The sequence below is a fragment of the Patella vulgata genome, chromosome 8, assembly GCF_932274485.2.
Source record: "Patella vulgata chromosome 8, xgPatVulg1.2, whole genome shotgun sequence".
NCBI classification, from domain to species: Eukaryota; Metazoa; Mollusca; class Gastropoda; family Patellidae; genus Patella; species Patella vulgata.
This window is the reverse complement of record NC_065886.2, coordinates 25710181-25946548: the sequence shown is the minus strand read 5'-3', so window position 1 is coordinate 25946548 and position 236368 is coordinate 25710181. Positions and strand designations below refer to the sequence as shown.

General features: G+C 33.3%; 2 long non-coding RNA genes across 4 annotated transcripts; one reads left to right on the top strand and one right to left on the bottom strand.

Annotated features, from left to right (window-relative positions):
* Nucleotides 1–28920: 28920 nt before the first annotated feature.
* On the bottom strand, nucleotides 28921–232893 carry LOC126830054 (uncharacterized). The gene is made up of 8 exons (XR_007683673.2): nucleotides 232837–232893; nucleotides 224427–224539; nucleotides 176163–176243; nucleotides 121640–121802; nucleotides 87969–88010; nucleotides 54635–54804; nucleotides 36148–36203; nucleotides 28921–35338 (listed from the first exon to the last, which is right to left on the bottom strand). It is a non-coding gene; the product is annotated as an uncharacterized LOC126830054 (long non-coding RNA).
* On the top strand, nucleotides 125363–216086 carry LOC126830055 (uncharacterized). 3 transcript variants are annotated; one of them, XR_008789089.1, is made up of 3 exons: nucleotides 125408–125806; nucleotides 157391–157506; nucleotides 169912–171179. It is a non-coding gene; the product is annotated as an uncharacterized LOC126830055 (long non-coding RNA). The 3 variants fall into 3 exon arrangements; XR_007683681.2 differs by lacking the exon at nucleotides 169912–171179 and adding an exon at nucleotides 214252–216086 and having other exon boundaries at nucleotides 125412–125806; XR_007683682.2 differs by lacking the exon at nucleotides 169912–171179 and having other exon boundaries at nucleotides 125363–125806; nucleotides 157391–157546.
* Nucleotides 232894–236368: the final 3475 nt, after the last annotated feature.

Here is a 236368-nt window from a genome sequence, read left to right as displayed (position 1 = left end):
TATCGCCAACCGTGAACTGGTTCTATTCCAGAGAAGAGGGGCTCTAATATGAATGAATGATTCCCAAATTAACACAAGTTTGCGTAATGTTCTACTAACAAGACCTGTGAGTGACATCTTGTCGGGACATAACTTTAAGGAGCTTGGGCAAATATGAAGGAAAGAGGTTATTTAAGCATTAATTATAAGGAGGAATATTTTGAACTTAACTCTAAAGGAAACCAGTAAACAATGTAGATATACAATGTGGGAGTAATATGAGATGAAAGTTTGGTTTTGGTTATTAACCTGGATGAGATATATGATATAAAATCTTTAATAGGACACTATGGTAACTAACAGTTGAAGTCATAAGTTGCCAGCCAATGAAATGCCTTTATTCTAAAATTTAAAAGATCTCAAAATAAATCTACAGTGAAGATATGATATATTTTGGGAAGTTAATCAAAGAAAATCCACGTTTTTCTTTTCCGATACTAATCTTGAAAAGATACACAAATTCCATGAATATCCAATCATTAGTGGCTTGCAGGTCAAGATTTTGTTCTTTTGAATCCCATATAATCCCAACAGGGAAAATCATTCTGTAAATAATTGACACAATGATTAATTTTTAGTAGGGTTTATATGCCTATGATGCACTGAAAAAGCAACGAGCGGCTGCCAGACAGGATATGCCCACATTTTGCACAAGGTGGATAGAGAACAAGTTAAAACAAAGATAGGTTGCCAGGCAACAAAACATATGCCCACAGCAGCTAAATCGCCTGAGTGGTCGACAAAGGTTGTCGCATATTTATTCCTTTGTAGGTACTTGGGGGCCTTTACAAGACAGTTCCATACAGATCAGATTATAAATTTTGTCGTTTGAGGGTTTACAAGGTTCTACAAACTGAAATAAGGGTCTCAACTCTGAAAGTAAACTACAGAAATTGTTGAAATTTGACAGGCTTTTTCGTTTTACTAATTTAAATAATGCATATAAATTTTATACAGATCACTTGATCACTTTTGTCATTCAAACGTTCACAATCGCCATAACTCTAGAAATTATTGACAGAAATTGCTGAAATTCAATAGACCCGTTTCACAAATTTAAATGATGCATAAAATTTTTTATACATATCGGGTGATAACTTTCATCAATCGAGCATTAACAAGGTTTAACAAAGTGAAACAAGGGCAATAACTCTAGAAGTAATTATTGTAAATTGCTGAAATTCAATAGGCTTTTTTGTTTTACTAATCTAAATCATGCGTATAAATTTCACAAAGATCGGGTCATAACTTTTAGTGTTGGGGCGTTCACAAGGATCAATAAAGTGAAACAAGGGCCATACCTCTAGATGTAATAAACGGAAATTGCTGAAATTCAATAGGCTTCTTCGTTTCACTAATCTAAATAATGCATATAAATTTCAGAAAGATCGGATAACTTTTGGAGTTAGAGTGTTCACACGGTTCAATAAAGTGAAACAAGGGCCATAACTCTAGACGTAATAAACAGAAATTGTTGAAATTCAATAGGCTTCTTCGTTTCACTAACTTAAATATTGCATATAAATTTCACAAAGAACGTATGTTAACTTTTGGCATTAGAGCGTTCACAAGGTTCAACAAAGTGAAACAAGGGCCATAACTCTAGACGTAATAAACGGAAATTATTGAAATTAAATAGGCTTCTTCATCTCACGAATGTAAACAACATATATCAATTTTAAAACAATTGGATGATAACTTTTGGCGTTGGTGCGTTCACAAGTAATTGTGGACGACGGACGGACCGACAGACGGGGGCGACGGCAATATACGTCCACTTTTCAATGTGGGCGTATAAAAAGCCATTTTTCGTGCAATAAAGGGCCATAATTCAGGAAGTTACAATCCGTTAGGCGTGAATATCGACAGGAACCAAGATCTTTGGGTTATAAAGATGTATTTCAAGTTTCATCAAAATCGGATCAAAATTTTAATTTATAGGGGGTCCATAGCTTGATATACCATATATTTACACTATTTGAGTACGAGAGACGGCCATTTTGTCCGGCAGTTTTGATCTGATTTTCACGAAATTCAAACTCAGCCATCATTAGGGTGTAACAGTGAAATATTCAAAAATTCTTTTCAATCGGATAAAAATTGTGACCTCTAAGGGGACCACAAGCTAAAAACGCAATTTTTCGTACAATCAAGGGCCATAATTCAGGAAGTTACAATCTGATATGTGCGAATATCAAAAGGTACCAAGATCTTTGGGTTATATACATGTATTTCAAGTTTCATCAAAATCAGATCAAAATGGTGGCCTCTAGAGGGTTCACAACCTTGTTATACCATATATTTGCATTCGATGCGTGGTCATTTTGTCTGGCAGTTTTGGTCCGATTTTTATGAAATTCGATCTCAACCATCATTAGGTGCAACAGTGATATATTCAAGATATATTCAAGGGACCACAAGCTAAAAATGCGATTTTTTTTATACTATCAAGGGCCATAATTCAAAAAGTTATGATCCGATATGTGCGAATATCGAAAGGAACCATGGCCTTTGGGTTATAAATATGTATTTCAAGTTTCATCAAAATCGGATCAAAATTGTGGCCTCTAGAGGATCCACAACCTTGATATATCATATATTTACACTATTTGTGTACGAGGGGTGGCCATTTTGTCCAGCAATTTTGGAATATTAATTGCGTGAATTTGAAGCAGGTACGAATAGGTACACTTTCATTCTATCATATTACGAAAACAGGTTATTTTGCAGAGATATTACTGGCAAAAATTTGAATACCATATGGGAATTAAATATGAAAAATAGCGTGGTGCACCTATTTTTATTACATACGTATTTGAATATTTTGTCGACATGTGATTTTTAATTGTGGTCTGAATCCGTCTGCTTAAATAACGATAAGAGTTATGCCCGTTTAATTCCGTAAAAATGTCTGACAAGAATTTTTTGAAATAGCAACACTGATCATAATACATTTTCCAGTCTACTTCCAGAAAAGACATTTTTTCAGTTGATACATTTAAATAAGATTATTTATGTTCTGAAAAGTGAATAGATACATCTGTATGTATATTTTGATAGCATTTAAAAATAATAGAGGTCATTATCAAATCTGTTATCCTTATAGTCAATGGGATCCTTTGAATTAACAAACAACACAATCCAAACCTTTCTCCCAAATCAAAATTATGTTACCATTAAACTGTTATTATTAGTACAACAAATGTCAGACTTTACTAATTTGAATAGCTTGTTTTATCAGTATCTAAGATTAAGAAAATGTTTGATGTTAGTTTTAGTGATCATATTTAGTAACTGTTATTTCTTAAAATGAAAATACTGGCTCAATATCACCATTTCAATGACTTCATTTAGAGTTTTAGCTGTCATCATGATCAAAGTCAAAATTGGTCATATTAAAGATCGTCTAATTTTCATGTCATGACTGGAGACTTAGTCATTTCTTTGATAACGTTTGATATGAAGTTGACATACGAACTACAATTTACCATTAAACTGAGCAGAAAATCTTATTTGACACCTACACAAGTTCTATTTCTAACCTAATTTGATGTGTGTTTCCTTTTTCTAAATTTGTATGTGCCAAATAAATTTGAATCTAATTACACATTATATAGGGTATCAAATATATAATAACTAGCTGATTCACACAATATACATCATGTTATATTAATCATATGATATTTCAACTTGAGCTGCTATATAAATACTATCACACATATCAGTTGTTTTAAATCCATGACATCAATAAAAACAATATTTTTATAATGTCCGCCCTGCCCAACACCTTACAAATTATGTAGCAAAATAAACACTATGTATGCACCTTTATTACCAAGTAAATTGATCAATATCACCCACAAAAACACTTCAAAGCATATATATATTCTATAGCTCAATACATTTGGGCTCGGAGAACTGTGGTATTTATAGTCGAATCTGGATTCAAGAAACTGGCAGACAAGGTACTTCTTCATTTCAATTCTTGTTTCTTGACAACTGCGATCACAATGAATAACTTATCACAATATATGATTACTGTTTGAACTCCTTATCCTATTAATGTTTTAACATTATCAGACTAGTCATTGATTATCTACCCTGTTCAGTTTTTTTATATGTCTGATTTATTAGTCTGGCGTGTCAGACAGTCTACCTGTCGAGATCAACTAACTTACCATACCTTTAACCAGTCGATCACTAAGTAGGCCACTAGACCAATACTTTGTGGTGGTCTGCTGAGTTTACAACACGCTTCATTCAACCATTTCATCTATTGATTCTGTGTTTTTATATACCACATTTTTATATTCCCAATTACAATCTATAGACATTAGGTACAAACCTAATACAATGAGTTAAATGAAATGCTAAAACATTATGTATGTTGACAATTGTATTTGGTATAAATTATATCTTGCAATCAAATACTGTCTAGTCTATAAAAGCTTAAAGAGACAAAACACCAGAAACAAAACTATATAGTGTATAATTTTATTGATGTTACATTTTTTAAAACTAATAATCTGGTAATGATTATCATTATCAGGCTATGAGAAATCTGTCAAGCACATCAATATGATCTCTTTCGCGGGAAAAGCAATGGTCAAATTTCTATGTGTTGGCCATTTCGTTAATCAAAGATAGTTGTATTTTCTGAACTTGCACCTTTGTATTAAGTATCATTTATCTGTCCAGATACAATTAGATGACAATCATTTTGTAAGCTGATATATCGAACATGACAATACATGGATGAATAACCATTCACTGTAAATCAAACATATGGTACAAGTTCTCAGTCAATATATTGTGATAAAGGGTTTGAGAAGTTTCAATCTCGCTGTTGTCAAACAACATTCTTTCATCAGGACTATTACAGTCTAACTTTTCTATCAAGACTTTTTTCCATTTATTTTACTTTTTGAAACTTTTCTATCAAGATTTCTTTCCATTTATTTTACTTTTAGGAACTTGTAGGTTTGAGACAACTTGCGGAATTAACTGAAAGTCTGCTGTCAAGTAAGAGACGTCAGACAAGACATCAAAGGGAGAAGATAGATTGATGCCCATTTCATCAAAAAAAGAAAACTAAATGGTCGCAAGTCATGAATCCTAATTTGGTTAATTTAGACAGTAAAGAAATTAAAGAAGGAAGTACGAGTGATAGATAAAAAGAATATGATAGGTATTAATAAAATAGTAATAATAAAGTTAATATAGTTAGCAAGGCAAGTAATTTTTAGTCTGGTGAATTATAATGAATTACCACCACCTGGTGGCTAGACAGGATTCATTAACTTGTGTGATAATGAGTTTATGGTAGAGTGTCGAGTATTAATATAAATTACGCTTCATCACAATTCATATATTCCCTTAGTTACATGCATATCTTTCCTAACACATCATATTAGATTCTACAATTCTATATCAATGCTGTAAAAAAAATTGCCACAGTCAAGGAGTAAAATAATTATTCACTATGTGGAACATCCCTGATAACGTCCTGTTCCATACTGACTAGCAAGCCAAAATTGGATTCCAGGGGTTGGTCCCTAGGATAATTTATAAACTAATGTGGGCATATAAAAATCATTCAAGGGTGATAACCCAAGTATCAAAAAATTCTCTCATGAATATAAACACTGTATATCAATTTCAAATCAATCGGATAACATTTGCCTCTAGTAATAGAAATTATTAAAAATTGAATAATAACTTGAGCCTCAAGAGCATCAACAAGTGTTATCAAATTGTTCAATGGCCATAACACTTGACAGTAATTATCGAAAATTGTTGAAAATTAACAGGTTTCTTCATCTCATGACCATAAATACTATGCATAAATTTAAAGTCAATTGGGTGATAACTTTTGCCTTTAGAGTGTCCATAAGATTTTTCAAATTGATCAATGGCCATAACTCCAGTAGTAATTATCAGAAATTTCTAAAAATCAATAGGCTTCGTCTCATGAACATAAACACTACCCGGTATGTATAAATTTAATCAGGTAATCATTTTAGCCCCTAGAGCATCCACAAGATTTTTTTTATAAAGTGATAAAGGGCCATAATTCAGGCAGTAATTATTGGAAATTGTTGAAAATCTATAGACTTTGTCTCATGACCATAAACACTATGCATAAATTTAAAATCAATCAGGTGATAACTTTAGCCCCTAGAGCGTCCACAAGCAACAGTGGACAGGGGTGACGACAATTAATTTGACTCCTAATGATTTTTATACACATTTCAAATAAGGCTGACCAAAGTGAAACAAGAGCCATAACTCTAGGTGTAACAAGCCAACAGTGAGGCTGATGTCCCCCGCCGAAATAAAAAACAAAACAAAATAAAGTTATCGTGTCCCAAAGCATCAACCAATCAAATTGCTTATCTCTGCTTACCCTAAGCGGAAAATGCTCATCTTCGAACTCCATCAAGGCATTGACCTAATAAACACATACACCAAGTTTGAACATTCTAGCTCAATTAGGAAGAGAGTTATTGTGTCCCAAAAAGTGTGACGGACAGACAGACGGACAGACAGACGGACGAACCCATTTTAATAGTCCCCTGCTTTCTTCGAAAGGCGGGGGGCAATTAAGGAAAATTGTTGAAATTCAATAGGCTTCTTTGGTTCACTAATCTAAATAATGCATATAAATTTCATACAGAAAGAATGATAACTTTTGCAGATGGACAGACAGACCCCATTTGAATATCCCTCCCTAACTTGGTACGCCGCAGGATAATAAATTGACAAAGGTCAATTTAATTAACCATAGTTCATTTATGTGACATGCAAACTATTAAATTTCATATCTTATACAATATTTATCTTAAATCGGCAGAAGAAGATTTCAAAAACATTAGTCTAGAAATTGAATGGTATATAATTATCACAAATGTGAACCTGACTCCACAACGGACACAATTCATTGTAGTAAATTTTAGGGACAATTGTATATTTGCATGACATCATCCATTGTGGAGTACTTTATAGCTATCACTGGCTCATACCTACCTCTCTCATGTAAAAAATCAATCCACATAATGCTTTTATCACATCCATTTGTCATTTCAGACATACTCTTTTATGGGGTATAGACACCTTAATTTCAATGAGTTGGCTAGCCTTTTTGTAGCATATAGCCTATAAAAAGAGATTGTCTGATACTTTTGAATACACCAATATATACAGGGCAGTTCTTTGATACCAATTTGTTTTGTCTTATATAGTTCTGATTTTCAGACATGTCTTTCCAACGCCAATAATTCCGACACCCCGAAATGAATAAATGTCATAGTTTTTTTTTTCCAAAAGTTTACAAAATCAAATTGATTATTTAATCAGTGAGAAATACCATAAGATTTTAACTGAAAACCCGACTTCTAATGAATCCCATTGAACTTGTATACAGAAGGAAACAGAAATAAAAATAAGGGCAAGTATCGTCCACTTAATATAATAAATTCATTTACTTTGTTTTGTTTTTTTTAAAATAATGTTTTCATATTGAACTATAATAAAAATTTTCATAACAGTGCCATTTTACATAAGATGAAACCCTAACATCTGTCCACAAATTCAACGATTTTAGAACTCTGAAAAGCTCTTCTACAAGATTTTGTTTATCACCCAACCCTTTCTTATGCGCACAGATAAGTAGATATAATTCTTTGGTATAATTTAATTTTACTGAACTGGATTACATTACAGCGTAGTGAAGGAATGTTACTAACTATTCAAGTAACAGGAAATTTTGCTAAAGTAAGGGGCAGCAAATAGTTGAGGGCCGCACGCCCGCAGGGCCTAAAATAACTTTAAATTCTCGTAGCACGGATTCCGTGTCAGTCTGAGAGCGCCGGCCCAGCCAGAGGTGCGCAGTTCAGGGCTGAAAAACAGTATCTGTCAACAATTTACCTAGGCTTTTACTTGGCTATGCATATCCTTTTTCGCATGAAAACTCAGCACTAAGAAGATAACAACAACACTTTTGTTACGACAATATTTGCATTATAATTCAAATTCTATCATCACATCAACATCAGAACTCAAATTCTGTAAGTAAAGATAAGTTGCCAGGCAACATTACATATGCCCACAGCAACTAAATCGTACGAGCCGTTGACAAGGGTTGATGAATATTTATTCTTTTGTAGCTAATTTTATACAGATCAGATTTTAATTGTTGTCGTTTGAGGGTTTACAAGGTTCTTCAAACTGAAACAATGGCCTTAATTCTGTAAGTAATTTACAGAAAATTTTGAAATTTGACAGGCTTTTTCGTTTTACTAATTTAAATAATGCATATAACTTTTGGCGTTAAAGCGTTCACAAGGTCCAACGAAGTGAAACAAGGGCCATAACTCTTAGATGTAATAAGTGGAAATCATTGATATTAAATAGGCTTTTTCATCTCACTAATGTCAACAACATCTATCAATTTTAAAACAATCGGATCATAACTATTAGCGTGGACGAGTGACGGATGGGGGCGACGGCAATATACGTGCACATATGTGGACTTATAAAAATGGTACAAAATTTTAAAAAATTGGATGATTGTGTTTTAAAGCCTCTTGTATCGTCTATAGGAGCGAGCCAGGGATTCGTCCCCTTTCTCTTCTTCACTTTCACTTTGGTCCATTACCCTTACTCGACTCTGGAGGGGAGGTTTTTTTTCAGCGACATTGCTTTTTAGGCGGCAGTGCATCAAGCTCCTGTTTCCCATCCATATTTCAATACTAAAAATCGCAGTTAATAATGAAAATTCATAAAAATTATGTCAAAAGAAAGCTTATTCAAAGTGAAATGACGGCCAAGGACACAGCGGATCGGATACCAAGCCTACTGAAAAACATGACTAGTGAGCTGAAGTGGCTGGCACTCCCTCGACTCATCCGAGGGAGTCGATCAAGCGCCAGCTGGTCTGATCTGTGGAAATGACCACAAGGGAGAAAACTCATTAGGGGTCAGGATGCATCGCTACCTTACACTTTTTCAGAGCACTGCACCATTTTTTTCATAGTCTGATAATATTAATCGGGTATATGGTTTACCGTTATAAGATTTGCCTAAGGTGTACCTGGCGTTTAGGAATTAAATTAGTTTAAATTAGAGTTGGGTAAAATATCGATGTAAATCGATTAGACGTACCAAGAAAGCACTATCGATAGCGGTATATTACTATCGATTATCGTTCTCTTCGTCTATTTTTCATGTGTAGGAATCGACTTGATACTTCAAAGTATCAATGTAGCATTTTAAAAAAAAAACTGTTAAAATAAATTCGCCTTCATTTAAACAATACTTTGAGTTTGAAACAATTTTTGTTGAATCGCCATATCGTGGAATTCGCCAAACAGGAGATACCTGAATGGGTTAAAATTCAGAGTTTTTCGCCTTTCAGAATTCGTCTACTCATTGTTATAATAAGGTACAAATGACATAGCACTTTTGGCACGCGGATCAACAACGAATTGTTTGCCATATTGGTATTTGTCATGCTGACCTCCACATACATATCAATGGTATTTCTTCATTCGGAAGAAATTGGTAATTGAGAACTTTTCTCCAACAACATTACTGGATCCAAAAAGTAGTTTCTTTTAAGTAAAAAAAAAAGTAGTTCCTTTTTAATAAAAAAAAAGTAGTTCCTTTTTAATAAAAAAAAGTAGTTCCTTTTTAATTAACCAATCAAATTCATGTAAAGCGATACAAGCAATATCTACGTAGAATGTGTTATTGGATGATAAATCTTCTCAATCCAAACTCACACTGTATGGAGTTTCATTCAATATATGAATCAGACTTAACCTGGGTAATATAACTATTACACTGCTCTATTCCCTCATTCCAGTTCAAATTTCGAACGTGAAGTCCATTTAACACTCCTCGTATTCATAGCCATTCACACCTATTGTGTCACACAAATATAGAGACATTTTATTTAATAGATGTCCTTAAACATTAAAAGTAGCCATTATCATAAATGTGTCTGCAACATTTTTTTTTAATATTTTCCTCTTTCTGCCCACACATACATGTTTAATTTTACCTGAGAAAACAGGTGAATAACTGCCGTCCTGACCCAGACATAGACACACAGACAGAGAATAAATAAATTAACCAATCAATACATATGAACTGGTTCAGTCCTACTGTATCGACTAGTTTTTCTCCAGAGTATATCAGTGACAGACGGCTTTGTCATTATGTAGATTTAATACATAGATTATTGTAACATCATTCAGCTGTTGTAACTAGAACCACTAGTTTTCAATCCTCATTTTAAACTTGGACCAAATTTTATTGTGTTTATTCATTTGGTCCTATTCCTATTGAACTTTAAAACCTGTTAGATGATCTTATGTTCCTTAGACCGTGGTTAATTAATTGTTTGTTTCTCATGACCCGCCCGCATGTCTGTTTTCATCCATAATAATTACAGACTTCCATAATTATTTGGTCAAATTTAGTGAGGTTAAAAATTTGTCCTGTAAAACTATATTTGTTTGCCTTTAAATATGAACAATGAATTGACACATTAAAATCTACTATTTATCGATGAACATGACACCTTAGGTGATAAGTAAAGTTGACTAGAATGTGAAAAAATACATGGAGTCCATCCGTAAAACAGGAAGTGATCAAGTCGTATCATATCTGTCATCCATACCAAGGAATGGTAGCTACAACATTCACCAAATACCACATATATAAGGAAATTGCCATTTGTAATAAAATTCACAGAAAGATATAAATGTCTTTTAATTCCTCCTATTATTTAATTTACCTGGTTCCAGAATTGCCGCCATGAGATAGCCTTGATCATGAGATACCGACTGGTTGATACTGCTTCACGGTATTTATTAACAACACTATATAAACAGTCTCAAAAGGACACAAAAATACAAATAAATGTAAACAGTTTGATTAAGATAGACAAAATAATAAAAGTATTTATATTATCATGATGCCATGTGCCGATGGGTTCAAAGTTGAAGGCAATTAACATACAGGGCTATTGCCATGGCATTGGTACTATCTTCCTTCATGGCTAGAGAAACGACCACGTGTGTAGTAAATTTTTTGGATTGACATGTTAAATAATCTACGGACAATTGAGCATCCTCTGTGGATCCCTTCACACGTTCCAGAGACACTCGAACGCCAATGCCGTACCCTCTCTACAGCCTCAACCTACCAGCATGGAAGAAGAAAATCCTAATAAAACACCTAGAACGATACTGAATCTGAAACGTTTTTTCAACTACTTTTATTAGCAGCTAGAAACTTTACGAAAACCAAGTAAAAAATGTCGAACTCTCCTTTACTAGATACCACCTATTCTTTTGACATAATACGAAAACTTATTATCGAATTCACCTTTTTAACTTTAAGCAGAATAGATTTAAAGTTTCCACTATACCAATAATAAAGAAATTAGAAGATAAATCTATACACACTTGAGTTTGTTTTAGAAAAACCTAACTTCACCCTTAAGAAGAACTAATACCACCAGTATGAGTACATACCAGATCGAGGAATACCTATTGAAACCAAATCGACAGTCTATTTTTACAGCATCCATTTTAGAGACACTGTTATTCTACTAACCACTTCGCCTTTAAGCTATACGTCGTACATTTTTCTCCCGTGGCCCTCTAAAGTACAGAATATATTTTTATTCATAGAGGTAACCAACAACCTTCCTATTTACTCGTAATATGATCTACCGCCAATCAGCATCACCGATTTCACGATCCAGAGTTGAACCACTAGCTACGAAACTACTCCTTTGAATTCATAACCGATCGCAGTAAAACTCCATATGTATAGGCCTATTCTACCTCTGCACGTTTGAAGACTAGGAGGTTCCGGATGACCGAGACTATACGTATTCATCTCTAAGGAAACTACCGCCATTGATGTTACCTGACTACAGTCCTTTGATGATAGTCGCCGTTTATATATATTTTATTTTTTTGTTTTTTAAGTAATTAAATTTTGTTTGTACATCAATTTTATTCATATTTATCATTTTTTATTAGATTTTTTATGTACATTAATGATCTTAAATTTATCTATATTATATCATTATTATAATCCCAGTAAAGGGATTAATTTTATTAATCCTCAACGTTATGCGCATGCGCAATAATTCTATTGTCTATATATACCCGGTAACGGGATCATTTTTATAACCAGTTGATAAAGGGCGAACACAGTCTTGTCAAGTTTGTTACCGGGGATTTTTCTACTATGATTAATCTAACTTATTTTGAATTTAAAAAATCCAAGGGTATGCTTTTAATTATTTATGTCAGAACAAATCATCAACCAGTTTGGAATAGGTCATTTTGTAACCTGTCAAAGTAGGGAAGGATAAAGAAATGACATGCCAAGAATGAATGAATTAACAAACCGTTAACTTAGAAGCATATCACCAATAATTTAAACTTATTTATTATGATCAAGTCTTCTGATGCCCAGTTATATTGTGCAACAGATATTTTAATCTATAAATATCTAATAAACCGTTGGGTTTTCAACGACCAAGTAACTGACATTAGTTATCGCTGAAATAGAAACAGCATTAAACTAAAAGATAGGTTGCCAGGCAACGAAACATACGCCCACAGCAGCTAAATCGTCCGGGCAGTCAACAAGTGTTGTCGCATATTTTTACTTCTTTCGGTAATGAAACATTTATAATACACTAAAATCTGATTAAGAGTAACAACTCATGAAGTAATTATCAGAAAACCATTAGAATTTGTTTGGTTTTTTATAAAGTTCTGCCCCATGCTAACGTTTAGTATACAAACTTTTAATATCATGGATTTAGCTGTTCAAGTCATAAAAATTCATTGAAAATCAATATAGTTGTTCGTCTCAAGCTCTTAAACTCTTGTGTATCAATCTGAAGTCAAATCTGGCAGTAATTATCAGAAATCGCTGAAAATCAATGGGCTTCTTCGTCGCATGACCTTAAACACTGTGTATAAATTTAAAGTCAATTAACTTTGGCCTTTAGAGCGTCCACAAGATTTTTTGAAGTGATCAAGGGCCATAACTCTTGCAGTAATTATCGAAAATCGCTGAAAATGAATAGACTTCTTTGTCTCAAGACCTTAAACACTGTGTATAAATTTAAAGTCAATCGGATATTAACTTTAGCCTCTAGAGCGTCCACAAGGTTTTTCAAAGTGATCAAGGGACATAACTCTGGCAGTAATTATCTGAAATCACTGAAAATCAATAGGCTTCATCGTCTTAAACACTGTGTATAAATTTAAAGTCAATTTGATATTAACTTTGACCTGTAGAGCGTCCACAAGATTTTTTGAAGTGATCAAGGGACATAACTCTGGCAGTAATTATCGGAAATCGCTGAAAATCAATAGGCTTCTTCGTCTCATGGCCTTAAACACTGTATATAAATTTAAAGTCAATCGGATATTAACTTTAGCCTCTAGAGCGTCCACAAGCAATTGTGGACGCGGGACCGCCGGACGGACGGACGGACGGGGGCGACGACAAAATACGACCACATTTCAATGTGGGCGTATAAAAAATTAAATTCCATCTCAATAATTAATAATTACCGCATGTAGCATGTATATTTCACAAACTCAGGTCATGAGAAACTGACAATTAATTAACTGCGGCCTTAAGTTTTGTTGACAAAAATCTGATATAATGGTATACATTCACTTGAAGTTATTTCGGATCCAATGTACCAGGATATATGTTATTTGCTTTGAATGACTAAAAAATTACCCAGTGTATTAGGGCATTTAATTCAACCTTATCATCAACTAGCAGGTCATTAATATACATGTTCAACAGGCTTATATTGTTCAAGAAGAGCGTCCATCTGTGTTGTTATATTCTCACCAAAAACAGATAATGGTTACAGTTACTCTGTTCAGCTTTTAAAGAAATTTAAGGTGCCCATCATCAAACTCTACCTTAATCATAGAAGACATTAGTGATGTAATCAATGTTACCAGATTTTCCCCAAGCTTAATTTTGTTCAGATTTTACCCTGCCTGTCCAATTGACAATTGCTAGTTCTGGTTCTGCTAGTGATTTATAATTTGAAAAGAGGCTTCTAGAAAAATGTGTGCACCATCTCCTTCAACAACATCATGAATGTATAAAGGTGACACATGAAATCATGTCTTTTGGTTTTTCTGTATAGTATTCCATGGAAACATACTCCAATGGCACATCTACGAGCTGTCAAGGAGACTTTCAGATTATATTAGCCTAGTCCTATTATATCATTCAATAGCATTCACTTTTGCTGAAACAACCCATCACAACATATCTATTCTTTTCATGAGACAAGCTAGTTTCCAGCAAAAAATGTATAACAAAAAAATGTCCTTGGGGTTGTGACTTGTTGTCCTAGAAAATTGTTATATAAGGGAAGAAATCTGTTTATTGATTAACTTTAAGGATTGAAATAAGGACAAAAGGTTCACTTGAGTGATGAGCACTATCTTTTAAAATAAATTTAAATGTAACCAAGTTCATTGTTGATCCGAGATACATATCCACAATGTAAAATCTTATCAAAGATAATTAAAAATTAATATCATTAGTTTTTTTTGGTTAATTAATTTCCTGCATTCATAACTGCTTAGTATATAGATATTTCTCTGAAATCAATTCAAATCTCCTCTTGAGATTAAAATCAATTTTCATGTCTAGTCTATCAAATATGCTAAGGTAAGCTAGGTGATCTTGGTTGAATAATAAACTGTGTTTATTCCTGTATAGGAGGATGCTTTACATTGTGTTCATTGTACAAAGGGCTTCAGTGTTGAAGTTGTGGAGGGAGTTATTCAGACAAGCCATATGATAATCGACTTGCCAACACGCCAGGCTAATATCCTGACAGAAGGTTGCCAATAGCAACCACCCAAACACAGACAGAACAACTGGCTGACTGAGATAAAATACTGTGCTGTCTGCTGTTATCGGGTCATGGGTTCTACCATTACAATAGTGGTGTAATTCTGCTTCCTCTTCTTATTAACTCCACCATAACACTTGTATCATGGCTGCAAGCATAATGCTGCTCTTTGCCATTTCACATTACATTTGCCATTCTGTACATTACAGAATGTTCAATTGAATTTGCTAAATCTTTTCTTGATGTAGATAACTATTGTTTTTGCTATCTATCATCTTAATTAACTATTAAATTTAAATAAAGAAAATTAATGTCATTACTCGAATATGGATTTCAAGTAGTTAGGACAAATCTTTTCATTGATCATCTGAAACTGTTCTGTTATGTTTTTTTTTGAGAAAGGAAACGAAATGGAGTTTAACGTCCTACTTTTCTAGTCCTACTTTTCTACATCGACTGGGCTAATGACGACAGGCCTATTCTTATTTTGAATTTCAACTGTCAAAGGGTTCTTTTACGTCCATACGTGTGTATACACAGGACCTCAGTTATTTGGTACCATCCAAATAACTAGACGCTGTTCCTTACCAGGCCCTGCACCATGTCTTCATTAGCCCACTTGGAGCACAAAAGTCCTGCACAACTGACAATAGAAAACCACACCGGACAAATCATGAGGAAAAACACTGTGAGCAAACTCAAGACCTCCAGGTTAGCAAGCCAGCGCCTTACTAAGCAACTGTGGGTGCAGGTTGTTTGAGAAGAGAGCCTTGAGATGTTAGTGTTAGGGGCTTCTAAAGTTTTACAAATAAATACCTTTTAATCTTCAATTCCAATCTTTTGTATGAAAGTTCTCAACAAAGACGATAAAACTCTATCTTCCTCAATCTGAAATATAAATGATTTTCTGAAATTATAAAATTTCAAGTAACAGGTACTCAGTCAAAACTCCACAAAAATGACACATCATATTCCAATAAAGATATAAAAATGTCAAAAAATTCTAATTTTGTATGTGATATTTCTCCACAGACTAACTTTATGGTCGTTATCTCATTCTCTGTTGAATCAAGAAGAGAATAGGAAATCATATTTATGCACATACAAATAGTGTTTAATACGATGAGTGATGCACTACCATGACACCTCATATATCATACAATTCAAATTCTATGTCTGCTAGCAATTAAAGAACCACAATCAATCCTGCTTAGTTTAATTCCATAAAAAAAACCACACGAATATTTCAATAAATTTGATCAATTTTCTCTATTTTTTTTTATCCTGTCTAATCCTTACAGACATATTTCTTTTTCTTCATTAAAGCCACAATAATTATCATACATGATTGAACTTGATATCTACTTCACATAATATTCAAATACCAATAATGATTGATTCAAAAGGTAGAAAAGAAGAACTTTTCCCCTTTCGTTGCTTGATCTATTTTCTTCTCTGTTCAGACTTTTTCTATCTATTCATAACTTTGAAATTCATAATCAGAAGTTTATGTATGTCAACATCCTTTTAAAATATTTCATTTATTTTTCTATTATTATTCAATCATGGCAACAAAAAAAACCCAACCCTAGACATCACTTATTTCTGTATGTGCTCTATTATCTATTTCTATTTTTTCAACAAAATAATCTAAAGCTCGCTCTTAATCTCGGCTGCTAAAAGAGAGATATATAATACTTCAAAGACAATTTAGTAAAATTCAGCCATGAATCTATGGTCTGAACTAATGCGAGTTAATCATTTTGTTCAACTACCAAAAAACATTTTGTCAATTAAGCCAGACAACATTAAGTTTTTCTTGATCTAACAGGGAAGGTTACTGTAATGATTACAGTAACTTGTTTTTTTATTGCTGTGACGCTCCATCAGTAAATCATGTTTTTGTTTTTTTTTCCTTTAATTTTAAGACTATTATATTGACTGCAGAATCAAATGATAGGAGCGACCATTACGTTCACCTAGATACGGCTAGCTTTTTTTTTTAAAAGTCAATCACTTCAAGTCAGCTACGATAAAGCTGAGAAAACTAGAAATCATCTTTCTTAACAAGAAGCCACTGGTGTCAAAAAAAATAACTAACTTCCAGAAAATGTGTAGCGACCCTAAGTAAAACGATGCGTTTCTCACTAATGAATACCATTGATCTATAGAAATTTAGTGTCTGATTGAAAAACAGTAGGGTTATTTATTCTTTTGATACAGTCTGTGACAATTCAATCGAGACCTGTCAGTCTCTCAACTCCATTAGGTGTGTTTAGCTTCAATCTTTACTCACAGCCAGTCAATGAAATCAGACTATACATGTCTGAAAGCTGGAGTCAAATTCTTTTTCTATGAAAGTAGAATACATGGCAATTATTTTCTATCCTTTTTCCAACATGGTGGCGTCTTTCTTTCTGCAAGTTATTCTTCTTCCAGCATTCATGTATTAGGTTTTTTCCTAAAAAGATGGTCAACCAGGAAATGAGGTGGACAGATTAATAAGTTTAACAGGAGATAATGTATACCAATTCTTACTGTTGAGACACATACTGGTGTAGTAATTACTATCTGTATTAATAAGTGTTAGATAAGGGAAACTTGTTACAGATTTATTAAAAGTCTAATATAAGTTTGATCAACGTTGCTCAATTATATAGTAACTTGAAGATCTAGTTCCACATTAATCACTTTTAACAATTCTTGTATTTTGTTAATTATGATTTGTCCTTAATAAAATATTTATATTTTTAGTGTAAATTGTAGTATATTTGCAACATTATCTTAAATAATAAATGACTTTAAGTACAATCGATTACAAGAAAAAAATCACAACTAGTACTGTAATGTCAATGTAACGTTCAGTTATCATTTGAAATAAATCTAATGCACTCTGTACATGATGAACTTAATTTAGAAATCCTTTGTGGAACTGGAATAGTTTTATGCCTGTTTTCAGCATTGAAGTGTGTGTTCTCACTTTACAATTTCTAATTACAATTAGACTATCATAACAACTGTCTATGTTTCTTTGATTCTAACTAAAATTACAACGCAGCTATTTAAAATATGACTATTTCTGTAAAAAGTTTATGAACTGTAAAGAAGCGTGGAATTGGTTAAAGGGCATGTAAGGATTTCCGCACTTTCAACAAGAAGTCGACAGGAAACAATGGAATCATTACTGCAACTTCAGCTTTGCCTGCAGGGAACTTCAAATACACATGTCTGCCTCATAATCATAATTCTGGATGTGGCTTGCTATGTGAAACTTAACACTATCAAATAATCTTTCAATATGCACTAGTAGACATCAACAAACTCTAACAAAAAAAAAAAAAAACAATCACAAAAATCCTGAACTTGGTTTGGTTTATGACTTAAGTAATCTAGTGTTATTGCCAACAGTTCATTTTATAAAATGGCAATTCTAAAACACAAATTTCATTACAAAATACCAAGATGGTACACTTTGTTTTATTAATGCTAGGTATCTCATAGTTTTTATTGATGTGGACGGGTTCAGAATTCAAATAAAATTTCCTACCTGTCACATACCTAATTTACCTGTATGCTTTTTTTCTATTTAAGTAATGGCAATGTGACAGTTGGCTAAAAATGTTCAAATGCTACACCAAAACAACTTAAGACAAACATGGATACAACCTTCAATTTTGAAATAAATGTAAATTTATGTATTCAACTCTTGACATTTTTTAAAATCTGAGTAGAAAAAAAAAGAGCCCGAAAAGTCATATGATATAGCTTCTCAATAGCACCAATACAATAACAATATCATTAACGATAATAAAAGTGAGATTACTATTACTTTAAAAAGTAAAATTTATATTGAAAAGATCATATATATATATATATAAGTTTATTTTTAAAGATTTCTAATGCTGAACTATTATTGGTGTTATTTGGTAGAGCCGTTCCACAGAATTTGGGCTGCTGAAGTGAAAGATCTATGAGCAATTGCTGATGACATTCTTCGTATTGCAAGCAAATTATTGGAAGGCGATCTAAAAGAACAACATGGTATGGGGTGGATAAGTTAAGCATAATAGTTTAAATACTATTCGTACAGTAACAGATAACCAATGCTTTAAGACACCAACAATGTGCTCATGGGACATGAAATGGTGTAGAACTAACAAACAATAAGGGTAGCATTCTTCTGGATTTTTTGCAATATTTAGAGAAATGTGTTAGGAAGACCTATATAGCCACTAGTTGCAGTTATCCCGTTTTAATGTCACAAAAACAAGAATTAACTAACATTTTGCAAGCTTCTACATAAGTATATGGTGGAATTTTTCCAGTGATACAGAGATGATAGTTACATTATTTACAATTATTAGCAATATGTTCAAGCATAGATACATTAGAATCCAAATGAACACCACCTCAATACCTTACAGTAGATATAACAGATTATACAGATCCAGATTAAACTAAAACTCTTGTTTCAAATACAGCAAGAATCTCCTTGAGCTACAGGGAACAAGTCAATAACACTCAAAGATAACAGTTTGATACAGAAGAAAGGTGTTTCACAATATTGCTATGGGCAGGGATCAACCATCAGGCTATGAAGGTAGTGACAAACCACCAAGAATTTCATGAAAGATCATCTGATAATGACTTCTTATAACAGTTCTCATTTTCTTCTGTCACAGTTGGAAAGCAGGTTTTGGGTATTTAGCCAAAGGTGAAGTCAATGAACGACTGCAGCTTGTGATTCATGTTCTTGGTGAACAATGTCAGGTGACACAGAAAAAGACTCCATCTAAACCATATTTTTAAAATAGTGCACACTTCTTCATACAATATTTGTGAAGTTATCACAGCATACATCTACTACCTTGTCTGTCTGAGCCAATTTTGTTTTCACATTAAAGTGGAAAATATCTGTTAAAGATTTAGTAATCAGCCATGTCATAAGCCTTTACATTGTGAAGATGATGCTTGCATGTGTTTAGACTCAAAGTTTGGAATTCAGAGATTCAGATAAATCCATTGCCATATTTTATTTTGACTAAATGAAAGGTCTGCTTTTTTTCAAATTTTGATCATATTCACATAAATATTTGTTAACCTTTGTGCTAAGACAGCAATGATTACATTAAATTACCTTATTTGTTATCAGAATTCAAAGAAACAATACTTAATGAAATTTCATGAGGATTTTATTAAATGGCATATGAACCTAATGACTACTGACATCCTCTCACTAGCTGCCATTTTTATTTCAATTTGCCTTACACATCAGAACTGCAGTCATTGTAAGATAACTATTGATGCCAGTCAATCTTCATGGGTTTTTTTATTAAAAAAAGCCAAGATAATTTAAAATTTTACGCTAGGATTAACATATTCATTACTTAGTACTTCAAACAGTCAGGACTTCAAGAGCATCGACATTTCCCCCCAGCGCTTAAAGTGATTTTTTTAATTGTAACATAAATATCTTTCCCAAGTTCTGATAATAAGTGCTAACGAAAGTGTTTAGAAACGTGATCATTTTGCTTATGGCACCAAGATAGTTAAAGCCAGTGGTTATAAAACACAAAGTTAAATACTTCATCTTTTTGTCTTCGTAACCATTTGACGTCCATTAAGATGATAGTATTTGATTAAGTAGTGAACTGACTGACCTATTAGTAACTAGTTAAGAGCTCCTAGTATAGAATAAAGTAATAACTCTATAATGATGTTTTGTTAGTAATTTAGGTTCATTATCAGTCTCTGTAGACCAAGCAACTGAAGACTTTATATCGTAGGTTGTTGCATCAATAGGATCTGGATAAACCTATGTATCTTTTATTTGTGAACCAGAAACTGGTTCCATATAATTGGTAACCTTCTTCTTGGAGAAGCTCTTCCCAAAAAACTTAAGGCCTTGCAAATTAAAGTATGATCAACATGAAACTTGGCATGCTTATTCTATGGACAATTGTGCATCAATCGACAGACTTCAATTTTTGATGTCACAATTCCAAGATAAATGTAGTCCCTCTGGTGTTCACAGACAGACGGACACAGGACAGTAGCAATACGACAATTTCCTAAATTTCATTCAGTTAACAGACGTATGTGTTTCTAATTTTCTAAATAAGATTAGCTTAAAAAGTTTGTCAGAGTCACAAGAGCCATCAAAATCTAATTTCGTCATATCAAAATTTGAAGGCTTTGTCACGAAAACACTGTTGAAGTCATTTAACCCATAAGTGCATGGCTACGGCCTACGCCGTAGAGTAAACAAAGGCTGAAATTGCATGGCTACGGAATTTCCCGTATCGTTTTTAACCGCTTGAATTTACCGCGCTACGGGTGGTTACACGGGATATCCGGTTGTGACGACATTGTTTAAAACCAGCATGGCCGTCCTGGCAATGTTTTGAGTAAAATTTCTGTAATTTTTCGCGAATTTTCTCCGATTTAAGACAAGACTTGTACAGGATCCCATTCAGTCATTCATAGTTGCCAAGGACTACTGTGTGAGTTGGATTACGCTACATTTGTGTGTTAATTTTACGCAAAATAGCGATATTTTGTCCAGTTTTCTGCTTCACGTAGAAATCGTAGATATTTAAAATTTGTGATTCAGTTTAGTTTGATGAGTGTTCAAAATGTATAACAGCAGCAGCAGTGACTCGGATGATGATATCCCCTTAGGCCTTTCCAAAAGGATTTATGACCAGAATAAGAGGGCTGCTACTTCTCTGAACCGGGGAGAACTTTCTGGGATATTCTCAGATTCAGGTTCTGATTTGCCATCAGATGACGATATTGATAATGATATAGGCCTAGACCACGATTTTGATAATGATGATATCGCCGTAGACCAAGTAGCTGACAATACTACTACTAGGCATAATACTGATAGTGCCAATCAAATGTCACCCACTGAGGCGTTGAGTACGGGACTTGTGGGTGGTCGATCATACCGCAAACACTCTGATGCCGCTCCACGTAATGATGACCAACGCCGAGATCACACTCTGCAACATGCCCCTCAAAAAATGACAACTTCTGTAAATTGTAGAATACACATGCAACGTTGTGAGACATCATATATTTGCAGGGTATGTCAGGTTAGAATGTGTCCTGATCCCTGTTTCTTTAGATACCATTACTTGGACACGTTCGAGTATGATGATCCAAATCGACGCAATAAACCAAAAGTCCGTAAGAAAATGAAAGTATAAGTAGTTCTGCTTTACTCATGATAATAACAAAGGAACCATTCATTCATACTTAGAATATAAATTAGTTAGTGCATTGTATTTTGTGTATTTTGTAAACGTTGCTTTTTGTGAATGGTGGAGGATTTTTGTTGTGCTTTGGCTAGCTGTGTCGTCTATTCTATTCGTTGTTCTATGTTCTTACATGTAGATTAGTGGATATTTTTGTAGCATCACAATTATCTTGGAAATTTGGATATCACACATTAACATTTATCAGTTTTGTAATTATTCACTTTGGATTTGAATATGTAGTACCAAAAGTCAAGATTGGGTGAGTTTTTTTTAGTTCATACCATTTATATTACATTATTTCAGATTTTGTTGATGCACAATTGGTCAGAATGCATTTTTTTATGTCATTTCATTGTTATTCATGTATTCAAATGATTTTGAAAGTGATATAGCCTTTTCCAGAATGGTTGCCATGCATTTTTATATCAGTAACTAACTACATGTAAATTTGACAATTTATCCAGAAAAATTTGGACCACCATATATTTTTCAAAAGTCTGCTGTTGTAAAGTTATTGTATATTTTCAAAAAAAAATTACTGTATTGTTGTCCAAAGAGATGCCTCTGACAGTAGCATACTTCATTTCTATCACTCTGCATCAATAAATATTTTTTATTGCACTCAGAATTGGGAACTTTTTTTTTTTTTTTTTTTCCTGATTTCAAGTTGTCAATTCTACCTCCACCTACATTCATGTAAAAAATATTTCCCTTATTTTCTTTAGAGATTCAGAAAGCCCTTTTTATACTCTTTCTAAATATATATACTTTGTAGGGTCTGTCATTGTCAGAAAATACTTTTTTCCTCAATTTTGTATTTGGCACCAATTTCCGCTGCAATGCCAGGAATAAGGCTTATGCCCGAAAGGGGTTTGGGAACCAAAAATGGTTATGCACTTATGGGTTAAATGTCATAATTATAATATAGTGCCCGTTTCTTAATGAAGAAAACTATTATAGCTTTAATGGTCTATAACAATTGAGAAAGATACCTTAGTTAGTAAAATCAATTGTCAGATAATATAATATTTTTTATGGAATAGTCAATTCATTCCTCTTACTAGTTTATTTCCGCACCCTTGTGGTGATCAGACAAATGTGTCTGTGACTCACGTCTTGTAATTTTATAATCAAAGTAAGTTAAACAGGATCTACCAGTCTCTATTAAATATGTCATCGATATAGATTAATATATCATATTCCATTTATAAAGAATTTGAATGTAGGCTCATTTTCCAGAAAATGTTTCTAATAAATAGACATTGGGAATGAAATTTAACATGGATTAATAATAAAAATCAAGAAACTATGCACATTACTGATATATTTGTAGTATAAATGGTGAATCTCTCTTACTTTTTGTAAATGAACAACATAATAATTTGAAAGATATTTCAAGCTTTCAATAAGAAAGGCACACAAGCTTTTCTGACTTCATTATGTCATTTTCAAGTATATCTTTTCGTAACAAATGCCGTAATTCTATTCTATCTACTTTTTGTTTATAAAACCTATTTCAAATTGTGGATACCGGTAGGTAACAAGTTAGTTACAAGTATAATATAGTGGTCTATTTGGTCCCTGAGGGCTATGTCCCTATCAATGTCATACTAACATCATATAAATAGCCATCTACATAATGCTGACATACTGTGTTCATGTAATCTTATTTATAGATAAACACTGGAAGGTTCAAGTAATCACAGCTGTGGTAACTTACCTTTAAAAATAAAACACTTGTCTCTTCCTAAATATAGACACTACGAATCAACTCTTATTATGGTAGATATACTTTTACAGGGGGCACACAAATCAATCTGAAACCAGAAACTAACCTTACCCAATCACTGTCAATGTCTTCAAGTCTCCATTATTACATAGTCACTATCTAACGATAACCATCCACTGTGCAATTAACTATAAACTAATTTCATTATTTCCTCCATACACATAACATAATATTTACTTAGCACTGTAACACACACAAAAAAAAATCCAAAATGGTATCTTGTGTCACTAAGCAAGTAAAATCGCTAAGCTGAGCACATCATGGCTAAGATTTTCCACAATTTAGGACCTGTCACCCCTGCAAAGTTCAAGTTGACTCTTCTAGACTGTATGAAGCATAACCAAGCTATTTATAACCACGGTTTGTGGTTTGACTAGACAGAACAGCAGTACAACTTTAACATACTGACACGCTGGCAAAGTAAGAAACACAAAATGGTCCACCAGTAAACATGTGAACCAAACTTACACTGTATTTATACAAGTCTATAAGTAGTCAGTAAGCCACTTTCTCTATCAAGTTCTACTAACCTTGCACTTACTTACTTTCTCAATAATATGAAAACTATACGGCCTACATATGTACATAATTTTCACAACTAAACAGCTTTACAAACCATCACCAAGCCAGACCGTTTTAACAGGTAAAATGACTAATTTTGCTTATTGGACGTTGTATAGTTGTCTATCTGCCATCTAGTGGTCTATGTCTGGTGCGTAGACGTAAAGTCTATTGATTACTGGCTGTTATACCAGTCTATCCTCCTACATACATAAATACCTATATTATACAAGTTTTATAAAACCAGATGATGTTAACACCATTAAACTATATATGCTTACTCCAACTGAAGCTACTATTACAAACAGATTTTTAAACTTTGCATTTTGTGACAAAATTTGTTTTCAGTAAAGTGTGAAATAACATTTTTTTTTTAGTATTGAAATTAAAGCATCACTAATCATTTCTGTAGAGAGCAAATTGTCCATCAAAGACATGAAACAGACAACTATTGTAAGTGCAGCCCCACAATCTTTTCTCTACTTTGTGTAGTGTTGACAGGTGCATTTTACACATTGGTGCATTGTGAAATTCTCCTTTTGGCAGAATTTCTCTCAGCAGATCTTAGCTATAAATTCTGTAAACTAAACTAGTAAGATCATCAGTATCCTATTTGAATTGTTCCATCATTTTAACTTGATATAACTGTAAGCAAAACAGACTGTTAAGTTTGTATAAATATTCGCATTCCTATCTAAAGAATTAAAATCAGGTTAGTAGACAAATTGCACTGCACTATTAAGAAAACTATATTGAAACAGGGTCTTCTAACAAGAATAAATAATGTATTACAACAACCGTGTTATGTACCCACCTACTCTTCATCATATGCAAACTGTCAAGGGTTCTTTTATGTGCACACCAACCAATACACCTCTTTGTCAATGACAACGAATGATGCATTAGAAATATTTGGGTAATGTGGAGATTTGGAAGAAAGATTTAATAATTTTGTAGATGGCCATAATATACCACTTTTTCACTCCATGCAAGGATGCTCTGGATATTATTATAAATTAATAACAATATTGCTACTTTAAGCTATTCCATCTACAGCATTCAATTGATATCATGGTAGTATAAAGGTGCTAATTTGGACTGTCTGTGAATACTGTGATTCATAAAGTCTCAACTGAAAATAAAATCCCCCAACTGGTTAGATGAGCAAATGACAATTAAAGTACATCAGATTTTTCAGAAAATCATTCATAGAATACACATCATGGTAGCCAAGATTTCGATTATTTGGAAGTGGAATCAACTACTAAGCAATGATCATGTCTTATCTAAATGGAAGTAGAGGAAGATTGTAAAGATGTCTCAAACTGTATAATGGCTTGAGATGTCCAATACTTTGTCTGATTGCAGACGGCACAACAAGATATATTTACCCTATTCAACCATAATTAGAACCATAGTAATTTAATGATTTCAGTTCAGTGGCTTCATCCACCTACATCATCAACGACATCCAACATCCTCACTACATTAAACCACACAAACTTTGTCCAAAATAATTTCTCAGACATTTAAAATTTCCCTTGCTGTACATAATTTCACACTATTATAGACCATAGAGTAACATTAAAGTTTCCTTAATCGACAAAAGGTTACGTTTGTTAGACTGATTTCCTTCAGGGAATTCACAATGTCTCAAATTTTTTGCAAACACTATCCTACTATAAAATATAGGTCTAGGTTTGTAATTACCAAACTCTTAAAATCTCATTTTGTTGTAATACCCCCAAAAAACCATCAGCAATTACCAATAGAACATACATGTAAGGTAAATTAGTGATATTCAATACATAAAAAAACAATGAAAAATATAAAAATTTATTTCTAATCTTTCATTTTTTCTGTTAAAGTTATTTATCAGTGATTATTTCTTATATGTCACTTTGTACTGTGACTATATAGATAAATAATACATTTCCTACATGGAAACTATCACACAAGGAGATCTTTAAATGTTTCTATTTTGACCCCAAACAAATATTTGAAGAATTATTGACTAAGGAATAGTGTCAAACTAAATCATTAAAAAATATAAAACCTTTTTATTTTAAATCAATGCCTCTGACATCCAGTATGTGAAAATTTCAATCCAGTAGTTGGCTGAAGCATATTCAGTGTCAGTCACAAAAATATCTGGATATCAGAAACAAAGAAACAGTTTCAAGATATATTGTAACTCAGTATATTTGATCGATACATTAATTTGCTCTTTAAACACTTAGAACCCACATAGCGAAATCATGTTTTGATGTGATGTAAGTTTATATTGCTTCAAGGTTTCCGTTGAGAAACCGGAGTTAATACTTCAAGAGTTGATCTGACCAACAAACTGACCGCCAATCTGACCTTATCAGCTCACTTTGACCACAACAGGTTTAATGAACTCAGTCTTATTTAGAAGAGAATGAGTGGCTTACATTTAATTCTGTCTAGAAGAGACAATGCCTTAAGCTATGTCTTGCGTCTGTCCAAGAGTAAAGTGTTGAATGGACTATTTAATCTAGATTTTAACACTAGAATTATTCAATTAATTTCCTACCTTGGTCATTGAAAGATATATTTTCAATTTCCAGTTTCAATCAATTTTTCATTACAAATTATTAAAATTTGTTATCAAAATAACAGCTCTGAGCCAGGAAAATTAAATAACTGGGAATTTGCGAAAGAATTTTTTAAGTTACTTGTCAGATTTTCTCTTTTTACTTGCACAACAAGAAACAAGGATTACCCATTACATTTAAATAAAACCAAGATATATAACTAGTGATTTGATTGTTACTTTACACATTGAATTATAGATAATATTTAAAACTTCATTTCAAAGCAAGACCTTAGACTTCAAAAAAGATGTTTGCTGACAAACAGTGAGCAACCCAAGAAATTGGTGAAAAATGTTTGAGAAGCCAAGACTGGTTAAGAAAAGATCATTCATCGTTGACGCTGATATAGTACCTATTGCTGCCAAGCTGCTGAATCTTCCAATGTGAATTTTCCATTATTACTTTTCACTGAGATCTGATTTTTATGGTAGTTAATTATAATTAGTAGCTTAAAATTTGCATTCAGTTAGAAGTTTGGACTTTGTGTTGGTACTTTTTGTCTTTGAACATTAATAGAAAACCTGGGTAGCTGTTTTTAGCTCTTCTTCAGTATCTACTCTGCTTGAACTCTGTTCATTTCTAAATGTGCATGCATAGCTTTTTAAAATTGATTCCACTTTATTAGAAATTCCCTTCTTCAATGGCTTATTTCTCCTTTTCATTTACTTGTTTGACAACTATGGGGATGTCTGGGCTTTGTAATGGTACCAAGTGTGGACATACAAAAAGGCAAGTATTTTAGGTTTTAATCAGATTCTGCAAGGATATGGGCTTTTTTTAGTTATAATTTAATGGTTTGTATGAGGTGGGCTACATACATCTCATTTAAACAATCATAGTAGCTGATTATGTCTTCCTGTATGATATATTGCTTAACTTTAACATATGTTTCTGAACTGTACAGTCATCAAGTCTTTTATTGATCTTACTGTTTCATAATCATCTTAAAGTATTTTCTAGCCTCAAGACAGTTTGTGCCAATAGTGAACTGATATGATAAGAGCTTATTACTTGACAATGTTAGAAGTCATGGATCAGTTTGCATCAATTTAGGTTTCAGTTTCCAAGAAAGACATGGACCTCTGATCAAAAGACAGCTATTTTCATTATTAGCCACCATCGACAACTGACAAGACTGTCTGCTCAGGGCGCAGGTCTCCAAAAAGCTAATGGTTTAAAGCACTCAAGATTTCACAAATTTCAGTTTTCTAATTTTTATAAGTTTTTAAAAGATAATTTACAAAGTTTGACAACCTCCAATGAAATGGATTTTAAGGACTGAGAACCATCTGAAATTCTTCGAGTTCACAGCAAATACTCAGTGAAACTTTTCATTCGGTTACAACTTATGCAAACATCACAAGATAGGTACTAGTTAGAACAAGGAAAATAAGTTTACCCAAGTTGAGCTCAAGTTTCATTGAAAACTTCCACAAATCAATAAAAGTGTTTACCTGCTAAATAAGAGACGCATCATAGCCCTTCAGAAAAGAATTAAACCTTACCATAATACAAACTGTCTCTGAATGTTGAAGGAACAGGAAAACACTGTCTGCATATCAACTATTTTTAAATAAGTTGACAGTGACAATAACATACATCCAGAGAATCAGTAAGCCATTTTGAATAAAATCATATCAAATCACAACATGTATACATAGTTAACTCAAACATAGATAATAAATATATATATTTAAGTCAAATCAACCCAGACATAGCAAGAAATGTCCTGTGGAATAATTAGCCATGTCCATGATTAAGATGAGAAGCAGACAAAACATGATACCCCATTGACATTTGATGTGATTCACTGTGACAGACAGATTACATGCAATCCCCCATAATGGCATAATGTTTATTGTCATAGAGTCTGGGAGTCAAGTTCTATGGCCTTCTATGAAAGCTGTATAAACTTAGGTATATCCAATAATCAGCTAACAAGATTTATTGCTGGTGTCCTTATAGGGAAACTTCTTGTTAATAACTATTAATCCAGTAACATTAATACAATTGGAATACTGCAATAGGCATCTTAACAGGAAGAACATATGACAAAGATCCAATCCTGACAGACAGTATAAAAATATTTTAATTGAGCTTAGTTACTACCGTTATCTCAACCATAATGATATAAATGTATTAACAAAGAATCATGTCTTTAATTCCCATCACTGACCAGCCACACAATTTATTAATAATGCTACTTAAATGGAAATTTTCTATCTAATTCTGTCCAAAAAGCATTGGATAAAAAGTCTGTATCAGATTAAATAAAAGATGTCTACAGCTGATTCTGGAATCATAGCAGGAGTACTTAAATAAGATGGCAATCAAACAAGGTTGTCCGACAGGCCATGGAGTCAAGAATACCAGGGGGTGGAAAAAGATAAGTTAATGACTAATTATACAGACAGCCAAAACTCTGAATACTAAGTAAAAGTTGTTTCTTCAATTAAATGTAAACCAGGAAAAGCTGATGACATGACTTAATTAGGAATAAGAACTAGCATAGTATTTTACGACTTTTCTGACCTTCATCCACAGATGAAACTGAGCAAGCGGGGAAAGGTGTTTGTTTTTTTCTCATACAATATTGGAAGAAAGGTTCTAATTTGATGACATTTTCTAAACTGTATGATTATAGTTTAAATTGAGATTATGTTTTTAAAATATATAATTTAAACTATTACATTTATGTTAAGTATTTGGAATAAAGTAAGATTTTTGGATGATTGGGCGGGGGAGGACTAAAAAATGTGGTTTGATTTTGTCTTATGAGGGCAATTTAGCAGACAATGTCACTTAATGGAAAATAGCAAACAATCATCTATGAGTTGCTCATCATTCTATGGATGAGTTAAACTGTCTTTTTCTTAATTAAATTCCTCTTGGTGCATTGTTACCATCTTCTTAAGTCTCTGTAAAGTTTTGGTCTGAAGACTATAGTTGGGTGTGCGACAGTGCATTATATTCTTTACAGAATACCTGGTATATATATAAAACTTGGGTCTGGATTCATCTTTCATACGGGGGTCATGCAGGCTAAGTGGGTAAGACGCTGGCTCACTAGCCTGGAGGGCGGGTGTTCGATCCTAGTATTGGCCGAGAAAGTACATTCAGTTTCTCCGGAGTGGTTCCTCCTTGTCAGTGATGCAGGACGGAGGGCCTGACAATGAAAATATTTTGACGAAATTTTCATGACATCTTACTAATATGTAATTGGGTTTTAAATCAAATTTTGATGTAGGAACAATGATTTTGTCAGCCATATTTATTCTATTTATAGAAAATATATATTTATATAGAATGATTAGTAAAAAAACAACAAAGCCTGTTTATGCTGAGGTCAGTAGAATTACTACAAATAAAACATTTCTTCGTTGGAATTTGTCGTCAATTGTTCACTTAGTTATCGGAGTCAAAATCTTTATATTCTGCTCTAGAATCTAAGAGAATAATCTTCAATAGATTTATCTGTTGAAATATGTTTATTTGATGCCATTCTGTTTTAATGCTTTTGCTCAAAATCACATATATCGATAAAAACTTTTTTCTCAAGCTAACAAAGAGAGAGAGAAATGGGGTTTAACATCCACTCGACACAAACTATGTCATTTCGAGACTAAGATATGGTTTAATTTTATTCTAACAAAGACCTTTCGTCATTTATAGTGTTGACACCCGTGTCTATTATTAGTAACATCTTTCACGCGCTGTAAAAAATTACACCTGTACTAAACTACTTTCCATCAAATTTGTTGACTATAGTCGCCTGCCGCAGCGACCCGTCTAGTCGACTATAGTCACCTGCCGCAGCGAAAGAGTTTAAGTGACCATGCTCAACCCTTGGCCTGGGTACAATAATTCTTCATAATAATGGACAAATCTAACACCCATTTCCTGTAGATAATGTGAAATTTGGTTGAAAACTCTTGGAGGTTAAAAATGAAATAGTTTGTGCTGGACAGAAATGACGACATTGGCCTATTCTGATTTCCTGCAGGTCCAATACACTGTCTTAAAAGATGGTATGATATCAAAGATTACCATATCAACATCATTAACAAAGAGAAAACATCAGAACTCTTCTATGAATGGTAGATATAGGAATTCTGAATGAGAAAATGAAAATTTATTGCACTAAAACTCGGCATCTGGCAGACGGTGTCAAACATAAAAGGTATTAGAAATACGACACATTATAATTAATTCCTTTAGACTCAATCTTGTGCTGTCTTAGCATTTATTTTTATTATTTTAATGTAATCATTGTATTACCATCTACAGACTAATAAAAACTAGTCAGTCTAGCTACTGATATTAATGATAGATAATTATGAAATTGAACACATAACCGAATAAATAATCGTCTGCCAGCACTTTCAGACATATATAGATCTGATGAATACCATTTCATTCTGTCTGGCTGCAGGCTTAATATTAGAAATTCAGTTTTGTCCAGACAGAAATCTACTCGAATTCAATATACAAATGTGAGCATCAAATTATCATTTAGCGGAGCATCATTATCGTTACGCAAGCTTGACACAGAGTACTTGGTATAATGGAATTAATTTCCTCATTACCCGTCCACTTAGACAAGAGATCGGCCAGGAAAATCTGCCACATTTGATTTGAACTTGATCCTATCCTAGTCTTTCAGACGCAATCAGTCGACACTAGGCTATATGCAGTTAATACAGTTGTGGTCGCAATTATTGCTTGGTCACACTAGAAAAGAAGGAAAGGCTTCGTTAAATGTTCTGTTGTTCCGACAGACTGGCTTATATCGGACGAATGGCACATACAGCTATTTGCTCAGTGACCTTAGACGATCATTGTTTACAAAGCTAGGAAATTAATCATTTGATTTTTCTCAATACTTTCCATTTCTACCAAAATGAGTTTGATTGATGAAATTGCATTGTCAATACTGTAATGTTTTTCTTGACTAAAGGAAAAAGTGATGAAGTACCAATTTCCATTAATTACATTGAATTTCTTTTCGATCAGTAGGTCTATTTATCAATCGTTCAGTGTCTATACGCTGGCTAAGAATAGATAGATTAAAAGTGGTCTATTAGTAGCGACGGAGACCGGGAGGTGGTGAGAAATGCTGAGATATATAGAGAAAAAAAAAGAAGTTGTTAGTTTGTTTCGTCTAATCAATGACACCTGTAGCTTCATCTTACAAATCACCTTTAAATGGTCCAGCGGGTAGGACGGATGAAAAAAACAATCGTCTACAGACTGTCTGGCCAATAATTCACATAAATGAGCTTTACCATCACTATCAGAACCATCAATAAATTTTACAGGCACAATCAAATTGAATTTCAACCAGAAATGGAATTACTGAAAACTTCTATACATGTTCAAACAACCTGGAATCAATCATGAATATAGAAATAGCTCTATTTTGAGATGAGAAAAGGGTATCTTATGATAAGAACTAATTCCATTTTCCATGAGAAACAGTTCTAATTTAGCATGAGAAAGATTTATAATTTAGCAACGGAAAGAGTTCTGTTTAATCTCAACAAAAGAGAGTGATCTGTTCTGATCTCAGTTGAACAGAGTGATCTGTGTCTTATCTTAATATGAGAGAGTGATCTGTATCTTATCTCAATATGGGAGAGTGATCTGTTGTAATCTCAATACGACAGTGATCTGTTCTAATCTCAATATGAAAGAGTGATCTGTGTCTAAGAGAGAGAGAGAGATGGGGTTTAAGTCCACTGGACACAAACTAGGTCATTTCGGGACTAACACATGGTTCGATTTTAATAGGACGGATGAAAAAAACAATCGTCTACAGACTGTCTGGCCAATAATTCACATAAATGAGCTTTACCATCACTATCAGAACCATCAATAAATTTTACAGGCACAATCAAATTGAATTTCAACCAGAAATGGAATTACTGAAAACTTCTATACATGTTCAAACAACCTGGAATCAATCATGAATATAGAAATAGCTCTATTTTGAGATGAGAAAAGGGTATCTTATGATAAGAACTAATTCCATTTTCCATGAGAAACAGTTCTAATTTAGCATGAGAAAGATTTATAATTTAGCAACGGAAAGAGTTCTGTTTAATCTCAACAAAAGAGAGTGATCTGTTCTGATCTCAGTTGAACAGAGTGATCTGTGTCTTATCTTAATATGAGAGAGTGATCTGTATCTTATCTCAATATGGGAGAGTGATCTGTTGTAATCTCAATACGACAGTGATCTGTTCTAATCTCAATATGAAAGAGTGATCTGTGTCTAAGAGAGAGAGAGAGATGGGGTTTAAGTCCACTGGACACAAACTAGGTCATTTCGGGACTAACACATGGTTCAATTTTATTTTAACAATTCGCTTGATCGTAGGGGGAAACCGGAGGACCCAAAGAACAACCAGGGAATCAAAACCACGCCAGTTGACTCAATGGCAGATCTTATGATACAGCGTGCACATGCTAACCATTCGGCCATCCAACCAAACCCCCCATTGTGTCTAAGAGTCTATCTAACCCCAACAATTTTTAAGAGGTATGTCATTGTCTGTGCATAAAAGGGTTCTTGTAGATCTTAACGGAGACAAAAAGTTCTATAAAATTTAAAGAAAATGTAAAATGTTGCATATATATCAAATTGAATAAAATCATGTATAACATATCTGACTGTAACCTGTTCAAAAGATACGAAATTTCCTACCTGTCTTCAATTGGTAATGCTAGGAAGTGAAATATTTATTAGGAGTATTTTGTTGAACAAAGAAGAACAATTTTGAGGCTAGACAATATTCAACTATTCATTAACAAGTAATTCAATATGTTCAACTGTACAATCAAATAGTGACCACACACCACTCAAGAGTTTTGTCCAGACACACAACTAGGTTGTCCAGTCTTCACCTTAGATGACCAAGGGATTAACTTATTTATTCGACATCAATTGCTTTATTCTCAGTGGGAAATATAAGCCAACTTTATATAGTCTCTGTCCAGTAAAGACTAATTTTTGTTGGGTGGATTATAGTCCTACTACAATATGTGGCCATCATTGTTGATTAGAACATTTCTAAGTCTAGTCAGTCAATTTGCTTCCATTCTGCTTACTTAGCAGATTTGATAGAGTCGTAGACTTTACATTGGCAGGATTGAGGTGAGGAGGCGGCGGGTTGGTAAATCAAACTAACTGTTGTAGCTGACTTATTCCCCCCAAACCAATCAACTAGTTAGTTATACCACTGCTATCAATATCAGCGTCAGTTTGTCAAACAAAGACACCAACTTGTCAAATAATCTTCTGCTTCACCAACTTGCTTTCCGTGTAGAAAAGATTTTAATCTTACAGACAATCAGTAGAATATTCACATGGTTTTACTCTTATTTTAAAGAATAACATCAATAAATCTTTTTTTTCTACTGTCAAATTTGGTCAATGGTCCCAAACTTCAATCAATATCATGAAGACCTCATTTTTTAAAGGTCAATATATTGGAAGTCTACATCTTTGTAGAAGCAATTTGAGCAAAAACATTCTTACATCTATAGAGGTGGAACGAAATTGTAAATTGTGAGGCGATGGCATCAATTAGAGCATTTCACTCAGCAAATTTATATTTTACAAATGGAAAAAACAACTTCATAGACAATATTTAGACGTTTAAAGAGGTATCAGAAATTTAAAAAAATTGAATATAAGAGTTACATTTGGGGTCTTTACATCAGATCACATGCAATTGCCGAGATATATACTAAACAGCAAACAAAATGTCAATATGATTTCAAAATCAGAGAGTATGTGAACAGTATGTTGACACATTAGTGATTAACTCATCACAATTCCAAGACATAACGAGAAGGTTTAGAGTCTGTACACAGTCTATACATCAGTATCTGGTGTGTCCACCCTGAGTGTCAATAACAGCAGCACAGCATCTGTACATGGAGTGGACTAGATGATTGATAAACTCCATTGGCACCTGGAACCACACTCTCAGAAAAGCCTGGCGCAATCCATCGGCTGTATTTGGTCTCTGTATGACGTTATTAAGTCTCCTCTGAATTTCATCCCAAAGATGTTCAATCGGGTTTAAGTCCGGACTAAGGGCTGGCCAGTGTATAACGTTGACACCTGAAATGTGGTATGACGTGGGGTCTGAGAGCTTGATCGATGTAGTGCACTGCTGTGATGCTGCCTCCTCTCCCCGGACCAAGATTTTAGAACACCACAGGACCCACTCTCTGGTTCAGGCTGATTCCACCCCAAACCATTATGCTTGGACCTGTCCATGAGTCTCATCCATGACACATTGGTCAGAATAAGAGCTGGCTACGTCGCCGCCATATTCTGGTCCTGCCATCTGCAGTTGATACGCAATACCGACTCTCATCTGTGAACAGAAAAGTTTTCCATTGCCTATGTCGCCAGTTCTGGTGTTGTTGGGCAAACTATAGAAATTCACGTCGATCGCGAGGGGTGATGATCGTTCCACGGTAAGGTCTACAGCAATGGATGTTCTCTCTGGTGAGACGTCGGAGCACTGTATCGGTACCGATGGGTCTTCCATGTGTTCCCACTGTCTGACGTACTGTCTCAGATGCCTGTGTGAAGGGATTCTGCACGTGCAGTCACACAATATGGCGGTCTTGTCGCTTTGTGGTAACCCTTGGTCTACCAGTTCGGGGGCGATCATCTGTAGTGTTGGTGGCCCAAAAGAGTTGTTTTTTAGAAGTTAGGGGGGCACCTGTGAAACCCATCATAGCTGCATTGCAGGTTTAGTTGAGTTACTATTCCGAATAATTATATGTAATAAATTACATTCATATTCTTGTTGAAAGTTCTAATTCAACATTAAGATCAACTTCTTGAAGGACCACCCTTTTCAAGTAAATTCAGTAAATACTAGTGTTGGGTTTGCTAACTGGTTTTGAAATACTTACAGTTAGAGGTGATAAGGAAATATCTCATGGAACTTCAACTTTTCTACTACTGCTATCTGAAATATATTTTAACATTTGATTAATATAAACTGAACTTTCACAAAATGCAATTAAAACTAGCATTGGGTATTGTGGCTACAAAACAGATGTCACAAATTTAACAAGAAAACCTAACTCAGAAACTAATTGTTGAGTATTCTAATATCAGTAGAACTTGAATATTCTATTGACATAATATATTGTGAACGTTTTTCAGTGCAATGTGCACCCACTTGAAACAAATAGATGGAAGTTCATCCGAGCATCAAATAATACCTTTTAACCATAAATAAATGAATAAACCCAGTCTTAAGTAACTGTTCATTATGTGCATGTTTTGGGAAAGACCCACCCTCCCCCCCAAAAAACAACAACAAAAAACATTGTTAACTTTCGTCTTTTATGAAATTACAGGTTTTATAGGCTGGGGCACTAACTCTGTAAACATTCACAGAAATGTTGGGGTTTTTTCAACTAGGTTCATCCAAGTTTTGTTCAAATGCTTCTATCAAAAGTCCATAAATTAAAAAATACATGTAATTGATTTATAATATGGTTGATCCTGATAATAAATTTTGTAAATTACTAAAATAGTTATTGCAAACTTTTCTCCCCAAAGTATTCAACAGATTTCAGAGACAAGGGTCATTAGCTCTGTTAATAATCACTGGTTTTCAAAATGCATTCAACAACTTTTTTCATAAAGATTTAATGGAATGACTAACATTAACGGTTGATAGGGTTTGTCCTTATGTAGGTGAAATAGCTTTATTTAACTTCCGCTTCCACTGAAGTGATATCGCCGACACAATGTTGACACAATATATTTAAGTTAATAGTAATACTCCCAACTTTGGAGAGTGCACAATTTTGATGAGTGTGTCAATACCTTTGGGAACCTTTAACAAGAGTTTTAATAATGAATTAGGCATGGATATAGGATTCAGATTCTATATTCTTTCAGATATTTCATTAATTAGTCAAAAGTCCCCTGCCCAAATCCCAACATAAATAGATGACACATTTTAATTTATTATACATTTATTTTTTTCAAGAGTATCAAGCAATCAAACTGATTATGAACTATACACAAGTTTCATCACTCTCTATCAGATAGAATCAAAGTTATCTTGTCCTCAAGCATTGACCTATGAAACTGATTAGCTCATTGAACTCAGTCAAGACATTCATCTAATGAACATCTACATCAAGTTTAAGGGGGGTTGGGTGGCTGAATGGTTAGCACGTGCGCGCTGTACCATAAAGTCTGTCATTGAGTCAATTGGCGTGGTTTCTAACTCAACTGTCAAAACGGTTATATATTTAAACAGATTTTAAAATCAGATTGACCTCTAGATGGTCCACGAAACTCGACAGTTCACAAGGTTAAACAAAGTGAAACAAGGGCCATAACTCTAGAAGTAATTAACGGAAATTGCTGAAATTCAATAGAATTCTTTGTTTTACTAATTTAAATAGCGCATAAAAATGTGATACAGATCAGGTAATAACTTTCATCCTTAGAGCGTTCATAAGGTTCAACAAAGTGAAACAAGGGCCATGACTATAGGCGTAATTAACGAAAATTGCTGCAATTCAATAGGCTTTTTCATCTCATTAATGAAAAGATAATACCGGTATACAAATCTTAAAACAATCAAATGATAAATGAAGTCTGCAGAGTGTTCACAAGAAATTGTGGACGACGGACGGACGGACGGACTGATTGTCATGTGGGCGTATAAAAACTATGGAAATCTGGTATTATGAGACTTTATATTATGAAATCTTTTTCTATGTGATAATTGACGGAATTGGAATTGTATATCTCTGCTGATTATGGCTTGGTACAAATGCATGCATAATTTTGGAAGCGAATTCTCACTAGTCTGAGGGTTCACTAGTCCACCAATATCTATTATTGTCATTTTTACAATTGATGATCACATGTAAATGCATACCCGTAGCGAAATCTTGACAATAATACTAATGCACCCACCCTAACAATGAAATGTAACGCACCCACACTGACCAGGAAATAATGCACCCACCCTGATAATGACATAACACACCCACTCCAACAATGAAATGTAACACACACACGACATCCTGACAATGACATGTAATGAAGCACCATCCTTACAATGACATAAAGACACCCACCCTGACAATGACATAACGTACCGACCCTGACAGTGAAATGTAACGCACCCACACTGACAACAAAATGTAAAGCATCAACCCTGACAATGAAATGTAAAACACCAACCCTGACAGTTGTTTCGTTTGATCCATATCTTCTAATATTTGAAATATCATTCTAATGGTTTGTTATATTACAGGATAACAAATGTTCTGAAACCTATAGGTCATAGGTTCTTTTGATACCCATGTAACAATATTTTGACTCTTGACTTCCCTGTCTGACCTTGACCTTCAGTAGGTCCAGCTGTTTTATTTATACCCATATTTATAGTAATTTTTATTGCTGCAGACTAGTGAACCCTTTTCAATTTTGGATGTGTCTACATTAAATAACACGAAATGAAATGGAATTCATATACTCCATTCTGATTTTAAAACTGACAGTGTAGAATCCAATATCAATGACATACATTTTTACCCATCACTTTTTTCCCAATTACTAATATCTCATTTTAATGACACATTTTCTGTCAACCAAGGTTATTGAAAAGCTTATTTATTTGACCAAATTATAGCCTGGTTAGATGATGGAATTCTCAAGAATTTTGTTTTATGTAACCAAATCAATAATTCTTTCTAACTTTTTATAAACAAATCCTCAAATGTGCAATCTATTTTACAGAAAAGGGGGAAAAGACTGTTTTCCATAAATATTTTCTGATTGATCTCCCGTGTATTCCTATCTGTATGCTTTGTGCCGTCCAAGTCATGTGAATAGCTTGGGGTGGTGTATGGAGCACTAAAGGGGTTGGATACAGTTAATGATGCTTTATGTAAGAGCTAAATCTGTCTATTAACAGAATCAGATTAAAACACTGGGTATAAGAGTATTACAAATATCTATTACCATAAAAAACTACAACCATACCCAGTTTTATCTAATAAGAAACCACACTAATCTGTTTCAAGGATTGGTGAAGTTTAGATGCTATTAGGTAAAATAAAACCATTATTTCTATGCCATTTTGCATGTGTCTGATATTTGGAAGATGTAAAACCCCATGGCAATCTTTTGCTGTCGACAACACTTACTGGCAGCAATTAGACTTGTAAGGCAAATTAATTGTTTATTTTTTATGTTTAAAAACATTTCACTACACTTTCCAAAAATTACCAAGATAACAGTTACTCATGCATTGAACTTATAATTGTCAAAGTGCATTAAAACAAATTTTACAACAAACTCATGAAAAGATAGGTTGCCAGGCAACGAAACATACGCCCACAGCAACTAAATCGTCCGAGTGGTCGACACGGGTCTTGCATATTTATTCTTTTGTAGGTAATTGGGGTCATTTCCAAGACAGTTTCATACAGATTAGATTATAATTTTTGTTGTTTGAGGGTACACAATGTTCTACAAACTGAAACAAGGATGTTAACTCTGGAGGTAATCTACAGAAAATTTTGAAATTTGACAGGCTTTTTTGTTTTACTAATTTAAATAATGCATATAAATTTCATATAGATCGGATGATAACTTTTGTCATTCAAACGTTTAATGCATTACACAGAACAACAAATCTCATAATCATAATCAGGGATCAATCAAATACAAATTCCAGTAACATTGACAATTTTCTTGAAATCTATGTAACTGTTTTAAAAAAAGATCATATGTAAAACAGGCCAAAACAATATATATCTTGAACTGTAAGAAAGTTTTAATACAAGTTTCAGTTTGATACATCAGTATGAATTTGTGACACACAGTTGGGTGTCTTACAGAACCATCAAGGTAGTTGGGGGCCTTACAGAACCAGTGGGGGACATGGGGTCAGCAATGCAAATCCATTGCAAATTATGCTTGTGGGTGTGTATGTGTGTGAAGTAGGGAGCACCCCCCCCCCCCCCCACAGTGTCTACCAGCCTGCTCCAGTAAAGCAACTTATAAACCTGTGTGTGTGTGAAGACCTTAAGTAATAAGGTAGGTTTATGTGCTGAAAATTCTATAATAGTTTATATGCAATGATAAAACCAAAATATTAAGCCTATTAGAGGGACAAGTACAATCGATAAATGTTGAAATCCACCAATGACAGGCATCATAACATGAGATATTTTCAAGTTATGTGTAACTGACAATTTCTCTTGGGAGATTAGGCTATCCTCCACTGGCTGGATGGACAAAGGACTTTGTTCCCACTTGCCAACAGGTTAACAATGCTGTAAGCCAGACTAGTCATGAAATACTTAATGACTGCCTGAAAGTCTGTCTCTAGATTCAAATAATTAAATAATTAGTGTCAAGATTATTGGAATTTTTCTATATAAATTCATGGGATTTTGTGACCAAATTAATGTTTATATCCTAGGTTAATCTGTTTTATTTTATATTGTCAATAATATATTTTTTTTGGTATTCCACTAGAAATTCTGATGCAAATAAATGCTACAGAAGTGTGAAATAAACATCCCATCAGAAAGAAAGAGCCCATCAGATTTAGATGTTAAGGATCAATAAAAAAAGTAGTTTGGTGCGATTTTATTGCAAAAAGAAAAAGTATTCCGTTGACCAAAAGTCAATCATCTTGAAAATGGTTGCCATCTTGATTTTCGAATGGCTAATGGGCTTTTTCAAGATAGTAATGCCCAAGGAGTATTTGTGCCAATTTTGATACTTATATCCACTATGCAGTTATCTGCCGAAAGGGCACTACTGGTTGGGCAAAATTTCCCTCATCATAGCACACTGCATGCCCGTCCTAATTAAATTGGTCGGCATATAACTGTGAGACGTTAAATCCCCATTTTATTAAACGCAATTTCATTTCATTTTGAAACTACCATCCAACAGTAAATGATAATATACTACATAATACTGTAATAATTAAATGTTTCAGACATATTAAATGAAGTCTGTGTCATACCCAAACCAGAACAGCAGGATATCTTACCTAATATGAAATGAAACTAAACTACAGGTAGCAATAATTAGATTTTCTAACAATTTTAAATCATCTGTGTCCAAATACTGGAAGAATCACATTTATTACATGAATACTTATTTTTAACACAATAATTACATGTGTTTGTAAATACTGAAGTACAACAAAAATCTGAGAGTGATATTAGAATTTGTTCCATATTTTTAAAACACTATACCTTAGCCAGGATGTTCACTGCAGACAGTGAAACTGGTGGACAGATTCTCAAATTTTTTTGAATATTACATGCAATGCATTAACAAATTTGAAATAATCTAACTTGAGCTGTTTTACTTAACTTTGGAACCTAAAGCATACATGGTTTTCTACTTTATGAAAACAAAAGAATGACCAGGATGTTGTTGGGGTAGATTTGAACATTATTGACACAAGAACAGAAAAGTCAACATTTAAGCCAATGGCAACAATAGACTAGACCTGAAGTCTACAGATGGGATCAAAAATACTGTAACTCATGCCAAACTAAAAATTTTCAGGGTCTTAAAATGGTCAATCATGATGTGTCAAAGATCTAAATGGACCAGAGACTGTCGACCTTTCTAAAGGTATGTTGCGCCTGTCAAACAACAGAAAAATAACCTTAAGTATTTGGTCAACCCAAGTCCAAAGGCTTGTCCTGACTGCCACAAGACCAACAAAACAAGAAACACAGCCTGCTTTAATCATTGTTCAAACAGTGTTAAAAAAAATTGTTTTTACCCAAGATTTCAGAGCTTTGATGGGACAAAAGGCATTTGATGTAAATCAGCTAAGCTTGAGTCTTTGAAGAAAATATTTATCAACAATAATTAGCGTGGAAATATAGTTATATAAAATAAGACATGTTGACAATCATGAATCTCCAAGGTCAGTATGTGTTATGTTGAAGAGTGTTTGTACCAAAAATATATTAATAAATATTCTATATTAAATATTCCATAATAAATGTTAAGTACAATAGTCTTATCCAACTTTAACAATAAAAGCCTAACCTAATAACAACATACTGACAGAAAGCCTGTTAAAGAAAAAAAAACCTTAAACCATACCACTGTACTCATGAATAGTACAAATACCTTGGCCATTCACTAAGGTCAAGAGGTCAATAGGTCAGTAAAGCTCAGGGTCAGTCTGTAATAGCAGGTCACATTGGGTCAGCTTGTACTGGTAACTCATCATAACAGCTGTTAACCCGACAGTGTGGTCAATGGTCATTGGGTCAGTTTAAGGTCATCAGTGAGAGCATGTGTTGAGAAGCTGTCATGGAGTTTGCTGATGAATCAGTGATGAATGGATAAAGAAATATAGAGGCATGGAACAAGAAGTTGAAGATTTTAGCAGAGAAACAGTGGTGACTGGGGTATTAACAAATTTGATAAATGTCTTAATTTTACTACTGTTTTAAGAAGAATGTCCTACCAGGGCCTGATTAAAGGGTGGGGGTGTGGTTGCATGAATGGACTGAAGCCAGGGTCCTAATATTAAAGGGGCCATCAAATTATTACTAAAAAATTTATATAAAGAATATTTATAATTTTATTGATTATGTTGCATATGTTTGTGCCAAAGAAATCTACCTACATGTATGTACCATACTGATATACAAATTTCATTTGTGTGAGTGTGACAACATGTCCTCTTTTCACTGTTGATGCAAGGACCCCAGTGACATTTTCATCCAGGGCCCCATGCAAGCTTAGCTTAACCGGGCCCTGTTTTCTACATCATAATTCACATTCCTAAATTTTAACAAAAATCTGATATTCTTTTTTAATTATTATTATTTTAAACAAATTCAGAACTATACAAAGTGAAATTTGAAAGATCCCTAGTTTGAATATATTTATAAAAATATTGTTCTTAAATTCATGTAACCCTACTCACAAATTACAGAACATGAAGCTTAGTGCTGATATCAGGTACAATTTGATGCATCAAAGGCAAACATCCAAACCCACATAAATAAATTTGTCAGTTTCAGTTTTAGTATCAATAAACAAACTAATATTTATACCTTAATTGTGTATAAATACGTATTTATACCTTTCAGTGAATAAAAGTCCTTCAATTAAACATACATTATGCAAGAGCTAAATCTGTCTATTGCAGGTCTTTCTTTAGGCCTGAAATGTTATCTAAATTATTAATTAGACTTTTTTATTAACTTATCCAGACCATAATCAACTCTAGATGGCAACGCTAGTCTGCGATCTTAAGTGGATTGTGAGCCGATTTACTGCATAACTTTCTTTCTCGATTAAACGATTAAATGGATAATCGAGACTATGCTGTTTATCGTAGGCCTACTGACTTAGGCCTACTGACTTTAGTAATGATAATCGAAGCTAGGCGGGAATTCCAACCGAAACAAATCCGTCAAAATCGCTGAAATTTCCAGAAACTTTCAGTAGATACAACTCTCACAAAACATTTATAGGGATCACTCGACATTATTAACATTTCATAATAGCAACCTAGAGGCAATAAAAAAGTGATACTAGATGACCGTAACAAAAAAATGGGACATCCTTGTGCTCAGAATACTCTGTTTGGATTACCTCAGAATGACTTTGCATTAAAGTTTTAGTAAAATGTCAATCTACAGCCAAACATATTTCAGGAAGTTCGAATGCCAGGACTAATGAAGGTAAGCAAGAACGGTCTAGTTTTATAATGGCAACATTTTAAATTACAAAGTTCCGATACGTAACTTTTGTCTGATTACAGGTTTTTTTTACCCACTGGCTACAAACCCCGAGTTTACAGAAATGCATTCAAAACAAGTACAATGGAAAGATAACTAGAAATGGAAATTACTTGGTACAATTTATATACCAGAAATGGACAGCATTTCTAAATCAAACACTATATTTCTCAACTGTATAATAGCTGAATACACTTTGGGTTGTTTTTTTTTATTTAAATCTGAAATTATAACCAATTGACAATATATAATATATTCTACATGATGTCACATTTCTGTCCACTGTGGAAGACTGATATCTCAACTCATTTATCTGGATATGGTCAAATAACAATGCACAAAAGTAGTATTATGCTATGTATACCCTCACCACCACACTATGAAAACTTCATTTAAAATTGATCTTATGAAAGAATATTCACCAAATATAATTTAAGGTTTGTCCAAGTTTAATCTGAGGAATCATTGTATATTACATTTTACCAACAGAGTTAAGAATGTATATATATATATTTCAATATTTAAAGAAAATTACTGTTATTTGCTCAGTGGAATCGAATAGAAAATATAGAAGAAGTATTAACTGGTAGACACAACAGACATGTTATTTAAAACTGTATACTCCTTCAAACATGTCAAATGAGGAAGGAAACCATAGTTTGCTAGACAATTTTAACTTTCTCCTATCAATTCTACATCTATATATGTACATATACATTTCACTAGAATTACCATTATGCACTTATTTAATCTCAAATGAAAGATATAACAACATATACTACAGTCAACTTAACAATAACATGTATCAATTATGTGCCTTTGAATAATGGAAAATTATGTGCAGTGAATAATGGAAAATTATCAACCAAATAAGCATATTATCTAATGGTAATAGTAGACTATACTTTTATGGAGGAAAATCAACAGATATTTATTTAAGTGAGGTAGTCGAACTAATAATATGCATCTTTGGCAGGTAACTAAATCAGTACAAACAACAGCACTTTTCCAATTGTAATAGTGTGCACTTACTCAAAGGTATGCCATAGTATGGCCATTTGTTTGATTTAACATAGTAGGCCTACACAAAATACCCTAACCTATCTAAAGGTATGTAAAACACCATCTATGATCATCATACACTAGAAATTATAAGCACCCACTTCTAGCACCTATAAAATAATATGCCCTAAAAATATGTAATGTCAACAGGTCTAAATTAAAGTAATTGCATTGAATTTATTTTTCAGTTAGCTACGAGAACGTAACTAAAACGCTGAGATATACTGATGTGCTTGTTTTTAGCTACGATTGGATGCCTTTAGTTCCAAGTTGCAAACTTAATTTCTTTATTGATGTATGTACCATCTTAAAAATAAGTTAATTTTATACTCTTAGTACTTATTACACATACGCAATCCAATCTACTGAAACAACATTCATTTATCAGCAAATATTGACAATAAAGTAAATCAAGCGTTTTTTTTAATCAAAATTGATTCGGACGTTCATAATTACGACGTATTACTACTGCGCAACTCTGATCAGATGGGTACTTTGATTGGCTATTGCACACGAGGCCCCGCCTTTATGTGTTACAGACGTAAATTTAAAATGTCGGAAAAAGCAATCTACTGTCGCTTTGATTTAAAAAGGGGGGATTTGTACCCATTTCAGGTAGGATTATATGCTTAATTGTAGTTGGGTGTGGCAGAAATATTATAAATAACAATAACCAATCATTGTTTTGATTAAAAATATTGTCAATTTTGTTTACAAATGCTGGGTGTGAATCGCTACGCATGTGCTACATTGAAGGTAATAGCATCATCTCTTATCTCGAAACTTGGAGGGTTGAGAGATAAGGTTTGTTATCAAATTTTTCAGTTTGCTATTTTATTAATAATAATAACTATGCTGTTCGAATCGGCATCATTTGGTTTAGTAGAATTTATATCTTCTAAAATTGTGCCACCTTCATCAAAGAATAGAATACAAAAAATACATTTCTTTTGCTTTTACAAGGTTTTTAAAACCTATGTTGACTTGCTACAATCATGCATCTTCTGACTTAAGATTTTTTTTTTTTTTTTTTTACTAGCTTTCTAGAATGTTTCATATGAAATAAGTCACAATAATCCAGGCCCATCAATCAGCCGGAAAACGGTCAGTAGACTGGACTGGTTATGGGACTAATTTCAAACTCAGGGCATCTAACCAGTTGGCACAGAAAAATGGCTGTGTGGAGGGTTGCAAGTACATGCAGGTTTGCAGTGTATTTTTACTGTATTTAAAAAGGATATAACTTATTCAATACATGACTTTTTCTTTAGTACTGGGAAAAACTAAGGTAAGGCACCCTTAGGGCCAACTTTTTGTACACTATTGTTGGTCTGAAAAAAGCTGATGTTCACAAAATTCTGTTACGTTACATCACAGACTATTTAAGCACAAATAGTATTTGAATGCCACTACATGACAGCTGAGAAAGAAAACAAAGTAACGAGTGTTGTGTATGACACAGAGTATTCTTACTTACAACAGCACTGGATACCACGTGAACCATTTACAACTTTATAGAAATTTAAATGTTATTTAACACTCTACAATCCAATCAGAAACTGTTTCGATTGACAGGAAAAGAGAAATTATGAGATAAGCAGAACATTTATACCAATGACACCATCCTCTTAAAATAACACACCACACAATAATTAAAGGACATGACACAAGAATTCTGTAGTCAGTAAGACCTGTGACATTTGTGTAATTATTGAACAGTATGTTTGATTTGTTCATTGAGCGGTACCTAAGGCTGGTTATTGCCATTACTACACACTATTACCACAGAACTGTAGTCAGATAAACAGGAAACACAAGAGACAGATCAAGTGTCATTTCCTACAATTTCTTGACTTTCTAATTCCCAAATACAACACTGATCACCTTTCATAAAAATAACACTTTACTACTTAGCGTCACTAATTGGCTAAAGTACCATACACATTAAACAATATATATTCTTACAAGATGCAATCAAAACAGTTTGGGCTATAAATGATAGAATGAAAACAGACTGTGTTTAATGGCCTTTAATCAATTTTTCATATTAAAATATAGTTATTTCCACCCACAACTAAGTATTATTATATAAATGGCAAAACGCCCACCTTTAGTTTTTTTTAATTCCACTATAAATCGCTTCATCATCCAAAAAGAGATAACATCATCTTAAAGAGTTAAATCATCATTTTTGGGTCAAACATTAAATTAAAAAAAAATCATATACATGACTTCTTCTGATGTTTGTAATAATATTCTATAGTCATAGTTACAAAATAACTATACCATCAAACCATAGAAGAAAGATTTACCGGTACATCAAAGGCGCTAAAATCATATGCATGTATGTACTGGATCAAACAGATTTTTTTTTCTAATCAAGATTGGCTTGAGGATATTTTCATTTTCACGCTTGAAGCTCAAACAGTATGAACACTAATCACTGGCATGAGTCAATATGCCGAGACATTACTGCAAGTCTCATTACCACAACGGCTCAAGTTCCTCCACAGACACCAATACTACTTGGTCTCCAGCCGATTTCCTCCGTGACAAATTTACTTGATTTCTTACCCAATCAATAAATTGTCCAGTTTGTTCAAGGATATCTTTTTATCAGATTTTCTTAAAAATCAACTTAGCGGATGAAAAAACACTTATCAAGGTTGACATGGTCAAACTGTCTGACGAGATAAGTATATAAATCTCATAGAAAGTAATGTTAAGATGGATACATCTACAGGAGGTATGTAAGTAACTGGAAATGCTAACAATGCTCTGAATGCTATGTACCGGTATGTCTGAAAATTTTAACTTTTAATAATTTTCTTGTTGATTAAAATGTGTCTTTAATATGGCGTCTAGCATTTTTGATGCACATAATAGACATAGATTTCAAAACGTGCTAATAAATAAGTGTCTTTAATAAGCTTTGTCTGATCTTGTAATTTTCATCCATGTGTCTGTGCATGAAACCCAATAAGATTGAACAACATTGTGTAGTGTAGCAAGTGTCGTTTAATGAAAAGTCTGCAGATTATTTGTTGAATAAAGACAGAGAACCCTCGTTGAAACATCACCAGAAATAAAAATCTAAGTAACTTGTATTCCATATAATTGTGTTATGTGTTACATTTAACCTCTTAACAAAACTCAACTCCAACATGGATGACTATATTTCCCATTCCTCAACCAGGATATTATATTGACACTGAGAAAATGGCCTTCATTGCCCTTTTCTCATTTTAGTGAACATCTACCTCAAAAAGGCATTTAAAACTCCTTTCCTTGTTTCAGAGTAATAAAGAAATTTGTTTTAGAGTAATAAAGAAATTATTATAGTGGAAGCTACATAACATACTATCCAGCTAAAGAGATACTCGACTTTATGTATCTTTATGTTACATTTTATTGGTTTATTATAATAAATGTATGGTAATTGATTTTTTTCGAAGATCAAGATAAAATAAACTATTAAAATCAGTAAGTGAATTATTGCACACTGTTAGTGACAAACTTGCATTATTTGTCATGTTGAGAGTTAGGTTAAGGACGCAAGGAGAGTAAAATTGTTTGTCAATTAACAACAATATTTTTGTTACAGAGACAAATTAATGACGAGTAAAGCCGATTTGATCTTAGCTTCCTGAAATTAATGCCAGTTTTAACTGCTAATGTTTTCATCAGTATTTCTTAATAAAAGGTGAGAAGAGTATATGTCTGGGATGTAGACTTAACTTATTCTGTTGTCGTCCAGCTAGGTTAGCTTCATTACCACTCTAACAGTCTACTGGACTAAAGACTTGTATTGTACAATAACTCATCTTCATTATTACCATTTGGTCTGCTCTCCTAAAGTCTAATGGGAGAGAAACAATTCCCTTAGTCTAGTTACTGTATCGTGCTAATAGAGAATTGTCGGCTAAGTGAGAAATTGTGAATACTAGAGTTATTTGCGATAAAATATCACCTGTGGTATTATCAGTCTCGGAGGATAGAATGTCTAGACAAATAATTTAACACAATGTCCTTTCTCTCCATTTAAATATTCCTACAATTGTTTTGGCCAACTCAGCTACCAGATGCAATTCACAATAACAGTAGCAAGTTCCACTAAATGTTAATTTTGTGATTATCAAGTCATTGGAGTCGGACAAGAATTCTGGCTACTACAGATACCGACTAAATAATGTTCTGAATGTAGAAGCAATGCAAGGTTCAAACTATCTGTTCTCAGTTCACTCTAATCTTAGCTGTCAACCCTAAATTTGTCCAATAAGATTTGCATCGAAACCTATAATACTATTGGTGCCACAAAACCAATGTTGTATATTTATTATTCAAGATAGGCTAGAATGGTTCGGGATCTTATATGTTAATGTCAAGTGAACTATACAGTGCTTAAGGAAATTGACTCCTTTTTCTTTAGTTAAAAAAACCCTTCTTCCCAGAAAAAATAAATCTGATGTACACAGCTGCTTCTCCGCTACTGGTTATAACTAGTATTACTAAGACCAGATGATTCAAATTTATGTATTGTTTAACCCTATAATTCCATCAATATATATATATATATATATACATATATAAAATACAACTGGTCTTCAATATTTCATGTAATAGTAATGTTAAATCATGTCAAACATATATGCCCTTAAGACCATGGCTTATGGGCCATATTCAATATATTTAGCCTTGCTCAGACAGAGTCAATTACCATAGAATAGCAGTAGTCCATCCATGCATGATGGCTCCTTCTCCCTCGCCCATTATAAATTTGATAAATCACTGTCTGGCTATTTGATGGATTGCCACAGGAGAGAACAGGCACAGTTTGATATCTTTGGGTTAGAAAAGTGTTAATAGTCAAAAAGAATTATATAAATATTCAGGCCAATAACAAGAATTTAAGATACTAATGTAAATAACAAACCAACAGTGAACTGAGGCTTATATGCCACCCTCCTCAATCCCAAAATAAATAGATGACATGACACTCATTAATTACTTGCTCATTTATCTTTTTCTTTTTATAAAGCATCAAGTAATCAAATTGCTTACCACTCTGCTTAACCAGAGTCAAAAATGCTCATTATTGAACTTTAGGTCATGGTAATGATGTAAGGATAACTATACACCAAGTTTCGGTACTTGCACACAATTAGAATCCAAGTTGTTGAGTTCCCAAAGCATTGACAAATCAAATGGCTTATCTCCTCAGTCTGAGCACAACATGCCCATCATCGAACACAGTCAAGGCCTTCACCTAATGAACATGTACACTCAATTTCAACAACCTACTTAAATTAGAACCAAAGTTATTATGTTCCAATAATGGTGATGGACAGACAAACGGACAACCCAATTTTAATAATCCCCCGTTTTCTTACAAAGTTGTGGAACAAAAATGCATTTAGGTAATGTTTTGAAAACTAATAAGGGAAGCACTATCACCATCTGCCGCTACTAAACAGATTCACTAAAATAACCGATATTGTTCTGTGCACCAGTCAATCGCAACAGACTGTAGTAAATAGAAGCGTTCATTCATCCATGATCATTCAATCAAATTACGCTACAAATCAACCATACTATCTGTTCTTGCTAGAATATCTACATTCCTCTACAGAAAACAGTTGCACTTTGCAGAACAGTGTTTTGATAAATTGATATAAAAGGTTTATGATTATAAGCGTTTTTAACCCTAGTTCACTTATCTGTGATTATTGTATAGTTGAAAATCTATATTAAGATACAACTGAAATAGAATTAAATGTTTCCAAAGAGCTTTTCACACAGTTTTATTCATTAAAATATATCTGAAATGGTTCTTTTAAAGGAGTTAATTGCTAATATTTGGGATCTTGAAATTGACTCGAATGGGTCGCAACCCATACAATTATGTATTATGAATGTATATAAACTGATTTACATTCAATCGTTTTTACTTTAGTTTCTAATCAGTTATGTTCGGCGAAATACACCAGAAGTCTCAATTAAATGGCAATCTCTAACATCTGGTTATTCCAGTCTACACCGATAGTATTTATTGGGCATGCTCTCCAGGTAAGAATGTGGGATCATCGTTTAACATGACTTGTGGAATATGTCTTGTTACAAATGGTGCTGAAGCGCATTATGGTACACGATTCATGTACCAATAGTAAAATGTTTATTTTGTTCATAAATATTGGATATCAGAAGCCCATCTTTTCCTGGTAAGATCACAACATCAATGTTGACAAATAATTTGTGTTTTCAATGTCGAAGACTTTGGATGATATGGAGTTAGAGACTTAGCCACTTTAACGTTATTTGTAAGTATGGGCATGTCATATTGACTGAACAAAATGAACTAGTAGAGTATCTTTGACAAAAGATGCACATAAAAAGGACAACTGAATGAAAAGTCCATAATGATACCAATCTAGTTTAAAAAAATTTCCTTGGCATTAACCCTTTATATGCATACAGGTCTGTATACAGTACTTGTAAACTTTAAAACATCCTTGATGAGATTGCTAGCAAATGGAATCAGAATCAACCATGTAAAACCTATTCAGGATTTCAAAGGATAATCAAAGAGCTTTAAAACAATTTCAGAACATCAAACTGGGACCTCAAATGATAATGAATGAAAGATTTTATAAGCTTCTATTAACACTGAAATTGCTCTTAAAGAACTTGGTGAAATAGAATGTATATTGGTAGTACTTTGATCTTACAGACATGTAGGTGAAGGAATGATATATCACCAGACACTAAATGTATAGCATGTTTTCAAACCATGGCATACCAGAAATTCTATGAACATCTTACAGACAGCCACTAATTCTATTACACAAGATTCATGCACTGGCCGAACTTATTTAAGTACTTATACCTCCCTTTTAATTGCCAGGAATTATTATTGGATCTAAGCAGAAAAACAGCCCTGTCTTGTATAAAATGCATGACTGAGCAGACAAAACATTATATCCTTCAACAAAACCAACATAATATGGCTACACTATTAATTATCATTAAAGGGGAAACATTCAGTTTTAGATTTTATTCATTTTTGTTTGGGGATAGGAGATTGTAGTAGGAGCAGGGTACAAAATCATTTTCAATTTTTAGGGAAATTTGTCAACTGCCACTGGCTACTGGACTAATGAAATCACTCAGAAATGCATAACAAATTACTGAACATTGTTAAACATACATTATGCCTATTGCAGGTCTTTCTTTAGGCCTGAAATGTTATATAAACTATTAATTAGACATTAATTAACTCTTGATGGCATCGGATACTCAAGATTTTAACTAGATTAGAACGGTTCGCTATTTAAAAATTTAGTTTAAAAATGGAAAAAGCAAGGCTAAGTCTAGAAAAATAGAATATAACTTGGCTCAGAATGGTCATTTTACATTATCTATTTTTGGGCTATTATAGCAAGAATGGTCAGCTCTTTATCTAAATCTTACATAATGTATCTTTAAGCAATGTTATGAATGAAGTTTAGTCGTTCGTTTAAGTAAAAAAACTGAAATCTTGGTATTTGGAATTCTAGGAAAAATTCCACTCCTCTCAAAATGACTAAAGTATTGTGTTAACAACAGCCCTTTAAATTGCATTCTATTGCATTATAGCCTACTATGCAGAAATCTTTACCATACAGACTAATTAACATGCAAGATATGCCCACGATGGACAGAAAACAAGCTTAAAAAAAGAAAAAAAAGAAGAAGCGATTCCATACAATCAGGGACTGTAATCAAGAAAGTTAGTCTGATATGTGCAAGTATTGAAAAGAACCCAGACCTTTGGGATATAAAGATATATTTTAAAGGAGATAAATCGCTAACATTTGGGACCTAGAATTGACAAAAGTGGGTCGCAACGAATATAATACTGTAATATGAATGTATATAAACTGATTTGCATTCAATAGTTTCCGTTTTTACTCCAATTTCAAATCAGTTATGTTCGGCGAAATAAGCCAGCAGTCTCAAGCGAGTGCAAATTTCTAGCGTCTGGTTATTCCAGTCTACATACACCGTTTGATTTGGTGCAATGTGTCTAGCCTCGAGTCTCTTGATACAACTGGGGCTGAAGCGCATTATGGTACACGATTCGTGTACCAATGGTAATATGTTTATTTTGTCTTAAATATTGGATATCAAAAGCCCATCTTTTTCCGGTAAGATCACAACATCAATGTTGATTTAATTTGACAAATAAATCGTGTTTTCAATGTTGAAGATTTTGGATGATATTGAGTTAGAGACTTAGCTACTTTAATCTTCATTACAATTGGGTAAAAATTGTGACCTCTGGATGGTCAACAACCTTGGTATGACATACTTTTACACTATTTGCGTAAAGGGAGCAGCCATTTTGTCAGGCAGTTTCTATCCGATTTTCACGAAAGTCAAAATCAACTGTCATTATGGTATAAATGGGGATATAATTCAACATTGTTTTTTTTTTTTTTTTTAAATCGGATAACAATGTGTCCTCGAGAGGTTTCCACAAGGTAAAAACCTGATTTTTTGTACAATCAGGGCCCATAATACAGGAAGTTAGGGTCTGATATCGAAAGGAACCAAGATTTTTGGGTTATAAACAAACATTTCAAGTTTCATCAAAATCAGATAAAATTGTGACCTCTAGAGTGCCCATAAGCTAAAAATGTGATTTTCCGCACTATCAGGAGCCATAATCCATGAAATTACGGTCCGATACATGCCAATATCGACGAAAACGAGATCTTTTAAATATAAACCTACAGACTATCCACAAACAAATTGTGGACGGACGGACAGGGGTGACGACAATATACATGTATGTCCACATGAAAATGTGGGCGTATAAAAAGTAATTTATTGATACTGTAGCATTAAATTTTTACTTATATCATCCTCTATACAATCCTATTCTTTTGGTGACCTTGATAACAAAATAATTGACTTTGTCTTGTTGTCCGGTCTGCACACGGCAGCTTTCTTTAAGATCTTAAATAGCTTATATTTACGAAATGAAATTGGGCTTAAAATCATACTTTTCTGTGTCAACAGGCATGGGCATGCAGTATCTCAAAATGTGAATTTGCTCTTACAGCGGCCTTCTCTTACGGCTATCTCTTTATTTCAATATTCTTAAATAGTCAAGGATACAAATCAAATTTTGAAGTGGAATATAAATGAATTGTTTTTGCCAAGATCCATGTCACAAAATGTTTAAGTTGTATTCCCTATTTGAATACTATTCTTGTCCAATTAGATTGTAGTCAATTTTAGATTTATACCACCATAATACCTGACATTAGAATGATATATATTTTTTTTTATTCAACATTAGAATTACATAGCTTGGTTTTTCTAGAAAAAGACAGACACACTTAAATTTGTTACTGGACAAATCCTCTAATATACGACTCAAGCTGGCTCAAATAATTGTGTCTTGAGATAATCGTAAAAAATGTCTTTTATTGAGAACTAAGACATCTGAAGCAGTAATATTTGGTTGTTGGGAGAAGAAAGTCAAATACGTATTAAAGAGTCTAACCTTGCCCAACGTTCAGCAATTAATTTCTACAATCCCGAGTCAGAAACGATAAAAAATAATCTGGCAAAAAACAGCAACCCTTGATAATTTCACCTTCGTGTTTTTTTAGCACTAGTAGTGATACATCAACACTCTTTTATTGGTAAGTTGACTGCTTTGAAAAGGATCAACTGAAAATGGAAAGCTTCAAATCAATCTCATGAATTGTACATACAATCTAGGTAAGGAAAAGAATTGTCTGCCCAACTAATTCCACAAATCCCCTTCCGGAGTTAGATGCGAGGATTTATTGTCGAGAAACGAGACAGAAGAGTGGTGAGATCGTGACCCAGTATATCCATATTGATGGGAGTTGACCAAGTCAAGACAATCGGCCATGTTTTCATGTCTGGAGTCAGACTGTTTCAATTATACATAAACATAAATGGATAATACTTGATTTTCTTTTTTGACATCAAATGATTTTCAATCATCATAGATCAGAATCTTGTACATAAAATATCTGGTGAAATAAAAGTCTCATTGAAAAAATTCATGTTTTCATTATGCAAATGATTTTTAATCATCATAAATCAGATGTAAAATTATTAGTTAAAAACAAGATAAAAGTTTTGATTAAAATCGTTTACAGAGTATTGCTAATGTCTCTTTTTTTCTTAACAAATGTATTTCATATAAATGTATTATAAGGTAAAGAATATGGGCTCTGTGTATATATATATATAAAAAGAATAAAAGAAAACCCCCAAAACAAGCAACTTCTTTTAGCAAGGCTTGTGTTATTACCATATTATAGACCATTTAACAAAACAAAAACAAATATTATTGTAACATACATATATGTACACTAAAACTAAAAACAAAATCCTCAACTCATTAAATCATACAAAACTATTTTGTACAACAATGGACATCAACAGATATACTATTCAAAAAAAGTAGGGGATATTTGATTTTTAAGTGTTATTAAAGTCACCTAATGAAACTGACGAAGAAACAAATGACAAAATGAAATGAAGTTCACATTCATCGATTTATTCCAAATGATCGTTAGACTAAGTAAGGCACAGACTGACCATTATAAGGGTAAATGATACCCGGGGTCAAACAGAAAAGTTACCACAGCATCACAACCAAGTCAGTAACGGGTAAATCCTCCTCTGTTTGCCAAACAAGCATTGATCCGACGTGGCATACTCCTAATGAGACGTCTAAGGTCATTTTGGTCCAGATTGTCCCATTCCTGTTGCAACGCAGCAGCAAGTTCTTGGACATTGGCAGGACGTTGTTGACGTTGACGTAACCTCTGTCCAAGCATGTCCCAGACATGCTCGATGGGGGAGAGGTCGGGACTCAGTGCTGGCCAAGGTAATGTGGTGATGTTCTGTTGTTGGAGGTAACCTGTAACGATCCTGGCCCTGTGACATCTTGCGTTGTCATCCTGGAAGATGAAACGGCGGCCATGACGTCGTGCGAACAGCACAACATGGACTGCCAAGATGTTGTCCCGGTAGTACTGGCCTGTAACACGCCCTGCAACAACATGTAAAGCCGTTCTTCCAGCAACAGTGATGCCTCCCCACACCATAACAGATCCACCCCCAAATCGATCATGTCTGATGACGTTAACGTCTTGGAAGCGCTCGTTTCGACGACGCCACACCCTCCTACGTCTGTCCAAAAAATCAACAGTGAACCTTGACTCATCTGAAAACATCACATTGCTCCAGCGTCGATTATCCCAGTGTTGACGATCCCTACACCAACGACGTCTTGCCTGAATGTGATGATCTCTCAAACAAGGGATCACGCGAGGACGTCGGGCGCGAAGGTGACCCCTATGCAGTCGATTCCGAATCGTCTGGCCACTCACTCTCACACCAGTGTCTGTTTGAAGACGAGCGCTGATCTGATTTGCTGTGATGACACGATTTCTCAAGGCCAAGGTACGGATAAATCGATCCTGGGCTTGAGTTGTCGCCCTTGGTCGACCTGAGCGTGGTCTGTCCTGTACAGATTGTGTATCACGGTATCTGGACCATAGCCTGCTTATGACAGACTGAGAAACATTCATCGTCCGCGCCACAACCGCCTGTGTTGTGCCGATCTGTAGCATGCCAAGGGCACGTAACCTTTCATTTTGGGTAAGCCGACGCATATCAAAATTTGTTTTCTGGTCACTAAAACAATTAAACTGATGTTTCCACCCTGGAATTCAATGCCACAATGACTGTAACATTCAAAGTCAGAGTCGTGCAAATCTTGGGTTGGACCCCCATGATGATCCCAAGCATCACATGCATTAGCTATTGGTGCGTTTGGGCGTCACATGTAACTGGAAATGTTTCTTCTGTTAGGTTCTATAGTGACTTTTTTCGTAGTCATTTGCATATTTTAGTATTATGCCCCCAAAATCAAATATCCCCTACTTTTTTTGAATAGTATATTTCCCAAATAGACTAACTTTTTCCAATTATAAAGGGACAACATAAAACATGGTAAATACAGAGGTTATCATATGTATAATCAAATACAGTACCCTTACTACAAAAATATTGATCTAAAAATTATTTAAAACCTCTGTATGATCTATTATTCTACTTCTGCATTAATGGGTTTTACTAAATCGACTCAAACATTTGACCATATTTAGAAATAATAATTTATTAGGATCTAGAAGTTTTATTCATTATTCACTTTGTGGCAAATAACTTTATGTCAGTTCAAAACTAAGGTCAATAGGAAAGCAGGCTTAAAACTTGGCTAATTCCTCAAGATTAAGATGGTTTGCTTGTATTCTTCTACCGACTTAACCTGAACTTAAAACTGTCTAGCCAACTTTCTAAATATTGTCAAAGCTTCATAATGATACAAAATGCCTAGCTCCTTGATAAAAATTGAACGGCTAGACATTTAGCTAATTGAATCAAAGAAGCAGTGAATATGTTGTGGAAATCACGCTGGTTGTTAACCTGTCATAATGGATTAATCGGTCTGAGGCAAAATATAGATATTGTCTAGTCGATTTCATTCCCAGTAATCTAATTACATAGCTGACATTTATGTGAATTAACCATTTATATATTCTCTTGTTTATTGCACCAGGGGGTAATCCTGTCTGCACTCAGACATTAATTTCAGGAACTTGTTGCGACTGCTAAATACTGAATTAAACATACACAAAGAAATAGGTAAATTGTTTACCTCTTACCGATTGCCATTTTGGGAGTTGAGTGAAAAATTAAATTAAGAATAAAAAAGATAAAAGTGTACTTGTATGGTCCAATAGTAAAAACATCAGAGAATATGTGTTTCTTACTCAGTTTTATATTTGGTCACATCAAGTAGTTTGGTCTGGGTGAAGAAATAAAATGTTTTGTTTGGGATATGATCATGTGTTTAGTAACTGAGTAAAGAAAATGTTAGAATAAGCAGGACAAAAAGAAATGCATTCCAGGTCATGGTTTGATTTCTTCTACCCTTGACTTGGTTTGTTATCATCCAAAATAAAAGTAATTTAAATATACCTGAATTTTCAGAGCTTATTTTTTTTTTGTCCAAAAGTATGGTATTTATAATGACCAGAATATTTAAACATTCTACCTTAATTAGAAGCGGAGTTCTTGATGTCCCAAAGTCTTTGCCAAGAAATTATCTCTCATTAGCCTAAGCAGAAAATACGTTATTGCATGCCTGGAAATAACTGGTCGGACACGGTCAAAGTCCGATCGACTTCCGCGACTTGTCAGGTGAAACTTACAGTCTGTCATTTTGTCCGAGGAAAAATTGATCGGCAGATTATCGCCATTTTCGAAAAATGAAATTATGTTAGACTGCTACCTTTCGTGAATTTCTAACTTTACTTTCTATCGTAGCTCCATATTCTATAACTTGTAGGCTATGTCACAACCCACAGTCGGAAAATGCACATAAAAGTCTATTAATCCATAATATTACTTTTTTATCTGAAACATGTCACAGTCCAGTCAATCAACCACGCGGGCTTGCTTCAATGGCCATGGCCGTAGTCTCGGACCATTCTCAGACATAAACATAATGTTGGCGAGTGAGAGTAGCTCTATAATTTAAAATCTAACTATTCCAACACCCAACGGATACAGAGTCATAATCAGGAAAAAACTACGGGAAGGCAAATATTGACAGGGTCATGCCCATTGGGCAATCAAATATTTTTTATATCAGGGTTCAACCCCATGACTGAAGGTTCAACAATGTATCAAAAACGGAAGTAGTAAATTTATCGTAGGTGCCGAATACTAAAATTTACAGATTTTTGTCACATATATTCTAACACCCAACGGATAAGGGGTCATAATCAGAAAAGAAACTACAGGAAAGCAAATATTGACAGGGTCATGCTCGTTGGGCATCAAATATTTTTGATATCATTGTTCTACCCCATAACTGAAGATTCAACAATGTATCGAAAACGGGCCCAATACTAAAATTTACCGATTTTTGTCATTATTCATGGGAATCTAACGAGATAAAACATACATTGTTGTGGAATTTATACAATGTCATGTTTCAGAAATTTGATATTTTCTCAATAAATCCAATGCCGATACGTACTGATGAAACGTATTCCTGCATATTTACAAAATAGGCTTCCCGTTTAAAATAAACTACAGTAAAATAATTATCCATACCCCAAAAGTTCCATATTGTATTATTATTCTGATGTAGTATTTACAGGGGTAGTAATCTCTGCATGTTTTCACGGTAGCGCGTACATACATATAGATTGCGTAGCCACTACAGTTTATAAAGGGATTTAATATTTTAAGATTTTCGAGGTCAAAATAAAATGGGAGATTGGTCAAGATTTGGATCGTTTTCGACATTTATTAACTGATAATTCAATTAATACTTTATCAATTAATAATACAGTAACCCTTGTATAAGTCGGATCTTCGCTCAACTCGGATAAAATCGTTTGGACCCTTTGATCCTGCACGTTTTTCTTGTTAAATTTCTGCGCGTAACTTGGATTTCCTATGTTGGATCTTCACTTAACTCGGATAAAATTGTTCAGTCCACTTAGATTCGACTTATGCGAAGTTTACTGTACAACAAACAAATAAGTTCCCAAAAGAAGATTGTATTTTCAACACTCTATAGAAAAGGCAGGAAATTGTCGCATGATTAGGCCAACACTGACAAAGATAGGAAGCTATATTATCGGATGATGGGTGCCAATGAAATTTGGGATTTATATTGTAATGAACAGTAACTCAAAGTCTTGATCATATTTTATTTAATCATACAACACATAGTTCAGTTCTCAATGGGTGGTGTGTATTTTAAATCTGCAGGAAGAGTGACCCAATTATTCATTCCTTAAACATTGTTCGTGTTTCATTTCCGAGATATAAAATAGCATCTTGCATTTCCCGACCGACATGTATCTACCCCAAGTATTATGACATTTGAGGCATTTTAATGGGTAACATTTATCGTGACAAATCAAAACCAATTTTGTCCAACAAACGAAAACTTAGTAAAACTGCCCTTGGCTCAAGTCACGTGGATCGCAAAAGATTTAGTCAACACTCAACAGAATAGATCGTGATAGAGTTTGTGCCAACCCAAATGTCAGAATATTATGTCCGACCGAAAATTTAAAATGTCAGGCAGAATGTTCATCCAGCCTGACATGGTGTCAGACACACATTTGAAGGTTATTTTCAGGCTTGCTTTATTGGCAACCAGATTCAGACAATTGTTTATTAAGATACGGTGCCAGGCAACAAAACATACGCCCACAGCAGCTAAATCGTCCGAGCGGTTGACAAGGGTTGTCGCATATTTATTCTTTTGTAGATAATTGGGGGCATTTATTTATATGACAATTTCATACAGATCAGAATATTATTTTCGTTATTTGAGTTTTCATAAGGTTCTACAAACTTAAACAAGGGCCGTAATTTACAGAAATTGTTGAAATTCAACAGGCTTTTTCGTTTGACTAATTCAAATAATGCATATAAATTTCATACAGACTGGATCGTAACATTTGTCATTCGAATGTTCACAAGTTCAAGAAAGTAAAAAAAGGGCCATAAATTTAGAAGTAATTGACGGAAATTGCTGAAATTCAATAGACTTTTTATTTCACACATAAATTTCATACAGATCAGATAACCTTCATCATTAGTGTTCACAAGGTCAACAAGGTGAAACAAGGGCCATGACTCTACAACTAATTATTTGAATTTGCTGAAATACAATAGGATTCTTCGTTTCACTAATTTAAATGATGCATATAAATTTTGTGCAGATCTGATGATAAATTTTGTCAATCGAATGTTCACAAGGTTTAACAAAGTTAAACAAGGGCGATAACTCTTAAGACGCAATTATTGGAAATTGCTGAAATTCAATAAGAGTCTTCATGTCACTAATTTAAATGATCTGTATAAATTTCATACAGATCGGATTATAACTTTTGTCGTTAGAGAATTCACAAAGTGCAACAAATTGAGCAAGGGCTATAACTCCTGAAGAAATTAACGGAAATTGGTGAAATTCAACATGATTCATGGTTTTATTAATTCAAATGATGCATATAAATGTCATACAGATCAAAGGATAACTTTCATCATTTGAGCGTTCATAAGGTTCAACTGACCTAAATGATACAGATAAATTTCATACAGATCGGATAATAACTTTTGTTGTTAGAGCGCTCACAAGGTTCAACAAAGTGAAACGAATGATAACTCTAGACATAATTAAGGGAAGTTGCTGAAATTCAACAGGCTTCTACATTTCACTAATTTAAATGATGCATATAAATTCCATACAGATCGGAGGATAACCTTTGTCGTTTGAGCGTTCACAAGGTTCAACAAAGTGAAACAAGTGCCATAACTCCAGAAGAAATTAACAGAAATTATTGAGATTAAATAGGATTCTTCATCTCACTGATGCAAACAACATATATCAATTTCAGAAACAATCAGATGATAAATGTAATCCGTAAAGTGTTCACAAGAAATTGTGGACAACAGACGGCAGCAACGCCAATATACAACCACATTTCCATGTGGGCGTATAAAACAAACTTGAAATTGGGTATTAAGTGTAGTGCACTAATTAACCAAATATGTTAATATTGCTCATTTTCTGTAATAAGTGAATAACAAATAAATCCATGAACTTTTGTGTGACAAACTAAGCACTGATTGGCTGCTTTCAAAGTTATACAATTTTTGTTAATGGACAAAATTAGTGTCTGTTCTCACTACAAACTACAATCAAACAAATGCACTATGTCCTATAAAAGTAGCATTTTTTTTATGATTATATTTGAACTTAAAACCATTCCCCTATTCCTGGTTGTGGGTTTGATATCAAGATCCTTAAAATATAGTGGATTTGAACTCCAGCCGCCTCGGTCACATCAGAACATAACAGCTTCGGAAATCAGGTCCATACCATCGCTCTATTGAGCTATCATCTATGATGGCAGGTATACTTACTCTTTCTGGCCAAAATGGCATTTGCCAAAAATGTGTCTATTTGATCAAGATTGAATGTTTCGTTAAAAATCAGAAATATATGTCCTAATTTTCAGGAACAAAATAAAATTATTCTATCTTCTTAATAAGCGACACAGTTTAGGCTTACAGGTCAGAGTAACTTAAAGTCTGTCGAAACTAGCCCAGATAATTGAAAAATAAATAAATCAGCAATTATTATTATTATTTTTATTGCGCGAGAGTACATATAATTTACTATGGTCTACCTCAAGAATAAATTTCAAATATTTTGACTTTGAAATAAAAAAAGTTGTCTAGTTGAGCCTAGTTGAGGGACATTGGTAAATGTGTACTCTCATGGAATAAAAATGTTGGTGAAAAATATTCCTGATTTTATTTCATATATATTTTTTTTTCTAGGAATAGCCTGTCCCTGGGATTGCTTAGGCTGACTTGACTATGCATATCTATTACTTGTTAGTATTACATTGGAAAGTTTCGCCTAATTTCACAAATTGTCACATAAAATTTGTTGCTTTCTGCTTGAAATGATCTTGGGTTGCATATTTTTTATGCAAATCTCCTACACTAAATATAAATAGGCTTGTACTCACCTATCTTACAGGAAATGGTGGGAATATAACAAGACTCGAATAGGAAGATAGAATAAATCTTATTTCGTTCTAGTAAATCAGCCTTCAATCTCGATCAAAAAGAAGTATTTCTGGCATTTGGCTGTTTGGCAATGGGGCAAAACGAACCCACAACTGTTTTAGCAAAGATGAAACTGTATTATAATACTAGCATCATTTATTTAAAGATGAAATTCATGTGTTAGTCAGGCATGGTTATACAGCTTATTTGATTTTTATGAAATTATACATCAACAATGATCAGACAGGAATAATGACTAGACTATTCTTAGTATTTTTTAGTTAAAAATATTCAAAGTGGCCATCAAACACCACAAGCAATTTCTAGTACCAATTACATTTACTTATTCAAAGACGAAACCATAACAGAAGTGTATTGCCGTCCATCATTGTCCCTCCTATAAAGCAGACATTTAATTAGATGATAACTTTCTTTTCATTTCAGTTTACCCATCAATTCATACTTTTCATATGACCCGCCACAAACTGTCTGGCCCATTTAACCTGCTTGATGACTAGAACCAGACAAAATCAATTTTTCCCGCTAAATCTATACACTAGGCAAATCCAATTTGTGGTTCAAATCGCTAGTTGTGTATGCTCAATAAATCAACTTCTGTTAATATGGACATCCAAATTCATACATCACAGCAAATTGACCATTACTGCAGTTTAATACTCATAAGATTTCATACTGTGACCCAAACCAATACACCTAGTCCTCAACAGTCACATAAAAATACAGCGCCAGATAGCAAGTCAGTTATCGTGACACCAGTTATACCTTTATTGACTAAACGAGGCAGACGCCTACTTGTACAACGCAAACTAGAATAGAATACCACACCCTTTCTATTTATTTTCTTGTTCAATTTGGAAATCGTACCCTTTTGAAATTGTACCCAATAAATCTTTCTTCAGTATACGAACAGTGAGCAGACAACTCTAAAAATATTCATGAAATCAAAACGGAATTTCAACAGCATACATGATCAATTGGATTGTCTCCCTTCCACTACAGAAACCAAAAACAATTCACGACTTTTTCACACCAGTCCATGTTAAACAATTTGTTAAATTAAATGATTAAAAGATATCAGAATACAAATTTGGTAATCAGAATACAAATTTGGTAAAGAAAACTGTTAAGGAAGAATCCTTTGGAAAAGAAAATAGTTAAATAATCAAATGCAAAATCATATCCTAACTCAACTGTAAATCATGATGGAAATATTTAGTGTCCCTTTCACGGACAACAAAACTTTATAATTCTGTAATCTTAATACATTCCTACCGAAAATTAATTGTTCAGAATTCTTACCTTTGAAATGCATTCAAAGCATCATTTATATCATTTCCTTTTCAAGAGATTAATGGCACAAGAAACAGGAATAAAATTAAAATCCCAAATATTGAATTATTAGATAGTTTTAAATTTAAACAGTGTACCCTAACCATATTGTACAAGTATAGCAACCCTACACAATTAGATAAAGTGAGAAGAAATACAACGTAGAATGCATAATATTCCATGGTCACTTGTCTGCGCATGTACTTATGCGCAACCCAACATTACGTCATGTCTGAATTTCAAATTTACCCAACAAAATCAAATTTTACACCCATGCACATTTTTACAGAGACATCTACATGTGTAAAGTTCATTAATAACCGTCACATGTGATTAAAATAAACAAACAAATCGAAGATAAGACTTCATAGCGATCTCTGTCTCCTTGAAAACTTACTACATTAAACATATAACCTAAAGATACATCATTAAGTACACCGTGACCTATGCGCACAATAAAATGCAATTCAACAGTAAGCAATACCTTTTGAAATATTACATCGGCGGATGCATTGATGCATCCGACTAATATTAAATATCTTTAGATGTAAAAATGGATGATGAAAACGGAGTTGTTTGCCCATACCTTATGAAATTTGATGAACAGCTATGTTAGAAAATTCAAACGATCGGTTGTCCAGTAACATAGCTACACACTTTCCATCAGCCGATCGTAGAAAGTGAACAATCAGATAACATAAACCTACTTAACTATTATGCATTTTAAATAATCTGCACAGTTTTGCGCCAAAATGTGCACCCAGTGCGCAGACGTCATGAACAAACTGTTCCCAGACAGAATTCACGTGTTAAGTAACCGCCATTTTGAATTTGACATGACATATAAAAGGACGCTGTCTGCTTTTAAACATAGTAAATTCAATTTCATTCTTGAAAGTTTTTTTTTTACTTTATCAAACAATGAAGCATTAAACTCGAACGGTATCGAGACATTTTTCTTAGCTCAACAGATCAAATATGCACCTCAATAGAACTGTGTGAAAAACGATTTCATCACAAATATTCCGCAACAAATATATTTACAGTGATACATATGCCTAATTATATTCCCAACCTTAAATCACTACAGATATTCAAAAATTGCAAATACATACTTGTATGTGAAAGAGCCTTTCTGTGAAGTGCCTGAACAGAACATTTAAAATACATCCTCATTCATGCATCCACATAATTACGAAATAAACTGGACATCAGAGTATATAATCATATACAAGTAGAGTTGAATATTCATCCAGTAAGCAATACTGAAAGGCAGACATGTTGACCTCCTGATAAAATCACACTTATAACTGTCATGACATAATTCTTTTCAACTAGGTCCTTAAACGCTTGCATTCCGACATATTTAAATCACTTCAATACTTTCCCAATGGTGCATTTTCATAATACATTTTTCTTCCAAGACCACAGTCTGAATTACCTACATCTTGTGAACATGAAGCCCTTTGCCCCATTTTTGGCGGCTTATACCACTGTAAACGATGCAACACTTATCTGCAGTCAATGCGCATGCGTTCAGCTTCAAGGTGCAATGCAAAAAACAAATATGTCTATGAAAACTGACGATTTGAACATACTTCAAACTCTTAACCTTACTATAAGCCAGAGCCATGAAAAAAGGCAAGTTATAAGGTAAAAGACTGGTTATTAAACAGCAAGTTTACCCCATTTTAATACACCTCGGCATGTCACGTATGAGCACATTCCGCCATCTTAACTAGATAAACGTCTTATTTAGATATGCTAAGAAACCTGAATACATGTAACAATGTCTTGTTAGGCATATACCAACTTCACAAATAATAGTTAATGCATCTCGTCAAATACCCAACAATAAAATTTGAATTACGCCTAAACATTTTTTATACATCACCATAAATTTATGTAGGAATTTAAAGACATCCGCCATTATTCTGAACTCCTGTGTGGCTTGTCTTCTTTCATATGTTTTTGTTTTTTGAATTCAAATGAAAATTATCTTTCGTAAACATCTAAATATCATTTCAAAGAAGGTCAATGAACAAACAGAAAAATTGTAATGACGGAACCGCATTATCATTTTTGGTCAACATATTTGAAATCCAAGGGGCACGATCCATGCGAGGAACAGCGAAAGCTCGACAACCATACAATTAAACTCTCCACCTTAATACAGGATTTTTCTATTGCTACTGACCTGCAAGTTCACATTTATAAAGGCATGTTAAATCAACATGCGTGTCTGTCTGGTTGAGACTGAAAAGACTTGGTAAAATAATCTACCCCCACTGCACAATTTGAATGTCTAACGCATGACTGTAACGCTTGGCCTTCATAGAAATGGTTATGGTATGTAGAAGGTACACACCACATGGATGTCTTGTTCCTTTCCCAGGTGACAAGGACATGTGACTAGTTTCAAATACAGCAACTTACCATCACAGGTTACCATCCGAGGTACCAGTTTTGAGAATGAAGTCAAATATCCTTCATTTCTCCGTACATGGAAAAAAATCTCACAACCAACATTTCACGAGGTAGCTGACATGGTATAAAGTGTGGCTACGGGGTCACTTTGAATACTGGCGCACCACAAGCTTTTCCCTCTATCAGCAACTAAAAAATCCTTACAAATCCCTTTACACAATTCAAATACACAACAATGTAGTCATTAGAACTCCTGTAGGAGTGTGATTTCAACTAATAAGATCATAATACTTCACCAAATATTGTACAATACTGTACATGGCGGAGCTCCATTAATCTAGACACATAGCATGGCCAACCAACCATCAGTCAAGAGGAAGTAACTGCGTACAGTTTGTCTGGCTTACCACGTGATCTACTTTTACCGCGAAGTGCAACCTGTGGGTAATGAGAACAACCTAGCATGAGTTATCTCACTATACAAAGAACATCAAGTTAGGAAGTTACACAACCATTTCAAATTCCAAACCACAATAATCCATAAAATTCACCCTTTCCATACATCACATTACACAAAACGTATTCAGTACTCTTTTAACAACATGAGATCAATGGTCAATCTATTTGAAAAGAGGGCAAGATTATGGTCCTATTAACCAGTGGTATAGTGGCCCGGTGACCTCACTTACCCTTTACAGCACACTTCACTGACAAGATGTTATGTACTATTATCTTCATGTTTGACTGACTTCACTGTTATCTTGCTCACACTACTGACCCTGACCTATAAGTTGGTCAGACCATTGACCAGCACTAGGTCAGTTTCAGGTCAGATTATACTGACCACTGACACATGGCTGTCTGGTATAATGGTCAGCAGACGGCTAGTAAACAGTGTGAAGTGTGTCCGGGAGATATATGATATTCTATATATATTGTAATTGTGCTTTATAAAAGTATACACTGCTATAGGACATATAAAATGAGTCTTCATATAAAACAGTGTGATAATTTCAAGTGAAAATGTAAGGACTATAAGACCAGTCATGTAAAGTGGTATATATTTTGTGCCTTTTGCTCTGACTGTTTTATGATACTGGAATTTATGTCTTTATACTTGTGTATATGACCTGAATAAAAAGAAAACTGCTTAAGGACAATATGAGTCAATCAATATTACATTAATACAGAACATTAAAAAAGAAAGGTTAATACGAAGTGAAACGATATTCGTCTGAATTTATATGGGTCCCTAATTCCTATATGGCTACAAAAGACATAATTTTCATGCGAAAAATGAGTAGAACTGTCATTTGCAATAGAATTAACTCATGATAAAATTTAATGCAAGTATAATGTAATAATAATTTGAAAAGGAAAAATCAACATAGCCTATATTTCAAACTTATCCTGTATCATGCACTTGAATAATTCTAATTAATAAAAGACTGCAATAATCAATATTAAAGAAAATTAAAGTATTTATAGGCTTAAATTAAAAAGTTGCTCATTAAAACTGTATCGAAATTATTCAAGAAAAATAAAGTTGACACTTTGCTGGTGTAGCTGTCGATGTCTCCGATTACTCAAGTTTTCAAGAGTCAAGCAGCCTCACAAGAGAGTTATGTATGTATGTTAGCTCAGGCGGGTCATACTATAGCGGTGTTTTGCGACTGCATGGACCCAGACATAAAAGCCTACACCACAAGCAAACAAACCCCAAATCTAGGCCATCTCAATTGAAAAATGATCTGGCTTCTGATTGGTAGTTACCATGGCAATGGGTGATCCCACTGTCTGACCTCTAACCTGGGACAGTTTACTAGCTGCTTGTCAGACTGACTTGAGATCACCTTAAGTGACCTTTTCTCTACATCCAGACCATTATGACCTTACTATTGGTGACTCAACTGGTCATTTTCATCATAAACAAATTTTCCTTTCTTTAAATTTCTTTATATGGCATATTGCAAATTTTAATGAAATTCTTTAATCATATATTGGGCACACTTTCTAACCTGATCACTTTTCTAACTTCATGGTCAGTTTTAAAAATCATAATTTCAGTTAAATTTACTGATAGATATTTCTCTAAGAGAAAAATAAATGAAACTTTTTAAAGAATATTAGTTAAAATAAATGTTCCACAATAATCAATTAAATAAACTTGAATTTAAATGTTGAATATCCATGTATTCAAACGAAAAATAAAGCCAAATAGATTTGCAGGTGCTTAAGACAGTAACACAGATGCTGACCAGAAAAAGGCCATATTTTGAAAATGAGACACAAGAATGTGTCAGTCTCAGTTGAACAGTGTGGCGTGAGTTTGGATCAGCCAATCAGAATGAAGAGACGGTAGTAATGTAAATGATTGGGATAAAACATTAGTAGGTATGTTTATGCATGTTTTGTCTATGGGTATAGATGAAGGAGGTAGATCACTATAAGTTGACACAGTGCATTGAAAGTAAAACTATCTGCTAGTAGTTGATCAAACCCAAGGAAGTGAGCAGACAGCTTGGAATTTTTTTTCTTCTTACAAAATCCAGGTCACAGATAAAATAACCCACAATGTGCAGACTAAAACATGAACATACTCCATTTTTTCCAGGCTACATGTACATGAAAAAAATAAATAAACTGCAAAGCTCTTGCGAGCAAACAAGTTTGTTGCCATATTAAACAATGTCTGAAAAGGAATTTAGTTGGCCATCATTTCTTTGAGTCAACATTTTCCAACACATGTATTAAATATTTTTATTTGGAAATCCTGTCAATGCTGTCCTATTTGAAACTACAAGCAGGAACAATGGACTTTCTTGTCTAGAGAGTGAAATACACAATCCAGTGCTCATTTTTACAAATAAAAAAAAAAAAAAATTTAAATCAAAAACAACACTTAAGATATGAATTTTTAAGGAACTTGATATTTGCTAGTGACTAGAAATAAATCAACACTAAAAATAATTAAGTTACTGTCAGATTCTCCATTTAAAGCTATTATCAAATCCATGTTCTTTCCTTTTCTCATTAATTACACATTAATATTTGCTACCATGATTATCACTTATGATGCAAATTAGTCAAGCATAAACATGTCCTAGACAGTTTGTGGTTTGGTAATTTCTTTTTTTAGATCTTTTGCTTGTTAATCCCTTACAAGACCCCAATATAATTAGATTTAAAGGCTTTTAGTGTGTGTAATTCTAGCGCGACATTATTTGTATTATTATTAATATAGAATACAGTCAATAATTACTGACCTAACACCAGTCATTGCTCATCTTAAGGCAAGTATTTAAAGTATTTTTTTTTTATGTTTGATTGTGTGTTGAGAATAAATATAAAATAAGGCGATATAAAGTTGATTTTGCCCAGACAGTAGCATTTCTGTCTGCTCTTCTTTGGATTGCAACTGTCATGGGTTCTTTTACGTGAACATTAGGATGTACATGCGAAGAATTTTGTTATTTTCCGTTCGTTCCAAATGACTAGTAACAATTTCCTTGTCAGCCCCACAGGAATTCAACGTTCCCCAAGACAATACTTGGGTCATTTTGAGACCAAAAAAAAAACCAACAAAAAAACCTTTGCTTTGATATTTTTGTAAGCTAAATGGATATAAGTGTTTGAGAGAGAGAGAGAGATGGTGTTTAACCTCCACTTGAACCAAAATAGGTCATTTCGGGACTAACATATAGTTCAACTTTATATAAATAATTCACTTGCACGTAGGGGTCTTTAACAGTAGGGAATCGCAACAACTGGACATCATATAGATGTGTAACTGATCCTTTTTCATGAGTCCCATGCAACAGGAATCAAGTCAAACCAGGTAACAAATTAAACGATAGATAAAAATATAGACAAAGGTAAAATGTGACTGGCTCAAGCTAAATCGGACACATGGGCAAAAAAAATCATAAATGGGACATATGGGTAAAAAAAATCAAAGCACAACTATCCATAAATTTAAATTCTGTATTCATAGACCTTGAAGTTTATGCAATACAGGCAATTTACTTTCAAAAATAGCAAAAATAAACATGTAACATTAATTTTGAAAATGTGATTGAAACTAACTAAAACAATCCGTGCATGATTCAATAGCAATCAAAATCAGCAAAATGTTTGCATTTCTTATAATTAAGTTTTAATCTTTTGGGACATAGGAGAAATAAAAATAAAGTCATTTTTAAAAAACATGCTGGAAACAGAAAATCAGTAAAAAAGTTTTAAGTATCTTAAAAGTTTCCAGATGTATATGAAATAATGAAGCTGCAACATTCATCTCATTTAATCATAACTAGTCACAAATATCATTTGCATACATAATGTTAACTAAACGGTGATGCAAATATATTTCAAATACAAGTAACAAAAGATTCTGTGATATATGCCCATTAATTGCACTGAAACAACCCAATTATTAAGAAATCTTCTGTTTATTTAGTCTCTAGTTTAATAACCAACAGAGCATGAAATATTCTGTCTGCCTTGCTATTTTCTCCATTTATGTATGTCAAACTCAATTTGAAATCATCAGCCCTTCTTTATCTCTACTGTGTGGTTAATTATACAGTTAACTCCTATTCTTTGTTAATAGTTGGCACTTATACAGTTTATTAACCCTTATCTTAAACACACCAAAACTTACTAAACAGGAATAAGTCAGCAGAATTATATAAATATGCACTCATTGTTAGGTGTTTTTATCAGAAGCCAAACAGTCAAGGGATAATATAGGTTTAAACTTTTTGAAGACTAAAAATAAGTTTCTGGCCAATATTAAAAATGTCTAAACATTTGTCTTAAGTAGGTCAACATTTTACAGTAATACATTTCATAAGGTCTCTTTTACACACACATATAGTTCTAAATAGGTTAAATAGGCACTGACAATCAATACAAAAATAATTCCACGTGATTTTGGTATTCATATCAAATTGTGGGCTGATTTTTAGGTCACTCCACTAATCCATGATAAAGATTTTTCCGTATATTTAAATGACAAACAAAATTTGCTTACTGCATTTAAGCAGGCCATTTCTTGGATTTTGAAATTTAAGTGCACGTGGGTAAATTAGAAATATTGTGTAAAGGTAACTGTACAAAAAACAGAAGACAGAACACATACACAATCTTATGAAAGCTTTTAAATTTGAAACCAGATCAATTATTAACAAGCCAGCAGTGAGGCTTGGTATTTCCTTTCTCAACCGCCCTCCCCCCCCCCCCCCTGCCAACACCCACTTACCAAAGCATAGAATGTTCATGACTGAACTTGAGTCAAGGTTTTGATGCAATGAAACTATACACCAAGTTTCATTACTCTCAAAGTTATCAACAAATCAAAGCATCAACAAATCAAATAGCTTAGTTCAGAAAATAATCATCATCGTACTTAATCATGACATTCATCTAATAACCACCTACACCAAGTTTGAATATTCTAGCTCAATTAGAAGCACAGTCAGATTGTTTTCATGGCATATGACAGACAAACCAATTTTAAAACTAGTAGTCCTCTGATTTCTTTGAAAGGCGAAGAGCCCAAAGTATCATAATTTGAGCCTTGTCATATTTTAAACACTACATCCCCTTAACACTGAATATGAGCTGAACCATTGTCTTATTAAACTTTGTTTATGCATAAATCAAACTAACATATTTGTAATGTATTAATGATGGCAAGATCAATTATCATCACTTAATTTAAAATACATCTACACTAGGTAAAAATGGAAGGAAAATCCATATCAAACCCTGAACCATAACAATGACTTCTTGCAAGTAAATGGTTCCCGGAAATTTCTCAAGAACTCATCATGTAAGCCTATATCCACCTGTAAATTAAGTCTGAGAAATAATATACATAAAACAGTCTGATTCCACCTGTGTAATTCATCCTTCTTATAAAATAGACTGGAAACTAGATCAACAACCTGGCTTATATCAACCCAGCCAAAACAATATATTATCTCACATCTACCTCTGTTGGCTAAAACATACATAAATTGTTTTTATTTTTTGTCTTTAATTTTGAAAGGAATTCTACATTTTGTAGACAGTTCTTGTTGAGATATTTAAGGCAGTAACAAAGATTTCTTGGTATGTATGCAGCATATTTATGAGGCATCTTCATTTAGATATAATTTTGATTGTCAAACAAATACTGCAGGCTCATGAAGTAACACAATATTAGAAATCTTGCATCCACTGGATTCACTACAATCTGAAAGTTATTTTAATTCGGACTAATGTTGACCATATAAAATGATGTTAACATCATTACATTGCTCACTGGGTAGCACCAGTCTTCAGGGACCTAAACACTACTAGTAGCAGACTTCATTACATGTGCTCCTTCCTGAATCAATATATAGATATAAATTAAACACATTACAATTGTGAATTCCTTAAACTCTCTAGAGATGTTTCCAAGTGTGTAAGTGTTGAGATTATGGAATATCATCAAATTACAGATAATGTCATTAACCTTTGAACTTATTGTCTGCATGTTGTGAGTAGCTTGATCAATCCACTTGGGCAACTTGTCCCAAATGTATTTTTAATGATCATGTAATTCCTTTCAGCAACGCAATTTTTCCTTTCTTCATTATATTTTGTATCCCAGCATATAACAATAACTCTGTCTCATGAATAGCAAAAACATCAGTTGATAAAAAAAAAACCCAGAAAACAAATCATTAATAAAAACGTCTAAATAAGCTAATACAAATACTCCAAATGATCATCATAAGCAAATCCAAACCTAGGAGTTACTATGTCCTTATACCCTTAAGTATTAAGTACATGTATTTATTTTTCACTGCACATGACATAGAATTGCCTTTGTTATTGTGTCCACATATAGGATTGAATGTAGGTAATAATCCACCCATTTCCAGAAGGGATCACAGTGACCATTAGCCATTGGCTGGACACACTGACCAATCAAATGACCCGAGGCAACACACCTATTAAGAAGAGGTGTGGCAAATCAAATGGTATGCAAGTTATTGACCAACTGGTGATAGGTTAACAACAAGACACAAAAAAGATATGAACTAATTTAAACATGCATTATGCAAGAGCTAAATCTGCCTATTGCAGGTCTTTCTTTAGGCCTGAAATGTTTATATAACTTATTAGACATTAATTAACATATCCAGACCATAATCAACTTTCAATGCCATCGCTAGCCTGCGATGTTTAGCAGATTGGAATACATTTTTTGAAAATGAATAATCAAGACTTTGTTTTTTTTATCTTACCAACTTTAGTAATGCTGATCGAAGCTAGCCTAAAATTCAAAAGCTAATATCTTGGTTCAGAGAGGAGCAATTTGACTGAAATTTTCAGCATATTCTATTTCCATTATCTATATGTTTAACTATTATGGCAAGAACTGTCAACTCTTTATTTAATCTCACATAATTCCCCTTTAAAGTAGCCAATAATGCCCCTTTAAAGTAGCCAATTAATATTAAAATGACAGAGGCTTTAATTATACAGAAAAAAAGGAAAAATGCTGTATTTGCAGATGTCATAATTCTTGAGCAGATACTGTTATGGTTTTCAAGGCAGATATAACATGAACTAACATCAATTAACTTGTCTAAATCAGCCAAACTCCTATTTCAAACACATACAAATGGTTGTATTGTAAAAGACATTAAGCCATTGCTCATCCTAAGAGATAGCATCTGTGTTACCATCAATAATTAAGTGACAAATTAACATGTCCTAGTTATTTCCTGATAGTCCAATAAAAAGAAAGCAAAGTGAACTTACTACAACTAATCACAGTAATTAATCATCTCTTAAAATAAAATCTCAGGTATTTTCTTGTGTTTTATTAATGTTAATCTCTCACTAAACCAAACTGAAAGTTAAACTATTTGACTTCTTAAATCACTGAATGTAGCATTCTTTTGCAGTTTGATGTGATAATCGTTTAGATTATAAAATCACATTAATAAGACGATCCTGTTATTGGCTCTTTTAAACTTGAAACTTTTACTTCAAAAATCGTTTACATTCCGTGACACCTACAACAGAATTTTAATTGGAACCCACTCTGCCAAAAACTAAATTCTACTATGTCTGGTATTCCAAGCTTTCATTCTTGTGAGCAGACTTGGCAACAGTAATCTAAGGTGATAATGTCATTTATTGCTCCAAGCCTGTGTGAAGGTAGGAATATAGAGAGTAAGTAAATTAATGTCAAATAAAGGAAAACAACTCCTTATCCATCAAAAATAATTAGAAGCTTCTACTTTGGTCAAATTTGCAATATTACAAATTGATTAATATTAGTTACATATCTAACCGGTACAGAAAACATTAACTGGTAATTATTTTGAATGCATAGAGTGTCAATGGAACTGGATATAAATTGTTCTGATATGCCCATATGGGTGTATATTGTAATCTTTCTTTCTGTACATCAGTCCATTCAAATCTGACTTATACAAATTCTTTATGGATTATTTTCATTTTTTTATTTTTTTTATTTTGTCAATATACTTTAGAAGATGATTCCTATTGAATTTGGTGAAGAACAAGACTCGGACTCAAGTGTATTCATTGCAATAGCTACAATTCAGCAACTTTTTGTTTGTCAATATCATTATAAAGATGATCCCTAATGAATTTTGTGAAGCTCCGATACCCTTTGTCCAAGATATGGACTCAGCATATTTATTCCAATAACAATATGTACCAACTCGTGCTCACACTACACTGTCCATATCTCTGTCCATCAAAAATTTCTTGTTAATGCTGAGGAGGCCAGAGTTCTTTATTAATTTTTTTCAAATTTAGTGCAGCAATGGGACCTTGACGGTATGAACATTATCAATTTTTCTACTGCCCTGTGTATGTGTGTTATTGAGGGTTTTGAGAAAATGGAACTAAGTCTTTATATACCTCAGTTTTGAGAAAATGGAACTAAGTCTTTATATACCTCAGTTCCACATAGAAAAACAAATTAGTGGTTGGAACTTTTGTCAGGATATAAAATCGCAACTTGGTCATATTAAATTCTGAAATTAACAATTTAAATATTCTAAGTCATTATTCGAATGTTATTATAATATTTGACTCAACTGAAATAATCCATTTTTTGATCATTTTAGGATCATTTCTAGAAATAACAAATCTGCATTTTCCTTGGTCTGTTGGTTTATTTCTGAATATTTGTTCATTTCGTTGAATTAATATTAAAATCCATTAGTTGTAATTAACATTAAGTAACAAATAATAAAAAATCAGTTAGATAACCTTGAAAAAAAATAATTTTCTTGAGACTAATCTTCAAAAACAACTAAACTTTCACTTATATTTTTTAACATGGTGTGCTATTAGTGAAATTTTCTGCCTACCCTTCATCAAATTCCAAATGCCAAAAATTCTTTTACATGCACGCCAACAAGTACACTGAGAATACTATAGCAAATAATCAAATACCAAACTCATTATGACTTTAATAAGATACCGACAATATTATAACAATAATCAAATAAGAAACTTGAACTCCAATAAGATAAAGACAATGTCACCTCAATAATAGTGACCTTTATTAGCAAAATAAAGGTGGTGCTATTCATTTTTTTTTAAATTGGAGATGTGTAAATAAATGAAGGAGGATCTACACTGCTTACTGACTTTTAATGATTTTGCCACAAGAGGATAGTAGACAACTCAAAAATAACTGATAAAAGACTGAGATCAGGCCATTTAAAAATTCTGCAAGAGTACAAGGCTAACATATTATATCATTCAATGTCAGAATATCATTTGACTGAAATGGGGGATGAATTAATTCAGATCAAAATTATAATGTAAAATCGACAGATGTATTGAACTGATTGCCTACCCTTAAACAGACATTTTGAACAAGAGTCAAAAATGTTTTCATAACAGCCTCTTTGATCTAGAATTAATGTATATATAATGTATATACCATATTACATTTGGTTTTAATACAATGTAAAACGATAGTGAGAAGACAAGTTTGAAAACATATAAATTATGACAGCTATATTGCCTTGAGGACTACTGATCTTGCTATATACATTCATTTACACTACATTGTACTTCAGCTCGGTCTAGAGAAAATATTCTTCAAATCCTAGACATAACATAACTTATATCATAACAAATTTATACTAAAAAAACCTTATCTTGATATTTAGATTTGAATTGAATATTGTTAAATGCTACACTTTGCACTGAACTGAAAACTGATCTAGGCAAAATATGCTATATGGGCCAAATAAAATCTTTCTGAAGAAGAAGATAGCAAGCATTTTCTACTGTCTGGCTTCAGTTTTTAGATCCCACCTATTTCAGGTCAGACAAAATATTTAGTCTTGCCAAGTGCATGGCCTATTTTTGGGGCAGGTTTGAATATTAAAACAGAAAGGTGACCACAATATAAAACATCATGGGAAAAGAACTACCGGTATATATAACTAACTAAATAAAGCTGGTTCACCAAAATGAAGGAGGCCATATAAAAATCTTGTATATAAATCACAGCTACATATATTTTCTAAATAATGCATATAAATTTCATTCAGATCAGAAGATAACTTTTCCAGTTAGCTTTCACATTGTTGAAATTTAATAGGCTTCTTCATCTCACTAATAATGTAAGCAAATTATATAAATTTAAGAAAGATTGGATGATGAATGTTGTCTGTTGAGAGAGAGAGAGAGAGAGAAATGGGGTTTAATGTCCACGACACAAACTAGGTCATTTTGGGACTAACATATGGTTTAATTTTTTATTTCGATAATTTGCTTGCGTGTTGGGGTCTTTAGCAGTGGGAGGAAACCAGAGGACCCAGAGAAAACCCACGAGGTTGGACAGGCGACCCTACTCCTTGTCACATACAACCGGGGAATCGAAACCCCGCCAGTTGACTTAATGACAGACGGTATGATACAGCGCGCGTGCTAACCATTCGGCCATCCACCCCCCTGTTGTCTGTTCACAAGAAAGTAAAAACTTCACAGAAGGAGGATAGGGTAACAACAATATACATGTACAACCACATTTCCATGTAGGCATGTTAAAATACACAAATTTTTATATGTGCAATGAAAATTAAATTTCAAAATTAGTATTTAACAATAAAGTTGATCAATGCAGTAAATATCCATGTTTAGCAGCCCTTATCATTGTAGTAAATTATGAGCAGATTGTTACTCATATGGATAAACACAACTGTGCACCGCCAGCAATTGGGAGCAACTGGCAACAAATGAGAGGATCTGATCAGTTGCGAGTTTGTATTGATGCACACGCACATGCCACTGGAAAACCACGAGTTGACAACCCATTGCTTGTGTTCTTCTTTTCCGGGAACTAGTTGTACTCAGTTTCTCTAAAATGGTCAATGTACGTGCAAATTGTGACTGATCAAATTGTGACTGATCGTATAATGTTTGTACAACCAAGGTGACATGGGCCATCCCGTGATCAGCATTCACAATGTAAAATGGTGACATAAGTATGGCCAGAATTCTTGGCCGACAAGCTAATTGAAATATGGAAAAACAGACCATGTTTGTTCAATACAACTTGTAAAGCATATTCAAATCACATGACGTACATAAGCGCTTGTTTTTCTGTTTCACCGATGTCGTACGAGCATTGAATTCAGCAACAAACGAGAAGTTTGCCGAACACATAGACTGAATATCAAAGTATATCAGATTGCAGATAATTACTGATCCTGTTTATGTTGAATATAGTGAGAAAATACTTTGATTTCTTGCAGTAAAAGTAGACTATTTACTATAAGTTATCAGAGAAAGAACAAGTATATTATAAAAGTGAATTATTCATTTCAGTTTAATATTTCCATGCAGTGCTGTTTTCATGCAAATGGTAGACTCAGGGGGTGTGTTCAAGCAAATTCTATGTATTTCATGTATATAATACCCCCAAAATGTATGAAAAGTTGGGGTTGCTAGTTCACCAACTGTTAAGTCACTGAATTAGGTGTGTCTAGGTTCTAGGGTAAATTTACAGCACTGAATAATGTTTATGAAATTAAAAACATCTAATATTATGATAAAATTAAGGTTGCCAATTCAAATTATGTGTTAATTGTTCTGTCATTTTCAGTCAATTGTATGGTAAAAAAATGTAATGCATGTTTTCAGTAACTCATTCCTATTATTGTTTTGGCATTTAAGGGAACATTTACTTGTAATTTTTAAGTAAAATGTAAATTATTTTAGTAAGGAACATCCACAAACGCAATAAAATATTCCATAAAATATCTTAAAGAATACTTTTTTGGTTTTCAAATGGTCACAGAAGTAAAGGACAAAGCAGAAATATTAATAAAGAAAAGCAGAGGATACCCGCTCAATGGATACTTTCAGTGAAAACTGGTTCTGAAAGCGTTGTTTCCTGAAGAAAACTGAAATAAAGATGAACAGAAAACAACACATATGCATATCATAATGAAAACATAATTTTTATTGAAATAAATAAAATACTTGCAAGAAGGCAAAAAGAATAATTTTATAGAGAACATACAAGTACATTCTGAAGCTGCTGAAAGTATTAAAATACAAAATTCTTGTATATATCATAGGAACATGACTGGAACCATTAATTTTTTTGTGGTGAGCTTCGACATTAAAATTTAATAGTGGACTCTGTCACTTCCGACGTCGTAGGGGATCGATACAATATGCCAGATTATACAGCATAACGGAATAGTCAATTGTCTCAATATCGGAAGTATTATTGTACCTCGAATACCAGAAGTAATATCTTAATGCACCTTAACATAAAATAAAATTATTACTCTTTTACTTTGGGCGGGTACAAACCACTTGTGCATCATTCTGTGGATGTCTTCAAGTTTGGTCAAAGGTCACAAGATGTAAACAGGGCTAGCGCTAATATCAACCTGAACCTTATTTACATCTCAGCTACCGTGACGAAAATTGAGCTGGCCATAACAAATAGATTTAGTCAACCATCTATTGAATACTTAACAGCTAATTCCTTCTGTGTACGCCATGAAACCATGGACCTTATAATGGTGGAACTTTCTCAAAATCTGCTATAATTTGCTGCTTGACATCTAATGTCAAATCCGTACGGGTACACTTTGCAGCACGATCACACGTTATTAATACAATATTATAATGATAGAGATTCTTCATCTCTGCAATTTATATATAATGACAATGTCGCTGTATTTGACTGAGAAATTCAAATGAAATACCAACTGCTCTCTTACAAGAGATTATAAAATTAACAAGGTAAGACAGACATGTTTTAAGCTCACCGATAATTGATTGGTTATTTGGATTGATGATTGCATTGCGGTTAACACCCACTGATTGAAGGCTGGATTATCCAATGTTAATCCAACTCAAATCATGTGAAGGGAATGCTGATAGATGTCATAATTTGGAATATTCAGAATACGGACTACTCAAAACTTTTTGGGTTGAAGTTATAAGGAAATAAATCGGGAAATGAAAATGTTGATGGATTTCACAGAATGCCGTACTATTCAGATGCCAGAAGTGACAGAGTCCACTGTGTTTGTGTGTGTGAGTGTGTATATATATATATTTGACATGATAATACTCTACCTGTATTGATATACGTACATACCATTTTCTTAGCCATCTTAAATCTCACAGATATTAATGAATAATATATCTTTAAAACTAACACTGCATCAGATGTAAAATAACATGTCTTTTTAAGTGTTCACTAACTTATATGTATGTTACCTTACCTGGTAATTGTAAATATATTTCATATTCTAACCAGAAGACTTCCTCACCCTTGGACGTGTTTTGGAAGGTACAGAGACAGATCATATGTTATTGGTAATCAACAACTAAATACTAATAGTGTACATATTGTAAGATGTATAGAAAATAGTATCTGGCATCCCAATTATACAACCTGGTTATGTGGACATAATTTGAGCTTATTTGCAAACTACCCAATTTGCTTTTAGAATTACACTATCAAGCTATCAAAAGACTGAAAACAGTTCTAAACGTACATGTATGATGCACGTTTGAAATAAAATTTTATAAATTTCATAAAAATATATCTTAAAGGAGCTAAATCGCTAATATTTGGGACCCAGAAATTGACACAAATGGTACGCAATGCATATAATAATGTAATATGAATACATGTTATCTGATTTACATTCAATCGTTTTGCTTATTTTCTAATCAGTTATGTTTGGCGAAATACGCCGGAAGTCTCAATCTAATGGCAATCTCTGGTTATTCCAGTCTACACCGAGTGTTTATTGCGCATGCTCTCCAGATAAGAATATGACGTCACTGTTTGAAATAACTTGCTGTCTGAACCTTTCTATTTTTTAAACGGATTTCTTCAATTATGAACAAACTATGTAACTTTGGTTATTATAAACATACCTGTGTGTTTGAAATCAACTCTGGTTAAATAAAATCCACTGCACAATTAAATATCGCAACGAAAAAAAAGTCCTCTCTTGAAAAATCTGGCGTGTTTACTTAAATTTTCGACTGAGTACAAGACAACACAGCTTTCATCATGTGTTGGGCAAAACCAATGAGGCTGTTGCGGGTGTGGTTTAACTTTGATAGAGAGTTTGACAACCACGATCGTTTCATTCGTTTGAGTTTGGGCGACGAAAAATATCAACTAAAGGCAATTATATTGAAACCATTGATGGCCAGTCTACCAAATTTTATTCACAATGAAAATATCAATGATTGCATGGATACTCGTAAAATTAAAGTCATATATAAACTAAAGCTTTCCTATCTTCTGTATATTTAACAAACAACATGTACAATTTTAAAGCCTGTTAAACAAATGTCATTATTTTTGTGCCGCATTCGTGTTGAAAAGAAAATTGTCCCTTTTGACTAATCAAATAATTAAAACAAAATGTTTCAAAAGAAAATCTATAAAAAGGGATTTTACTAGAATGTAAAAAGATACAGGCAGTTCTATGTGTGAACGCCCAAACTCAATACCGAGCCGAGACTGATAGCTTACACCTAGAATTGTCGTAAATGTACCGCAAACCGTTTCGATGTGGCATGCTGTCATCCCTTTATACGAAATGATCTCTCCTGAAGAGTGACGTAATCAGGCTCCATAATTTTGATATTACACGATGTCAAAAGTTTGTGGGAGTTTAATTTTTCCAAGTGAGAACTTTTTTTATTTGTTGGGATATTTAATTGTGCAGTGGATTTTATTTAACCGGAGTTGATTTCAACCCACAGGTAAGTTTATAATGACCAAAGTTAAATAGTTTGTTCACAATCAAAGAAATCCATTTAAAAAATGGGACAGTAGCTACTTCAAATAAATGGTTTCTGAAATGTGCTGAGGAATAACAATTGCACACCAAAAATAGAATTAAACACATTCCCAACACAAATCTTATTCAACTGAGAATAGGTTGCTGTGCACATAAAGTTTTAAAACGGTTTATGAGATATGCGCCAGAATAATAACTTTTATGTAAACATACATGTTATTTAACCAAGAAATTTTGAATTAGTAAAAGCCATGACTACTATTAATAGGTTTATGTGTGAACAACGTTTCATAAAAATATCTTGAACGATAAAATTTGTATACCAAAAAGTCAAAACAAGCATATTTGAATGTGAGAAACTTCAAAAGGCACTACTCTATAAGTGTACATAGTTTCATACCTTGAATAATTTTTGATATGCCACTGAATAAAAACTGTATACTATAAAGCAAGTCAAATTTGTTTCCACAGAAAGATAAAACCTGCGGTTGCCAGGCAACATACATCCCTATTTTGCAAGAGATGGATAGAGAACAAGCTAAAAAAACAAGCCAACAGTGAGGCTGATGTCCCCCGCCGAAATTGCAAAATAAATAGATGACACATATTAATTAATCGCACATTTATTTTTTTCACTAAGTTTCATCACTCTCTATCAGATAGAATCAAGATTATCTTGTCCCAAACCATCGACAAATGAAATCGATTAGCTCTGCTTAGCTTCAGCTCGAAATGTTAATTATTGAACTCAGTCAAGACATTCACCTAATGAACATCTACATATACATCAAGTTTAAACATTCACCTAATAGACACCTATGCCAAGTTTGAACATTCTACCTCAATTAGAAGGAGAGTTATTGTGTTCCAAAGTTTCTACCAATCAAATTGCTTATCACTCTGCTTACCCTCAGCAAAAAATGTTCATTATCGAACTTAGTTAAGGTATTCATATAATAAATCTATACACCAAGTTTCATCAATCTCACTTAATTAGAACTAAAGTTATCGTGTCCCAAAGCATCAACCAATCAAATTGCTTATCTCTGCTTACCCTAAGCGGAAAATGCTCATCTTCGAACTCCATCAAGGCATTGACCTAATCAACACATACACCAAGTTTGAACATTCTAGCTCAATTAGGAAGAGAGTTATCGTGCCCCAAAGTATCAACCAATCAAATTGCTTATCTCTGCTTACCCTAAGCGGAAAATGCTCATCTTCGAACTCCATCAAGGCATTGACCTAATAAACACATACACCAAGTTTGAACATTCTAGCTCAATTAAAAGTTATCGTGTCCCAAAGCATCAACCAATCAAATTGCTTATCTCTGCTTACCCTAAGCGGAAAATGCTCATCTTCGAACTCCATCAAGGCATTGACCTAATCAACACATACACCAAGTTTGAACATTCTAGCCCAATTAGGAAGAGAGTTATCGTGTCCCAAAGCATCAACCAATCAAATTGCTTATCTCTGCTTACCCTAAGCGGAAAATGCTCATCTTTGAACTCCATCAAGGCATTGACCTAATAAACACATACACCAAGTTTGAACATTCTAGCTCAATTAGGAAGAGAGTTATTGTGTCCCAAAAAGTGTGACGGACAGACAGACGGACGGACAGACAGACAGACGGACAGACAGACGGACGAACCCATTTTAATAGTCCCCTGCTTTCTTCGAAAGGCGGGGGACAAAAAGTGATTTTTCATACAGGGGACATAATAAAAGCAGTGATTGTCTGAAATGCACAAATATCGAAAAGGACTGAGATCTTTGGGATATAAAGATATATTTTAAGTTTCATCAACAGAGGACAAAAATTGTGACCTCTAGATGGTCCACAACCCCCGCATTACAGGCAGTTTCGGCCCGATTTTCACGAAATTCGAACTCAAACGTCATTATGGTGTAAAAGGTGATACAAATAAACTTTTTTTAAATGTGACCTCTATAGGATCCACAAGATAAAAACGTGATTTTCGTACAATCAGGGGCCATAATCCAGGAAGTTACAGTCCGATATGCGCAAATATGGAAAGGAGCCAAGATCTTTGGATTATAAACATACATATCAAGTTTCATCAAAATCGGATAAAAAATTGTGACTTCTCAAGTGTTCACAACCTTAGTATTAGGGCTGCAACGATTCATCAATGAATCACGATGTTTTAAAAATCCATGAAGCACGATACAATCAATGGTCATATTGCGATTCGTTATCCAAATAATAATTTCACAAAAATAGACCGATATTCCTTTAATTAAATGCGTAAACAAGTCCATAAGCAAAATAACTTTTTTTACTTTCAGCGAGTGTTATGGCATTTTCGACACATGAAGTGGCTTATTAATATAGTATAACTATTTCATCAAGATTAAAATATCAGTCTGGTTAAGCAAGTCGTGCTGGAAATTAAGTTGCGTTCAAAATACACACTTGAATAATATGCGGAAAAAAAAAACATATTAATAAATATACGTTCGTAATATGCCATTTGTGATAATATTACTGTATAAGAATGGTGATTTGTACATACTGCATACATCAATCAGCACATTTTCAATGTATATTTGATATTAAATTCTTCGTAAAGTTATTTCCTTTGCTGTTCCGTAATCTATGACTGACCTGACAACGAGAAAGTTTTTCACTGGATGAAATTGTTGTGGCAATACGAGCCAGCCAGCTGAAATTTTTTCATAATAAATTCATCATTATGATCACATGATCGACAAAAGCAATATTGAGATCGAAATCCCCCATACCAAATATATAAGTCACAAGTAAAGTATGGGAATTTTTAGGATTTCCCGTTAAGCATGACAGCAATGAAATCCAGTCAGTTGACTGAGAAAACACCACATTTAAGGTAAATCATAAAAGTAGGCCTTCGAATTTTCAGTGAAAGACTCAAAATTTAACAGCATTTCTTAAATTTATTTCCTATATCGCGATATTAATCGTATCGTGGCCTGGTATATCGTTGCAGCCCTACTTGGTATTACATACTTTTACACTATTTGTGTACAAGGAGCGACCATTTTTTCCGGCAGTTTCGGTCAGATTTTTATCAAAATTGGATCGAAATTGTGGCCTCCAGAGGGTCCACAACAGACCTGTCAACCCCTACCGCATCACATGATAAAGTGCCGCGGAAAGACCTCATGTACTGTTCTACTGCGCGACAATAGATTTCTACCGCATTTTCAATGGTTGGGATATTGTAAGGTGTAATTTAGCTAACAGATTTACTATCAAATTGTTTTCAACCTACAGAGTTAATAAAGTGGATATAGTTATTGGCAAGTTAAACTGCGTATCGATAAAATAAACAAATAGCGACCTGTTTACGGCAGAAATGGCTGACATTTTCATTCGCACGCGTACAGCTTCAAATACAATATTTCGAATGCAACATAACCTGGAACTTTAATTTCAAGATGGGAATACGTCTAGTCGATTCTGACTTCATGGAACACTCTCTCGAATAAATGTAAAAACAGATTTTCGGAAGAAAATAAATCCCATACACAATGCCAATATTAGTCGTTATGCAAAACTATTTTTTTCTTTTTCCTAATGTAAAAATACTATAAAATCTGATAAGCACACCAATTATCTTATAAATAACAATATTGACAAAAACCTCCCAGAATGGGGAACACAAACAAGGATATTTTTAAATTCATGCTAATAAAGTTAAAGTGATAATTTTAATTATTTTTAACATTATTTCTCTCTGTAGGCTACATATTCAATTTTGATTATAATTACATAAATTTTATATGGTTATCATTGCTTGTGTATATTTTATATCTATTACCCATTTAATGCAATTTTTATGTTGTTGGGCCTGCAGTTCAATGTATCATTTCTAAATTAATTACCTTTGGAAGTGCGAATTTACGAGTTTTTGGAAATCTACTGTCAAATCATGGATGATACTGTATTTTTTACACTACCCTACTGCATTGGAGCTCTAAGGGGTTGACGGGTCTGGTCCACAGCCTTGATATACCCTATATTTATTATTATTTACACTATTTGCATGTGAGGGGCGGCCATTTTTTTCGGCAGTTTTGGTCCGATTTTTATGAAATACAAACTTAACCGTCATTAGCGTGCAACAGTGATATATTCAAATGGTTTTTTTTAAATTGGATAAAAAATTGTGACCTCTAGAGGGACCACAAGCTAAAAACACAATTTTGCATGCATAAAGGGCCATAATTCAGGAAGTTACATTCCGATATCCGCGAATATCGACAGGAACTAAGATCTTTGGGTTATAAACATATTAAAGCAGAAATTGCAAATTTTCTAAGAAAGTCAAAACGTAATTATTTCTATGTCTTTTGCTCAATAGGTTGTCAACTCACAATTATACGATCATAGGTGTCATTCTCACACTTAAGATTCATTTACACAGGAAATAATAACACAATTACCTCCCTTGTTTTCTATTCTCCACCATGGAGTAGCGATATTCAAACGTTTGAAAATGAAGAGGAAAATGATATTTTTGCCAATTTCTCAGCTGGCAATAGTGAATTATAGGATTAATAGGATTATTCTTTAACAAGGTAGGACTGTTTATGGATACCATCTATTTTCAGGCTTTATTTTAATAAATTTTAAAAATATAACTTAAAAATTTGCAATTTCCGCTTTAAAGATTCATCAAAATTAGACAATAATTGACCTCTAGACGGTCCAAAACCTTGATATACCATATTAAACATACATTATGGGAGATCAGATAAAGAGATGGCAGTTCTCGCTATAATAGTTAAAAACTAGATAGTGTAAAAGTAATTTGCTGAAAATTTCAGTCAAATTGATCCACTATGAGCCGAGAAAGAAGCTGGTGAAATTTTTGCATAGTCTCGGTCATCATTACTAAAATCATTAATATAAACAGCATAGTCTCGATTATCCACTTTTTCTCATTTAATTATCAATGGCTGTTAGCGGCATATAGGAATCTAATCCAGCCAACATCGAAGGCTAGCCTTGACATCGAGAGTTTATTATGGTCTGGATAAGTTAATTAATGTCTAATTGATAATTTAGATAACATTTCAGGCCTAAAGAAAGACTTGTAATAAGCAGATTTTGCTCTTGCATAATGCATGTTTAAAGTTTCATCAAAATTAGACAATAAATGACCTCTAGATGGTCCAAAACCTTGATATACCATATTTTTATACACATGGGGTGGCCATTTTGTCCTGTAGCTTTGGTCGAATTTTCACGAAATTGGGACTCAACCAGCATTACAGTGTAATGGTGATATATTCGAACGGGTTTTTAAATCGGATAATAATTGTAAATTCTAGAGGGACCACAAGCTAAAAACGCGATTCTGTGTACAATCGAGGGCCACAATTCAGGAAGTTACAATCCGATATGCGCGAATATCGATGGGAACCAAGATCTTTGGGTTATAAACATGCATTTCAAGATTCATCAAAATCAGATGGAATTTGTGACCTCTAGAGTGTCGACAAACAATTTGTGGACGGACGTACGGTATAACCAGCGGCGGCAACGACAATAAACATCCACAGGAAAATGTGGGCATATAAAAATGTTCAATATTTATATTTTATTTAACTTGTGTTACTCGTCCAGAATATACTTCAGACTGGACCTACATGTACATATTTTTTTTTTATCCGGCCCTAACGCTATGAATTGAAAATTTGTCAACATTCAAATGATATGAATGGCATGGTCAAAACAATCCAGCGCCAATTTTATTGTTCACTAAAATCTTTTGATAAGCCTCTTTTTTAAACCGAATGAATCCAAACCGGGAGATTACCTTTGATATTTGGATTTTTTCATTACTAAATGTTTCATCATTTTGGGAACATTTTAGATAATTTTTGAAAAAGGAAAATGATATTAAGAAGTGGCTATTAAACAGCAAGGTTAAATTAATTACCATAAACATGATCAAATTTGACCTACATTATTATAATTTTGGCCAGTCTAAAATATGTAATATATACACCTTTCCTACCCTGCTTCTGGTGTATCCTCACCTTATATTTAAAACAATTTCCGGACTTTTTTCTTTATTACACCTGAAAATGAAATATGGAAATGTTAGCGATATAAAACAAACTATAAAATAAACATTTTTTTTCCGCTATCTATTCCCAGAGCTTCCGTTTCAAGCACTGGATTCATTAATGCATTCCTGCATACAAACTGTGTGGTATGATGATATAATTTGAACTAAAAACATACCCAAACTATATATCTATCAAGAGTTTGCTTCAAATCCCTTTCAAAACATTATAACTGCAAGAAAACTACCCCATGACACAAGAATCTATTTTAAGAACCCTTGTTTGTCATGTGACTTGATTGAGTGAGAATCCATTTTTAGACTGTATTTGTCATTAATCGCTGTCCATGTCCCATAAATATCAAAAGCCTAAGTAAGTTCTTGGATTATCCTCTGCCAAATTCCAGAAACCTTCCCTTCAGATAGGATAGCAATTATCTTTTATTGTATTTGACAATGGAAATGATATTTTTCTCTAGTTCAACTTAATTATCAAATAGCTCTTTAATTAGTTATGCCCAAACAATTAACATTAAATGATGGATGTAATCTGTTTATATGTCATAATGCTATTCAAGCACAGTTTTAGAATCAAACATGAAGGTTCATGGATTTGCTTTTCAAAGCTCAATTTTGAGTACTTCAGTACAACCTATTAATTTACACCCTCGATCCCCACTACTTCATCAACAAAATAGTACTACTCCCATTTAGGGTTTCACTGTAATGCTACCACCCCCACCCCACTACTTCATCAACACAATAGTACTACTGGACTCCCATTTAGGGTTTCACTGTAATGCTATCACCCCCACCCCCCGGTGCTATTGGGACTTCTGTTTCTTAAAATATATAACTAGTCATGTGTGTAAGTATTACTCAAGATTTACAGAGGTTGTCAACTTCTACAATCACATTACACCTACTCAGTCTCTGTAACAACAAATCATGGAAGAATATGTCAAATGATTTGTTAAGTCTTCAAACATATAACACCTACATGTATATCAGTATCTATAGCAATAAAAACATCAAGGATATAATGTCAATTATTTTACCTAAATCCATAAATTCAACAAGCATTTGGTGGTTTGGAGAGTATTTTTTTAAAGAACTAATGTAACTTTTTTTTTTAAACAAACAGATTTATATAAAATAATTGCACATTTAGTTCATGTAGGCGGACAAGGCGGTTAATGATAATATCACTTTTGTCTTTTACGCAAAGGGATAGAATGAATTCATTGCTATATTAAATTGGGCTATAATTGTGCTAATAGGATGCAACCATTGTAATGAACTAATCTTAACAGCAGGGATGTCATTAGATGCTGGCACCCAGCAAATTTCGCCCTTTAAATTAGGCCAATTTCCAGCTACTTTTCAGGTAAAAAAAGATCAGTAATTTAATTTTAATAAAATAACTTTGTGTAATATTAATTTAAACTAATTTAATTCCTAAACATCAAGCATAATTATATGGAGTCGGCAAATCTTATAATAACGGTAAACTATATACACGATTATTAGGACTCTCTCTCTCTTAGATGTAGGTCATAGTCTTCATTTTTGATGTCATGATAATTGACCCACAGCAGCTAAATCGTCCGAACAATCAAAAAGTGTTGTCGCATATCTATTCTTTTGTAGGTAATAGGGTCTTTAACAAGAAAATTTCATACAGGGTTTACAGTGTTCTACAATATGAAACACAGCCTTAACTCTGGAAGTAATTAACAGAAATTCAATAGGATTTTTCGTTTTACTAATTTAATAATGAATATAAATTTTACCAAGAGCGGATGTTAACATTGGCGTTAAAGGTTCAACAAAGTGAAACAAAGGCCATAACTCTAGATGTAATTAACCGAAATTGCTGAAATTCAATAGGATTCTTATTTTTACTAATTTAAATGACGCATATAAATTTCATACAGATCAGATGATAACTTTTGTAGTTAGAGTTTTCACAAGGTGCAACAAAGTGAAACAAGATACATAACTCCAGACACAATTTACGGAAATTAATGAAATTAAATAGACTTCTTCATCTCAATAATGTAAACAACATTTATCAATTTCCAAGCAATCAGATTATAAATTGTGTACGACGGACAGATGGGAGCGACGACAATATACAACATTTCCATGTGGGCGTATAAAAAGCAGAAAAATAATAATGGTTGAAAAAATTAATAATTTTTTTCATGTTGAACAAGATATATTATTTAAAAATAGCATATTATGTTATACTATAGGCGTTATTGGCTAAAAGAACTGCATGTGCATATCTACCGAGTACTGACACAGCGAGAGTACGTCGATGGCCCAGCTACACCACTGCTCCACTAAACATGCATTTACTTTCATTCTTAATGTCAACAGTCTAATTTGAATTGTATCATTATTATATACCTGCGGGATAATTAAAGCTGATTAACTGATAATCCTGATGTTATTGTAGTACATGTATGTGCAAAGGTTCTTTGGATGAGTAAACACTTGAGTTGTCTATCATCGATAATGGCGACCGTATAAGTCCCTCCTACACAACAATATTATAATAGAAGATTTATAATAGCAAAATATCATTATAGTATACCAGATAATTATTCATATTCATTTTCTTTTAGTATTAATACAATTTCTTTTTTGAATGTTTGGATAGTGTTTGAATTTTTTAGTTTGGGGAAATGAGTTCCATAACAAAGAAGAGGTATATTGAAAAGATCTCATCATCCATTTTTCTTACATTTTGGTACATTTAATTTTTTTTTGTGTTTCTGATCTTAAAGTAACTAAGTCTGTAACTCAATATCATCCAAAATCTTCGACATTGAAAACACGATTTTTTTTGCAATTTAAATCAGCATTGGTGTTGTGATCTTACCTGGAAAAGATGGGCTTCTGATATCCAATATTTAAGACAAAATAAACATTTTACCATTGGTACACGAATCGTGTACCATAATGCGTTCCAGCGCCATTTGTAACAAGGTGCTCAAAGAATGACGCTAGACATATTCCACAAGTCATGTCAAACGGTGATATCATGTTCTTATTTGGAGAGCATGCGCAATAAATAATATCGGTGTTGACTGGAATAACCAGACGCTAGAAACAGACTTGCGGTTGGGACTTCTGGCGTATTTCGCCAAACATAACTGATGACAATTCACAGTAAAACGGACTCGATTGAATGTAAAGCAGGTTATATAAATTCATATTACTTTATTATATATGTTGCAACCTATTTGTGCCAATTTCTAGGTCCAAAATATTAGCGATTTAGCTCCTTTAAAATCATGTTTGTTGTTCTTAATATTGAATTTTCATAAAACATCTCAAATAGGTAAACTGTTGATTTTTCTCTAAAAACTTTCAAAACTAGAATAGCTTTAAGCCTGGCGCAAACTACAGACCCCTACGCGCAAGCGAATTATTGAAATAAAATTAAAGCATGTGTTAGTCCCGAAATGACCTAGTTTGTGTCGAGTGGACGTTAAACCCTATTTCTCTCTCTCTCTCAATTAATATTGTTTTGAACATGATGATCAGGCGGCAGCGTAGCCGTCTTTGTACAACACCGGTCGAGTGCAGTGCGTTTATAGTATTCTAAGTAACGAGCTCAAATTGGGTGACTTTTGTTTACATATAGAAAACCGGCTACGTGAGGATGAGTCCAGAAATATTCCAGAGTATCCTAAATATAATTACCAAACAAACAACCAAGATGAAACAACCAATAAGCCCAGGAGAGCGATTGACTTTCAACATCCGTTTTCTCGCTACAGGTGCTTGAAAAAAAAACCGCCCACTCTAATTATCGTCTATGAATCCTTTGACTATTATTGCTGAGTGTATTGCTATATTAACGGAACAATCCACTTGGTCTACCATATGTATTCCAACAGCTCACACATTTAATAAGTGCCAGAATTGCAAACTTAATTTCTATTAGTTAGTTAGGCCTAAATTAGATTACCCGAGCCACTTATGCATGCAACAGAAAAATATTCTGAGAAACCTCATATGTTGTTATGTCTCATGAGAAGAATAACCAAAAATGATTGGTTTAATAGTAAATTTATTCCCTTGGTTGTCGCTTAACTTGTCGCCAAGGTGAGCACATTACACAATTTGGGTGATCATATCAATTATGTCTGATATCAGCGATCATCGAAATCGCCTATATCGTCGCGTAGTGTGCTCCAGGCTTTAATTTAAGTAAATATCAAGCCAATTTAGTTTTTTTAAACATGGGAGCCGAACTGGAATCCCATGGTGCGTCTACTATAATTCTGGCCATACGTTTTTGTAATTTAAGTAAAACCTCTTGTCTGCCTTTACTGGCATTACCTCAAACTGTATTACACTAGTCAAAGTATGGTAAGATATAACTATTATAAAAACTGTTCGATAGGCAAATATTTCGGATTTTTGTTAAATAGATTTTTGAGGAAATTACTTTTGAATTTTCTTCCAATTTGGAAATTCGAGTCAAAGTTTTGAACAAATGACAATCCAAGGAGTACAGCATTATAAACATTTTCCAGAAATTCTCCATATAGATACTAATAAACTTTTGTATTTGTGTTGACGAGACATTTAGCATTGTTTTGGTTTTCTCTGCATTTATGACCATGCCATTTAGTCGCACCATTCCTTCACATTATATAGAATAAAAACAACATGATAAACAGCGTTTTTACTTTTACGTTTATTTTGGATATAACATTGGTCATGAATTCACATATTAACAAATATAGGATATGAAAACAAGCAAAAGCTTATTTATTAGCATTCAGGTATTTAATAATCTACCGGTACAATGGAAATGTTCAGCATGCACTACAAACTTTATTTAGGCCTAATTTCTGAAAAAACCCACGCCCTTCAGGGTTCCGCGCCTTCAGCCATAACGCACTCGCAACCCAATGGGTTGCTCAGATTCTGGCCTGTGGCACTTAACATTTGCAGCACCTTACTTTTAGGAAAATTTCCTGTTACTTGTACTTAAAAAGTTATTGACATCCCTGCTTAACAGTCACATTACTATGTCTCATTATGAAATCCTGCTACAAATTCAATTAGTTTGCAGACATGAGTTACTAATATAAAGAGGCAGAAGTAACCTTGTATTAACCTACTACAAATTTGTTTAATTAATGTGTGCACCCCAATTCACAAAATATTTAATCAAAAATTAACTAGTGACAAGAAAAGTCATAAATTTATTTCATAATTTTTGAACAGTAATTATTAGTTAACCAGCCAGAAGTGAGGTTGATGTCCCATGCCTCAATACCAAAATAAATAGATGACACTTATTAATCTATATTTTTGTAAAGCATCAATCAAACCAATTGCTTATCCCATGACCAAACTTAGTTACAGTATCGATGTAATGAAACTTTACACCAAGTATCATCACTCTCAAACATTTAAAAGCTATTGTATTCCAAACATTCCCCTAGTTTGAACATTCTACCTCAAAAGCAGATTAATCGTTTTCCAAAGTTTCCACCAATCATGTACCAATCAAACTGCTAAACACTCTGCTCAACCTGAGCAGAAAACGCTCATTACCAAACTTAGTCAAGGTATGGATGTAATGCAACTATACACAATGTTTCATAACTCTCACTCGATTAGAATCGACAAATCAAAGCATTGACAAATCAATTTGCCACTCTCTGCTTAGCCTAAGCAGCTTAGCAGAAAATCTTGATCCTCGACTCAGTTGTGGCATTCACCTTATAAACACTTATACAAAGTTTGAACATTCTACTTCATTAGAAATAGAAGCAGAGCTATTGTGTTCCAAAAGAAAAAGAAGTGGCAAACATAAAATGAAATGGGGTTTAACATCCTACTGTTCTGCTCCGGCTCAGCTAACGAAGGCGGGCATACACTATAGTGTGCTATGAGGGAAATTTTGCCCGGGCAGTGGCACTATGACCTACTCTTATATCAAATTCCAACTGCCAAGGGATCTTTTATGTGCATCTGAATGTATACACTGGACTTCAATTTTTTGTCCAATCCGAACGACTAGACAGCTGTCCTTGTCAGGCCCTCCGTTCTGCACCACTGACAAGGGGAAACCACGCCGGAACCCACTTGCATACCACCCTGTTTTATTCAAAAGGCATGGGAATAGCAATAAGTTAATTAACTATTTTTTTTGTCATGAATACAAAAGGTACACGAAAAATGTCTTAGCTTTTGTAAGCTCATCAAATTGAATCTGGTATCATGTTTTTCAGAATAGAAAACCATATCCCTGCATTGAGAACAACACCTGCCCCTACTATACACAAAATAATATTTATTTCCCCATTTTTGTAACCTAAATTAATTTTTGAAGAAAAAGCAATTGGTACCAATACCCAAGTGGATGATATCATAATGATATTCATCATGTTTGTTTACAAAATACCTAGTACTTTAGTAGGTGGCAAGTATCTCAAGATATTCTTCTATAGCAACAAGAAGTCCACTTAATTCTAGTAACCGAGGCATTCTGATTGGTCAGAGTGGGAAAATTGATGACTAATCATTTCCTCCTATAAACATTACCAATAATTTATATCCAGCTATATTTAGAGCTGATTGCATTCCTGCAGCCAAGGTCCTGGTCATGACATGCAGGCAGTCATTGTGCAGATGGCATAGCAACACACAACTGCATCTTGGTATTGAACACCATCAACAACCAGTGGTTCGAACCTTTGACATTTGACCTTTCACTGGACTGTCATAGTAAAATTTACACACTGTTGTTTAGTTCGTTTTTGGTTTATGCTACATGCAGACAAATATAATTGAGAACGAAATGGGGTTTAATATCTGGTCAACATATTACACAATACTACAGTCTGTTTTAGACAAACAAATGGCATTTCCGTTTACTCTTAATTTTCCAACGATCACAGGCAGACCTCGGTTTTGTGGCCCATATTAATGACTAGACACACTCTTTGGATGTGGTAAATTTCAGTCTAGTGCCCTGAACATAGCCCCCAATTGATTATCCACACTGAAAACCCTATTGTTCCACATAACTTTATTTGTCAAGTTTTTGTCTACACGATACCATACTTATTTTAGAAATCAAATAATAACAAGCTTACAGTAATTTAACTGTTTATTTTGCCAAATATATCAAGGAAGAATCAAGGCAGTAACACTACACATGGATTATTGTCAGGGTAACAATTGGTTTCTTTTACATGTATTTTTACCAATTTCATGACATGTGTGCAATACTAGGTTGGAGAATATCACCAAGACAGAGGAGTTTTCAGATTCCAACTAGTGCTTACACTGATAGATGTATTTTTCATATGAGTATGAGTACACTTGCTCAAAACCATTGGTCCAAAAATTATTCAGGGGTTGGCTGGTTGGCTGTCAAAGTGGTCTAGTGTGTCGGCTTTTAATCATAATGTCGGTCATTGATCTTAGAATAAGGTATCTGATGGATTAAGTATCGTTAAACTATCTTTTCATATTAGTATCTGTATGTTACTAAAGGAGATGGGCCACTTGTTTCTATATTCTAAGAACAGATAAATAATTATGACAAATACTAGAATCAATTTTCAAAAACTTTCTCTTAAGTTAATATCAGATTGACTTAAAAATGATACATAGTGTTTAAGGTCATGAGACGAAGAGGCCTATTGATTTTCAAGGATTTCTGATAATTACTGTCAAGAGTTATGGCTCTTGATCACTTGGAAAAATTTTGTAGGCACTAGAGGGTAAAAAGTTATTATCCAATTGACTTTAAATTTATACAGTGTTTAAGCTCATTAGACGAAGAAGCCTAGTGTTTTTTAATAAATTACAGTAATTACTGCCACAGTTATGGCCTTTGATCACTTTGAAAAATCTTGTTGACGCTCTAGAGGCTAAAGTTAATATCCGATTGACTTTAAATTTATACACAGTGTATAAGATCATGAAACGAAGATGTACATTGAATTTTCAATGATTTTTGATAAGTTAAACTGCTAAATCCATGATATTAAATATTATATTCTATACTAAATATTAGCATGGGGCAGAATTAGAAGCCCAACAAATTCTACTGATTTCTGATAATTACTTAATGAGTTGTTACTCTTAATCAGATTTTAGTGTACGGTATTGTAAATGTTTCATTATCGACAAAAGAAAACATATGGGACAAGCCCTCGAACTGTCAGGATGACATAGTTGCTGTGGGTGTATATTTTGTTGCCTGGCAACCTATCTTAGGTTTGGAAATGCCATGTTGGATTATCAGGTATTGTTGATGACGTCACTAACATATTCTTGATTAAAAGGTATTGCTTTAACAGGGTCATTTAGAACTGAAAGTTGATGCTTGAAGCTGTTACCTTATACATCCTTTGTTATGACAAATCTCCTATTGAGGCTACATTCACATGCCATAAACCATATCAAATCTGTCATATCCAGCATCCACAAGACTAGAATTGGACAACATAATTACACAATAGGCCTATAGACTACTATTTGGGGTTATTAGTTCAAAAATAAAAGAGTTTCTTTGGATGTTGATCTGGATCTAAAATTAAAATGTTTAAAATTGTGTTCTGTTTATCCAAAGAAAGACGATTATCGTTGGTATTACCCTACATCTGAATTACAAATGCCCATCCTTAAATATTTTTATTTTGAATATAAACCGAAACGTCAATATTCCATCTATATTACTTGACTATGCACCCGGACAACAATAGCACCCTTTATACTGCATGTGTTATCGATGTAAACACGCTTCACTCCTTCAGCTGAGGTCACATGATTATTTAAAAATAGACATCGACAAAAAATCACATTTCTAACTCAACTTGTTACGTAATGCTGTATGACATGATGGTTGTTGGTAAAATAGCAGTTGGATATTTCCTTTTGTTGAATTCTTGTGCAAACGTGTTAGTGAAAGATATTTAGTCTAAATTTTGTGATCAACGTGGAGATCTAAAAGGGACATAAAGTAAACTAATATTGTACGTGTTCACTGACGCGCTGTGGATCAAAATTGTGAATTGAGATGCATGGACAAAATGGCGACATATTGAAGATTATATTCAAATTTACCTATGCTATTTTCTGATAAAACCGTGTAATCGGTCAAACGGTTAATCAAACTGTTTTTTATGTAACATATGCAAAACAAATGTCGTAACTGTGGGGTGTGACCTGAGTCTAAACCACAACACCAAGCAAAGGCCATTCTCGAGCCTAATCGTAACGGTTAGCAGTCAAAATGGACGAAGAATATGCGATAGACTAGTTAGTTGCGTAGTAATTCTTTTACAGAACAGTGGACCGTCATGTGGAATATCTTACCCAAGGAATAATCGCCCCATTTCCATCCAGATACCAATTTTTTTCAAGTGAACTGGCAGGAGGAAGTCTCGACGCCATGCCAACCAGCGAGATATCTTCGCGCCAAAAGTCTCGGAGCCCGATCCGTACGATCACGTTGTATACTTTTTTTTTTTTTTTTTTTTTTTTGCATTATTATAGGCCTTTTCATTAACAATTCCAAGCTTATTCACAGCACTGATAGAAGTAGATAATTCACCAGGAAACATTCGGAATGTAAATTGATTCTAAACCCACCTAATCTAATTCTACATTTTTAGATGGCCTGAATTAATGTGTGCGTAGGAGAATGCGAGCTAGTCGTTTTATGTTGATTGCAAGCAACAATGTACAACACGGGGTTTGACATAAAAAGGTTAATATTACGCATATTGAGAATTGTGGGATTAAGTAAGAACACCTACCTTGGATAAAATATCAAAAATGTGTCTTTGATAGCAGTTTATCCCAACAATTTGTTATTAGCCATGTAAGCAAATATTTGTGAAAATTCCATCAGAATCCAACAGTTTCTAACAGGAATATCGACGACCTTTGAAGCCCACTCATTGCAGACGACATGTTAATTCTCCCTACTTGAATAATGGATCAGCTCGGTGGGGGAGGAGCTAGTAATCGTTATAGAATGTTTGATTGGCTGGGTTATAACGATGTCATTCAGAATACGAGTAGCTGTGTTGTGTTTTCTATTTATGGATAATTTATGCACGTCTGCCAGACACCGCTTGATAAACAGTATACATTTCATTGTTTTTGGTATCGGTTTGCCTTTTCAGAAAGGAAAAAAAAACTACGAACAAAAGATCTGAGATTCGAAGAATAGTGAATTGATGGAAAAGTGCAAAATAAGTATAATCAAAATCATAGTGAGGTAATCTAAATGCTACATGGGCCTTCCTGTTTGTTTAATATTAAAAAAAAAAAACCCACAAAGTCTATCCACTCTACTTAAACTTAACCGTTTGATCAAACCAAACAAAAAGCAAACTTTATATTCAATATTAATAAGGGGTAAGAATGGGAAGAAAATTAGCATATTTAATTTTTCAAATTTTATCAGCAGGGTTAATGAGACAGAGATAATTATAAAATAAAAGTACAACAAAAATTCATCATGTTACCGACAAACTAGTTGATACTTGTCTTTCTTAAGCACAACTATGGACAGGACAGGACTGATAGTTACTTTATAAAATGATAATATTAGATGTATTATTAATATTAGTTTCTATCCTATGCCAAAAGTATCTAAATGTAAATATTGCCAAATTAATATAATAGAAATACACACACGTGCATCTGAAACACTAATGCAAAATTTTAAAATATTTTAATATCTTTATCAAAATATTTTTATTTTAAAATTTATTTTTGTAAGTCTTGGATTATACGTGTCTCAATTATTTACATATATTTAGACACTCATTCCATGGTAGATTAATTTTTTTTTAATTTTAAGAAATTAAAATTTTCAGAAATACTTATATTAAATCATAATATTCTAAAAAAGAAGATACAACAAAAATAATCCACCCACAATAGTTACATCTTTAAGCGTCATATTAGAAGTACTCCAATTTGTAGGTCAAGGAAAATAGAAATAAATGTTAGGTATAATCAATCTTTTTCCCGCCAAATTTTAACCTTAATTAATTTTATCTTTGACGTTAAGTTTCTTTAGGTATTAATATACTATAGATAATGAATGATTAGGATAGTATTAATCAAATAAAAATATTGTACCTTTTATTAGTTTATAAACTAATGTATGAAGTTCTGGGTTGGTTTTTTGGGGTTTTTTTTTTTAAATAAATGAAAAGTATAAACTGATAAAACAAAATTAATACACCGAATATTACGATTGTTTTCAAAGTTTGAACTACGAAGAAAAGTTTATTAAACGAGTTTTTTTTTCTAAATTATTAGTGCAGTTTCAATCTGGTCATGAATAGGCTGCAACACAGGTTCCAAAATTTTTGTATATAATATTATTAAGATGATGGTAGGTTATACACCGGACACTATTCTACAGAATACAACTACTGTTTATTATTGATCAACGTTTCGACTGCGATTCTCTGTATTCCGTAGTTGTACGTCCTGTGTATTTTCAATTCAATTACTAAATGCCAATAAAACCATTTATAGAAGGTAATAGTGATTGAAAGATTTGTCATGTTAGTCAGTTTGATAATAAAGTTAGATCTATCCTTAGTGTACAAATGTAAGCCATTCGTATGTGTCTTGAGAAATCTAAACTAAAAGTAGAAATGTGATATTATATAAGTAAACAGCTAATTATTCGTATATTGCGCCAATATAAAACTTTTTTTTAAAGAAAATTGTTTAGGTACAATCAATATATTACCAGCCAAATAAATTCTAAGACATAATACCCTCATGCATCTGTATTTGAAATCCATTATTAAAAAAAAATATAAATGGGCACATAACAATTCTCATACAAGTAAAATATTAATATTTTTACTTTAGTTTTTCAATGGGAGGTCTAAGATCCACAATATTTATTAAAATGCAAATACAAATCAACAAAAACGTCAATTGTTATACAGAATTGATTGTAAAGTATATGATTATTAATTAAATTTACTTCAATGCATAAGAATAATAATTATATATTCAACTAAACTAAAATAAATTTGAAGAAAAGTGTCCTGAATAGTAAAGCTTTCATGACATGTGGTAAAGGTTGTTCCCCAAATGCTAATTTTTAATGCATGCAAGTTTTCTTCTTTTTTTTTCAAATTGGTTAATTGAAAAAGAAGGGCCAGTATGTAGGTTTGAGTTTTAATAGGAGAATATTTTTTTCGGTACAGAGCAAATATACTTTAATGATCTACCATAAAAAAGTGACTGTCACTCCAGTCTCAAATTTAAAATAGTCTTATATTTTAAAACAGCAATCAAGTAAAAACTCCCAAATCATAAAGAATGGGACTGAGCCATAAAACTGAAAAATGCAACATAGAAACGTGTCATATATTGACACGAATGAAAGAAGAATTATTATTATTATCATTAGCAGACGAGCCATGGCTTTGATCTAGGTTCATTTAGTTTAACAAAGTGATTTCAGCTTTTAGCTCGCCAGGCACAATCTATACATTCAAAGTAAAATGGTGATTGCTTAGTCAGCAATATTAGTCCGTATGTATTAAAATACAATGTCCTTGTTCCAATCTAGACACCCTACACGATGCGTTACATGTATATGCTTATAATTATATTCTATACATGTCTACAATGTAAACTATGTCAATGGATTGAAACTTTATTCATATAACCTATGATAAATGGGTTGCACTTGTTACTATTGGGAATATCCCACGTTTTAAACACGAGTATTTGGTTATTACAACGGTGATATTATCCCAAATTAAAAAGATAAGACATCAAAGGCGTATTAAGCACAACTTACAGGACAAAATATCACCAAAATTATTGTGAACACTGTTTTATTACACTTATAATATCACCCAATAATTTCTTATGCTTTGCACGAGAAGGCAAGTAGGAAGCGGACGTTAAATAACCGATTTCCCCCACACTTGCTATACATGTAATCTATATATCGCATCCTATTTATGATTGGTCACTCTTTCATTTTCTCCTTTAGGTTTAAGGATGAACTTGCGTCATAAAATCGCTGATCTATTTTCGTATCGAATATAATATAAGCGCTTGCTTAGTTTGGGGGGGGGGGGGGTTATAAAGTTGTTTTCACTTTTTCATTATCAACTGACTGAACCGGCGTTGATACATACATATTATGTGATATCAAAGACTCATATGATAGTCACTATGATTTATTCGACCTACTTTCAAATTGGAAATATTGTATATTATTTAGAGATGTCGACTAAATATGTAAAATAAATCTTAAATATGACATGGCATGTTTTACAGGTAGGCTATCAAACCAATTCGTATAAAATAAAACAGTGTTGTTTTCTCGATTTTAAATTACATATCTATCTATATAAATGGGCCTAATTGGATTACATAAAATAGTCAGAGGCCTGTGTGACTAGGCCAAAAAGAAAATAAATTGAAACTCAATTGATCAAATAGACCCGAGAAACTTACAACAGGTTTAGGCCGAAACTTCTATCAAATCTAAAAATATAAAAAGTTATCCCGCTAGTAATGTAGCTTGTCACTAATTTGATATTTTAAAGACGCCTGGTTACTTAAAACTTACGGTATGGAAAAGTTGGGCTATTTACTATCCAATACAAATAACACCACAACGCCTCGGCTAATATTTACTTACATCGTAAGATGGTTAAATTTCACTTTTAAACTCTGCAGATCCAAGTAGAACATTTCAGAAAAAAAAAATTAGACAACTGTTTAAGCTTTTTATTGTAATAAAAACTAAGCGCCAAACTGTACTCGAGAAATAAACACATCTATTATAATATAAAATAGTGCATTACTACACTACTCAAAATTTTCAGTGATATTAGAGTTGTCTAGGTAGATTTTAATCATTTTAACGCAATACGAACATTATATTGAACACCAACACTATACAAGCAACTCTTGCATTGTAGACACAGGAATAATTTAAATTTTGGTTTGTTCGGTTATTCAAGACATGGTATACAGGACCCCCACTTTGTCCCGTGGCGTCGACAAAGATTCAAGATGGCGGCTGTCGAGATGGTTGACATGTTTGGCTGTCGGTCGCAGCTGTGGATAATGATGAGACTTCTTTGTTTCCCTGACCCTAATAATCCCGTTTGTAGTCTACTGACGAAAAAAATTAGTTGGTAATGCAATTGGGAGAAGGGCATTTTGTTCAAATTACTTTCTCTTGGCATTCAGACTGTCTCAAATTGTAGCCTAAACAGACACGATTGCATTAGCTGTCGAGCGAGAGTTTTAAAATAGACCTACATGCTTTAACGAAATAAGCCACATATGTCTTAAATGAAAGAAAAACATTAATGAAACTCGAGCAAATTTTGATATAATGTTATTATGCCTCCTTGTCCTCAATTTTGTAAGTTAAAAAAATGTTGAGTGTTTAGTTGGCCGGGTGCTTTGTCTACCTTGATAATGCAATCTAGGCCCAATGTGTAATTTAACAGAAAGGCACGTGTCAGTTACTATTATTATGCTACAAATGAGTTCAAAATTCAACTTGATTTAGGAAATACTTCCCTATAAAAGTATCCAAGACATAAGTGTAGTGAATCAGTAAAGAGACAGATCAATAAGCTGATATGACACCACATTCTTGAACATTATGTAGGCCTGCGTGTATTCAGTCACATTAATTTGCATAACAGTAAACCGCCCTTTGCTTCTGTACAGAGCATAATTGTATACCAAGTTGTGACAGGTTAAAGAATATAGAAAAAAACTTGATATGTATAGATGTTAATTTTTGGGTAAGTTTGTTTTAGAACAACGGGCATTTAGCTGGCCTTATTGGAAGAAAAGGTCCAGCAAGTTGCCATAAAATCGATTGGTAAAGGGGGTCATAATACAAATGTCTAGAAAAGTTTGCTTAATATCGACGAGAAAAATTAGAAATAATCATGTATAACTTACTGAATTCGATAATTACATATCGGACTGTCTGCCTTTTCTAAGGTTGAGAACTCAATTCGTCATTATTGTGAGAGTTGTGTGTGTACGTAGAAATGCCGAACCAGACAATTTAGTCAGACACAAATAAATCGATTGAGAGGAAAGAGTGAGAGGCTTGCTCCCTGTAATTCTGATGGTAGACGCTGATTACAATAGACATAAATCCTCTCGCTTGTACCATCCACATCTAATAAATACAAAACTAACTGTGCTCGCTTATATAAATCAACAGCTCTCACCCTACATCATAACCTCCAATCTTCCCTAGACAAACTTCGTCTTAAAAACCATGGCTATATTTATACGGCTAGTATCAAAAATTGAATTAATTGGTCTGGCGTTAATGTCAAAAATTAATATGTTATTAGACTGTTCTTCATCAGCATTATTATCTGTGCTACCAAAATTTGAAGTCGTAAAAGTTGAAACTTTTCAAAAACATGTCTATTCTTAAACTTTTACAAATAAGTAACTTGAAGACGAAAACATACATCAACGCATATATACTGAAATGCGTCATTACCAATGACCAGAGAATATTTTTATACAGTTTAACTTGTAACCTTCATTAAAAGATCTATGCAGTCGCGAGTCCAGCAGCTAAAACTTCTTATTTACACGCTCAACTTTACACAAGTAACTTGAAATACACTAGAATAGTAGGACGTTAAACCCCATTTCATATCGAAATACACCAGCAAGACTTTAAAAAAAAATAACATCCTTACAATCAATGTATCATTATCACAACACAAGTTGCTTATTTTCATGGATAATTGACTATTCATAAAATAGGGTAGGCATGTCTACATAATCAGTTTAAGTTTTAAACTATCCATACGGTCTAACTGATCTTGTAAAACTTTTATATAAGTTCACTTCTGGTATGCAACGAAAATTTGCCGACAGTGTCTTGAAAATTTAAGAAGACAGCATTCCAAATTGGCCTAAACTTTATGCCCCAGTTTTGGTGTAGAGGACGCCATTTTTAAAGGTGTTAACTTAAAATGGTAAATGTACAGTAACTCCGCCCATTTGAAATTTGATTAATTTATACAACAGTTACCTCCCCTTCCTCAATTCGTCTCCATTTGTACCCGTAAACTGTGGCAGCAGGTTTAATAATGAACCTTCTATAATATGTCAAATTGTATCTTTTTTGTCTTCCATCATATCTAAATAACTAGAAATTATAGATCTACCTACGATGAAAAAGCGTGGTCTCTTTTTTTAAGAAAGTATACCATAATATATAATATTATTGCCGATGAAATGAATACAATATTGTTTAAACAAAATCTGAACAAAGTGAAATATTTTCTTACCTGCAAATAAATGCTTTAAATTCTAACAGTTTATTGAATCTACTTATATTTGTAGGCGAAATTGGTGTTCATGTTACTGATACCTGTCGGAAATTTTTTAGTCTAGGTATTTACTGAGTCAAGGTGATAGGGAAACGTATAACTAACTTTAAGATTGAAGTTTCCGTAGCCCCAGGGGGGTAAATTTGATAATAAATATAATTCCATTCTACATACCTTGCTAATATTCCAAGAAAAAATTAACTAAATTGTGATAAATAATACGCGAGATATCATCGTTTTAAGAGACTTGAAGAACCTAGTCAACAAAATGACGTCGTTCAAAGCTAACTTGTGTCTGAATTTTCAAAACTAGTTATTTTCTACTTTATTTTTATAATTAGTAGCCTATATTGGAATCTGTAATTTCAGTTGTATACGTATTATACAGGTTTGGTATAATATATTCTGTTCACAAATATACATAAGCATAAACACAAGTAACCACATTGATGACAAAAATCAGTCAACAATTTTACTTCGTGATGCAGTTATTCCATATATTTTTTTTTTAATCACACAAATACATTAAAATTGATTGTCTGTTCCTAATATTTTGAAGTCGTGGGTAGGTCAGAAAATGTAATATATTATCCAGATGAAGGCGTATTAAGACAAGGTGTTTCATAAAATTTATCGTTTTAAAGTACTTTCTCGCGAGACAAATCTATTTGATAGAAAAAAATGACCCGATATGGTTTTTATTTATTTTTTTATACGATGCATTTAAACAAACTTAATTATATTCACAACGCAAACCAATAGGCCTTTTGTTAGTCGGGTTCTATGAATAATAGTGAACAATGCAAATAACTTAAAAGTTATGTGACGTACATATAAATGCAATGCATACATGACGTATAATACATGCCATTAGCATTACTTTTATGGAATGAGCGCTCTCTTAAAACTCACATTATCGTTATTATTATTATTATTATCGTCAAAATGCTATTAATGGACCTACCGACTAACACTGTTTAACGATTGAAACAATAAATGAAATAAATCCTCCCGCCCCCATTAAAAACCTCACATAAATTAATAAACTAATTTAGAACAAATTTAACATTTTAACGTTAAATTACGATATGAAATGTAGTTATTATCCACCATATTAATTATTCTTAAAATATCTTTAGCTTTTGTACTGAGTATATGCGTAAGTGTAGTTTTCACTTTAATATTCCGTATATTTTGACATAATAATGATAATATTTTACTAACTTTGATATGGTAATGCAAACCCGGAATTCGAATAGAAATGAAATGGAGGTTAACTCTTACTTTTCTAACATAAAGAGAACTGTTCATAGTAAAGTCTGTAGACCGTTAATGAAAACATATCTTTCAAATATCTTGTCCTTTCTTAATAGATTTGTGGTTTTATCAGTAAATTATGTGTAGCCTACACATTTTTTCTTTAAAAAAAAAAAAGATGCCGTTCAGTTTACATATTTTAGTAGCCATATCTTAATTACACTAGACCGATTCAAACTTACGATGTTTTTTGCTTGAATAATCTAATAAATAAAATGACATTCATTCGACATTGAATATATAAGATATTAATCAACGCAAACCACGTAGTTCCCCATGTGGATTTTTTTTTATGTATATATATATTTGTATCCAATGAGTTACTTTTTCTTGTGCTCTGGTCATACTGTTAACCAATCAAAACGCTTAACCTTGCACCCTGGGCGGAGCATTTATTATGAGTCACCATTATATAAAACAAGTTTCAATAAAATTTGCCGCCTGACAACAATAATACATAGTAACCATCCCAGTACCAGCGTGTCGTTGTCTGTTAACTATAGAAAAGGCGGGGTCAAATATTTAACTTAAGTTTAAGAACTACTTTTTTTCGGTTATGAACAGGGTTTTGACATACAGTACCTTTTTATAATTGAATATTTAATACCTACACAAATGCTATATCGAAATCCACCCTTTTAATGATATATTTTCAGACTGAAAAATTTAATTAAATCATCAAGAAACAACGACACTGGGAGTTATCCTGCAGCACTGGCCATATAGCTACTATAGTTATAGTATAACGCATTCAAATGAAAGTACAGTCGATTCTAATCCAAATTTAATCAAAATGTTTCCATATAAATATCAAACCTATTTAACCATGGCGATACTAGTACGTATTTAAAAAAAAGAAATCTGTAATGCATTTAAAGCAAATCTAGTATATATAACCAACTGAATTTGCCTGGTTTCTGAGTTAATTTCAGTTTATCTGTTAATAACATGCCCTACTTATTCATTTACATGTGTGAATGCCATGTGGAGATCTTTTTTTTTCCATACGTTATGTGCAGATCAATTTTATATTATTAACAATTTGTTTAGATTAAACCTGACCATTCTACCTAAAGTAACATAGTTATCTCATTCAAAATATGTTTTATTTAAGCAAGAAGACCTAACAAACAGCAAACCAACCAAGCAGCCAAGGGAAAATATTGAGAAATCAATAAGACTTGTAAAATAAGATACTATTTTGAAATGCAGATGATATCAGAACAAATGGCACTACTCTGTTTTATTTAGGAAGTTCAAATAGAAAACATTACGATGTGTTGTAGATGTATCTGGTAACAGAGTATTAGACAAGGTTCCCAAATCACTCTATCAAACACAGAAATCTTTTATTCTACACATTTCTTGGTTCTATTTTCTTTCATTTTGTTGGTAATGTCACACCGTGTGTTGCATTCTTAGACGTAACGTTTTGTTAGTTAAAAATTCATGTCCATTATACACTAACCTCTTTAAAGAAAACATGAAAGAATAATATGACATGATACGCGAAATTACGAAAAGAGGAGAAAAATCAAGCTCAAAAGCTAAGAGAATGGAATGAAAGAACAAAAATACACTGCAGGCCCTTGTCGATGGATATTTTATATATACTCGTTAATCATAATATATAGAAAATTCATATTAAACTTAAACCCAAATGCATAAACAGCAGCTTCAGAATGTCTAGGTTTATAGCTCAGTAAAAAGAAGTAAATGCCTACAACACAATAACAACATGGCGTATTCATCAACCCTTAAAAATGTAAACAAAAAGATAAACTTGAGAGACAAGTGAGGTAATTGGTCACTATAATAACAAATTACGATAGTTAATCAAACACCTAACCATTAACGCACCCATTTATAATTGTTGTCTACTTTTATTGGCCTGAAATATGAATTAGAAGGTACATGTATCTGATATGAGATCAATGTTATCCGCCTCACAAATTTCGACCATTTATATCATTCATAAATAATACCATAAAACAGAAATGAATATGCTGGGAAACATGGAGATGTTTCTCAAATATACAGAATAAATCCCAACAGAATACAAACTGAACTTGCCACCACACAACACTTATTCATGCTCCAGAATGTTAGCAAGTTTAGTACTTTCCCCGTTACTATATACATGTGACTACTGACTAAGCCAATGAATGAATGAAATGTGGTTTTATGGCACGTCAGCACCAACCGGGATATATTGCGCCAAAGACTAAGCCAATGACTGAACAGCAATCCCTTCGACCCATAACGTATTGATGTAAAGTATAACATTTCTTCTTTCCGATCAGGAAAACTAAACAAGATGCGCCCACATTTTGTATGAGATGGACAGAGAACAAGCTAAACTAAGAAACGATTTTACCTACAATCAAACGTCATAATCCAAGAAGTGTAGAAAGAAACCCAGATCTTTGGGATATAAACATGTATTTTAAGTTTCATTGAAATCGGATAAAAATTGTGACCTCTAGAAGATCCACAACCTATTTGTGAACGGGGAGCGGCAATTTTGTCTGACAGTTTCTGTCCGATTTTCATGAAATTCGGACTCAACCGTAATTATGATGTGACGGTGATAAATTTAAACATCTTTTAAATCGTATAAAAAAAGAATTGGACCTCTTGAGGGGCCGCAAGCTAAACACGCGATGTTTTGTACAATCAGGGGCCACAATCCACGAAGTTACGGTCAGATATGCACGAATAACGAAAGGAACCGAGATCTTTTAGATATTAACATATATTTTATGTTTCATCAAAATAGGATAAAAATTGTGACTTCTATAGGGTCCACAACTTTGGTTCCCTATTACATACTTTTACACTATTTGCGGCCATTTTGTTGGACAGTTTCGGTCCGATTTTCACGAAATTGGAACCACACCATAATTAGGGTGTAGCGGTGATATATTTAAACGGTATTTAAAATTGGATAAAAATCGTGACTTCTAGAGAATCCACAAGCTAAAAACGCCATTTTTTAACAACCAGGGGCCATAATTCAGGAAGTTACGTTCTGAAATCCGCTAATATCGAAATGAACCGATATCTTTTGCATATAAACATATATTTTAAGTATCATCAAAATAGGATAACCAGCGGCTGCCAGGCAGGATACGCCCACATTTTGCAAGAGATGTATAGAGAACAAGCTAAAAACAAAAACGATTTTTTGTACAATCAGGGGCAATAATCCAGAAAGTTATGGTCTGAAATGCGCAAATATCAAAAGGGACTGGGATTTTTGGAATATAAAGATATGTTTTAAGTTTCATTAAAATCGGATAAAAATTGTGACCTCTAGAGGGTCTATAACCTTTGTATTACATACTTATACACAATTTGCGTACAGAGAGCGGCCATTTTGTCGGGCAGTTTCATTTCGATTTTCCCGAAATTCCAGTTCAATCTTCATTATGGTGGAATGATGATATATCTAAACGGTTTTTAAAATCGAAAAACAAATTGTGACCTCTAAAGAATCCACAAGCTAAAAATGCGATTTTTCGACCAATCAGGGGCCATAATCCAGGAAGTTATGATAAAAACATAAGTTTCATCCAAATCGGATAAAAACTGTAGCCTCTAGAGTGTCCACAACCTTGATATACCATATTTTACACTATTTGCGTACAAGGGGCCGACATTATGACCGGCAGTTTTTGTCCGATTTTCACGAAATTCGAACTCGACCATCATTAGTGTATAACTGTGATATATTCACACGTTTTTTATAATCAGATAAAAATTGTGACCTCTAGAGGGCCCACAAGCTAAAAGCGCGATTTTTCGTACAATCAGGGGCCATAATTCAGGAAGTTATGATCCGATATGCGCGAATATCGAAAGGGACCAAGATCTTTGGGATATAAACATGAAATGAAATGGGGTTTAACGTCCTACTGTTTTGCTCCGAACTGGGCTAAGGAAGACGGGCATACGCCATACAGTGTGCTATGAGGGAAATTTTGCCCGGACAGCGGCACTATGGCACACTCTTATATCGAATTCCAACTGTCAAGGGATCTTTTACGTACACACCAATGTGTACACGGGACCTCGGTTTTTCGTCCCATCCGGAAAATCTGGATGAACTTTCTCGGCCAATGCAGGGATCGAACACCCGACCTCCAGGCTAGCGAGCCAGCGCCTTACCCACTTAGCCACCGTGATACCCGGGGATATAAACAAGCATTCCATATATCATATTTTACACTATTTGCGTACAAGGGACGGCCATTTTGTCCGGCAGTTTTGGTCCGATTTTTACGAAATTAGGGTGTAACGGTGATATACTAAAACGGTTTTTTAAATCGGATAAACATTGTGACAGAGGGACCACAAGCAAAAAACGCGATTTTTCGTACAATCAGGGGCCATAATTCAGGAAGATACGATCCGATATGCGCGAATATCGAAAGGAAACAAGATATTTGGGTTATAAACATGCATTTCAAGTTTCATCAAAATTGGATCAAAATTGTGACCTCTAGAGTGTCCACAAACTAAAACCGTACAATCAGTGGTCATAATCCATGAAGTTATGGTCCAATACATGCCAATATCGAAAGGAACCGAGATCTTTGGGAGATAGACCTATATTTCAAGTTTCTTCAAAATCTGATAACCAGCGGCTGCCAGGCAGGATACGCCCACATTTTCGAGAGATGGATAGCGAACAAGCTAAAAAGAAAGTGATTTTTCCTACAATCAAGGGTCATAAATTCAGGAAATTACAATTCGATATGCGCAAACATCGAAATGAAACGATATCTTTGGGTTATAAACTTACATTTCAAGTTTCAACAAAATCGGATAAAAATTTTGACCTCTATAGGGTCCACAACCTTGATATACAATATTTTTACGCTATTTGAGAAGGGGCGGCCATTTTGCCTGTCAGTTTTGGGCCGATTTTCACGAAATTCGAACTCAGCCTTCCTTAGGGTGTAACGGTGATACACTAAAACGTTTTTTTTTTTAAATCGGATAAAAATTATGACCTCTATAGGGTCCACAAACTAAAAACGCGATTTTTCCTACAATCAAGGGCCATAATTCAGGAAATTACGATTCTATATGCGCAAATATCGAAAGGAACCGAGATCTTTGTGTTATAAACTTACATTTCAAGTTTCAACAAAATCGGATAAAAATTGTGACCGCTATAGGGTCCACAACCTTGATATACCATATTTTTACGCTATTTGAGAACGAAGGGCGGTCATTTTGTCTGTCAGTTTTGGGCCGATTTTCACGAAATTCGAACTCAGCCGCCCTTAGACGTTTGTTATTCCAGATTTGTAATCAAAAGAAATCCCTGTTCGTCTATATTCACTGCGACTTAAAGAGTTAATGATCAGAAAATTTAGTTGTTTTTTTTTTGGGGGGGGGGGGGGTGAAGAGCCCCATGATATGCTCAGTCTACAATACATGCATGTTCAATTGTTTCACTTCACAGGTGCCTTTGTTTGTCCCTTCTTTATGGGACGTGAATCTACAGTTTAAATAGCTGAAACTACATAAGCAGCATGCCAAAACCAAATTCAGTTGACATTCAACCATTTGTGTAGGAAAAGAAGCCTTTTTTGATTATCTTGCCAACTCTAGCCTATATGGGGCACAGCATTTCATCCATGTTCAATTGTTTCACTTCATGTGAGAGAGACTAATATAACCAAGAATATAATACTGCCCCTTTCAAAACTCTCCTGCATTAGATACCATAATTTGTTATTGTTGTTAATTAAGCCATTCTCCATTTTCACTTTCATTTTATTGTATCAGTATCTATCAGTGAATAATTCCATTAAATCCATAAACCCAAAGAACAATTTGTCTTCTATGAATCGTACAAGACACCACTCAAGGCGCCAAAGCTACGAAAAGCTGCTACACTTCACAGGTGCTTTTGTCCCTTTCTTATGGGACGATAAACTATAGTTTAAATAGCTGAAGCTACATAAGATGCATGCCTATAAGCCTATACCAAATTCGGTTCACATCCAAACATTTGTGTAGGAAAAAAGCCCTTTTTGATTATCTTGCCAGCTCTAGCCTATATGGGGCACAGCAACTCCATTTCATACATGTTCAATTGTTTCACTTTACAGGTGCTTTTGCCCCTTCCTTATGGGATGAGAATCTAGAGTTTAATTATTATCTGAAGCTACATAAGCAGATGCCTATACCAAATTCGGTTGACATCCAAACATTTGTGTAGGAAAAGAACTAGCCCGTTTGTTTCTCCATTAGTCTGTTATCATCTATCTTTGAATGTAATATTATTATTAATTGAGCTCTGGTTCAGTATCAACAAAATAAATCCATTTTGCTATTTTCCCCCGTACTGGGTATTTGTTTATTACCATTACTATTGTATTCCGACATATATCTGCATCGGATATGCCTTTGTCTACTTGTGGCAATGTAAACACAAAAATGATTAAATCTGTGAAATTTAGCAGACTACAATGATAGGTTGCTTTGTGTACAAAGTTTCATAAAGATATCTCAAGCGGTTTATAACAGACAGACGGACAGGAGAAAAACGGAAGGAGCCCACATGATATTCCTCCCTCAAGTTTTCTCTAAACCGGTGCTCTATTCGCAACTGATCCAATTACTGTAAACAATGGTACCTCTTTCCAAAGAAGGAAACTTTTACCAAGCGAAAGGGTCAAGGAAGTTAGAGTCGGCGGATAAACATTAAAACAAGCCAACAGTGAGGCTGATGTCCCCCGCCGAAATAGGAAAATAATTAGAGGACACATATAAATTTATCACAAATTATCTTTTACAAAGTATTGAACAATCAAACAGTATATCTTTACTTATAGTCTAACAATCAAAGTAGGAGAGTTATTGTTTTCCAAAGTCTCGACCAATCAAATTGCGTATCGCTCTGCTTACCCTGAGCAGAAAATGCTCATTATCAAACTTAGTCAAGGTATTACTGTAATGAAACTATACACCAAGTTTCATCAATCTCACTTAATTAGAACTAAAGTTATCGTGTCCCAAAGCATCAACCAATCAAATTGCTTATCTCTGCTTACCCTAAGCGGAAAATGCTCATCTTCGAACTCCATCAAGGCATTGACCTAATCAACACATACACCAAGTTTGAACATTCTAGCTCAATTAGGAAGAGAGTTATCGTGCCCCAAAGTATCAACCAATCAAATTGCTTATCTCTGCTTACCCTAAGCGGAAAGTGCTCATCTTTGAACTCCATCAAGGCATTGAGCTAATAAACACATACACCAAGTTTGAACATTCTAGCTCAAATAAAAGTTATCGTGTCCCAAAGCATCAACCAATCAAATTGCTTATCTCTGCTTACCCTAAGCGGAAAATGCTCATCTTCGAACTCCATCAAGGCATTGACCTAATCAACACATACACCAAGTTTGAACATTCTAGCCCAATTAGGAAGAGAGTTATCGTGTCCCAAAGCATCAACCAATCAAATTGCTTATCTCTGCTTACCCTAAGCGGAAAATGCTCATCTTCGAACTCCATCAAGGCATTGACCTAATAAACACATACACCAAGTTTGAACATTCTAGCTCAATTAGGAAGAGAGTTATTGTGTCCCAAAAAGTGTGACGGACAGACAGACGGACGGACAGACAGACGGACAGACAGACAGACAGACAGACAGACGGACGAACCCATTTTAATAGTCCCCTGCTTTCTTCGAAAGGCGGGGGACAAAAATCCAATACTTTTGAACGACATACTTATGTGTGATATAAAATCTTCACGTATTTTCTTCCCGATTATTGTGGCCTCTTCTGCTTCTCGCCCTGAATGCGTGGTTCCGTTTGGACGCTATAAAGACCCATTGATTCAAATTTTAGCCTTAGCCCTTTTTCGTTGTCTGTCGTATGTGGCTGTTAGCGGGAGCTAAAGGGTTTGACTTGGTTATTTATACTATTTTTAGTGTTGGATACCCACGTGGTGGACTTCTAGTTGTGCTGCTGCTGGAGATTGGGGTTGTATGTATGGTGGCTTTCTTTTCCTTTCCTTACTTCTTTTCCTACGCGCTATTAGAATAGTCTTCCCACCAGCTTTTCTCTCCTTCAAGGGTACATCTATCTTGCAACAGATACTTATTTTATCACGGATTTGGAACTACATCAATAAAAGTTTCATTAAATATGCATCTTCCAAATTAAAAAGATAATTTTATTTAAAAACATATTGTGTTTTACAGGGCCTCAATTATTCGATTTGACAAAAACATTTGAAACCTGAGATTTATTTTCTCACAAGCACATACATCAAGAGCTATAATTCAATACCTTATATTACCAACCAAAAATATCCGTATTTACATAATACCATCCTTTAAAACATAGTTATGTTTTATTTATTGAAATAACGAGTAATGCGTAAACCATATTCATGGTCATTACATTTGCCCGGAGTGAAATTACGACGAAAACACTCTAATCGAAAGAACAAACACCTTGCGACCACCTTAACCCACCCACCAGTCAACAACAAAACTATCTGAGAAAGGTATTAAGTTGAATCAACACGCCGATTTAAATACTGTTTTACAGATAAAGGATGCTGTTTTTATTTGGAATATAGATGTTATAGGATATTTACTTTTTGTTTTATTAATGATTTATTTTTTTATATTTTAGCTAAACTTGTCATTTAATTGATGGCTGCCACCAAAAGGTGTCCCAGACCTTACAAGCCACTTTGATGTTCACAGATGCTCTGTGCAGATTAGTGAGTGAAGCATATAAAATCAAAGTACCGTGTTACATTAAATTATCACAGTTACACAATCAGTACAAATTGTACAAGCCGCGACGTAAGAGGGTTTCATTACTAGCACTAAAAGCCTGTGCGGGTAATTTCTTCACTATAAATTGATACCTCAGACTAATCTCTGAAGCAGAAAGTGTAAATCATTTCAACACATAGTAACTTTAACCCACAATTCAGGATAGGAAACCTTAACAAATTTAAAATTACACGCCCATTTATAACTTGTTAAATAGTAACTTAAATATGCTCAGATGCCTTTATTAATTGTAACTCCTGACCGTAAATAGTTACTTCCGGTTAATGCTGGTGTAGTTTAATAGGTCAATCCTAACCGTACAGAATATTTTGGTGTGCCGAGCGAAAATGAATCACAAGCAAATTAATGATAGAATTCTTTAAATCTGTGCTTGTCCAAATTCAACAGAAAATATTAAATGCAAACCCTGTCTAACTAAATAGCGCGGGCCAAAATGATGAAAGGTTCGCTAAACAAAATATTCGATCAGAAGGGGATAATATTATCAACCACTTAGTATTACAAGCAACGCCGGATTAACCATGGGGCACAGGCCCCAGGGCCCCCTACATTAGAGAGCCCCCCACAAAAATTTCAGTTGCGTCCAGCCCCCTCCTCTAGAAATGCCATCATTTCATAGCACTCGCATTGATTGGTCCACTGAAATAACGCCAGAATGCGCTAATTTTGTGGCAGAATTTTATTTTTTTCTGGGGTAGGTACTTCTAAATGGCTCCACACAAGTGCCTGAAATGCCAGGAAATCACGTTTCCGGCCTCCAATTTCTGAAAAAATTCATGGGGGAGACCCCCCCTCCAGACCCCCTTGCGGGGCTTCGCGACTTTGGAGCTCGCGGTGGCCGGCCCGGCCACAGCTCTGCGGTCGGTGATCAGGGGCCCCCACATGTTCCAGGCCCCAGGGCCCCCACCATGGTTAATCCGGCGTTGATTACAAGGATACACAACACATAACGTATGGAATCACACAACAGACATATTTAAACCTGGCAGAAATATTTTCGAACCTGAATAAACAACAGCGGAATTTACACTTAAGTTTTAATCCGTACTAAGGTAGCCTACATGTCCATTCGAATTTATCTAAACACTGAAAAGATTGGTTGCCAGGCAACGAAACATACGCCCAGAGCAGCGAAATCGTCCGGCAGTCAACAAGAGTTGTCGCATATTTTTTCGGCAATGAAACATTTATAATACAGTAAAATCTGATTAAGAGTAACAATTCATTAAGTAATTATCAGAAAATCATTAGAATTTTTTGGTTTTTATAAAGTTCTGCACCATACTAACGTTTAGTATACGAAACATTTAATATTATGGATTTAGCTGTTCAAAGTTATCAAAAGACCTTGTGTATCAATCTGAAGTCAATCGGATGATAACTTTCGTCTCATGACCTTAAACACTGTGTATAAATTTAAAGTCAATTGGATATTTACTTTAGCCTCTAGAGCGTCCACAAGATTTTTTGAAGTGATCAAGGACCATAACTCTGGCAGTAATTATCGAAATCGCTGAAAATCAATAGGCTTCTTCGTCTCATGACCTTAAACACTGTGTATAAATTTAAAGTCAATTAGATATTAACTTTAGCCTCTAGAGCGACCGCAACCAATAGGAAGACCGATTGAGAAACTTTTCAATATACATGTAAGTTTTAGGAAACTATCACATCTCGACCACCCTGAACTCTCTACTTTGCCAAAACAGCATCGAAATTGTTTAAGGTATTGATGTAATGAAAATATACAAAGTTTTACCACTATCACTCAATTGATGTGATGAAACTATACACCCAATTTCATCACTCTCACTTAATTAGAACCAAAGCATCAACCAATTAAATTGCTTATCTCTGTTTATCCTAAGGGCCTAAGCAGAAAATGCCCATCTTCGAATTCCGTCAAGGCTTTCACCCATGAACGCCTACGCCAAATCTGAACATTCTATCTAAATCCGAAAAAGAGTTATTGTGTTCCAAAATCTTGATCAACCAAATTGCTTATCGCTCTGCTTACCTTGAGCAGAAAATGCTCATTATCGAATTTAGTCAAGATATTAGAATTAAAGTTATCGTGTCCTAAAGCATCAACCAATCAATTGCTTATCTCTGTTTACCCTAAGCAGAAAATGCTCATCTTTGAACTCCATCAAGGCATTCACCTAACAAACACCTACACCAAGTTTGAACATTCTAGCACAATTAGAAGGAAAGTAATTGTGTCCCAAAAAGTGTGATGGACAGACAGACAAATAGGCGGACAGACCCATTTTAATAGTTCCCTGCTTTCTTCGAGAAGGCGGGGGACAAAAACGAAACGAAATTTCGATCTGTATTTTAATCAGATTGTATAGTTTCATCACTATCACTCAACTAGGTTCAAGACTGTCGTATTCAAAAGTATCGACAAATCAAATTGCTTATCTCTGCTTAACCGTAGCTGAAATTGGTCATCATCCAACTCAGTCAAGGCGGAAGAATCCATATTAATAGTTCCCTGCTTTCTTCGAAAGGTGGGGTAAAACATATGACCCACGTGTAAGTATTATATGCTAAAATTACCTCCTCGTGTACACACAATCTCTCATGTAAACCAAATCGAAGACAAACTGTGAGACAAGCCCATGTGTATATAGATTTGACTGTGACATACAGCCCAAGTCCACCAAGGATAACGGTCATTTTGACATGGCATGTAAATGTAATGTACTTATAACGGATGCAGTTCAACCCCATCCCACTCCCATTGTATATATATATATATGACAGATATAGGTAATTAAAAAAAACCCGAAGGGACATAGTTCTTCTCACTCTCTTTCCTTGTGTCCCTTATCCATCAAATAATTCACTGCTATCAGTTATGACCAGTTGAAACAAGCGGTTACCATGCGCCTACATTTTTCAAGAAATGTATGAGGAAGATTTATCATCGATGGGGCTCATCCTCTCATTCAAAATCGTTTGAACCTTAACATATTTGTTAAGATTCTTCAGAATGGGACAATAATGTAGCCCCCCCCCCCCGAGGGCCTACAAGATTCATACATATTTCACATTAATTTTGTGTAAGTAAAAAAAAACAGGGGCTATAGCTCTACAATGTAAGGTCTGATGCGTACCAAAGTCGAACTCATCCAAGAACTTTTGATCCTTAACACATAGTTGAAAGGAGCTAAATCGCTAATATTTGGGACTTAGAAAATGATACAAATGCGTCGCAACTGATATAATAATGTAATATGAATGTATATAAACTGATTTACATTCAATCGTTTCCGTTTTTAGTCTTAATTTCGAATCAATTCTGTTCGGCGAAATACGCCAGAAGTCTCAATCGAATGGCAATCTCTAGCGTCTGGTTATTCCAATCTACACCGATAGTATTTATTGCGCATGCTCTCCAGATAAGAATATGACGTTACCGTTTGGCATGACTTGTGGAATATGTCTAGCATCGTTCTTCAAGTCCCTTGTTACTAATGGCGCTGAAACGCATTAAAGTACACGATTCGTGTACCAATGGTAAAAATGTTTATTTTGTCTTTACTGTGCATGCTCTCCAGATAAGAATATGACGTTACCGTTTGGCATGACTTGTGGAATATGTCTAGCATCGTTCTTCAAGTCCCTTGTTACTAATGGCGCTGAAACGCATTAAAGTACACGATTCGTGTACCAATGGTAAAAATGTTTATTTTGTCTTAAATATTTGATATCAGAAGCCCATCTTTTCCCCGTAAAATCACAACATCAATGCTGATTTAAATTAACAAATAATTCGTGTTTTCAATGTCGAAGTCTTTGAATGATAATCAGTTACTCATGAATCGGACAAAAGTTGTCGCCTCTAGAAGGTCCACAAACTTCATTCATATTTCACATTTTGAGTAAAAGGCATGGGGGCCAATGCGCACCAAAATTGAACCCACCCAAGAACTAGTGCTACTCGGTTTAAGTTTCATCTAAATCGGATAAAAACTGTGACCTCTAGATGGTCCACAACCTGGGCATTACATGCTTTTGTACTATTTGCGTAAAGGGGAGCGGCCATTTGAATGAAAGTTTCTGTCGGATTTTCACGAAATTCGGGCTCGATCATAATTATTATGTAACGGTGATATATACTCTTCAAAAAAAGTAGGGGATATTGAAATGCAAATACCTATGCAGGTTGTGATATGATAAATAGTTATGGACACTTGACATGCTTTGAGAGTATGTTCACAGATGAAGAACTTGCCGCCCCAACAGAACCACTGAGCTGCACCTGCAACACGCAATAGCGCCATACACGTGAGAGGGGTTCATTGTCAAATTTGACACTTCAAGGAAGGGTTGATGAAAACTGCCGCGTGCTGGTTTATCCTATCCATGTTTGCTTTCCTATCGGTTCTTACATAAGATTTACTGTTTAGCGTATCTTTGCTTTAGTGTGTTAAGTTTAATTTGCAATGAGACGTCTTCAACATGATGAACGTCTACGTGCTATTGGCATGCTTCAAATGGGTTCTACACAGCGAGCAGTAGCCAACATGCTTAATGTGTCACAGTGTGTGATCAGCAAACTGTGGAACCGGTACCAACAAACACACAATGCTGATGATAGACCTCGTTCGGGTCGCCCTAGAGCCACTACACAAGCCCAGGATCGATACATTCGTACACTGGTCCAGCGAAATCGAGGACAAACGGCCAATCAGCTTTCTGTAAACTTGTACCAAGTTACAGGAATTCGAGTTACATGCAGCCCATTTGCATGCGCGACGACCGCGTGTTGTGCCTCCATTAACTCGCCAACACATGGTAAACAGGCGTCAATGGTGTTTGCAACGTAGAAATTGGGGTAATCGTCGATGGGCGCGTGTAATGTTCTCTGATGAGTCCAGATTTACTCTGGATTTCACCGATAGGCGTAGGAGTGCTCGCGTTTGGAGGCTTGTAAATGAGCGTCATGCTAACGTTAACGTAAGACAGCATGACATATCAAATATTTTAAGAGACAATGAACATTTTATAATCAGTATACGGGTTGTGTATTCTGTGGTTTCGGGTGCCGTTTGCTATAAACAAAGATAAACATGTCCTACAACTTCGGCTACAAAACAATGCTGAAGTAATTAATAATGCCTGATTCACAATAATTGGCAAAATAATAATAAAACGCGTAGAATGGACTAAGCAGGTGTAACGGTGATATATTTTAAAGGCCTTTTACAATCAAATAAAAACTGTGAGCTCTAAAGGGCCCACAAGCTACAAATACATTGTCAGATCCATCAAAATCGTATATGTATGTTTATAAGCGAAAGATCTCGGTTTGTTTCGATATTGGCGCATATAGGATTGTCACTTCCTATATATACATTTTGATTGAAATTGACAAATATTGAATTATAATTCGTGTTTTTGATTTCGAATGTTATAGAAAATATTGAGTTAGGGGTTTAGCTCCTTCAGCCTCTCTATCACCCGCAGCAGTTCAGACGTCCGGACAGTCCATGAATGGTATTCGTATTGTGGTTCTCTTATAAGTAGCTAGATCATTTACAAACCAACAAAATGTGATCATAGGTAGATAGAGCATTTTCAGAACACCAAAATGTGATCATGACCAAAAGACATAAACTGATTATCGGGAATTGATCACAGCCGAATTTAAAAAGGAATGTCGTTGAAAAATAACATTAAGCTGAAGCTAAGTATTATGTCTGAAGTCTATTACGCTCATGGTTGTAGCCTAAGCGACGTATTCAGATTCAACGGCAAATAACTCTTCTAAAAACAATTCTCTATCGGTTGATGTTATACTGCCAGAAACAGAATTTTACACATTGTCCATTTCTCTTTAATTTTCTCTCATTTCAACTTCGTTCGCCCAACAATTTTTCACTTGCCTGTTCTCTGGGATCATTGTCCTTTCTAACAAGATTGTTTCCACCACAAAAATATGAGGTGGTTTCGAAATAATGCCGCTTGTTCAACGCTGTGGCATCAAAGGTCCACGGCTCCAGCTAACAAAAATCTCAAATTTACACTTTCCCTATGAAAGGTTTTGTAAGTGATTTTTGTTTCTTTTTTTGCACTGTATATAGGGACGAAGCGGGGACTAGGGCGCAACTTGGATCCGCCATTGCGGAAGATGCGGACGTAAACATCAACAGTATCTTATCGAACCGACATGATTATTGTGGGACTTTACTTTTGCAGTCATGATGATGATGTCTTTATGTAATATCAGTGACCAGCAGTGTTTCAATAAGGCATTATGGGGATCGGCCGGGATACGCTATCGATCATATTATGAAGAAAAGAGCGTTTGCGCAATTCTCTGATATCTTTGACCGTAAAGAAAGGTCGTCTTCACAGAAAAGGCTACAGAAGAGTTGAGATTCATAAGCTTTGATCATCAACATGCAATGACAGGCCGGTTCAGCTTGAATGAACAGTAATAATTTAAGTCATGTTTAGGTAAAGGATATTTTTAGACTAGAGAAAGACTTCAAAAAGATATCGAGTATATTTCTACATATATAGTTTTTGGGGCACGTATGTGTATCTCTGTGGTGACAATTATTGGATTTTAGATTCATAAAGTTATTAAATTTTAAACAATGTTAAAGCAAATGTCTTCTAAATAAGGCGTTTGTAACACGAATTTCCGTCTTGTTTCAGCTTCTCGGTTTTCCCGAATATTTTCATTTTTTTTAAATGTATTTCTCCAGATAAATATGACCCAGGAAAAATAGCACAGTGGACAAAAAAAGACACCCGGAAAAAAAGTGTGTAAAAAAAATGATGTTTGTCTCGTATGTTAAGACATATACTTTGCATTCAAAATGAATAACAACATGAGTATATCCTCGATATGAGTGATTGCATTATACTGTGCCACACACTCATAGTCTACCTAGTGTAATCATTTAAACCATCAATTTTTCTCTCATGTTTACCGTGTTAATTCTAAGTTGTAGGTGAATGATAACTTAGTGTAAAGTGTGTCACTGTGTGGCCACATTTTGTCGTTGCAAGAGTCCGTGATGTCTTGGAAAGGAGAATTTTCATGATAGTCACAATACGTACCACAAATATTTACTCGGGAACTTGGTTTCCTGGACGATTGGTAGTCTTCTGAACTTGATTCCTGGCAGCATCAGTACATACACAATACATTTGGGGCCATAATAAGTGTGTAGGTGTCGCTTGCTGTAGATCATGGATAGATTTTGTGTCAAGTCTGAGAGATCTGTAAAACAAAAGTAGAAGCCAATTACATTACGTCGCATCAAATCGTCTCAAATACTATGCGGCCTTACCCAAGAACGATAATTATGCAATTAAATATATCATTTCTATCCCATAATTTTAAGTCTATTGTTGTTTTACAAAACATGGTATTCACTCATATAAGTCTCAAATTGTTCACAAGTCCCCTGAAAGTGGCATTTTGGTTTCAGTGACGAATATATTAGTTATCCTTGAATGTATCATTTACATCTCAGATAAACAATAGGTGCCAAAACATTTAGAGTTGAAATACAGATACAAATAGTTAGAATGACATGTACAATTTGTTATTTACTTTCCCAAGGAGGCTCATAGATTAACTATTTACTGTCTATTTATGCAATATAACAGGCGAAATTTAATCAAATATGGCCTACATACAAATATCACCTATTTCCATTTAAAGTCATGCGACCCATTTCCTAGGTTTCATAAACGTCTATATACGAAGAGTTAACGTAAAACTGACTGTATGTAAACCTAAATAACATGCCATTACAACTCGAAAGGATTTATACTCAAGGGCACAAACGCCAGGCTAATGAGGGTTGATCAAGCATAAATAAACACAGTGAATATGATAAATATCCCGTCTAGACTTATTTATCATATTTCTACTTTTATGTGGAGGCATGTTATAACAGTGAGGGATACTTGCCTACCGTATACAGTTTATATACGTCTTGCGGGCAAACAAGCCCGATTGTGCTTGCACAACCTAATGACCGACTTTCGGTTTGTAAAAAAGATTTGGTGACAAACTTAACTAAAAATACACCGTCTAGACAGCTTGTCAGGCGATAAACTTAACAGTTGAAACACCCTTATGGAGCTCCATCTGTGCCAAAAAATGCTGATTTTGCATGAGAACATTTAAAGTTGTAAACAATCAACAGGTCCTTGAAATGTGTCGAAATCTTCAAGATGATAGTTAGATCTGGGTTTAAAATGTTATATTATAAGGACATTAATTAGCAATGAAATACATATTGACGCCAATCGTAAGCATCCTTGGCCATTATAAACAGAATATTTTCATATTCTCCACATTCTGTATGTAGCTTTTGTAATATAATATTTGAAAAACAGAAAGTCCTGTAATGATATATTGACCTTGAAATTATAAGATAACCATTGTTTAAAAAATTGGTTACCTCATGAGTTCTATTAAATGTCGGATACATATATCATTTTAGATGTTTTCGATGAAAATATGAATTTAATTACTTCCAAGCATGAAATCTCTAATAACCCTTAATAAGTCTGTCATTATTATATTTTGCAGACTTTATCAGCAAAGCTATTGTCAAATTACATTACATAAAGTACAATACCGGTAATTAAATTGAATATATAGATAAGAATATATACACAGGAGTCGAAATGGGTATTGTTTTATTAGTATTATATAAAATATATTTGCATAATGTAAACACTAATACATTTGCTTTGCATTTGTTATATGACGAAATACTGTTTGTTTACTTAATGTTATTGTTCAACGGATAAAGAACACCATGCACATCGTTCTCAAATATGGACATTTAGTGATATAAAGTCCTCATAAATTTTACTGCCAAGCTCTTTTTGTATTGGCTTGAAAAAATACTATGGTTTATACGTGTATTAATGTACCTTTCACGATCTTTTGATAGAAGAGTAAAATAAAATGAGAAAGGGGTCGGTCTCCAAGGCAATGTTTATTGACATGAACCAGAAGGCGACCTGTAGGGTGTACTGAAATTGAGGTTAAGACTGAAAAGGATATTATTAGAACTTGAATATATCTGCATATGGCTTCAATTAATTTCTATATTCTATATATGTAGACCAGGCCGAAAAAAGAAACGTCGTAAGGGTGTGTTAATCACATTTTATCCTGTCCATATTTTAATCTGAATTAGTGCCAAATATCACAGCATTGACTGACTGTTTCCCCAAGAATAATATTTTATTTTATAATTTTTGAAACATATTTCATTTTAAAACAGATTAAAGGGACACGTGTCATCATAAATCTTAGAGATAAATTACACTATTTTTAAGAATATTAACAATAAAAATTATATTTGGTCTTCTGTGTGAAGCGCGAACTTTAAGTGAAAAAAATAAATTGTATCCCATGTATACCTATGATAAAATATTTCTCAATTTTTTTTTTTTTTACTTTTGTGAGATAAAATTCCAACACTGCATGTGTATTAATAATATAAAATTGAAGGAGTTGCCTGCTTCCTAAATATATTTTTTAATTTGTCATCGAATTATAAATATACAACTGCTATAAAGGCAAACAATTAAAAACAACATAAGGAGTTATCATAATGCAGAAGAGATTAATATCAATATACTATTTAGACACCTATTTCCAATCAGTAATAACTAATTCCAAATCATTTGGGGGTTTTTTTTGTTTATCTTTATTTATTCATAGACACTATTTTGGTGTTATCCGTTTTTCGGGGGGTTTTTGGGCCTATTTTTGCATATTTAACTACAAAGTACCTGGCAGCATTTTTAATTTTATAAATTCTGATTAATGTTATGTAATGATATATTTATATAGCATTGACATTCAACACGTGTTCTAACAACTTATATTAACAACATAATCTTCACAAAAAGTATTTTTATTCACACGACCATAACTTAGTATACATTCCACTGCTCATGGGTTTGATAAGTGTAAGATAATGATTAAAATGCCCTTTGAGTTCTTTAATGCACCCTAAGCTTTTCAGGTTTTAATTTACTTTAATATTTATTATAGAATGGGTATATTGGAGTTTATACTGAAATTATATTACCAACAGTGAAACTAACTATTATGTATTTCTTTCAGACATATGAACTAATTAATAAAGTCACATTGACCTATTAAATACCATATTATTGCTTGTCAACTGAACTTCTACACAAAAGAAGACCTTCACATATTCGCGGTAATATCTTTTTAATGACGATTATGGAATCTATGACCTCGTTATGTTAATTTAAACAATTATACCAAAAGAAACTCCTGTTTTATAATACAAAGCAATGTTATATTATTTTACTGGTTATGATCTACTGTGATCGCCATTTATAACCCAATTTACTGACACCTAAAATCATTTCATTTTCAATCCACCAAAATTATTGGGAGTTGATAATTTTAAGAATTATAAGAATGTCCCTTTTCAAACCTATACAGCTGTATATTAAACACTATGCTATCTATATATAACGTCTTATATACTGTTATCACATTTATCTCCAGATAGGGCTGAGCAATTTAATTTAAATGCACATTCAAAATGGACGTGACATTATCCAACGGATAGTAGCAGTATCAGTTTCACTGCCTGAATACATTCCACATGTGAAATCGCTTAGACAAGCAGGTTACCGCATCAAAATAGCGGACGAGACGACCGCGTCAATGTACTCTCGCGTGATCCCACTAAATACACAGACATATAACTAGCAACGCTTCGCTGATATTGATGACGTAATAATATCAACATTCAAGCTGCAATGCATATAGCTTGAAAGTAAGTGCATGTCAACCGTCAGCAAATTGATTATGCTTCAAACTTCATCATTTGTGATTGGCTTATAAAAATAAATCCCGCTGCAGGCCCCGTGCGTTCGTGGTGACCTCAATATGCACCATCTTGCATGTGTGCAGTTGGAAATAACTATGACATGCCTAGATTGCATGTCGGTTTGTAAATGACCTAAACAATTTGCATACAACCTTTGAGAAGAGTCAAGCGGACGACGACTCACAAAGCTCATATTTTGATAAAATACAACCATGGACACACGCCTAATAGGCAAATGGACAACATTAAACGCGGCGACATGCTATGTTTTCTGAATGGAGTGTATACGGTGACTATAGCGTGCTTCTTATGGGGATTACTTATTCGTATATGGATTATTGTACATTCAACGTTCGTTTCATTGTACACCTATATGGTACGTATAAGGTAGAAACGTATTTTCTTTTACTCTCAAATTATTATACTAGATTATGAACCCATGTATTGAAATAAATCAAGGGACTATTGATGTTATGGAGGTTTGTATTATTTGTGTCAATGACTGGCATTACGCAATGTCTGTTATATAATCTGAGAGTCATGAGGCGAATAAAGATTGGTAGCAAATCTCCGACATGTACATGAGTGTATTTGTGTGTCAAAACAACAATTTCTAGTATGAACGACCTATTGTGTTAAATACGAGATGTAGAGCATTTGAAATAGTAATTTCTAAATTCCAATAATGTTATAGGTCTTTAAGCTAAGATTTAAACCATGTAAGAAAATTAAAATGATGCCGTCTGGTTGTATAGATAGACATGTCTAGAAAATCAGACAGACGATCAAAGGTCTTATACGCGCGTCATTTTATTGAGGCCAGAGCCTTTATATAAATCTGTGTCCCTAGTTTACTATTATACAATATTCATTACATTTCATCTTTTTTGTTGTTTATTATAAGGCCAATATGGAACTGGCATATTCAAAACATTGAATGACATTGGCTATCATGTCAGGATGACCTGACTGTGCATCTCTGCACACAGTGCATGTTTCCAACCATGTTTGTTATTGCACAATGCCAATTGCATAATCAGAGGTGATTGACAGTAATGCATACGCGCATGCGTAGTACTAGATTACTAAACCAGGTGTCAACAACTGTAATTTAGGTCATAGAGAAACTGCATATTTAAGTAATAAGAAATGCAAGGTGCAAACAAGGTATCCGGAGTTGTATCCGTAGTTTGAGGTATATTGGTTATTATAAATACATTAATTGTAATGGTACTAACCTTCCATGTGGTTAAGCAAGCTTAAAACCAAATAGTGTTTAATGTCACACGCAACATGTTCGGGCAATTACATGTGCATATATTGCGCTTTGATACTATTTATAGCCAATTCCCCTAGATTCTCTCATCTCAGATCGAATAAATTTTAGTATATATAGTGCTGATCTCACGTCTGTATAGTATTATCATTATCAATCAATATATACAAATTAGGTTGGAAAGAACACCCGATTCACTACAACACCATTTTACTACGTTAACACAACACACTCTGTTAGATGACATCAGCATTTATCTCTTAGGTAAGATATAATAATAGAAACCATCAACGATTACCTCTTGAATGTTGCTTTTTTACACCCACATCAATACAGATTGACGCGTTTACATAGTAGAATCTTTCAGAGATTAATACAATAATAATTATTTATATTTTATCAACAATCCTCTGCATAATATAATGCATCGTTAAAATCAGAGTTTCTTGGTTCTATTGTTCTCCATAATAAAACTGCCAATCACCAAAGTATTAAATATAAACGATTACAATTCTTATTTCAAATATGAAATAATTGGAAATTCAACATTAAATACGCGAGGTCAAGCGAATATCTATATTTTGAAAATAATCTTTTCCTCTCATATACATGTAGTTCATGTAGAATTTGAAAACATTTGCTCACATCATATCATTCATGTTAAAACTGATAGTATGTAATAAAACTATTATCATTTAATGAATACTTTATTAAACAAACATAAACAAAGTTGTTTTGTTACTAGTATAAATATTTTATTACAATATATTGGAAATATCAATTGGATGCAAGCTAATGTATCAAATTGAATCTATTCCTACCATCACATAATATATTATGACAATGTTTTATTAGATTTATATTATTTTTCAAATTTCGCAAAATTTGATTTTAAATATACACAAAAACTCGTGTAATACATATAACCATGGATGAAAAACTCACCAAAAGAAATAAAGAAAACATAAAATAGACCTAATGCTAGCAACTTATTTTATTTGTTTCAGTTCTCCATGCATACACAGCGATTAATAAGACACCATGTAGTACGTGTAGCAATACCTATCAAGTCTTTGCCTCTCACCCACGTTACATTAGACCCAGTAAACACATCCTGGCTAATAGGTCAAATTAACAACCAATAGAAATGCAATATGCACCGCCATTCGCGGGGAAAAAATACATGAATAATAACACAATTTACACCATATAATAATACAGGTATGGGTCTGAAAATGATCCATTTGGTAGTCGGAATGTATAATTGTTAACCTTATGTCATAGTTACTGTCGTCGATATTAGAATATCGAAAGCCGGGGGCCGGTCTGATATATCATGTATCGTTATTTCCCAACAGATATAAGTAATTATAGTTCATGATAACGAAATTGATGACTAATTACAACAATCTTTACATACAAATTGTTTCATCAGTAAAGTATGGCCATAAAAGAATTCATTTTTCGTGAGATAGGCCTATATTGGAAATCCTTTAACATTTTTTTAAAGCCAGACAAATCAGACGCCATCTTGAAAATCGGAAAAACATACGAAAGATGATATTAGAAGTTGAACACTGAAAACTTGACGTATTTACAATTCACACATGCTAATAGGCCCATCGTGTATATCTTACCCATGTTTCAAACAAAAAATTTGCCCATGTCCCACGTTCTTGTTTAGAAAGCAGATTACTAACTTCTTTCTTACCGGCAAACACTAGCCGCATGCGGCACTTTAATTGAAGACAGTCCGAGTTATCTCCCCTTGTATAATATATACAACAACAGACGTCCTTCTACCCATGACAGACTTTGAAACCGATTTACGATGCGAAATTTTAAGACGTGTCACAGACGGTAAACTTGGCATCCACAAAAAAAGCTCTATTGAAGAATATAAACAGTTAAAATCCCCTATGCGAAAAACTGTCCACGGCCACCAATTTCTAGCTTGCGGGCTATTTCGTAGGCGAGTAATTATTATACCACCCTACGGTATTGCTATAAAATCGAACATTCGCAGACACAGTTATCACATAGAAATTGAAAAAGAAAATGTCGGAAAATTATAGCTCATACTTTATGAAATTTACACTCGATATATATTGTGTTGATATCAAAACATTCGTCTTCCAAAATGTTCACTGAAAACTGTACAACATGCATTTACTCAAACTAAACCATTTATTAAATTGATAACAATATTTTAACGTTTATACAGTACTAATAATTGTTAAAAACCATCACTTGATTTTAAAAATGATGTTTTAAGTAATTGAAGTGTAGGGAATCAGTATGGGCTAACCCATGTGAACTGTTTTCTGCAAAAAAAAAAGATTTTGGAGATTAAAAATCTAATAATTTTTGTATCTTAGTCACTTTTTCACAATTTACTTTTAGCTGCATATTTATTCAGTTGATTGGGTCAAAAGGGTGCTGGCGGAAATTAACTTCTTAGCTTAGACCACTTTGATTTTTTTGTTTAAATAGTTGGTCAGATCCTTCAAGAACAATGTGATGTAATATGGCTTAGATCACTTTGAGTGGGTTAGACCAAGGTGGTTACACAGAGCCGTGTAATAATAATAATTATATATATATATATATATATATATATATATATATATATATATATATATATATTGAGCGGTTAGCTAAGTTGAGCCTGACCCTTTCAATTCGTCTTTACCAGATATAATGACTATTAAGGCCATGAACATTTCTTATCTTGTCATGTTAAATGGTCTATTAATTACAGTGCAAGTTATTGGATGTTTCTGTCTTCATAAGAAGAATACTTTGAATCTATATGCAATATGCACAGTTTATAAAGGCCACTTATAATTTACAGGAAGACCGAGAATACTATTAGTGGGCCATTTTAGTGGACCTTACAATGCCAATTATTTGCAGTAGGGTTACTTTCATATTCACCACACAATTTACGGCAATTTGGATTTAATATTAATTTACGTCATAAAATGTAACAATTTCAAAAATAAATATACAATGTGGTTCATGGGTGTCCATATATATATATTTGGGCAAATACCAGGTCAATTTATGAATGAAATGACCAATTATTATTATTACAAAATGTATATAGACCCCTCCTCTCACCCTTTCACTTACGTGTTCAGGGGTGCTTTACAATGGTACATTCAAACGTTATTTTTATAAAATAATCGTAAATTCAAAGTTTTTCTTTTTCCTGAAAATGTCATTAGCAATTTATAAAGGGGTGGTGTGCAGCATACAGAGAAATAGTTTAATTCGGATATTTTCAAATAAATATCAAAAATTGTCATTTATTTAAACGACTTAACATTACCATTTTCAAATACAATAACGATTGTCAATGGGTAACCTTTCAAATTTGAGTTTTTGCTCGATTCGGTAATTAGTTTCATATTTCCAGAACTAAATATTACTGGACCGAAAACGATCGAACTTCCAGTTACAAAATAAGTGTAACCTTCTTTGTTACTGTAGAATAAAACTTGTAAATAATGGTGAAGGAAAACAAGTAAATTATATAAATTAGATACAGCAGTAAGCATCAAAAACAGATGTTTCGATCCTGTTCACTTTACCTATACAGAAAATATAATTATCTTATATACATATTCCTTCTTGTCAACAATCTGACTTTTTGTTGTGCATGTTAAAATGTGAAATATAATGTTGAGAGTTGTGACCATGAATAGAAACCTCCAGGTTTGTGCTATTGTGTTGCCATTTTTATAATTGTAAGAAAAGGTACATGAAAGATTGTTTTGTAAAAATATCGAGCTACATTTGTCATTAATATAGATATCTGTTTAAATTGAAAATGCCATACAATATTCTTCAAAGCCTTTGCAACTTTATCTTTCTAAATCCCAATGAACCAAAGAGAACTGTGTGATATTTTCACTAACAAGATTTAAAGCTCGGATATCGCACAAATATAACTCCAGTTCTGGTTCAGCATATATAGTTTTTATTTGCAAAAAATTAAATTTGACATATTCTCAAACATTTTAGAAGAATATATTCACTGACAAAAGTAAAATATTTTAAATAATATCACGATATACTTTATAAGATATAAACAAATTATATAAAGGAATAAAGACTTTTAAGGCTAAGCTCTTCGTTGTGATAGTAGTTTTTAGAGTTTGGAAAATGTTGTACAACTCGTATCATTTAAACCAATTTCCGACTAAATTTGTGCATATATCACTGTCTGCATCTTTAGGCACAAACAATATATGTTAAAATACAGCCTTCTGATATTGAATAAGTGTAGTGCATCAAATTATATCTTTTTGGAAGCGGTCTTCAAAATGTATCTGTCTGTGGCACCCTTTTGTGCATACCTGTACTTTAATGCGTTGTTTGCATTATGTTCTACAAAATGAGTATTGCAATGATTATTTAAATGTGTCCTTTCCATCAAATCGAAGCGTCTAGTATTTTTCGAATGATTGTTAACATTGGCAGCCCATATAACATATCAAAATTTATATATCTTTATATATAAACATTCTAATATCTATATATTATACACCTTATATAAATGTATTATTATATAAACATAACATAACGTATTAAAGGGAGTATTAACATCTATCGAAATGTTTCTTTACTCAGCATTCATCTTCCAATTCATTGTTTACATTATGAATGAATGCGTTAACTTTTCTATACCTTCAACAATCTTTGTTTTAGTCAAATGCATATTTTCTGTACATGTGCATCCTTGACGTCAGTTTTTCGTTTTCGAATGATCATCAAACAATATTTCCATTTAATGTTTTGATCTTTTCACATTGTAATGAACATTGGTATTACACAAAATAGAAATATTTATTTTCTAATAAGTAATTTATATCTCTATAAATTTGACAATCTTCAGTCTTTTCGGGCTGGTTCAATTTTCACTAATGATTAAAAAAAAAAAAATACTGATTTTTTTTAAATGTAAAAGAAAAATAGAATGTGCTCATATTGTCTAAATACCTTAAACAAATATGTCATTCATTTATTTTATACGCTATGGTATGCTTTAGTACTGCAATTGACTCTATTTTGTACCCCAAGAACAATAGTTTAGGACAACTCTAAAAATCCACTGTTTCTAGTATAAAATTAGAATATTGCTACCATTTTTCATATTTAATTTACTTAAAACATGAAGCATATTTGCGAAGAAATAACAATAGCATATATTTGAATATAGGTTAAATAGATTATCATTCAAACTGAACAATGAAACATACATACGATCAACATACTTATTTACTTTTCAATAACAATAGTACGTACATGTATATTGACAACAGAAATAGCATAATTACTTTTAAACAACAAAATTTGTCCAATATAAATAAAATAAAAATGAACAGGGAGTAATATGTGCGTCTTGATGTGAAAATATGAATCGAAAAAAAACCCCAAAAAAAACCTTTTTAAAAATCTGCAGTCCTACTTTTGGCTGAACAGTTAATTCATATGTGGGTTGCTTCTAATTTTGAAAAATTATCATTTGAATTGATATGGAATCTTGTTTTATGTTTTCGTGGGCTATAACAGAAAAACGGTTTCAAATATTAAAAAAAAACCACAAAGATTTTTTTTAAATTCTAAGATCACGTGACTAGGGTTACTACTAATTTAAACCTGGAGTAGAAGAAAGCATGTCAGCAACCTCGCGTGTATTCAGACTAGACTTTAAAAAGTAAAGTAACATGCAATAATCGCCCCATAAACATTGTACAGCCCGTTACATTGACCAATAGCTGTTACATAAAATGATTTCCCATAATTTTCGACAAACTTACATGTTCTATTGTTTCCATGTTATTGACATATGAATAATTTTTCGACGGTTGCCCTGCTTTTCTTTAATTCAAAGATGGTCTTTTCATTGGTCGAACAGATTGCGCGGAATAATACAAAAGTCCTGTTTAACATGCAGTTGAGTAATCTTAATTTGCGCCATCTGTCGGCATTATGTAAACACATTATTTATTACGAATGTTGGAGTTATGCCCCTTATATTACGTTAGCTAAAAGTTATTTAATTGACATACAGTATCTTTGACTTATTTAGAAACAGTATCCATCGTTTCCAGTTTTAAAACTCCATAGACACATTTTGGAAATATGAACTTATTTTAATACACATTGCACTATTTTCTAAAAATGTTAATATTGATTCTTTTTTTAAATTTCGTGCTATTGACATAAAAAAAAAAAAAAATACAACTCAATCATACATTTAACGATATTTCGATTGATTTTATTACTTTCTATAGTTTACACAGTTAAAATACTTTACTAATCGCGAAGAAAACTTTCCAAGAATATGATTTTGTGCTTAATGCTTCTTGATATGAAAACCCAATTGTCGTTATTCAAAGCATGTTGTTAATAGTGTCATCATGGTGACCTAATTTTGAACAGATGGAAATCAAAAAACAGTGCTCACTGTATATATTGAAGTAAGTTTAGAGCAGTGGATAGTTTTAGAATTAACAACTTTATTTATTGTTTAAACAAAATCTTGTTATAAAAAGGATAATTTACAAACTTACTAACATTTTTGTTATTTCAATTTATAACTAAATGAACAATTTGAAGTTAAAATTTGAAACTGGGGATCTTTTTTTGTCCATTTGAGATCCTAAAATGTTTATAGCAGATTTGAAATCTATCGTGACACAATACTAGTTATTACAGTTCAATCAGCCTTCTGGACTATATATACATATATACAGCTTATTTAATTTCTAGCTAATTAATTCGATCCACGAAATCAATTAAATTAAGCTGGTTTTGTGGGTTTTGTTTTTTTTTTTTTGTTGTTTTTTAAAAAAAAACAAAAATCATAAAAATTGTATCTACTGCTAATAAGTACTTGTATAAAGCATAATGAACCCAAAAATATAATAAAAATTTTAGAAAACGGAAGTGTTCTTTATGATAAATACTATTCATATTCTCCGTGACCATGCAAAGTTTTCTTCGTAATAATTCCGCATAACAGCATTGATATCTTTCTCTAAAAGAAGGTGTACATTTTTAAAATACAAAATTTATGTATAAAAATTTATTTGGTGTTACGTTCTTGATATCACATTTGGATATCAAGTTAAAATTTATTACCTAAGGTTAAGCTCAGTCAAATATATAATTATACACGTGTATTTGTGTTGATTTCATAGAAGACTGTTACATGACATGAATTAAAAGTTTACATATTCTTAGAAACTAAAATGTATCAAAAGACGAAAAAATATCAACACAGTTTCCAATAATGTATTATTTGTATCGCCTTTTACTAATAGTTGATGGCAAATGTATTACTTCCAACGTACCAAAGAGGTTTATTTATTTAAATATTGGCCGATGTGCAGGGATGTGTCTTAATCAGTTTGTGGATTCGATCAGCGTTATAGGCCTACCATATGGTACATAATAGCCTAATTTTCCAGTAATTTTCTATTTTCGATTTGTCACTAGATAGACATTAAATAGAGGGGTATTTAAAAAAAAAAAGCAAAAATGTAGATCTCAACCCCAAAAATTTGAATACAAACTGGAAATACTAAAAACAATAACTATAACTAAGGTTTTAAAATACATCTGATAAAATTGACAATTACATCTATTGTATTATAAGTCCAGTTCAAAAAATAGGCCTGCTAATTCTTAAGCATTACTTTTCCCTTAAATAATTTTCTTAAATGGTTGACAACTGACATTTATATGTAAGTGTTAAAATTAAATTCATATCATTATAATGCATCTATCAAGACGTTATAACTAATTACAAAATACAAAATTAACAATTACAAATATATCGATTTTGAATTTTGATTGACTTTCCTGAAAAGAAAGGATATTTTTATCAAGGATGCCTAAGTTAGTCATTATTTATCTAAAACTCGTTATCTTCTACTATTTATCCATTTTCTTCACTGTTCGACTTTAAATTAACACAGTAAGTAGTTATATTACAAATTACATTTATATATGTATCTATTTTTTTTTTCAAGGTTTGGTTGACCTAAACTGTATATGAAGAATATATTAATATTTATTGGAATGCTCGATAAGGAACATTAATTAAATATCACGTGTAAAGTAAAAAAAAAAACCACAACAAAAAATAAAATCAACCGTATACTTAAATAATTTGTTGTAAAATGAAAATAAAATTTATTTATGGGATTTAAGGTAAAGCTATTCAATCATTAAATGTTGCTTTCTATTCGGGTTAGTAGTATTACTAAGGCACGATGCTTGTAATAAATTGGCATACATATAACTTATAGAATTTTATCATCTTAATATAAAATCCTTTAATTTCAAAAATAATTATATATTTCCACAACAATCACTATTAAATAATAATCTTATTTTGACATACAATGAAATAAATATAGGCCAATTAAATGCCTATCAACGAATTTTGTTGAATAAAAAAAGGGCCTTGTTTTATAACCGGTTAGTTTCAAGTGATATATTATTGATATCTATTTGTATCACGTAGGTGTATGGTTTATACCTAACTATACCGGGGTGTACTATTATAAATAATTCCAGTTCAGATTTTCATTAACCTATAACATTTGATTTTTCCCCTCATCATATTGCCGCCTTAGAGGCACATAATATACATTATGAACAAGATGGCGCCAGCGTAACAATGGGCATTATTAATCATTTTAATGCTCATAAAAATGTTAAAAGACATTGTGAAGGAAGTAATTAATACTTTTCCATATATAAAAATAGAAATTATTTCGACAGGGAAGTCTTAATGACGAAACCTATTTATAGTAACACGCCGGCCATTACGTAAACTACAATAATATGTATATGCAAAATCTCCTCAATTTCTGAAATCAGAACATCGAATCTTTAAGATAAAACAAATTGATTTACACGGAATTAGACATACATTTTAAACTATCTGCAACTTATGTATTTATTATTCGTATTTAAGCATGCACAATAACGTAATTCTATCATTTTGTCAACAAATTTAGATATGCAGGCAATGATTTGAAATTCAAAAAAGGGACAAATTGTACTTGAGTAAATCCGTGCAAATACCCGTAAGCTTATTAATATAATTAGTTGGTAAAATATATTAAACGCCATTAAAAATCTACATTCATTGTTTAACCTTAAAATTTAAGTAAACAATATAAATTCAACTCGGAAGAAAACAACAATTTCTTTTTATATGTGTATTGATGAATTCTGTAACGAAAAATTAATTAATGATGGAGTGTATAACTTGCTTTTAAATACAAAAAAAACCTGTTAAATTAACAGTTATCTATGTTTGATATACATGTAGGCAACAGTATATTGTATGTAAATGTTGCACTGAAAAGTTATCAATAATTGTACGCAGTGTACGCCGTGAGAATCAACGTCGTATCAAAATAATGACCGAATGAACTCGTTACAAAGTTTGAATAATCCATAACTATGTCAAAAGTGGATAACATGATAATGAAATATGCACTACCATTACGACGAAAGCAAAGTTATTTAAACTTTAAATGAACCCAACACAAAAATGTTCACAGTATAGCAAAAAGAAACAAGATAAAAAGTCTAGACAAATCGACATGGTTTATTTCTAGTTAAACTTGTACATTATGTATACAATATACATTTATAAAATATAAACATTAAACTAGTTTATTAAACCAGGTGAAAACTTTTATATCTTGAATTTTTAATGAGGGGTAAAAAGGTAGAGCAAAGGTCTCAATTATCTAAGCTTTGCGAATTCTTCTTTGTTCAATTTCGAACTTTTGCAGCACAAAAGATATTAAACAAGAAAGTATGTCACGAGTTTTAGATTTTTCAATAACTTGTTGCTTATCAAAGATATCTATAACATGTTTTTGGGATCCGTTTGCTAGGTAATTGCCTTCTATTAGTTCGCCGAATATGCGTGTAATATAAATAGTATACGCAAAAGCTCTAGATATGTACGCCTATATAAAGCAGGCAATTTTTAAAATGCCACAGACTGATTGTAGAACTGTCTGTTCCTATGCCCTAGTTTTTCGACCGATCTCCTTTCTCATATACACACTAACTCTAATACTAGTTAAATAGACACAACATAACTTATGCAATCCTAGTCAGAATCTTGTATATTATAACAGGATCTGAGTAAGGAAGACGATCCTTTACAGTTGTCATATACTTATACGGTCTTTTTTTCTGTGACATACTGTGTTATCTGAATTGATTGTAATAAACGCGAAGTAATACATCAACGATAACTTGTCGACCAATCAAAATTGAGACATGACCTAAAGCTCATTGGAATATGTGAATGATAACAGCATATAAATGGCTCTCTGATTTAGCTAATAAAACGAAATATCCAACTACAGGTAGTTTTTGATGTACCTAACATGAATCGAAACACGGATCACAGAAAATAAAGAAATTATAATAGAAAAGTACGAAGGCCTCTTAGTTCGGCAATTGCCATCATTTTCGCTTACTCCCGCCCAGCTTTGCATATGGCGGTCTTAGCCGGTATCAATACATGTACACGTGCGACTTAACAAAATGACATTTAAAGCTAAAAATCGAACATTTCGATGATAAATTCACCAACAGAGTTGATAATGAATGATATAAAGTAAATCTACAATAAAATAAATACCCAACTGCATCTGTATTTATCTTTAACTTCACCATCGGGTTCACAGGTCCAAATCACGTCATTCTTCGCAATCTCGTCTCGTGCGTTATTATGCAAAGCATCGGTGCTCAGGTTTCAGAGGTGAAGGAACTACTTTCTCAAATAAAATCGCGTTTAACATTTACTTACTGGCATGTTTTTGGATACAAGACTCAATGATCAAAAACAGATAATATCACAAAGTTTTTTTCTGCTAATTAAATCAATTTAAAGACCCCAAAACTTGTTTTTTGACTTAACATTACGATAGGGGTCAAAGAGAAGGTCATTCGTTCCGAGTTAGGCAATTCAAGGCTTTACGTAATAAACAAAACAAACCAATGTTGCTGCTCCAATTTAACTATACAAATGCTTAGACCAAGCAAAAGAAAATTGTATAAATTAATGAAGCGAATCAACACATATTTATGGATAGTCCATATCAGAAATTTTACTATGTTTTTCTCTTACGACTAATTAATAACAGATGAATATTTATTTGTCTTTATGTGACTGAAACTTATTATCCAAAACTTCAAAATTGGACGTGGTCAACTATCACCACCTACAAATAACGAATTTTACTTTATACATTTTAATTATTCTATTCAATTATTTACAATTGAGTTCAGTGGGAAATCCACCCTTTGAAATAATCCCATCAAAATGGAATTTAATATTTACTTTTAAAATGGGGGTTATATCGAAACCCATAATTAAATAAATGAATCAGTGACCTATCTGAAACTTATTATCCATCGATTTAAAATTAGATGTGGTCACATTATCACCACCTTCAATTAACGAATTTTAACTTTATACATTTTAATTATCCTATTTAACCATCTAAAACTGAGTTGAGTAGGAAATTTGCCCTTTGAAATGAAATTTAATATGGTGGGTTATATCGAAACTCTTGATCACTAATTATAATCCAAACCCATAAATTAAAAAAATAAATTACTAATATTACTACGAGTTTTAAAAATAAATTCACTCAAATAAAACAACATACAAATATGAATTAGTATTTCTAAGTAAGGTTGGGGAAGCTTGAAATATATAATATATTATCAACCCAAGGCATCTTATGTTTTCATAATTTAAATGTTTGTGGTTACGGTGAAATTTTGTGGTATTTTATCATCAAACTATATCAACAGATACTTTTCATGTTTATTTATCGATGGGTGTGTAAAATTAACCCCTACTTATATGAACCCCTTACATTTATATGAACCGCAAAAACCACAAGACCACAGAATGACACTCCTACATTTTTTTTACATTATTTTAAAATGTGATTGGTAATAAGTAACATTTTATAAGAAATAATAGTCATAAAAATCTGCTTCAGTCCTATTGATCAGTGGGATTAAAGTAGTTTATCAATCTCAATTTAAAATACATTAATTTTTAAGCTTTAGATCTCGATACCTAGATCCACGAAAAGTTTCAACTAATAAATTGTGGCTTATATTATACTTAACTTACTTGAAAAATTTAACTCAGCTGATTACCAATGCTGATCCAGGTTGATTCAAATGTTAATGAGACATATGATGAGATTATCTATAGCCTATTAATATCATATGTTACCAAAGTAGTATTTCTTGTACGCATAACATATATCAATAAAATATCCACATTCCATCATCTATTAATATGTTTACTTTTTTATTGATAAATTAATGTTATTTATAAATAAGTTATTGCCAATAAGATTGTTTAAAAAAAACAATTATATTATACTTGAATAATTTGAGGAGAATGTCTAACACGTTCAAAAATTTACCGAAACGTAACAGGTGCTTGAAATTGTGACACCAGATATTATTAAACGTATGACCAGAATCGTAAATACCCTTTTATATTTTAAAACTAATTTTGCCTCAATACGACAAAATTTAGTTTCTTTTTCGCGCCTATTTACTAATTCATAAATATCTTAATTTCAACAGTAAATGCTGCAATTTAAGAATTCATTTTCCAAAAGAAACAAATGTTATAAGTTAAATATATAATATATTATTATAACATACAATTTAGGGATTTGTGTGCACTTACTTGAAGTAAATTTTAATTAGAAAACTTAGTACTACTTAACTGAATATAAAGGTATTATCATACACGAAAACAAGAAAAATATCATTAATTCAATGAATTACCATACAAGGTATAATAGTACCATGAAAAAAAGAAACAGCTATAAAATGATAATCATGTCTTAATGGCACGAAGAGCTATCTCACACAGGTAACAATTTCAAAACACAAATCATAACAAAGTAGATTATTCCTCGCATTCATATTTTATTTAAAATTACAGTTTCTTTAAAAATAACAGCGGAAATATAACATGGGCATGTTTTTGGGGTTTTTTTTCGAAATACGTACATGAAACTCACATTTATAGATACCTAATATACATGTACACCATGAATAATCAGTTCATTTATTCGGCATTTACTAATTCAAAAATACGGTTGACAGATACAAAGATAAGCATGACACAATGTTGCACATCGAACGCTTCAATTGAAATCTTTATAATATATTTTTCACACAAAAACGTGAAAACTAAAAATAATACAGTTTAAAAAAAACTTGCCATAGCAAACTCCTATGGAGCAACTTTTAAACATTAGGGGTGATACTGTACATCATGAGAATTGTATACTTGCACTCTCAAACATTATGTATAAAACAAAGCAAACAAAACAAAAGCAAGAAAAGAAATAACAAAACAAATCAAAAAAGAAAAGACAAGATCTGATCGATTCATTTGTTCACAAACTACACAAAACAAAATTAACACCCATATAAACTACAATATTGCCTTACATATTAAATAAACAAAAAAACAACACAACGCATGGTGGATGCATCTACGGCTTTCCCTAATTAGTTCATTATAAATGTATATTTCACCAAAAAATAGATGTATATAACTTAATTAAAGTTTTGAGACAATAAAATACTCTGCAAGATTAGAATATATGTTTATCGATACTTTGTCTATGCTCAAATAAATATATACACACAACCACTTTTTTTTTTAAAAAAAAGGCCTAAATTAAATTTAGTGAAAAAAAAAACAAAACAAAAAACCAACCCTCCAACCGCACTGCTATTTTTTTCACACTACCATCCTTCAATTTCATATCATTGCAAATCTTTTAACGTCCCAGGTCCAGGATAAAAACTCGACAAACACATGGGTAAATACCCAAATCCAGATATATATATACTCAACACAATTATATACACATATGGAATACGGAGTATCAATTAACCATCCATGCCTCCATGAATTACAATACTGTTCATTGTATTTACCTTTTTTCTTTTCAATTTGTATTACCCTATATAGTCCAGGTTATATCCACAATAAACTAATTATATCAGAAACACAGTTTCGAATAGTGTTCATAATTAATAGTTCGCGTTGAAAACAATTCCAACATGTATTTATTGACTATGATAGGTAATCAGAGCACATACATTACTCATGACAACGGAAGAACTATGACGTAACATTTAGAATAAATTAAACTACTTTAATGAGAGTTACAGTTTATATTTCATGACGTTTAATCCTTTAATTCATCCCCTCATATCAGGACATATATAATTATATAGATTGCAAATCGCCTAGCATTTATAATAATATTATACAAGGACTATAATAAACTATGAATTATACATACACACGATAAATTTGTGCGAATTATCAACTTTGTATAATACACATATAATTAAATTCATATAATACGTGGGGAACTGCCTTTAAGCTTTACGTTAGCGATAAGCGAGGAAACAGGTTCAAAGGTGGATTCATGTATGAATTATTTTAATATAATATATACTTCTATAAAAAGAAATCTGTGTGCGATTAGTTAATAAAATGATATTTCCAACAGCATAAGCAATCTAGCCTTTTGGAAAACAAAAATAGGCTTAATATATATGGCAGATTTACAATTAATAGCTTTTATGAGTATTTTCTTCAAAATATAGTTATTTAGTGTTAAAATTTCGCATAATAATGAGTCGATCGAAAGGTCACGACAAGAAACCATTAGACTTTCTAACATAAGATTATATAATATATGGAAATAAGTTTATATGTTTGTTGTCGGCTGTCTACAACCAGTTCGTTCATGAACTAGTGCCCCAGTTTCAGCTACGTGTATTTTAAGTAACAGTTTCAATTATGTCAATTCAAATGAAGTCTCCATATCCTATTTTTGACTAATCTATTCATATTGTAACCATAAATGCTATCTAAATGCAGTTTATTATGTAATAAACAAGGCCTAGTTTCAAATTGAAAGATGAATATTTCTGTCTCATTTTATTGCGTTTACATTCACATAATTCCATAAAATATTGTAGTATACATAATAGATTACATTAAATAAATAAAATAAAGAAATAGAAAAGAATTAAACGCAGGACAGAACATAAATAGAATTCATATTTTTCAAATTTGTATAAAAAAATAAATCATCTCATAAATCAATATCGAGTGTTAGAGATAAAAATATAAAAAGAATTCTCGAAATTCTGAGATATAAAAATACACTTATATAGATATATCTATGGCATAACCAATGCTATTTATATTCATTCACTGTACCTATTTTTAGACATGTTACTCTTCATTGACTTTAAATTCTACTTTTCGCTAGAGATACATTTAACAAGTGGTATATAAAAAAAGAGTATTTTTTTTACACAAACATCTGTTTAGCAATAATTCTTAGTATTCACTATAATTTGGGTGGTTTCAAAAAATATCACAAAATTTTTATTGGACTTTTTATGCTTTTTAACCTTATTTTCAATTATAACAAACCTTAAATATATGCTTTATGTTGAAACGATTTTACAGGGTTTTTTTTTCAATATTTTAGAAACAATAAGTCAACAAATGTTATCAACAAAAAGAACTGTGCTTACTATATTATGTCAATCACAGCGTCTTCCTTTTTTATAAGCGTTTCTTACTGTTCACATAAGTATGATTTAGATCTTTCAATATGCATTTCTCTTTATCAACTGTTTAACTGGTACATTAGGTTACACAATCAGTATATAGATAAAAATAACATTCAATAGCAGCCTATATGTTAATATTGCATATTTTGATAAACTCCCACGAATATCAATTATTTTCGTATTTTCACCCACGTCTTGATCAGATAAAGGATCATGATGTATAAAAAAGGCGTCTTGTATTTTAAGATGAATATATAGAGAACACTATACTTGTCTAGTGAGATTGTATGACAGAAGTTGTACATTGTGCATCTAAATCACAAATGGCAGAAGCAGTCTAAGGGGAGGTAACTGTTATACCAGCTGCCATTTTAAAACATGTCTAGCCCCAGACTAAACACAACACTGTTTTCAATTAGTGCAATGTATTAATAGTTAAGTATACAACCTAGAATGGGATATGATATGTCTAGAGAAAAAATTTAAGCGAACCGTATAAATCGAAGCCCAAAATGTCGACTAAATTTACCAGCAGATAGTTTGCTAGTAAACCTATCAAATGTAACCCACGTTGACACAGACACTATTAGTTGTTTTGCTGTATGTACAGACTTTCCAATTCGTTACTATAAAACTCTTCAGTTTGATTAAAAAATAATATATTTTTTTTATATTTCAGACAATATAGCAGCCACCTATTCTATATAATAAAAGATGATTAAAGTCTCTGATCGTCAAACAGCAAAATTGTAAACCCCTTACAAAGAATATCAGTTCAAAAATGGTTCAATTTCGTTCAGTAGGCCTATTTACAAAGATATGACAAATTCAAAATTTGTCAACATTCGGCATCTCCAGAAGAGGACATATAGGAAGGATATGGTCAACACAAGCCAGCGATACTGATGATGTTGGCTAAAATATTTTGATGGGCCTCTTTCTAATTCAACTGAGTCAAGGCCAGGAAATTATCCACCGTTGATATTTTGATATCTTAATAATGTTAAATAATCAATGTGAATACATTTGATCATTAGATATTGTCCCAAAAATGCAAATGACGATCAGCGACTTTAAGAATAGCCTATAAGTATACGGAATTGGGCCCATGGTTTCTGAATGGTCTATATTTTAACAGAGATATTTTTCATAGTTTAATATGCAACGGTTTTTGGATAATAACCGAAAATTTTATATAAAACTAAACCATTGCTCAGTACCAGAATCAAAGAAATATGAGGTTGGTATAAGCAATGTCTTTACCAACTTAGATAGACCGTCAGATATTAAAGGATACATGTAACGTTTTATATATTCCTTTAAAGGAAATTCTTAACAGATACTTTCTTTTTTTCTTTTTTTTAAAATTAAGTTGCGTTGTTTAAATGTGAATGACTAAATATTTTAATAAAATACACAAAGTGTTCATTCAATCGCCTCTCGCTTAGTCTTTCTTAGCAATTAGTTTATCTCAAATATAATAAATGAATATTAGTAATACCAAGGTACTCACTCTGTTTTCCAACTTAAAAATAAAACAAAAATCTTAAAAAAAAAACACTTTGGCAGCTGAAAGATATGACCTACATTATACATTGTCAAAGGACAATCAATTTTAAGCCATCCTTAACGAAAGAGTACATTACATTTTAATTTGGGAACGACCCTATATATTTAATCATTTAGTCGGCATACGAAAAATCTTGGAAATTCCCTTTCTGTAATAATTATCATTCTACATTTACATTCATTCAAAGACAAACATACCTGCTGGTGCAAGGATTTAAGTATGAATGACGTCATAGTGAATAACCAATGAAGTATGTGCGTGGGCTATTGTCTCCGTTGTACCGTTTAATTTGAATATTCGACAAGCGATTTATTACACGTTTAAAGTAAAAATTAGGAAAACGAAATATTAAGTCTGCTTTCCAGTTTACCATTTTTGGTCAGAGCACTTGAAATATTCATTTGGTTCATTGATTTCTTTTTTTTCCGAGAAAATGTGTCTTAGGAACCATTTTAAATCTTCGCGTTATGAAAAATGTGACGGAAAGAATTTCCGTAAAACTTGGAAAGTGGCGGAACTTGATATTGAATAGGGCTTACGTGTAATCCCTTCCCGAACATAACGCTCTATAACTTAAATGTACATACACCTCTTAGAAATAATCTAAATATCCAATACAACGATGATATCAATGTCGATTTCAAATTTTAAACTTCGATTAAATGAAAGAAAATTAACAAATTTAAAACAGTAGACGATTTTATTGACACTAAACAACCTTGAATATACATAGAATGATGTACAAAGATTATATCAAATTATTATTTATCTGTCCTTAACATACATTGTGACATAAGGAAGACTATAAGTATGTTCTTGTGACAAATGTCTTTATCACCTAGGAAATTAATCGAAATTTGTATTAGACAGCCATTTTTAAAAGGCATAAAATCAATACTATAGGTCTGAAGAACCCTGTGTTAGCCATGTTACTGCTATATGATAATAGGCCCTATATATAGCATGTCTGTACCTATATCTATATGGTTAAACATTACACTGTCATTACAGCTATATATTCACCAGGTTATATTATACATCATAATATGCCCTAACCTCCTTGAAACCATGCTAAAAATTCATGTCATGACTGTGCCTCATCAACCCAAAGATTAGGAGACAAGGGCAGATATTGCCAAGAAAAATCGATATGTAAAGTGGTAAACTGTGGAAGTATGTCTCCACTACATACCTTTAGAGCAGAGCAAGCGTATTTTTTCCACATATAGGCCAAGCATCTAGACTTTCCAGACATGGAACCATCAGTCTTGGCTGAAACATGCTAAAAATTACCATCAGAACTCTTCGCCAAAACAGACAAAACAAAACGGCCTTGTTGAAAAACAAACTAAATAAACCCACCGTGTATGTTGAATTGCCAGACGTCTAAATCGATCGATTTTTTTCGTAAAAATCTGCACACTGGGTCTTTTGCTGAGCTCGCGCAATGAATCTAGGTCACGATTCATGGACGCACTCTGTTTGCGCGCGGAAGGATCATATGTCGAGCCCTTGCACCGCCCGTTTTGAATGGGGTGATATGCCGTTTTGATAGTCGTCACGTGAGTCACAAATAGGCCACGCCTGCTGCAGATAAATTTTTCAGTCATGTGCATAAACTGTTGCATCAAATTCTGTCAAATAAACGGTGTGCAAAGTTGTATAGACAGGGCGACTATAAAAATAAAGTAATAATGATATGGGAATAATTATCCAAGGATGTCTACTCATTTACCTAGACAATTTTCGCCTATTTATATACGAAACTATTTAGACTGCTATTGTCTGAATTTGAAAAAAAACCCATACAACTAGTAAAGCCTTTGTCCTTTCGCTGGATTTTGTCTGTTTTATTACAGTTTGTATAGCCATTCATGTAAATTAGCATAATAAATGAAATTGTATTCATTGTTTAGAGCAGAGGTTGTCTATACTTTGGATATGATCGGATACGAAATAAATTTATACATCAAAAAAAAAAATTGATTTCTTCTGACTATATGTAATTGATAGACACTGATAGTTTGACGCGTGCGTGAAAAAGTGTCAACATGTGTGTGCTGCAGTCATATTGTTCTAGCAAATCTATACGGCCACCTGGAGAAGACGTGTTATTTTTTTATCAAATAAGTTTACATCAACTTCTAACGCTATGCATGTATGTTTTGTATAGAAATGTTCATAAGTAAAACCAATGTTTAATACAAAATCAAATTAACCAACAAAAAACAAACAAAAACAAACAAACACTAATGCACCCCAGTGATAGAAACGAATTCCACATCCTGTCATGATTGTTGCCCCACCAAAAAGGGACTTTTTTTTTATTCTCAGGAAAGGATTGAAGAACAGACTAGGCCTATATTGCCTCTCCTACTTTATATAATTTTTCTACAGTAGTGTGAAAAAACATTGTTCGGTTCTGAGACATGGTCATACATCTAGGTTGAATTTAAATCGGGATAAGTAGTAATATAAGTTATACTGATATTTTCACAGTTCCATGTTTAAAAATTTGGATCTATATTTAGAAATAGTGTTATGATTTCTGATATGTATACACATATACAATATGTTGAATCTAACATATTTATAATTATGATAAAACGAAAAGGGAACTGAATTTTGAATCTTTTAATTTTAGTCTTAAATTTATTGTGAACACGGCGTTGCAAAAAGTTACATATTTACAATGAGTTGTTAAGAAGTCACACATTTCAGTCCTTTGTTTAGGGTATATTATGGGGACAAATTTGAAAAAGAATATTTTGTCAAAATGGGACAGATTTGAAAAAGGATATTTTTTTAAGTGTAATAAAAAATAATAGAATATCAGAGAAAAGTGTATATTATATGTATTTAAGAAAAGTCATTAATATTTAATTGTTCGAAAAATGCCGAGAAAATTGATATAATTAAAATAAGTTTTTGAGAAACATCATCATGGAGATACATCATCTGCAAGTCTGTCTTAAGGCATAGATTTACGATAAGTTCGTGAAAAAAGTCACATATTTTGAAATTATCTAGACAAAGTAATCCTATGTTTAGAGTATTTTATGGGAATACATTGCAAAAAGTATATTTGGGAAATATGTAGCATATTAGAGAAAAGTCGTGTACAGGTATCTAAGAAAAGCCATTATATGTTTAAATGTATGTTTAAATGTGAATTAGAATAACTTTTCAGAAAAATTACCATGGCCATACATTGTCGACTTGTAAGTCTTAAGTTGAAACACCTAAATTGAAACATCTCAGTAAATTGCTAAGAAAGAACAAACATATATCTATATATTATCAATAAAAGTCACACATTAATGCGGTGGGGGTTTTAATTCAAAATCACATTATACATGTATACATTTGTTGCATTGCTAAAAAAAACAGTTGAATAAATGTTGAATATTTTGAAGGTAAATACTATGGCTAAGACTATGAAGTTAGGATATATTATAGGTGAGTTAGACAAGTTTACATTTTGGAGATATTACCCAAAATAGTTGGAAGCATATTAAAGATACAATGTAGTTGAAGTCAAGTGTGAAATGTGGATATAAATATTTACCAACCACCATTTATCCAATCTGTTGAAACCCTGCAAGCGTCTTGGGAGAAATCGAAAAACACCGAACATATCCAATTTTGCCCCTTTCAGATGGCGTATAAGAGATTCCCATCAACTTCATTTTAACAAATCCGAATGGGTACCATTCAAGCAACATAAAAATGAATGTCCACAAAATATATTATATTTATGGCGACAGGGACAATGAAAATGACGATGTGGGAAATGCCCCTTATGCAGTAAAAAAAAATAATAATAATAATAATAATAATAATAATAATAATAATGTGCACGAAGTGGGGAGGATAGGGAATGATGAAAACAGGACCCATGGGTTAAATGATAAAATAAAGTAAAATGTCAAGAGTTAATCAGATGAGTAAAATAAAATATTGCGGATATACTGAGGTGTAAATTACAATTGAATGTTAGAAATCAATAAGTGAAAATATAATGAGTGTGAGACGAGAAGTAAAAAGAGTATATTGACAGGTAAGTTATTTGTTAGGAGGAAGTAAAATGTTAGGAGTAAAAGAATGGAAACGCCAATGTGATGAGAGTATTATAGGAGGAATGGGTGGGTAAAGTAAGATGTTAAGCATAAAACGGAAGTGTAAGGTATATTAAAACGCTAGAGCTATATCGTAATGTGGTGGCTATATCGACGAACAAAATTGTTGATTATAAAATTTGTAAACATTCAAGGACATGTATGAATTAAGGTGTATGGCAAAATCACTATGTACTTCAGTAAATCACATACCACTTTTTATATCTTTTGGAGCTCGTACTGGTGTTATAGGTAAATGGCTGTTGGATACAAGTTATGGGTATATTGAGAGGCAAGGTGTTTACAGGAGAACATAAAATGTTTTGAGTATAAATGAGTAAAGTAAAATGTTATGGTATTTTGAAATGCTAGAGGTATATCGGAATCTGATGGCCACATCGGTGAACAAAATTGTTGATGATATACTGAGGTGAGAATTAAAATGTTGAGAATAATTTTAAAATATCAAGGACATACATGAATTAAGGTGTTGGCAAGATCATTATGTACGACAATCGAAATTAATTCACAATGAACGGATTATTTTTGCACGCTTTTTTAAATATTAAATCACATTAACAACTGTTCATGTTGTTTGGGGCACTTCTAGCGTTACGGGTAAAATTTTAGAATAAAATACGAAAGTAATGTATCCAAAACGAAACATTCATAATAGTAAATGGTCATGGGCCTTATGATGGACAAACAAGTTAATATCAATAGTTAAGCATCATGTAGGCCTACGTCGACTGCTATTTAAATTCAAACCTGTTTGCATGTTTGGACGGTGAAACTATTTTTATCTGAAAAATTTAAGGCTTATGAAAATGTGACAGCTGCTGATAGATTGATTGAGCCTGGGCACAAATCTCGAAGATAATGCACTGAAAAAACACTTGTGTTGGATCTCAAAAAATATTCTACACAATCTTGTGTTGTTTTACATTGCTTTAACACAAGTTTGTGTTCTTTTCAATAACTTAACACAAACTTTTGTAGATTTATAAAATTTTGTGTGTTTTAGGGGTTTTTTTCATATAATTAATTACGTCGAATTTTAAAATAACATTTATTATGTTACTTTATAATGTGAAACTTTTTTTTAACAATCTATGAATTTTATTTATTGCGGAATTAGGAGGCTTCATGTAAATACAATTAGAATGTACATCTCGACAACAGCTAGTTTTAAAGTTATCCAAGCATTTTTGGGTGGTACTGTTTTAACGTTATCGAAGTGTTTTTTGGGTGGTATAAGTGTAGTTATCTAAATTTAAACTGTATATCAGAATAACCCATGCAAAAACGCAAAACTTCTAATTTCATACTTTTTTCTAAATTTTCCACACATATCATTAAAAATGTTATAGAAATTGTTACCGAGGTTGATTTTAAATTTAGGTAAATTAATAATGCAACAAAGATTATGAATGACCTACGAACGTCTCCGTTACAGAGCATTCGGTATTTTGCAAGTGTCGCTTTAAATAATACAAGTCACCAGCGAAACTGGAATTGACATAATCGACACAAACATTCTCGGAATACTTAATGAAAATTGCCTTAATTGTAGTTATAATTATTCTTGTGACGACTCTTTCCCCCGAAATCACAACTTCGTAGGTTTCACATTCCTGTCCTTACTTTTTTAACTTATGAAAGCCACCTATCTCTATTGTAATCTTCAACGAAATTCTCAAGAGCTAAGTTACACTGACCATAAAGAATAAAGTGTATATATGAAATAGGCCTGTATATAATAACATTCCAAATGATAACTATATCACATCTGGGTCATTCCATGTCAAGTGGGTCAGGGGTGGGAAATCGACCCACTCGAAAAAATCTGGAAAAAATATATGTTATTGTACATGTAAAAACTATAAAACTGTGAAAAATTTGTGGTCTGTAGCTTGAAAATTGACTGAGATACGAGCATTTGAGTTTCATGAGTTACCGATGAGTTTTCGAAACAAAATATGTATCAATAATTTACTCGAGTTTCAGATATCTTTTTTTCACCTATCTAGTGAAGATACACAGCTCACATTTGGTTGTCTTGAAGAACTTTTTGTGTAGATTACGAATCTGCAATCAAAGTGGTGGGATTCGCATGCTACTTGGTCAATAAAACCGAAAAAAAATTGGCATAATTGTATATTTTCTGGAGTTTGTAGTGCTCCAGCAGCTACCAAGTAATAGATAAAGACCCAAATCTTCGCCTATCCAGAGATTGATGGTAGTACTTCATACGAAACATATGAAAACTCATCAGTCTTCACTAGATTCCGAGACAATTGACTTCGAATATGGTTTTAGACACAAATTTTCGAGCCGATAGAACCCGGTAGATGAGCACCTACAAATCTGAAACTTTGTGTGATTATAGTTTGTACTAATGTCTCCAATATAATATGTTTAAGCCATTATTGTCCCATGCCGTCTAGATATTTTTTCGATGTTTCCAAAATCTGTGTTTTGGGTCAGACTATGTCAATTATCATATTTTCGAGCCGATTGAACCCGGTAGATGAGCACCTAAAAATCTGAAACTTGGTGGAATTATAGTTTGTACTAATGTCTCTTAACAAATGTTAAAACCATTCTTGTCCCATGCCATCTCAATATTTTTTTGATTTTTTCAAAATCTGTGATTTGGGTCATTCCATGTCATTTATCACCCAATGAGTTAAACCGTACCCCCTTCGATTTTGCTGCAATTTGGTTAATATGTTTATTATGGCTGAAAAAGCTGATATTCCTAATTTTAGCTTGATCCGACTAACAATTCCTGAGAGAAGGTCCACCCAATTTTGGGGATTTCGGCCAAAATGGGCGTTGCCGCCATTTCTCAAATGTCTATAACCCAGTAACCGATAAGTCAAAATTGCTGGAATAACTATTTCAAAGAGAATAAATCTACACTTATATTTGACATCCAGGCGTGTTTTAAAGGGTGAAGACCTTTTGATTTTCAATTTGACCTTGTAGACCATGTTTTCTACACAATGTCAAACAATTGGAGGTACAATATCTTTTTATAAACATGCAAAATCAACTTATATATTCACACTTGAGGCTGAAAATCAGTATCTTTGCACTTAAAGCAGGATTATGTTGTTCATAGATAAGCTCCGATTATACATAGTAACCTGCCGGAGACTTCTCTAAAGATAGATAACTATGATTCAAACAGCAAGATATCATCTTTTTCCCATTCCAGAAATGCTTATTCCAGCAATTTTGACCTATCGGTTACTGGGTTATGGTCTTTTGAATAATAGCGGTCACGCCCATTTTGGCCGAAATCCACAAAACTGGGTGGAAAGTATCTCAGGAAACGTTAGTCGGATCAAGCTAAAATTTGGAATACAGCTTTTTCAGTCCTAACAAGCATATAAACCATATTTCAGCAAAATCAAAGTGGGTACGGTTTAACTCATTGGGTGATAATTGACATGGAATGACCCAAAACACAGATTTTGAAAAAAATCAAAAAAATATCTAGACAGCATGGGTCAAGAATGGCTTTAAAATATGTTGGAGACATTAGTACAAACTATAACTACCCCAAGTTTCAGAATTTTAGGTGCTCATCTACCGGGTTCTTTCGGCTCGAAAATACGAGGCAATTTTCGAAAATTTGTGTCTAAAACCATATTCGAGGCCAATTTTCTTGGAATCTAGCGAAGACTGGTGCGTTCTCAAATGTTTCTTATGCAGTACTACCAGCAATCTCTGGATAGGCCAAAATATTGGTCTATATCTTTTACCTTGTAGCTCCTGGAGCACTACAAAATCATAAAAATATACAATTCCACCAAATTGTTTTAGGTTTTCGTGGCATGTCCACTCACCTGTAATCTGATTGCAGATTCGTAATCTACATAAAAAAAAATTCCCTAACGCTACCAAATTTGGGTGGTATATCTTTACTCGAAACATAAAAACAAGATATCTGAAACTCGAGTAAATTATTGATACATATTTTGTTTTGAAAACCTATCGGTAACTCATGAAACTCAAATGCCCGTATCTCAGTCAATTTTTAAGCTACAGACCACAAATCTTGCACAGTTTCTAGTTTTTGCATGTAAAATACCACATTTTTTCCAGATTTTTTCGAGGGGGTCGATTTCACAAATTTCTGAAAATTGACCCACTTGACATGGATGACCCATCTAATAATGGTTTGACAGCTTGATCCGAATAAAATGTGCCTGAAATGCCACAGTCCAAACAAAACTTTACATAGTACAGCACATGTAATAATGGTAAATAGAAATTGGCTTGTGTACCTGCAAACGGCAGAAAAATTAGTTTGCCGAACTGGCAAAATTGTGTGATTTATTTACTGTTAAAATGTATTATCTTTCAGTTCATAGGTGACAGCCTTTTAACCAAAATAATATGTAAATTCTTTATGTCAGGGGCCATACTGTGCACGTTGAAGTGACATATTAGATATATAAATAGTTTTTTTTGAATTGTTATTACTCCTAACATTATCACTATTATAAACTTCTGGGGATATAATTGGGGTATCATAAGATGTTAAGGTTGCCAGTCTTAAAAAACAGCGAATAAGCTTATTGCTTTATTTTAGAGGTTCATTTTCAGATACCGTTTGTTGATGTAGTAAATGACCTACATATCCGTCCATAATTCAGAGGCTATTATTCTGAATAATCTTACAATGCAATACACATTTTAAGCTTATGATTCCATTATTTGAATATCGGTACCATGTCTTAAACAGATTTATAACATACTATTGGAGTAAATATAACGTTAGTATAAAATTTTTATAATGTGCTTAAACGCATTAATTATCCACGTTTGGACCAAATGCCTTGTTTTAAAACTGACGAATATGAACTAATGTATACTACAAATGACCACAAAATCAAGTATAATACGAAGATTTGAACAATCTTTGTCCAAAAACTTAACTTTGTTTGAGATCCAACTTTTATACTGGCACGTTACCTCTTTGATATTAAGCACAAATTCAAGTTAACAAACCCCACTTTTATTTTTTAAATATTCTTTCAAAGCATTTGTTTTATTTGGATTAAAAGAATATCTGTATTAACTCCAGAAATTTAAGCGATTAGTATGCTCATTTATAAAGTATATGTATATAATTTCCAAAACAAATAAAATGTGGCATGTTGTATACATTGTGTCAAAATAGCTAATTAGAGCTAGCTGTATGAATGAAATTAATTTCAGACCGTCAAGATGATCTAATGTCTGATGTAAGAATGACAAGAGATTTGCCTTGTTTTATTGAGTCGAATACCACGAGAAGACCGTTATTACTCCTCATAGATAGGTGTCTGCACTAAGTTCATGTGAAGAAGTTGGACCAGTTTATCCACTCTTATAACACGAACTGTCTGGGTCATTTTGATCGAATATATAGAAACTAGATATAGTGTTTGAATGGAAGCATCTTCTCAGATGTACCTCGTTACTGGGACCGGTACCGATAGAAGCAAAAAATGTCAAATGTTCTCACATAAAGTCATTTAGTCGAATGAATCTGTTTACATCATAAACAAAACTTGTGATACGATAATGTTTTGCTATTGTGATGTTATAAATCTGAACAAATCACCCATTGTATCATTTATGTTGGTAATATACAAAATTTCATCTTAGAGAATCTAAAAATAAGCGAGGAACCCAACCTATTCGACTCATTTCCGAACGTTTCAAAAATATATAAGCCTACAGTTCAAAATCAATGAAGGTTATTGTTCACTGTTGTCAATTCCATTGGTCAGTATCGATTAAAACTGTTATGCTTGGTAGGAAGGTAATGAATTTTAAATCTGCCTGGACACGAATGCTTCTTAAAATGTCTATATCAATAACCTACGTTTAGAACGCTTTCAGATATCAGTACGACAATAATACACTTGAAAAATATTGTTGTAGTATAAAACCATCTACTAAGAATAAGGAATCTTGAACATGGAACCAATATAAGAGAGAGTGAGGAATGGGGTTAACATCCACTCGACACAAACTAGGTCATTTCGGGACTAACATATGGTTTAATTTTATTTCAATAATTCGCTTGCGCTTAGGGGTCTTCACACCAATGTCACTCCTCGTATTGAACACGTTTGTCTGCAGAAAAACGGTGTCAAGAAGTGGTTAGATATCAAATGTAATCATTATGGAATATCTGACCGTTTCTGTTTAAGCAATCCATGAAAAATAGAATTAAAATAGCCACGTTGTCCCAATCAACGTGTGAACAGCAATTTCTATACCAACTTCTGCTCCACTGTTCTCATGCCCTGGGCTTCTTAAATGGGTCTGGATAAGGGAGATTAAACCAACTTCCGGATAGCACTACCTTACAATTTGACGTATGTGCCAATGACCACGTCTACCTTGTGAAATCGAAGGATAGCACATGAATAAAAATAAGAACAAAAACTTTTCCAGATGGTCGTTAAATACATGTAGCACCCCGTATCAACATTGGGCTGCCTAAATCATCGTTCATATTATTATAGTGCAGAGCACGCTAAGTGTAGTCTCGAATACTAAGGTGAAATAAAACGTCTGCACAAAATACATGACAATAACGTATTATCAATTAGATAAAGCAACAACAAGAAAAGTTTTACTTTGCAAGTCACGAATTACAGGGAAAAAGAAGTCTTTTGAATACAGAGCTGGCGTTTCCTTACTATAGTAGTTCAAAAATAGATAATTAAAAAGGAATATACTGACGATTCAGTCAAATTACTTGTTTCTGAGCGAAGTTATAAATGTTTTGAAGTTTTGACAAGATATTTTCCGTTATCAAGTACCATTGCTACGACAATAAACAAAGTCTGATTATCCATTTTAACGTTAAATTAATCCATTCGATATGTTCTAGTAAATGGATTACTGGATTGTCAAGTAGATAAATACCTAAATTATAATTGATATAACATTTTAAGCCAAAAAAAAGACCCGCGATAGGCAGATTTAGCTCTTGCATCATGAACCTTGCTTAATTTCTAAAACAATACATTTCTTTTGCATCTGTACTGTTGTTTTCTTCTTTACATTTTAGGTTACTAGACACCGATTTAAGTATCATAAATAAAAAAATTCCCATTTCATACTACATGTACTATGTCTCACACATTAAAAAGCTATTATGGTACCAGTAAGTTTGGCATACTTCTAAAGCAACTGTCATGAATCTACATTTGGGATGATGAGAAGCTAGAGTCAAATCGGCCAGACATATCCACTGCTCAAGGTTAAGCAGCAGAAGATAAATGGAAGCTTTAAGACTGGCTTGTTATGCCTGATTTTTAGCCAGATTTTTCTCTTTAATTTCCCTTTCCCACGTAAAACAGCAAGTATCAGCAATTATAACAAGAGAGTGCCGTTTCTCTTCCATAAGTAAATGAAAAGTTGCCAAGATTCGTTCAGTTTTTGCCATATTGCAGCCACGACTCTAATTATCTGTGTTATCTTTAAAAGCCCAGGTTACCGTTTCCTCTGCTTATATTAATGACGAAGTCTATAGATGCCGAGTGATAAATAGCAGAAGGCATGGCACGACATCGGTTTGATCACAATAGAACAAAGGATTAATTGTGGCCAGAGTCCTAGAATTTCAGCTTATTATATCTCATGTTAGCAAGGAGAGGCCTGAGATATGGAAAGAAGTAAAAGTAAGAAAAATAGAGTGGTGAATACACCAATCAGCTTGGTGATGGTAAATGTTGGCACAAAACCCAGACAGTGTAATATGGACGTTCTGTCTACGAGCTAAACTTGGTATATATCATAGACATTTGGCATTCGACGAACAGGTTTTACCAATCTTGACACACTTCCACAAAATGAGGCGAATTCCTCGCCTGTTCGTGCAATTAACTAATAAAAAAAGAACACCGTATTATTAGAATATCTTCCAAATATAAACTGTGCATGATTATTATATTCTTATATTCTTTATGAATAGAATAAGTTAATACGAGATATGGGGGTGGGGATTCTACGAGCATTTGAGCTACCAAAAGAACATTGAAGCTGCTATAGACAACGTAATCATAATAGATAACTTGAATGGGGTTTCTAAAGTAATGCATGTAAAAAAGCGAAAATTACATATTAACTGCAGAAATAATGATAGGTACATTGCGCAATTTGACAACACGATTAGATTCATTTTGTTCAAGTCTTCAGTATTTTAATATTATTAAAATAATAAATCGAAATATATCATGATATGTGCGTTTGTTTGTGATTTCTGCGTATTGTGTCTCGTCCATAAATTTGTTTTGTGTAACTGTGTGTGGTGCAGTCCCTCTATTACTATTAACATTCTACAGAGATTTTTATGCATTTTGTTTTAGAACAAATATTAATTACATTTACATGTACATGGCCACACTTAGCTTTTGAATACATATTTACATCTCATAGCTTTAGAATTCACATTTATATACAGATTTCGTGCATTTTGTTTAAAACAAGAACTATTAATAACCTTTTGCATTACCATATAAAGCTATCAAATGCATATTTACATCTAATATTTTTAGAATTCACATAATATACAGACCTTCGCGAATTTTGACTTAAAACAAACATATATTAATGAAATTTCAATACCAGAGTCAGCTATCAAATGCATATTTACATCTAATAGCTTTATAAATCCTATGCAGATGACTTGTACCTTTTACAATAGACCAATCATTGACACTAGCTCCCAAAAGGTGTACCAGCAAGAATTACTTACAGCCTATCTAAACCATAACAAAATACACTTGCCATGCTTTAATTAGTTTGTATATATTGTGTGCTGGTGGACTGATTCTATTGAATCAATTCCGACTCAGTGATGGAATTTTGTAATAAAGATGACACTAATATTGCCAAAGCTAACCATCAATATAATAATAGGTGTGATGACCTTCAGTAAGTTAAAAGAGAAATGTGATTGTCAAAACCTAATTTCCAGTGATATGCTAAAAAAAATATATTTTGGGGGTTTTAAAAATGGTCTGATGTTTTGTCATATTGAAGGTCATGTCTTGGTTCATCTGCCCTCTATAGCTATACTATTCTATTAAAGATTCTAAATCAAAATGGCGCATTACTTCCGAGGACACCTTATTGACGGTAGTTGGAATGTCAACGGTGCTGCTCCGATATAATTTAACCACAAACAGTTATCCAAATATTACAATCATTTTCAAGTCTACATTTATCAATCTTTTCTTTTGCTTTTAATTTCAGCTCCATAACAAACTATCGAATACTCGCCAATATTTGCCATCTGATAAACGCAAGTAAAACTAGTGAATGATTATACGTGACCTATGACCTATCGTCTGTCGTTATGATGATTAAAGGTATTGTATTCTTTTTAGAAAATAAAACACTTCTTTAAAATTCACTGATTCATGTCATTATCTATAATAATTAATGTGCACACAGCACATATGATCGGTGGGAGCACATAATACCAAAGCATGAATATACGGATCATACGTCACACAAGGCCCACACCAACAATCAAGGCCTACACCATCCACAGAGGCTGTCTGGTGGTTTGGCAATCGATAAGACATCACGAGTGTGCAAACAATCGAAGACCAGAAATAGGCACGAAACCTGAATTTGAAAAGAGAAATTCGACTATTATCTTGAAAGATTTGCTTGACAATTTATGGAATGTGCTATATCTCAGAGCAGGTGTCTTCAAAGCCCCATTGGTGCGGTTTAAGATCTAAAATGTCGGCTTGCTTGTGAATGACCTTTACTGTGGGATTTATTGCGTCTAGAAAGCTAACATCGATTAAACTCAGCCCCGTTTGCTTTATGAATATATGTATGCTTTTAATGACCTTTTGTTATTTAGCACATTGTCTGGCACAATTTGACTTTTACAAAGATGTCGATATATATTATTAGTTATCGGCTAGTGTTCTGTTTTCATTATTAGGATGTAGTTACCAATGTCGCGTGACTCCTATATTATGATCACAAGATTCAATATATATTTTTGTGTTATGCCATACAATTAAAAACCTTTAATTGCGAATTCTAAAAAAGCCAAATTTGTTTCTAAAACATGTTCATAATGCAAAAATATATAAACATATAATGATACAGGCCGATACACCCAAAACGTATATGATCTATTGCATACAGTTTTTAACCTACACTTCATGCCCAATTTACAGCAAACTGCTACACCAACTTCCATGAAGTCCTTTCAACACTATAGGTTGTCAGAAACTAATATGCCAAACAATTAATTGGGTATACTGAAAAGTTATTCGTGGATATAATGAGCGTGTGGATACACACGGTTGATCATTGCTTTCCTATGACTATCCCTGTTTTATAAAGACGGTCGAAAGATTTCTGATATGTTATGGGGGGATAGTGTAATTTAAAGTATATATATATAAATTGTTTCGTTACAGTAAATAGTGAAGGTGTCCCTCTCTTTCCCCAAAACACGTCAATACAGCTCCTTCGGGATATGGAGAAGCGATCATTTTACATTGTCAACTCAGACTGAAGCTTGCATTGCAAAAGTGTGCGAGCTAGGCTAAAGCGATTTTTTTTTATTTCTTAGCGATTTTCCATTTTCTTTTTTAAAACAATTGGATTGGGGAACAGGCTTGGCCTATGTAATTTTCTATTACCGACAAATAATCATTGGTCTGCGTTAAATTATTCAACCTGACATATTGTTCGCATCGTTTCGCCTACGCGTCATTGTCCGAAAACCAATCTGGGTTATTAAACATTTTTATATGCGCTAGCATAGCCTATTGGCGTAATTCTTAGGTTGGCCTAGTAAATCTGTGTTAGATACATCAATATAGCACGTCCGCCATCTTTAGTTTGGTTGTTTCCGTCTTCACGCGACATCCCTCATTTGCATATCGAAGTTATTGTAATGCTATGTACAGAACATAAAGATTAAATATATTGATCAAAATATTATAGGGGAATTTACCTGTTCAAAAAGAAGACATAATCTGGGCATTATGGAAGATTAGATAAAAAGCTGGCAGTTCTCACTATAATAGTTAAAAACTAGATAATGTAAAGGGAATATGCTGAAATTTTCAGTTAAATTGCTCCACTCTGAACCGAGATATTAGCGATTAAATTTTAGGTCTAGCCTTGGTCATCGATACTAAAGTCGATACGATCAAAACATAGTCTCGATTATCCAGTTTTTGATTTAATCATCAATGAGCGTTGAGCAGCAGATCGGATTCAAATCCAGTGACAATCCGACACATAAGATGGCATCGAGAGTTAATTAAGGTTTTTTTTTTCATGTTAAAGGAGCTAAATCGCTAATATTTGGGACCTACACATTGACACAAATGGGTCGCAACGTATATAATAATGTAATATGAATGTAAATAAACTGATTTACATTCAATCGTTTCCGTTTTTACTCTAATTTCAAAGCAGTTATGTTGCGAAATACTCCAGAAGTCTCAATCCAATGGCAATCTCTAGCGTCTGGTTATTCCAGTCTACACCGATAGTATTTATTGCGCATGTTCTCCAGATAAGAATATGGGGTCACCGTTTGACATGACTTGTGGAATATGTCTAACCTCGTTCTTCGAGTCGCTTGTTACAAATTGCACTGAAACGCATTATGGTACACGATTCGTGTACCAATCGTAAATTAATGTTTATTTTGTCTTAAATATTGGATATCAGAAGCCCACCTTTTCTGGTAAGATCACAACACCAATGTTGATTAAAATTGACAAATAATTCGTGTTTTCATTGTCGAAGGCTTTGGATGATATTGAGTTAGAGAATAGCTACTTTAATAAATGTCTAATTAATAGTGTATATAACATTCCGGGCCTAAAGAAAGACCTGCAATAGGCGGATTTAGCTTTTGCATAATGTATGTTTAATAGATCATTAGGCAATGACACATTTGCCGTTCAATATATTACATGCGACATTGTCATTAGACGTACTTGACTATCATTAAGGGTATTAGACCTTTATACATTTTGCATTTTACATTAATCAAAGGACAATACATTTTAACAGAAAATTTACTATTGGCAGTCATACCCTTAAATAATATATATATTTATTCGAAATAATTAAATTGATCCTGATTCTGAAATGTTCGCTGATGTTTGAGAATAGATTCGCACAGTATCGCTACGCATACAAATTACACTCCTAACATCTAACCACAGCAAATTACATACAAATGTTCTTGAGAACTAAGACATAAATACTTGGTCATCACTTTCATCTATTAAATAAGCATTCTAACAGTGCGCCAAAGGCTAAGAAAAACATCAACTATATTTAATTATAGCCACCATAGAAGTTCTTCTTTTCTATCCATATTTTAATGCAAAGATGATGCATTAGTCATTAGGGAATTAAACTCATTTCCTTACTTCCATGTAACGACTGATGCATTGAGCCTAGTTATGGGTCCACAAATCAAACCATAACTGGGTTGGCAATACCATGGGTCCACAAATCAAACCATAACTGGGTTGGCAATACCAGTATATACAGACTTATAGATACATGGTGTCTGGATGTAAATTGTTTAAAAATAACTGTCAAAATTTGCCACACATCTTCAACAGAGCTGAAATAAATTAGACAGTGCATTTTTATAGGCCCATATTTTAGAGACTATAGTTTTCAGCTCATTTTTTTCTTCAAGTTTTGTTTAAAGCATTTGGGCCATGAGAGTACGCGCCTTTTCGTTCCAGAGTTACCCCCAAACCGCTTTTCTAAAAGTTTTGTTAAGGTAATAGAGCTCAGTTTTTAACGGACTTTCATCAAAATCGGTGCCATGGAATTTCAGAGCTCCGCGAAATTTCGTTCGAAAATAACCCTTTCCCTCCCCTTGTTAACGCGATAGGGGCTACATTTTTAACGGATGGTGTTAAACATTCGGACCATGAGAAAATCACACCCTATATATATTTTTTCTGCGCAACATGTCCTTTCGTTCCAGTCCGCCCCCCCCCCTTCCTTTGCCGAAAACCTTGTTAACGCGATAGAGGCTACAGTTTTTAACAGATTTTTCACAAACTTGGGGGGGGGGGGGTGGATGGCCGAATGGTTAGCACGTGCGTGCTGTATCATAAAGCCTGTCATTGAGTCAACTGGCGTGGTTTCGAATCCCCGGTTGTACGTGACAAGGAGTAGGGTCGCCTGTCCAACCTCGTGGATTTTCTCCGGGTCCTCCGGTTTCCTCCCACTGCTAAAGACCCCTACGCGCAAGAGAATTATTGAAATAAAATTAAACCACATGTTAGTCCCGAAATGACCTGGTTTGTGTCGAGTGGACGTTAAACTCCATTTCTCTCTCTCTCTCACACAAACTTGGTGTGGCGTATAGAGAGGACAAACTCCATCGATAATCAGCGTTTCGTGACATTCTGTTCCAGAAATATCCCCGCCCCCTTTCCCGAATACCTTGTTAAAGCGATGGACTATGCAGCTTTTAATAAATTCTGTTTTTCAAATTTGGCGTGAAGCATCGGGGTGGTTAGAGGACTAACACTTTCAATATTTTGTGTTCTGGAGCTGAGGGTATTTTAGATTATATATAAACAGATTGTTTTGTAATAGTAGAATAGTGTAGACGTCATGTCTTGTCTAAAAACGCTTGATAACAAATAATGGAGAATCGTACACAGCGATCGTTTTCATTGTCAACTCATAATCAGGCATGCAAAGCGTGCCGCCATTTTTGTTGCCATAAAAGACAAACAGAACAGTCTCGTGTCCATTTCAACCTTTCTGCTCAACGAAGCAGTATGTTAGATATCAAGGCACTTTTTATAAATGGTCAGACATAACATCATATCTTATTACACAGTTTTAAGTTGACCACGTATAAAACGTAGTCACGGTAAGCCATTTGTTGTCTCTTTATGTATTTACTGTAATCAAATATAAACCGCGGAAACATAATTTCAGGTGATATTCATGGTTTTCTATTTTGTTATCAGTATTGAGATGCATGCAAGTTACTATTTGTCAATCATATCCAAAAGTAAACGGTAAATGACAATACAACTGTACGCCATTATACATTTATGAAGAAATTGCTCATTTCCCAAGTTTATCAGTAATAATATGTGTTTAAATTTATTTTATTGCATTGACATTTCACTGTACAATACAAAAGGATAAAACAAAAAAAGTTCTAACGACTTATAAACTTAATATAAAATATTAATTGAGGAGAATATTTCAAATCATAGATACGAAGTTATATTCCTTTCATTGAAATAATCATTAATATAGTGCATTATAAAGTCCATGCATATAGATAGAATATTTCAACAAATAATACATATAAAATTGCGGAATATGAACTAAACATATTTACATGTACAAAATAAAACAAAACATACACATAAAGAGTGCACGGGAACTACTATATACATATGTAATATTATAAATTGTAGTTAGGTAAATCGTTTAGTTGATGTTATGTAAATATGAACTTGAGAAAATAAGTATTCTTTTCTTCGGATAGATCCACGTCACCCCATAGTAACACGTTAGTGATTTTGAAATCAGTAAGGGAGTTTAATAGTGTAGTCCTGTTAACTTGCACTTAAAGAAGTAGTGTTCAGCATTTTCGTCGTGACAGCCACATTCACATTTTGGACTCTGGATTAATCTTACCTTAATAGATCATGATTTAACACACTGCACCCATGACGCAATCTAGTGTGAATGATATTTTCAAAGAGATTTCCAAAAATATGATAGTTAGGAGATAAATCATTATTTTTGTATTTCTTTTTAAGTACTGATCTAAAAAATTTTAATCATTGACCTTTCTTAAGGTTGTGTCCAATGAATTCCAATCAGCTATAGAAGAAGGAAAAAATGATTTTTTGTACTGAGAGGTCCTACAAAATGGAATAGTGATGTCTTGATTATTTCTTAAATTATGATTGTGTCTTGTTATATTAAACTTGGTCAGTATGTCAACTAAATATGACGACGACCTATTGTTTAAAATGTCACGATACAGCGATTTCATATATAATATAAATCATTCTTCCACCACTCTAAAAAAAATGGGCCTATTATAATGTCGCACTTGTCCACCCGATGGTACCTTCAAATTTCCTATAGCCAAGCAAGCACTGCGAAGTAACTTATGTGAAATCACCATAATATATGTATTTCCGGTGTTGTCTTGTAAAAATTCAAATCCCTCAGAACGTACGAATGGTAATTAGTATGTACAGAATTCACCAAAATCGAGACTAACGTAACGTTAGCCATTCTTTGTTGATGTTTTCGGAAAAGAGGGCATAAATCCGTAACGGAGGTTCGATGCACATCAAAAAAACAATCACCCGAGGTCTTATAATCCTTGACATATATTTTAAGTTTCATCTAAATCGGACTGAAGTTGTGAAGTTTAGAGGGTTCACAAAATTTGTACATATTTCACATTTTTGATGCGCACCAAAATCGACCTCATCTGAGATCTTTGGATCTTCAACACAACTTTGGTACATGTTTCACATGCTTTATCTCTATTTCTGTAAACGAAAGGGGTCATTTTAATGGGAAGTTATGGTACAATTTTTACGAAAATCGAACTTATCCACGAATGTTTTGCAATGAACGTATGTTTAAATTCGAATAAAAATGAAATCAAATGGGGTTTAACATCTTACTGGGCTAATGAAGACGGCCAAGCTATTTACGCGATTTCGCACAATCAGGGGAGATAATCCAGTAAGCCATGGTCCCATCTGAACATTTCTAAATCATGGTCCCATCTGAACATTTCTAAATATCTCACAAAAGTCATAGATCTAAAATCTGAATTAAAACAAAACAAAAATAAACGTATCATTTATTCCGAGGCCTGCACAAACCAAGGATTATTTGTTGGCCATTTTCCATAACAGACAAAGAATTGTTCCTATCGTTTCGTCGCCTAAATGTGGTGATCTGACCGACAAACCACCTGGCTTACTTGCCCTATTTTCAAATACGCCAGCTGGGCCCACTGACCTAAATATTTCTCATTATCTGCTTCAATATTTCCTGCTGGGTTTGTAGTGCCTTATTGGCTAGTGGGCTTGTCCACCAACTTTTGTTCGGTTGTTACCGTCGTCACGTGACACTCTTCGTTTGCATATCGAAGTCATTGCTACACAAACCAGCGGCTGCCAGACAGGATACGCCCACATTTTTCAGGAGATGGATAGAGAACAAGCTAAACAAAAAGAGATTTTTCGTAACATCAAGAGCCATAATTCAGGAATGTACGATCAGATATGTGCGAATATTGACAGGAACCAAGATCTTTGGGTTATAAACATGCATTTCAAGTTTCATTAAAATCGGATCAAAATTGTGACCTCTAGAGGATCCACAACCTTGATATACCAGATGTTTACACTATTTGCGTAGACGGGCGGCCATTTTGTCTTGCAGTTTTGGTCCGATTTTCATGAAATTCGAACTCTACCAACAATACGTTGTAACGGTGACAAATTCGAACGGTTTTTTGAATTAGATAATAATTGTGAACTCTTGAGGGACAACAAGCTAAAAACACGATTTTTCGTACAATCAGGGTACATAATTCAGGAAGTTACGATCTGATATGCGCGAATATCGAAAGCAACCAAGATCTTTGGGTTATAAACATGCATTTCAAGCTTCATCAACATCGGATCAAAATTGTGACCTCTAGAGGGTCCACAACCTTGATATACCAGATGTTTACACTATTTGGGTACCGGGGGGAGGGGCATTTTGTCTGGCAGTTTTGGTCTGATTTTCATGAAATTCGAACTCAACCAACAATACGGTGTAACGGTGCCATATTCGAACGTTTTTGTTAATCAGATAATAAGTGTGACCTCTTGAGGGACCACAATCTAAAAACGCGATTTTTCGTACTATCTGGGGCCATAATCCATGAAGTTACGGTCCTATACATGCCAATATCGAACGGAACCGAGATCTTGGGGAGATAAACCTATATTTCAAGTTTCGTTGAATCGGATAAAAATTGTGACCTGTAGAGAGTCCACAAACAATTGTGGACGGACGGACGGACGTCCGGACGGAAAGGGGCGACGACAATATATGAAAATGTGGACGTATAAAAATGTCTTGTACTAAACATAAGGACAAGCGAGATATGGCTAAGCGCAAATGTTAAATGTAGTAAGTAAAATGTTAGTGGGGAATTTACTTGTGCAAAAGGTAAACACACATGTAAACAACTAGAAATGGTTTCTTCAGTCTTGCCTCCAGCCACAGTAGTTGACTGTACTAAAGACTTCATTTGCGCAAGTTTTCTTAATTTCCAATTAATCTGTCCACAAAGCGCACTGCACATAGCTTAACATAATATACCAATTTCAATTGAAAAAAAAGACCATACCGTATCGCATACTTATGTGATTTGATCAAATCCAACGGATTCGGGATATTTCTTTCCCTATCCTAGTCTCGGTCACCTAGAACCTCCTAATCTTCAACATACGGAGGGTCTGGGACCGTTGTCAATATCTGACGTAAAGTTCATTGCCCATGCGTAACCGGGAGTTTGATTTTTAATGTGGTTGATTATCCAGTATCTTTGACCAAGTCAAGTAAGAGTTGCACCCCTTCCCATAATAAATCCCACAATTCTTGCATTAATATAAACAAACATGAATCGTGACGACGAATTAGGATTAATTTAAAAAGCATAGATATGGCCCATGAAGAGAGAAAATTTACAATAAAAAAATTAACTGGCATGCAATCAAATGGATTTTTTGAAATGACATTCTTAAATTAATTTCATGGACGTAAACATCTTGTTTTAAGAGGAGTTACCTCCCTTAGACGTTGTTTATGATAATGTAAAACACCGGATAATCTAGCCAATGACCTATTATTCTCAAATATTTATCACACAAGAATAAAATAGATCCTAATTGTGAAATGTTCACTGAAGTTGGAGGATATATTCGTACAGTATAGCTAGGCATAAAAATTCGACCCCCTAACATCTAACCACAGCAGAATACATACAAATGTTCTTGAGAATTAAGACATAATAAATACTTGGTCATCACTTTCATCTTTTAAAATACCCATTATACAATTTAATCATAGCCACCACGTCCTTCTTTTCTATCCATATTTTAATGCAAACATGATGCATTAGTCATTATGAAATTAAACTCATTTCCTTACTTCCATGTAACGACCGATGCATTGTGCCCGGTTATGGGTCCACAAATCAAACCATAACTGGGTTGGCAAAACTGGAATATACAGACCTATAGATACGTGGTATAGGTGTAAACTCTGATGGTGATCACCAATAAAGTTGAAATTACTTTCCACGCCCTCAATACCTCATCCTTACACCAGCAAATTTGACAGAAAACAACGACAATGATCATCAGAAAGCTAAGCTTGCATAGATTTTGATGTTACACATGTAAAGTGTAGGTATCATTTTCAGTTTACATGTAGAAATAAATTATTATCAATTAATATCAAACTACTAAATATCGAAAGAATGTTATATATTTGATATAATTAGTATAATATCATGTATTTGATACCATTATCTGATACCATGTAAAATGTTATTTATTTAATATCATATACTGGCATAAGATTTCCAGTAGTATTTATTGGTTTTGTTTTTTTTATCTGATATCAATTGCTAAACAGATGCTATACATTGGATAATTATAATATTATATTGATTAGATATGATTTACAAATATAATTTACTCAATAATAATGTCGTTAAATATCTTTGCCACAATTTCATAATTTTTCAGATTTAACGAATGCGGTATAGTTATTGGTATTTTTAAATTATTAAAATGTCGTTTATTAGCTTTCATCAATAAGTTATCAATTGACATATTATTGGTTATAGATTTTACTAACGAGGTGGATCTACCATATTATATACAGTTGACCAACACCATTCATCACTGTAAACCTGGAAATATTAATGGTAATATATCCCCCGATCTAAATCTAATATTATTTTTGAACTAAAACTCATTTATTGTCCATATATATATATATATGTATATATACATATATTTGATTAAATTGATATACATGGAAATTCGAATTACCCATTTTACTTACCGTATTTCTTTTGATCAACATTGAAATAATTTATTTTTCTTTGCTCTTTTTTATTTATTTAGTTATTTGGTGTGTCATAAGTTATGATTAATTGTTTATATTACATACTAAATTTCTTTTGTTGGATATTTAATTATTTTACTTTACTTGTATTCATATACTTTATTGTTTTATGTATCATTGCCGAAACGTTGCCCCTATTAAACTCAATACTTGTATTCCATAACATTTTATGTTTTATTTAATGTGACTAATTACTAAAATGGGTGGTTTATAGGGTAAGCTTTAGATCATAAGATCTGGTGTGGTTTCGATCACAAGCTTGTACCTGACAAAGCGTATCGTCGTTTGTCCAACCTCGTGGGTTTTCCCCAGTTCCTCCAGTTTCCTCCACTGCTAAAGCCTAAATCGTGCATTACCATCTCTGTGATGAGCGGACGTTACCCCCTCGCCTTTCTCAGATATATTATTATTATTATTATTATTATTGTGTGTTTCACTGTCGTAGTAAATACACTGTTTACCCGATAATATGATTATAATCTCTCTCTCAGAATTTTTGAACATGGAAATCCGGGAACCAATGAAAATATTGGACAGTTTACCAATAGTTAAAGATAACAATTCTTAAACTAATATTTATTATTTTACCTGTATACGGGTGTTTGATTGTCCAGGACCTTAATCAAAAGTTTTGAAAAGTCACAATGCAAATAGGAGACATATATGGTCAAAAGCGCCAGGCAACGTTGGAAAAGGAATTTAAACAAAACTATACAACACAGACATTCATTTCCTTGTAAGCCCAACAGAAACAGCATTAACCCAGTCAATCAGTATCACCTCCATGACTGTCCAGCTATCAGAATTCAATAAAACAAAAGTAGGCCAACAACCAAACTTATTCGCAATAAGCGAACTTCCAAACTGAGATTTGATGTTCTAAAGTGTGCCCATTTTTGTTCATTACACATGCCGCTACGCCAAGCTAACTGTAGTATATCAGGAACTGAAACTACATGGAAACAAGAAATCCAAAATATACGTTCATGTAATCTCATACCCGACGAACGCTGTACCAAGCCCGATATTAATATTTCAATATCGTAACTCGCACCAGTAATGATCAAACGTCTTTCAACGTAACAATATCAATGGAGTTTGGGATATATGACTATATGTATAAAAGAAAAGAAATACAAATCACCAAAGGAATAAAACAAAAGAACACAACGCAAACCAGAAAAAAAACAAAAACTATTTCCCCATTCTATTTTTTTTTTTTTTTTTTTTTTTAAACATTCAAACAATTTGCTGAATTCCCTCAATTGCTTGAACTTTCAGTATTAATTTGCACCGAGCTGTTGGCTGTTGGTCCTATCATTGTTCTACTTTTAAATGTCCTATCATACTTAACAGGCAAGTCACAGGAGAATTTTGTGACCTTTGGAAGTCCGCCAAGTCTTATATCCTCTGTCTTCATTAGCCCGTTTGGTGCAGAAAAGTAGCACGTTAAAATTTTGAATTATCTTCTGGCACTTCTGACAGTTATTCTTTTTGGATGTGCCATATAAGGCATTTGTGTGAAATGCAATATATACGGTCATCCCATTCCTAATTTGCTTTAAATTTTGGGAATAGCTCCGGATGCCCTTGTAAATCCTGAACACCAAGCTTTTTCCCGATGATCCAACAATTTATTTATGGGATATTTGAGACATGAAATGTACCAAGAAACAGGCCTACAATGACATTAATATTAATGGATTATTAATAACTGTACAGAATTGGTCGAACGTATTCTGCAGTTATCAACATTACGTACTTTGAATACATTACAAACAACCAATTCCCGAAGTTAGCAACCATATCATCAGTTTAGTGATTATTATGCTCAATAACGTGTTGGTTCCTATGATTTTCATATCTATTTTGCGAAACGTTTTACACATCATACACATCAGCTACACCAATTTATGTATCATTGTGTTTTGAATTACAAATATGGAGAAAACAACTTTACAAGGTGCAATAGCAGATTCACTGGTGAACTGAGGATGTAACTGACCACGTCTTATAATCTAAACTCTGTGTCAAACTCATGGATTAATAAGACAAGTAGAGGGTTCTCTAGTGGGGTAAATAAGGGGAAGTCCTTAATGCACCCACCCCTCCTTTGGGTCAGAGACATCCCGCCCCCAAAACGACTGGCTTTTAATTAATGAATGATGTTTTTGGGTATTTAATGCCCCATTCTTCTACTTTAGTACCAGCTGGTCATTTAAAAAGATTGTGACCCCATCGAAAGACTAATATACGCCACTGGGGTTGTCGCTGTCCCGGAATGTTTCCCATAAACATGAGTTCACTCTTAACATTTAACCTCAGTCTTATTTATTGCCAAATTAGATGTAATGGTTGCTGGAAAATGGATATTTTTTTTAACTATAAATCTGCTACACATGAATTGACCATTTGTCAGTAAAAGTAAATGTAAAGAGCAAAGCGTTTATATTATTTATTGTAATTTGTGGGTTGGATTCATAATTATGACAATATTAATAAATCAAAACAAACCAACGATAAGCTGAAGTTATTTTTCTTTTTAGTAGAATACACATTAAATACACGGATAGCCACCAATATGAAAATTCGCCAAAAACAACCTCCAAAAAACTCAAAACCAACAAGCTGAAAAAAAGTGCCAATAAGCAAAAGAAAAAAAAAGAGAGGCAACTATAGCATTTTAGACCACGGACAATCATAAGCAGTCTTTAAAAAATGCATATGTGTATCAAAAATATTCACTAAAAGTATGAGTATAACAGAATAAAAGAAGAAAAGATAATAAATACAAAATATATACGCCGAGTTTCACCAAAGACGCCGATTTCTTAAGCCTCGACCAATCAAACTGCTGACCATCGAACTCAGTCAAGGTAATCAAACTTAGTCAAGGTATTGATGTAATGATATACGCCGAGATTCACCATTCATACTCAATTAGAGTCAAAGTTATCGAGCTCCAAAGTCTCGACCAATCAAATTGATCATCATCGAACTAAGTCAAGGCATCGTTGTACTGAAAGTATACCCTGAGTTTGATGTAATGAAACTATACATTAAGTTTCACCGCTCTCACTCAATGGAATCAAAGTTATCATGTCCCAAAAAATCGACGCAGAAATCGTTCATTATTGAACTTGGTCAAGGTACTGATGTAAAGAAACTGTAGGAAATGTGCATCACCGAACTTAGTCAAGATATTGATGTAATGATATAAGCCAAGGTTCACCATTCTCACTCAATTAGAATCAAAGTTGTCGAGCTCCAAAATCTCGACTAATTAAATTGATTGTCACTCTGCGTAACCTGAGCCGAAATTAGTCATGGTATTGATGTAATGCAACTATACACCAAGTTTCATCACTCTGACTTAATTAGAACCAAAGTTATCGTGTCCCAAAGCATCGACCAATCAAGTTGTGTATTGAAATAAGGTTGACCTATGTGTTAGTCCCGAAATGACCTAGTTTGTGTCGAGTGAACGTTAAACCCCATTTTTCTCTCTCTCTCACTCACATTCGAAACCGTCAAGGCATTCAACTAATAAACACCCACGGAAAGTTTTAAAATTCTAGCTCAATTAGAAGCAAAGTTATTGTGCCCCAAAAGGTGTGAAGGAATCACAAACGGGCGCACAGACAGACGAACAGGCGGATGGACAGACGGACGGACGGATGGACGAACCCATTTTGATAATCCCCTGCTTTCTTCGAAAGGCGGGGACAATAAAGAAATACCATATATTTGTCTCAAAGTGACTGTTAGGGTGGGACCACAAACCTCGTTCCATTCCCTTCCTTCATGCCAAGACCCCCCCCCCCTCTCACATTGTACTTGTAAGCTTTGAAATAAAAGTAACTGTTCGCATAGAACACCAAACCCCGTTTCATTCCTTTTCGTTGGTTTTCAATTTATGGTATTAGTTCTTAATTAGGACAGCGTAGCCCATTTTGTAGGGATTTCTCCTATCCTTAAGTTGCTCTATTGTGATATCCATTCGATTCTTTATTATGGCCAGTATCCAGACAATCTACACTGTGAATAGACAACTATGAAATAGTGTGCCCTATCCCTGGACATGGCATCCGACTTGCTAATTTCTTAATTAAACGTAAAACAATTTGCAGTTCAGATTGGGCATAGCTGAAACTAACCTAAAGGGTAGACGAGTAAAATATTAACAAAACTCCTGTTACTGGAGTTGTCCATTAAGTTCTTCCAATTTAAGGTGGAGTGGCAACAGGTTTCCCCTAGATGAATGTAGGGCCAGATGAAATATTGCCAGATAAATCATACAGGGGAAAAACCTACCACATTCGCTTCTTAAAACCAACTGAAAACTATAGCCTAAAAGGATTAATAAAGATATAGATTAATGGCTTGGTATGTTTATCCAATAACGAAATCTAAACAATAAATTTTACATAATATATGTCTCATATATCATTATAAACTGAGACGCGACGAACACGTACCACTGATTTGACCGAAAGCAATGACAGCTGAAAGGTGATTTTTGGCATTATTGTAGGCTGACCATTTACCGTCAGAAAAACAGAACAAACCATAACAGTGAAACGTAGACACATGGAGGATATGAGCCTCTAAATGGTTGCTTGTGGGATCTTTTCCACTCTTGTTGTTCTAATGACAATCTTGGTATTATCGTTGCATCTTCCACAGAACTGAACGAGTTGTAATACCCCAATGTCTGCATCATAAAATCGTGATTTTCAACATGCCTATTATGTCGAATTCAAATGTTTGTGTTCAAGAAAATTGATCTGCGGTGCGTTTATGCGTTCGTGAAAAGATCATTCTCGCAGGTCCTCTTCGTGATCTGATGTTGTTACATTTGGAATTAAAGTGTAGCTCTCAAACAAGATTTATAAGCACTTTTTTATAAATTGGTTTCTGTGATATGAAAGTACTGAAGCACGTATTGTTTAGATGTTGCCCTTCCAAAATATAACACTAACTAGCAGGTCCAGTGTTTGATCCCGGTGTTGGCCTAGAAAATTCCTTGTAATTTTGCAGAATGGTTTCCTTTGTCAGAGATGCAAGGCGGAGGGTCTGCCAAGGAACAGTGTCTAGTCATTGGGGTGGTACGATAAACCGGATTCTCGTAAAAAAAATACCATTGGCATTTGGAATTTGAAGGAGAATAAAAAGAAACGGACAAGATTTACCTCATAACATACTGCATTATGTCAGTCGGTGCAGAACAGTAGGGCGTTTGAGTATTACGGGCTCAACAAATCTAATCTTAATTATGACCTGATTATTTTGTAAACAAATATGATAGCTTGGCTTGGTCATTTGAAAGTGAATATTTTGTCAAAACTTTAACACATTTTGTGATGTACATAGTAAGTGAAGCTGATATCAAAAAAAATGTAAAACAAACTCGAAAAGGATAACTATGAAATTGTCAACACAGGTCCAGTTTGTCACCATGAAAGTGGAGTCAGTAATTGAGTAACATGCCAAAGTGATTTTTAAAGTTACATGTGCATGTGTAAATATACTTTACAAAATGACGTTATATATTGGGGTACAAATTTTTTGCAATAGTAAATTTTCTTTGATGTTTCTAGTGATTTAATTAATTTAATATCTGGTCAAAACTTTAACACATTTTGTGATGTACATAGTAAGTGAAGCTGATATCAAAAACTTGTGTAAAGATAACTATGAAATTGTCAACACAGATCCAGTTTGTCACCATGAAAGTGGAGTCAGTAACTGAGTAACATGCCAAAGTGATTTTTACAAAATGACGTTATATATTGGGGTAAAAAAATTTGGCAATGGTAAATTTTCTTTGATGTTTCTAGTGATTTAATGTCTATATGAAAATGTAAGCACTTTTGCAACTGTCCTCTTTGTTTAAACAAACCTAAATTAAAAACAACAACCCATCCAAATCAACAATGTATTAATTCTCTGGATTAACTGCAGACATGATATTGTGAATAATACCTAAAATATGATAAAAAAAATACTTTTAAACAATAAACTGTATTCCAAAATTTATATTAAAAGGGTAAAATTTTATGTTTTAAGCACACTGTTTAAACATACATTATGCAAGAGCTAAATCTGCCTATTGCAGGTCTTTCTTAAGGCCTGAAATACATATAAACTATTAATTAGACTTTTATTAACATGACAAGACCATAATCAACTCTGGATGCCATGGGATATCTCCGATATTAAGTAGATTGGAACGGTTCAGTCATATTTTGATTTAATCTAAAATGGTGACGGTGCGGTGGTTGCAATAAATGCACACATCTTGTCAAACCTTCAAAAGCTAATATGTTCGTTCGCAATGGAGCAATTTGAATGAAATTTTCAATAAATTAATTTTGAATTATCTATTTTCGAACTATTACAGTAAGAATGGCCAGCTCTTTATCTAAATCTTACATAATGTATCTTTAAATAATACACGTTTACAATGTAATCACTAATATTGCAAGAACACATTCCAAGTATATGTAGAAAGAAATTATAAAGCCACATTCAATGTAAGCGGAGCTTCATGTACAACGCAGTGTTTCATATGTTTAAAATACTGCTTTGTATAATTTATTTCTGTGCATATTGCAATCATTAATTTGGAGTTAGTTTAGCATTATTTTCTATTTCTTCAAAAAGCAATACACGACTTTTGGAAGATATTTGACCCTCCCCCCCCCCTTCCTTTGATTTATGCACATCAACACAGCTAGGCCATTCTGGGACGAACATAATATATCATATATTTATTTCATAAATCTTAGTCAGGTGACCCCAATTCTGATGACGTACAATTGAAGTCATATCGAAATCTGATTCGCAACGCCTTGCACCCATTCTGGTGTCTTTGGCGTTCGCGTGTTGTCCAGAATGTAATTTCAATTCGATCAAATGTATTGCCAAGAATAAATATTCGACTATTTGGCACATGGTATTATACCCACACCCATAGATAAGCAAGAATACGTTGCCGGACACGAGACACCCACTCACTGATATGTTAAATCATACACAGGGTAAATCCAGGGCCATATCATGTTTTTCAGCTTCTTTAAGTGGCAAGTATCTGTTTTTCAGCAGTTCGCATAACAAAAATGTCCCCATAAAATGGACATACTAAAGCATAACCTGTAATCTGAGAAATGTATGCCATAACGCTGATGATTGTGGTATATCACTTAATACACAATTACCGATCTCGTTTAAAGTGAAATGAAATGAAATGAAATGGGGTTTAACGTCCTACTGTTCTGCTCCTAAACTGGGCTAATGAAGACGGGCATACGCCATGCAGTGTGCTATGAGGGAAATTTTGCCCGGGTAGCGACGCTACGGCCTACTCTTATATCGACTTCCATCTGCCAAGGGATCTTTTACGTGCACTCCAATGTGTACACGGGACCTCGGTTTTTCGTCCCATCCGAACGACTAGACAGCTGTCCTTGTCAGGCCCTCCGTCCTGCATCACTGACAAGGGGAAACCACGCCGGAAAATCGGGATGAACTTTCTCGGCCAATGCAGGGATCGAACACCTGACCTCCAGGCTAGCGAGCCAGCGTCTTACCCACTTAGCCACGTGATCCCCCCTCGTTTTAAGTACCAACTTCATCGTGTTTCTGGTGTGAGCCAATTTAAGAAGAAATATATATATTAATATATATCAACGATTTATTGTACAACCACATACATACACGCATTCATGTCAATAGGTTTTATAAATTATGGAAAACAGCATAGTGCCTGAGAAAAGAGTTCTCAGTTTTGGAATAATGAACAAACATTTTCTAATATATCCACACACATTAAAATTAATGTTTTAATCCGATTTCAGATTCACAAACGTATTCGTGATGTTTCAAGTTACATCAATTTTAGAAGTGTCCTAATTTGCTTCCAGTCCATTTGTTGAATTTGTGAACAAAATAGAACTAAGACACATTTATAATATGTCAATATTCTGCAGTCTATTAACTTTTGAAACACAGAATGTTCAAAAATATTTTATTGAAATCTTCTTAAAGATAATAATGAAATCTTAAACAAAAAGAATTCTTGAATTTTCGAAATGGTTTGAACAATCTATCGAATATCCAAGATAGTATACTATTGTAGGGTAGGTCTATTTGAATTTTTAGGGTAGATTCTAGGATAAGCTTGACCATTTGTTAAATTTTGAATGTACACTGTAATTTCTGGGATTTTTAAGATACAAACATTTTAATTTCTTCAAGGGTTTTAATGACACTGGCTCTTTTAAAGCGAATTCTTTAAACATGGATGAGGCCTAATCTCTTCCATCCCATTTGTCTTATATTCATTTCTATATAATGACCCGAATATTAATTTTAATTTTTTACAATATTATACTGATTTTTAAAGATGAACGTAGTCTGTTAAAATAAAAGTTTAGTTAATTCAGATGATAGTCTGCTGAGTTTTAATGTTAGTTGTTTTTTGAATAAACAGTATCTACTCTCTAAAGTAGTTTCAATTATATTTTTAACCATTCACCAGTTCAATTTTCAAAATGCTTTCTTGAACACTCAAATCTTTATCTTGGAATCTTGAGTACTCAAAAAAGTTTCTTAAAATAGTAAACCTTTAAAATCGATTCTTGAAATATTGAATATTTAAATTTGTTCTTGAAATAATGCTAAATATCCCACTCCTGCTTGGTAAATTGTTCAAGTTTCAAGATAATGGTAAATTTCAAGAAAATTTCTTTAAAACAAAACCGAAATGAATCTGAATAATTCATACTGAACCTACCTGCATCTTGACTATCATCTCTTTCCTCTTCATCATCATGGTTCACAAGACTGCATCGATTGGATTACCAATTCAGTGTAACTGTAACAAATATTTAAATTATTAACATATAACATGTGGAATGGTAATACAGGCCCCCGAGTTTGATTCCTTCCATAATTTCTATATAATATCTGGACCCAAGGTCACAAAAAAGTACATTCTCCATAACGGATATAGAGAAAACTGAAGTCACTAATATCCATAACTAGGGAATTTGATCTGTTTGGTTGCGTGTGGACATGGGGAAGAGTGTTTTAAAACGGCTGTGTATATTGGTTTTATCTTATCATTTATTTTTAGTGCTATTGACATAATTTGCATTATATTTGTTTATATGTAAGTAAATGAATAAATAATAATTCTAAGTTTTCTTTGTTGGTTTTCTATAACATTATAGTGTTATACATCAATATGGATCCAATTTAAACAACCGTCAGTTAATAAGGGAATTTGATTTGTTTGGGCATGGGGAGGTTGCTTCGGTTTATAAGTTGTCACCGTGAGTGGTGTAAACTGATACACTACACCCATGTACTATTATATACTAATCACCGCAGTTTTTTTTGTCAATATCACCCAAAGTATTACAAAAAGTCACCGACAAAAGTTATCGATATGCAAATTCTACACATCATAATATCAAACATTTAAATAATTTCATTAAAAAAAAAAAAAAAAAACTGACAAAAATATGGATAAGTGAAATTTACAAACACAAAGATATAGTACACGATAATATTTCGCAACATTTACATTTCTTTAAAGGTAAGTAATACTTGAAGTGTTAATGTGATTAACGTCAAATGTATTGGTATTTTTCTTTTTTTATTCATAACCAAGAGCATTTGTGTACACGAAGACTCTTGCAACTCAACACACGGTGATATTCTCCCATTTTTAATTGGTATTAATTATGCTATCTACAGTCGAGTAGCTCATCCAAAACACACTTTAACGTCTATAATTACATCTTTGGGTGTTTAGTGGTCATGAACATTGGTTACAATTGTTAGGTTAGTTGGTTATACTTGTGGGTATATCACGCGTCAAAAATAAAAGTTGACTATAGTTTTAACAGCATCAATTTTTAACAGTGCACGGTTTATTTAATTTTATTGGGTTGTTTAAAATTCGGTTTATTTATTTATTTTAGTGCTATTGACCTTTTATTTTTCATGAATTGTATTTGTAAATACAATCTGATTAAACTACACATCTATATTTCGTTTGTTTTTTTTTATACTTATACACTACATAAAAATATGACCGGTTGTAGTAAAAGGTCGCGTCAGAGGTTGAACAAACGGCTTTTGAACCTATGACGTCAGACATTTATTAATCAATCAGCGATGACGTTTTTAGTGGTTTACCCACAGTCGCCCTAACAGATAGTTTCATTGGCGAATCCTCCACTCCATCTAGAACGCAGGTTATATAACAACTCTTCTAGATGCTTAAGTGGTACAGACAAATAAAACGAAATTTTGAACAATAAAAAACGAAACGAAATAGGATCTGTGTTTTAATCAGATTGTTGTAAATATGTCATTGTATGTATATAAACAATATTTCCAAGTCTTTGTTTCTTTTCACATTATAATAATATGCACCAATGTTACCTAAACCACACTGGTTTAAAGAAAATAAGTGGCCAAATTGAGCATAAAGTTTCACCCATAGCACACTGTATGGCATTAGCCCAGTCGGTGCTGAATAGTAGGACGTTAATCTACATTTCATTTCATTTCTTTAACAGGGCTTCCCGTAGAAACATGAAATAATGAAAAGGGATATGGTAACTCTTTCTACAATACTTGATACGGTTTCTAAATTACTAGGCTTATATGGATAAAATATTTCCATAAATTCCATGGAATAGTTTACTTTTAACATGAAAACATAATTCGAAAGAGCACGGAGTGTAATGAATAAAGTCTACATTTACATATAACAACTGTTTGATTTACATTTACATTTACATCTACCATAATAATCCTGTCCGCCAACAAGCTTTTAAATATTATCTTCGGTTGTAAAATATGGTTACAAGAGCTTTGAATAAAGTTGGGTCGGTGTTTACCTGGAAAAAGATGGATACACTAAACACGTGGGTGTAGCTCACCGGCATATCATCAACAAGTACATCCAGCCATCTTGTTCCAGTCCTGGTGTGTCGATAATAAAGATCGGAGGACGATGCAGATTCAAACCATGTCCGTTGAACGGGACAAGCGATTGCAAAAGGCAAGCCAAACTAAAAGTTTGGTCGAATGTTTTATGTCTGAGAAACAACGTTTTTCATGCCTGTTGTTATAGAAAGTGTGTCAACTTTTCAAATATTGTTTAAAACTAAACGTTATGTATATATACTGGTATATCATTCACAGAGAATAGGGATTTAAGACATACAGTAGTTTGACAATCTACTACATCAGTTACAATTTCTACTTCAACTTCGTACCTGGAAAACTGATTGTGTTTCTAGCCCCTGTTTACATAGATTCCCCTAAATTCATACCATGTGGTGCAGTTTCTTTTTTAATGACCCAGACTATAAAAACAGATTTTCATCTATTTTAGGCAAGTGATAATCTCAAACAATATCGTTTTACTCCCATGGAGAATTATCGTTAGGACACTATGTTGGATAACTTCTAGATTCCTTCGTGGTGACTGTTTGTTTGACCTTAGGGTGCAGACTAAGATTTGAATTTAAACTGTATCAATACTGTTAAAGTCAATAACAAATGCTGGGGTGAGACAAAGAATCTATCAACCACAGAAAACTATGCCCCACCCTCCCTAAACTCAGCGATTCAGACTGACACCCTTGACATGACATCATCTATCTACAGAATGTCTTATTTTCAACCAGGTCTGGATATGATTTTTTTCAAAATTGACATTCCCACACTGTTGTTTACGATTCGTTTGAATGTAAACATACCCAAGGCTATTCCAAAGGATTCCATTTTCAAATTGTGATCGATAAGACAACTTTTGTTGTTAACATTAATATTCTGTCATTTGAACTAAATCACTGGACACAAACTATGTCATTTCGTGACTAACATATGGTTTAATTTTTATTTCATAACCCGTTTGGGCGTAGGGTTTTAGCAGTGGGGGGGGGGGGGGGGGGCAAGGAGAAAACTCACGAGGTTTGACATGCCATCCTACTCCTTGTCACGTACAAGTTGACTCAATAACAGACCTTATGACCTAAAGCACACGCGTTAAACCATTCGGTCATCCAACCGGTCAATCCCCTTAACCTGGACCAACTTGGAAACGTACAAGGGCCCATGAATCAACTGCTGCAACCATTTGAAGAACCTATACTACTAAAATAGTTATTCAAATTAGAAACTGTAGGTAGAATAGATCAAATTTGATTTATGCCGAATATTCGAATATCAGAGTTGTAGTATTCGAATATTGGAATACTTGTGCCAAACACTAGTTTTACGAGTTTATTTATAACCGTACAAACAAATTGTAAAAAAGGAATGCGTTGGGGAATCGGAGTTACGTTAACAATATTCTGTTTCCGATTTAAGGTATTATAAAATTTCAAACAAGGACAATAAACATGTATGGTTTTCAATTTACATATTAGAGGGGTAATAAAGAGTCAGATTGCCTTCTGCATTGTTGTGAAATTAACAACATTCAGTCATCTTCTAGGTATGCTTCAGGGGCCACCATTTTAAGCAATAAACCGTTGACATGACCCGAAGGTCTGTGACCCTAAATTTGAATTTTGAACAAGCAAGGCATTAAAATAGCTTTCACCATTACCAGCACAAATATGGTGACACAAAAACAGTTGCTTAGCTTTTATTGGCACAAATTTCTAGAAAAGTGTATGACAGTATTACAAGTTGCTAACTATTTGAGAAAAGGAGAGGTCCGATATATCTTTAACTATAAAATAAAGCATATTCAGAATACTGTATGTAATTATAGACACATCGTTCTATCTTAATCAAAAGACCAATGTGCTAATATAGGGTTTTCCTAGTAATCAACTCCTTTATTTATGGTTTATTTTGTTTTATTACATAGTTTTATTATTAAGAAAGAAATCCATACATTAATATGACCATATTTCTCCAAATGTATTAAACTGCAATATAAACTTGTTTTGTTGGGTTTTTCTTAAAAATTGAGAAGTATTTCTTGTCCAGATATAGGACGATATGTAAATAATAGGTATATCCCCATTTTCTTGAAGTGAGTCAAGGGCCATATGTAAAATTATTTTAAAATGACACAATAGGTTGATAAATATCGATAATAGACGATTGAAAACATCTGACAAAATAAATAACTTTTACAAATACTTGCTTCTAAATAATGAAAAGTTATTATAACTATTATTTATAATGGAAAATGATTTATAAAAATATCTATTTTTAAGTCTGTTACATAGCACATGTAACAGTTTATAGTTTTCATTAGAGCATGCAGCTATATTTTCACTTATAAATATTTTGTTATTATCATATAGAACGTATACACCTTTCATTTGAACAACATATTAAAGTGACTTTTAGTGGAATATTGGCTGATATATAATCACATGTGAAGGTATGACTGCAAATAAATCACCGTTTTACCTTTGTTGAAAAGTTAAATTTGTTTCTTAAAGATGCTTTAAGTAAGATTTAGATAAAGATCAGCCGTTCTTGCTATAATAGTTCCATTGTAAATTAGATAAATCAAAATTAATATATTGAAAATTTCATTCAAATTACTTTATTCTGAACGACGTTATCACTGTTTAAAGTTTTGACATAGATTGTTTATTATCATCGCAACGTTACTTGTTACTCGAGACTCAGCCTAGCTTCTCCATTTTAAATTAAAATCATTAAATGGTGATCGTATTTTAATCCGTTTACATCTGCGCCATCTCATAGTCTAGAGAGCTGATAATATGCTTGCCATGTGAACAAAATAATTTATATAACATCTAAATCCAAAATAAAAAAGTGTAATAGGTAGATTTAACTCTTAAATAATGCATCTTTAAAGATTTAATGCATGACATCAATAATGTCGATGAGGATATTTTCATTGGTGATTTATATTTAAAGTCGAAACTAATCTTAAACTCACCTTCAATAATTTGTATTATCTCTTTGAATATTTTTCCGCTTTTGAAATAATATACTTTTCGCCAATGTTTGGTTAAATGTACAATGTAACATCATGATTAATTATGACAAAAAAATAACATGATGTTTTTAAAAATATGAAATTGCTTCAGCAACAAATAATCTATCGAAAAAATATTTATAAATCTGAATTATTCTTGAGTACATGCAATTAAAACGTTTGTGCTTGTTACCTTTAATCTTTAGTATTCAACAAGAAAATAGTCGTTTTAACGTAAATCAAATACAGAGCGATTTAAAAACAATTTTAATATAATTTGCTCTGCAAAATAAGTCAACAATAATTAATGTTATATTAGAAGTTAAAGTTATTACAATAAATTGAATAGGGTTACTGAAGTTGGAATGTTTGGAAAAATGATCTTCTAAACTTCTACATTATGAAAATTTATGTAGACTACAAACAGCTAGACATTTACTAATGATTCCTTTTCCTATTTTTTTAAAAAAAAATATCATTTACTTTGCATATTCTTGTCTTATATTTATAGCTTTATTCAATATTAAATTTATATTTTAGAAATTAATTGCATTTTTCAAAATCAACGTTTACAACATTTAATTGCTTAGTAACATAGCTATCAACTTTTTCACTTTTGTAAATAAAGTTCATATAATTGGAATATTTTACTGCGAATTAATTTACTACTTTGTCAACATTTTAAAACATATAAGATTAACTTATTTTAGTAGGCCTATGGCTCGTAATAGAAGAACAGTTCACGCGGGGTAAGCGATTAGACATGGAAATTGTATGCAACTATGTTATGAATAATCTTCACAATGGCAGCGGTTTCCTATCCAGCCATCTATTCACGCACCAGACAGTTTTCTCATTTTATTCATACCACTCGTCTTATCAAAACTAAATCTGGAAACATGTTTGAGAAAATACTAACTTCAGCAAATTTCTGAACAACATGTATATATTCAGAAAGCTTAAAACATGTGTACGCCTCCAGTTCAGTATAAACTGGTGTTAGCTCCGCCCACAACACATATCATCATGGCGGCCAAGACATTTCTATAACGGTTTTACGGGAACGAAATTCATGAATATTAATAAGTAACACCATATTTGGAGATTGGTGTGAAAGGTCACGTTAGCTGTAATTCAGCACTAGGGAATTAAATGACAGAATTGTTGTATTTCTGTACAGACAACCGGGCTATCAATATTCATAAGTAGTATATCTGGTAATAATAAACTATTATTTATTAAAGACAGCTTAAATTACAATAGGAAGTTCGTCTGAATTAAATGGTAGGTAAATAGCACACTTCCCCTCTATTTAGTTTATTTTTGGTGCATTTATTTCTTTTTAACTTTATAAAAGGCGATTTTTTTATTCTAGTTTTTCGCCCGAAAAAAACATTTCATCATGAAAATATGTCCAGATGTGCTGAAATATCTTGCGATTGAACATAAATCATACCTACAATATATAAATACACGACTACATATTGCATACACATTTATTGGAATAATACCCGCTTAATCTAAAAGACAAATTTAGCCTATTAAATATCGATTAATAAATATTACACAACAATATACAAATAGTAAGATTTAGAAGACAGCAAAGGTGATGGAACAGTGTTGTTTGTATGTATCAATGTGTATATATTATCACTAGCTAACTATAGTATTTTGAAATATAATTTGGAACTCCTAAGTAGGGGTGTTTCTTCCCTTTTTCCATGTTTTTGATAAGTGTTCAAATATCGTAACAAATTAGCATACCAGGAACACCTGCATATCAATGGCATATTCTATGCATCAAATACCTGACTTTTAAAGTATTAATTAACATAATCCTTGTAAGACATATAGAGGTAGATTTCACAAATTAAAAACACTTATATGGATATACTACTTCTGAATTTATTAACATGCTACGTTTCATGTTAATAAATTCAGAAGTAGTATATCCATATAAGTGTTTTTAATTTATTAATTAACAAGTGTGAAGTGATTAATTATTACACTTAAGACTACATAAATAATTACTAAACATGATCCTAATAATATTATAATAACCGATAAATCGAATTATATACAAACAAGATAACATGTAGACATAGGTATATGTAACTTAAAACATACACATGACAATAATCTAAACCTGTTAATTCAATGTACTTATAATATGTGATTTAGTCGTGTTAGTATATTTTGATTATAGACTGCCAATGACATCATACTTACACAGGGATTGTATACTTTTGTAATGTTATTAATATTTATTGAGAGAGGTGTTATATAGTTATATGTTTAAATAAGGCGAAATGCTAATTTTTACTGGATTTATATGTGTAAAAGAGAACAATATCTTTTTACAAATTATTTTAATAAATCTTATTTTATTTTATAGTTTTATACTTTGTATGTTATTCAGTTTTAGTAGTGATTATCTTTGTTACTGTAATTTGCAAGATTAAATCATTTTAAATGAGCTTTATCAAATTTCTTATTGTTGCAAGAATTGCAATTCGAATATGTTTAAATGCCCACAGCTTAAAGATTATATTTTTAAAATTAATATCAAAATTTAGTTTTTGTTATAACAATATTCTGGGTGTCTAGCCAATTAAATACTTGTATCTAACAAATAAAAATGCATTCAATTAAATCAATATTTACAAGTATTCTAATTCTTACAATATTTATTCATTCATTAAATGGGGAACCATCTACAGGGTTATACCCATAAAGTGTTTAATTTTAAAGTTTTAAACAACCAAATTTTAAAATTTATCAAACGTTTATACCATATTACCTGTTAAACTATAAAGTATTCACACTGAGTGAATATTATCAATAATCTACAAAGAAATAAAAGATAAGATAGATAGGTAGTTCAACCAGTCTTCATAAGACACAGTGATATGTTGTGTGCATCTGAACACTGTAAAATAATGCATTATTGTACTTATTCTTTTGAACAATAGTGCTTTATTTATATATATGTGCGAATATTGTGAACATTTATCTCTATAAATTTTATAAAATATACTTTATAATACCCAATGGAATGGTTATCATTTCAATGACTAGTATTCTAGTACCTATCTGCTTCTTTATTGAAATAATTTGTCTCTATTACATGCGCCACATTAAGGAATTAAAATGATGAATATGCAATTATAATGTTGTTTAAAATAACAGTGTCTGCTTTTGTAACTTCAAGCCTATGTGTAATCGTATATATGCATACTAGACTAAACACCCATTCAAATCAAAACGCATTTGTGTCAGTCTCGAAAATGATAGTCAAACGTTTGGACCAGGATGATCCTATTTTGAGAGGTATAATTTATATTTCCACGTCTATCTAAATCAAAATAAAATCTGGGATAAAGTTGTATGCATATTATGACTAATTCTATATCAGGTAAATAAGTGAAAAGCGTAAATTCAGACAATTTGACATTCGTCAGACATTTAGCAGTCATATGATGAAGTTGAAAACATGGATATATTTATTCTCGATTGAAAGTAGATAATATGTGGATTAATTAAACGCACTAATATGGAATAATAATAACTCATCTAGGTAAGTAATTATTAACGTGTACATTATGTTCTTGCTCAAACTTCTACAATCGATCAAGTACAAATTTCGTCACTTCTTTTATAGGCCTATATATCATTTTACATTTACCGACTACTTTACGATTTACCAACATTTTGGATCACAAATCAACTAGAATATAGCCCAATTTTGAAACTGAAACATTGGTTTATGACATTCACGGGCATAGATACATCATGAGAGGCAGTCAATAATTATTTTTGCGCAAATTGCATGTAAAAAGTTAGCATGACCTTTTAAATGCACAGGAACATTTCAACGAACATATACATCCGGACAATATTATGGCATACTAAAGTAACTTAGTTAATATCTTAATATATACTAATAAGCATTTATCATAAGAAATATTCATGTGTGTTAATAAAATCTCATGAATATGCCATTCAATTGTTATAGTCCTTAATAGACTATCATTATGTACATTGTGATTTGTGTTGTGCATAAGGCAGGTTATCCTTGCACATTTCAGGACACTTCATAGAGCTTGCCATTTGGTTCCTGAGTGATAATATCTTTCTTATGGTAGACTCACGTATTCACCAGCCTTAAGTAGTATCTAAAAACTATATGAGCTTCTGTATAAATCCTTTTATTCCATTTATCCAAATTTATCCAGACACATTAATTGCTGAGGATGTTTTTTCAATATTAAACACAAATATCGTGTCATAGCTCCTACCTTAATTACAGTACTTTAACATTTAAAATGCATATTGCAAAACTACATATTTGAATACATAAACGTATTTTAATCTCACCTCATCCTTGCTGTTATTCTAAATCTTAAATTACATATTATAATATAAATGTTAAAACAATATAATCTTAAAATCAGGATTTGAATTTAAATATCATTACTGAAAATCTTTACACATATTCATTATTATTAATACTACTACTACTAGTAGTAGTTGTGTTTTCAGACATTATGTATATCTATAATGTAGACTATCGTATATATGCGTCTGTATCAAGTCACCACTCTAATACTTCACGAAGGATTAAAATTTGATGACACATGTAAAAAAGCGATTTTAAAAAGCCTCTATTCAAATCCCAGACAGTCAATATACTACTCAGTTTACCCAGTAAACTTATATATTCTTTTTCTTCTTCTATTCTTATCAGCTTGATATAGACTTTAAATGCATTATGAATTTGACATGAACCGTAACCAAGAACATTATGCAATACAGAATGATATGCATATTAGAGATGAGAAGTGCATGCATACGAAATGTTACATGCGTATTGCTATATCTGATATTAATTTAACGACATTTTAATTCCATATTTTGATCCCAAAAGAACATAAACCGATATCAATAAAAAATAATTGTAATGACCTCAATTAAATAAATATATTATATTTTCTTTTGATATATATTTCTCCTTAAAAAACATTTATGTTATCCACTTTTTTTTAAAAGAAAATATAGCATTATTTTTGTATGTCTATCTTGTATATTGATTTGGGGACATATCTATTTTTAGATATAGGAAATATTCCATTAAGAATATATGTTTATAATTTATTTATTAGTATCTATTTACTCAATATCATGAACATAAACACAATTCTATTGACAAGATTATTATTTGCCTATACAATGTACATGAAATACTAAAGAATCACTATAAACAAACAAGTTTAATTATACGAACACCATTTTAAATTTATATTCTAAAGTGTAGAAATAATGTGAAAATTTTTCCCAAAAATTGAATAGAAAATGCATGCAATAGTCACACGTTTGGATATAAAAGTTATTTTCAAACTATAACTATTTAAGTATATCTATATTGAAAATGTTTTTGACTTATTGTCAAAAATGATTTAAAATGAATAAACAATAAGGGTAGCCTACATATGTAATACATAAACAGTTATACACTAAGCACACGCGGTACTAAATCAATTTAATTCAAATTCGGATCGCTGATACCAAAATATCAAGGCTGATAGCCTTTAGAATCACGGTTTATATAATCCACGACAAAAGTAATACCAAGAAATGTATGGGATGTTGTAGTTCGGTTCATTTTAGAATGCACTACAAGTGAGTAAAAGAGCTATATATAGAACTAGGCAGGTTTTAACCATTGTTTTAATACATACCTACCGTTATATTTATATCAATAATCATTACACGACATCTTTTCATAGCCTAATAAAATGTCGACTGTCTTCAAATATTCTTGACAATTGAGCAATCGCCTTTTCTAAAACCACTGCCTCATTATAGTAAAAATCGTCAATATTCTTTCTTATGAAAATTAGCACTCGTGCGCTGTTTGCAGCTGCGCGAACGCAGATTCAGAACAAAATTTCTCCAAATGCCGAACTCCGGGACATGGCCCCCACGCGCACCATTTGTCTGGAAAATATGCAAATGTGACTTTGCACAACTTTCGTCCTTGACCTTCGTAGAGCAAGCTAGAATTGATATAATCTAACAGTTGTCATCCATTTGATTAACGAAATAATGAGATAACATACATATTTATTCAAAATAAACTTAAAATATTGTCCATTAAAAATATTGTCACATGTTTTTCATAAAAAAAGTTAAACAGCCTACTTTTCCTTCGATTATTCGTTAAATATCGTCTGCATAAAATTACATTATTTTACATAACATTACCATTGCTCGCCCGATAATTTATGCACAAATCTTAGTCGGCTAATTTTGCATTCACTTAAGTATTTTTTTTTAAGATTGTGTAACTTAACTGGATATCCAAAAGTTTATTACTGTCTAAAGAGAAGCTAAATGAGTCGAGTCGACATGGTACGTAACTAAAATTTGCATATTTGCTACAATATTTTATGCATAACTTATATGGATTACCATTTATATCAGTTTTCGGAATTAAGAAATGTCAAAATTTAGAGAGAAAAGATTAGAGTCTAAAGTTTAAGCAATAAAGAAAATGAAGAAAATGACGAAAATCTCATGTACTATGATAATAACATTCCTTGCCCACCCCACCCCTTGTCCAGATAAATGAAAAAAAACATACCATACATTTCTAAAATAAGCAATGCAATCTTTGACAGCTCTAAAATCCTAAAAATGCTAGAACTTTTCTTTTATAAAACTGAAAAGTTTAACAAATATTTCTGTAAAATATTTCATCAACGTGGAACTGGAAATAAAAAGGGTTCCAAATAATAAATGAACCAAAAATAAACTCTTAACAAAACAAATGGGCGTGGAGCAGAGTATGTACAAAATTATATCACAAAAAGAACAAACTTTGAAACATAATTTTTTTTTATTATAAAGTTGTCTAGACTAGAATTTAGTTTTTATCAAAAGTACTTAATCAAATATATGTATAGCCATACTAGTCTAGTCACGCATATATGTATATGTTGGTAATTAAATAAAACATGTAAATATATCATATTAAATATCTCTTTAGAGGCTCAGAAATAGAATTCATCTAACTACTCAAAATCATATTTAAAATATATTTGAAATATGGATTGACGAAATATAGCTTCAAGTTTCTTTGAATAATAAAGTTAAAACAGGTATTTTCATTCATTATTTCATTCTTTAATGACACGAATTTTAACGGACCAATTTAACATTGGAGAAAATTGTCGTAATCAATAAATCATTTAAGATTCAGTTCAAAATTTGATTTGATTTTTTATCATATTGAAATTTATTTGATCTAATATCAAATTAAACTTATACTTGTTATTAATACATAAACTGTACAGGGCTACATACTGAATGCAATATACTATTAGGGTTGAATATTATAATCAAAGTTGTAATAGTACCATTTCATGAAAATAATACCTATATCACTAATGAATGAAAACTAAAGTCCTTGGAATAATGCTGTTCAAATAAAATATACGCAGATGCATACTACCTCAGGGCTATGCAATGATGTAAAGTGACGTCACGATTTCGTGGGCGGGGTTATCGTTTGCGTTGGTTGATTGATTTATCATAATACACTTAGTGATGCATTATATCAATTACAAATAGTATTATTTTATCCATTAAAACAACTATTCTAATAAGGCTTTCCATTCAGTTACCAAAAAGTCATATTCCATTGGCCCTATCTTATTCTGTTTTTAAGTTTAAGAATTTATCAATTACATTGATCACTTAAAAAAAAAAAAACACCCAAAATACCCAAAAAAACAATTGATATCAAGATCATTGTAAAAAAAAACTAAAAGTCATATTCCATTGACCCTATTTTCTTCTCTTTTGAAGTTTAAGAATTTATCAATTACACTGATCACTTTAAAGAAATAAAATGGATATCAAGATCATAAAAGAAACCTAAACAATTAAGCAAAAAAATATATAATTAAAGTCCATATTATATACGACATTTTTCACAAAACAAAAAATGAAATGTGATTTATTTTAATCGCCATGTGTATCCTCTTTTTCAACCTGTACTGAGATGTGCTGTAACATGGATAGTAAAAATTATTTAAAAATACAATTTACATAGAAAACAATCATTGGTTTATACACATATATAGCATGTTTCGACAAGTGGCCTCTTACTGTTTTCAATCACAAATGACACAATACAACACAACACAATTTATGAAAAAAGTCACTGGTTTGTACAAATATAGCACGACGTTTCGACGGGAGTTCACTTATCTTTCGAGGTTAATATCCATAAGGATTGGCGTTCAAGATTCATATATTACAGAATATGCAAATGTGACATTAATTGAAAGTCATAACTTCAAAAATCTAATAATAAACACAGTTGTCATGTCTATTGTTTTAAAGAACTATTAATCTATTTTACTTATCATGGTGCATGAAACGTCCATATAGAAGAGTATGTGGTGCATCATATAGGGGGAGTTGGATGGCCGAATGGTTAGCACGTGCGTGCTGTATCATACGAACTGGCGTGGTTTCGAATCTCCGGTTGTACGTGACAAGGAGTAGGGTCGCCTGTCCAACCTCGTGGGTTTTCTCCAGGTCCTCCGGTTTCCTCCCACTGCTAAAACCCTACGCGCAAGCGAATTATTGAAATAAAATTAAACCATAGTTAGTCCCGAAATGACCTAGTTTGTGTCGAGTGGACGTTAAACTCCATTTCTCTCTCTCTCTCTCTCTCTCCCTCTCTCTCTCTCTTTCTCTCTCTCTCTCTCTCTCTCGCATCATATAGTTATTTGGACTAAAGGGCAATATATATAGTATATTAACATGAATAAAACGAAGCCCGAGGTAATAAGTCGTTATTAATGCAGCACAATGATTAAAACGATTATCACTGTGTATACTATTGAAGAGTTTCGATGCTGGCGTGACATCATTTTGTTTATTAAAGGTCAACTAATTTTTAAATGGCACAGAAATTTAAACCAAGGCCAATGCGTCGAGCATAGAAAACGTACCTAGTGCCCAGTTCATTACCCGTTTATAAACTTATAACATAGATACTTTCATAATAACATCACAACTTTATGGATTTACTAATGATCATTGCTTGATAAAGTTACCTGTTAAAGTATTGAAACGTTGCATGTAATCAAATCCGTAAAGTTGTGTTATTATAAATTCCATACCTATAATTAATTCTGTTAATTACAGACATTAGATAATGCATAAGTAAATGCAGGTCTCTTACCCCAGTATGGCAATTATAGTTCCCAAAAGTAAAAAAAAATATCAGCAGCTACAACAGCTTCAAGATAAACAGGGTCAATATTATCAATATTAGTAATTACATTTGCATCCATATCAATATCAATAACAACAGCAATATGAACAACAGCATCGATATCAACAACACTTACAACAATAATAGAAGATATTAAGAACAATATCAACAAGAGCAACCAATATGCACAACAATCGCATCATTATCCACAACAATAATATAAATATCAGCAACAACATAAATATCAACAAAATCAACATCATTATCATTAACAGAAACAATACTAAATTGCTATTTACACACGTATCCGCTTTATTAGATGCTTATGAAGTATTCCACAACAAAACCTAGCTGAATTTTAATATAAACTTCGCACCTATGAGGTAATCAAAGTTTCGACAAATGATAACACATTAAAAATAAAAGTAAGTTTCGCTAGTTTCAGAATTTAAATGTAGCAACAACACAAACATATATGTATCAACAATACAACAACATCAAAATGAGAAGCAGCAACAATCAGGGTAAGAACAAAACCATTACTGCCCGAACAAGAAAAACAGCAGCACCACAAAACCATTAGCAACAACAGTGCAAATCAGCGTGGCAGCAACAAATACACAGTAAGAAACTAATAAACCTAAGAATACTTAATAGGATTTATCATAAACCCGGCTGTATGATACAAAAGTAACATGAACAACACCAAATATGTTTTCGATAGACAGAAAGTCTAAAGAACAAACATATTATATCTTGTCAATGATATTAAGATTTAAATAGATGAAAACAAAATAAGTTCTATAGCGGATTAGCAACATGGAGGCATACATATTGAAATATTTTACTTTGTTCTAACAAATTTAAAAAGAGTTATGGGCCACTATTCCATACTTACCTCCCTTTACAACGACCCAGTCTCCATAAAACTCCCTGAAATTGAATCATTGATTAAAAAGTCTGATTTCTTTTCTATCTATAGCAAGACCATTTCTATGATCATTTGACAGTTTTTGCATCGCAAAAATCCTATTAAATCTGTATTTGATTTTCAAAACGATTTCCCATAATCTATAGTCTGTTTGTGATGCGGATTCGAACTGAAATGAGAAACTTATCTAGAGCCAGGATTTCTCAAACTGTGGCATACGTGCCACAAGTGGAACATTTGACCATTCCACGTGGCACATTGTCTTTCATGATAATAATGATCAAATATACAAATAAAATACCTAATTTGATTTTAAATGCCAACAGCTTAGCGAAATTAAAATAGAATCAAATGGCCCAATAAGGTAAATAATGCTCCTAACTTTTGATGTTATATGGCACATCTGACGTAGTATAGAGAATATTTGGCACATGGAGCGTACAAAGGTTGGCCAGCTACCCTCTAATTCTAGACTATGGGGTAAGGGGACTTGATAGAATTTATTTAAAATTAACATGTCAGTTTAGTGACATGATTATTAGTTCGGTTACTTATGACATCTCGTTACAAGATAAACCGATCATTTCTAAATTTGTTAAAAATTGCATATCATATTAGCATATCAAACGGAATTTATATCATGATTGTCAAGTACTAGACAATTGAAGTTTAAAATTTGTTCAGATTGGTTTTCTTGTTTAAGTTGAATATTATGCAAGTCAATGTGTCTTTTTGACAGCAAGGTCTTTTTCTACACCGTATATTTTTAAAATCATTATTTATAGCATATGTGACACTGCGGTTAGACATTGATACATTGTAGTAGACCTATATGCAACCTTATCTTATAAACAGCAAGTATACTTGCGCTGTGATATAAATAGTATATACTTAAAGGGACGCTACATCAAAAACTAAACTAAACCTATAACATTGATTATCTTAAAGTAGCTTTCCAAATTTTTCTTAATTTTTAAAGTATATCTTCCTATCTAATAAGTTTAACAGTCGAATATTCCTTATCCCTCCACTAACAGTTGCAAACTTGAGGCTTCTGACCAAGCAAAGTGTCGATAAAAACATGCTATCACGAGACAATAAACACCCATCACAAGCTTACATTAAAGTCACTGATCCTGTTCGTTCATTTTTCGGACAATATTTAAGCCAGGCTAAATTGTACCCAAATTGTTTATTTAATATTAAAAATCAACCATACATAATCTACAACGTTGGGTCCAAAGTGGCCCATCAAAGAATTTTACCGAACTTTATATAGTCTGCGGAGTACGCCGAATGATGAAAGATTTTCAAATCATTCAGCCAATATTTTTCAATGACGATTAGAGGCATTACCCGATAAACAATATCACCGAGATATCAGCACGTTTGGTTAAATCTAAATACTCAATGTGGTGACTATCAAATCATTGATAGTGACTATCAAATGGGGTCTATCATTTTCATGTTACAGAATCATTCAGAATATATAGTTGACGATGGTACATCATGAGTATTCAAAAACACACTTTTATGGATAACAATTAGTATGGTTTATTTCACTGCGACGTCGCAGTGAAATAAACCATAGTAATTGTTATCCATAAAAGTGTGTTATTGATTATGTTCCAATTACTAAATGCCATTCAAAGAATATACATCATGAGTATGTAATTTTGACATGCAGAATGCATCTTTAAATTATATTTAAGGCGTGACTGTATAGACTATGGTATGATTTCCTTCACCCTTCTATACAATAGATTAATCACACCTGTTTATATATGCAATATATATATATATATATTATATATGCACCCAATATATAGCCAGTAACCCATTTCAACGTTTTGAGAAACAACAACAGGCAGGGTTCCTCTGAAAACCTTGTAACTCAAAAATTTGCAAATTCGGACATGGGTCAAACTTTTGTGTTTATATTTCAAATCGGTGACAGTTGTCTAATAATTAAGATTAATTTCTGGGAATTAACATCTCAGATTTTAGCATCACATAGATTAATTATTTCAGTAAGAACGTGGCAATTGTTGTTAGGCTTTGGACGCTGACAACATGTACAACCTTTCTTTAATAACATTACAGAAGCAAGCGCCCTTACAATGCTTATTTATTTCTTTATTTGTAATAGTAATATCCCAAGTGTATCTTATTCAAACTTAAGACTATTTGTTTTGAAATAGAAATGGCATTACATATCACAAATTATATAATTATCACAATGACGATTTTGTTTTCTTGTTCTTGTCTCTGTTTTGCTACAGGACATAAACTAAAAATCAACAAGGGAGTACAACGGAAATAATTAACATTTGTAAAAAATAATGTAAGAAAGAAAAACATTCTAACGAAGAACATGAAAGGTAAGACACCCATCTGCATTGAGATTCTTACATTTTGGTTACTACATAGGTATATGTAAAACCCAATTTAGAAACATTGTTTGAAGTCAAAACGGACGTGGTACACGGTCTTCAAGAATGAATAAGCATACAGTGTTAAAATAGAGGCAGAGATTAAATTATAACTCTTACAGATCTAGCAACCGCTTACTACAATGTGACTGAATGTGCTATATATTTGGCTTGATCTCAGGTCTCCAAGGGTTATAAACTGACTGACCTTGGGGATGATATATTGTCCTCGGTATGGCTGAAAATCAACCACATTACTTATATTCATACCAAATCACCCCATCAATATACATCTTTGTGCTCTAGGTAACAGTTATAGTGGTTTATTTCTGCCTAAAGTAACACTAGATAATAAATAACAGATACAATAGAACATATTATTATGTCAGGTCATGTTTTTTATACCCATATTTATGGACACAAAATGATTCAGTAGATGTCAATTCAATGTTGTAGTACAAAATCTACTATCACATTAAAGTTTACGTACACACACACACACACACACATACAACTTCCGAAAAGGGTGATCTATTCGTCTACAAGAAAAGGCTTAGCATGCATATTATTTAAAATACAGACAACTGGCCATTTCTTCTGGTCATAAACCCATTCATTTGTTCATAATCATTTCCTTCCAAAAATGTATATCTTCCAAGAACCAATCAATACATGGTTAAGAATCTTTCTTGGTCAGCCCCAGCATCAAGAACAGGTTTTGATTTGAGTTGTATTTTTCGATCTACAACATTTAGTTGTGTACATATTTGAAATGGCAATCGCACGTCATGATAACGATTTTCTGAGGTCACTATTTATGGGTACATGTATCGGGTAAGCAAGAGAAAAAATGGATTTAACGGAATGGAAATGCACAGCTAAGATGGATCAGATGTTCCGGCAGCAGGACACCGCTCTTTGACGAATCTGATCCATGTTTTGCTTCAGTCGATGACACGTGTCATTTGCTAATATGCATTTAAAGCTGTACCTAAATTGTTTTAGGGTATATTATTATGTTGTAGTTACAAATATGTTTAGATTAAAGCTCCAGCATGCCACAATAAGGTTTAAAAATATTATCATAAGTACTTTTTATACATTAAACAATATTCTTTACATTAAAATGTACATATTATTGACGATATTTGAAATGTATGTGAACGATCTGACTTGGGCCTTTAACGGAAGATATGTAAATTATTGAGTCTAACAAACTGTTGAAATTATTAGAAATCTCTTCTCTTTCATGGTTAATTGGTTTAAGTAACAAGATTATCTTAGATAAGAAGCCACCCCTCACCCTCCCCCCCTTAATACCTTATATAGGTATGCCGGTAACTCATTCGAATTACAGCGTAAATAATACCCCCTGTCCTTATTTTATTTATAAATCAAATAAAGAAATTTTTTAACAATCTCCTGTGATAAAGCCTGTGAACCATTTCTTCAATTTTTTTAAAATTACTGTATCTGAATAAATGCCACTAAACATAGAGTATAATTCATCCAAATGTGTAAGGTGAGGTTGGGACATTTGCTTAAACTACAAAAATTCGGACTAAAATGAAAACTATAAAATACAGAGAGTCATACAGGCAATGGAGTGTTTGGTCAATAGTGTGATGTCTTCATTTTTTTTTAAAACAATATTCCTATTCATCTAAATTTGGATAGGGGAACGGGCTATCTCTAATTAGATACATAAAAATTAAACATATTATAGGATAATATGGCGATATTTTTATAAATGTTTGAATAGATAGAAATCATTGAGAATGTAGCGTTTGGTATTGGTTGTTGATGTATGGTACAGGCCTGCACAGCGTACAACCATTCTAATACCCCCAAAGCTCCCAAACCACCAAAGAGCTGAAGATGATTTAAAAAAACATGGAGAGTTACATCTTTTTGACAAATGAATAAATTTTTGAACTTCTTGGAAGATAAGTGTGTTTGCCCCAGGACTATGTTTTGTTGAACCATACAAGAGACGGCTGATAGTTTTACAATTATATTGCAGGTTTTGGATTAACAGTTACTGTTTTCTTGCTGGGCCATTCGAGCAAATAAACTTCGGGATCATCGAGCTGTCTGGGGAATTTATGGCCTTGTAGTAAAAAAAGATGAGCAGGATATCTTATAGTTTACTGTGTCTGAGGAATTTATGACCTTGTAGATCTGAGCAGGATAATTTTAGTTTACTGTGTATTATTTGTAATTTATTGAATTTCCAAAGATAGTAAGGTACCTAAAGTTTCTACAGAGTACTTATAGTGCATCGAATTGTAGGGATTCTAGTTTGTTTTTTAAGTATCCAATATCGGCATAATCCAAGTGTTGAAGAACAGCATATTGCGTTGCGTTTAAAGATTTTCTATTCAATCGATATTTTAGAGAGCGGAGGCGATTTACTAGTTTTGATACTTTACTTACTATACTATCTATGTGTTTATTCCATTTATAATTATGTTGAAAGAATAGTCTTAGATGTTTATGTTCATTAACTTCTTTGATTTGAACCTGATTTGTAAATAATGGCGGTTTAACTATGTGGGATTTAGTTGTAATAGTGTCTCCGTTTTCAGGGGGTTAAATTAGCTATGTCTCAGCCCAATTTTTTATGTCTTCATTGCTGTCCCGATAGGGGTAAAAACATTAATAATAAGAGATTTCTGTTTATCTCCATTTGGTATATTCGCTATATAAACACTAAAAAAATGTATTCGAATGAAGATTGGATAGACATTAAACCCATAAATGTTTAAATTTTGCTTTATATATTGGAGGAAAGAGGAAATTTGTAAAAATTAGAGTAATTTAGTCGGTCCTAGTAATGGCCAAAATACAGCTTTACACAGTATGAAGTAGACAAAAACATTAGAAAGGCAGACAGGCATAAAACATTAGAATTTAATAATAATAAAAAAATAATAAATAAATAAAAATCATATTGTCAAAAAACTATAAATCACACTTTGATGATTTTTTTTTATTCTGTAATAAGAGAAGTGTGCATTTTGCAAATCAAACTGAACATTTTGAAATTCACTGTCTTTTGATTTATAAATAATGTATGAACGAGGCATATAGAAGGATACAGAACACCCAATATCAGTCACTGATTTGTGTTTCATAGTTAACAATGTGTTCTCCATTTCTGTATTGGCGATTTTTGTTTATCTAACAGTCGAAATATAGAAACCTGAACATCCCCATAATTTCAAGATGTAACGAGATAATAGTACCTGACGCGATAGTATTGTTTATTAAAAAGCATCACATTTTATTCTCTATTTTTAACTTGCTGCTAGATAACATTTATAAATGTTTAGTATTTAATCGATACTCGCTTCAATATAACTATGATCAAAACGTCAAAATGCATACCAGAAAAGTTATTAATAATACAAACACACGTACCAAGATACATGTGCTAATTGAACGGATAAAACACATGAATTTGCGATTGTTTTAAAGTTGTGCACTTTGTTTTGTAATTACACTGTTTATATCATAGTAAACTTGAAAATACATTTTTGTTTACTTGGTATCGAATATGACTTTAAATCATTCTTATTTCATATACATGTAACTTATGTCCTTAATACATTATCTAATCCAACATTATTTGATGTCAACTTTTATCAGCAGTTGGTTTAATAATGAGCTTTCATTAAAATGTTAACTAAAGTGTAATTTCAAATATAAGCAGTCTAATAGATTATAACCAATACTCTATATAAATTTAAACGGGGATTTTAAATGTTAACTAAAGTGTAATTTCAAATATAAGCAGTTTAATAGATTATCAGCAGTTGGTTTAATAATGAGCTTTCATTAAAATGTTAACTAAAGTGTAATTTCAAATATAAGCAGTCTAATAGATTATAACCAATACTCTATATAAATTTAAACGGGGATTTTAAATGTTAACTAAAGTGTAATTTCAAATATAAGCAGTTTAATAGATTATAACCAATAAAAAAATTTAAACGGAGATTTTAAATGTTAACTAAAGTGTAATTTCAAATATAAGCAGCCTAATGGATTATAACCAATATTCAATATAAATTTAAACAGGGATTTTAAAGAAAACAACACCTGAATATTATTAAAATTTAACATCTACTTAAACATGAGGCTAAAATGTAAAATTCAATATAAATGCATAATATTGGTTATGTGTACACTTTACGCAAATTTAATAGATTCTGTACGTGTAGTAAAAATGTTATTATGGTCATCCTAAAATACGATTTTTGGTATTATTCTGCATACGAAAACAAACATGAGTTCCATTTATATATCTAAAAACAGGATACAATATCAGTAAAAATATTATTATAAATAAATACGATTTTAATATATGCAATTTCGTACTCATGGAGCAGCTATAAAGATCTGCCCACTATCTTGTTTCTCGTACAGTACGATTTCTATAAATTAAATATTTGAACTTTATTAGGTACTTCAACACGATTTTATAATATTTAAATGACACCGTCGAATACTATAGCACCATGTAGCTACTATAGCACTCTTTTAACAAACTTCAACATTAGTGCTTCTTAAGAAAAGGTATATACAATTAAAAGTTAATATTCAAATTAATACTTTAATATTTCATAGATTAAAATTCATTGTTTTGTATTTCACGTTTATACTTTAACATAACAGATTTCCATTCACATGTAGCTTATCATTAGTGTACAGATTGTTGTTGATATTGTGTTGTTTAAAAACCAAAAAAAAAAACAAAAAAAAAACCAACAAAAAACCCCAAAAACTTTTGCATTTAAGTATCCTTTATGGTGTATTAATATCCATTCATATAAATACTGTGATATTTTGAAACCAGATGTCCTTTTATATCAGTATTTTGTTCAAAATTTCAAAACTAAACTAATTTGTTATTAATTATTTTAAAATGTATTTAAAATTTATGCATTTTAGTTTGGTACTTAGAGCTTAAAAAAGAATTTCAAGAATGGGGCAAGATTGGTTAATGCAGCCAAGACGGAATTATCCACAGTTTGCACATACTTGTAAATTAAAAAGAATTAATTTCTTTCCAACTTTATTTCCAGGAATTAGTAATACTTAAAGTATAATACTACTTTCTGGCCCTACTAAATGTCCTATACTAAATGTAACATATTTATATATATCAACAGACCTTGTATCAGATATATACTTGTAAGTTCTTTCATTCTTGTAAAAATACAAGATTTAATTTAATGCAAACTAACATCTTTACAAATCTATATTAAGTCCATTAGGTCCTACTTACGGGTTTTCAAATACTTCATAATTTCTACAAGAATTATTTCCATAATAATTTGAAATATTTATTTTTAAAAATTTTCCGTTTAAGACACCATATAAAATAAACAATCAATATACTTCGTTACTCAGATTATATAAGTTGCTTTGAATTAACTATAATTTCGAGACAAAATGTTAATTAATTGAAAAATTAAAAGAGTTGTGAAAATCAAATGAAGAATGAACAATGTTTTAATGGAAAACAAATGCATGACTTGCACGAATATCGCTCAGGCCTGGTACAATTTCAACTTTTACTTCCATAATGTCTATTTTATTTACATAACCATTTTGAATTATTATGCACATTTCCACAATCTACTACTATTATCGTTATCATATTGTAACATTAAAACAAAACCTTCTCTATATTTCAATACATTTCAGTATCGTGCACCAACAGAAATAAAAGTATATGAATAAATCCAGATATTGAACTAAGAATTAAAACCAAAGGTATTTTCATAAATATAATTTATAAATAAAATGCCGCGTCAATGTCTACGAGTATTTTAGTTGGTTTATTTAAGTCTGCAGACTGTTGGAATTCTTGATGACAATTAACCTACATGTTGCTAATTTTGAACTGTGATATGACGAGACAATTATAATAAGTTTTCAAAAAGGGAAAATTAAATCAAAGTATATAACTTACATAATATTGCATTATACATTTATATATAAGTCTGTATAGTAATGCATTCAACTTGGCGGCAAATAACGATAACTGCATAGCCAGTCTGCGCTGTGATTTGATTGGTCAATTTTATTCAGGAAGGATAACTGTTTTTGCTTCAGTCTGCATTGTTTAAGTGGAATTGATTCAAAATTTCATGTTTAAAATCTTTTAAAAAAAACCAACCAAAAAGTCATAGCCCCCAAACGACAACCTATTTTGTGTCCATGTCTAGCTGCCTTATTTATACACAAGAGGTAAACCTCAATACATGTATACCCCGAAGAAAAACAAATCGTAAGAAAAAAATTCTTGAAGTCCAGACATCACGTGATTCTTGTATATGCAATAATGATTAGGGTTTGTCTGATGGCATTTGGCCAAAAATACAAGCTTGACATCTACTATATAGGTATATAAGAGGCCAAGGACCTACACAGAGTACTTAATTGTCATACAGAAAAAGTCATGATTTTAAGTGAGTATGTACCTATTCTACTGCATGTACATGTAGTTATGCAACATAAAGTATATTTAGACGCAGACATGCATACAAAGCTTTAAATGAAATACCCAGTTTATAGTAAGTGTGCAATCACAAGAACTGTGTATATAAAAATCAATATGCATATTCAAACTAGACTCAGTTCTAACTTATTATGCCATGCCAGACAGACTTTGCTGGGCGAGCTATTATGCGCCATCAGCAGCAAAGATATTCCAACTCAATATTGAAGTGACTGACAAAAATTTAAATTTCATGACTTAAATAACAATCCCTGAAAGTCAAAAGATCTAAAGATTCTAAATTATATGGCCCAACAAATCCTAACAGCAAAAATCCTATCAATATATATTACCCATAACTGATTCCTTCATGTGGGTTTAAATAAAATATGTCTAAATTTACCTTTCAGTGTGCCCCTCTTAGTGGCTCAGAATCATTGTTTTAAAGTTACAATTTCATATTTTCTAAGAAAGTCAAAACATAATTATTTCTATGTCTATTGCTCAATAGGTTGTCAACTCACTATTAAACGATCATAGGTGTCATTCTCACACTTAAAACTCATTTACACCGAAAATAATAACACAATTACCTTCCAATTACCCCCCTTGTTTTCTATTTTCCATCATGGAGTAGCTTTTTTCAAACGTTTGAATTTGAAGAGGAAAATGATATTTTTGCCAATTTCTCAACTGGCAATAGTGAATTATAGGATTAATAGGATTATTCTTTAACAAGGTGGGACTGTTTATAGATACCATCTATTTTAAGGCTTTATTTTAATCAATTTTAAAAATATAACGCAAAAATATGAAATTGCAACTTTAAATAGACAAATGGTGGTGCCATCTCTTCGGTTTCAAGCAACCAATCTGAATTAGCTCTATGTCAGCAATTAACATAAAAAAAAGTTTGCTTTTTATACACAACGTACCACTTCTCTGCAAGTCCCACATGGGACAGCACATGTTCATCTTAGAATAAATCCCATTTATAAAATTTGTTTGAAACAACAAAAGGGTATAAGAGAAGTCGGGAGTTTCCGCAAATGAGTTACTTGATACCCATCCCTACCACTATGGGACAGAGCGACTAGAAAACAGTCGAAATGTACAACAATGTTTCCTCTTTGGGGTATGCCCTTGTTTTATGTTACGTCATAAAGTGTTATACATGGAACGGATGAAGCCACATTCTTCAGTTTTCAAAAATTTCCCTACCAGAATGCCCATTGGGTCGAGAATGTCGAATTATCAGTTCATCTGTAAAGATCGCTATAAATATTTGGAATTGTCTAATTAGTAACACACACAGCAGACTCACAAAATGTATTCTTTGAAATTGACTAAGGCCATCAAAATATTTGAAACTCCAACACCTCTCACTATAGTTACCTGTTGAACGAATTACGCACAAGCCTTTTGGCCGATGAGAATTAAATTGTACATAGAGATAACCACCAAAAAAGGGAGTGAAATTAACGATTTTGCAGAGTTTGGACATCAATCTCAAAGACCGGCATAATACTATTACATAACCAATAGAAAGTTTCGTTAGCACCTGAAACCACCCACAAACTAGAAACCTACAGGGTCAATTCTACCAGTCATAATACATATACGTGCGAAATGGTTATATTCAATAGTTTAGTTTAAGATACAAATACTGTACGTAATAAAGCGTAATGGGTAACTAAAGACAGCCAGTCTGTAAACACATAATCTATATATTGATAAGTTGACTACCTGAAGTGGAAATCTCATGAATAAGGCATCTGATGGGAAGCAGTAAAGACAATGTCCATCTAATTACATGTATCCCATTAGCGCTTTGTTTATCAAGGAGTGACCAGATATGGTACAGCACATTATTTTCTGCTACAGAATCCCTTTCAGAGATGAATATACAAAAGTTATGCACTTACTCAGTTAAATATACCATATAAAAAGAAAAGCCCACTTAAATAATACGGTCTATCCCCTTTCTAAAATACCTTTCTTGTATACTGCATCTGTGACAATCTGAAAAGTCGGTTGGTGAAATGTGTCTTTTGTAATTTATCGTTCCGTAACAAACTATATGCTAGCACCACCTTATCAAATTATTGGAACCCTAAACCGCGTTAACAAGAGTCTCTTTCTGTGACACTTCAACACGTGAGTCATCATGAGTGGCAAAATATCAGACAACAAAGAGTTATCGTCCTTCAATAACACAGGCGTCAGCGCCATTCAAGGCCCGGTTAGTTATTATTCACATTAAATAATAGTAAAATGCATCTGTATTTTAATATTTTCGTTAAGGAAGAAAAATTCTGTGACTTAAATCAGAAATAAAATCTGAAATAATTACCAAAACAGAATCCACATTATGATCCCGGCATATGATTTTGCTTTTGAAGCTTTAATACAAATTATAATGGAATATATATGTTTTATCATGATATTTACAGCCACGGATCCTAATTAGAGGGACTTTGAAACCTTGTAAACTACTATATTTCCGACGTTGAATTTCAAAAAGAAATATATAGCTAGAAATGGTTCAATTCCGTTCAGTATTTACAACGATATGATGAATTGAAAATTTCACAACATCTTACACCCTCTGCAGACGAGCCAAACCGGCGATTGTTTAAAAAAAGTAAAATAATTTAGTTAAAAATTTATTAGATTCATAATAAATAACAAATATTTATCTGGCCGTTTTCATTTTTCTTATGGCGGTTACGATCATTTGCCAAAAACGGCCCTTTTGGTCAAATTCCTATAACTCATAACGAACAAGCCAGCGTCATTTATAATATTATCTACCATAGATAGTTGTTTATTTTTCTTAAATGTTAAATAAAATAAATAATCCACTTGAGTACATTAAGGCGTGAATTGTGCCCTGAAAAAATAGATATTTTCCGAAAAACGCAAATGAACATCAACGGCTTTTTTCGGGTCGCTATCGGATTGACTTTATAATAAAACATACCGCTGCCAGACAACGAATATACTCCCATCAGTGGCTTTCTGTAGGGTGGTAACTCTATTTAAAAGGTTTTATTGGGGTATAATTGAAGAGCTGAAGGCTTTACCCTTATCACCAACTGAATATCCCTTTAAATTCAATTTAAGAAACAGCTAAAACATTTTGATTTCAAGTAACTTAAGCACAACTCTGAATTTTGATGAGAGTTCATGTGTATGCCCAGCAAATTTGAAATATAAAAGTTAAATACTTTCATAGATAGAGCTAATGAACAAACAATACTAACGATTTTAAAATGAAATCTTAAACGTGTGGAGCGATTACAAGGTTTCGACACGGCTAGTTATTGGTGAACAAACTTCGATAGGATGTATTCTTATGACTGAATTGCGATAGGGTTCAATAATGATCAGTGAAAGAGAGAGAAATGGAGTTTAACGGCCACTCGACACAAACTAGGTCTTTTCGGGACTAACATAATAATATGGTTTTAATTTTATTTCAATAATTCTCTTGCGCGCAGAGGTCTTTAGCAGTTGGATGAAACAGGAGGACCCGGAGAAAACACACGAGGTTTGGCAGGCGACGCTACTCCTTGCCTCATTCAAGCGGCGATTCGAAACCACGCCACTTGACAGACCTCGTGATTTCACACGCACACGTTAAACCACTAGACCACGAGCCCCCATGATAAGTGAAATAATATCACAAGGGATTTAAAGTTACAATTTCATATTTTCTAAGAAAGTCAAAACAATTATTTATATGTCTTTTGCTCAATAGGTTGTCAACTCACTATTATACGATCATAGGTTATCTTTCTCACACTTACAAATCTCCACACCGGAAATAATAACATAATTACCTCCCAATTGTCTCCCTTGTTTTCCTATTCTCCACCATGGAATAGCTATATTCAAAAGTTTGAATTTGAAGTTGAAAATGATATTTTTGCCAATTTCTCAACTGGCAATAGTGAATTATAGGATTAATAGGATTGTTCTTTAACAGGGTAGGACTTTTTATAGATACCATCTATTTTAGGGCTTTATTATAATACATTTTAAAAATATAACTTAAAAATATGAAATTGTAACTTAAAAATAAAACTTCATCTGGACTACTATACCACAGTAGAGACAATGTATATCACGCTGCATTTCGTCTTGACTCTTTGAAGACACCTTCCTCGTACAACTTACCTACTTCTAACACTTTCTTAGTCCAGCGGCAGAAATGACCGATTTTGTGTCGAGTTGACGTCACACTCCATTCTCTCTCTCTCTAACACTTTCAGTCGTTTTGACTTTATTTAGTCCTTATGCAGCTTCCAAAGTAACTAAATTGGTCAATTTATATCGTTATAATTTACAAATCCAACTTCTAGCTATATGTATTGCTGAATATCAACTTCGTTGGACCTTTCTGGGGGATCACGGTGGCTAAGTGGGTAAGACGTTGACTCGCTAGCCTGGAGGTCGGTTGTTCGATCCCTGCATTGGCCGAGAAAGTTCATCCAGATTTTCCGGCGTGGTTTCCCCTTGTCAGTGATGCAGGACGGAGTGCCTGACAAGGACAGCTGTCTAGTCGTTCGGATGGGACGAAAACGCGAGGCCCCGTGTAGATATTGGCGTGCAGGTAAAAGATCCCCTGGCAGTTGGAATTCGATATAAGAGTAGGCCTTAGCTTCCCTGACCGGGCAAAATTTCCCTCATAGCACACTGTATGGCGTATGCCCGTCTTCATTAGCCCAGTTTAGGAGCAGAACAGTAGGACGTTAAACCCCATTTCATTTCATTTCGTTGGACCTTTCTGGTTTAACGTCCTGCTTATCTGAACCGACTGGGCTAATGAAGACTTGCATATACCATGCAGTGTACTATTAGGGAAATGTTGATCGGACAGCGGCAATAAAACGGGTCTGAATAATATTACGGACAGTAGTCGCACCTTTCAGCAAAGGGCCAGACTTCGGATTAATAGTGATTCCTCTTTAATGAATTCTTCAAACAATCATACTACATATTGTATTGGCCTTTAAAAACTAGATTATCCTATCTTTAATTGCGATAAGGTTTGATATTTGTAGCTATGGTTTTACTGGATTTAAATAAGAAACAATTTGAAGTGTGGGGGAGACAACCTGATTTGTGAATAACGAAGGATGATTTGACACATATATAAAATACTTATTCTTGAAAAGTGTAAATAACGTGGGATCAATTTCGAAGAAAAATATTCCACTATAGGTGTATGGAGTAAATTCTGTAAAATATACAGAAGTATACCAACCTTTACTCATATATCTCAAATTTTAATCTAAAATAATTCTGGAAATAAAGAATTTTTTTTTGAATATAAAGATATGTTTCAAGTTTCATCAAAATCAGATAAAAATTGTGACCTCTAGAGGGTTCATAACCTTTGTTTTACATACTTATACACAATTTGCGTACAAAGAGCGGCCATTTTGTCGGGCAGTATTCATTTCGATTTTCCCGAAATTCGAATTCAACCTTCATTATGGTAGAATGGTGATATATCTAAACGGTTTTTAATCCACAAGCTAAAAATGCGATTTTTCGACCAATCAGGCGCCATAATCCAGGAAGTTACGTATGGATATGTGTAATTATCAAAACAAACCAAGATCTTTATGATAAAAACATATATTTAAAGTTTCATCCAAATTGGACAAAAACTGTGGCCTCTAGAGGGTCAACAACCTTGATATACCATATTTTTTACACCATTCTGTTCTCCAGTTTTAGTACGATTTTCACGAAATTCGAACTCAATCATCATTAGTATATAACTGTGATGTATTCACACGTTTTTTTTTAATCGGATAAACATTGTGATCTCTAGAGGGACCACAAGCTAAAAACGCGATTTTTCGCAAAATCAATGGCCATAATTCAGGAAGATACGATTCGATATGCGCGAATATCGAAAGGAACCAAGATCTGTGGGTTATAATTATAAACACGTATTTCAAGTTTCATCAAAATCGGATCAGAATTGTGACCTGTAGAGTGGTCACAAACAAATTGTGGACGGACGGACGGACATCCGGACGGACAGGGGCGACGACAATATACGTCCACGTGAAAATGTGGGCGTATAAAAAGGGTCTCAATTCAGTATAAAAATACATAACGCGAACTTGATCTGTAAGTTGTACCAGCATTCAATCAAACTGATACCCTTAAAATATTTCAAGTCAAATAGGGTGGGGCGATTTACCCAATACTACCCAATACTACCCAATACCACCCAATACTACCCCAATATCACCACATACTACCCAATACTACAACATAATGATGCAAAATAGACAAATAATTTGATTGTTTTCAAAAATAGAGAATTATATCGCAAGAAATGTACTTCAAATGCGACACCGATGTATGGCTGTTCCATTTGCCTCCCTATACCACCCCAAACAAGCCAATGATAACCCAATACTACCAAATACTCATCAAATACTACCAAATACTACCCAATATGATCAAATAACAACCTAATATTGTCAAATAACAGCACATTAGTATAATTACTGCAACGAATATTCGATATTTTGCAGAAAATTGAAATGTTTACCCAGTTATCTCCCTTTAAAACCGGTAAATAGATTTTAGATTGCTACTCGGTTTAATCATTTTCTTTGGCTTTGCAGTTGGTTTCCAAGACAACAAAATTAAAATAAGAAAATTAAGTATGACGATATACCATATTTTATTCCAAAATGACCCATCTGTCTCTTACCACTTGATAGGGTCGTCTGTCAAACAAAGTGGGTTTTCTCGGGTCCCCCGGTTTCATGTCACTGTTAAACACCCCTTCGCGCTAGCGAGTTAATGAAGTAATGTTGAACTATATGTTAATCCCGAAATTACCTAGTGTCGATTCTTTGTATTTATTTTAAAATTAATGCTTTATCAAAACAATTGCATATTGTTTACATTCAGGTTTTCATGTCAACTATTCAGTTATTGCGTATTTACTTACTGCACGATGTTTTGTTTTAAAATTGCACGTGTTTCTTTCCAATGTGTAATTCTTGACGCGACACTTCTCAGTTCATCAAAACTATCATTTGCGGTCTGTTACATCTCTGTCGGTTCCTTTGATAATATAAATAAACCAGAACTTGATTACCCAATCAACAATCTTAACCCCATTGATTAATTGTTAAATCAGGTGAAATGTATATACGAGTAGAGCATTACACATTTGTAATAAACATGTGCATTGTAATAAACGTGTGCAGTTTCGTTAATTTTAAAATATAACATCGTACATTAAGTATATATGCAATAACGTAATCGTTGACATGAAAAAATAAATATAAACGTATGCATATGTAGGAAGAAACAGGTGACCGTGTCTATTCATTTAGGTGGTAATGACATTGCCGCGACATCGTCATCTGTGGATTGCATACCGTAGAATACTTAGAAATTGTTCAATAGTGACAATATTCGAAGAATCGGTGAAATTTTGACAAGAGGTTTTTTTTCAAAGCCGTCTGGTTTGGAACCGGAATCATTTAAAAGACAAAGAAGACGCGTTAATAAGTCATTAAAAGACAGATATAAAAATAAATTCGTGTGCTTCCTAAAATATTATACCCAAATAATTTTTTACAGGACAGCGTGTTATCATACCAAAATCACCAGGATGAAGAAATAATTTGAGTAGGCCACGAGACCGTTAAATGAACATTTTTAAATCAACCTCTAAAATACTCTTTTATTTGGATGTTTGGCTCTTTATTTTATAAACTGATTTTTTTAAAATGTATTTTTAAATCTTTAACTTCTTTTAAAACTCTTTTTATCTTATATTATGTTATAAATTGATATGCTTTTAACGTGTAATATTGTATGACTACACTATAGCGGAGGGATCTATAATAACCTGTTTTCCTTATTTTAACTTCGTCGTCTTGGAAACAAAGATGATTAATCTGAGTAGCAATCTAAAATCTATTTGTCGGTTGTAAAGGGAGATAACTGCGTAAATATTTCAATTTTCTGTAAATTATCGAATATTCATTGCAATTATTATACTGATGTTCTGCTAACTGACGATATTAGGTTTGTATTGGGTAGTATTTAGTAGTATTTGATATGTATTTGGTTGTATTGGGTTATTATTTGCTTGAAAAAAAAATCAAGTAATATGCTCATTTGGCACCATTATGTTGTAGTATTCGGTAGTATATGGTGATATTGGAGTGGTATTCGGGTTGTATTGGGTGGTATTGGGTAGTATTGGGTAAATCGTCCCGCCGAATCAAATATGCTATATTCGAAACCCCAGGTTATTACTGTCTTACCTCTATGGCGCCCAACAGCTTCATTCGCCAAAATCTGAATAAGTAAAACTCGAGTCACAGATGTACCAATCTGGTTGAAATCCACCAAGTTTAGGAGCCGAACATATCTGAACATTACCTATATCGTGCCCCTGTCTCATATGGAGAATAACTTATTTAAACAAATCCGAACTACACCCAAATATAAAATACGGCAAAAGTGGGTCAATTTGAATAATTGCAAGCGCCACATAACCAATATTTTTGTTAAACGCTTTGGATTTGAAATAAAAACGTCTTACCTTACTGCATCAATCGGATTAATGATTGTGGGCTTACATGTGCGACGAGAGACATTTTCCCCGGACAGCGTCGTAAAACGACATAATCTTCCAACTGCAAAGAGTTATTTTACGTGCAAGCCAATGTGTACACGGGTTTGTCGTCCTATCCGAAAGAGGGTGAAAAGAATCCCCATCTTTCGAGCCAGAGAGTCTATAGCAGGCTCGTGTCGTGTCAACCCCAAAATAACTGACTTTTCACCCTGTGATTTCTTATATACAGAATAAATTATATTTTCAGATAAGGTAACATGAGTTTCGGTGTCATTAAATAACTTATTCCCAAGATATATGACTGCTAAATCTCTTTTTTTTTCATCCACCTGAATGTTCTTTCATTTCTAGATATTCACGAAATGTTACTTCTGAATGGCAAAATGTACTGAATCCAATCTAAAACCAACTTTCCTTAAATAATGTTCAGTTATGGGTAAAAAAGGACATATTTCTAAAGATAACCATGATTCGTCAGGTAAAGAAATTCATATAAGGGACTTAAAGATGCATTCCCACAAAAGTATTTATCGGGTTGTTATTTAACAAACAAGTATGGAAATTTTGGTATATATGGGATGTACAGATATCCAATCTTACTAGAAGAATACTGGATACCCTAGAGCGTGCACAGGACAAAAATGGGAGGGTTTCACTAATTGTCAGTCTTTTATATTCAATGAATTCTCCTTCGACTTGGCAGCCTTGCATAGTTTCCGCGACCGCCAAGTCACGTGCCACAAACATGACTTCTTTAAATAGATTTTTTTTATAGACTGTGATATATCCTCGCGAATACAGTGTTTTGAGAGGGATTTGAAGCAAATTTCTAATAGATTAATTAGTTTATATATGTTTTTAGTCCAAATATATCACCAAATCACCCAGTTTGTACATGTAAAGGCATCTTAATATAACTATATACTGAAAACAATTAAAATCGCTCAGGAACCCCTACATTTTCACAAGCCACTCAGAAACTAGGCACTTACGACACTAACAATAATGGAAACCATTAACGCCACCGTGAATTAAACACTGTACACAAACGTAGACAATGCTAGACTTTGATCAGTTGTATTAGCTATTATGCGTTAACGAAGATATTACGACTTCCCGAACTGCTCCGATGAAAGACTGGACCATCAAAGGAGGTCAAAAGTAGTAGATTTAATGTTATTATGTAGAGTTTAAAAAGGGCGGTAAAAGGTTAAACCAAGTCCAAACAACTACGGCGGTTCATGTCAGTAGGAAAGTCTACAGTTCGACTCATTTTATTTTATGCCCAAGTTATCCAAAGAGCCCTCAACACTGCGAAAAAAGTCTACCCGGTGAAGCCTCCGCTGGCATGGTTCATCTGTTGAACTCTCCTACACATCGACTGAATGAGATGGTGGATCTAAGCCTGGTGTAAGTGCCCTGATCCAAATCGTCAAGATTCTACACCGGTGGTTCGCCGGATGGATTTAAAGCCCAAATGTCCCATATAGGCTCAATTGGCTTCAGGTCAGAGCTTCTGGCTAGTCATGGTAGTGAGAGGATGATGGTCAAAGTGGGGCACTAAAACCCTGCCCATGATCTCTTTGGTACCGTTGGCCACTGAGATTACCTCTTACTGTAACCAGTTGAAAGGTAATCCCATATCATGATAGAGACCTTGGATGATTTTACGCCTAAGAATGTCGCAGATATGGTCAGTTGGATTCAGATCAGAGCTTTTGGATGGCCAAGGTAGTGTAGAAACGTCCATACTGATTGGTATTGTGAAAAGAGGATTATTGTCAAAATTGGGCACTAAACCCTGTCCAGACCCCTCTTTGGAAAGACAACTACAATATCATAATAAAGCCGCCTATGAATGGAACTTGCTCTAGGATGTTCCTATGTGTATTTGTTATATTCTTACGTCGCCATACCTATCATCCGACCAGTGAATTTTATGGTCATAATATGTCAAGGGAGGTCGTCTGATATGCCTCTTAACGCCATATCTAATCGTTGTGAGCCGATCACGAACAGTTCTTTAGGATACCATTCCCTTTTCAACATAGTGCATGGCGCAAAAAGATGACGTCCCTTGCATACTTGCAGACGTACTGCGAGGTCTAGCAGAACGTTGACGACCCTTTAAGTTATGAGCCCGTTGATGTTTTCGCAATAGTCCTATTGAAACAAATCGGAGCAATGGTGGCTCAGTGGTAAGACGTTGTCCGAGAAAGTTCATCTGAATTTTCAGGCGTGGTTCACCCTTGTCAGTGGTGTAAGACGGAGGGGCTGACAAGGGACAACGTATAGTCGTTCGGATGGTACGAAATACAGAGGTCCCGTCTGCAAAGAACTATTGACAGCTGCAATTCGATATAACCTGGAGGTCCCCTGTTAGATCCAGGTGTTGTCCGAGAAAGTTCATCTGAATTTTCAGGCGTGGTTCACCCTTGTCAGTGGTGTAAGCCGGAGGGGCTGGAAAGGGACAACGTATTGGCGTTCGGATGGTACGAAATACAGAGGTCCCGTTTGCAAAGAACTATTGACAGTTGCAATTCGATATAAGAGTAGGTCGTAGCATTGCTCTCTGGACAAAATTTCCCCCATAGCACACTGCATTGCGTATGCCCATCTTCATTAGCCTAGTCGGAGAAGAAAAGTAGGACGTTAAACCCCATTTTATTTTTTGAAACAAATCCATTAAAGACTGTGGCCTCTATCATGTTCTTAAAGTTTTAGGACATGACGGCGTAAACATGAAATGTCGAGATGGTAGGGCTGATAAAGGTGGTGAAAATTTTTCGGAACCTACATCTTTGGAAACCGTGCTTCATTAACCTGACGCTGACCATTGATAGGGTTCATCCTTTCGTGATCACAATGCTTTACACCAAATGTTGCCTCTTCGCGTTTAGTAGGTTTTCGGCAAAAGAAAGTAAATTCCGGAACCTTGAATATCGAAAGGGTTTGCTCTCTCCTGAACGCAATTTGTAAAAAAAACATTGGTAAAACTGTAGCCCCTACCATTTTCACAATGGGGGGTAACTCTGGGGTGGAAGTTTGCGGAACGTTGATTATCGATAGAGTTTGACCACTGCTTACCACGAAATTTGAAAAGAATCCGTTAAACACTACAGCCTATATCGCTTTCACAAGGTTTACAGAAAAGGGGCATAACTCTGCTTCATCTAGATGTACCAAAATCAAATAATTAAACACATTTCGTAGACATCAAAGGGTTGCAACGAAATGACAAGTAAAGCGATTACAGTGTACGGTTTTGTGGAATGCCGTTAATTTATTACTGAATTATGACCCTGTATAGATTTTTTTTTTTTTTTAATTCTTTTTTTCAAAGTTATGTGAGTGTAATATTTGATTGAAATTTAGTACACTAATCTTTAAAAGTTTATCTGGGCTGATATTTTTGAAAATTTCTTTAACAATAACAATACTTCTGTATTATTATATATTTGCATATGGTATATTTAAGGTAAATGCCAATTATGTATTGTGTTAAGTGTGCGACTGTTTCCTGGCAATATTCATGTTAAACGACTATCCAGCCGATTTGACAAGTCACGTGGGTTTTTTTTTTAAATAATTAAACAGTAACGTTACATTTTTCTACAACCAGTTCGGTCAAAAATCTATTGTCATGACCGGCGTATGATTTTAGCACGTTTAATCGCCAAATGATATTCAAAACGTATAACGCTTGGCAGAAAAGAACTCGATTTTTCTTTCTTGTGAAAATAAGGTAAAAGTGGAAAATAATTTTATTTGAGATAAAGTAATATTTATAGTGTTAGACTAAATAAATTTCTATACTTTCTAATCGATCTGAGTACAGGCCTATACGAAACACAACTCGACATGAAACTCGGCTATAAACGAAATGCAATGAAATGAAATGGGGGTTTAACGTCCTACAGTTCACAGCTTCTTCTACGTGTATGCCAATGTATGTACGGGACCTCCATTATAGGTCCCATCTGAACGACTAGATGCGGCCCTCCATCCTGCACCACCGACACGGGGAAGCCAATCCCGAGTAAATTTCTCGGCTAACATCGGGGGGGGGGGGGGGGGGCAGAATCACCTCCAGATCAGCGATCCAGTGCCTTAAACTTTTAATCAAATACCCCCGAGTGCAACCTAATATAATTCGAGAAAACATACTTTGCATTGTTATTAACCTCGAGCTTACAGGCCCAATACCACTCTTGTTGTAACTGAATAATAAGTCCCAATCTTTATTCTGGTCAACAAATTGTACTATTTTAGAATATTTCAATTAATTGATGATACAAATTTCATCTTAACACACCTTATTTTAAAATTTTGAAAAATTCAACATAATGGTTTGAAACGTCTAACGTAAACCTTTTCAAATGAAACTTCGATTTAAAAATATTTTCGAACTCTCTGGACAAGTAAAGTAGGATGTAATGGATAATGTACACAACAGGTAGGACACTTAAACATCTAGTACTTAGATAGAGGTATTATTTATTTTCTGGAGCTTTCAAGCCAGCAAGAGTGTTATTGTCCCTTTAAACCCTGACTCTACTATATGTACCAGATTTTATTCAAATATTTCAAAGTTTAAGAACAAAACATAAATACAAAAGGGCAGACAGACGGACAAACAGAACGACGGATTAATGGAAAACCTATCACCCCCTTCAATATGGGTGAGGCGCAGCATATTTTTTCTTTTTTTTTAGTATGCTTAAATTGTACCAAAAAGGATATGGGATAGGGATAAAACATATTAACCTTTACCTTTATTAATTCAAATTCACAACCTTGTAAAGTCAGTAGGTTCTTTTGTTGTGTAATGCTCATGAGGTTAATTGGTGAACTTGCCAATCCCCAGAAAGAATGTGAAAAGGCGCACACATCACGCTTATAACCTCGATTAGCGGCTTTAACACTCAAAACTTCAGCCTGGTATCATGTTCAGAATTCATACATTTTATTTTATTAGATATATAGTTCAATTTGATTATAATGACACCATCCCTGGCTGCAATTTTTTTTTGTAATCAGGGGCAATACAACTCAATAACGTATTTTCTTTCTTTTTCAGCACACTCAAGTTGTCTTAAAAGGTGCTGTTACCAACGTTTGCTTATAATCGGATGTCTGTATTTTGGCACCTTTTCTGATTAAATATCTCGTCTATCTCAAATGTGGCGTCGCCAAGCAAAGAAAGTATGCCCCTGGAGTGTAGAAAAGGCGTCACAGCATATATGTTAAGCTAAAGATAAAGAAATACTAACTCCGTCAAAAAAAACCTCAAGTTTTATAGAGAGAAAAAATCTCTCAAAAACTCGGTGACAAGAGCAATAACTTAAAAATACCCCAAAACTGTTAACCGACGGACAGATCAACACGTGTGACAACATGATACTCCAACGTGTGGACATATACAAATTATATACTTTCCACGTCCATTACTACATGCAGTAGACATTGAATTGTACATTTCTATCAACATCTACTGGGAGGAAACCCCTTAAGAAGTCCAAATCCACTTTCACTTGATACAAGAAATCTACAAAGGCTTCCCTAATTTCATCAATTTAATGTACCTGCAGTGTCTGTCAAGAACCAATTCTTCAGAAATACTCATGAATAGTACGGGGGTGAAGGTGGCTAAGTGGGTAAGACGCTGTCTCGCTAGCTTGGAGGTCGGGTCTTCGATCCCCGCATTGGCCGAGAAAGTTCATCCAGATTTTCCGGCGTGGTTCCCCCTTGTCAGTGATGCAGGACGGAGGGCTCGACAATGGCAGCTGTTTAGTCGTTCTGATGGGATGAAAAACCGAGGTCCAGTATACACATTGGCGTGCACGTAAAAGATTCCTTGACAGTTGGAATTCGATATAAGAGTAGGCCGTAGTGCCGATGTCCGGGCAAAATTTCCCTCAAAGCACACTGTATGGCGTATGCCCGTCGTCATTAGCCCAGTTCGGAGCAAAACAGTAGGAGGTTTAACCCCATTTCATTTCATTTCATTTCATGATTTTAATTAATCAGGTATACATATTAGTGAAGTCCTTTTAGCCACAAACTTCCTGTTTCAGCTATAGTTGTATGGTTTGCTATATCTACAACAATGTGCAAAATTATGTACATTTTGTCATGTATAACGTACCACGATACCCGAAAGAATATTACATACTTAGGTTCATTATGCCAATCCCTGTATTAATTGAGTGTTCAAATTGTATTCACTTTTTCCACAATTTGTTGAAAATTGCCCATATACTGCGAAGCGATTATGTCATTCTTTCCAACCTAGGAAACCCCCAAGAACCAAATATTTAGTAAAACAAAAGAAAGTATTTGTGAAAAAGAACTGGCATGTTATTGCACTAAAAGTTTTATGTGTACCTGCTATCCGTTTCTTGAGAGAAACTTTATATTATCCAATGATTCTGATAGCCCAACACATGAAGTTATCAGAAAAATGGAGGCTCATCTATCTTCAGCAACTAGGTAATGTTTGAGAAACGCCCTGAGGAAGGATATGACGTCAATACTACTCTTCTTTCCATGACAGAAGGTGAGAAAAACGAATATGCCTTCTGGATAATTTGGACCGCTATCACAGCATTATCAAGATGATGATATTCAGCCAATTGAGAATATCGAAACATCTGATGCTAGTGATGATGACTGGGAACCTCCTCATAATGTTTGACTGACCCCTCAGAAACGATGGTTCTGTTATGGCTGAAAAGTACATCCTTTCAGATGACTGAAGTCAGAATGTGAACATTTTTGTTGGTGATTCTGAATTTCACCGTTTTTTCAAATTTTTTGAAAATGATATTATATTGCCTTAAAATTATTGATAATGTTTAATTAATTTTCGATATTTAGTGTTGATTGTTTCAAATGAATATACAATATATGAAATAGCACCAGAATACTTTTATTTTTGTGACGGAAATGCATAATTTCATTGAACACATATCGTGGCATGTCATTACTCCCAATAAGCTTGACAATTGCTAGCACAAGAGTTTAGAGGCGCCATTCTTATGAAGATACAAAGTGTTTCATAAAAAATTTAACCAGGACCTTTACCGTAATGATCACATTTTCATGAAAAATACCCATATCCTGATCAATTTTTACTGAGCAGAAAAGGGCCTAAAATCCTGAAGAGCTCCAAGATTTAACTAAGAATCGTATCTAAGATACAGAGGAAGAATCAAAGCCCAGGCATAATGAAAATCGGTATCGGTTTCTTAAAGTCTTTTTATAGGGAGAGGCTTGCATTCTGTGGTTATAGCGATTGTTCACATATGGTGTAAATTGGTTTCACGAGAATATTCAGGCACTGGATAAAACTTTCCAATGTGACAATAAAGATATAACCACACCCCTATCCGGCCCTCGCCAACACATAATTGATACCGATACTTTTCATCGTGGTGTCAAACAAATTTCAGTATCAATTTTAAGCCGCCTGGCTTTATTCTTTGTCCGTAAATAAACATCCATGGCCCTGTAGTTGTATTATGACGAATTTTTCTTGGATACATTAATAAGGACATTGGCTGCAAATAACGTTATTAAGAACTAAACGGCAGAGAGAGCGTGTGGTTGTCGAATAACTCCAAACTATAGCTCAATAGTCAAAATATTAACAGAAAGACAATTCCGTGAATCGCATTTAAAACAAGCTCTTCCAAGAGCTTTCGATCTTTAATATATATGTCCAGTTTCAACTGAATCGGACAACAATTGTGGCCCTTGGAAGGTCCACAAACTATGCACATAACATTTTGCGTAATAGCCAAGGGGCATAATAATAATAATAAAATCTTTATTAGGGTTGAGACTGTGGCCTAGGGTCAGTTTACAAATTTGCCCACTAAAATAGAACATATCTACAAAATCTTGTTTTTTTATGATTACATTGTTACTTTGCACAGTGCAGAACGGAAGGTCCAATGCGCACCAAAACTGAACTCATCTAAGATCCTTTCTTCTGATTCGGGAAATAATTATGGCCTCTAGAAGGTCCACAAACTTCCTACATATTTCACATTTTGCTTAAAAGGCAGGGAGAAAATAAGTTTCATCTGAATCAGACCAAAATTGTTGTCCTTGGAAGTTCAACAAGCTATAACCAGCGGCTGTCAGGCAATTTATACGTCCACATTTTGTGATATAAACAACCATCGATGCCAGACAAGCCACGTCCACATTTTACAGGAGATGGATAGAGAACAAGCCAAAAACAAAGGTTTTTTTTGTACAATCAGGGGCCATAATTCAGAAAGTTATGGTCTGAAATGCGCAAATATCAAAAGGAACTGAGATCTTTGGGATATAAAGATATGTTTTAAGTTTCATCAAAATCGGATAAAAATTGTGACCTATAGAGGGTCCACAACCTTCGTACTACATACTTTTCCACAATTTGCGTACAAAGAGCGGCCATTTTGTCAGGCAGTTTCATTTCGATTTTCCCGAAAATGGTGATATATTTAAACGGTTTTTGAAATTGGAAAAAAAATTGTCACCTCTAGAGAATCCACAAGTTAAAAATGCGATTTTTCGTACCATCAAGGGCCATAATTCAGGAAGTTGCGATCCGATATGCGCGAATATCGAAAGAATCAAGATCTTTGGATTATAAACATGTATTTCAAGTTTCATAAATATAGGGTCAAAATTGTGACCTTAAGAGGGACCACAATCTTTATATACCAGATCTATTTGCGTACGAGGGGCGGCCATTTTGTCCGGCAGTTTTGGTCCGATTTTCACGAAATTCGAACTCAACCAACATTATGGTGTAACGGGGATATTCGAACGTAATAATTGTGACCTTAAGAGGGACGGACGGACAAGGGCGACAGCATAATACGTCCACATGAAAATGTGGCCGTATAAAAATATTTCACAGAACTACAGACAGGAAGGTTTGATGCACACCAAAATCAAACTATATATATCAAGAGCTTTCGATCCTTAACATAAGTTCAGATTCAAATGAACCGGACATTGTGGTCGAGTGCCCCATGTAGCTATAATTTTTCCTACTGAAAGTTGTACTCGACACGGCGAATGTACACGCTTAAAGATACATTATGGGAGATTCGATAACGAATTGGCAGTTCTCACTATAATAGTTAAAAACTAAATAACGTAAAGGCAATTTGCTGAAAATTTCATTCAAGTTGATCCACTATGAATCGAGAACTAAGCGAATGAAATTTCTACCTAGCCTCGGTCAGCGTTACTAAAGTCAGTACGCTAAACAGCATAGTCTCGATTATCCATTTAATCGTTAAATCGAGACGGAAAGTTATGCAGTAAATCGGCTCACAACCCACTTAAGATCGCAGGCTAGCGATGCCATTTAGAGTTGATTATGGTCTGGATAAGTTAATTAATGTCTAATTAATAATTTAGATAACATTTCAGGCCGAAAGAAAGACCTGCAATAGGCAGGTTGAGCTCTTGCATAATGTATGTTTAAGTGGTCTGTCTAGAAGTGATGTCTGGCTAGTCACGCGGTGCGATAACACTCAGTGCAAGAGTCTATGAGTCTATAAATAGCCATCGCACGTGAAATTTTCTACACATCTATCAACTATTACAGACGTAAAAAATCTATTTTTAGCGATTCTGAATAGAAGTAATATTTAAATTTTTTTTAGAAATTAAGTTCGTTTTATTTTTTAAATTGCTTTATCATTAACTATACCGTTAGGAGTGGCATCTTTTGGTTTAGTACAAAAATATTTCTGAAACACTCGGGTTAGGTAAGAACATGATACTAGCAGTGGTTTCATTTTACTTTTACAAGGTTCTTAAAACAATTGTTGAGTTGCCTAACGTGCGTGTTTTTAAATTCAATTTCTTGTTCTAGCTTTCTGTTATGTTTCGTAAAAAAGTAGTCTTGATTATCCCAGCCTGTCAATCAGACGGGGAATGGTTGGTAGACTGGTCAAGCGAGACTAAAAACCGATTTTTTTACTCAAAAGTGCCCGTAACCATTATTCAGTCTATTATAAATTGATGGTTAAATGGTCATAGCTTATTAAGTACAACATTGCCGTTTATAAATGTGCGAAACTGATTTAAGGCTTGGTATATATATATATATATATTGTGGTGTAATTGTCGAGATATTTGGAGATATTTATTTATTGTGGGGCACCCTAATTGTGGCCTCTGGAACGTCCACAAACTATGCACATAGTTCACATTTTGCGTAAACGGCGAGGAGGATGGGGGGGGGGTAACTTCAGAACGGAAGGTTCAATGTGCTCCAAAATCGAACTCATCTAAGATCATTTCATCTGAATCGGAAAATAATCGTGGCCTCTATAGGCTCCACAACCTAGGTATATGTATTACATGCTTTGCTACATTTGTGTAAAGGGAAACGGTCATTTTGTTGGGAAATTATGGTTTCCTTTTTAGGAAATGACTGGAGTTTGACGAACATATTTTTAAAAGGTTTTTAAAATTTTAAAAAAAAAATAATTGCTACCTCTAGTGGGTCTACAAGCACTCGGCAGACTCCAATACCCTACATCTAACCTCGGCTGTATGACGAATTCCCCCGTTGGATCTACTTTCAAGTTCCCGGATTAAAAATAGCAGCGCCCATGAAGACGCACGTGACGAGTGTTTTATGATACAAAGTTGTCAAAGTTTGAAACTGTTTTTCTTTCAAGTTTATCTGATTTTCTTTAAACAAAGGACAACTTTGCTATGAAAACTCAACACATTCTTCGAACGACCCATTTTGAGAACTTCTTTCTAAAAGCGGCAAGTTTTCCTTATAAGTAAACCGGTAGCCGCATCACAATTGTATGGGTGTTTATCACTTACCATCATACAGACGAGGTAAGATGTAGGGTACCGGAGTCTGCCGAGTGGGTCCACGAGCTAAAAATGTGATTTTTCGTTCAATCAGGGGTAATCCATGAAGTTACGGCCCGCTACATGCCAATATCGAATAGTCCGGGGTTCACAAGCTAAAAACGTGATTTTTCGTACAATCAGGGGGACTAATCCAGGACTTTATGGCCCAATACGCGCCAACATCGAACTGAAGTGAGATCTTTGGGATATAAACACATGTTTCATCAAAATTGGCTTTTAAATAATGTGAACGCTAGACGGTCTAAAAGCTAAACTTGATTTTCCACGCAATTAGGGACAATAATCAATGAAATTAAAAAGAAAATCCAACAAAAGCTCAATGGAGAACGTATGAATTTGGATTTCAGAAGCAGAAGCAACGGGTAAAAGATATTCAGCGACCACCTTCAGTCACGCTAAACATAGAACAGTCTTGACCATTATATGTCAAAGCCAACGTAGTCATTCAAACACAAAAGAACAATATTAAAGTACCAAAATATTATAACTTTTAATCAAAGTTTTTAAAATCTGTAAATTATTTTTACAATTATACAATAACTGTCACTTTATGTCTGATTCACTTAACTGTATCTACATATTACGTATCCACAGAAAGTGAAAAGAAAACGCGAACTTCCCTTATGCACGGTTCCCACCGTCGTGCGATGCGTTGCGATGGGATTGTTCATACTGAGTCCACGATCTGGTAATTGCAGATATGTTAAGATACGTTTCGATACGATCAACACGATTGCTAAGACTGGCCACCATATATGATAAGACCTGACAGGACTTCAATCGTAGTACGAATCGTGATAGTGAGAACCTAGCATTAATAAGCATATTTACTGTGTATATTATTTATAACCGTTCTAAAACATCCTTGTGTTGTCGCTCAAAACTTAACAAAATACACTTAACTATACCTTATAAGGAGAATACAGCATGTATTTATATATTTGTAAACAACTAAAAACTAATAACATGCATAATTATTTCTTTAAAGTTATTTTGAAATCTATTAGGTATTTTGAAAAAATCTGTAACTAAAATTAAACACTAAAGTTTATATATTGCCGAACAGACAGGCACCGTAGGCTTAAGCCCCACAGGTTATATGAAATCAAACTGTTCTTCATTAAATGCCACTCTTCACATCACGATATAAAAGAAACAAGCCAATAGTGAGGCTGATATCCCTTCGATATTCGCGCATATCGGATCATAACTTCCTGAATTATGGCTCTTGATTGTACTAAAAATCACCTTTTTTTTTAGCTTGTTCTCTATCCATCTCTTGCAAAATGTGGGTGTATCTTGGACGGCAGCCACTGGTCAACTGCATATTTATCTTTTTATAATTCGCACTCAATTAGAATCAAAGTTGTCGAGCTCCAACCACCAAATTGCTCATCATCAAACTTAGTCCAGGTATTCGAACTTGGTCAAGTTATCGATGTAATGATATACGCCATTCTCACTCCAAAGTCTCGACCAATCAAATTGTTCATCATCGAACTTAGACGAGGTATTGGTATATTGAAACTATACTCCAAGTTTGATGCAATAGCCTAAGCAGAAAATGCCCGTCATCAAACTCAGTCAAGGCATTCACCTAATAAACACCTACATCAAGTTTAAAAATTCTAGCTCAATTCGATAATAAAGCACACATATACATGTACAACAATGTTTTTATTTATAAACTTGCAAATACCGCAACATAAAAGTCCGATAACTTCACAACTATCATACCTCCTAGTTATATGTAAAGGTGGTTGTTTTTAAGAAGACATTCTCGTTTTACAAACTTTGAGCTTATTTGAGGATATTTTATAGCTAAACAAACTTTACTGTGTATGTATGTATTACAGGAATTGAAACCATAAAATTTACTTATATAATCCATTCATTTCTCTGGTCAGGGTAAGTCAGTCGGTGGGTTCTTTAATCGAGATCGAAGGCCTTGTTCAAAATTTGAACTGTACGTCCTGATGTACTGGAGCGAATTATATTTTCTAATTTGAACAGATATTACTGTCCTTATCCTATTGTACTACTATAAAAAGAAAAATTGATTCCCCGACACTTCCTGTCCGACAGACGAACAGAAGCCTATTTATATGGAATTCTAGTGTAGGAGATTTGCTTAAAAAATATGCAACCCAAGATCATTTTAGTCAAACATTTGTGAAATTGGTCGAAACTTTCCAATTCCAAGAGGTTAGGTATAAAGTAATACTAATAATATAATAGGCCTAAAACAGTCCCAGGGAAAGGCTAAATTAGCCCTGAAGACGCCGTAGGGTCGACAAATCTGGGCACTAATGTAAAAGTTATTTAAATATAGATTATTTCATCCAAATATTAGTATATATATATATATATATATATATATATATATATAAAAATATATGTTGATGGAAAATATTTTATATATATATATAAAATATTTTCCATCAACATATTTATTGCATGAAAGTACCTACGTTCCTCGAGAATATAAAATTAAAATAGGGTTCAATTATTTCAGGGTAAAAAAAAATTGAAATTTATTCTGGAGGTAGACTTTGGTAAATTATATGTACTCTCGCGCAATACAGATTATAATAAATAATATATTTCGATCATCTGGGCCACTTTAGCGTTTGTGTCGAGTGGACGTTAAATCCCATTTCTCTCTCTCACTTTAAGACAGACTTTGGCAAAACGATGATACCGTAATTAAGTATTTATATGAATCTTACCGTATGAAAACAATAAACGGTTCCAAGAAAATTTAAAGAACGTAATATAAAGTATCTAAAACAAAAACATGTAAATATTATCATGACCTCATATTAGGCTTCTCACCCACAAATTATACAACAGTAAATAAATCGCCACCGGAGTATATCTATTTTTCTATTTCACTTGTCCCCGAAATTTTAATTTCTAAGTTTGTATGGAAGTCACGGTATTGTTGTTTAGATATTGTTTTCTTGTGTATAATTTATGTTTTATTAAAGATCTATAAACAATCTTTGACGAATAATATTACAGACAATCGCCATGCCAAAATTAAACATAAATCAAACTATATTATTTATTTTTTCCTCCACTGATGTCAATTTGAAAAAAAAATGGGAAAAAAAAAACAAAACACAAATCAACACCAAAAATTCAGACTGGCTTAAAAAAAAAATAGTGTGTATTGAAACTTAGGGAACGATGTCTATCCCACAAGCCTGTGGTAGTCACTCATCAAAACAGCCCCCTCTAATCTAAATAATCGACCTTTAGAAATCAGTAGAACGACAAAACGTTACGCAGTGTATAAAACCTCTTAACAGTCTAACCCACAAATAAGTGGTAAACTCTCGTGGCATTCTATATTTTAAGCAATATGAAATATGCTCTAAATACCCACAAAGATAATATCAGCCGTTATTAGTCATAATTGATGTATCATAATTCTTCAAGTGATGAATGAAGCAGGTGACGGATAGTATATGAAACCGCAAAACTTCATACAAACCACACAATTTAGATTAGCTATACATAATAATAATAATTATGTCTTCTATATAAGGAAATGATATCATGTTCACCATACTGCAATCTTTACTCCAAATTATCAATAACCACAATAACAACCCAAAATTGACAGGTGAACAGATCTTCCATTCTGAACTGTCAAAACTAAAGTTTAATGGTTTCTGTCAAGAAGTTCAAAGGCAGTTGATAATTAAGTTGGAAGTTTTTAAATCCTGAAAATAGTTTACTTTCTACGGAAAGCTTTGTTTCCGCTATGTATAGGTGGATAGAACTAATAATGCTTGACACATACATTTTTTAAAAATAGTTTTACTGGCACGTCAATATATAAATTGATACAGTCTAGTTAAATTAAGCCTTTACAATTTTGTTAAATGCAATGGATCATTTGATTACTACAATGACAGTGAAAAACAACAACATTTAAATGGATTCTTAACAGAAATTATAGGCTTAACTATCAAATTTATAAACAGGTTGTTAATTTCTGAGAAACGGGATGAATAAAATTGTAGGAACAATTCATTAACTCAAATTATAAAAGAAATCCAACCTGGGATGAGTGATAGAAGCAATCCATTAACTCAAATTGTAAAAAAAATCAAAAGATTGCAAAAGGACCGAAACAGAATATGAACAGGTCTATTCTTATTTCAAGCAAACTTGTAATTATAGCAGGATTGAAAGCCAATAAAAAGAGAAAGGCAAAGTCCCTTTGACAATTTATAAAAATGAAAACAGATTGTAATTCATTGTAAAAACAAAATCCTCTTTTATTCAATTAACAAGGGTCGTTAATATGAAATATGTGTGTATATATACCTTCTTTCTACCAAAGGCGAATGTTGGTCTATGTTTCACCTACTTGTAGCGATGGCTGTCGAATAATGTAGTGGTTTTTTTTTAGAAATTTCCTAGATCAGAACGGGGCATTTCTGAAAAAAAGAGACAGAAATATTTTTTAAAATGCGTTATTATGACAAAAATGACGTGAAAGAGGTACAATATTGAATACTAAAATAACAGTATAAGCCTTACCATGATGCAGACAGTGACGCCATCTTGATAATTTCAAGCTTTCTAGATTGAGCCTCGGTCTCAAAACAAGTCAAACCATACGCACTCGTTAAAATTAGTCACATGAAAGACGAAATGCGATTTGCTTATCATATAACTGCTGATAAACCAGCATAATTATTTTGATTGGAATGTAATATTAGTGGCAATCATTGAGCCTCAAATAGGTAGTCGACGCTCTGTTCATTGAACAAAGTCATTAACTAATATTCATTTTCATAATAATTTATACTTTTGATTGTGTTTTTACAATAAGTCATTGTTACATGATATTTCTTATTCTGAAAATCTGAATAAATAACACCCCGTGAACGACGAATCGGGTGTTTTCGGGTCCAGTTATGGAAAAAATAAAATAATTCTGAAAATATCTGAATAAATAAGCTATGAACGAATGGGCGTTTTTCGTGCCCTTAAAACTGTTTTACAGTTCAGGAAAAAATAAATTAATTCGGGATTTGTGGAATTCAAATTCGACAAGGAGATAGCTTCTTAAATTAATACTTTTATTCTGAAAAATCCTAAAAGAGGTTTTGTTTGTTTTTTTGTAGAATATTCACATATTTAATATATCGATGGTGTTGAGAAAAACTCACACCAATTAGAAAAGACCTTTCGTCATAATAGCACATAATATGTAAATTTGTATTTCACGAAGCAACAATAATCTTTATAAAACATTCGAGGTTCGTGTTTCACCGGCCACTCCCATAAATAAAACACACCAATCATAGAAGCATATTTAGTAGTCGACGTTACCTTTTTCTTGGTCTTCCCTTTACGGACCAATGACTCACAACCATAAGTCGACTAAACGCGGATGCTAACTCGGCAAAAATACAAATGAATGTGTCTATTGTGTCCATCAGACGTATCAATATAGCTATTCACGTTTCTGTCATATCGCATTTCTTCTACACTCTCTTTTCCCTTTACTTGTACAAACTAAGAAACATTTTCCCGAAAATTTATCAAGATTTTGGCGACGAAGGGCTTATCAATATTCCAAGAACACAAATGATACTTTGGGCAACCAAAACATCGCAGATACGCACGAAAGTCTAGGCCTACAATGAAAACATAAATACTAATCACCGACAAGAGCGATTCTTTTGTCAATTGCGAACAAATGTTTTGCCAATCTCGCCTAAGTATTGCAAAAGTGACCATCAAGGTAAGTTATGTTATAGATATGCACATTTTACGTCATATCCAAAATTTAAATGATTTCATAAAACGTTGACAAAATTATGAAAATTTGGACAAAATTGGTTTTTCTAATCACTTACATGAACCGACAAGAGCTTTTTTTTTATTGTAATTTTCACATATCCATAACTTTGTCAAATTTTTATGAAATCATCATTATAAGATAGTGTTGATCTTAGAGCGGTCTTAAGGTGTCCCTAAAATGTATTCTTTTTCGCTCACTAATACATGCAGACTTGCTTTGTTTAAACATACATTATGTAAGAGCCAAATCTGCCTATTGCATGTCTTTCTTTAAGGCCTGAAGTGTTATATAAACTATTAATTAGACATTTATTAACAAAACAAGACCATAATCAACTCTCGATGGTATCGGATACTTGAGATTTTGACTAGATTAGAACGGTTCGCCATTTAAAAATTTAATTTAAAAATGGGAAAGCGAGGCTAAGTCTCGAATATACCAGTGCTCTGGTTACCACAATGCATACATCTTGTCAAAACTACAAACAGTGATAACTTGGGTCAGAATAAAGTAATTTAAATGAAATTTCCAATATTTTTATTTTGCATTATCTATTTTCGAACTATTATAGTAAGAATGGTCAGCTCTTTATTTAAATCTTAACTAATGTATCTTTAAATTCCGGTATTCACCTTCGTAGATTTTCAAATTAGGTTTTCAGTGTGATGTACTATAAATGAAAATGCGAATTCCGGAGACCGGTCTCCGAAATTTGGATTGGTTTGTCTCGAATTAAAAGCGGTGCGTCACAATACATTTTTTTTAGTCTCGGTCACCCAGAACCTCCTAGTCTTGACCGTACAGGGGGTCTGGGAACGTTGTCAATATTTGACGAAAAGTCCATTGCCCGGGAGTTTGGTTTTTAATGTGGTTGATTATCCAGTATCTTCTGGCCAAGTCAAGTAAGAGTTGCGCCCCTTCCCGCAATAAATCCCATAATTCTTGCATTAATATAAACAAACATGAATCGTGACGACGAATTAGGATTAATTTTAAAAATATACATATGGCCCATGAAGAGAGGAATTTTACAATAAAAGAAAATAAGAATGTTGGATATTGAACTGGCATGCAATCTAATGGATTTTTTGAAATGGCATTCTTGAATTAATTTCATGGGCGTCATCATCTTCTTTTAGGACTAGTTACCTCCTTAGACTTTGTTTTTGATAATGTAAAAGACCGGATAATCTAGTCAATGACCTATTGTTCTCAAATGTTGACAACTCATCCAGACTAATATTCGTAGAATATTTTTCTGGGTGATAGAGACTACAGTGTATTCGGATTGAATTCAAATTGAAATGTGCCACACAAAATGCACGTAACTAGAAGAAATGAAGATCAGTCATATCCAAGATGGATGCGCCAGTTATTCGTATTCGTGATCGTCTGTTGCTAATGTTTAATTTCTTGCCATTGAGTGTCGGGCACAATTTAGTCTGCACCAGAATCAAAGGCGAATGAGGATGATTACTCTTCTGGTCGCGTTTGCTATGTATCAAGTCTATAGGCCTTAAATGAACAGCCGTGATCTGAACACACCATATCTTTGTACTTGAATTTTTAGCTGGTTATGTTACCGCAGTGCATGAATTCAATGAGTTATATTTTGTGATGGGTTCACAAAGTTAACCCTTTGACTCAAGTTAAGGGTTGATTCACCCCAACAGCGTGGATTTCTTTATTAGACCACCCTAAACCAACACACATATATTTTAGTAATACTGGAGTTTAATGAAGTTTCCAAGTGCTGGGTGTTTTCGGGTTTTTTCATCAGAAGATTTTTTGATGAAGGCGTTTCTGGGGCTTGTTTTTCAAATCGTCTTAGAATATGCGGTGGTAAAGGTAAAACGATGGCTTGAATAGGCTAAGTCATGGTATAACAAGAAACGGGAAAGAAACATGATTTGACAGACATCATGAGGAGTTTTAAGAAAGCTTCCGGTCTCTCTAAATAATAATAATTTGCGATCTTTATGAAAATACTTATTTTTCAACGTAATCCCACTTGATATCAATGCACTTGTTCCACCGTTTCTCTAGCATATTTAAGCTGCCAGAAAACCAGTCTGTCACGTGATCCTAAAAACTCCTTCACACCCGTCCCGATAAGTACAGATTTGAGTTGTGGGAAGAGGCAGAAGTCAGAGGGAGCTAGATCTCGAGAATGGGTTGAGTGAGGGAGTTCTTGAAACCACAGTCCTGTGCAGCGGAATGTGAACTTTAGCATTTGTCTGGAGAAGCCAAATACCCCGGTTTGAGTTATGGGAAAAGGCAGAAGTCAGATGGAGTTTGATCTCTCTCGAGAATGGGTTGACTGACTGAGGATCTTGAAGCCACAGTCCTGTTCAGTGGAGTGTGAACTTGAGCAATAGAATGGAGCATCCAAACACCCCGGTTTGAGTTGTGGTAAAAGGCAGAAGTCAGATGGAGCTTGATCTCTCTCGAGAATGGGTTGACTGAGCGAGGATCTTGGAGCCACAGTCCTGTGCAGCGGAATGTGAACTTGAGCATTTGCCTGGAGCAGCCAAACACCCCGTTGCTTTTCTTTGATTTGATCACGTTACCTGCGCAATCCATATGCGTAATATGCACCATTTATGGTGGAACCCTCTTTAGATAATCTATCATAATTGTGCCCTTCTATTCTCAGGTCATAGCCTTGCCTCTGGAAGGCGTTCTTTTGAACTTTTGGGGCGTTGGTAACATAACGTGCTTCCACTGCATACTTCGTCTTTTTTCAAAATTATGTTTGGCATATCACCGGCCATGAGCAAAGGTGGTTTCAAGGCGGACGTAGATTGCCGAACAGTACCAGACACCCAACAAACATATCTTGTTAGACAAAGTAACATACTGTCCCCATTGTAATAAAGTATTTTCAGCTCATGGTGGGTTTTTTCTATTTTAGGGCACACGCAAGGGTTGGGGGGGGGGGGGGAGGGACTTTACGGTAAATAATGATTAGCTCCACTTTTGTAAAGACACGAGTCAGGGCCAACAACGCCATGCGTTTTTTGTGAAAACACTGTAAATAGCCAAATACTTTCTGTTGCTGAATATTTGACGAAATCTAGTTTTAATAAAGTACCCACAATGAGGCCTTTACCGTAGATAATGATCACAGACCCACTTTTGTAATGACACAAATCATAGCAATAACTCCATAACTATTTTGTGAAAACACTGTAAATCGATTGAGACCACCTTTATCCCATATTAGCAACAATATAGGTCGGGGACAATACATCTGAAAACACACAAAGTGATGGGTGTCATCTCTAATATGAAATATTTCTTTGTAGAGTGAATACGAATACGAAATGTCCGCTTGTCAACACCTGTATGGGTCTGGGGCAATAACTCTGTAACTGCTTTTGAAAATAGAGAATTGTCTTCTTTAACCTCATACTTACTAATTGGTCGATAACTTAACTCTATAATGCATTCACGAGTTCCGCGATGAACACTTACAATATAACGCAATATGCGGCAACAACCAGATATCTTTTGCTACTCAGATGTAATATAGATTTTGCAAAATCAATTTATTATCAAAATAAAATAGTTATTCCATGTTCAAGCTGGCGCATTTGTAAGAGTGGTTGTTGATAAACCCAGTATAGGTAAAATCACAATATTCATTCAAGAATTGTTCACCTCGCGTATTTTTTAACCAGATAATGGGGGCATGTTAGGTTCTTTGCTTTGTCGCATTCAAGTTTTACGCCAAGCTATGCCAAACAAAAGTTACAGATCGCCATGCAATTAACACGGAGGGATTTATCAGTAACTTACTCCATATGCCAGCAGTATAAGTCATGATATTGTCGCTCGTCTAAAAACAATTTCTTGGCAAACAAGTAGTTCATAATTGTCAATGGATCTGTTTCAAATTTTAATAATTCACCCAGTCCATTGGAAAACAGCAACTCGCGGGGTTAAAAATATTTGCTGCATTTGCTCGTAGAGTTAATACCTCTTAAACCACCAGTGACGGGGTAGGGTGTGCTTACATTCTAGGACACCACTTCCCATTCCCATTAATTTTGATATGCTTTTGTGATCAAAAGATATCATCAGGTCGTCGCGTAACAATTTTAAAAGATTCCTGACAAGTACCTCCAAAATTAATACCTATGATTTTCATTTGACGCCTAAAGCTTATATATATTTATGAATTATAACTTTTCCGGAAAGCTATCAAAACGATAGTATCTAATAGTGATATCAGCTGTCCCGCGCAAAGCACCAGTCACTGTTATAAAATCATATAAATACGCCAACTGATAAGTAAATAAGCAGACAATAAGTGCCAATGAAAGGATGGGCGATGATAATAGTCACAGTTTGTCTCAATAATCTCTTGGTGGCGATCATCTAAGTTGTCTCAGAGAAACAGACAAGTATGCGAATGTATAAGCAGATCATTCACATTTGATGTGAGACTGTTGGTTTATTATAATTTCCCATATACCACAAGATAGAAAATATCGCGAGCTGTGAAATATTGTTAACCTCGGGCTATTGTATTCATCTACTTCACAAGCAAATTTTAATCTTAGGATTAGGATTCAAGAATATTTAAATGTTTCGGTGAAAAATTTTCGTGTACCTTCCTTTTCACGTATCTTGCGGAAACCAATTTCTGATCTTAATAAATACAGTTTTTTGGGGGCAGGTACGAATAATAATGCTTCCTGTTTATAATAAAAATAACTGCAGTATTATACAAGTTAAATTACACATAATTATCCTTTCCATGTAATCGAAGCCACGGTGGCTAAGTGAGTAAGGTCGCGGGTTAGATCCAGGTGTTCGCCGAAAAAAGTTCATCGGGATTTTCCGGCGTGGTTTTCCCTTGTCAATGGCACAGGGCGGGGGGGGGGGGGGACAATGAAAGTTGTCTATAGTCGTTCGGATGGGACGAAAGACCGAGGTCCAATGTACACATTGGCGTGCACGTAAAAGATCCCTTGGCAGTCACAATTCGATATAAGAGTAAGCTGTAGCGCCGCTATCCGGGCAAAATTTCCCCCATAGCACACTGTATGGCGTACGCCCGTCTTCATCAGTCCAGTCGGAGCAGGACAGTAGGGCGTTAAATCCTATTTCATTTCATTTCCATATAATTGAAGTAAAAATAAGTAAACTATTACAGAATTTAAATAACCCATATATATATTTCCACAACCAGTAATATTTTAGGATCAAGATAATGTTAGCGTCAAGATAATTTTTGTGGTTGAGTATGCGTGCGTTTGTGTATATAACGTATTTTTAAGATTAAAATCTTGTAATTTTCATCAATAAAATATATTTTATTATATTAAAATCAATGGTTATTGGACGGATTAGCAAAGTTCGGTGTGTTCACAATTTGTGAATACAGATATTGCTTTAATCATAACGATTTAAAAATCCAATCTTGTTAAAGAAACTTTGCCATCTAAATATTTTTCTATGGAATAAACATGCTGTTCGACAATTTTTCAAAAAGTTTGGAATTGGCTATGGTGTATTTCTTTTTACAAAAAGATACAAATTACACAAATTTATTAAGAAGGCTCTAAGAATAGCAAAATTTCACAAATTAAATGTTGGATTGGGACCAGCAGCTATACGGTTGGATTTCGTTTGAAATTCCACAATTTCGAGAACTCTGCTACTGCATCGGCATATATTAGTTTTGCAAAACGTTTAAAATAAATTTGTTCAGCAGAATAATTGTACATTCAATACGAGACAGGAAAATAATCCTTTTCAATACGAGAATTTGATTTTTATAAATTTCAAACTTTTCTAGGTTTGGATTTGTATTTTGATATTGATGCAAAAATTGATGCTCGGGTTTTTCTAGGTTTGGATATGTATTTTGATCATTGATGCACAAATTGATGCTCGGGTTTTAGTATTTATATTAAATGAAATCGTTTTGTGTTCTAACATTCAATACATATTATGATTTCATTAGTATAATAAGATTTAAAAATTATATACTTACAAAATATTACGTCTGTTAAAATCGGCATTGTAACATAGTGAAAGATTTATATTAAATTAATGTGCAATACTGTTTTCTATTTTGTTTGTATTTCAGTATAATTTTTAGTATTACAGAAGGGTTTGTATGATGTTGAAATTTGCAGTAACTGTCATATTTTTTGTATAAAGGTTTAAATTTTATCATATTTATTAATATCTCAATTGAAGAAGAGTGGTCATTTCTTAAAGTATATAGAAGCAAAAATTAGGATCAACCGAGTTCATTAAATTTGTGTACTTTTTAAGCATTAAAACCTGGGAGTATGAATGTAATTTTTAAAAGTTGAAACAGAGGAAATTGAATGCACTTATCAGGTGTGTGTTTTATAGATTTATTGAAATTGTGTCAATTTAAGTAAAATAAAAGTAATTTTTCCCCCTCTTTTATGATGGTTGCGACGGAACATTTTACATGTATATATAAATAATAGATAAGATGCCCATTTCGTTTTAAAGAAATTTTACGGCATTGTATGTAGATAAAATAGATTAAATGAATAGTGTTCAGATGTCTGTTAACCATTTGTTTAATATTTCTATATATTTGGTAAAAACAAAGTCTGTAAAACATGCAACTTTGAAATATGTCGGCAACAGAAAGAAAATTACAATATTTTAAAAAACATAATACAGAATTAATAATGTTTTTGACTACTCCTTTACATGTTTAAAAAGACTTACCACTCTGCCTACGTCGCTTCAAGTCAATGGTATTTTAGGGTATATTTACAAAAAAAATCGGCGAAATTTCAAAATTCACCATAAAGAAATTTGAAAAATAGTATTTAGCTCAGTTTGTGACAACATTTTCGACTTTAAACTGAAGTCGTAGTTTTTGCATTTTTCTTTTAATTTGAATAACTACTTTCCTACCTGTTTGCTGGCAAACCAGAGCCAATTCACCCCCTTCATAGACATTATTCGTGCGCTTTCGGCCTTCTTTTGTGGCGATAGATCCTTCAGCCAATCATCTGCAGGCTTTCGGCTGCATGTGACTTATGCATGATACAAGTCACACTGGCAGGTCACACTAACTGAATACGAATATGCAATATTGGTTATAAAATTTTGGAGAGGTTCCAGAAATAATCTACGTAAACTAAACTGCTGTCAAATAACAAAGTACACTTCCGAATAAATTAGTGACATTATATCAAGCTCTGCAATATGTTTATGGTAACATGGGCTGTTTTCTTCAAAATATATAAAAAACAAATTTTAACATGCATACTAGAAACTATATTTTGTTTTAATTCACATTTTTTAGCCATTGATTTAGGTGTCGGGTATTTTTATAGGAATTATCATCACAGGTTTCATACTGATTATTAATTATTATTAATATGGTTTCACACTAACTGTTTCGACCATAATGTTTACTCATGGGATCGCTTTGAAATTTTTGGCCTTTACGTGTTTGACTTAGATGATAAAAGTTATATAATTCGAACTCGTCGAAATTGGTAACTTTACCTAGTCAAAAAGTTGCTATCCCTTTTGGAAAAAATTATTTCCTATATCGGGAAAATGCGATTCAAAAATTTCATTTTTTATTTTTCTTCTATTTTTTTAGTTCAGAATTGAGGAGTGTGACATTTTTAAAAAGCACTTGAAAAGTTAAGAAACCAATTACAATTCGTAACGGAAGTGACGTAATTTGTAGAAAACGTTCAATTTTGCCCTATTCGGGACGCTTTTTGGGGTTGTAAATATTATTTTACCTTAATTTAGTTTAGGTGGTATGAGGATAGCTCTGGAGCCTGTTTCACGAAATTTTTAACGAACATAAAATCCAAACTTTAATAATTTGATTGGATAATATTAGATTGATTTTAATGCTTAGCCAATCAAAATTGAGGTATCTACTAAAATTGGATTTTATCTTTAGTTAAGATTTCGAGAAACAGGGCCCAGGTAAATAAAACAAATATATTCATAGGCACCAGAAGTGAGGTCATTACTTGGGTTGAGTTTTAATGGGTTTTTTTAATATCTTCACATGGAAGATGTCCGTATACGATTATGTAGTTAACACAAATTAGCTTCTTACATCAACCATTGCCGGGAAATAGACAATTTTCCATAACCACTTTTCAAATTTGTTTGTATGAGCCGATTTTCACAATTTGATTACTGATGCAAATCGTCAGAATATCAAATCAATTAAATATTTTACTGTCACCAAGTTTTTAGTACCGTAATATAAAATGGAAATTTAAATGATTTTTCTGGATACATGTTGAATGGTTTCATTTATGTTCAAAGATATTTTAATAAAAAATCAGTATTAGTTGTTATTTTTGTAAGACATTTTACATATAGGGTTGTTCGGTTGACGGAATTTTACTAAATTCAACACATTCCTTCCAGGTTATCGCCCTTATCCGTAATAAACAAAAAGAGATTTAGGAATGTGCATAGTTTCTGTTTTTCTGTGAGTAATTTTCACGATCATATCAATATCAAAATAGTTTCAAACTTATTAAGATGTCGAGAAATAGTTAATTTTGCAAGAGTAAATTTTTATAGTTTTCGCATATTAATTAGACTTGACAAAAGGTGGTGTTTTTTTCTAAAATGATGTTTAAATATTTTGTTGATAATGGCGTCATCTGGACAAAACTGTAGTTTTGATCTTTCTCAGCCAGGTGAACATAGTGGTACCAAAAGAATATGATCGAACGTTTCTTTAAATGAAATAAATACCATTCGGTAAATTAATAATTTTTAAATAACTTTTCTGACCTTTTCCTAACCCTTCCAGGGCAACAATTTTAACTTATATTTGGGATTAAGAAGAATACCTACCGGTGAAACATGTCAAAGCTGCATGACAGATCAAATGTCAATTGTTTTATTATTGGCGCCAATGCCGATCGATCATTTGTCTGACAATATCAAATTTTTCACGGCTTTAACCAGGCCCAAATGTACTAAAATTAATTAGTTAATATTTAATTAAGAACACAAACCAAAATAACAGCGATAGATAACCTCCCAACTTGGATTCAATAGGATCAAAAAGAGACTCATCCAAAGATTTTACCAACAATTATATAGGTGACGCTGGCTTTTTATATCGTCTGCAGAGGATGTCGAATATTGCGTAATTTTCAATTCATCATATCTTTGTGAATATCGGTCTGAATTGAAAAGTTTGGACTGATATTCATTTTAGAGATCCAAATTGCACAATATTGTGGTTTGCGGCCTTCACATAACTTCGAATTTATATCGCCTATTCTATACGATTATTTTGAAGTCTTCGACAGTACAAAAAGACGTTAAATCTGTCCAAAATTTATCGGTTATGACCAACTTTATCGTATTTTGAACTTAGTAGAGGTGGATATTTTGAATTAAACAAAAGTGTGAACACTAATTTTCTCGGTTATTTTGCATTGCCACGATTCGCTAATTCACTCTTTTACAAAGCTCATGCAATCCGATTTCTCTATTTCCTTAGCAATATGTAATGTGTTAGTAGAGATGGTATAACTATTCATATTTTTCACCATATCTTGATTCTGTAAAAGTTGTGTAATTAATATCGACGCTAAGATTATTGGGATATCTGATTATGATGCAGAATTTCTGCATATCATCTTCTCGTATTCTATCCGTAATTAAACCAGTTTTGTTATTTCAAATTAGTACGTGAAATCAACTATGAAAAAGTCCTAAAAACTCATGGCTACCAGAAAAGGGGATATATCGGTGACATTTATTTTATCGAAAATGGAACTATGTGCTGTGCTGAAGATGCCGCCCACGCAAATATATAGATAGATTCGAGCAATTCACCACATCGACAGGACGAGAGTTGGTTTAAGTTCCATGACAACTAAACTTTACGAACTTGCTATTTCCTTTGTCTTTGTGTCTTGTAAGCAATTTCATGTAAAATGTGTCATATCTAGATCAATCACAGAGTACAGCGTTTCAAGGCAAAACAGTTTAAGTTATCCAGTATTCATATACTTAAACTATGATTCTCTTTCAAATATGTCATGTAGCCTATGTGAAGTAATAATACTACATAATAATGTTTGATCAGCAAGAAATAATTCCATCAAAATTATAACAAAAGTGTACAAATCTGAAATAATTTAAACAAAATATTCGAAAAGGATTTTAAAGAATCCTCCAAATAATAGTTAAAACATACTTTACTTAATGGTAACATTATTGATGGTGTAAACCAATTGGGAGATGCATAATTGGAACATATGCATTTCTTTAGAAAGTTATTTATTCAAAACAAGCTACAAAAATTAAAGAACTGTGCAATTCACTAAAATGTTATTCATGCACATTAAATCGCCAATTTTAACAAAGTTGAGATTAGCCGTAAAGTGGGTGTGCATGTACAAATACTTTTATAGATATAGAGAGGCGTGGTTTA